Source organism: Leucopleurus acutus, assembly GCF_964270905.1.
Source record: "Leucopleurus acutus genome assembly, chromosome: 18".
Lineage (NCBI taxonomy): Eukaryota > Metazoa > Chordata > Mammalia > Artiodactyla > Delphinidae > Leucopleurus > Leucopleurus acutus.
The window spans coordinates 56,746,756-57,035,113 of NC_139160.1; positions in this window are offsets into that span (position 1 = coordinate 56,746,756).

Here is a 288,358-nt window from a genome sequence, read left to right on the forward strand (position 1 = left end):
TAACACTCTGCATTTTGGATTTATCTGGAAAAAGAGGAGCCAGTTAAAAAAGCAATTTGATTTTGGAAGTATATATATCAAGAAAACAACTATTGGACAATTATATCTGATTAAAACAAAATATGAGTTCTGGGATATTAATATTATTAGTAGCCTTGTTTAAAACAGTATTAGCTATTAAATATCAGTAAAATTAGATAGTATTATGTGGTCATGTTTATCATCAAAATATTTTCCTTTTTTCTTTCTGTTATTATTCTAAATGGAAAAAACAATGCAATAGTTTGAGCAAAAAATATTTTTCTCCTTATATTCAGTTCTCTGGAGTTCTCCAGAGATATCCAACCATGAGTGACTTCTTTTTCTTGGCAAGAGAATAAGCAAAGTTGTTGTATGTTTTAAGGTAAAGTTTTGTGTTGGTAAAAATCCACATTTTGGTGTGGTTCCAGACATTTCAAATTAAGCATCTTTTAGACAACAACAACAACAACATTCAATATAATAAAAACAAAAGCAACAAAAATCCATATGGTCCAGAATGGAGCAATAAAACATTTCCTTCCAGCTTTGTTTGCTTTATGTATCCATTAGCTAAATTCTTACCACAGAAAAAGCACAATGCCTTTTTCATCCCTTTGTGCTGAGCAATGAGAGTAAAACTGAAAGATACACAATATTCACCCTACATTCTTTCTTTGACATTTTCTGCATTAAGCTGAGATGAATATAAGCAAAGACAGATGACCATAATCATAATGTCAAGGTATGTTTTCATTAATTCTTCTCAAAGGGAAATAATGTTGCACATTGTATGCATGGGTGATGAAAATTATACACTCCTTGAACATGTCATGTAAAGCCCCATGGGCTCCAACATTTTTTGAAATGAAGCATTATCTTAACAACATGACTTCCTATAAATAGTTTGACATAGGAGCTTTTAAAAGTAAGTGACGATATAATTTTTTAAATAAAGTTTTGATTTAATTATTGATTCTGCTGGCAATTTAAGAATCTAAAGACCTCTGGGTAAAGGTCATGTAACAATACAAATTCTTTTCAATAAAGTCATCTGTGGCATATAGTCATTTTGCATTCCCAACTGTAAAGACTTTCAGATCTGTGACTCTGCCTTATTTCTTTGACTACTTCACATGTTTCTATGAATAAACTTCTAGTGACAAACATGGTATTTTGTAATTTTGTAGTTGATGATGTTATTGTAGCTATTATTTTTCAGTAAAAAATGGGAAAGTGGGAGACCTACTGTTTAATGAATATCTATTATCTACTATAATTACCTTGTATATAATATTTTCCAAATTATTGTAATTAATTAATTGTTTTATTATATAATATCACCAAGAGTGACCCAGATATCACTGATATTCATATCAATGATTAATTATAAACTGTTAGTTCCCACCTGTTTTCTATTTAACCTTGGTGAGCTTATTCTGGAGTCTACGGAAAAAGTACTCTGATAATTCCAACTCTCATGCTCGCTTCAGCAGCACACATATACTAAAATTGGAACAATACAGAAAAGATTAGCATGGCCCCTGTGCAAGGATGACATGCAAATTCATGAAGCGTTCCATATTTGGGGGCATATATCCAGACAAAACTAAATTCAAAAAGATACATGCACCCCTTTGTTCATAGCAGCACTATTCACAATAGACAAGACATGGAAACAACTTAAATGCCATCTACAGATGAGTGCACAAGGAAGGTGTGGCACATATATACAATGGAATACTACTCAGCCATAAGAAAAAATGAAATAATGCCATTTGCAATAACATGGATGGACCTAGAAATTATCGTACTAAGTGAAGTAAGTCAGCAAGAGAAAGACAAATACCATATGATAACATTTATATGTGAAATCTAAAATATGACACAAATGAACCTAACTATGAAACAGAAAGAGACTCACAGACATAGAGAACAGATTTGTGGTTGCCAAAGGGGATGTGGGAGGGGAAGGGATGGATGGGAGTTTGGGATTAGCAGATGTAAACTATTATATATAGAATGGATAAACAACAGTGTCCTACTGGATAGCACAGGGAACTATATTCAATATCCTGTGATAAACCATAATGGAAAAGAATTTTATAAAGAAGGTATATAGATGTATAAGTGAATTGTTTTGCTATAAAGCAGAAATTAACACAACATTGTAAATCAACTACAATTAAAAAAATATAACAGTTCCAATTCTTCCTCTTCATCTCATTGCTACACCATGACCTTTGTTGCCAGTATTCTCTTGACAACAGACCTTTACCAGATGTTGTTTTACTCCACTAGTGTCACCAAAGTTCCACACCTCTGTCAGTGGCGAAAGGTTTTCTGCAGAGCTCTGTCACACATGGCCACCTGTGACCTAAGCAGCAATGTTTATTCCAGGACCAGCAACCTGAAACCAATAAGCAAAGATGAGACACTGGAAAGAGCATAGGAGGATAGGAATGGAGCTGCAATACAATTACAAATTGTTGGATTATACCATTTATCTATTTATATCCATTTACTATATAAGGGAATCATGAATTAAAAGTATAAAATGAAGATGCAATGTTTAATTATGAAAATAACACTTGTTCAAAATGTGCATGCTAACTTTGAGGCAATAAATTGTTACCTATATCAACTTATCCATTTAAATAGAATTGTCTTAATGAAATTAGGACAATTTTTCTTTCCAAATTGGTGCATTCCCGTTATGTTTAGCCATTATAATAAAGCATTCCTCTGTCTCTTCTAGAATTTTTCCTCCATGTCTTGCTTCTCCTGAGCTCCAAAGGAAAAATGAATATAATTTTCTAAAATATTTCTCAGAATCAAGTGGTAATGAAGACAAAAATCAAAGTCTCCTTTGAAATTTGAGAATACTTTTTTTTCTACTTAAGGCACTATTTTCTTTTGCTTCTTAACAAAACAAGTATGCAACGATTTTAATTAAAGAGCATAGCTCTGTGAACCATCAATTTAGATACTCAGAATTTCTTGTCAAAGAGTGTAGATAATAAAGTATCCATGAGCCTCATTTTCAAGTAACTTTCAGACTAGCAGAGTGTGGTGATGGTGATGATGGCAGCAATGGTGCTGGCAGCAGTGATGGTGGTGATGGTGATGGCAGTGTTAGTGGTGTGGTGATGTAACTTTGATGCTATCAGACAAAGTAGATTTCTCTGCTTATGAAGGACCTTTTTGGCTCACTTCAGATTGTAGAATAGCTATTGAAGATTCCATAACCCTTTAGAAAAATATTGAAAGTAAATGAATAATTGCCTCCTAATTTCTACTAGACAAATGAATATGTAGTAATAAAACATCTTAGAAAATACTTGTGAATGAGGTGTCCAGAAATATGGACGTTTGTGTAGTATGGTGATTAGAAGTTTGTCCTGAAATTAGAATCTCTAAATAAAAAAACAATTGCACCATTTACCTGCTTTATGACTCCTGACCAAGATACTTAATGAAGACAAACTTAAATTTCACCATCTCTAAAAAGTGGGTGATAATATCTGTAACATTGATTTAACGATTTAATTAGATAAAACAGGCTGCATAAAAGGGCCTAACCCAGTTCCAAAATATATTAATATTCAATAGCTATTATTGTAATTCTTGATAGTATTAATGCTGTATTATTGTTATTGTTGTTGTTATTTAATTTTAAGAACTAATTATGATGTTGAAAGCCCAAAAGAATATATGGGTACTAATCTCTTACTGGGAAGAATTTCTAATAGATGTAAAATATTTGAAAGATATTCATTATCTCCTAAGACATGAGCAGAGACAACTGAAAATGTGCAAATTTCAAAATATTTATTATAGTTCAGATAGAGCAGAGACTATTGAAGTGGCATTGCTGTATGAATACAGTGAAATAATGATAGAATGAGGACATTAGAATATGTTTGTGGCTGCCCTTTGTTTACAAAAGACTTCAGGGGAAAAACGTGGATGAAGTACAAGAAAAATAGTAATATATTCATGACAGGTTTAGTAACAAAACACATCATAAGAATTAGTGAAGTGTACATAGTGTAGAGCAAACTAGTTCATCGAATTCCCTACAGTGGAAATGTGATTTGCCAAATTAAAAAAAAATATCTAAGAAGCTTTACAGAGCTGTTCAATTTAAGTTAACCCATTTATTTTTCATTAAAGGATATGCCAGTAGGAAAATTAAGATTTTAATGCCCTAATTGTAAAAGTGTATCTTTTCTTTTTTTTTCAAATTTCACAGATAAATTGTTATCACAAGTATTATACCTGGGCAAGAAATGGCCCTGCCAAGATTATATATAATAGCAAATTACTGTAGATAAAACATTTTATAATGTAAATGCAACCACAGGATGATATGGCACTTAAAATTACATTTCATAGGGAGCGGAAGAAGCTATAGCCTAGTAAAATTGTATGTTTACTGTCTAAAGACAATTTTAGCAAATTTTTAAGGAAGAAATAATACCAATTCTCTATGATTTCTTCCAGAATATAGAAACAGAAGGAATACTCCCTAATTCATTCTATGGGGAAAACATTACGATAATACCACAACCAAAGATATCACAAGAAAGAAAAACTACAGACCAATATTTTCCATGAACATAGATGCAAATACCTTTAGCAAGATATTAGCAAATTGAGTCCAAAAATGTATAAAAAGAATTAACATCACTGTCAAGTAGGTTTCTTTCCAGTTATGCATTTCTGATTCAGAATTCAAAAATCAGTTGATGAAGTTCATCACATCAATAGGGTACTGAAGAAAAATCATATGATTATATCAATATATGCAGAAAAAGGATTTGACAAAATCCAAACACATGCATAATAAAAGTTCTCATCAAACTAGGAGTAGAGGAGAGCTTTGGCAGTGTTGCTTGCCACTTCCTCAATTTGTTAACAACATCTACAAAAAACCATATAGCTGACATCATATTTAATTGTAAGAAACTTGAAGCTTTCTAATGAAGATCAGAAACAATGCAAAGATATTCACCCTCAACAAGTTTTTAATATCATACTGGATGTCCTAGCTAATGCTATTAGACAAGAAAAGGAAATAAAATCTATACAGACTGGGAAAGAAGAAATAAAACTATCTTTGTTCATAGATGACATAAATGTCTATGTAGAAGATCCCAAAGGATAAATAACAACAACAACAAAAACCCTGTAACTAATAAGAATTTAAAGCAAAATTGCAGGATACAAAGTATATATTTAAAAAGTCAATTGCTTTCCTATATGTCATCAACAAATAAGTTGAATTTGATATTCAAAATACAGTATACTCACATTCTCACAAAAATTGAAATAGGCATAAATCTAACAAAACGTACAAAATATTTATGCCGAAGTCTTCAAAGCTCTGATAAAAGAAATTAAAACTCACAAAAATTAAAAAAAATAAGATAAAGCAAACAGCCTGTGTATTTAGTTTCCTCATGGGATGAATATTGTATGAAAAAAATAAAATGAAAAATATGACTCCTTTTCAGTATTATATTTTAGAAAGAAAGAAAACTGTTACTTTATGTGAGGTATGTTAATATACCTTTCATTATCACCACAATTTTCAATTTAATGTGCTCATATATTTACTTTTTACTATAGAAATTAGCATTAGGAAGCCACTTTTCTTTAATTACTAAGTAATGCCTCAGTTAAAAAGAATTACATTTCCTGTGGTAAGAATTCAGTGGGGAAAAGAAAACACTTATGCTCATAACAGTTTAAGTTTTCAATTCATAGTGATCTCATAGTCAGGAGAAAACATTTTAAGCTTTCAGAAGAAGGATGAATCATCAACTAAATATTAGAACTGTAATTAATTGCATTTATAGCAAAATATGTATTTGAATAATCAACTTGTTTCTTTTCTCACAAGTATTTATACTCACTTTTCTTCTTCTATATTTTTTCCCAAAGCTTAAAAATCAAATCCACTGAAACAGTCAATCTTAAAGACTATGTTTCTGATATTATTTATAGGGGAATAACTCAAAAGCTCATGGCTATAACTGCTTTTTGTGAGATATTGAGATATTGCAGTAAAGGACCACCATCTGAATGTTGCCTCAGGCCAGTCTTAAATAAGATTTCCAGAATAACCTCAGTATAGTAGGAAGAGGCAATACTAAAAGAAAATTTATTTAGACTCCATAACATAGTATTCAACATATACTTCTCACACACTAAATGCTTTTTGAATTGAATAATAGATTATCAAGCAGATTGGCTGGGGTAATAACAGGCTATTCAAATGTTATTTTTCTGTAAACTAAAGTGATCTTTCAAAGCATGATGGGAACTGCTTATGAATGTTTAGGCCAGATGCCACTGGGCAAACAGAAACAAACAAAACAAAACAAAAAATTAGTTTCTCTAGGTAATGGTTTTCTTTTTTACTGAAGCATTCTATAAGTAATCATCACTTGGTGATTTCATTTGCAGAAGAAACAGGCCCCATTTTCCCCATAACAATATATTTGCTTATGTTCCAAGCATGATGCTGAATGCTGGAGATACACAGACTAATAAAGACCAATGACAAAAAAAAAAAAAAAAAAGACCAATGACAAAATTCCCTACATGCAAAGAACTAAAGTGTGGCATAGTCACATGTGTACAGTAAGAAGTGAGGTAATGGAAGCAATGTGTCATATTGTTCAGGAAGATTGGATATTGCACCAAATGGCTGAATTGGAATTCTGTCTCTGCCACTTCTTAGTTATGTGTCTTTGGACTAGTTTACAACCTTTCTAGGCCTTGATTTCCTCATCACAATAATGGAAATAACTATTATTTCATAGATATGGTGTGAGTTAATGGATCAACATTATACATATAAGTTTTAAGAATAGTTCATGGAACATTTAGTGTTTACATTTTATGATGCTGTGGTCTGAATATGACTGGAAATCCATTAAGGCAAAAGAGCTAATACAGAGGTAAAATGGACTTCAAAATTGATGGAACCAATAATTCAATGATGAAGCAAAAGTTTTATTTTTTTTTCTCTCTTTTCTCTCTCCAATGTGATATAGTCCTACTCACCCTAGAACTGGCAAAGGCAAGAGGAATGGGGAGCTATAATTATCTGGAACTGAGAATTGCACTGCTGATAGATAATGTGGGTAAAAAGTATATGATGATGATAATAATAATAGGGGGCTTCCTTGGTGGCACAGTGGTTGAGAGTCCGCCTGCCGATGCAGGGGACGTGGGTTCATGCCCCGGTCCGGGAAGATCCCACATGCCGCGGAGCGGCTGGGCCCCTGAGCCATGGCCGCTGAGACTGCGCGTCTGGAGCCTGTGCTCCGTAATGAGAGAGACCACAACAGTGAGAGGCCCGCGTACCGCAAAAAAAAAAAAAAAAAAAGAAAGAAAAAAAAAATAATAGGCATTCAACCACAATGCCCATTATAGGAGATAGGTAAAGAAGACTACAAATACATCAAGAAGGGGAAAGCATTGCACTAGTGGTTTGGGAGTGAATTGGAAAAGTTTTCTCAGACTCAGAATAAAACCTGAACTTCGAAGGAAGGTCTGAGGATTTCAAAAGGGTGGTGTAAGGAAAAGATATTCTATTTAAAAACCTTAAGGGGACTTCCCTGGTGGTCCAGTGGTAAAGAATCCCCCTTACAATGCAGGGGATACGGTTCCATCCTAGGTCAGGGAACTAAGATCCCCCTTGCCACAGGGTAACTAAGCCTGCACGCTGCAACTACTGAACTTACACACCTAGGGAGCCTGCGTGTCACAAACTGCAGAGCCCACGTGCCCATGTGCCGCAACAAAAAGTCCGTGCACCACAACCAAAGATCCCACATACCTCAACGAAGATCCTGTGTGCCGCAACTAAGACCCGATGCAGTCAAAAATAAAATTAAATAAGTAAGTAAATAATAAATGAGTTTTTAAAAATAAATAAAAACCTTAGGATATGCAAAACCATGTAGACTTGTAAGGCAAGTATATCTTATCTTTAAGTGATAAATTAAGTACTTGAAAGAAATGAAAGCTTAGGCACAAAAGTGTGGCTAGTAATTTCCTTTTTCACCTCATCCTAAATAACAATTAGAATCAAATGGCTTTCCCATTAGACTTTCTTGAAGCTCCAAGATTGTGCAGTGTCAAATTTCTCTCACTTTGTTCATCATGTAGCCCCACTCTTCTGTTTAGTCAAGTAGGGCTTAATCACATTTTCAAGGTAATTTTAGCTAGCTAATGGAAATAATTATCTTATGGACAGAGTACAGATAAGTTGTGATTTCCCCCACTCTTCTGTCTTCTTCATTGTTCTAATTTTTCCTAGACCTTCTATTCTATTATGTCAAAAAAGGAAAAGAAATATAAATCATCATGGCATTGGTGAGACCTAAATATTTAGATTATTTTTCCATTAACGTATCTAATCAATTTATTTTAACCAATGTTAAGTTAATTTTAGTCACATTTAAGCACAGATTGATTAATTTTTCTCCAAGTAATGATATTTATAGCAAAATATTTTAGCATAACATCCTAATCTAAAATGTGATTTTGAATTATTGGTTTGCAACTTATAAGTTGAATGTTAAACAAGTGATTTGACCTTTCTGGGTTGGTTTGTTAATATGTATATATATATAAAATAAAATTTTCATAACTACCTTGCAGGATAACAGTGAAAATTAAATAAATATATTAAAGTGATTTTATTACATCCTGGAATAATAATTATGATTCAGAGTAATCCAAATAATGCAATTCCAAAAGTTTAAACAAATATGAATGTATATTTCTTTTCTAGATGGAAAATTAGTAACTCAGAAATTCTCAAGAAAGTAATTAGAAGAAAGTACTGATCTGTTTCCATGCATGGATACAGATGTCTGTGCCTATAAGAAGCTGGGCTTTCTGTGTGAACTGCAGCTTCATTGCTCTGTGACAGCTTCCTGCTGAATGCAGCACAGCTAAATCTAGAGCAAGTTAAATAAGTATATATTCATTTTCAAGTACGTTAGTCATTTGCTGTCAGGAAATGTTTTTATTTGTTGTCATTGAGTTTCACATCTCTAATAATTTTATTGCATGTTTAAGCAAGAAATCATTAGACACTCTTCTATATGGTTGAGTGCTTTGGCAAACTCAAACTTAGAAATCATGTCATATTATCTGAATTATACATCTAAATAATCCCTAGCCAAAGATATCCAAAAGAGGATTCACAAAATTTGTTTAATATAATGGTTTAGCTTTTAACCTAAATAATTTCTAGTTCTCTATCATTCTTTTTATTTCATAAATAAATAATCAATATAGTAAGAAATCTCAAAACATTTGAAGAAGATTTATGTGGAATTTATTCCACACTGTAAAGATATGAATTTGTAAACTTTACAGAAAGTTAAGTTTGTATTAAGAGACCTGTGAATCCATTGTTCCTTTTTTTCTTTCCATGGTTCTTCCCTGGAATGCACCATACTTTATGTCCTGGCTGTGACTTGCTCTCACCTCAGCTTACTACCTCAGGGCCTTTCAAAGTATATGCTAGCATAAAATCAAAACCTTTAAGGTGAGAGGAATATCAAACAGCTTGGTCATGTCCACTTATAACAGATCTCCTGGTGCTTAAAGTGACAATGCTACTCACTGTCCTGCACAAAAACAGGACTCACACACAAAAAATTTTCATGGTTGATACTGGCAGGCTTCATCCAATTTGACTTTGCTGTTATCTAAGGCACTGTTGCTGCCATGAGCTCTTGCAACACTTTATTTTCCTCTGCTTATAAAAATGAACTCTTGTTATGTTTCTTATACCTGTTCTTACATAATTTCTGTATTCAGGTGGTATGATGGTTACTTTTATGGATCAACTTGACTGGGCTAAGGGATACCCGGTTAACTGGTAAAAGATTATTTCTGGATGCGTCTATGAGGGAGATTAACCTTTGAATTATTAGACTGAGTAAAGAGGTCCACACTCACCAATGGTGGGGGGCATCACCCAATCCTTTGAGGACCCAGATAGAACAAAAATGTGGGGCAAGAGCCAGTTCTCTCTCTCTTCTTGAGCTCGGACATCCCTATTCTCCTGCTCACTGACACAGGAGCTCCTAGTTCTTGGATATTTGGATTCCCTTATACTTTGGATTTACACTAGTGCTCACCCCCCTCCCAAATTCTCAGCCCTTTGGACTTGGATTGAATTATACCACCAGCTTTCCTGATTCTGCAGCTTTCAGAGGGCGGATAGTGGGATTTCTCAGCCTCCTTAATCACATGAGTCAGCTTCCATAATAAATCTCCTCTTATGCATCTCTATGTATCCTATTGGTTCTTTTCCTCTGAAGAGCCCTGACTAATACAGTGTTGTTCTCAGGTACCATGTACCTTTGCTTATATCCCCTGGCTTCAAATACTTCTTGTGTATAACTTAATGACAACAGATTCTCTGTTACAACCATTTTCCTAAAGATTGGCATTTTATTTTACATTCTCTCTTTGAGAGTTGTGACCTTTAGGGTTCAGTTGCAGAGAACATAACCTACTCTAGTTAAAGTAGAGTGAGATTTCCCAATTGTTGAAAAGATAAAAGACTCCTTCATCCCTCAATATCTCTCAGTTAATAAAACTTTACTATTTTATTTTTAAATGCTTTTCATATATTTTTACTCAAATAAGTTGCCCTCATCCTAATCCTTAAAATGCATTCTCAGACTGTTAAAACCCTTGTCAAATTGAACACTAGTTTTATCTAACTTCAAAGCATCCTTCATACTTCACATTTTATCTATGACTATTATATTCCTGCTAGAAACATATGCACAAAAAAGAATCTCTTTTATACCCATGATTATATTCATTCCCTACTTCAGGTATATTTTAGTTTCATTTAAGTCACAAGGAACACAACATATGTAAATTACTTCTTACAAGGTTCCTTGTAAGAATTTGAAGTAAAGGTAATTGCTTAGGAGCCAGTAGTTAAAAACACTGAGATTGGATCAAAAAAATTCTGGGGAAGAGTTAGGTGGGTGGACATATGGGAGTGGGTTTAAAGTGTACATACCATTTCGTCTAACATCAGTGCCAACAGAGAACATTCACTCTAACAGAAAATCTCAAAAACCATGTGGACAGGAAGAGGGCCAAGCTCTTCATGGATGTGATATCCATATAGCCACACCTGCCCTGCGTTCAGAAGGATCTGCACTTGGTTTGATGCTCTTCTGGTACTATCTTGAAATTCATAGGAATTTTTGAATAGGGGTTCTAAGTTTTCATTTTGTACTAGGCCCACAAATTATGTCACCAGTCTCAGACAGGATGACCTGCCCCAGAGATGACAACTAGCCTTTCTCATATGTGACTCGAGTATTTATCCCATGGGCCTCATTAATAAAGTGCCTATTTTGGCAGTGATAGGCATTATTTATGGTTTCCAGTGCTCTATTAATGGCCAGTACTCTGCCACCAGTGCTGATCTTACTACAGGCACTTTGCATATAGCAGCTAGAGTTGCCACATAAATATAGGAGGGTGATTTACATTTGAATTTTAGATAAACAACAGTTTTTTTAGTATAAGTATATTCCAGATGTTGCACTGGACATATTTATACTAAAAACTATATAGCGTATGTCTGCAATTCAAATCTGACTGGGTATTCAACATTTTGATGTGTTCAATCCGTCAACCCCACCAACATCACAGACAAACCCTAAGTACTCAATTTAGCACAGTCCTTTGGTGATACCATCCAGCTTCCTAGTGTCAGGTTTATTAAATTAACCACTTCCACATTGGAAGTGAAAACAATATATTCTTATAGAAATCAATGCATATTCCAGATACAGAATTTTTCTTCCTTATTTGAAATGTTTCTATCAGTATCACTATTATTTACATAATGCCTGATATATGGATATTTTATGCAACAGATACACTCAGAGAAGTCACTGATTATATTTCAAAGTCAGTAAGACAGTGGGCTCTTGACCACAGAATTCACTGACCTTACTATGTTCCTCCAAAACAAAGAGGCAAATGGCCTGATAGAATGGTGTGATAGCTCATTGAAGGCTCAGCTAAGATGCCAGCCAGAGAGATCTATTCTTTGAGACTCGAGTGCTGTCTTCTAGGATGTGGCATATGGATCAAGCTAAGGATCATCATGTCACACTGTATCCTTGGTAGCTAGAATATATTATCTATAAACAATGGCGGAGGATAGAAATAATCCCTTTTACCATCACTTATGTGAGTCAACTGTATAATCTGTGCTATCTGTCCCCACCAACTTAGGCTCTTCTTGAGTTGAAGACCTTCATTTCCAGAAGGTCATTTCATTTACCAAGGGACACAATAAAGGTTCCATGGAACTGGAGGTTTATACTACTGTCTAATCACTTTGAATTTATTCTGTTAGCTGATATAGTTAATTCTGATTATCAAGAAGAAATGTTGCTTTTATGCCATAAGGTTCTTGGAGAATTACGTCTACAACCAAGAGGATTCACTCAGGAATTTTTTTGTTTGTTTGTGTACTCTAACAAACAAACAACAAAAGATGATTTCAGCAACAACTTTCAGTATCGAAGTCCTCTGACTTTACAGGAACAAAGACCTTGGAATATTCCTCCGGCAGGCCTGAAAGTATGGAGGATGGATTTTGACAAATTAGAGACTGGGACTTACAAGGTACCGACAAATATATTGTTTACTCCTCTTCTCCCAGGTGTACTACTGTAAGGCATTAGTTTTGAATGGTCTTCAAGGAGGTATCCAGCATGGCCAAGCAATCAGCTATGTTGTTGGAAAGCTATGGCTGGGATTACAGCAACAGTTCCCATTTTCCTTTCCTTTTATTTCCCTGGAACTATACCCTTCAATAAAGTTTTAGCACCAAATTTTGACCTAGGATCTGTTATAAAGAAAACTTCATAAATTGAGCTGCTCCTACTCTTTGCTGATTTGGAACTTTTCCTGAATTATTTTATTTCTGAGATTAAAATTTCACCATTTCACTATAAGTGGTCCCCAAACAGAGATTTCCTTTACTTATATATAACAATTATATGCCAGTGGTAGAATTTCAACACAACATTGCTTCAATGGCCAAGTGCACTGTTTCTTCTCCTACAACTCACTCATATAATTATTATTAGGCTTTATTATTAGCCCAACATAAAACTATTAGAATTAACTGTTATGAAAAAACTCATCTTTGGATTTACTTTATACTTTAACATTTTATTTTTGTTAAGGCTTACGTTTGTACTTCTTTAGATTTATGGATTTCCAGATTAACTGTTTCAAATCCAAAATACTTTTTCTGTAATATATCTTTGGAGAACCAGAGTCTTACTTTGCAGCCTGTAGAGCTGCCATGCCAGTTAAATGCTAAGTCTTATAGAGAGGGAACAAAGGACCTTGAGACACAGGATGTTGATATTTGGGCAGATGTTGAAGAAGCTGAATTTCTAAATCCCAAGCCCATCCTTTCCTCAATAAAGACTTTAACGATTTTATCATGGTCAGTTTACTTGCAAGAAGAATACTGTTCTTTTCTAGAACAACTTTTCCTACTCATCACTGGGTCCATGTAGTTTTTAATACGAGTTAAGCTCCAAAATCATCTAGAGAGAGAATTTTAAGTTTGGCTCTCAAAGAAGATATATCTTCACTAAAGGATCTGATAGATCTTTCTAATTTGTATTAGCTGACTTTGGGAAGCAATAATAGAAAAAGATTCTAAAAGGATTATACAAAGACAGAAAATATATGGTTGGAGAGGGTTGAATCAATTAAATTGGGCATTTGGAATTTAGTATGTAAGCATGAGTTTTTGGATCAAACAAATGGCTTCATTGGTTAATTGAAATCTAGACTCAACACAGGCCTATGGTCAATGAGGTTGAGGAGCTATACCAGAGCAGAATGAGTCTGAAGGATTAGAGAAACCATACACTGACATGGTTTTATTATATACAACATGCTCAGTCACTCTAACTACACCCCTTTGGATGGTGTAGATGAAATCCAACTTCAAATAAATAAACAAGTACCTGAACATAGAATATTGTAAATACAATTAAGTGAAATGAAAGGACTATAGTTTCTTCATTTATACCTGAGTTCTTATGCTCCACTTGTTATAAATCTCCTCACATCACAGCAGCCATGCAGATCTTATATTGCATATCATATATTGATTATTATTTCACTACTTTATCTCCCCTCTCCCTCCAGTTCTCTCTCTCTTGGTATGAAGTGTTCTGGAACTGGCTAATTTTATATTTTAGCGGTGGCCTCTGACTTAATTGACATCATCCCATGGTGATATAATAACACTAAAATTATGCTTACATTCTATTAAATATGTTTCTTAATTTGAGAAAAGGAATACAATAAAAGCCTAAATGGCAAAAGGCACAGTTATGTCTTTTTCTTTTGCACTCTTCCACATTTATTCTCCACCTTTCTTTGTGCCCACAAGGCCAACCTCTATGACTGCATCACTCATGCTCCCATATGGACTGGCTTCCAGGTAGTTGGGGTAACATGAGGCCACAGGAAGGATCAGAGGGAAGGAGGAGGGACAGCTCTTGTCCACCCTCCTTGCTGTGGGCAGCACTCTTGTTGTGGCTGTGTCCTCTCACCTGTATAGCATCCCTTGGGTGACTTCTTCTCTGTCTCTAACTCTCACTGGACTTCAGTAGCATGGTTTACTCCTGTAGGGGTTTTTTTTGTTTTTGTTTTTGTTTCTGTTTTTTCCTGGTGTAAGGCCAGTAAAGGCATATCAGTATCTGAGGCCCTCAATACCCTTTGTTGTTATTTCCCCTAACCCTACCCTTACTTCTGTAAACACTTCTTTTGTTACAGACTTGAAAAATCTGAGTGGAAATCTATTTCCTGGTGGGACCTTGACTGATAAGTGCACCTACCATTTTCAATAAGGTGTTTTTGGAATTGTACAGAAAAATGAGAGGCTGACAAGAATATAGGGATTTCATGTTTTATACTTTGTAACCTTAACCCTGACCATGGGAGAGGTTTCTCATGCTTTGAGCTCTTCAAAAGAATCTATATAAATCGAAGGTTTCTCATTATAATTCTTGTTTTCTTTGAACTTGCTAAAGTTTAAATCCTGCAGCAGTGTCAAGCAGGGGGGCTCCAAACAGACCTCTGCTGTCTTAATAAAAGGAACAGAAAATGGAGAGAAAAAATAATGAAGTAAAAGGCCCTGAGACGTGACTCAATTGTGAGATTCTGGGATGCTTGCAGGGGAAAAAATAAAAAGTAATAATAGTCACTGAAAGCTTATATTTCATTTAAAATACAATCTTTTAGATGTTATTTGTTTGCAATATTTATGGAAAATTAGACTTATAGGTATATTTTTTGATTATTTTTAAGAATTTATATCTCAAATTTTATAATGGGGATAACACTGTGCTTTAAACTTGCACAATGACAACTGTGAAATACAAGTGTTCTAATCTCTGTAGGAAATCACAAGAGCTGTAGGAGAATCGTGTCATTATATAAAGTAATAGAAATCCTGGACTTATTATTTTTAAAACTTTGATCTATCTAGCCAAATAGGTTAATAAAATAAGGGACTAAGGGTGGATATCTCTTCTAGTGAAAAGTCTAAAAACAGAGTACAGATGTACAATTCTGAACGATTATAGGATTAAAGAGCCATCTGCAGCTTGAAGGCAAATTTTATCCACATAAAGACCCAACAGGGTGCTGATGGATGCCTGGCTTGCCAGGTTACTTACATTTCTTGAAGTAAAGGATTATGATTAGAATATCTTGGTTGGATATTGTTGGGAAAGTGAAGTTTCTGATAGTTTTGCTCACAAGAGCAAAGCTAATAATGTCTCATCAAAATTAACCAATGTGAAAAGCCACCTATAGAACACACCTGCAAGTGGATTTCAGCCTCATTTTTGTGATGACCTATCTACACATTAGATACTTTTCAAACATAATGGTAGAAAAGGCCTACCCAAACTTGTATTAAAGAATTAGAATTAATCATGCAATATGACATCCTATCATAAAACTTTAAACTCAATTTCTGGCTTTTCTATGTTGTCCTATATAATGAAAGTCATGACTTTGGGAAAGAATTTTTTTCTACACATCCATAATTTCAAAAGCATGAGGAAGAATTACCATGTGACATCAGGTTAATGATAGAGCACTGGTCAACTAATATTGCGATCTAAGGTAAAAGATATCTTTAATGCAATATTCTATTCTATACCTGATGTTATATTTTTAATTTCTATATAAATCTTTACCTGATTTGTGTTATTTAAAATATTTTAATCAACATATATAAAAATTAGAATAATAAGGTGATAACCATTCTTAACTACTCTTCATGTTTTAAATTGTAACATATATTGGGGGTTCTAAGCTTACAGTACCTTCTTCATTATATGTAGTTTACTGAAATATAGGTAGCAAGAGATTTTCTTATCAAACTATAATCTTTATTTTTGGAAAGGTCTTCTTTCTGAGTCCATTTTCTTTACAATAATGAACAGAATAGAACAATCTAAAAGTATATCTGAAGCTTCTCTCTCTCACATTCCTGAACTTAAATGCAAAGGTGTCACATTATGTTTCACACCTCTGGACCCTACCTTCAAATGTTTATCTCTTTATTGATTTAGGATGTGAAACAATTCACCGTCATGTTCATCAAGTATAAAATACAGAAAATAATAGTGTTAAACTCATTAAGAGAAAGATAAATGATATAATGCTTATAGAATGTTTAACATATTGGCTGAAACATATTGTCACTGTTTAAATCAGTGGCAAAATTTAAGAAGAATCCTGTGTTTCCCAGAGTAAGTGAAATCCCAGGAATTTCCTAAATTTTCAAAAGGCTACAGGCCAAATATCTCCACTCATCATCTCCTGGGATCTTCCAGCTATCTGAATTCTTTCATAGTTTTACTCGTGATAATGTCCTTGAGCTCAACCCTTGCTCTTTATGCACTTATCATGCTGGAATGCCAGTCCCTGAAGATGAGAGATGGTAGTGACAGGAACATCTTCATTACTATACTCATGGCAGAGTATATCTACCATATCTACCTCTACCTTATTCAGAGAGGAAGAAATGTAGATTATTAATCTGAGGCAGACAATTAACTTGAAATATGAAAGGGCCTGTTGCCTTTTCCTTTTATATGACACCCTAAACTTGAAGGGTGAGGGAAACCTTATCAAATTCTGAAGTAATTATTTAAGGGACACAGCATCAAGTGTAAAAGAAAAAGGACTAAGATGTATTTTCAAATCACAGAATCTATTTTTCTTCCCAATGTCTGGGGTGAGTTAAAGTTTACTGGAAAAGGGGGGATAAAAATAGAAAGGTAGAGAGGTGAGAAGAGAATTTTCTTTTCATTTTTCTTTTTAAGTGAGGAAAGGCAACAAGTAAAGTACAGTGCAGGATGTCCTTCCACTGAATCCCAGTTCTCTGCTGCCACATGCATGTGCATGAAGGCCAAAATTTCCTGCAGGGGTCCAATACCACTTCATCAGAATACACTTGGAGAAGAAAACTGGAGCTAGTGGTGGAGCTAAGGCAGAAAGCTGAGGCAGGATTACACCTGTGCAAAGCTGGCTGCCACAGCAATGTCTGTAATAAAAGTTGGGCCATGCAGACAAATGGGAGAGGGACATAAGAGATGAGTGATACATTCATCATGATTCAGCTTCCCTGGATATTTCTTAGTTTCTCAGTGGTGCTGCGCCACTTCTACAATTTTGGTCTCTGCAATGGCTGGCCCTTGTGCTTGGAATGCTTCCTTTGAATGCTAGATGAGTAGTTTCTCATTAATATTCAAATTTCAGTTTAAGAAAATATCCTCTTGCCTCTCAATATAAGTATCCACCCTATCTGTATGAAATCATTGCTTTTATTACTCAGCATAATACTCGTCAGCTTTGTACTTATACATGAATATAGTTTTGCTTATTTTCTCTCTCCCTTAATTTAATGCTACATATAGTGCCCTCACTTGTGTTCCTTACTACATCCCAGTCCTAAAGCAATATAAGACATAAAATATTCTCTCAATGAATATTTTGCAAATCAAATGCATAGATGTATGTTTTTCTAAACAGTAAGGAGACATATCTATCTTTCCAATATATTAACCTGGAAAGAGAATGATGAGCTCTGGTGATGAGGAGCACCTTTAAGATCTGAGGGGAGTTAGGAATCCCATGAAGGTACACAGGTCTCACCCAGTCCTCATATTCATGTTTTGCCCATGGTGAAAGGTTTGAAGAGTTGCCATGTCAACGTCAGGAGCCAGCAGGGAAACAGAGAGGAAACACTGGAAGAATATGTAGTCTCCTCTTCTCCCACAAAAAATAGGTGACTATTCATGAATAGCTTGTCAACTCCCTCCTGGTGCACTGATACACAGAATTGTATTCTCTAGTTGTTTAAAAATGGGACATGGAGAAGCTTAAGGAAAGACTAAGGGACAACGTTTGACCTGTACTGGGACTGATTTATTTATCCAGAGTAAATCATTTTGAAATCGTTTTCAAAATGCCTGGATTGGTTGAATTTACATTTTAAAAAGTCAGATTATTATAGCCAGGTGCTGTTGAATAAACTCTTCAAAGAATCCATAAATTACTTAAAAATATTGGCAACATTTAAAATCTAATTTTATGTAATTCATCAATTATTTATAAGTTCATATTCAGTTTATTCAAGTAGGACATTATGGTTGTTTTCTCTTTATATATAAAAAAAGACACAACTTCTAAGATCTTACTACAGATCTTAACTCTATTTGTGGGAGCAGAAAGAAACAGCTTTATTTTTGCAACAGATGTTTTGTTTTAATGCTAGGGCTGTGAGTCTATCTTTAGTGTCTGACATATGGTGCAGGAAACAATTATCTGAAAATTGTTCAGACTACAGGAAAACAACGTAAAGTGGGGGCAGGTTGGCTTGAGTCATATGTTCAAACAGGATTGAATGACTGAGGACACTAATCCCTCTGGATTTAGTAAAATCACTTTATTTACCTGATACACCACAGCTTCTCTTCACTGTCTAAACACTACTTGGTTCCTGACCTTGGCCTCTGCTTACCTTCCTCAGCCTTGTGGAGGCCCTCCTCCTGATGCCCCTGCAATCCCCAGTCATCCTCTTCAGCTTAATGGCATCTCATTTTAGGTTTCAGAAGTTTGTAAGAGTGTTCTCCTGTTTGGAATATAGGATGGCAGCGTAGATTGGGCAAGTTACTAACTTGTCTGGTTTAAATTCTATCAGTTTTAACTTTGACAAATTTTGAAACCTCACTATAAGTCACTTAGCTATTTTCTTTAAAGGATGAAATGAACATAATGATGTTTTTAACCTAAATAAATTAAAAATTTTTAAAGATCCAGTAAAATTCACAAATTAGTATGTTCTAATCTATAGAATATTTCTTCTGATTATTTGTGAATATTATACAGAAAACCTCTGGAGTTTAATATTTGATGAAAAGTTTGAATTTATTCAGTCTGTATTACATGATCTGAATGCCAACACCCTAGCAAAGAGCCAAGCGTTCAGCTTTCTCAATAGAATAAACAAGAAAATAGGACATGAGTTTCTGTAACAGAAATTAGCCAGAACAATTACTGAAGTAGATTTTCATAAACCAATAGCTACAAGGCATGGCTACAAGGCTGTGTTTCATTCACTTGTATTATCCCCAGAAACATTATTATTATGTATAAGTAAATGTTTTTTGTACTGTTCCTTCTTGCTTCTTTCCCTTATCAGGTATAAGGCTTAATAAAAAATCTAAAATTTAAAAAATATTTATCCTAGAAAATGTTTTATTGTCATTTATATTGCTATTTGCTTTGTTCATGTGTCTTAGTAACAGTGATATTTTGTAAAATGAACATATTTCCAGAAGACATTAGGACATTTTCTAGCCACACTCTCAATATTGAGTAACACTCAACTCGATCATGTATATAGCTTTTTAATAAATGGAAATAATAATACCTTTAGTGATGTAACAACAAATCCTTTTCTTTGGTTTAGATGTTAGCACACAGCTAGGTATAAATAAATCTAGACATTTTGGATGAGGAAATCCTTATACAATCTTGACTGAAGACATATTGAATGCATACAAACCATGTTTTTAAAATGAAAAAAAAAACAGGAAATATTTTGAGATATTAAAAGTAAATCCTAAGCTATATGCCAATGACACATAAATTAGAACAGATGTTTAATTGTCATTCCTGTAAAGCTGATATTAGAATATGAGATATGTTGATCTTAAGTTTATCCCATGTTACTTATGTTTGTTTTGGTCTGTGTTTCCCATCACATTCCAATAGTAAACTGAGATGAACCTGAAGGATGATGGTGTTAGTGAGAAAGGTGAGATGGAATTTCATAAAGGCAATGATGGTGAAAAATTAAAAAAATAATATTTAAAACCATGGAAATTGATACATTGCCAAAGTAGAGTGCAAAGTCAGTAGAGAAGTGTCCAAGGAGATGTCCTTCAGAGCACCGAGCATAGTTAGGACAGAGGACATGGTGGAAGAGGGCAAAGAAACAAAAAGTATCAGTCACAGAGGCAGAAAATAAAATTTTATGTTTTCCATCATGGAAGTCAGAGGAGACAGTTTGAACATGTTGAGAAAATGGAAAAAGTTCAAATTGCTTCACATACATGAGGATTCGGGTAGATATTTGAATTTTCCTCATTGCTTTATTTTTTGAAGGGTAAATATAATCTATGACAGAAAAAACTACCTGCAATGCCAACTTTAAAAGGCAATAAGAAAGGAAAATATGTGTATATGCATATATGAAGTATTTATATATGTGTCTATTTGATATATCCATATAAGTTTCACTCAGATATCTAGAACATCCTCTTCAATGATGACATTTTTACAGTTATGATTAACTCCAATTGTTTTCCTATTAACTTTCTCATTTATATCAACTTTTGGAAACAGAACTCAGAGTACATACATGTTAGGATGATAAAGTTTTTCTCTTCATTGAATTAACCTTTCCTGCTCTCTGACTCAAATCTAAATCAAGTTTTGTACATTATCAAAAAAGAAAAAGCAAACTACTGTTTGTTCCAGAGAGTACACAGTCAAAGATAATGACACAGTATGAACTACATCTTTTACAACAACCTTCAATTAAGAGTTCACATACCAAATCATCAGATTTCACTTAAAAATTATTTGGCAAAATCTAACATTGAATTTTTTAGGTCTTTGTTGTTACAACTCAGAGGATATACTGTATATGGTGTTCCTTCTTCTGTTCTCAATGATAGACACTCCTAGCTCATTCAGGACATCAACAAAGTGATGCCTGCTTCTCACCTATAACTCCCAATTCTTTCATTTTCTGTGATTGGTATGGAGAAGACTCATCATGTGCTTGTCAGTCTTAAGTTTATTTTTCAAAGTTATTTATTAATCAAGGAAAAACTCGCTAAAATTTCTTTAATTGAAAACATAAACTGTACTTTAGGAAATAATATTAATTTTATTTAACTTATATTTTTGGTAGCATGATAGTAAAGGTGGTATTGTCCATTTTCCTACATTTACTACATCATCCAGTTTACTAAAATTCATTTTTCAACAATTATTTATTGATTAGCTATTATATGACTTTATAGGAGCTAAGTACTAAAAATAGCACTGTTAATAAGAGAGATTTGTTCTCTGTGACTCAATTTCATCTAAAAATTGTAGGTAATAAATTACCAGTATCTCAAAGAAAGTCTATAAATTAGTTTTCATTTTTGCTGTTTTTTTTTTTTTTTTGCGGTACGCGGGCCGCTCACTGTTGTGGCCTCTCCCGTTGCGGAGCTCAGGCTCTGGACGCGTAGGCTCAGCAGCCATGGCTCACGGGCCCAGCCGCTCCGCTGGCATGTGGGATCCTCCCGGACCGGGGCACAAACCCGTGTCCCCTGAATCGGCAGGTGGACTCTCAACCACTGTGCCACCAGGGAAGCCCCTCTTTTTTGTTGTTTTATCATAAGTCTTATAAAACATTTTCCAGACTTCATGTAAACACCGGTATCACATTAACATGATTAGTAAGCGAGTAAGGAACCATATTAAGTTAATTAGGCTAATGTAGCCTAATTAGGCTAAGGTAGGTTGCCAAAGTAATCAATTTTAAACCTGGTCAAGATCCAGTAATTTTCAAGTGTACAGCAAAGTGATTCAGTTTTATGTTTATATATATATATATTTTTTTCAGATTATTTTCCATTATAGGTTTGTATGCGATATTGAGTATAGTTCCCTGTGCTATAAGCAGGTCTTTGTTGTTTATCTATTTTATATACAGTAGTGTGTACATGTAAATCCCAGACTCCTAATTTACCTCCCCCTCACCCACACTATCCCCTTTGGTAACCATAAGTTTGTTTTCTATATCTTTTGAGAGTGTTTCTGTTTTGTAAATAAGTTCATTTCTATCCTTCTTTTACATTCCACATAAAAGTGATATCATGTGATATTTGTCTTTCTCTGTGTGACTTACTTCACATAATATGATAATCTCTAGGTCCATCCATGTTGCTGCAAATGGCATTATTTCATTCTTTCTATGGCTGAGTAGTATTCCATTGTATATGTACCACATCTTTTTTATTCATTCATCAGTCAATGGACATTTAGGTTGCTTCCATGTCTTGGCTATTGTAAATAGTGCTGCAATGAACACTGAGGTACATGTATTTTTTTGAATTTTAATTTTGTCCAGATATATGCCCAGGAGTGGGATTGCAGGATTAGACCATATGGTAACTCTATTTTTAGTTCTTTAAGGAACTTCCATAGTATTCTAACAGAACATTGTAAATTAACTATCTTCAATTTTTAAAAGGTTAAAAAATAAAGAAAAAATCCAGTAAATTTCAAGTAACTTTACTAATCATTTCCTTAAGTTACTTATATTTCACTCTCCTAAAACAGAATCTTGGTAGATCCTCAGGATACCATTACTATTTCTAGCCCATCACTATACAATAAGGACTTAGGATATAGTTATTTCGTTTACCGTCTGTCTATATTTGAACAGGTTTTTCAGTACTTTGGCATTCTTGTTTCCATTCTTGAACATATTTCACCCATACTAATTTCAAGCATCATCTTCTTCTCTTGTAATTGTGGAAGGGAAGCAATAAGAGAAAAATGTCAAACATTTTCAGGAAGAAAATGTTTTAAAATATATGTAGAATATGTATCATCTATCACTAGCACTTACAAAGAAACGCATCATATAACTTAAGCCCACAAAGAATGACAAAATTCAGTAAAGGCATTTAAGTTTACACTATGGCACATAACTGTACAAGGTTTTTTCATGATTATATGTAAAATAATTCTAAAATAGTAACAAAGAAACAATAAAATAGTTATCATTCTTAAACAAGAATACAGCTAATGAGTGAAAAAAACCTCACATAAAACAGTATTTAATGTTAACCTGTCTATCTCTACATGTACAGAACCAAAAATTAAATCAACCAACATTTCAAACTTTTATTAAGAATAATAGAAAAAAAACTTCTCAAATAAGTACCTCACAAAAAATCTATTTTATATCAATAGAAAAATAGCAATAAGAGAAGAATTTAAGACAGGCATTACAACTTTTTTCTCAGATACATACAAGCATCAAGCATAGTGCTTGTTGTTGCTGCTCTTGCTATTATTGCCATTGTCACTGTTTTCATTGTTTATTTAAAAAAAATACCATAGAAACCTATTCACAGCTTTGGGAAGCAACTAAAGGAAAAAAACTACCATCTATAGAATCCTGACTGTGTGTCATATATTGGGTTTTAGTTGATTTACACACACTCTTTCCATGTTACCTCATTACTAATGGCAAAAATAATAATAATGATGGCGATAATAATAAGAGAAATTTTGAATAATCCAGGTTGAAGAGTTATTCTAAGTTATATTGCTGATACTTTTAATTTCCCTTTTATTTTCAAAGAATATTCATTGTACTATTACCTGACAGGGTTTAACTTATTTTATCAGTATTGCTACAACTGATAAAATGTTCCTATTCTTCTCCAGCAATCTAATCTTTATTTAGTCTTTCTGATTTTCTTCCTTTTGTTTCTTCTATCCTCATCATTTTACCTATGCTACCAGGTTTCTATTGCATAAAGGTTGAGAATTTGCAGATATTGTCAGCCAGGAGAAAGGCCTATTTGCCAGCAGAAATACCAGAAGAACATTCCTTTTCACTCTACACTCTGTATTCACAACTTCTCAAAAGAAAAGTAAACAATCCATTACTTACCGTTCTTTTTTGTTTTCTAGACTTCTCTGATTCCAATAAACAGTTGATCTTCAAACCTCAGATGCTATCTCCAGACTCTTACTGTTGACTTTATTCCTTATGTACTTTTAGTTCTCATATACACAAATCTGCCCTTAGTGAACATTTTGTAATAATAGCACACACTAATTAAGAACACCTCTACTAGGAATTAATTATATTTTGAACATAATAATATTTTAACATAGGTACAGAAAGAATCAGCAGCTATGTCCCTTTCTTCTCTCTTTTCCTCTTTCCTTCCTTCCTTCCTCCCTCCCTCCCTCTCTCTCCTTCCCTTCTGCTCTTATATCCTTTCTCTTTGATATAAACATCTTTTAAAATATGATAGAATAATGTTTAGCTTTTATTCGGGAAGTATCTCCTTTCTCTTCTCTGTTTTACATTAAAGAGATGTATAAAGGAGAACAGAAAGAAATGATTTAATGACTCAATCTACTTTCCATATCTGAAAATCAGGGCTGTAGGGTTTTAAATGGAATTGATTTTTGCCTCCTGCCTCATTAAAACACTGATAAATACCCTAATCTGAAACAGGTAAAACTTTTTGTAGAATTTTATTTGGTTTATTACAAAAGAAGGAATTGCATGTCCTTCCAAAGAATATTTTAGAAGGTAATGAATATCAAAACAAGAAAGAAAGCACTTGTGTGCTAAGAAGCACATATTTTATAAAAATTTATATTTTGTAAAATGCTTCCACTGCTTCCCAATCCTATAGTAAACAATGGATTTATATCCTGGGATTATTTTTATGACTAAGATAAATGTTGAAAGCCACGTTATTCTGTAAACATCTGAAAATACTTGCACTGGTGGCAATAAATTTGTATTTGTGCCTATGAAATGAGTACCAAGCAAAGCAATCATTTTTAAAATTTCTCCTTTTGTACAATTGCAGGTTACTACAAACAGAAGTATTTATTTTAGTTAGTCTTTACTTTTACATGCTATATGGAAAATAATTTAAAATACATATCAAAGAATTGAGAAGTTTATTTTGAGCTTTTGAAAAAATAATTTGTATTTTTTGCCATCTAGAAACCCTCTTCAGAAACTTTGAATGGGTGTTTTTCATTTTTTGTTGCTGACAGACTACAGGTTTATGAACTTTGCTAAAAATTTTTAGAAAAGCGTTCTGTTTTCTTGAACTAAAAATCAAAGTAATTGGCCCATTCCAATTCATATAGCTATAGTACAACTTTCTTTAAATAATCTTTACAGTTATGAAATAAACTTTATCCCCTACTTCACGAACAAGATCAATTCTCAATTATTTTCACTTTCAATAACAGCCCAGTTAAAAACTTAGCTGTATGTTGTAAGTCTCCCTAACCTGTATTCTGCCTATATCTATTTCTTCTCTTATCCTTCATAATAATTTAAACATGCATCTTGATAAATTATTTGTAGTTCCTGGAGCACTACTTTTACCCTATCTGCCTTTGAGTTTTGAAAATGTTTTGTCCTCTGTCTGGGATAGTCAGTTCTCCAGTGTTTGTGTGAAAGGCTAGTACCTCCCATTCTAATACACCCTTGGATTTCATGTCCTCTCTGAAGTCTTCTTACAATCTCTTTGGAAAACATCATTGTTGTTTTACTTTCTGCCTCTTATATGCTATTATCATATAATCTACCACCTCAATTTACAACCATCATTTAAAAACTATTATAAATAACACAATATTTTCCCTTGCAGTATTGGATAACATGAGAATATCATATTTTTCTCTAAATTCACAATTTCTAGAATAAGGTCCTCCAAACATGAGGTGTTCAATATATGCATGTGAAAATGTACTGAATCTATTGAAATGCAGAAAATTCTGCTATGAAACAAGAGGTGTATTAAAATGAATAATGCTTTAGGTCATTTCTTGATTCTCATTGAACTAGCAATCATGGTAGGATGCTCACATATTTTGAACCACTAAGGAAAATTTCTTTCATATACTCCAAAATAATATAATAATTTTAATGTCCTTCTATTTGTGAGAGTTGCCTACTCATTTTTTTATAATACTGCACCTCTTCTCTTCATAATATCTCTTTCTTGGGCCCCCTTTAATATGCCATGTTCAGAAAAGTTTTCCTGACATTTCCAGTGCAGGCAGATTTCTTCTCATTTATGCTTCTCCTGTCAATTATCTTCACAGAAAAACAACAATGATCTCCTTTGTATTGGTTTCTTATTAGATGGCCTTACTGTAAGAACTGTAGGTTTCTACATAACTTAAAAATTCCCTCAAATGTCTAACAAAAGCCAGGTATGTAAAGATCTCAATAATCCTTCCTGGTTAGCTAAGTATATACAGAGAGAATAGAAGATGGACATTCTTTATTTTTCCTCAAGAAGAGTGGCTGTTTATCTTTTCCATTTCCTATCTTGTAGATAATTTTACAACTCAAGAGAGTAATAATTTGCCTTGTCCCTTCTGTTTCTGGGTGAAAACAGAAACAGAAAACTTCAACCATAGGTGAAGCTATTTCTGTAGCATAGTTCCCTGAGAAAATTACATCTGCTGCAATCCTGAGACAACTGTTTCCAAGTTTGCAGGTCTCAAGGTGAGTGATTACAAATAAGGATGAAGTGGTAAACTTCATGTATTGTGAAAGGCCTTAAAAACCTCTTCCCAATCCAATGCTCTTCATCTCCTGACTGCTAGAGTACTTAAAAGGAAATAGTCAAAATCAAGCTCAGTGTATACATAAAACAAATTAAAGACAGGAAAACTGAATTTCATATCTTCTCTTTTTGTTTATTTTTAATATATCCTTGCTGGTGTAGATGTTTCACTATAACTTCTAATTCTGATGCTTAAAAGGACATTTCCATGGGATGTAACTTTATGGAAACATTACTAATCCTTTCCTTACTCAAAACCCTCCTTCAGTATTTCCAAGATCATCAACCTCCTTCTATGTTTCAAGGCAACTGAATAATGAAATATCCTTCCTCCTCCCTCAAATGTATTGAAATTCTTGAATTAAATCTTTCATTTCTCACAAGCCTTCGGTAAATCCAATGAAGAGAAAAATCATGTCTAATGTCTATATTGATGTAGTAGTAATTCTACTATTATGAAATAGCATGGTATTGCTTCTTAGAATCTGTTCCATCACACAAGGTCATAATTCTAGTGTCTGGCTACTCCTGTTACCCTAAAGCAAGAGCACTATTTATATACATAGCATGTCAGTGAGGAGTTTTCAACTGCTTCATCAGTCTAATTAGATGATATAATCAGGCTAGTTCTTTTACTTGAATTTTGCTCTACCAAATATCATAGTACATAAATTTACTTGGGTACTTAATAAATGTCTATACAAATTTGTTTAACAATACAGACTTTCTGAATTGTATTTGGGTAATGTATATTTTCTCCAGTTTTAACACTGAATATATGGTAATGTTGATCACTAATTTTACAACATTGAAAATCAAAGGAATATATTTCTGTGACATAATGGATAGGTATAAATATCAACACTTGGATGATAGATACTCAATACACTGTCCACTTTATATTTTAACTTTCATACAAAGGAAAGTGGAAAGGGATATTTTTGTGTAATTTCTATATAAAATCATAAATATAGTTAAGTTTTGATAGTCTACTTTGATAATCAGTTCAAAATATCACCCACATCAAGTCCTGCCATTTTACATAGCAGCAAAAATCACCCCCTTGAAAAAAGTTGGTCTTGTACTTCTTTTGATAAAAATGTATCAATGGCTACCATTTATATTTTGAATAGAATGTAAACTACTTTCTGTGGCCTACAAGGTTCTGCATGATCCACGCTCTGCCCAACTGACAAAGACTCTCCTTGACCAAATTTCAGTGTATTTCCTCTGAGCCCTCTTCTGTACTAGGCTGGGACCCTTAACCTCTTCTCCCCCATCCACCCCCGATCCTGTCTTTCATCCATCTAACTTAGTTTTAGCAATAATTCTGCTCAGTGACTTTAGTGAAAAAGCCCCTTACCCTTATCTGATCAGGTTTCTTATTGTGCACCCTTGATGTACATCTTCTTGGCCTTTTATAGCAAGAATCTTGTTAGCTGAGTTTAGCAAGAATTCTCCTACCCTTGATTTGTCCTCTTAATAGTTTTCCATCCACTGACTCCCTCACTCTGATACTTGGCTATAAATCCCCAGTTATCTACCATATTCAGAGTTGAGTCCAATCTCTCTCAGAGGTATCTGCAATACCTCTACTGCAATAGTGATGAATAAAGTCTTCCTTACCATTTTTAGGAAGTGAGAGATTATTTTTTCTTTAACACCATCCACCCATTCAATGCTTCTCCCACTTTATTTCCTTCTTGTTCATTATATTCTATCTAGACTGCTACCTGTAAGTTTCTGTAACATACAACAGTGTTGCCATTTGAGATAGTGAATGTAATAATTCCTTTTGTGTTGCTCTCAATCCACTCTTCAGATGACAAGTTTCTTCTTATATTTCATCTTTTACCTTCCAAGTGTGTTTCTTACAGAGACATTCCTGACGATCTTTCACAAGCTCCCATCCCCACATATGCTCTTATTTTCTGTCACAGATTTTTGCTTGCTTCATTCATAGCATTAATAACATATTGTTAATGGGTCTTTTTTTTTCTTACTCACCATACTGGACTGTGATATTCATAATGTATTTTCTCCAGTATTTAACATATTTTATGTTAAACAGCAAGTGCTTACTAGATATTTTCAAGAATTTGTGACAGGTCTGAGATATTTTTTTCTGCCTAAAACTAAACAAGTTAACTTGCCACAGGTTCATGGACGCTGGTAGAAGACAGAAACACCTGAGGTAGAAAGAAAGGATTATTATAGCCAAGCCAGCAACATGAATTTCATGTTCACATCAGTTTCCCTTGTCCCGCAAGTCCCATGGGGGAAACATAGATGGGCCCAAATTTCATATACAGTAGGTTGCTCTCAAGTAGAGGAACACTGATCTTTGAGAACTCAAATCTTCTGGGATGAGCATTTGTCCAATGCACTTGGGTAGAATATTTTGAAGATAAATATTGTGCTTCTTTTTTGTTCCATGAATGAGGTTTTAGCTAGAAAATGACATTATATTAGGAAAATTGTCAGAATCTCTAAAAATTTATGTTGAAGAGCAATCTGGGTTTTCCTCATCTTTTTAAATCTTAGAAGCCTGGACACATAATGAGATAAAATCAGAAGCTAAGTCTAATGGTCAAGATTTCATATAAATACAGAGATCATAAACAAAAATTCATAAAGAAAAATTAATTAGAGTTATCAAATTACTTGCAATCAGTATGTATTTTAAAATTCTAAAATTGATTATTTTTAAGTATCTGATTTCATAATTAAACTTTTCTTGAAGAATAAAAGGACCCAGGTCTCTAACATTTTTCCATCTCTAATATGTAGTTATATCATGACCATGTCTGTTTGCATTCAATTACTGAACCTCCTTCACTTCTTCAAAAAATAGCACACATTTTATTTATTTATTTTGTGGTACGCGGGCCTCTCACTGTTGTGGCCTCTCCCGTTGCGGAGCACCGGCTCCGGACGCGCAGGCTCAGCGGCCATGGCTCACGGGCCTAGTCGCTCCGCGGCTTGTGGGATCTTCCAGGACCAGGGCACGAACCCATGTCCCCTGCATCGGCAGGCGGACTCTCAACCACTGCGCCACCAGCGAAGCCCCACAGATTTTATTTTGAATCATAAACTATTTTAAAAGTTGATGAGCTCTTGTCTCTAATAACAGCAAAATATTATTAAATATGGCTACAATTTTGAAATATTGACAGCAGTGTGCAATTCATTTTTTTAAAGTAGGTACTCTGTGGAGGAGAATATCTCATGATAAAAGCAATATTATATTTTTGATATGTTGTTTTATTTCTTCTTTATTTTTAGTAAAATAAAGCCCTAAAAAGAACGTTGTTATTTTTGAAAAAGCAACATTTTAATCATATTTTGGGGAAAATAAAAGAAGGCAATACATGATATAGTAAAGTTTTGGTTTTTTACCTGTTTTTCAGATTAGTTAAATGCACAAAAGTCCACTTACAGTGGAAATGCTGCTAATTTTATAAACACAGATGTTCAAGAAATAATTTATATCAATTTTTTTCATTATTTACATAATAGAAACAGCAGCAGCAATAAAATCTACACCAAGAATAGTAACAGTAGCAAAAGAGCAACTTTCCCCCTCACTGTGATGTCAGCCTGATAAACATCATCTATAGGTTCTGAGTGGAAGGACAAGACTTGGGATTGTATAAAGTTCACTGAAAAATTATCTTAAAGTAGAGGATATGCTCAAAGTCAGTACATTGTAGATACAGCGTACCGCGTACGATCATCTTACTGTCAAAAATCAAGCTGTTAGTAATTTGACGGTCTTAGAGGTCAAACTCAGCAACTTTTAAAGGATGGCAATATATCAGCCCTATTACACAGCATAAATTAAACAACAAGAAGACATCCATAGGAGAAAAATATGATATATATATATATATATATATTTATATATATGTTTAAAAGTAAGTGGAAAAAACCTCACTATAAGCCAACTTTAGGAAATAGCATACAAGATCATCATAACATCTTTTGTCAATATACTCATGAACTTAAAGCACAGAGTTGACCTAGAGTGAAAATATGGAAATTCATAGTAGAGAAATAGAAACCTAATATAAATTAGAGAACTCAACATATAATATCTGATATAAAAATTTCACTAAGTAAAAATAAACACAATTGGGAGATTGCATAGGGAATAGTCAGTGTCCTTGAACAGATAATGAGATGAGTAACCCACACTAAAGAAAAAAGAGTGTAAAAAAACCCCAGATTTAAAAAATAATAATAGGGCTTCCCTGGTGGCGCAGTGGTTGAGAATCTGCCTGCTAATGCAGGGGACACGGGTTCGAGCCCTGGTCTGGGAGGATCCCACATGCCGCGGAGCAACTAGGCCTGTGAGCCACAACTACTGAGCCTGCGCGTCTGGAGCCTATGTTCCGCAACGAGAGGCCACGATAGTGAGAGGCCCGCGCAACGCGATGAAGAGTGGCCCCTGCTTGCCACAACTAGAGAAAGCCCTCGTACAGAAACGAAGACCCAACATAGCAAAAATAAATAAATAAATTACTAAACTCCTACCCCCAACATCTTCTTTAAAAAAAAGTAATAATAAATAGATTAATGACCTGTAGGGAAATTATCAGGAGGGGTAACAAATGTGTAATTGGAGTCCCCAAAAGAGAGAATGATGTGTATGTATAATTTGAATATATGTATGTATGAATCACTAATGAGTGGGATGTCACAAATTTAATGAAAAACATAGACTGTAACCATATAGATGCAAGCAGAATTTGTATAAATAATACCATATCTAGAAACATTATTAACAAACTTTAAAAAAGTAAAATATAAAGAGTAAAATCCTAGACACAAGCAGGGAAAATAAGACCAATTACTTAGAAGGATATAATACATGGGATGACTGACTTCTGATTAGAAACAACAGAGGTCAAAAAGGGTAATGGGTGGTAAAAGACACTTTAATATTATACGTTTCTTAAATTTTAAGTTGGTATAATAATGACCCTAACCTGATAATTAAAGTAAGTGTATTTTAATACACAGATCAACCCCTATAAAAAAACAAAATTCTAGTAAAAAACAAATAAAAAAGCAAACAGTTTCATGTGAGGGTTTTAATGTTGTAAATATAATGCAGATAATATATATTACCCAGAAATAATCTTTTTAAGAAAACATTTTCTCCTTTGAGTTAATGTACATTCTCTTCAATTAGTTGTTTTTGAACAAATGTATAACTATTCAGAGAAATAATCTGTCCACCCAAAGGAATGTCACACATCAGTAACCAGGTGAGGAGGTTGTAAGATGTATATTTGATAAATCCTGTCAATTTTATGACATCACTGAATCTTACCATTCAAGGAACTAGTGATTTTGTTAAATCATAAAAGAAAATAGTAAAAGACTTGAGGGATTAGAGTGAATTGATCTTGGACCTTGGGTAGCAAAAAGTAAAAAAAAAAAAAGCAAATTTAATATATCCTTTACTGTTTGAGAAATGAATATGATATAAAAGAAAAAAACAATTTTCATTCTCATTTTTCCCAGTTACTTTGTGTTTATGTTTTCTTCCAGTACGTGGAAACCAACCTACTCTGGGTTCTTATTTATTTGGTTACCAGTACCTGCAGGGTATATATTTGTCTATGAGGTGTTCTGAATTGTTTATCTAGTGTTAATTAAAACTCGTGAGGAATTAGATTTTTTACTTGGTAAAACAATTTGGAAAAAAATAATGAATGGAAAACAATAGCCCCAATTTCATGTTATATTTACAATTTCCTCAAATACATGCTTTAGTTTTCTAGAGTTTTCATTTATCACAAAACTAATCAACATTAATTTAAAAGCTCACATTCATTCTTTTTTCAAAAATGTAAATTATGCTGTAAAAATAGAAGAATGTTTACACACAACTTGAGCAGAATCTAGATGAAGTTTGTGTTAACTACACAACAAATATTTTAAAAAAATAATGAATTTACTATATAATTCAGTAAAAAAGTCTTGAACTTTGTAAATAACTTCTTCAATTCTCTCCTTCACTGGGAATATGTAAACAACTTCATAGAGAAAAAAAGTAGATATACAAACTCATTCTGCAATATATATATATATTCATAGATGTAAGAAATTTTTTTAAACAAACATGAACCATTTGATATTTTATTTCACATGCTAGCAAAATATAACTTCCTGGTTTTAATAAAATGGCTTATAAAGAGGTCCAAAAATTCTGTGGACATCAAATACCTCTAAAGCATAGTACTTTTATGAGCTGAGTGTAAATGAATCAAAACCATATGGCAATCATTTCCTTTAAATGAAATGCATATGGTGAAAACACAGAAGAAGAAAGTCCTGAGCCGAATTCATGTAAATGTAGCCTCTAGATTTTTAAAGTTGATGTTGTCTTTTTCTGGTACTGAAAAAATATGGACAAACACAAAGGACTACTGCCATTCTTCTTACCTTTAAGATCTGTTTGCTTAAGACTGGTAGAGCAATGGATGTACTTTTTTTTAGTATTTCCATTTAATCAAGGCACTTTTCTTTATAGATTCTGCCTCTATAAAACAAGTGTTTCTAGTCATTTTCTTCCTCTATAGTATAGCTACAATTAGGACATGAAAAGAATGCATGGTGTGAGCATGATTTGGTGTGAGAAAGACACTTAGAATAGGAAATGTCCTCAATAGTACAAGATACATCATTTGGAAGAAAATGCTATTATAAAATTCTTCCTGTGGTAAAAACTTTTCCACTTTGTGAGGTGGCTGTCTCTACGCACACCTCCTCATTTATTCTCTCCTAAAATGAATGTTTCTGAAAGAGTTATTGTAAAATCAAAATTTGCATAAGTTTTGAATGTTCTGGAATACATTGTATCTGTGATCTACTTGAGAAAATATTATATTAAAAGCTGTTTGCTAGAAGATGGGCCTACAAATACATGATTTTATACATAACAAAAATAAAATGTACTGCTTGTGGTAGGATACAGAATGGGAATAAAAACTAATGTATTCCATGATAAATGATAAATAAATGGACAAAGACAAAGTGACCCAAGAACTTAGAAAGGAGACAACTGTGTACCAGATTTGTCAATAGAAGTTTCATAGGGGTCCAGTGGCTTAACACTAGCATTGTTTAGAAAGTAAATAAGTCAGTGAGTGGAAAGAATGGAATCTAGTTTTCCAGAGACAGGAAACTGTATGCGTAAAAGTGAACAGTAGAATGAACATAGAATTTCTGGACAGGATGGGTGAATAACTCATATATTTAAAGGAGGATATTGGTCAGCAATAACAGAACTAATTCAGCACATATGCAGGAGTCTTGTTAGACTAATTGCCATAGGGATTGTTTTTTACGGAAATTTGAAACTTTAAATATTATAAGAAGAGTGATATAATTGTACTATTCAAGAGTGCTGTTTTTAAAAAGTAATGCAGTAACTGGTAAAAGATGATATCTAGACTTAACATGGTGATCATTTTGAAATGTATAGAAATATATCAAATCACTATGTTGTGTAACGGGAACTAATATAGTGTAGGTCAATTATACTTCAAAAACAAACAAACTCATAGAAAAGAGATAAGATTTGTGGCTACCAGAGCAGGGGTGGGGGAGGGGAAATTGGATGAAGGCAATCAAAAGGTACAGACTTCCAATTGCAAAATAAACAATTAAAAAGAAAAAGTAATGCTTTTGGGAGGAGGGTGTAGAAGAGAAAGTACAGTGGAAAAACTAGACACTGCAGCAGTTTTTCTATCTAATGAAATGGAAAACTTAGAATGACCTGTTGACCTATGACAAGAAGAGAGGATACAAAATGAGAAAGAAAATTGACAGTGACAGTGGTTAACAGAATGTTATTAGCCAGAGGTTTGGCGAAATTATTAGCCTGAACGACTAGAAAAGTGTGATAGAATTATCTGAAGTAGGATACTCAGAATGATAAATTAGACCACATTCTCTCCATTCCATCTTTAGCTTCTCCAGCTTGCTTGGAATTCAAAGTGATAACATTGTAAGGCACAAGTAGATAGGGAATGCTAAGGGTGGAAGTACTCATGAATAAATTCTCTCAGTAGTGAAGTTGCGCATTATGGGATAAGTAAATGGGAATAGAAGTCTATGCTATGGCCCCAGAGCAGTGAAATATGGCAAGTAAAAGGAGAATGAGAAAGATATGTGGAGATTATGAGGCAGCCTCTGGTGTTGGATTGACTGGTTTCCAATTTGGACTCCACACCTCTTTAGAATATGGCCTTGTACAAATCATTCAACATTTTTGCATCGGTTTCATCATCTTTAAAATGGGGATACTATCTCATGGAGTTGAAATGAAGCTAAAATGCTTTAATACATATATAGCACTCAGAACAGAGCCATGCTCATAAAAAAGGCTCAAGAAATCTCTAATACATGGAAATAGTATAAGAATTTCAAAAAGGGAGGTGTATGCAATAAATTTGGCAGTGAGGGAAAAAATATTCCTTCAAAATCATTATGTAACCTTTCAGTCTTTTTCATTAACCCTCAAAAATAACCACACTTTTTTCCTCCTTTTGGAAAAAAAGCATAAAGAAGCCACATAATTGGCAATGGCAACTAACGATGGGAGGGCAGGTTTGGATAGTAATTTCAGTGTATAAGATAGTAAGGAACAACTTTCACAAAGATTTTTTTCTATGTGTTTCCATAGTACTGTATTCTCAGCCCTACTGTATTTAACATGGGGTGCTGTTGGGATTCTAAATGTAAAAAATGATCCATCCTTCCCCTCCTGCTTATGGCAATTGATTCATGTTTTAAAATGCAGCAGTCATAAAAAAAAAAATTCAGCAGTCATCTCTCTCACAAAAATATCAAACCAATAATCAGTTCTTGCATAAACACCATGGATGATATATTGAACAATTGTTCTAAAACAGACATAGAATTTTGCATTCAATCATTGCCAAGAATGTATATTCCTATGGGGAAGATAAAATAAACTGCATATGTATGAAATAAAAACATTTGACATAAACCTTGACAACGATACATCTTCAAACATATACATGATTTATAAATAAATGGTTAAATAATGGAAAAGAAGAAAGAAATATTTAATGTCCTGAAGTATGTTTAGTATACTTTTGACAGAACAGTTGGGTCTAGTTTGGCTTCTTGAGGTAAGATTGGATATGATTGGACAGTGAGAAGAAAGGGAGATGGTCCAGTTGATAATCTAACACAAGGATGATTGTTAGTCATGTATTTTTCAGAGGAACATTTTGTCAAGAATTCTCTTATCTCATTACAAAAATACCCATATATACTTTAAAATGAGCACTGCCCCCACTCTTCATCAAAGATCAAAGTGAGGGCATTTCATGATGCCTTTAATTTGTCTACAGTTATTATTAAATCAAAATCAAATACCTGTAAATACAGATAGATGGACATTCATTTGTCTGCAAAATGCCAAAAAGTTAAAATAAAAAGATATTTAATGTATTGATTATTTAAACCTAGACAGCCAAATTTCCACTTCACATGATCCTGAGAAAACCTAGCTTTTATCACTTCACAGTGACAATAATAATAGAATAGTCTTATCATTCACAAATAAGATGAGGTGCTGCTGAACTCATTTGAATTTTTAAACTCATTATCAACTAGCACTGGAAAAACTTTCTATTGTAATTTAAACCTAATGGAACATAAACTCATTTAGTACTGTCAAAGTCTCATTATTTGTCTTGTCAGAGAAAAAGCTGGTGATTACCACAGAACATATTTGTATATTTTACTTGCTGTTTATCTCAGAAGTTTCAACTGTGTAGAGTAACAAAAGAAAGCAATTAAAGTATCAAGGGAGGTTGGTGGAGCAGAGTAGATAGCTACTGTCAGCAATAAACTATCAAACACAGTAATAGAAAAATGTGTCATGGTCCAGTAATCATGCCAGAGGAAGGAAGGAGTAATAACTTTCCTTATGAACTAAGACCGCAGAGAAATTTTAATATGGTTCTCAATTTGTGTTGTATACAACATGAAAACATATATATGTGTGTGTGTATACATGCATATACATAAATGTTGGTATGTATTTAAATACGGTGGCCCCTTAATATTTTTAGGCAGCTCATTTGAGACACTCACTATTTTATAATAGAAAATTTGCACAAATCTCAGAAAAAATTCCTAAACTTCACTTTCCGGCTAAATTTTCAAAGAGACTGAGTATGTGGTGTAGCATGACAGGATTAGGAAGCCTGTCTCCATAAGAGTATCTCTTGATTTTTAACTCACATATAATTTATTGACATAAATTACCAGAGGTAAGATTTCGGAGCCCCTTGGGGAACTGAAACAATGTTGACAATTTCATTTAGTCTTTTTATTTATTGCAGTGCAGTTGCTTTACACTGTTGTGTTAGTTTCTGCTATACAACGGAGTGAATCAGCCATACACATACATATATCCCACCTTTTTTGGATTTCCTTCCCATTTAGGTCACCACAGAGCACAGAGTAGAGTTCCCTGTGCTACACAGTATGTTCTCATTAGTTATCTATTTTATACATAGTATCAATAGTGTATATGTGTCAATCCCAATCTCCCAACTCCTCCAAACACCCTTCCCCTTGGTATCCATACTTTGTTCTCTACGTCTGTCTCTATTTCTGCTTTGCAAAGAGGATCATCTATACCATTTTTCTAGATTCCACATATATGCATTAATATATGATATTTCTTTTTCTTTTTCTGACTTCAATCTGTATGACACTTTCTAGGTCCATCCACATCTCTACAAATGTCCCAGTTTCATTCTTTTTTATGGCTAACATTCCATTTTATATATGTACCACATCTACTTTATCCATTCCTCTGTTGATGGACATTTAGGTTGCTTCCATGTCCTGGCTATTGTAAATAGTGCTGCTATGAATACTAGGGTGTATGTGCCTTTTTGAATTATGGTTTTCTCTGGGTATATGCCAAGTAGTGGGATTGCTGGGTCATATGCTAGTTCTATTTTTAGCTTTTTAAGGAACATCCATACTGTTTTCCATAGTGACAATATCAATTTACACACCCACCAACAGTGCATGAGGTTTCCCTTTTCTCCATGCCCTCTCCAGCATTTTATTGTTTGTAGATTTTTTGATGATAGCCATCTTGACCAGTGTGAGGTGATACCTCATTGTAGTTCTGATTTGCATTTCTCTAGTAATTAGTGATGTTGAGCATCTTTTCATATGTTTGTTGGCCATCTGTATGTCTTCTTTGAAGAAATGTCTATTTATGTCTTCTGCCCATTTTTGGATTGGGTTTTTTGTTTTTTTGATCTTGAGCTGCATGAGCTGTTTATATATTTTGGGATTAGTCCCTTGTCAGTTGCTTTGTTTGCAAATATTTTCTCCCATTCTGAGGATTGTCTTTTCATCTTGTTTATGGTTTCCTTTGCTGTGCAAAAGTTTTTAAGTTTAATTAGGTCCCATTTGTTTATTTTTTGTTTTTATTTCTATTACTCTAGGAGGTGGGTCAAAAAAGATCTTGCTGTGATTTATGTCAAAGAGTGTTTTGCCTATGTTTTCCTCTAAGAGATTTATAGTGTCTGGCCTTACATTTAGGTCTTTAATCCATTTTGAGTTTATTTTTGTGTATGGTGTTAATATTTCATTCTTTTATATGTAGCTATCCAGTTGTCCCAGCACCACTTATTGAAGAGATGGTCTTTTCTCCATTGTATATTCTTGCTTCCTTTGTCATAGATTAGGTGACCATATGTGCATGGGTTTATCTCTGGGCTTTCTATCCTGTTCCATTGATCTATATTTCTGTTTTTATGCTAGTACCATACTGTCTTGATTACTGTAGCTTAGTAGTATAGTCTGAAGTCAAGGAGCCTGATGCCTCCAGCTCCGTTTTTCTCTCTCAAGATAGCTTTGGCTATTCTGTGTCTTTTGTGTTTCCATAAAAATTGTAAAAGTTTTTGTTCTAATTCTGTGAAAAATGCCCTTGGTAATTTGCCAGGGATTGCACTGAATCTGTAGATTGCTTAGGTAATATAGTCATTTTCACAATATTGATTCTTCCAGTTGAAGAAGATGGTATATCTCTCCATCTGTTTGGGTCATCTTTGAGTTCTTTCATCAGTATCTTGTAGTTTTCTGAGTACAGGTGTTTTGCCTCCTTAGGTAGGTTTATTTCTAAGTATTTTATTCCTTTTGTTGCAGTGATAAATGGGACTGTTTCCTTAATTTCTCTTTCTAATCTTTCGTTGTTAGTGTACAGGAATGCAAAAGATTTCTGGGTATTAATTTTGTATCCTGCAACTTTACTAAATTAATCGATTAGCTCTTGTAGTTTTCTGGTGGCATCTTTAGGATTTTCTATGTATAGTATCATGCCATCTGCAAACAGTGATGGTTTTAGTTCTTCTTTTCCAGTGTGGATTCTTTTTATTTCTTTTTCTTCTCTGATTGTTGTGGCTAGCACTTCCAAAACTATGTTGAATAATACTGGTGAGAGTGGACATCCTTGTCTTGTTCCTGATCTTAGAGGAAATGCTTTCAGTTTTTCACCATTGAGAATGATGTTTGCTGTGGGTTTGTCATATATGGCCTGTATTATGTTGAGGTAGGTTCCCTCTGTACCCACTTTCTGGAGAGTTTTTACCATAATTCGGTTTCGAATCTTGTCAAAAGCTTTTTTTGCATCTATTGACATGATCATATGGTTTTTATTCTTTAATTTGTTAATATGGTATATCACATTGATTGATTTGTGTATATTGAAGAATCCTTTCATCCCTGGGATAAATCCCACTTGATCATGGTGTATGGTCCTTTTAATGTGTTATTGGATTCAGTTTTCCAGTATTTTGTTGAGGATTTTTGCATCTGTGTTCATCACTGACATTGGCCTGTAATTTTCTTTTTTGTGTGATATCTTTGTCTGGTTTTGTATCAGGGTGATGGTGGCCTCCTACAATGAACTTGGGAGTGTTCCTCCCTCTTCAGTTTTTTGGAGGATTTTGAGAAGGATAGGTGTTAGATCTTCTCTAAATGTTTGATAGAATTCACCTGTGAAGCCATCTTGTCCTAGACTTTTGTTTGTTGGAAGATTTTTACCACAGTTTCAATTTCATTACTTGTGATTGGTCTGTTCATATTTTCTATTTCTTCTTGGCTCAGTCTTGGAGGGTTGGACTTTTCTGGGAATGTATCCATTTTCTCCAGTTTGTCCATTTTATTGGCATATAGTTGTTTGTAATTGTCTCTTATGATCCTTTGTATTTCTGCAGTATCAGTTTTAATTGCTCCCTTTTCAATTCTAATTTTATTGATTTGAGTCCTCTCCCTTTTTTTCTTGATGTGTCTGGCTAAAGGTTTATCAATTTTGTTTATCTTCTCAAAGAACCAGCTTTTAGTTTCATTGATCTTTGCTATTGTGTTCTTCATTTCTATTATATTTATTTCTGCCTGATCTTTATGATCTCTTTTCTCCTACTAACTTTGGGTTTTGTTTGTTCCTCTTTCTCTAGTTCCTTTAGGTATATGCTTAGGTTGTTTGAGATTTTTCCTGTTTCTTGAGGTAGGATTGTATTGCTATAAACTTCCCTCTTAGAACTGCTTTTGCTGCATCCCATAGGTTTTGGGTCATTGTGTTTTTTGTTGTCATTTGTCTCTAGGTATTTTTTTTATTGCCTCTTTGAGTTCTTCAGTGATCAATTGGTTATTTAGTAGCATATTGTTTATCCTCCATTTGTTTGTGTTTTTTACATTTTTTTCCCTGTAACTGATTTCTAATGTCATAGCATTGTTGTTGGAAAAAATACTTGATACGATTTCTTTTCTTAAGTTAACCAAGTCTTGATTTTTGACCCAAGATGTGATCTATCCTGGAGAATGTTCTGTGTGCGCTTGAGAAGAAAGTGTATTTTGCTGGGTTAGGATGGAATGTCATATAAATATCAATTAAGTCTATCTGGTCTAATGTGTCATTTAAGGCTTGTGTTTCCTTATTAATTTTCTGTCTGCATGATCTATCCATTGGTGTAAGTGGAGTGTTAAATTCCCCCACTTCATTTACTCTTTATAGTTCTATTCCTCCCATTAATATCCCACTTACAGACTGGCAACTCTCAGTGATTCATGAGAAGTTGTGCTCAGTAGGTGGCATGATTATGGCAAAGTTTCCAGGAAAGCACTAGTGGTCCCAAAATTAGTTGATGTTTTCTTCTTAGGGAAAGCAACATTTTCGTCACCTTCCTTCAAGCTACAAAGTTTAAGGTGGTTAGTAGAAAATGCAAACCAAATGTCCAACATGGTTCCAGGCTTGTTAGGCAGTAGGTGCAAAGTATTTGAATATTTGTGAAGATAAAACTCAAATGTACACTATAGGATATACAGGCAGACCTTGTTTTATTGCTCTCAGCTTTATCACCCTTCACAGATATTGAGCTTTTTACAAATTAAAGGTTTGTGGTAACCTTGCCTTGAGCAAGTCTATGAGCACCAGTTTTCCAACAGTGTTTGCTCAGTTTGTGTCTCTGGGTCACATTTCGGTAATTCTCACAACATTTCAAACTTTTTCATTATTATTATGTTTGTTGTGGTGATCTGTGGTTGGTGATCTTTGACGTTACTACTAGGATTCCCTGAAGTCTCAGATGATGGTTAGAATTTCTTAGCAGTAAAGTATTTTTTAATTAAGGGATACACATTTTTTAGACATAATGCTATTGCACACTTAATAGACTACAGTGTAGTGCAAACATAACTTTTATATGCACTGCGGAACAAAAATAGTAATGTGACTCACTTTATTTCAATATTTGTTTCATTATGGTAGTCTTGAACTGTACCCACAATATCTCTGAGGTGTGCCTATATTTCCAGTCTGTTATCACAGTGAAATCATATGTCCTGTGCTTATTCACTTTTGTGGCTTTTGTAGCACTTGCCACAGTTTCTATCTAGAATTTTCAATGAATGTTAAAAAAAAACTAATGAGGTTTAAACTTTAAGGAGTAGATCAATATATCAGAACTAGGGAAATCATTAAAGCTGATCTCGCCTATGGCTTCTTCCTTCTGCCCTCCTGATTATCTGTTGTAATTGGGTAGTATTTTCAGTTATTACTGGAATGGAGTTGGGTCCTGTGGGATGACAGGAAAAATTAAACTGTTTACTGAAACCAGATATTAAGATGAGGTCAGAGAAAGCATATCATTATTTACATTAAGTGAATAAAGCAAATAACATAAATTCAGATTCCACCTGAAACATGGTATCCATGGAATTAAGAAATCCTTCATTATAGCATCATAGTAATATTTATTGACTTGATTCAGAAAAATTCAAAACATTTTACAAGTATTATGTGGAACTACTGATAAAATAAACATTGTATGGGAGAGAATAGCCAGACTGAAGAAAAACAGGAGAAAGAAAGAAAAAATAAGCCAGGGTAAGTCTAAAAATCAAAGTGCATGTCATAACAGAAGTGAGACACCTTTTTGGCTACGTGTGAGATGATTACAGTGAGACAGTACAAGTGAATTTTTTTTTTTTTTTTGAGGCATGGTTTTGAATGATTCTGAGAACAGATTCTTTCATTCATTTTATTCACTAATTCATTCATTAAACAAGGATATCTTGAGAACCGAAGATATTTCTCTCATCTATCTAAAGAAGAAATAGTATATGACATAATGTAAAAGAATATTGTGAACAATGCCCAGGAAATTATTCTTAGTTTCAAATTAATAACTAGCCCTGTAGACCTCTTCCTTATAACTTTCATCCCTATGGAAAATGTCAATGCAGATATTATTCAATAAAAATAAATTATTAGAGTGATCTGGTTAATTCCAGACTTTAAATTGCCTGTAATAATGGATCCCAGGACTTTACCTCAGGGACTTAATAACATCAAATACGAATAATATAGGGATGCTGTAGAGTGCCTTAAGTGAGGACACAGAAATATATCTAAACAAAATTTAGACTCTACAGTCATCACCATTGTTAAAGCAAATTGAGATGCCTTTATTATGTTTACTATTTTCTGGTTTATTTATTGACTTATTTGCTTTTAAATGCTATGCTTCTCCCCATTACAGTGTCTTGATTTTTGTTTAATTTGCATTTTTATTTGTGTTTTATTTATGCAATTGGTATTTTTCTTTTCGTATGCAGTTTTATTTTATGGCATTTTTGTTTTTACTTTTTCACTAAAACTATGTTAGGATATTCTGTAATTTTTTCTACTGAAAAAGAAAAAAAAGAAAAGAAAAAAATAAAATCCTTGTTAAAATTTTTCTTTAATTTGAACATATTTACTTAAAGAAAAAGAAACACTATATGTTTCTTATTTTTGTTATTTCACTTTGAATCCATGGACACTCTTTCATGGGTTGGCTCTATTCCATGATGGTTGCTTCAAAAACACTGGATTTTGCAATGAATTACTGCATATCATTCAATTAATCCTCCGTAAATATATTTATGTTAGCTGACCTTTGATAATTATTGACCAGACGTGAGTTAAGATTTAATATTACTTGACAATTAACTGGTGACCAGCTAATTAGGTTGCTATATTAGTAAATCCCTATTAAAAAAAATTCCAGTCACTATCAGCATCATCTTTGAAAGTTGAGGAAACTACCAAGAGCATGTGACTAGCAAGAGGCCACTGACCACTGCACAAAAGTGGATTGCAGTAATATCACAAACAGAACTGAGGCCATCTTTGTAAAATGACTTTGGATCCATTTTAGGACATACACAAAAAGATGATCAAAGTCCCAGAGGAATACAATATAGCATATGGCTGCAATAAACATTTACCTTGGGATATTTTTAAAGCAGATGGAACCAAACTCCTCTCTTTCATTAAAAACAATCTCAAATAAAAACAACTGCGTAAAGCACCAGTAAAGTATTCAGCTTTGACTAAAGTAACTTCCTGGTGTGTAAATTTAGATACAAGTGGGTTTCAAAATGTATAGTTATGTAACTGAACTCTACGATTAACTCTATGATTTAGAATCTGTAGAAATCTTTAAAAAGGGAGTTATCTACACAATGAAGATTTTTCTTTTTGATCTGGAATTGGTCTGACATTGGAACGCTAGGTAAGTGCTCCTCTCACAAATATATCACTGCCATATCTTTAGAGTGCTGATTTTTAAGTTTTTTCCTCTAAGCTTAAAATCTGCGAAACACATGCTAAACATACATATTGTGTTATTTGACCCAGACACTTCAGCAATTTAATTAGTCCTGAGGAAAACTGCAAGCACTCAAACTGAGCCTTCATAAAGTAAAACCAAACCTGAATTGAAGCAGAAAGTGCAATCAGTCCATTTTAACAGAACTCAAAAAAAAAAAAAAAAAAGGGAATAAATGGGCCTTACCATTTTACAACTCTAACCACCCTGACCAAAATCCCAGCTATTGGGTGAATCATACTTTATATTCTGAAGTCTGTCTAGGCATCTGTGTACTTACAGAACAGGCTCTCTGCATGCAGAGTGTGTCTCAATTCAGAGCTATTCATCTCTTTAACCTTTAGTCAGTAATGGGAGGGGTTCTCAGACATTAGTGCCAGATTCTCGACAGATGTTTTCAAGACCAAGCATGCTACTACATCTGCCAAAATGCACTGCTGTTTAAAGTTGGTACTGAGTCTAGGTGATTCGTTTCTGCTATCTGAATCTTTATTCTTAAATGTCTCTATCCCGATGAATTTAAATTGGATTGCTCACTTGCCTTCTCCATCTTGTCTCTCCTTTAAAAGACATGTAAGTTGGGAAGGTTATATCCCTTCACATGTACATGGTTTTTATATTTACCTGTTAATTGCCTTCTCATAAAATCTCCTATTTTCTTTAAATAACATTTCTAAATGATTGCAGTTTTCTCTGATAAAAGATAAATTTAATGTCTTAGCAAATAGCTGGATTATACTTTCATTCTGTCATAAAGTAAACGTGTACAAAGACAGGAAAGATTGAAATGCAACTGCCCACTGGGGATTTGCTCTTCTGTGCACTTCTTACAAGTTATCCTTCCTTTTAATTCAGTAGGGAACAATCACACAAACATACACTCACAGACCTATTTGCTTATGCCCATTAATGCCAAGGGATGTTTATGACAGATGATACCATGTTTTTATTTTATCCCATCTATCTGAGATAATATATTGGGGTACTGTTAAGTATCTCAAACTAGTTTTTTTTCTGCTACACACCCTTCCAATTGCTCCCCTCAACTCCAGTAGGATTAAAGAAAAGAAGTTAATTTATTTCAATTTTTTGGCTGGCAGAGCAGGTTATAAATGCATTGAGAAGTGGTTGTCACATAGATTCCTAATGCAGCATGCATTTAGATTTTTATGAATTCCCAGAAAATCTTATTATTTTAAAATAGGAGTTTTTAAATACCCTACTTTTCATGGCAAATCTGCAAATCCATGAAATGTATAGCTAGTGTACTTGTTCAAAATCTTAAAGTTTCTGCAGGATCACATAACATTCTACAAAATAATTCAGTAATTCCCAATTAATGATAATGTTAAGCAAGCAGTGAAAGTACATAGTAAGCTTTGACTACACAGAATATTTTCCCCCCAAATAAGAATGAGCTCCTGAAACTATACTTGAATTGCTGACTGATTGCCCTCTATAACTAGTTTCTCTCTAAAGAAATATGATTCTCGTATAAATTTGCATCTACAGTTTCTCTTTTCTTATATATCTGTATACAAATATCATAAGCCATATTTGATTCCTTTGGCTCTCACCTAGAGAGGAATGTAAACATTACTGACAAAAATTCAGCTAAAAAATTTAACTGGATGCCCACTCATGCCCATGTACTATTATTCTACATGTTATTGTACCAAAACTAATATGAGAAGTTTGTTTAATGAAATCAGATATGGCTGATTTAACTATGTAAGGAAGTGGTGAACCAGTACTAAGAATTTTGGAGTCCTGAAAATGGCCACTTTTTTGATGAAATACATGAGCTCTACCAACTCTCTGTCTACTGATAATTGATGTCACTGTAATGGAAGGCAAAATCTTGATGGATATAATGAATAGATTTCAATTCATACTGAGGTAAACATTACAAAAAACATACCTTTTCCCTCAGAACAAGTTTAGCTTTGTGGAAAAAATATATCAGAGCATAGTGTGGCTAGATGGTTCTACAGAAATAGAACAAAGATAGGGAAACAGTCCCTGAGGGAAACAAAAACAAACTTAAAATGTGCATCTATTAATTCTGATTTAATATTTGATTTATCTTAGATGTAAAATTCATGTACACTTTCCCTCCTGGTTGACAACTTTTAGAATTACCAAGACATTGATAAAACTTATATTACTGCTTAAGAATTCCAAATAATATCAAAGGATTTTGCTATTAAAGTTTTTCTCTCTTTAAATTTTTATTGCATGTAGTTAAGTAATAGGTAGGAATTTTTATGATAGATTAACCTTTTATATTTTGCCCATATTTGTCCTATTAGCTTTTATTACCAATTTTGTAGAGGAAAATATTTGTAAGATTTAAATTTTATTCCCTCAATTTATATTTTATTTTCTCTCCTGATATTTAATAATAATATAGAAAATTGCATCCTCTAAATTATTAATCGTCCCCAGGGACTTCAACTATAGAATTGATAGATCACAATTTTGCCCTTAAAATAAGAAAGGAAATCACCAAAATATTTTCTGAATATTTCATTTCTTCATGTTTGTAAACATGACATATTATTGAAAATGTCCTTTGGTCACGTGGAGACTTCCACATTTAAAATACATCTCCCAGATTTCATTTTCCTGAAATCAGACTTTTTAATCTTAGTTATATGGTAACTAAAAATTTGATGTAAAACATAACAAAATATTACCTTTATGTTCATATGCCAAACTTTATCATATATGTGATATATTGTGAATAATTAGATGTTTGGTTACAGAAACATGATTAGGATGGTAAGTAGGAAGAGAGATAATGCTATGTCAGGAATCCGTTAGCCTAATGCTACCAAGTTTCATCCTTGAGGATGACATCATCCCTGATAATATTCTACAAGTTGAAAGACATTAGATACAGTTTAAAGAGTAAATGATTCTCCCTAAAACATACATAACTCAATTTTTAAAAAATTTTTGGGAAATGTGATATAATTTTATACAAATTATCAAGAGAGCTGTAGAGTTTTGCCCTTACATTGTGATTATTGGACAAACTGTAAAGAGCATGTAGATTTCCAGTATAAATAGCGATTTCTGGTGTTTTCCCTATCTTATCACTAAAATGCACATACAGAGAGAAAAAGTTAAGAGCACTGTGGCAATATGGAATATTTACACTGAGAGAAAGTTTATTTTCAATTTCTAAAAGGAAACTTCTCTAGCTCCATCCCCTATGGAGCTAAAATGAGAAATAAAATCAATGATTAATCTTTGACAACTGCAAAGGGATAATCACACAAAATTATTTTGATAGGTTTTCTGCTCATTTTTGGATTGGGTTGTTTTTTTTTTTTTGATATTGAGCTGCATGAGCTGATTGTATATTTGGAGATTAATCTTTTGTCAGTTGCTTCATTTGCAAATATTTTCTCCTTTTCTGAGGGTTGCCTTTTCATCTTGTTTATGGTTTCCCTTGCTGTGCAAAAGATTTTTTCATTTGTTTATTTTTGTTTTTATTTACCTTACTCTAGGAGGTGGGTCAAAAAGTGTCTTGCTGTGATTTATGTCAAAGAGTGTTCTGCCTATGTTTTCCTCTAAGAGTATTATAGAGTCTGGTCTTACATTTAGGTCTTTCATCCATTTTGAGTTTATTTTTGTGTATGGTGTACATGTATCTGTCCATTTTTCCCAGCACCACTAATTGAAGAGGATGTCTTTTCTATCCTGAAATCTTGACAGACTCTTAACTATTTAGTTAAAAATAATGTTTTAAAAACAAATGTCTGCCAATAATTAGACATAAAGAAAGACTTTAGGGAAGTTGGAAATTTAATGATTAAAATTGTGAATTGATTAGTAGAATCAGTAAATTTGAGAAACTATGAGCTAATAACATAACATGCAATGCTATAGAGATTAATTGTAAATTTCGGATAAAATTTCTAATCATGTGCCTTAAAGACAATAAAAATATAAAACTCAGTTTTCCAATTTATACCACTTAATGTGTACTATACAGAAACTTCAGTGGCTTATTTTGAGATACAATTATTTTTGACCAACTTCTAAGTAAGAGAATTAATTTATCTCTAACTGAGAATTTGAGGATGAAGGAAAGTTCCTCAGCAAGCTTACCTCCAGTATGGGTCTGAGTTAAACTTTTATTTTTTGCTAGATGTTAAATTAGTTTAACAAATGAATATGGTCTCAAGCTTTTAAAGTTTACATCAGGAAATATATTTTCTATCTGAATTAATGGATCTTCAGATAGTCATACGGAGAGGTAGAGAAAATATCCCCCTCTTCAAAGAATGTGTTTTCTCCTCTAAAAATAAATTTAGGTAAGATTAAGATTTTAATGTTTGCAGTGATTTTTTTTTCCTTTTTAAGTAGTAATTGAGGATGAGTTGACCTAGTTGATTGGGTCAAGTAACTAGAATTGCACACATTTTTGTGTTTATTGTGTGAATTTTCTTTGGTTAGAACTCCAATAAAACAGTTTGTCAAAAGTAGTTTTCAAAAATGTTATAGACCAAGGTACAACCTCTCTCATCTCAGTTGCATCTGAGCCAAATCTGTCCATCCTTCCCAAAAAGGACTTCATCTACTGAGAATAAATTATCACATGGCAATTATAATTTGCAAGCATAAAACTGATCTCTACAGTTGGCAAATCTGTGTATTTGCTTTTGAATCCTGGAGTGAGGGCAGACCAGAAAGGGACTCTATTAATTGTGTCCTGGTTTGCCTTTCAATTTGGAAATTTGGGCTTTTGTTTTGACATTTACCATCTATATTTTTGTTGATTATGGATAAATATGTGCATTATGATATATGCACAATTTATAACTCAAGTCTTAAATGAGTAAACAGTCTTGTCTACAAAAATGTTTTGTATTATCTCTGGACATTAGCAAACTATATTGTGTACTAGGAATCCCACAGTTTGACTTAAGTAATTAATCACAAGCCCCAGAGATGAGAGAATATTATTTATAAGTACCTGCCTTCTCAGGTACTTATAAATCTGTAAGTAATTGGCACTAAATCAAACTTTCTGTTATAAAAAGTATTGGAAACAAAATAACATCACAATATAAAACTGTTTAATTTCTCTTGTTAGAAAAGTAAAATAAACAAAAGACCCTTTTATCCCTGGGATAGCAATTAGATGAACTAATTTATATTATCAGGATTAACACTTCTTATCCTTAAAATAATGTATATTTTCAGACAGAGATGTTATAAAGTCTCTACTGACATTAGTATTTAATATCGGTCTTATTTTTTAAGTATAAATGCTTTTATTATGGAAGACCTGATGTAATTGAGGGTTGAGGAAAAGACTTCTCTTCTCTACCAGCCCAGTATGTATACATCTCATTGCATCTAATTTTGACATGAGACTTTAAATCTTGAGACACAGAATCAACATTACATGCTTAATTTGGTTTAAAAAATTATATAAATTCCCAGGGTTTTTTTCTCCTGGAAAGTTGGAGGTCCAGTACTCTTTTACTCCTGCCCTCTCTAACTGTATCCTCTCTTGCTAACAAGTGTGTAATTAATTTTTCTTATGTGTCAGATGATCACTTTAGAGACAGCTTACATTTTAAAGTTCTATAACTGGAGTATGTATTAAGTTATTATTAATAAAATTTGCATTTAGAGGAGAGGTCTTAAAAAATAACTTTTCAACTTGGGAAAACAAGGTTCCCTGGTGAAAATTTGAAAATAAAAATTAATTATTAGTGTTGGGTTGAAGAGTGTATACTGTGCTCTTATTAGTTTAAAATAGTGACTAATGCTGTTCTGGGACCTTTTATACCACAAGTCGATTTATTTGTCTCATCACCTCCTGAAACAGAGTCATTAGTTGTCCCCATTTGAATGACTTGCCCAGATCTTGAGGTTGAGGGGTGATGAAGGAAGGAATGGTCATGTGACACCATTCCAGATACCCCCCTCTGTACAGCCAGTTTGCAAGTATTGATGTATAAAGCTAACAATTTTTACCTTTTAAATTTCAAGGTAACTCCTATTTAGTAAAACTAAAGTTATAAGTAACTTTTTAAACTAATTATCCTATTTTCCAACATAATAACTTTTCTGTCTTTTACATAAAAATGTAAAACAGAAATGCAATTTTCATTTGAACAATTTTCATGTCCCTGAGCTGTGACTAACCAGAGCTGAATAAACAATAGGTTTTCTTTTCTTTTCTTTTTTCTTTTTTTTTTTTTTTTTTGTTTTCCTTTTTAAAACTCTCTTTTCTTCAAGCCTGAATTTTCAGTCTAGAGATAAGGGTCACAAAATTTCTAAAATAAAAAGTAACTTTAAGGTTTTACAGTTGTATATTGCAAATGCTTTCTACTAAAAGGAAATTTTATTCAAGAGCTTTAAATCCAAGAATTAGAGAGTTACAGTATTACATAAGACTGTATAATATCAAGATAATTGAATTTTAATCCAAAATTCACTTAATGCTTCTAGTTAAATTAAACTCAGCAAATTGAATCTTTAATGGGCTCTAGTTTAAACATGACTATATATTTTATTGCTATTGCAATAGTGCAGTTAATATAGAACAAAATGGGTAATAAGCATGGCATTTAATTTATGCAGACATTTGGATTTAGCACAAATGCTAAAATGGGTAAAGCTTTTTAAAAGAGCATATATTTGCTTTGTAGACCAGGTAAGTTGTTATCTAAACTCATATTTGGGAAAAAGATAAATGTGTTTTTAAAATTGTTGTAATTTAAATAATTAATACCTTATAAATAAGTTCTTATAAAACATAGATAATACTGAAAATTATGTAGACTTTTATAATTGTTCTATTTAAACAATTAAATATTCTGGATCTGCCTCTCCATATATAAATATATATTTAATTTCTAATATTTGATATATTTTAATATAATATTTTTTACATTTCATTTTAATAGTGATCTGAATATATTTTCTGAAAATCTAATTGTGTTTAAGAAATTTGGAAAAATACAATACCAACATAATTCATGCTAACTGAGGTGAGGACTCTTGAACAGATAAAATGTGTATTTTTCCGATTCACAATAAAAAAAGCTATATAGTTAACAGTAATAAATATGTATATGTTAATACTTAATATGTATGCAGATATGTATTAATATGTATTCATATGTGGATACGAATATTGTAGGTAACCAGATATCTAATTTTAGACAATGGACAAAAGAGTATTAGAAATAAAGCTACATCAATCAATATAAAGCCATTTAATTCCTCTAGTTGTTGGAAAAAAATAATCTATTTTCTCTTTTTCATCAATGATTATACAAGTTAAAGTAAAATAAAACTGTAACAAACTTGTTTTTAATGTAATTTAGAGTATCACCTGTTTATTAATCAAATCACCTAATTTTCTGAGTTGTAATTTTTAACAAAAGATACTTATTAAATTCAAGAAGTAAGAAAGATTTAATTTAGAAACAGATCTTTGAATCACTATGTTAAATAGTACTTAATCAGCAGTTATAAAACTTTGATGCGTACAACTTTATTACTTTCACTATAATATTAATCATAACATAATAACTATAGAAATACTGGTTACTGCCATTAATAAATAAAATAAATATTTAAAATTTACTTTTATATTTATCTCATTCTTTTAAATTTTTATTTTTGTATGTTTTATCTTATATATGTATATCAAGGAACACAGTTTTAATAAATGTGCACTATTTGCATAATTATATGCGAGTGCTAATGAAAGCATTTAAAAATAATTTAAGCTTTTCACTCATTAGCAAAATTTTCTTATTCCTCTTGAACTACAGTTTTATATACAGCTCAAGAAGAGCAGGAGCTATTGCATGATTAGTTCTCTGATATATCCTAAATATCTAGAAGACTGCTTGGCATATAATAATAGTAACTCAAGGTTTTTGTTGAAAAAATAAATAAAATTGTATTTAGTGTTTAGGAGATTCATGATGACTTCATATAAGTTTTATATAAAATGTGATCTCAGTAATGCCATATGCTTTGGTTTGTCCTTTTTTGGAATCTCTGTGGAAAGAAACAAACTAGTTTAAAAAATAGAAAGGTAGGCACTGATTGCCATGAATTAAAGGTCAATAGAAATTATTTCTTTACCGTCATACCATCTGACAGAAGAAATAAATCACTCTCCCCCTACATGGCAGCTCAAGCGGAGCTCAAGAGATTATTTCTGCTTTACAGGGTTAATCATCACATGTGAGAGACTTTTGCTCTTTAACATGTTTCTTCTCAAATTCTGATTTAGTTATATGAGTTCAGAAACCCATGAACATAACTGAAGATCAGACTAATCTGAAAGTAAAAGTAATTCTTTTTAAAAGATAGATAATCAGATAGATATTAGATATAAAAATATGATTAGCTATCCAATTTGGGGGAACTACTATTTGAAAATAAAATAGTAAAATCCCTTTTATAAATTCTATTGCTAATTAGAATTTTTAGATTTTTAAACACTGGTTTCAATTATAGGTATATTGATAATATAAAGTTATAAGACAATCAATTACATTCTAGATATTTGAAAGAAAAGCAAAAAGTAGGCTGGATATATGCATTAACATGTACCCATTCAGAACTACCAATAATTTACCTCTGATAGAATAGTGTGTTTTACAAGTAATATTTCTTCTAATTCTACTTCCCAAATGTTAACTACTGTAATGGTTTTGTTTAATACAGATTAATAATATCTAATATTCATAAGTTAATTAAGATATGAAATATAGCAATGTAGTGAAAATAAAATTAAATACTAAAAATATCAGATGAGGGCAAAGATCATTAGGGAGCAAAATTATTGGTCTAAACTTTGAGCCAAAATGGGACTTTTAGTGTTCTTGCTCGGGCGGGGGTGGGGGGGAAGGAGACATTACTAGGATGTTTCACAGAGAATTTCTCGGGTGATTGTTCCACTGCCTGAGGTTCTGACTTTTACTAAGCAAGATATCTCAGTAATAGAAACTATACAACTGAGGAGAGACGAATTTTAGTCAGTTGTTGCATGAGAATTGGCAGATCCACAAGCCAAATAAGCATGTAGAAATTAATGAGAAAGTGATAAGAACTTTTCTAACATATGTCAAAAATGGGGATAAACACAATAGAGATTAAGAATATATGTACTATTAATTGCAAGAAAAGAAAAAAAATAAGTATTATTCCCTATTTGAGCGAGAGCCTTCCATTTTTTAAATATATGTTTAATATATGTTATGGGATAAACATTAGAAAGCAATGGAGAGTGTTACAAAGAAGAAAAGAAAAGAATAATGTGAGCCGAGAGCAATATAATGATGCTGTAACTTCAGTTTCCTTTTGACAGTTATTCTGTAACTTCAAATTGAGTTGGATTTATCATATTTCAGTTTTCAAAATACAGATTGGTCCTATTAAAGATTTCAGTACCCTTGAAAATTTAGGAATAATATCTATACCTATATCTATATCTACTTCTACAGCTTCATCTATCTATATCAATATGTATCCCCCAAAGTATATATGAAATAGCTACAGAAATGAAACTTTTGAAATTACAAAAATGTACTTTTTCAGAGATAATCATTTTATTAACAAGCAAGTGTGTAGGATGTACACCAAAAATACCACATAATCATTCATACTTTTTAATATGAAAAAATCATAATGTATTATTTTACTGAAACTATATTTTAATTCTTTGCCCTAACATTCCCTACAAAAGTTTAATCCAAATGGCTTTCATTATTTGAGAAAATCAAATACATTTAAAGTGAAAACTTTAAAATACTTCTAAACTTTCTCAGACTTAACTGTGGCTACTTCTAAGGAGATTAAATTCCACAATAAAGCATATACTTTTGGCAATTTATGTTTTTTGTGGGGGGTTTTTTCCTCCCCACTGGCTTGTGGGATCTTAGCTCCCCAACCAAGGATTGAACTGGGGCCCTCGGCAGTGAAAATGCAAAGTCCTAACCACTGGTCTGCCAGGGAGTTCCCAGCAATTTACATTTTTGATGGATGGGATAAAAGTAATGTAATTGCACATAATATCATGTGTCAGACTGGAAGTTGGCCCTCCATCACCCTACCTCTGGTTATTCATGGTTTTGTGTGATCCCTTCTACTTGAGTATTCAGGATCTGCAGCTTGCTTCTAGCCAATAGAATATGGCAAAGGTAACAAGATGTCATTTTCATAATTACATCACGTACAACACTGCATCTTGTTAGTGGGCTCACGCTAATGACTTTCCTTGATGGCTTGATTAAGTGGCCATATTGTGAATGTCATGTGGCAAGTAACTGAGGACATCACTAGGAACTGAGGATGTCCTACAGCAAGAAGCCTGGACATTCGGTCCACAAAAGCAAGGACATAAATTCAGCCAACCACCTGAGTGATCACTGAAGCAAGGCTCCAGATAAATGTGGACCCCAGCCCACTCTTTGATTACAGCCTTGTGAGACCTTAGACAGATAACCCAGCTAAGCCATGCCTAGACTCCTGAGCCAGAAACTGAAATAATAAGTATGTGTTACTTTAAACTGCTAAGTCTGTGGTGATTTTTTACAGCAATATAAAACTGACACATATCCCAATGGAGATGTTTTCAAATCTATTCATTGAACAAACATGTTTTATATGCTTATTCTATGTGAATCAAGAGCCCAGGTAGACGGGAATGCAACAGCAATGACTAAAATATAATCCCTAAACTAGAGGTGACAGACTGATCCCTTCATTGTAAAATTTATCTTAAACTTCTATCTTATCATTTCATCTATTGACAATTTTTGTTTGAATCATTTATTCCATTAGTTGCAAATGATGATATTCATGGTTGCATGATCTCATGGTTGCAAATGATGACATTCAAATTCTCACATTATTTCTGTATTTATCAGTTTAATTTCTTTTCTAAAGCAAACTCTCTCACCAGCCATTCAATTACTTTGAGATACAATATATATAAGAAAAGCAGAATAATGGCTTTATTTTCCCCTGTCATGGCTCTGTTTCCGAATAAAAACCTAATGCTTCAATGGTGACCATCAAGTTTTTGTTTGTGTCATTTTGTTCTCTTTTTAGAATATTGTAAACATCATGGATTTTATATGTATTCACCTTATTTCACATATTATTCATAGTCATTATTTTTTGTGTTAAAATTGTCCCATTTGGGGCCAACTGGGTGCTTCACGTTGATGCCTCTCTCCTTCAACATGCTTCCTTGCTCTGGCAGCTTCCTCACCTTTTTACACAAGTTATCCTAAGTTCATCATTCTTCTAAAGAGCCCTGTCTACCTTTTGTGGGAAATCAGAGTCCACAGCTTGGGACCTAGTGGTTGGTGTTAATTGCTATTGAACGACTGATTATTGCTTCCTGTCCTTCTGAGTGGGCAGAGGTAAAAAATACATATTTTCAAAAAACAAATTATGATATTTCAATTTTTACATTTCATGGATTTTACTTAATTTCTTGTCCCTTATTTTGAAAAAGTTTTGTTATAACTCCTTGTTACAAAATAGACTGAAATATATTAAAATTTTTGAGTTATTGGAGCAAAAATTGATTGGAATCAGGAAGCGCCAAAGCAGAAGTGGTTAGGCATGCTTCATAGGCAGAAGCTAAGGGGAAGACTTATACAGAGAAAGTGCAGGAGCAAAGAAAAGAAATTACTTCATTTGCTGTAGCTTAAAGCCTAGATGGTTGTGACTGGTTGTCCTTAGCATTTTGATTTCATAATTTTGAGGCATTTTAGGCTTAGATTTTGGTTTGCTTACTTATCTACCATGGCATTAGAGCCACATCAGTCCAATGGATTTTCTGTTTAATTAACACCCTTTAAAATACTTATTTCTACATAGTGATATACATTGGTACAATTATATATACAATAGTATATAAGAATTTCAAGATAATATCACTTTTACAATCACTGGAAAAATAAAGATTTCAGTTTAAGCTATTTTTTTCTTTGAAAATATCTCACTATGCATATACAATCAAAATGCGCTGTTTTAAATCACTTAATATTTTATCTTTGTAATGTTATTACCAACTTGAAATACCTGTTCATTCACTTCATGTTATTTTCAATTATTAGAAGTGTTTTAAAATTTTTTTAATTTAACTTTATATATTAAATATACAAAATATTTTCCATGGTACCAAAGTCCAATTATAAGATATAATCAGAGGTGTCACATTTGCATCCCTGTCTCTTCCACTCTGATTCCTATCATTCAGCTGATCCTAATCCTAATACATCCATCTGGTGTGGGTTGTCCCCAAACCTTACATGTCACACTCATCATCTCTTTTAGACAAACATAAACCAAAAAAAAAAAAAAAACTTTCTACTTTTAAACATAGTTGGTTTTATTTTTTATTACTTTTATTACCATGTTTTGTGTTTTTCTGTTCAGCATTTTGAGGTTCTTAGAAGGGTTTCTTTTTTCCTTCTTCATGGTTATTAACATATGAAATGTCTAGGATAATTATTAGGGATAATGATCTTTATTGAATATTTTCAGGAAAGGCAATTATTGCAAACTAGCAAAATCTCTACTTAAAATATACCTTTTTAATGAAATTTAACAATTCTGTATTCTGATTTTACCACCATAATACCTAGTAGAGATTCAAAGATCAAGGAATTATTTTGTATTCTGCAACTTTACCAAATACATTGATGAGCTCTAGTAGTTTTCTGGTAGCATCTTTGGGATTTTCTATGTATAATATCATGTCTGTATGGCTATTATACAAAAGAAAAGAAACAGCAAATGTTGGAGAAGATGCAGATAAAAAGGAATCCTTTTGCACCATTGGTGCAAATGTAAATTGATGCAGCCACTATGGAAAACAATATGCAGGTTTCTTAAAAAACTAAAAATATAGCTACCACATGATTCAGTAATTCTACTTCTGGGTATTTATCCAAACAAAACAAAAACACTACTTCGAAAAGATAAGGGTAAACTTATGTTCATTACAGCGCTATTTACAATAAGCAAGATATGGAAGCAACCTAAATGTCCATCAATAGATAAATGAATAAAGAAGATGTGGTATATATCTGTGTGTGTGTATTATATATATATATATATATATATATATATATATATATATATATATAATGGAATATTATTTAGCCATAAGAAAAAATGAACTCTTGCCACTTGCAGCAACATGGATGACCTGGAAGGTATTATACTAAGTGAAATAAGTCAGACAGAAAAAAAGCAAATACCATATGATTTCACTTATATGTGGAATCTAAAGAAACAAAACAAAAGAACAAAACAGAAATAGACTCATAGATACAAAGAACAAACTGGTAGTTGCCAGAGGGAAGTGGAGTAGGTGGACAGATGAAATAGGTGAAGAGGATTAATGGGTACTATCCTCCAGTTATAAAATAAATAAGTCATGGGATGTAATGTACAGCACAGGGAATATAGCATAGTGAATAATATTGTAATAACTTCATATGGTGGTGGATGGTAACTGGACTTATTGTGGTGATCATTTCATAATGTATAAAAATATTGAATCACTATGTCGTACACCTGAAACTAATATAATACTGTGTGTTAATTATAACTCAATTTAAAAAAATGTTAAAAATAATATTTTCATTCTTTTGAATATCTTGTGTATTCTTTACCTATTCTATCCTATTCCTTCTCTCCTTGAGTTTTATCAGGCTTTTCTTTGATGTACCATATAGTTTTTAATCCATAAATAATGTTATTTAGTTCTGCATGCTTTTAAATACTGCATAAAAGAAATCATGGTGCTCATGTCTTTCTCTCTTTTTGCCTCTGATAGAAACATTACCGTGTCTGGTGCTTCTTACATAGATATGTGCATATTAAATATGCAAGTGAAACATATTCCTATTTCATATGCCTATACTGTATGGTCATAGCATAATGAGTCCATTATTGGACATATCTCAGGGCTAATTTTCTTCCCATTTTAGTTTGAATGGAAGCAAAACTCCTCTTCATCTTGGAAGGAGAGAGATGGGTTGACATAGTCTCGTTACTGAATTCCAAGGTAGACAGCTGCACCTGGTCATGAATATCTCAAGTTCTTTCTTCACCTTCTTGATGTTAGACTGTAGAGAAAATTAACAGCATCCTGATATGTGTGCCTCGTGAAAGGTTCAAAGAGTTATGTACATCTAAATTTCTCATTTAACACTCATGTTTAACCAAAAATGCCAAGGTATCTACTATACTCTCTGCCATAGCCTTTCTGTGGAAGGCAAAACTATTTCTATTATCAGTGAAATATATTTTCTTGGCATGCCAATCCATGTTTACTGGCCATTATGGAGTGGACCCTCAAAGGGGTGATACATTTATTTAAAAAATTAATTTTATAATTAAATTGTTACCCAGAAACTTCCATATAACCAGAATCTTTTTGAGATGCTAGAAAGTCTTTCAAAGTGATGAATCAGAAAACAGCTGGTATAATATTTTGTCTTAGTAATATTTAGATTGCAAGTGACAACAAATTTACCTCCAAGTAACAGAAAAAAATGAATAAAGTTTCATCACTAGACCAATCCTTTGATCCAGAGGTATTCATTACTATAAACACCTAAATCATGTTCTCATACTTGTGACCAAAGACAGGGCACTGAATTTAAAATCACCCACTGCGACAATGTCACTGGAATTGGGAAACAGTTCCTAAAAGAAGGGGAAATTCTTCTGGATTGCTGGATTGTCTGGGCTTAGAGACTCAGGATCCAGGCTGTCACTTACCTTAAGATTACAGTACTGTCCTTACCATATAGCCTAACTCAAAGATGGAAAATATTTTTTCCAATTCGATAAGGAATGTGAGGCCATTTAGCTGAATGTTCTCAGTTTACATTGTTCTGTAAGTTTTACTTTGTCAGTCTCTAGCAACAACCTTCTTTTGAATCAATTCCCAGTTGCAAGTGCTCTGGTCACCCCTGTGAATGTGAAGCAGTGTGGGACTTTCTTTTTAAATGTTCTCACTTTCTCTTCCTGTTACTGATTAACCTGGACTGTTGCCCCTTGGATTCTCTATGATAAAGGTATTATTGGTAGAAATCCATTCCTAGATGCCATGTAGAGACATGGGGATTAACCTAAGCAATTCAATGTTAAGGAAACTCAATTTTAAAAAGACATTTTCAAATCCTTTAAGCCAATGTGACTGACATAGGTCCCAGTGTGATGGCATTGCAGGTAATCACACCAGGGAAAGGAGTGGGAGCTATTTACCACCTGAGAATGAAGAAAATATTACTTTTCCCTCTTCTTCCATGCCTATGGAATATTGTCTTAAAGATAAATAGAAACATACCCATACCAATGCAGCCTTATAAAGTGAGAAACAGTCTCATAGACAAATGATTTAATGCTGTCTGCTTATTGTTAATTAGCTTGGGGAAATGGAATCTGTTGACATAGTTTTTAATGACTTTTAAAATGGTTTTGCAGTCACTGGTCTGTTTAAATCAAGGTCTCTTCACTGGCTCAGTGTCTGATCTTCCAACAGACTGTTAATAACTAGGTAGTATTTATGACTTATGTCTAATATCCTTCCACAATTTAACCAATGTCCAGCAATTATAATTATTCATCCCTTTTTAGTGTTATCCTTAAATTTTCTGGCAGATTTCATTATATTCTTTAATATCAACAGAAGTATTACAACATTCTCTGCATTCTTTAGTAAAATGTTAGAAATAAATATTTTTAGACAAAGCCATGTTGAACTCTCTCCATATATGCAAGTGTGTGCACACGTGCACACACACACAAACACACACTGGGATTTCAAAATGTCTGTTTCATTCATTAAGGAAACTTTCAACAACTCAGGATTTTCTGTGTAAAGAATATAGTCTTAAATATAATGGACTTGGGGCTTCCCTGGTGGCTCAGTGGTTGAGAGTCCGCCTGCCGATGCAGGGGACACGGGTTCGTGCCCTGGTCCAGGAAGATCCCACATGCCGCGGAGCGGCTAGGCCCGTGAGCCATGGCCGCTGAGCCTGTGTGTCCGGAGCCTGTGCTCCGCAACAGGAGAGGCCACAACAGTGAGAGGCCCGCGTACCGCCAAAAAAAAATATATATATATATATATATATATATATAACAGGCTTTCTTCTTCCAGTAATTAGTGGTTTTAGGCTTATTTTCTACCTCCCTTAATGCATTTTTGTTGCTTTGTTCTTAAAGTAATGAGCTAGTCAAGTTTTTTCCCTTATTGTTCTTTACTCTAAAAATACCGTGAAGGATTTGCCGTTTTATCCTTTCAATGTGAAACTTAAATTAGGTGGAGACAGTGCTCCTGTTTTCATATGTTATATAACCTAGCTTCTGTTCCTCTATTTTAAAAAATGCACTCACATGCATGCTTTTAATTACCTGTTACTGTATATTGTTTTTCTTGAAGGGATAGGCTCACTTTATTATTGAGAAACTTGCAAATACCCAAGTCACATTTTGTCAGTTGTCCATTCCAGTAAAAATGATGTTTCGTGAAAATGCTGCTGTTCGATTCACAATTCAAACAATCATACAAGTTCTTTTCTTGTGAGTGAAAAGCTTTATCCCGACTTCTCATTTTTACACAAAGAATATTAAAACAATGTTTACTCAGGGACTGGCAATTAATGAAATTAAATAAATAATAATAGTTAACAAGTTTTCTGCTTAATAGATTTTCACCGAGACCTCTCTTCAGTGAAACTAGCATTTTGCCTCTGTACTGCTTAGGAGAAAACAATACAATGGCTAATATAAGTGTATGGTTTCACGGCCTTAATACCTGCCAAGCTGCCTGCCAGCAGTTTTACCTACCGGTATTTATGCGTAGTCAGCATAAAGGTAAACAGTGGAAACAAAAATATTGTCTGACTATTGTAAGGAGAATAGATTTGACCTCATACCCCCTTGAGTGCCCAGTTGACAATCAGGGATTTGCAGACCACATGTTAGAAATTACTGGTCTAGGGAACTTGGCTCTATCTCTTCTTCTGCAGACTTACAATATTTGAATATTGAGTAGCTTTTGTCCCCGAAGTGTTCTTTTCTTGGAACTGTCTTGGCATAATAAAATAGAAGTTTATTTCTTGCTGAATCCCAGTGTCTTATGAGATGTGTGAAACTTCAGGGTCATTGTCCTCTATTTGTCAGCAATTCTGGCTCGTTTGTTCATGTAGCATCTCCTCTCCACACATACTTCCAGGAGTCATTGGAAATGTAATGTTTGCAATGCCCAGACAGCAGGGAGAATCAGATAAGAGGACTAAAAGACTCTATTACACCTCATTGTATGTTCTTTTGTTAAATGTTTTTGGAGTTCCAGTAGGCACCAGGAATTTTGCTGGGTATTTTTGGTAAGAGATTAAAAACGGTAAACTTGGGCTTGCTCCAGGGCAATGGATATGAATAGATAATATAATAAAAAGTGATATATGTTCTAGTCGGGTAAAATATATGCAGTGTTTCATGTGCTAGTGAGAGGTGGTGTAAAAAGAGCACAGACATACCCACTGGCTGCAACTACCTGGAGAGATGTTAACCTTCACATGAGCAATTTCTGTGGAGCCATGGTGATTAGATCTGGTTCTCATGAAATAAAGAATTTGAGAAAATTATAAGGAAGAGATACCTGTAGAGTAACTTTAAATGAATTGGAGGGGAAACTTGAAGAATTGCCTCAAAGAAAGTGAAGGATCTGTGTGTTTAGTAAAGTCGTAAGAAAGCAGGAATAGCAGAAAGTAATTAAAGTGGGGCCAAAATTAAGCCTGCTTTTTGTGTTGTTGGAAACTGACAGCACAGTTTTTGGTGAAATGCCAATTTCCAGATGCTAATCAAATTATTTCTTCAGAATTAAAGGGGTTTTTCCCTTTTCCTTTTCAATATCAGCTATGGATGTTGAACATGAACTTGAATGTCAAACCCCTACTTTACTTTGATCATGGATGAGGCATTGTTTGGCAAAGAGACTTGAAGTTTAAACTCTCAACAGAGGCTTTCTGCTGAAAGAGGAGATGTATGCTCCTCTGTCAGGCAAACAACAGAAGGGGTTTTGTGTAAGGCCACATAAGCATAAAAATGGCAGATGCCCTTACTTTCAGCAGCTTAAAGTGTTCAGTCTGAACAAAGCATTCATCATTGGGCATACAGTGAAGACTTCTAGATGTCAAAGGAAGAGATGTTTGGATGATTAGGATGCCATTTCATCAAACAATAGAGTAGTTTGATTCACTTTCAGTATAATTGTCCTTTTTTCCTTAAATTTCATGACACTATCTCTTCACTTTTAACAAAACAAAGAACAAAGCCTTTGATTGTAAGCACTATTATTAATCATTGTCCAAACAGGAAAAAAATAAGTTAACAATTAGTTAAGTAAAATGGTATCAATAAATAAAGTTTGCCTTACTATTCAAGTGAATTTTAAAAAAGAATGTCATTATCTTTCTAAGAAATATGTGTAAACTAAATTGCCTGATGTTGTCAAAGTTTATGTCTCTACAATTTTGGAAATATGCTGGAATTTAAGATAAGCACAGAATAAAACTGTAACGGTTATATTATAATGTCATCATACCTGAATTCTGTGAGTATGAGACATTTATTTTCATGTGTATCTATATGGTTGTGTGTTTATAGGTTTTTACTTATATAGAATAATAATTTCTTTATTTTTGTGATCTCTTGATAAATACCCTACTAATAAACATGATGGAAGACTAAAATTTCCCTATTCCAGGAAAATATTAACTAATAATCTGTTATCACTTCAGTAATTTCTCTAGTTAACCTTTATATCAAACACTCAACTCATTCTTTATTTCAATTCTTCGGTCTTAAACTTTTGCATATTTAACAAGTAATTTTTCTTTTGCCAGCAAATGATGTTCTTTTTCATCTCCTGATACATCAACATATGTCCATATGTCTATGTGCAATTTTTAAGTAAAATAGCTGACAATTTGGTTCATCAAGTCGTTCTTACAGAACATATTCCTCTGTTACTACATAAGTTGCCATTGGTGTTGTTTTCACCAACTCCAACACATTGAAAAGACTGAAAATCTTGGAATTGGACAGACTTGTGTTTATCCTGTACTTACTAACTCTTTAACCTTGCATAAGTTACTTAACTCTGATATATAAAGTGGCATAATTTCTACTTGGCTGATGACAAAGATTACTCTATGAATGGCATATAAAATATTTTAAAAAGAAGAGACATAAGCATTCAATGAATCATAGTTATTATTTTTCCCATTAGTATTGTCTTTGAACCTGAAAAACAGGCTTATCTAGGATAAGACAATGAAAATGTAAAGATATATAAAGGGAGTGCTTCAGAAATTTAGAATATATTTGTGTGAATGTGAGCATTTACCATGTTTCCTCTTCAAGCATTACAACATGATAGGAAAATAATAATAATAATAATATAAAGCATACTCACAGGGGAAATAAAATAGGATAGAAAAAAAATGGCAGGTAGAAGCACGGTAAGTGATTTAATAAAGAAGATAAAAATGAAAGCTCAGTGCTTTCACAGAACAAAGATATACCAGAAATTGTAAAGTTTGTGATGAATTTGAAATTATGTATGTGAAGGAATTAGACTTGTGAATTACCTTTCTGATCAATACAGCTAATCCATTCCTCCCAAATCCACAGGAGACCTGATACTTAATCTCAGGAATATGTCAACTTGAGAGATGCTGGATTTCGGTACAAGTAATAAAAATGGAGAAGTTAATGTTATAAACTGAAATCTGCTCCGCAACAGCAAGAAACATTAGCAGTCTTCCCAAATTCCAGTACCAGAACATTGGCAGTAATTGTATACAGCTTAAAAACTGACATAATTTTTTTTCTAAAAAACCTGAAGTTTTCCAGAGAAGTAAATAACCTGGAAATTTAGAGATCTTATAATGAGGGGGGAAAAAATTAACCCAATCACTCTGGAGCATAGACCTCAAACATATATCTAGTAATAGGTTATTAAATTCCTTTAAGTACTTAATCAGAAAACCTAAGCTTACTAAGCATTCAGAAAATGCCATCAAAGTGAAGATAGACACTAAACATAAACAAAAAACAAAAATATTTAAAGTTTACAGGGGTCATGTGAAAAGTACAACTAAAATTACACAAAAATAAGTCCTCAGTGAAATAATAAACAATATCGAATTTGAATCGCTCAGGAGAGACTGGGTAACACTGTTGTACGCAAAACAAACAAATAAACAAAAACTTCTGTGGCTTAAGAAAGTAAAAATTTACTTTATTATTATTGTTATTATTATTTAGTATTGCTGTGGTGCTGGTAGTAATAGTAGTAGTAGTAGTAGTAGTAGTAGTAGTAGTAGTATTGCTTGAAAACTCAGTCTGGGTAAGGATGACTATCAGGGCCACAGAGTACCCACGTTGATTGAGATTCCAGCATCCTATAACTGCACCACCTGTACACACATGATTTTTCATCAACTGGGTAGGAAACGACAGTACTGAGAAGTTCTTCATCTGTAACTAAGTGCTCAGAAGCAAAGGGAAAACACATCAGCACTCACCACCACCCACAGGACAGATCTAGTGATGTGGTGTTATGCATCTTCAAAGGAAATGAGAAAGTAGAATCTTTCCAATGACTTGGAAAGTAAAGAAAACTGAATATGGTTAAGCATTTTACGTTTCTAATATAGAATTTTAAATATGAATATGATGAGCAACTAAGATATATCAAAACACAAGATACAGTGCTTGTATTTTCTTCTGACAGAAGAAAACAAATTCAACTATGAGAATGGAAAGTAAAGATATGGAAATCTCCCAGATTGCCAAAAGTACTAAATAGATTGCTATAATAAAAGATAAATAGGAAATTAGAAATTTCAGAAAAAACAATACAAAGAGATGGAGTCATCAAAGAAATAACAAATAGAAATGTCATTTCTATTATGAACAGATTCATTCTCATTAATGAATGAGGACTGGAAAGACACTCTAAGATATTTCATTCTGAAAAGTTAGAACAGTTTTCTTAGAAAAAAATCTTTTTTCAAAATAATTGGAATGAAAATGAAGTGTCATTAGTATTCTCAAATGTAGCATTGGATTATAGTAGATAATTGAGTAGTTTGTCAAATTTCTGAGAAAAAAAACATTTTGAAATTATTAAACTACTATTGATCTCCTTTGAAAGTATAATAAAGACATTTATAGAATGAAGGAAAAGAAGTAGAAATTGTCCACCTATCCCTTTTTCCTAGGAAGCGACTACAATTTGAACTTTAACAGTGTAGGGAACTAATTTTTGAAAAAGAGAGATACATGATCAAGAAAGAAAAGAAAATCTGTAGGGTATAATGGAAGTCTCACAGTGAAATTCAATGCACAGATTAGAGTAAAACCAGTCTGGTTGAGAGCAGGAGACTAGTTCCTGGAGAAGGAAAAGCCTCAGCATTAAAACAATAACAACAGAAAAGAACAGCAACAAAACCTTGAGAGGAAAACCACAGAGGAATTGATATAGAGTATTTAAAACTAAAGAAGATGATTCAGGAAAAAAGAAATATTGAAAACAAATGAATGGACTGTATATATAATATAAATATCAAATATCTATTAAAATATTATACATATCTATAATATAACAAAAATTGTTACAAACATATAGGATAGGATATGGAAAGGGTAAGCCATGTGAAGAAATTAAAATAGCTAAGTATTAAAACACCACAAAGAAAGTAAATAGATAAGGTCACAAACTTATTAATGAAATTATATCAGTATAAACAAATTATTTAGAAATGTAGAAGCAAAATAACAGAGAAATAGCTAAAGGAGTTGAACATAAATAGATCACAGTTGTGGAACTATGAAACAGGAAACTGCTATATTTTGTTATAGTTTTAAAACAGATAGAGAGCTTGATATGAGTTTGATAGAAACATATTTATTAAAAAGACAAAAGCTACATAGAGGTAAAAATTATTTTTTGAGAATTTTTTCCATGACTCCCCAAAACATAAGCTGCTCTCTTTTTATGTTTATATGGTGAATCACAAATAAAATGGTGATGATATTCTAAATAAAATGGTGTTTGGGGGTAATATTCTGCAAAAGATAAGGAATTTGGTAATTGCTTATGCTGAATCTTGGGTAACTAGGTAGACTGGAGAATCAGGGCTAGTAATTGAGTTTTAGTAAAAGGTGGACTATCCTTGATTTTCTGCAGTTTTAAAAAAAATACATAGAAGAAATTTTTAGGAAGAGGGTGTAATTGTCAATTGAAACAAACCCAATTTAGTAACAAAAATCCCTGAGTTATTATTTCCTAATCAATAGATTAATACAGGATTTGGCAAAATATGGCCACAGGCCAAATATGTCTCCTTTTTTTTTGTAAATAAAGTATTATTGAAACAAAGCCATGGCCATTTATAATTCATTGGCTATGGCTGTTTTCATACTACAAGGGACAAGTGGCTTACTTCAGAGACTTGCCCATAGAGCCTAAAGTATTATACTATCCTGTGCTTTACAGAAAAATTTAACCCATCTCTGAACTGGCTGGCACATCAATGATTACTTTTGCTCTGGTTTGTTTAGTTTGCTGCATTTTCAGAGCCATATGAAATAGGTTATCTGAAAAAGAGATTGCTGTAGCTACCCTTACCACTTCAGTCAAAGAGCATGTTTATTTTAATTTGTATATTGGTGACTAGAATGAATAATTTTTACTAAATCTATCAAAATAGCAGTTAAAAAGTGATAGTTTTTTGCAAAGGAGGTGTTAATTTTTTTCCTTTTTTGTGTGTGTGTGTCTTTGTCTTGAGCTCATTTCTTCAGGAGCTGAATGAAAAAATAAAAGCTAATCTGTTAAACTTGAACAAAGAAAATCAGCACTGTCATTTCAAAATCAATTGTATAAATTCCTCCAAAAAGTTAAAAAGATTGATAATATAAAGAGAAGAAAGAAAATATATCTTTACTGAGTATCTATATATCAGTAAAGATGAATTCTAACTAAATATAATGTGCCCCCAGTGGATTTTTCTTGAAAATATTCTAGTTCTATGTACAGGGCCAGCCAACATGCCAAATTGCAAATTCTAAATATAACGATGACCTTTAAATTCTTTAAGTTGTGCATTTTTTGCAAATCTAAACTTTCTCATCTGTAAGTAACTGTACTGAAGTGTTCAATTCACCTTCTTATACCATCAAGGTTATAGTTACCCTGGTTTGCACAGTAAAATGTAAATGTTCAGGAAAAAATGTATACTTGATTTTAACTGGCTGGCTGTGTACTTGTCTAGTCACTGTCAAACTTCTCAACTACAGAGAGAACTGGTGCAACTATTCCATGTTATAGAGAAGCAAAATCTAAAATGTACTCTTTCTCATTAAAAATGATAACCATTGCAATAATTTGCAAAATCAGTCCTGAAACTGCATCAACATTCCAAATATTTCGGAGAATTATATGCCTATTGGATTTCTTCCATTTGTGTGGAAACACAGTATAATTGAATGGTATTTTAGGAAAGATGACATAATGACATTTCCTGGGTACAGATTCCACTACGCCTAACTGAAGAGGTACCACTGTTAGCCATGGCCTTGCTGAAATACACTCATCCTGTACAGCACAGAACCCACTGCTTTTAGCTTAATTGTCATTTTCAATTAGCATGTTATTGTCTACCACTCTGTGTTCATCAATTCATTTTTCAAAAACACTTTAATTATACTAGACATATCTGCCTTTTATAGAAGCCAGAAAGCTATTATCTATGTCTGAAAATCTGTTGGTGTAAACTACTATTGCTGAGTGTGTCCAAGTCTTTAACATAATATGATTTTAGTATGTTAAGTAAATTACACTGATGGCAAAGCAAACAAATAGTAATAATAAAAGGCTATCTTTTAATTTTAATTATCCACTTAATTGATAAAATCAAACAAAATGCATATAAACATAAGAATTGGTATGCAAAACTTGTGTTCTACTTTTATCCCAAAAGAACAGATTTGGGAATTGAAGAAAAAGTAAAAAAGATTAAAATGTTTTCGCTTTGAATTTCCAATTCAACAAGGTAGAAGTAATCCAACCTGAGAAATTAGAGATTGGGTGCTGTACAAAAAAACATTAATTACTCTGTAATATTCTATAAAGGTTTGCATCATGTTCAAAGAGTATTGGATAATTGCTTCATTGGACCTTAAAATAAACTCAACTCATTTGGCTCACATTCTCCAAATAAATTAACAATTATTTGAGAAACAAGCATTGAGAAGAAATCTGTTCTATTGTCATTATTTTCACCAAAGCAATTAAACCTGGCTCCTGAAAAACATAAATATTTTTAGAATTCAGATGTGATTAGTTTGATTTAAAAAAGATGAAATGAAAGAGATATGTTTATTCAGGGAAGAAAATGGAAAGGAACACCATTTCATTTTTTGGAAATGTTATTTTTTTAAAGTACCCTACTTTTAAAGTACCCTAACTGCTTAAATATATGGTATATATTATAATTACAATTATTTACAAAAGCGATATAAGTGCTGAATTTTTCAATAAAAGCAAATTATTGCTTACATAAAATTTCTAACAACATTTCTATAAATGACAAACTTTCACAGTCTGAACAATCTGATCTTAAATTTCTAATCATTTAGGAAGGGATTTATTACATACTAGAAGGGGTGTCTTTGACCTGCAATCTTCCTACTTCAGTTCCACATGGCATCATCTTATGGAAATAAATTACAGTGTTTTTTCAGGAAGTTACTGTGGTATTGATATCCATATCAAAGTCTGCTTCCCTAATTTTCTTTTCCTGATACAGCTCAGACTTGTTTTTGATAAAAAGTGATGATCAAATGCTGAGACTATAATAGTGTCTTATTATCTCAGTCATCAGGAAGAAAATATCCTTTCAGAAATATAATGAGACAGTATTTCTTATATTCTGGCTAGATTCATTTTTGAAGAAAATTGCCCCACTCTATTTTTAGAACGTAAAGCCTTGTGATGTAAAATTTCTTGCTAAACTCCATAGGTCTGTAAAATACCCTCTATTATAAGTCTCCAGCATCTCTAGAAATATAAATAGTTAAGACTACTGATTTTAAATCACAAGATTGTACTTTTTTAACCAAACAATGACAAACAAATATAAACAGGAAAAATATGACTACTATATATAAGTGTAAATATTTGTAAAGATATTATAACTAAATGTGATCCATCAGCCATTTTCAAACATACAGGATAAATATGTCCTTCAATAAAATGGCTATTAATTGAATGTAGGATGTCATATATAATTTTCCTATAAATGGTTTTAAAACTGCTAATACATTAGTAGCTTTCATTGGCTTTATGCAACACACTTACATGAAGTTTAGGGCCCTGTTGAAAACATGCTATGGAAGGCAGCATGCTCTGCCTGGCCCTTTGTTTGTATATCATTTTAAATCCATTATAATAGCCATCCTGCTGCACTTGAAGTTTGGAACTGTTTATTTCTACAATCCAAACAGAATACTATAAGCAGGTTATAATCATAATATTATATAAAGAAAACAGAAGGGTCAGTAGTTGTTACTAGAACAGATGCCTTTCAATACAAAAAGTATCCATTTTAAAGAACACAGATGGAATAAGTGACTTTTCTTGGCCACAGAATAGCCCTAAACAAACTTGTTTTGTGTCAACATTTTCTACTGTACATTTATCTGAAGCTTAGAGGAGGTAAAAACAAATTTCAAATATTTGACCAGGTGGAATTTAATGTCAAATTGGACATACCTTATGAAATGTATGATAATTTGCTTGGTTTTTTCAACAGAGAGTCTCCCATTACTCCATTTCCCAGTTTGTGATAAACTCACATTTTCTATCTTTCAAAGTGCAGCTGCTGCTTTTCCTTATTTGTTTATATTTGTACTTAATTGTTTTAAGGAATTATAGTTTATGATTGGGAATCATAATCACATTATGGGAGAACTGGAACTTCTCAATTCATCATTACAAGTTGCAGCCATAATTCTTATTTACGTTCAACAGTGGTTTGAACTCACAAACCACTGTTGAATGTAATTTAGCAAAGGTTCACAAACCTTTTGAACTCACAAAAGGAAACATGGATAATTGTTTACTTTTCATCTCTAAACCTGAAGATACAAGCCTAAATTAGTGCAACTCTAAAATAGCCAGATTTTACTACCATCTCCAAGACCAAATTTTCACCAAAACTCTCTGGGTATTTCCAAAACTATAATGAAAAAAACTGAGGTATTTAGTAATTAATTGTTAATGGGATATTAATTTGAAAATCTATTGAGTCTAAGCAGGTTTTAGTAACTTTCAAAAAAGTACCACTTAAAATGAAATGTATATATATAAATATAGGGTAGCAATGTCACCATTTTTTCAGAGGATATGAAAATATTTCATATTTTGTCCTTTCTCTTCTTAAACATCTATTTTTGCAACAAGATGTGTTTATTCATTTATCTGTACATCAGTTTAGTTTACATATAAAAGCAAAGATGTATTTTAATTTTTAAAAGCAAGTTGCAGAAAACAGATATAATGCATTCCATATATGTAAAACACATTATGAAACATCTTTTATGTTTCTATATATGCATTTATATGAATATTATCATGCATGAAACAGCTTAGTAGCAGTAATTGGCCATAAAATTCAAATTACTCCTGGAATGAAAAGTATGCTTTAAAAAAAAGTCATTAGAGGATAATTTGTTTGTCCATACTGATTAAAAATTGTAAGAATATATCCATATATATTCAATGTAAAACATTTTTAGAAAACAGATAATAAATTAATATAATTCATCCTAATAATTTATTATTGAGAAGTCAATTTAAAAATCATAACTATATAATCAGAATTAATAGTTTTCTAAAATTTTAATGCATTCATGTTATAAGTAAACATATAGAACTCTTAGAATAATCAGCTTTACAACTTTGCTTAACCATCTTCCAACCCAATTTGATTTTATGGGGTTCATTCACTGAAGCCAATTTTATTTCAAGCTATACCCAAGAATTTTTAAATTAAATTCCAAGAAATTATTGTGCTAAAATTAGATAAATTACATGTTACATTAATCCTGAAGTCTCGCTGCATGTCAAATGAGATCACACAGTCCTTTTGGGATAACTGAATTTGCTATAAAATACTGATTTTGAAAGTTCACATCAGTTCAGAGTCAATTATCCATTCTTTCCCATGATGAGAACTCTTTTTGAATAATGTATAGTTCATTGTTAATTGTGAGAAATTGCTTTCTGAAATATTTTTAATACTCATTGGCTTATTATTAAAGAATTTAAATAAGGTTTAAAATCATAAATATAATATATTTGTCATTTGATCATATTATATATTCTAGTTTACTAAATATGACAAGTATAATATTTTGTCAAAACAAAGATTATTTTATTCTAAATTTAAATATTTGTAGGAACAGAAAGAAGAAATACATATTCTGTGAATACACATTTGTCTTTTTGCTCTATAGTCTAGTCATTTATGTATGTATTTTTTTAACTACTGTAAACTTTAAATCCCGTCTTCTAGGTGTAGTTAGTATAATAACTAAATTAAAAAAAAAATTCCTGATACAGTTATGGCTGAACACCTGATAAAGAAATTATGTGTTTATGCACAAGGAAGAAAATATACTAAAGAATATTTTTAGTTGAACAATTCAACCTTCAAAAGAATATATGTGCCGTTAATAATGAAAAGACTACAAGAACAGTGAAATTCCAGGGGAAAAAGAAACAAAAAACATCTAAATTAGATGACTTTGATAATCTTCTGCTGAGTCATCCTTCTCACATTGTTACATTGGAAGAAAATGAATGGAGAGAGGTTTGTTGATTAACTACAGGTGCAAAAGAGGGTGGTGGAAAATATAAAGTTGTAAATTTATTTAAAATATAGAACTTCCAAACAATGAAAACTGTTACACAATGGTTTGAGATTCTCTGTTGTTAGTACCTGAACCTCTTGGCGTACTGGAAGTACACAGTCTGAAGCTCTGTGAAAAGGTAAATTTGAGGAGAGACTTCTTGTGTCAGGCAGACATTTGTTATAGTTGACCTCAAACAACCATCCAACATGAAAGAAACTGTGTCTGGGTGCAGTTGGGGAATCTCTACCATCAAGAAGAGTTATATGGACGATTGATTTATAACAATGGAACCAAGAACATACAATGGAGAAAGGACTGTCTCTTCAATTAATGGTGTTGGGAAAACTGGACAGCCACATGCAAAATAGTAAAATTAGACCACTGTCTTACACCAATCACAAAAATCAACTCAAAATGGATTAAAGACTTGAATGTAGGACTCAAAACCATAATATTCGTAGAAGAAAAGATAGGCAGTGAGCTCCCTGACGTTTGAAAACTGAACTTGAATCTTGGATAGGAGAACAGGAGGTGGCCTAAGAAAGAGCTTGTGGTGATATCAATTTGAGTATTGAGGGACAATGAAAAGATCAGCTTGGCTGAAATAGAAGATTTTTGTAAGAGAAAGTGGATGATAAATTAAAATTAATTTTTGTGCAATTCTATTGTTGAGAATATTAAATGCTCAAGTTAAGGAGTGTTCTGGAGTCATTGAAGATTTCAGAACAGAGTTTCAGCATTCTCTACCTGAGGCAGATCCATCTGGTAAACCAAATCATATTCAGAAGATCCCTTGGAAAGCTGTCAATGTGCCTTTTAATTCTGGATTGGGCTTAACCAATCTTGTCAAGACCTCACCGACCCTTGGTTGGAGCCATGTAGAAACACATTGTACATGTAGTACTCCATTTAAGGAATTACCACGTATCACATGTACTGAGGAGCCACCTTAATTGTTTTTCCACTTGCACCCTCCTTCAACAGCACCTAGTAAATCACCTTTTGCAATCCAGGAAAAACAATATCCATATATGTTTTCAAGCACTGCATCCTTGCCAAGACTGACTGTAGGTGATGCTCTCTTCCTTAGCTAAGGACGCGAAGACACTGAGACTGAAAGAAAGAAAGAAAAATTTCTGGGTACCTGTATTTGAATGAGGCTAAACAAAACCAGCTCACACTGCAATCTCTCCACCACAGGATATCACACAACATGACCCTTATTCTAATTACTGAACACTCAGCACTGGCTCTTATGGTTAAATGTGCATTAAAAACCACCCAGAGAGTTTCTTTAAACATTTATATTCTCATCCCACACTCAAGAGTTCTGATTCAGGAGGTTTGGACTGAGGCCCCAGATTACTGCAATCCAGTTTGCCTATAAAATGAATTTTGGAGGGAAAAAACAATATTTAGTGTATCCTAAATAAAGTACTAATTACTTTAAATTTTGTGTAATTTGCTCTGAAAACCACTATGTCTTCCAAATGTCTGAGTCTGGGATTTGTTCAGTAATTCAGCAATTAAATGATCAGATTGAGAAAAGGTTACTGCACATATACATAAGGCAAGGTTAAGGAAAAACAGAAAATAAATCCTTTGAGATAATTCAAGTTACATTTTGTAAAATATGGCTTGCTTTATAAGTAAACTATTAAATTCACATCATACTACCTTCCTGGTATTTCCATGGTAAATTCTAGCTTTAACATTTGACTTCAAGAAACTGACAAAGAAGCCAAGAGCCCAAAGCCAAATGCAGTTTCATGAATACTGAAATAGTAGATGTAAGTACATTTAATCAGAAAATCATTCAAAAACATTACTATAACAGTCATTCTTACCTTTGCTCAGAGATTTGGAATATCAACTACTGCAGGGCCCAATTACACCGTGTGCATGGTATCAGGGAAATATTTTTTTTTAATTCTCTTTCCTCCACTATTATTTATTAGGCATCATCTCATGCACAAATGTGCATCTCCATTTCAATTTAAAAAGGGTAACAAAAGCATCTCAATCATTCAAGAAAAGAGTAAAACTTAACTTCACAGTAATGTGTGTTCAAGGTTATTGTTTCCAAAAATATTTTATTAATTGCATCTCTCCATTTTTAGCTCTTGTTTTTGCATATTGTTTAATGAACTAGAAGAGAAAACTAATCACATAGAGGAGTTTGGGTATGTTTTTTTTTTTTTAATGATTCACTTATAAATGTCTACTTTAATCTTTCAAGCAGATTTTTCACAAGGCTTAAGAGGCTCAGGCAAGCCAAAACCGCACCATTGCAGTAGGTAGGAGAGCTCAGAAAAGTAGAGAGGCAAAAAGAAAGCCTAGAGATGGGAAAAAATTACTAAAAGAAAGTATTATATATCTATCTTTTCTGTACATCTATATCTATACCTATATATATCTAGCTAGAATTGCACGTATCTATCAATATATTTTTCTGTGTGGATAGATATAGACGTAGATATAGATATGTATCATTTATATACATATGAGTTTTATATGATGAAAAAACAGTTATATTTTTGGATTTGACAATAAACCTGATTTTAGTCTCCAGCACCTCCAGAGGCCAAGGTAACACTACATGGTCCAAAGCCCCCACCTTAATCACATGATTAGCATAGAGCGTTCAGTTTGCTCCCAAACTCTATGGTTAACAAAGACAATCATCAGACTGGACAGTCTACTGCTGTAGAGGTCACCTCCTAGGAGGTGAGGGGAAAAGCTAGACGTCTCCTTGGCAAGATTAACACTTTACTGCACAGAATCTTAAACTTAGGGAATCACATTTTCTATGTGTAGCTTGGAGAGCAATATAAAAAAATGCACTTACAAGATTTTATTTAAACCAAGGCATCATTATTTTTCCCTAGCAGTGCTAAATAAGAAAATCTGTAGAGAATATCACCACCGTCTCATTAATCCTACTTCTTCCTCATCAGTTTATACATAAAGTAGATAACTATAAAGAAAATAAATGGACTAGTACACATTAAATTTTTATGTCTCAGCGTATAGAGAAAATGACATAAAGAAGAGCCAAATAAGAAAAATACAACTTTAATTTTAAAATTCTGCTGCAAGAATTAGGAGATTGGAAGTCTTATCCTGGCTTTGTGACTAATTTGTTATATGATTTGGGCAAATAGCTTAACCTTTCTAGAACTCAATTTGTTCCTCTGTAATTAGTGGGTAGATTGAACTAGACTGATTTTAAATCCCTTCATTACCTTCAAAATTCCACATATTTATACTTCTCACAAAAGAGTAAGAGGCCTATATAAGACTTAACCCAAAACAAAGATAAAATAAAGTCATTAAAAGCAGCATTCTTCGTGTATAAAAGGACTCAGAGAAATATCAGTAATTTGAGTCATTTTAATATTCTCATCACGATTGTTGAACTAATTTTTACTAAAAACTGTCCCTGATACATCCTAGAGAAATAAATTAAAACATGAGCATTTGAGACAAATTCTAATCAAATTCAATCAGATAAAGAAACACATTTAAACATTCAGAATCAAAATATAGCCCTTTGCTCAATATGCTTGAAGGTTGTTGATTTTACCTTAACTTTTAGCTTATTTATATGATTTTCAACTTCTTTTATAGCTAAGGTCAACAAGCTAAAATAGTGTAGTAGAAACACTCATTCTTTTATTATTCAAATTAACTTTCCGCAGTTTAAATATGCTGCTAAAATGTCAATCATAAGATAAATTATATCAAAAGGTAAATGAATAATATGTACTAATTCTCCATTCTTTATATGTTTCATGTTCTGTCTACAATAACGTTTTTTCTTAAAATGGCATATTTACACTGGCAAGAATTTCTCAAGTAAAATATTTATTTCTGCTAAGGAGATGTTTTATTTGAGTATTTCCTAATAGCCCCAATGTTAGTTTCAGTAGCAAACATTTGTTCTTCCAGAAAATGTTTCCAAAATGGGCTATTACTTTCAAGGGTTTTGGCAACTGTGTAGGATGGGCAGTAGGCTCAGCCAACTGTTTTTTCCATCTGCTACTCCTGCTTCCCTGCAATTTTTTCCCAATTAGCCAGGAACACTTTAGAGACCTCAGTGGCTTTCTGGAAGAAAGGCATATTTAAACATTTGTTCCACTAAGGTAAATCAGACATTTACAACAATCCACACTTAGTATAACCTTACAAAGAAATATTCCCCATTACTTGAATGATTTTGAAGTTAGTGAACTTTCTGTAACGTTTCCTTTTCAAGTGAATATATAGCCTTAAAAATAATCTTTTAGAACAATAATTAAAGAGAAAATTAGTTCTACATATATCTAATACTAAATTAGAAATATAGAATTTCAAAGCTAAAAACCTCGTGATTTAATTTCCTAGTAAAAATCTAAAGTAGTTAGTATTTACTAACAAAATTAATTTATATATTCACAAATATAAATATTTACGCAGATTTTCAAAATTAAAAAATAGGAAATAAAAGCAGCAAGTTATTTCTAAGATTGCTTTATTTCTCAACCATTTCTGAAATAAGAAAAAACAAAATTACATATTAAGTATTCCTGAAAAATATTATTTTGTTTTTTTACATAATTTTATTTGGATGTCTGATTTGACTAGGTTTATGTACAAATTAATAGAAAATTATTTTAACAAATTTATTCAATGAATTAATGAGGACTTAATAATTATATAAATAAGGGTTAGGAAAAGGATAAAGTATATTAATTTGTGTGTTCATCATAGAAAGAGGATGGCAAGTGCTGAGTGGAATTGGATTTGGTGCCCACTTATTTTCCTGGTCCATTAAAACATACCTCTTAAAGCAGTTTTTGCTATTCAACTTTTCTCAAGCATGTCAACAATTCTAATCTCCTTCTGAACCTCTATCACATTGCCCCCTCCTTCAATGGCTTCATATTTGTGTAGTACAAATCCACTTTGGCCTTCTTTATTATCTACTCTCTCCTCTGTGACTTACTGAATTCAAAGCTCACTGTACAGGCTCCAAAGCATAACTTGGTATGATCTCTTGATTCTCAAGTGCCTGAAGTTACCTGAAGTGTCTTTATCAATAAAGAGACTTTTTTTTTCTTTTTTTCCCCTCTATCTATCTATCTATCTGGTATATAATCACTATATGGAAGGATTGCTAGTATAAATGTTTTAGAGATATTTATTTTAGATGGCTTATATATTGACATGGAGTTGCCATTTCCTTGTTCAAGAGTATGAAATATTCTCTCATTAGGATTTTAAGGACTCAATTAACACCATAGCTCTTCCTCATTTGGATTCTTAGTCAACTGAGAAATAAAAGAATGGAATCAGTGGATGGAACATAAAACATAGACTAGAACATAGTTATCATAGACTAACTCCTATCCCCCTTCAATTAGGATCTGGAATAGAAAATCCAGGAAAATTTTGTTTCTGTAGAGTAGATGCCCTTACCTCTTTTTGGTTCAGTGGAGAAGAAGGGACGAGTCCTCACATTCATGATTTTTAAAAGATTAGCTCCTTCCAACTGATAAAGGAAACAGATTATATCCATTTACTAATCAGAGAATTTGAGGGGGAGTAAAAAGTTTAGACAACATGCCAGGAATTTAAAGCAAATCCCTCTTTGTTTGTAAATGAGCACTGGGAAAAACATATTCCTGGTCTTCTTTTATCTCCCTGAACTGAGCCTTTAAATCTATGATCAATTATGAGTGTGGCTGTCTGCCTCACAGTTGAAGAATGGCCATTCATGAAGGCAGTCCTGATCCCACATTCATGAATAACTCCTTTGAGCTTTGACCTGGGACTGCTAGTAAAGAATTGCTAGTGAAGATTTTTCTCAAAAGCTCTGAAATGGGTTAGAAGAATGCATAAATAAATTTGATAAATGAAATTGATTCAAGAACATCTTCTTTACTCCTTAATTGTCTTAGTATCTATTTGTGTGAATAGTTTCCAAAGCTTGCATCCCAACACCCTGAACATTAACAAATCCTAGACATGGTAAGAATTCATGTTTACTTCTGTTTGGTCCTTAATACTAATGTCCCAGAACTCCTTTTGTAAATGGCCACAAGTTTCATTTCTGCTATTTTAATGGCTATTTGCTTAGGACTCAGATTTCATCAACCTTATTCTCTCTATGAATGTACACAAGGTTTTATATCCCTCTTCTCCTTCTTCTTCTTCCTCCTCCTCTTCTTCTCCTTCATCTTCTTCTTCTTCTTCCTCTTCTTCTTCCTTTTCTTCCTCCTCCTCTTCTTCCAACTCCCTCTCCTCCCCCTCCTCTCCCTCCCCATCCCCCTCCTCCTCCTCCCCCTCCTCCCCCTCCTCCCCCTCCTCCCCCCTCCTCCTTCTCCCCCTCTTCCTCCCCCTCCTCCCCCTCCCCATCCCCCCTCCTCCTCCTCCCCCTCCTCCCGCTCCTCCCCCTCCTCCTCCTCCTCCTCTTCTTCCTTCTGTTCTATATGTCTGTTTCTCAAAATCTTGGGCATCAAGTTTTTTTGTCTTTGTTTATGGATTAATATATTTGTCTATCAAGTCCTCCAAACAAATGTGTCATTTAGATGGTTGTAAGAAATACAACTTCTTAGATTCTGGGTCATTAAGGTGTAACCACTGCTTAGAAATTCCAACTAATTTCCCACTTTGAATAGTCTAATTTCATTGAGTTTTTCTTTCTTCACTCCATTGTCTATAATCTTGGATTATACCTACTGTGGCCCTCCCATTTCTCCTATGGCTTGAGTCATTCTGCTTGTGTCTTCCTCTAGTTTCCTAATTTCCCAAACTTCAGAAACACATTTCCTCAATACCTGCATCACTGTCCACAGTAACATAGTTACCTTTGAGATCACTCAGTGAAGTCTTGAGTATTTATGGCTGTGTATTCCCATCCCTTTCATATCTATGCACATCTTATGTAACCATTTGCTACAGTTTTCCCAATTTTTAAGAATGGCTTGACTAGTGACTTTTACTTTGGAATCCATCTGATTTTGAGAGGAACCTTCTCTATGGTTTCCTGGATCCCAGTTCCCTCTGAAACTGAGTTGTTGAGTTCTGCTTCCTTAGATCTCTCCATTTCTTTCCCTAGTGTTTCCATTGCTACTGGTTCTCTTCTAGAGCTAATAACCCATAAAACCTCTTTTTAAAAAAAGCTTTAACAGCAGTCAATTTGAACATATTTTAATTTTCTCTCACTCCATTTCTATAATTATCTAGTTTGGCTCATGCAAGCTTCAGATTCTTTGAGGTAATCCTGCTTCTCCTGCATCACCAGGTACTTCTCCAAATCATCATTCATCTTCTGTCACTTGTAGAGCTAAGACTATTATTTAAACTACCATCTTATGCTCAGCAAAATAATAGTGTCTGGTGCCTAAAATGTCTGCACTCCTTCTGGAAGATTGAGACATTCCAGGCACAAGTTTTTCTTACAACTCTATATTGCCATATTTTTATCACAGTATGCATTATATATATCTATAAAGCTATATGCATATATATATAATATAGTATATCATATTTTTTTCATTATTTATCTCTAAGTGTTAGTCATAGTTCCATGGTAGGGATGTCCATTTTTAATATATTTTTAAAATTTATAATATCCATTACATATCTGTGAAAGTAATTGTTCTCTGCTTTCCCAAGAATTGTAAATATATTTAGCACATGCTGGGGAAGTATGCTCTCAGAGGAAATGGGAAAAAGATAAGCCACATTGATTTCTTTATAATATCTACTTGGGCCTCCTATGCTCTCTATGCTTTAGACCCAAGGCCAAATATTCTCTAATGGTTTAGAGATTAGTTTGACAAATGGAGCATAAAGTGCAAAACTAATAAATCCACCAAGTTATCTTTAGATGTACTCAGAGGCTATTTTACAAGAGACTTTAATAAAATCAAAGAAAATCCTCAAGGCCAAAGAACCCCCGTACTCTGGCTTCACTAAAAACTTAGCCATGTGTTCTTTCCTGCTCCACCTACCAGAAGTTGTGAGTTTAAAAAGCTGATTAAGAGCACTGCTCTTTCCTGCCTTGGTTTTGAAGCGATTGGGAAATAAAACCCCCAAAGCAGATTTGCAGCACCTTTTATTACAAATAAAGTTAGATTGGAGAACACCTTTTTTGTGTGTGTGCTGTTTTCTTCTAACTGCCTATACCCTAGTTTTTTTCCTTGGACTAGGACACCTGAGGGAGAATTAGAGCTGCAGAGCCGATATACTGACCCAGCTCAAACAGGTGGTAGAAGGTAGAGAAGAGGAACTCAATCTCCCATGCCCAAGACTTTTGCTGGATTAGTCTCACTCAGTTGAGCTTGTGAAATAAAACCCCAACAAGGAATGCACTCTGTGTTTGCAGAGAAGAGTAAGTAGCAGAGTGGTGCAAGTACTGAAGAATGTGCAGGAGAAATCCATCCATATGGATTCATATGGATTATGGCTCTGCCTGTCTCTTTCAGATCCTGCCTGGAGCCCAGCAGAGAAATAGGAAAAAACTAGTCCCATTGTGAGACTTAATTCTCTGAAGTATCAACCAGCAGATTCTCCATTATGTGGGAAAAAGCTCTGTATTCCTTCCAACAGCAGGCTAGTGGTATGAATGGGTAAAATAGAGTATGCCTGCTCTGTGAGATGCTGTCAAGGAATGGGAATGAATCAAGTAAGCTTGTGTTTCAGAAATTCTAAAAACAAAATTAACTAACAAACCAAATCAAACAAAAACAAACATGTAGATACAGAGAACAGAGTAGTGGTTACCTGAGTGGAAGGGGTAGGAAGAGGTCGAAATAAGTACAGAGGATCAACTATATGGAGATGGATGGAAACTAAATTTTTGGTGGTGAGCATGTTGTAATGTATACAGAAGTAGAAATATAACGTATGCATGAAACATATAAAGTTATAAGCCAATTACCTCAAAAAATAAAATTAAAAAAATTCTGCTAGTAGGAGCTAAAGTAAAAAATAGTTTTCATTGTTTCATCTTCCTTGAAATTCTATCCCTGGACAGGTTTACTACAACATTATCTTTGAAAACTGTAGATTAATGGGAAAAAAAAAGAAACAAATAGGTGTAGCTTTAGGTTATGTAAACCAGGAAACTTTTTAGATACTTATTTTCTACTCCTTAAAAAGCTAAGTTCTCCAATTTCAAAAATGGAAAAACATTTCCTGCTATTAACTACAACACAGTAAAATAATTATATGCGATGAAAATAGATTTTATTTGAGAAGATTTTGTTCACTAAAAAAGTAAGATCCGTATACGAAAAACTTTTTCAGCATTTTTTTTTAAACTCATGTAACCCAGTGTCTAAAGTAGTTCCTGAATCATAGTAGGAAATCTTTGTTAAATAAAAAGAACTGGAAATACACTTAATGGGGTATTGTAATTTTCAATTATCACATTGACCTAATTAAACTTTTCATCTTTGTATCTTCTGTGGGAACTTAGATATGTGATATTGAGAAGGTGGATACTTTAGGAAATGTGTGTGATCACTTGTGACTCTATCCTATGTGAGTATATATGTATAAACACAAGTATACATATAATATATATATACATAATTTTTGGGTAAATTAAATAGGATGAATATATCACTGATTTTTTTTATATTTATTTTTTTGCTAAATGTTTTAGTCAGAGTTCTCCAGAGAAAAAGAATCAATAGGATAGATAGATAGATAAATAAAAGGAGATTTATTCTGAAATTTGTTTCACGTGATATACTGTCTACAGGATAGAGAACCAGGAAAGCCAGTGGTGCAATTCAGTCTGAGTCTGAGGGCCCAAGAACAAGAATCTCTGATTGCCGAGGGCAGGAGAATATGGATGTCCCAACTAAAGGGGAGAGAGAGAGAGAGAGAGAGAGAGAGAGAATCTGCCTTCCATCTATAATTTTGTTCTATTGGGGGCCTCAGTGGATTGAATGATCCCCACCCACATTGGTGAGAGCTGATCTCTTCACTCAGTCTATTGATTCAAATGCTAATCTCTTCCAGAAACACCCTCAGAGACACACCCAGCAATAATGTTTCGCCAGCTATCTGGGAATCCCTTAGCCTAGTCAATTTAACATGCAAAATTAACCATCACAGCAGGAGATTTTTTTCAGCCAAGAGAAACTTTAAAAGAACCAGCAGAGAGCAAATAGGGTTTTCATAAGCAATTTTCACTGAATACAAGGAAAAACCCCACCCGTTTCTCTAAATGGTGCCAGACCTCCTTCTCCTATATTCTTAACTTACATAACTCTTTTTCTACTTCCTCCTGGAAACCCCACTATCCTCTTCACATGAAGATTCTCTTGGACAATCTTCCTCTATTCCTAGGACTTTTCCCCTCAGTTTATAATTCATGTGAAGTATCATTTTCATCTTTTTGTAAAAAGTTGGAAATAACTTTTCATACCAGTTAAGGTAGGTGTTACTCGTAACTTATAAAATTCTTGCTATCATTTGTTAATAAAGTGGATATTAAAATGTGACTTAAGTTTACATTTTAAATCTTGAATATTCTCCATCTTCTAAGATCATTTTTTGCTTCATTTATATGCTAACTTTATTCAAGGACCAAAGGTACAAAGTATAACTGAATAATTAATGAACTGTCTTTGACATCTGCTAGAAGTAATACTTAAATTATTATTATTATTATTATTATTATTTTTTGCCGTACGCGGGCCTCTCACTGTTGTGGCCTCTCCCGTTGCGGAGCACAGGCTCCGGACGCGCAGGCTCAGCAGCCGTGGCTCACGGGCCCAGCTGCTCTGCGGCATGTGGGATATTCCCGGATCGGGGAACGAACCCGTGTCCCATGCATCGGCAGGCGGACTCTCAACCACTGCGCCACCAGGGAAGCCCAATACTTAAATTCTTAACCTCTGGGATTACTGATATGCAAATTGTCATCTTCACTCTATTTTCTTCTTGATATAAAACATTGAGGTAGTTTGGACCTTGTCTGGAGTCTCTTTGGAATAATAAACATACTTCAGCTGACTTTGGCCATTATTCTACTGCAGGTTGGAAAATAAAATTGTGAAGAAGAAAACGAATTACTGCTTATTTTGCCTTTACCCACATATGTGTACTAAGAGGATCCAAAAGAAAATAAATAGCACATGCATACTGAGCCTTTTCAATTTGTTTTCCGAGCATTTTGTTTTTCATAATATCTGGGTTTTTTTACTATGTGATGGATAATGTAATTCCTATAATGGCTCTTTAAGAGAAAGTAGACATTTAATTATGCATTCTTCATGGGATAACTTCTTATGTACTTGAACCTATATATGACATTATTTTTGTAAGTTTAGGTATAATTGGCATAGAACATTATATTACTTTCAGGTGTACAGTATAATGATTTGATATTTGTAAAATGATCACCACAATAATTCTAGTTAACATTCATTACCATACATAGTTACATTTTTTTCTTGTGATAAGAATTTTTAATAACTACTCTCTTAGCAACTTTCAAATATGCAATACAGTATTATTAACCATAGTCACCATACTTCACATTACGTCCTCATGGCTTATTTATTTTACAACTGGGAGTTTATATATTTTGACCCCTTTCACCGATTTTAACCACCTCCCACCTCCCATGCTTGATTAAGTCTAGGAAGGCATGGAGCTCTGAAGGCCTGCTTTATAGTATGCTTTCAGTGGTATTATGTCTGTGTGATATGAAGAGTTGTGTGTTCCTCCTGAAATTCTAGGCTGGTTTAGAGAAGGTGAGGTCATAACAAGGGAACACAAATCGCTGGGATGACATAGAGCTCTGTGTAATCACAGAGAGATCCTTTCTATTCTCCAGTAGCAATGGTATAACAGGGAAAGCGTGGAGTCATATTAGAACATGAAGCTCTGTGTGTAACTTTCTGAATCTTACACCTGACAAGTAATATTTATTTTCTACCTTTGAAAGTAGTAAATGTGTGCTGCATGCTCTCATTTTTTGGTTCCCGTGTCTTATTTTCTCACATATATATGTATGTATATATAATACATGTTAATTTTAGATAATTCCTAAGATTTATCTTCTAGTTTTCTAATTCTTTCCTCAATTGTATGTAATCTGCAATTTTAAGTCATCCTTGGTAAAATTTCCCCAGTTAGAAAGATATGCTCAGGAGTTAGTGTTAAAGTGAGAAAACAAAGAAAATAGGCAGTTGGCCAAGTGTAAGAACAATTTTCCATTTAAAAGATTCCAAGAGAGCTACATTGTATCTTATGGATGACACATGTTATATTTCACCCTTCCAGAGCTTAGTCAAAACCCAGTTACCAATCAGTATCGGGAAAAAATGAAAGTAAAGTAGTTCTCATGGACCCAAAAATGAGATGTAGGAAAAAGTCCTAAGAAAGTTTTAAAATGGGAATCCTGGACAAAGTTTGTCTTAAAATGTCATTCTGAGAAGAAAACTCCTGAACTTATCTGACCTTGGGACCAGAACAATGACTGACTTTATCAGTCCTTTCACTGTCAATTTTTATCTTATAGTCAAAAAATATTTCTGTTATTAGACAATCAGACAATATAGTAGATGTAGAGGTTTGATACTAGAAAACAAATTCACCAAATACAATACAAATCAGGTTAAACAAAAATCACAAAATGGATTGTATTCTTAGGAAAACAAAGTAAACACAATGCTTAAGGGATTCAACTAATTACCATAGCTCCATTCTGTGTATTGAACATTAGAACTCCTCCATGAGTAGAAACACAAGGTGTCTCAGATGTGCACAACTGCTATGAATTGAGGTCCTAGTTAAAGGTGGTAAGGTTCTCAGCTGATTCTTGATTTGATGAATCTTCATTTCTGCCAGTGTCCTTCAAAAATGACACACCTGAAGAAAAACCCCTCAGCCAACTTCTCAGAAGTGTGAGATAGAAAAATAATTTCTAACATAAATCACTGAGAGCTGGGAGTTTCTTTCTATATAACATTATTGCAACAATAGCTGATTGATAACAACTAATAAAAATAGAAATATATTTTGTTGCAACAGTGAAGCCCAGAAACTCTTGAGTAAACATAGTTTATAACTGAAACTAGGAAGAAGACACTTTTGAAGTACAGATATAAAATGTATATACTATTTACTGTATGTACAGAATATTATCTGTATCCACATGACATTTTTCTTATACCCAGTCTCCCAAACTGAGTTCTACAGAACACATTCCATTCAGTGTTCATAATTTAAACAGAAATTCTGTTTCTAAATCATTTTTGGAAATGCTGTATAAAGGTAAAAAAAGGCATTATAAGTCCAGGGGCTTCTTGGATTCCTTTATCAGTGTGATGTTGCTCATATTTTCTTAGTCTTATTAACTTTTTTCTAGGCTATTATTCTGCCTATTCATTTAACATTGATAAGTATCTGGTGAACAAAATGATCAAACTACCATAGTGATCTGGAACTTTTTAGGACTTTCCATTTATTTTATTTTTGGTACTTCACTGTTACGGATTGAATTCTGTCCCTTCAAATTTGTATATTGAAGCCTTAGCCCTCAGTGTGACTCTGAAAAAGGGATTTTAAGGAGTCAGTGAAGGTTAAATGAGGTCATGAGGGTGGGGCCATAACCTGATGAGACTGATGTCTGTCAGATTTTGACCACCCCTTCTTCCCAGGAAATTAAAACAACATCTACTCAGTGACAAAAAAAATATGTTAACTTATAGTTAAATAATCTATTTCTTTTATGCTCCTCTACATGTTCAGCTCAGGTTCAGCTTAATTTATAGCAAGTCCCTTCTTATTGTCAATATACCCCAAATCCACCAATATCTATTCTTCTTGATATCAAGCTACTCCAAATCACCCTTATTTCTCATCAAGACTACTGCAATAGCTTCCTTAATGATTTCCCTCATTCTACTCATAACCTATTACAAATCTGACCTCCATAGAGTAATCAGTGTAGTACTTGGAAAATATAAACCACACCAAGTCACAATGCAGTTAAAACCCCTGCAATGACTTCCCATTGGTAAAGGCATCCCCAACCTCATTTTCTACTTCTATTTGCCCTTGTTCTCCACACTCAGTCACTAGGGTCTTGATTTGATGAATATCCAATTCATCAAATAATTTACCAGATCTCTTCTGAAAATGGAGTTTTTATACTAGCTCTGTTCTTTTCCTGCATTGTTCTTTTTCCTGATCTTCATGTCCCAGCTCGAATGTCACCTTCTCAGAGAGGACTTAATATCCCTCCTATTTAAAGATTTTCCTCATCCTCAATGACTATGTAACTTTCTATCAGGTTTCTGTGTATGTTCTTTTTTTTTTTTTTTGCGGTACATGGGCCTCACACTGTTGTGGCCTTTCCCATTGCAGGGCACAGGCTCCAGACACGCAGGCTCAGCGGCCATGGCTCACGGGCCCAGCCACTCTGCGGCATGTGGGATATTCCCAGACCGGGGCACGAACCTGTGTCCCTTGCATTGGCAGGTGGACTCTTAACCACTGCGCCACCAGGGAAGCCCTGTGTATGTTCTTTTTAACACTTAACATCATCTGAAATTATCTTCTTTCTTTGCTTAGAGTCAGTAGGTTTTTCAATAAACATTTATTGATAAATGGATGAAAGAATATCCTGAAAGTAATGACAAACTTGCAGGACTGGAAGAATATGTGGGTTATGGACATAAAACAAATAACACACAAAGAGACACACACAAACACAAACAGGTACACACACATATATGGTATTTTTGAGGTTAAGAGAGAAAACCTGCCAAAATTAGGATTATTTTGGTTCCAAATTAACAAGCAAAAACAAAAGAGAAATTTGTTGAAAGAATATTGGGACACTGAATAAATCATGGTACAATCTTAAAAAACAACAGAAGGAGTTGGGCTTCAGGGTCAATTGTAAGTAAAGACTTGAATACAGCTAGTGCCCACTTTCCCTTCTGCTCTTTCCTTCTTTTGCTTCTCATTTGTTTCAGCATGTTAGTTTTGTTTTCTTTCTGAGAACAGAGGGAGTCAAAACTATTGTCATCTTAGAAGTTTCATATCTCAGAGCTTTTCCTCAATTCCGGTTTGAGAATACTGAGGGACTGTTCTAAGTGACTGTGTTAGTGCCAGTGACTTATTCATATACCAACACTGTAGCCAGAAAAGAGGGGTCATGTAAGAAAGTGGGATCCACATTAATGCTGTGTAGACATACAGATTATATGGAAGGGTGGGAGGAGACCACCATTTCTAGAAGGGATTGACCCTAGGAATACCTTACCATTAAAATTATCTCCAATAAATTTACAAAAATAGTTATTTGCCAAGATGATCTCTAACAGAAGTCTAAGTTATGTGGTTTTTCTAAGCTACCATGCTGTACTTCACCCCCACTCCCTTTATTTGGCACAAACCAGGAGTCTTGAGTTAGCCAAATATTTGATCTTTAAACTATTCTCTGATACTTACTCTAATATTCAGAAAAAAATGTATTGTCTTAGTCCATTCAGGCTTTGATAACAGAATTAGCATAGACTGGGTTGCTTATAAGCAACAGGAGTGTATCTCTTACAGTTCTGGAAGCTGAGAAGTCTAATATCAAGTCACTGGCAGATTTGGTGTCTGGTGATGCCCTCCTCCAGGTTCATAAGTAGCTGGCCGTCTTCTCACTGTGTCCTCACACATCAGAAGCGGTGAGGAAGGTCTCTGGGGTCTCTTATAAGGATGCTAATCTGTTCTCGAGGGCTCCACCTCATGACCTAATCACCCCCAAAGCCCCCACCTCTTAATATCATCACATTGGACATACGGATTTCAACATATGAATTTTGGGGGACATGAACATTCAGTCTTTGGCATGTATGTTTCTTATTTAGGTATTACTTTTATAAAGGATTATAAGACACCACATTAAAATACCAATGTATTGTTACAACATGATATCTATTTTAGAAGTAATAACAAAAGTTTCAGAATAACCTATCAATAAAATTTGATTGCTTTAAACAAGTATATATTATATTTTAAAATGAAAGAATATGACAATCATCACTCTTTGTCCTACATAAAATTATTTAGTTATGTGATGAAAGCTACTAGCATTAGGCTTAATTCTATAATGTGATTCTGGGAAGAGCCTAAGGTGACTTAACATATTTTATAACTAATTTATCTTCCTTTTAAACCTGCTTTTTACTTTGTGATTTGAGAACAGTACATCTCCTATGTTCCATTGTATTAATGTAAAAATGGATCATAAAATGATTGTGTGATGGAAAATAGCATATACTGTTACTTTCCTGCCTAACTGGAACTTTGCTTTAATATAGTTTTATCTCTTGATTAATGTTCTGTCAAGGTGGAAGTCACAGTGTTTGTGATTTCTGTGCTTGATAACATAAATCATGTTCATAGGAAACGTAAACTTTCAAAACAATGTCTATTTGTTATGCTCAGCTAGGTAAGGGACACTAAAGTATTTAACTATGACTTAAAACTTATCTCTAGTTAGTACAAACCTAACTTGAACTAAAGCTGTGATGATAATAATAGTTGATGGAAGAATATAAGTAGTATGATTTACCTGCCCAGTGATTTAGATGCCTTTCTTTCAAGAACAGTATTTATTTAAAAATATAAATATTGTCTAAAATCCTCTGTGTTTCCAGTACTTTTTTCAGAGCTTTTTAAATAAGCTAACCTAAGACACTCTGTATTAACTTGGATTTTAAGATTATATTTCTTTTGATTTTTTCTACACATAAAAGATAATTATACCTTTTAATAGGGTTGTGTTATATACTATTTTTAAGGAAGAAATAGGAAAATGGAGGGGCAGAACAGGAATAAAGACACAGATGTAAAGAATGGACTTGAGGACACAGGGAGGGAGAAGGGTAAGCTGGGACGAAGTGAGAGAGTGGCATGGACATATATACACTACCAAATGTAAAATAGATAGCTAGTGGGAAGCAGCTGAATAGCACAGGGAGATCAGCTCGGTTCTTTGTGTCCACCTAGAAAAGTGGGATAGCGAGGGTGGGAGGGAGTCGCAAGATGGAGGAGATATGGAGATATATGTATACGTATAGCTGATTCACTTTGTTATACAGCAGAAACTAACACAGCATTGCAAATCAATTATACTCCAATAAAGATGTTAAAAATTTTGATGTAGAAATAAAATATACATTTAAAAATGTAAAAAAATCCTTATAATTTATTGGATAATTATATGATTTATTGAGTGTTAGTGAAAGAAAACAATATTCAATGCTATTGGGATTTGTGCTAACCTGATTAAAAATTTAAGAATAATAAAACCAGAGTTTGAAGTTATATTTCCCTCCAGACTATTATCAGTTTTGAAGGAAACCATCCATCACAAAGATAAAGAAATGTTCTCTGAAGATTTAATTTAAGGAAAATATGTGATGTATCATATTGTAATGGCCCTAAGGAGCTGATAGGAAGGATAAAACTTCCATATGGAAATAGTACATGAAGCTCTTCTTGGTTTCCTTTTTATTTTCCAAATATTTTTTACATACTTGCTTGGTAGTAAATGAAGGTGTAACTCTGAACTCATGCATCTAGTTTGGGACATTGGAGATGAGGGTAGTGATATTGTCATGTTTTAAAGAAATCACTGTTCTTTGTAAACATATAATATTTAAATTGGGTTTTTCTTGGTCATATGAAATAGAAAATGTAGACAGAGCTATTTGGGTGAGCGTTCAGGGTTTTATAGATGATGGTGTACTATAGTCATCCTCACATGGGTATTTATCAGCCAGCATTTTCTGTACATTCTTTTCAATGTTGTATTCATGTCTATATTGAGAGAGGCAATTACTATGCAGTCACTCTTGGACTTGGATCACTGGCTTTAATAGAACAAACTTTGTTCTGAGAGTCAGTGTGTGTGGGTTGTAGTACTGCCTATGGCACATTCTAGCTATGTGACCTTGAGGAAGTGAGTAAAATTGAGAAACAGAATCCTAATTTTAAAGTTTGTAATAATATACACAACTACAAAGAAATATTACTGCAATCACCAGATTTTAATAGTATATAAGATTCATAAGGGCAAGTTGCTTTTTACATTTATTTTTTATCTTACTTTAGGATACTGGGCCCTCAAAGCACAGTTTTTAAAAACAGCTTTATTGAGGTATAATTGACATAAAATAACTGTGCATATTACAAGTGTACAAACTGATAGGTTTGACATACATAAACGTGCATATACCCATGAGAACATCAGCACAATCAAGATCATGGATATATCCACCATTCCAAAAATTTTTCTCGTGATTCGTTATAATCCCTCCCTCTCATTCGTAAACACCAACCTCATTCCTAAGCAAACCTTGATTTGCTCTGTCACTATAGATTAGTTTGCACTTTCTAGAATTTTATAAAAATGGAATCATATAGTACACACTCCTTTTGTCTGGCTTCTTTCACATAATATACTTTTATTGAGATTTAGAAATGTTGTTCTATGTATTTTGTTGCTGAAAAGTGTTTCATTGTATGGCTATAATGCAATATATTTATCCATTCACCTGTTGGTGGACATTTTTGTTGTTTCCAGGGTGTAGTTATAATAGATAAAGATCCTATGATCTTAGCCATTTTAGTAAGGATGTAGTAATATCTCATTGTGGTTTTCATTTACATCTCCCTAATGACCAATGATGTTGCACATATCTTCATGTGCCCATTTCCCATCTGTATATATTCTTGTGAAAGCTGCTTTTTATTATCATTGTACATCCTGAAGACCTATCATAGAGGCTTGAACATAGTAAACACAGGCAAAATATTTAAGATAAATTATGGTAGGTTTTGAACAATAATGTGTTTTTCATATATTGTCTTTTATTAAATAAAATTTTATTTTAGAACAGTTTTAGATTTACAAAAAACTTGAACAGATAGTGCTGAGATTTCCCACATATCAGCACCCATGTTTCACTATTATCAACTTCTTACATCAGAATGGTACATTTACCACAGTACATGAATGCAAGTTGATACATGAAGTTCTTATTTTATTCAGATCATCTCAGTTTTTACCTAATCCCCTTTTTCACCTTCAGAATCACAGAATACCATATTTCACTTAGTTTTCATGTATCCACAGGCTCCTTTTGGCTGTGATGGTATCTCCAAATTTTCTTGTTTTTCATCTTCACCATTTTGAGGAGTACTTGCCAATTATTTTGTCTAATATTCTTCAACTAAGATTTCTTTGATTTTTTTCCTCAGATTTCTTTCTCAGGAAGAAGACCACAAAGATGAAGTACCATGTTCATTTCATTATACATATCAAGAGTGTGTACTACCAACATGAATTATCACCATTGTCATGATGGTTTTAGAGGTTATAATATGTGAAAGATGTGTTTAGAGACAAGTACTTCTTTTTGTCAATGTATATAATTTAAACATATTTTCTCACAAGTTTAAGTTTAAAAGAAAACTAGTAGTCTCATTAAAATTGGCAACTTTTGAAACTAGTATAGCTGTCTCACCAGAAAGTAAAGATACATGAGTGACATGTAATTACCTCTTACAACCAAGAAATTATCTGATCGAATGCCTACTTATATCTGCCCAATTCGTGTTCTATTTCAAATGATTAGTTTAACTTTTAAAATGCAAGTTCATAAATAGTTCATCAACACACAAAAATAGAGTAGATATGTCTTAAATAACAACTTATTTTTGTTATCCTTATCATGAGGAAAATAGCTAAATTTCATTACTGTAATGAAAATTTGAAATTAGTTCAAAATGTCCCATAGGGTACAAATTGTTATAGGTTGTAATGCAAGATAATGTGGTATAATATAATGCTTCATGGTGCGATGGAAAGGGCACACACTAGAAAACAAAAAGCCCTAGATTTGAATCCCAGAAAAATACCAACAAGTTAGCTGATCATTAGAAAGGCTTTTAACTCCTTTGCGTTCTGTTTATTCCTAAAATTGTTTTGTAATGATTATGATGAGTTGATTTATAACATTTTTTTCCATTCTCACATTATATCCTGTAGAATCATACTCAGGGATCACAAAGGTAATCTGTTCCAACCCAATTCAGGGTGCAGTGCAGGTAACAATATTACCTATGATTACATTTGTTCACCTCCCCTCTACTTGAATGCCTTTAGAGACAGAAACTCAGAATATTTAATCTACCTGCATATCATCATCTAAATGTCATTTATATATGACAACTTTAAATTTATCAACTGCCTATTCACATGGATACTTGTATTTTTAATAGATACCTCAGACGTAACATGGATAAAACTGGATCCTAATGTTTCCCACCAAACCGACTTAATTTGCATTCTTAGCCACCTGAGTTGATGGCAATTCCATCTTTGTAGTTGCTCATGTCAATTCATTGTCAATTACATTATTTCACTAACTCACTAATAGCACAAAATCCATCAGCTAGTCATGCTTGCTCTATCTTCAGAATATATCAGGCACTTAACCTTTTCTCTCCAACTCCAATTCATAACAATATAATTCTAACCTCCTACTACCAGCCTTCCCTGCCTCCACCTTACTTATTTCAGTGTGTTCTTGAGTAGATATAGTAATCATCTTAATAAGTCTAATCATGCCACTTGTCAGCTCAAAACCCTCCAGGTTTCCTCCATTTCAAAATTAAAGCCAAATCGTGTACGAAGTTTACAAAATCCTACAGTAATCTGGCCTTTTATTCCTTCTCTGACCTCATCTCCTATTATTTGCACTCGTACTCATAAATGTCAACTACACTAGTATCCTTTGCTAGTCTTGAAAAGTACCAGGACAAACAAAATTTGGGAGTTTTGCACTGTACCCATAGATACCACTTGACTCTCCTACCTAATTTTTTTCATTGCTCAAAAGAAACTTAAAAGAGATGTACCATCCTAGTTCATTCACAATCCACCACTTCCACCTTCCCTGCACACTCTCAACTCCTTACCATGTTTTACTGAAAGTTTTTGTTGAAGTAGAATCAACAACCAAAACCACAAGATAATAATAATAAATACTAATAATAATAGCCGCTATATATATATATATATATATATATATATATATATATATATATATAATTTATTGAAATTTTACATGTGTCATATATGCTGTACTGGACACTTTAAGTGTATTAACTCCAGTTCTCCTAACAATTGCTGAATCAGTCTTATTATTACAGCTATTTGGAATATATGCCTCAGAGAGTTTAAAAGTTATCCAATATCAGACATGAGTGCTGTGGCTCAAAATAAGATTATGATATATTTGAATATGTGGATCATGCTCCTTCTACTTTGCCATGCTTTTATTTATTCTTATGTCATAAAGTCTACAAAATTTTTTGTTCTTCTCCATTTGTATAACTTTTTCTCTATTAAATTTTAAGTTCTTTGAACACAAGAAAATTAAGTTCCAAGATGATAGTAACTAACATTCTCATCATGACATTCTTTATTGTAGCACTGTGCCTGGCATACTCAATAAACATTATTAGAGTAAATAAGTAATAAGAAATGGATTCATCATTGCTTTTATAAGTGCTTAGGTCTATATATTCAAATATTTATCCATGTACTTTGTAGCCATGTGGCTATTTTCCAGCAATTTTGTTCTAGGTATAGTTCTGTATGTAAATACGTAGTACAAATATATAATATAAATATATATGATATATACTGTATATCATGTGATATAAATATATATTTACAATATAGTTATAGTATATATTTATTACATATAGCATGTACCATATGCATATACATATGGTGTTATATATATGCATATAGATAGATCATCATAGTTTCAGAAAAGACTTTTTATAGGTCATCCATTTTTTCAAATATTTATATTTCCTTTAAGTATATTTCATTGTGAGATATCAACCAAGTCTTTCTAAGTAAATAAGAAAGAATTATTTGATCATGCTTGGAATATTAAAGAACTTTTATCTTTATAATATTTTAAATTACATGAAAAATTGATTTCCCTGCATAAATATAAATATAAAATGATAAACATCAATCCCCACTATTTTTCCTAACTTGAAAGCAAAATCTGTAATGCTATTATTTCTGCTACTTCTAAAATGCTCAGTCTTTCCCTTTCAAATATTTTAGATTATACTTCCTTAAAATAGTCATTCTATAACTTTCTTTGCTTATGTCTTAAAGTTGTATCACATTATGTCTTACATAACCTCTATGAATATAAACACACATATGTGTAGGCACGTATATATTCGTGAAATATCATATAATTTTAAGAGTTTTGGTCTTATCCCAACCCAGAAGAATTTTGAATAATGTATTTGTTATAGTTATTGTCTTACTTCCTCCCTCTTTTATGCTTCTGTTTTTCTGAAAATTTTATGTCATTCTGATTTTCTTCCATAAAATAATCTGGATAGTGTAAAAATTTTTTTTTTCCAATATGCCAGGTTCAGCAAACCTAAGTTTAAGGATTAAGAATCTTAATTACTCTTGGATATTTGTTGAAATCTGAGTAATCAAAAGATTTAGCAAATGTGCCTCATTTTCTTGATTAAAAGCAGTCAAATACTCAAAGTTTGCTGAATGACCTAAGGAAAAAGAGAGGATATTCAAAATAAGACCACATTTCCGATTGGAAATAGAGTAGAGCATGTAACACCTTCATTAAAATCTTGTTATAAACCACTTTTAGCAACAACAGAAAAAATCAACATGCCCAACAAATCTGAATCATGAGAAAAATGCCACTGGATAACTTTGTTCTTCTTTTCCTTCCTCTGGATAAATAAATAACATCACTCAAATTCCTTACTTTATAGTTAAATACTTGCATGTAATCAACAAGATGTTTAGAAAATATCTCTCATTTTAAGTAAGTACTATGAGTTTTGAAATGATATTAATTTCCTTTTATGAAAAGAGAAAGGATATATTAAACTTGCTTGTGAAATAATTTTGATTAGGATAAGAATCAATTATACTTCTGCTATGCAAGTTTCGAATGAAAATTATATATCGCACAATGGTGATATAACTGTAAAAATCCAAAATTTCCTTTTGAATCATCTATTGGTAAGAGTTTCAGAAAGGTCGAGGTGGGAGTTTAGCAATGTTAAAGGCTTTTCAATTCTGCCAACTTCATTTTTATAAATTTATTGTTATTTTAATTGAATTATTGTTTGTTTCCCAGTACTGACATAAATTTTAAAATGGAACATTATAACATACAGTTTTATCAGATGTTTATTTGTATTTATAAGGTATTTGACATTTAAATGGGACTAAAATATTTTCAAGAGAATTTATATGAGAATTTTTAGCAGATATTTACATGAACTGAGCCTATAATTTTTTTTTATTAAATTAATAATACAGAGTGGAAAATCTACTCAATAGAAATAATGAGGCAATTTAGAATAGAGAAAGAATCAAAAGGCGAAGCCAATGGTGGCACAAAAACAAAAAAGGAATTCAGAACATGATGGCTGAGGATGACCTAATCCTTACCCGGTTTCCTTCTGTTGTTTCTGTTGCATGCCAGAAAGCTCATATTTAATCTTGAAATAAACAAAGAAAAGATGAGAACACCCAACAGGCTAAATTTATTTTCTAAGTATGCATTTCCTTCACAAAATTATAGCATTTCATGATTATTTCTAGTATATTTTATAAACATTTATAATGCATCCACTGACATGTACATGTCATTCTTTGTAATGTCTATCATTTTCAAACACAATTTTTCACAATTCAATTTGATATTTTTATCATTCTTATTTAATTATGAAAGATATACTTAAGCTTCTTGTACATGATTCATATATATAACAATGTATATGAATATATACATGAGTAAAATATATATGTATATATGCACAGACAGTACCTTTGTGTATTTAAATTATATCAAGACATTTAAATCAATTAAACTCTTAGCAGATGTCTGATACACCTGTGAACTCTCCAATACATCAAGAAAGAATGTAATTTAATTTCTTTATTGTGCTTCCTCCTCTTTCAACTGTGTCTATAAATATATACCCTTCTTAAATGGTGTATTTACTGTCTCCAAGTGTATAAAGCTCCTGTATTTCCAAAGCACATTTGAAAAGAAAATTAGCCCAAACAATTTCAAATCCAAATATTTGCTGATCTTCATTTAAACACACATATTCTACTTCTACATTGTTTTATGTAAAGATCTAAATAATAAATGGAAATTTTAGATTTGTAGACTTGAACAGATGATAAATACAATTATGGTATGGTATGGTATGGTATGGTATGGCATGTTATATAATCTCTCTATGAGAGATGGTAAATTTCCTATCACTTGAGGTCAACTGACTATTTCACACTCCATTTATGAATTGAATGGGTAGCCTACAAGGTTTGTAGTAAACTGGTGAAGCATTTCTCTCTTTTTGCAAACATTCCATGTGGGATTCCCCATAACATGATAATCTCAAGGTGCATAGAATTCTTACACAGTGACCTGCTTTCCCCAAAGCCAAGATTCTAAGAGATTAAGGCAGACACAACAAGGTTTTTTATAATCTTATCATCAGAAAGATCAAAGCCAATTTTGCTACACTATATAAAAGGACATTAATTTAAATTTAAAACAGCTGATCTTTTAAAAATTATTTGATATTAGAAAAACAGTCCAACAAAATTTAAATGATTTTATTAAAATCATTTAATAAATGATAGCATTTACCAACACTCCAGTGTGTATTAAACTCGTCTGAAAAGTTTATTCATTGATCTACTCATTTTGCCATTAACTCATCCTGCTGGATACACAGGTGTTGCTATTAAGATATTTCTCAGTAGCCACAATAAATCTGTTTTACAGTTAAGACAACGAGGTGGTGATTTCCAGCTCTTTATCTACCATATGACAGAGAACACTGAGACATTAGTCAATCATACACCAAGAGAATTTAAAATGTGCAAAGCTATGTTCTCTGAAAAAATGATGACTCTGCCTATGAAAATTCCTATGGACTTCTTATGAGGTGCAGGAAAATCCTATTTGGGTAAGCTTATTTAAATTTCAACACAAACAGTGTCTTATTTTCAATATTTACTGTTCTTTTTTCAATTAATAATTCAAAATCATTGTATTCCAATCATTCTCGAGATCATTCAATCTAGATTTTAGCATTAACTACCTCCTGCCAATATGATGATTCTAAAACCTGATGATTAGGGGAACTTTGTAAAAGAAATAATAACTATACTCAAACTTTATTTCCCCATTGATAGTGTTAAAGAAAAAAAACAATGAAACTTATTAAAAACAGTAAAGCCAACTTCATTCAGGACCATTATGATAGGTATAGGGAACAGTACAATGGAATTTTACAGTGGGATTGAGAAAGATTAGGTTCAACTTTTTTTTTTTTAACGTCTTTATTGGAGTATAATTGCTTTACAGTGGTGTGTTAGTTTCTGCTTTATAACAAAGTGAATCAGTTATACATATACATATGTTTCCATATCTCTTCCCTCTTGCATCTCCCTCCCTCCCACCGTCCCTATCCCACCCCTCTAGGTGGACACAAAGCACCGAGCTGATCACCCTGTGTTATGCGGCTGCTTCCCACTAGCTATCTATTTTACATTTGGTAGTGTATATATGTCCATGCCTCTCTCTCACTTTGTCCCAGCTTACCCTTCCCCATCCCCATATCCTCAAGTCCATTCTCTAGTAGGTCGTGTCTTTATTCCTGTCTTACCCCTAGGTTCTTCATGACATTTTTTTTTTCTTAGATTCCATATATATGTGTTAGCATACGGTATTTGTCTTTCTCTTTCTGACTTACTTCACTCTGTATGACAGACTCTAGGTCTATCCACCTCGTTACAAATAGCTCAATTTCATTTCTTTTTATGGCTGAGTAATATTCTATTGTATATATGTGCCAAATCTTCTTTATCCATTCATCTGATGATGTACACTTAGGTTGCTTCCATGTCCTGGCTATTGTAAATAGAGCTGCAATGAATATTGTGGTACATGACTCTTTGAGTTACGGTTTTCTTAGGGTATATGCCCAGTAGTGGGATTGCTGGGTCATATGGTAGTTCTATTTTTAGTTTTTTAAGGAACCTTCATACTGTTCTCCATAGTGGCTGTACCAATTTACATTCCCACCAACAGTGTTAGGAGGGTTCCCTTTTCTCCACACCCTCTCCAGCATTTATTGTTTCTAGATTTTTTGATGATGGCCATTCTGACGGCTGTGAGATGATATCTCATTGTAGTTTTAATAGCTAAGCAACAGGGTGGGGATCAGTGGGTGGAAAATTATTAAGAAGAAACATCAGAGGTAAGGGGGAATTGTGGCTAAACTGACCTAATAGGATTCTTTCTTTTTTTTTTTTAACATCTTTATTGGAGTATAATTGTTTTACAATGGTGTGTTAGTTTTTGCTTTATAACAAAGTGAATCAGCTATACATATACATACATCCCCATATCTCTTCCCTCTTGCACCTCCCTCCCACCCTCCCTATCCCACCCCTCTAGGTGGACACAAAGCACCGAGCTGATCTCCCTGTGCTATGCAGCTCCTTCCCACTAGCTATCTATTTTACATTTGGTAGTGTATGTATGTCCATGCCACTCTCTCACTTCATCACAGCTTACCCTTCCCCCTCCCCGTGTCCTCAAGTCCATTATCTAGTAGGTCTGCGTCTTTATTCCCATCCTGCCCATCCTGCCCCTAGGTTCTTCATGACCTTTCATTTTTCTTTTAGATTCTATATATATGTGTTAGAATACAGTATTTGTTTTTCTCTTTCTGACTTACTTCACTCTGTATGACAGACTCTAGGTCCATGCACCTCTCTACAAATAACTCAATTTCATTTCTTTTTATGACTGAGTAATATTCCATTGTTTATATGCGCCACATCTTCTTTATCCATTCATCTGTCGATGGACACTTAGGTTGCTTCCATGTCCTGGCTATTGTAAATAGAGATGCAATGAACATTGTGGTACATGACTCTTTTTGAATTATGGTTTTCGCAGGGTATGTGCCCAGTAGTGGGATTGCTCGGTCCTATGGTGGTTCTATTTTTAGTTTTTTAAGGAACCTCGATACTGTTCTTTCTTTTCTCACACAGGCTCAATCATTTTCCTCTCTCTGTGTCTGGCCTGAAATTGTTTATTTTTCCAGGAATAACCTCAGTCCCTCAGCTGCTTGCCAAATTCTATTCATATTCAATACTTACTTCAGAAATGAAGGCCAGTTCAAGTGCTCACTGCCTTATGACATTTTTACTAATCTCTTTTTTTCAGAACATCCATAGCACTGTATCTGTACTCATCCTGAGGGACAGATCCATTTCTGTCATTTCCATTTTTATACTGATGGATTTTTTTTCTCCTTTTTAATATGGAAAGTTTCATGGGACTATAATCCTTAATTTTTTTTTTAACCTGGATTATTGATGGTAGACATAGTCAGAGCTCGGGGAGGATGCAAAATCCTAGGAGAGGCTCTGCATTTAGCTCTGTGTGGCAGCCTACATTCTGGCACAGCAGAAGTTTCATAGCACTGTCTGACCAAATCGTATGAGGGTACTCTCCAGAGTCCCCATCGTCAAGGCATGGTATAGAGGGGTCCATAAATTCACACAAGCCCCAGCGATGAGACAAGTGGCTCCTGAAAAACTGGCCAAACAACAGAGGGATAGGGTGTTAGAAGGGTTAAATAATTCAAAAACTTTAAGAGAATAGCGGGATCCACACACCCAGCCAATACAATAGATTCAATGGCTCAATTGAAGCAGTGGCATGCCTGTGCTAATGCTTAGATCTGACCATGTCACCTACTGCAGACCTCAAGAATAGGACAAGTACACATGTATCTAAAGTAAACCTCACCCATTTCCACCAGGTATCTTTAGGCAATCTTCAAACATGCACCAGGTATGTTGTTGTGGTCAGGATAGCAGGAGAGGAAATCTGAAAAACTGAGCATGGATACAAGAAAAACTGGTCATTCAAAACTAAGTCCCTAATCAAAAGAATCTGAAAGTGACGTTAATTCACAATGATATGTCCCCCTGAACCTGATAAATGAGATCAATGTTAGAATTTGAAAATAAATGTTTTATTACATATTTGAGTTGTGCCATGACTAAATCTATCTGTGGCCCTGCTATACTAGCAAAGATAATTTAATATCATTATTGAACAAAGATGTTTTTTAATAAGATTAAGAAAAGTTGGCAAAAAGATCACTTGAATGGGAAATATAAATTATTTTGTGATTCACAATTAAATCTGTGAAAAATGACAACAGCTGTCTTCTCTATTACAGATTTTTTTGTGAAAGTTAAAAATCCATATTCACTGTCTGGTAACTCAAAATAAACTAGTAAATAAAGAATGAGGGTAGTTCCTATAAATCTATTTTATATCTATAATGACATTTTGATGAATTGTTTGTACTTTCAGAATCATTAACCAGAGACTTTGTAGTGTATTAATGATGGAATACAGCATTTAATATCTACCACCTACTCCAATGAAAGTATTTAAAAATATATTTTAAAAAATTTGCAAAAACACAGAGTTTTATTCCTCTGTGGCTTTGAGTTGTAGTGGTCAGTCTCTTTCCTCCCACTGCTCTTGAGACAATGGGAGGAAAGATATTACCTTTTGATCTTCGTACTTTAAAATATACATTTTTGTTAGTTTTCTGTTATCGTTCCTGTTCTTCTCATCCTATTCATTTTTGTCAATGAGCTTCTATGATTTAACTTTGCATCTTTATGTGGTGAATTTCTAGTCAATTTTCCAGACCAGACCTCTTCCCAATCTCCAGAATGATATGTGTAATTGATTGTTGGCCATTTTCACTTGGTTATTTTACACAGATATCTCAAACTCCGTGCTAACTCTGTGAGCATTATTTATTAGGCAAACTGTCTCTTCTCTACAACCTACTTTGTTATGTATATCTACAGAGCTCACTCTTAGATCTTCCTCTTGTTAGACTCTCACATCCATTAATAATCAATGGATAACTATAACTTATGACTATGCCATATGCAAAGCTATACATAATGGCTCCTAAATAATTCTATATTATATCCTCACTTATCCATCTCCACTATCTTCTCATTAACTTGGTACCTGATATTATGATAACTGATGATGATGATGATGATGATAACCATAATCTTGTTCCTTTCAAACATTCAGTTTTCCTCTTCTTCTTTTCTTAATTGGATAATTCCTACCTTACATTCAAAACCAAGTTAAATGTGAATTTTTTGCAACATTAGGGATGATTGATGTATTTGAAATTAACTCATTTGTCCAACAGAGTAAATTTATCGGGCCATAACTCTGTGCCTGGAACTGTAGTAGGAGATTGGGGACACAACTGTGAGAAATCCCTGTCCTCCCAGAGTTTACAGTCTAACAGTTTTATGCTATTTTTCAGTGTTTAAGATATAAACGATATTGTAGTAAGTTCTTTAAATGCATCATTTAACCTTTCAGACAAGCCTATGAAAGAGGTACAATCATTAACAATTATTATCCTTATTTTACAGATTAAAAAACTGAGGCACACAGACAGTAAGTGACAAATTACTTTTGAACTCTAAATGCTCCCCTTTTGATCACTAAGTATAACTATTCAATAAGAGCATTACAAATATAATTGATCACCACAAGTAAGTCAAACCTTAAGATGAAAATGTTTAGAGGTGGCATTTACAAATGACTGGGAAGAATTTTTGGAGATTGATTTTAAAATATATTGGTATGTGAGAGGTCATGAGGAAATCCCTGATTTCATATTATTCAATAAATTAAATATCAATGAGTATCAAAGATCTGGACCTTTTTTACTCAAAGAAGCCCATAGCCTAGTAAGGGAGAAATACAAATGGAGAAAGAAGCAAACAAACAAATAAATTGCAATGTGATAGTGACGGCACTATTGCTCCTAACAGTGTATCATGGAAACAAAAAAGAAGGTAAAATAAATTCTCACCAATAGATCAGGAAGCAATTTACAGAACAAGCATCTTTAGATGCTGTTCTGGAAAATAAATGAGAATGGCACAGAGCAGTTAAAAATCATTTCACAGAGGTAAACATGGAAATGTAAAAATGGAAACTGTAGGTTCAGAAATAATAAGTAGACAAGTAGTATATTTAGGATAAAATGAGGATGGTGGTAGTGTGTTATGAAGCTGAAAAGTTTGTCTGGAGCTCAGCAGCGAAGGTCCTTGTGTGCTAGGATAAGAAATTTGAATTTCATTCTGAAAGCACTAGGTGGTTTCTTGACATTATGTCAGGAAATGGCATGTTTTCCAAGTGTACTTAAATATATCCCTGACCAACCTGGAGGTCCCGAAGAGAAAAATCATGAACTGGTTGAGGATCCTACCAGATTAACTGATGGAACCCTGCATATTGCCTGCACTTCAGGTAGCAAATACAGTTCATTAAATTCTGCCTCAAGGGTTGTTGAAATTGTGTCTAAAGATGTTAAAGCAACACAGCAAGCCAAAGCAAATGATGAATTCAGTTTTATACAATGCAGTTAACATTTTCAAAATGTCAAAATACTATTAAATTCAATGAAAAAAGTACAATTGTATAAGTAATTATACTAAATTAAGATGATGATGATATACAAATTATACATGTAGCCATGGATATTTAATTATATCTTCTTTTCCCTGTGTAAATTTGGGCAAAGTCTCAACTTCTGGAAGCCATCTATAAAATGGGTGGAATTTTTTTGTACTTCCCTTAAAATGCTGTTTTTAATAATTAAATGGATTACACTATACAAATGACTTACTACAGTGTTACTCACAAAGTATTACTGTATTAATTATAGTGAAAGTAAGCACAGTTAGTACTATAGAAATGAGTATTATAAATTTACCCTGTGGAATAGATTTAATCGATTATTTTTAATTGATGTTTATAATAGTTTTTGAGAAAGAAGAATGAGTAAGGTGGGGTGGGGTGGCTGGAGCTGGGAAATTAGGGCCTGAGTGAAAAAGTGCTGTTTTAAGGTTTGGGGGAAAAGAGCTATGAGAAATTAATGACTGCAATCAATACAAAGTCATGTTATTTAGAGTCTGAGAAGTCTGCACATACAGGGTAAAAATTCCTTATGAACTATTTTCTTTTCAAAGTTATACATTTCTTGATATTTTAGCTTCCTGTGTACTGTGTTGCTAAGGTAGTGTGTAAACTCTAATTTGAGAACTACTGAAAGAGCAATCAACAGAAAGAGAACAACTTACTTTCAGTTCATGAGCATGCATAAACTCAAAGTATAATTTTTCTGCATTGTAATCTAAAACTATGTTTTCTAGTTCAAAATAACTAAAACTAAAATTTGCTTTGATTGAACAAAATCCAAATGCCTTTCTTCTTCAGCAACTGCTGTATAAATAAGGACATATATTCTGAAATAACAATACAGAAAAGTGTGGAGTATTGTTAAAACTCTGAGGTTCCTTTCATCCTTCATGTCAGAAGCACTTTACTTTCTCTTAATGCTTACTAAGCCAACAGTTTAGGAAGTTTTCCTTGGACTCACTTTTGTGTTACATGCTAATCACAGGTACAATCCATTCATCCAGGATCCATTTGCACCATAAAAGCTTGCTTAGCGCTATATGGCCGTGAGAGATTGTGAGTTACTGAGTAAACTATGTATCCTGAAAAAGAGCTTAATAGATAATGCTATGTCTTAGAAACAACACAAAATGTTTTCCAGTTATGCACAGCTAAATTAAAACAGTGTTGTTGGAACGTAACTTACTCTTGTAACTTCAGGCATAGATGGGTGAGGTGTCCCTATGGATTTCAGTTCTTCATAAGGCATTTTCTGCCCTACTTACCAGTTAGAAAGCACTTGCCTCTTTGCAGAAGGTGTGTCACAAGTGCGGTTAGTACCACATTTTCTGAGGTGCCTCACATCATACCTGCCACAGGGGCCCATCTGCTACCTTCTTTATGGCTGACTGCTACTCTGCACTGTACCTGAGCTATCTATCTGGGGAGCATGCTCACTCCATGCTCACCCAAATCCATGCTTCCCAATGCTTCCTTGGCCCACACACTCTTTATACATAGCCCACTTCCATCAGTAACATTTCTCATTACACTGCCATCAAAAATTAGAGATGGCATTACTGTGCCTCCTCCAAAAAGAAGGGAGAAAGGGAAAGGATGCATATGTGTAATTTGAAAAAGACTCTGGAGATTCTGCTACACTGGATGGCAAGTCAGCTCCTCATGACAATTATTATACTATTTCTAACATAACAACCATCAATATTTTGACACAAGAAAACCTTCAAAATATTTACCCTGAATAGAAATTTTTCAAGAGAAATAAAATCAATAAATGGTGTAAAATATTTAGAAAGTATAAGCATAATGATATCAAAGGAGTTACGAAATAAGCGTACATAAAAACAAGAATACTGAGAAAATAATGTACTTTGACTTTTTTCTCCCTTTGTTTCACTTTTAAATTATGAAGACTACCATTTCTAAAATCATGCACTCCCAGAAGGACGGATTAATGGAGCTTGACAGCAGCTTAGGAAATGGTCTCTGCAGCACCCTGCCCTTGGGCAGTACACGTCCAAACCATCTAGGATGCAGACACAGAACCAACAGTGGGACTTTCACACCCTGACTGCCCAGAAGTTTTTCAGTCATCCAACAGAAATCTGTTAGGTACTAACAGTATTCACAGAATTTTAACCTACTCTTTCTCTGCTTTGAGCTTTTAAACCTGCAAAAGCATACATTCACACACACAGTTGTTCGGTGTGATTTAGTAGGAAGTATTGAACATTTCCAAAAGAGAATTAATTATTCAGGTAACTAGGATACATTTAAAAATTGGATAGCAGAATTTGAGACCTTCTTCTATATGCTTGGTGTCTTAATATCGTCAACTGTCTCAAGGCCAATATCCTGGAATTGGCCTTGTTTGAATTATTTAGTCTTTGAACAGCATGGTCTTTGTATATATTCTTAATACAGTTTGGTGGACCGTTTTAAAACATCTTATTGGAAATAAAGCATTTCATTGAACATTGTTAGGAAAATATAAATGCAATCAGCTATAGAGTAAATTTTTTGCTTATATTCTATTCTTTGATAAAATTCCATGAGATTAGTTGGAATTCTTTGGTTTTTCTATTAACTTATTGAGTGATAACACTAGTTTTTGTTTCTGAAAAATATATATTCTTGGTAAGGTTATTTCTTTGGCAAAAATGCAGCAGACAAACAAGAGATTCACTGTTCAGCCATACCTTTGCTTTGGCAAACTATGTACTTTGCTTCTTATCTGCAAAAGGGCCCTGAATTGTCCATCTAGTAGCATATCTACTATGCTAAAATGAAATGATAGTAACCCAAAGTATATCTTTTGTTTTCCACTCTGCTGTTTATTTCCCACTTTTTAGAGGTCAGCTCTGGCTATGACAATCATGTATAATTGGGACTAAAGGCAGCTTTTATAACGACAGCAGCTGTTGCTTGAAGAAATTGTCTCAGAGAATGGCAATGGCATTGAATCAGCCTTCCAAATAACTACCAAAAATGTACCAGTCTCCAAAAGGTTACAGTCCTTTCCCTTCTAAAGAGAAAGAAGACTGTAAAATAAAAAGCATCCACATTTGCAAACAAATAGACCAGTATAAATTATTTTGTGGATAGACTTCCAAGACAATGTCAAAATATATTGTATTGTAGAATTTATAAAAAATTATTTTAGAGATTAATAATCTGAGTAACAGTATAATAAAGTCCTTTTCTGAAGTGAGAGTTTAGTATATACCCATGGTGAACAGCAAATTTCTATCTTCTCTGGTTATAAAATCATAGAAATAAAAAAAAAATCAGTTTCAGTGTAATAAGCTTAGATTAAAAATGAGATTAAATTTCCTGACAACACTTGTTAAAATAATATGGTTCCCTGGAAAACTGTTAAATTGCCTTTGAAGCTATTTTAAGTTAAGATTTCTGGTGCATGTGACTTCACACATGTGTTCCTCTAATCTGTAAAATGTCTTCTACGTTTTTTCTTTCTGTAATAAATGCTTAAAGCTTCTTTACAAAGACACATTTTCACATGCTCTTTCCATCTCTGTTACTGTTTGAAAGCCAAAGGGAGATATACAAAGTAGGACAGTGTAGTAGTGCTTTCTGCATAGAGTCATTACCTAGAACAACAAAAAACAACAGTGACAACTGCAAACCATAGGAATGCTTATCCTGTCATTGAACATTCATTCTAAACTTTTAATACTCTTAATGCCATACAGAGGTATGTGACCTCATCATTACTATATAATTTGTAAAATGATACTAACTATTCAGAATAGGATTTAATGCAAATATTACTATGGGAATTTGTTTTCAGATTTACTTATCAGAAGGATGGACTGTTAGATATAAAAGGGACTGAAAGATCATCTAAGTTAGTGCTTCTTAATGTGTGCTTCATGAACCATGTATATCAGAATGACCTTTTATGCTTGTTTTAAAAAGCCTAAACAGATGTGACTAAGTAGCAATTTTGGAGGTAGATCTGATGAATATATATTTCTGGAAAAAAGCACTTCAGCTGAATTAAATCCTTGTGAATGATCATCGACACATTGCTGAGAGTCTAGATGCCACACACACAGTAGGTTTTCAGGATGCAGAGATTAATAAGGCACCCAATGGAAAAAAAAATTTTGCATTGTGTTAAGCAAATGCAATGATAGAGATATGAAAACAAAAATAAAATGAAATGTTTCTAACACATTTTGTATTGAGTATGGAGACACCAGAAAATACATCAAAGTAAATTTTATTGGAAGAATTGATGCCAGTTCAAAATGGAAGCAGCATAGGAAAACCATGAGGAAGGTGAACAGGACAAGGAAATGCGTTAATATAAGAGGCCACAGGATGTGTGGGGGAAATGAAAAGACAATATTATATTGTTGAATCATAAATTGCGAGACATATAAGTGATACGGATAGGGAGTTATGCAGAAGCAAGATGAAGAGGCAAAAATTCTTGTTACAGTATATGGACTTTTCTAGAGGTAATGGAGAACACTCAAAGAATTTAAGAAATGGGAGAGACATTATCAGATGTGTATTCAAGATAGATTCCTCTGGAAGCTCTGTAAGGAAGGATTTTTTTTGTCTTTTTCATTAAAAAAAAAAAGACTTGTTGAAAAGTGAACTGAGGCACATTTAAAATCTCCAAGAGTTTATCTGAGCATACATTGATTTGAATCTGGCAGCACCAAAGCAAAGGTGGTTAGGAGAACTCTACCACAGGAGCTAGTGGAGGGTTTTTTATAGACAAGATGTGGAAGCAAAGGAAGGACATTATCTGATTGGGTATAGCTCAAGCAGTTGACTTATCTGGAAAGCCCAGTTGGCTATTTGGGATTGGTTGTTCTGAAGTTTCATTTTCTTGGATTTGAGTGCACTGACTCTTGCTTAGGTTCTGGTTTGCCTGTGAAAACTACCTCTTTGTTTAATTACTCTGCAAGACTAGAGGTTTGGAAACATAATAGGATATAGTTGCAGTAATTCAAATGAGAAATGATAAGGTCATAAGTTGAGAGAATAGAAATTAAAGGATGAAATTGAATACAATAAATCCATAAAACACCAGAAATTTATAATTCCAGAATGTGTAAGATGAAATAGAGGGAGGCATTCTGAATGACTTACATGTTGAAATATATATCAACCTATTGAGAATATAATAAATTTAACTTACAACTATGCCATATTGTCAATATGATCTTAGAAATATAGCTAAGACTCTCAAAGTCTTCTTTCCTTAACTGTTATTTTTCCTCACAAAACTAAACATGATGCAAATATTCACTGAATGCCATTTGCAGAAAAATTTAAGTCAACATTTGTTGAGAGCCAATAAGTACAGCTGATTCTTGTTACTCACAGTGGTTCTATTAAATCATATGTACTATAAATTAGCTAATACAGGAACATTTCTCCTAGGGGAAATGCAGGGTTAGGTTCCTGGGAGCTCTGGTTACAATATTTCATCAACTGATCAATACATAATCTTGTTTTATATTAGTTTCTATTTAAACACCTTAAAACATATATATATGTATATGTATATGTTTGATTTGATATATATCTATATATTTGATCCATTAACATTGAACCCATGTCCACCAGCACTATAACTATGCTTATTTAACACACATATTTTCTTCATAGGCATGTCATAGCCTTCTTGGGCTTAGGAACAAAAACAGCACTTCGATAGTAAACTTTGTGGCCATTTTAATTAGCAAAACCACACACCCACACACAAAAATATGTGGCATTAAATAGGTCTTGAAGACACTTTTAAGATTGGAAACAAGAAGGCATAGCCTTGCATCGTTTGACCTCAGCTGGGAAGGTGCATGTACATGAATGGCCACAAAAGACTTTGGGTTACAAATTTTAGCGAATAGGAGAATTCACAATTGGAGAATTCATAAATAAAGATGATTAGGGACTTCCCTCGTGGTGCAGTGGTTAAGAATCCGCCTGTCAATGCAGGGACACGGGTTTGATCCCTGGTCCGGGAAGACCCCACATGCTGCAGAACAACTAAGTCCATGCACCACAACTACTGAACCTGTGCTCTAGAGCCCGCGAGCCACAACTACTGAACCCACATGCCACAACTACTGAAGCCCATGTGCTCTAGGGCCCGCATACCGCAATTACTGAGCGCATATGCTGCAACTACTGAACCCCGCGTGCCCAGAGCCCATGCTCCGCAACAAGAGAAGCCTCTGCAATGAGAAGTCCACACACCGCAACTAGAGAAAGCCCGCTCACAGCAATGAAGACCCAATGCAACCAAAATATAAATAAATAAATAAATATGATTAATTGCACTATGCAAAACACTTGGGTGATATAAAGTAAAAGCCTTGAACTGAGGTGAGGATTTAAAAGATGGACTGATGTCTTCTGAACTGAAATTAAGTAATAAGAGTATCAAAATTCAATGTTGTTTGATTCTTACATTCCTGCATAGGTTAATAAAAAAGGTGAAATAAAAAAAAAAGGTGAAATAGAAATTAATCATTGAAAATATAAAATTTACTTGGTGATCTTAATTTTATATATGTCAGGTCAGACTAAATTGAACTTACTAAATATAAATTGAAATAAAAAAACTTATTTAACACTATTTCACTTACCAAAACAATTAAAAATTATTTTATGTATTATTAATATAGTGTATTAAAATGAACTAATTTCATCATACAAAAATAAAAACTTAATTTGAGGATATATATATATATATGTATTTTGGGGGGGTTACAATATAGGGGTAGTCTTTAGAAGTTTTCATTAATGCTATTTAGGTTTTTAATATATTTTATTAGAATTTTATTTTTTATAAAAATAATATTCTGATTCTATATAGTAAAAGAAATGGGATAACATGTACTAATAAATGTATAAAATTTTCCCTTCTCTTTGCTTTCTTTGTTACAGAAATAGATTAATAACATTTTCAAATCCTTTTTACAATTTCAGTTATCAGGTTGAAAGATTATGTCTTTAAATGGCCAATATAGCAAAAATGAGCACAGTATGATAGTGAGCTTTTTATATTCTAAATTTGCTTTTCTCAGCATTACTTACGTATGACATGAAAAGACATCTTGGGACTTCATGATGTCATAGAATGTGATCAAGGAAAGAAAGTTACTGGGAAATGGAATCATCTTACATGAAACACAACTGAGAAAGGAAGCAACTACGAAATATCAGTGGACAGAAGTGGAAGGATGTAACCATCTACTTATGGCTCTTTACAGAAAAAATTATTTCTAATAATGTAATCAGTAGTCCATGTGTGCTTTCTTAACCATCTCACTGATGCTCACTGATAAAAATTTTTAAAAATATATTAATGGTAACCCCTCCAAGTTCTTTCAGGACACAAGTCAAATGTCACCAATACCATAAAGCTTGTCCTGACTTCCCAGGTAAGTGTCAGGTCCTCGCTCCTCAAGGCTTCCACAGCGCTTGGCTCTGTGTGTTTTCCATTTGAGAGCTTATCATCACTAGGTATCCAACTGTCCATTTACACACCAGTCTCCCACACCAGACTAGGAGCTCAGTGAAGGCTCATTTCTATCTGCCACAGTGTGTAATAGGAACTTAATAATTTTTATGAAGAAGAAGATATTTATTTTTTTAAAAAGGTCAGGGGGAGAATAGTGCAGCCAAAAAACCTAGGTTGCAACCCACTTAATTTCTGAGGCATTGAGTGAATCACTTAATGTCACTAAATGCTAAAACAAAGCCCAACAAATGAAACAAACAAACAAGCAAAACCCCTCCCAAATGAGAGGGTGAAGGTGAACGTATTTTGAAACTTGTCAGTGTTGTATGAAAGCTAAGCACTATTATGATAATTAGCGATAATTAGTCTTGCCCTCATCCTCATCTCTTCTCCAAGATCTCTTATTTCAATCTCTATTCTAAGTTATTTAAGGAGGAAACCTCTAGCTTTTCTCTGTAAATTTACAGACTAGAATGATCTATACTAGTGCTCGGTTTTCCATTAGCAGAAACGATTGAAGTTCCCTTAACTCTTCTAAGGGACAAGTTATTTCATTATAATGAAATGGAATAATGTGCTCCCCCAAGATTAAGCTAAGATGTTTGGTAAGCAGAAAACTGTGTTTCAAGCCTCTTAAATCACTTTTGTGTTAAAAAAAAAAAAGTAAATATATTTGGGGTAAAAAAAAGTAATTGAATTTAAGCAAAAACATTCATGGTACATTTCTCTCTTATAAATGTAGCATGTTACTTCTATTTATGTCCATAGCTGTTCCACAGCATTTAGTCCTGTTTTTCATTCAACACACTATTATTAAGTATCCAAAATATACAAGATGCTTTTGACATAGATCAATGTCATACAAATCCTTTCACATAGATCAATGTCATACAAATCCTTTCAGCAAGGAAGATTAAAATTGCACATAAAATATATCATGATTTCAGAGAATTATTGTGCAATAAAGAAAAGTAAGAAAGGGCAAGAGCTTAGGAAGTGATGATGTTGTAAGCAGGAGGACACGTTTTATTTAGCAGGCAAGGAAGGTTTCTCTGAGTATGTGACATTTGCAGAGAAACCTGAATGAAGTGAGAAACATTCATAGATTTAAGTAAGATAATTCCTCACCAAAAAAAAAACCGAAAACCAAAACAAAACAATTTGCAAATGCCCTGATATAGAAAAATTGTGGTATGGTAGAAGAGCCCTTAAAAGAAGAAAGTGTATGGAATAAACCTAGGGCACCTATTAAGACATATTTAAAGGTAATGTAGTATAATTACTAAATTACTGCTGACTAGCTTTACTTTGCTATTTATATATATATATATATATATTTAACAAAGTAAACCTAGTGTGTATAGGGTATATATATATATATATATATATATATATATGTATATTATATATATATATATATAGCAAAAATAGCAAAATAAAGCTACTGTATATATATATGGGATATATATACATATATATGGGATATATATAAATGGATATATATACATATATATATACATATATATGGGATATATATGTGTATATATATATATCCCCACACACATTATACGTTGTTGTGCAATGATGTGCTTTCAGATAGTGCTGATATTGTTCAAAGTCACTTTATAAGCAATTAAATTATGCTGGTGTGAGAGAAATATCATCACTTCTCTCCCTCAGTCTCTATCTACTCCGCAACTGGATTTTGAAAGAGTTGATAGAGAAAGAACAAAACATACAGAGATAAAAATGTCAACTAATTATTCACAAGAACTTGAGCTGAAGACTATAACAACTGTGGACAGATGAGTTAATGACATCTCAAAATTAGGCAGATTTATCCTTCTGATCACTAGCAAAGGATAAAAATTCCAAGTAGCTTCTACCATGGGCAGAGGGCAGGCCATGGTATATGTGCTCACTACAGATTTGCCTATGACCAAATAAGGCCCAGAAGAGTTTCATGTGCAGAAGAATCTCACTCATCTATGCCTTCCATCCATTGAAGACCAAGACTGTTACTAGAGGAAAATCCTCCAAAAAGATAACAGGAAGAGTAGAATAAAGTGAAGGTGACTTTATATCATAGCCTGTGACAGACCCAGTCAGCACTGGTTATTCTAGCAAAACTGTTAATAGTGTCCACTTGCACTATCTAAAATGCCTAGGTGACCCTGGGAACACATGTCTCCTCCTAGTATAGTAAAATTTTTTCTATTTGTCTTTGAAAGATTTTTTGATTCCATTTTTTCTCACATGTATAAATATTTAAACTAATTAGGAAATTGTATATTTTCAATACACATTTGACTCATGGAAGAGTGATTTCAGTATCAATTTAAAATATGAGTAGTGCAATCTTTTTAAAATGTTTTCAATTTTTATAAAAAATAGAGGCCAATTAAAATTCTGGAGTAAAAATTCCTAATGCAGAGAAGAATTTGTAAAACACTAGTGAGTATTGACAGTCTCATCACTCACTATTATTTTAATTAGGTGGTTTTCCCTCTTGTGTGTATGTTTTCACTGCCTGCTCACCTCTATAAATTTTCTTTTCTATTCTTATTTGTATCATGGGTTATATCCCCAACATCTCTTGTTCTAAATTCTATAAAACTACCTAAATCCCACAATTCAGCATTATATTTCATCACTTTTCTTCCTTTATTGTATATTAAAGAAGTTTATTATGGTAAAACTCATGAGAAATTACAATGTTGTTTATAAAATTGGTTGCATTAAATTCAAATTCCCTATTTGATCTCCTCACTTCGGCAGAATTAGGTATTTTGTATGAATTATTTGAGTTGACTTGTTATTTAAATTTCCTAGACTCAGTTGTTAAATTGCTTACATAGAAATATTTCTTTTTAGTTGTAAAGTTAACCTTTTTTAAGACAGGAAAATATTTTTTCATATGTGTGGATAGTTATAAGGTCCTACAAAAAACGTTTTCCTAAATTATAGAAAAGTTCTGACAAACAGGCCTTAATTTCCTTTCAGACTAACTCCTTTACTATATGTATATAGTCATGTGTCTCAATTCTTCATTTTTAATTGAAATATAGTTGATTTACAATGTTGTGTCAGTTTCAGGTATACAGCAGTGACTCTTTTCAGATTACATATTCTTTATCAGATTATTTTCCATAATAGGTATTACAAGATATTGAATATCATTTCTGTGGTATACAGTAGGTCCTTATTGCTTATCTATTTTATATATAGTAGTGTGTATCTGTTAATCCCAAACTCCTAGTTTATCCTTTCCACTGTGTCTCTTAATTCTTGATTGATGATACATTTTATATTTACTATTTTCTCTCTTTCAATCATTTATATTATATAGAATTTGATCAAATTCATTCAAATGTTGAATTATATGAGAGGTTTCTTTGAGAAAAAAACAGGATAGTTTAGGGTTTGTAACATTTGAAAAATATTCATCATCTCAAAATATTCATCATCTCAAAATATTCATCATTCATTCATCATTCATACACATTTTCAAAAATATAAATTTTATGAAGACACAATACTATGATCAAAAGGAGACATAATTCTTTAGTGTTTGCAATAATATAATGATTTCCTAGAAAAAGTATTATATCTCTGAATTATATATAAAAAGAAAACTGAAAATAACTACTCATTAAATTATATTTACCTATTTGAATATTTTATGATCAAATAGAAATTACATTGTTTCATAAAACACTTAACACATAAAATAACCATGCCCAGATCTCTTAGTGACCACTCCATAAGAAAAATAGAATTAGTATTTGTTTTATAGCTGAATTTTTAAATGCAAAAGCACTGTGGCACAGAATGTTATCTGTTCCCCCATATTGACTTTTCTTTTCTCCATTAGTTTTAGAAACTTCAAGTTTTAGCTGATCTCCAGAATAAATAATACATTTTACACTCTCCCAGAATAGTCATGGGACTAAGTCCTGACCCATGAATATGACTGAAGAGGTATTGAGATTCCAGTGTCTTGTCCTTGAAGGGAATAGGTATGCTCTCTACTTTCCTTTAATTAGAACACAGATGTCATGCGGGAGCTAAACAGCCATCTTAAATCAAAATGTAGAAGCCAATTTTGAAGATATTCATATTCACTGTCTACTGTGTGTCAGGCACTGTTCTAGGTAGAGGCAATAGATTTGTGAACAAAATAGACAAAAATTTCAGGACCCATGTTGCATTCATTCAAGCAGATATATTAAAACAATTAACAAACACCAAGAAAACTCCCATAAGAAACACATGGAACACCAATCTTTATATTCTCAATCATCTCTTAAAAATGTACTATTTATTCAAAGGGGAGGAAATCCTCACCATGTGGATCAGCCTCATACAATAGTATCTCAATTTCCTTTCTCTTTCTCTTCCTTCTCTAGGGCCAAATTTCTTTCTTCCTAGTTTGTGGACTAAACTAGGAGGAATAGCTATGTGGTGTGATGAATAACCTCTACTATAAAGTTCAAATCGTATAGTATTTCAATTTTCCATCCTTCCAGGAAACAAATTTATCCTCTAATAATCTCAGACCTTAATCAATCACCACATAATGCAAACTGAGAATTGATGCGTAGTATGCAGAGCCTTGGAAATGAAAAACAAAATGGGAGTTATAGTCTGACACCAGTCTAGATTCTGTTGTAACAGAACACTCAGAACATTATGAGAGATAGAAATTACCTTTTTTAATTCATTGTTTTGGCCTGTGTTACAGCAGCCAAACAACAACAAAGCAATAAAATGAGTAAATATCAAATAAGTTTCCAAGTTTGCAACTGTTACTTGTGAAATTTATTTGTATATGCATTTATCCTTATATTCTAATGTTACAGGATAGTGATAATTTCACTATCGGAAGTTGTTCTATCTAAAAAATAGCAATAAAAGTAATATGAATACACATGTTTAGAGGTAAATTTCAGGGTAGCAACATAATTTTTTATGAATATGTCCATTCATTCTAAGAAACTTTAATTAGTGAATAGATACCATGTGTTATAACTAACTAGTATTATGAATGTTATATTGTATTTATCCAGCCTGGAATATATATTTCCAAAAATAACTAAAACTGTGGGGTTTGTTTGCATACACTGGTCATTATCAGTCTAATTCTGTGTTGTGAGTGTGTGTGTGTGTTAAAGTGTATGTGCATACATTTTTAAAGTTGAAAAAATAACATTAAAAAATCAGGTCTTAAGTTATACTATGTCTAAGTCTGAATGACAGAGTTTTATTTATCTTGTCTTTATTATTTTTTCTTACCACTTTAAATTTATTCTATGTTTACCACAACTACTGAGCTGGCATGCCACAACTACTGAAACCCACGTGCCTAGAGCCCATGTTCCACAATAAGAGAAGCCACCGCAATGAGAAGCCTGTGCACCACAACAAAGTGTAGCCCCCGCTTGCGGCAACTAGAGAAAGCCCGCGAGCAGCAACGAAGACCCAACACGGCCAAAAATAAATATATTAATTAATTAATTTTTAAAAATTAACAACAGCCAAAAATAAATATATAATTAAAAATATATAAATTTAAAAAATATATTAATTAATTTTAAAAATTACAACACTGTAAATCAACTATAATTCAATTAAAAAAACTAAAAATAAACCAAAAAAACATTTAAAAATTTTTATTCTATGTTTTACATTTTGTGAAAACCACACATAAGAAAGACATGGCCAGGGATAAGAGGAGGGGTTGAACAGTCAGGAAGAAAAAAATGCACCATATTTCTTTTCAGGCACCACTTTGTTCCCTTAGTTTTCCTTTGAACTTCATTGTGGATAAAATATACAAGCCTGAGGGATATAAAACTCCACATATTCTCTGCAGATGAAGCAGTTCTTTAGCTCTCAAAACATTGTTGAAATAACGTAATAAATAGGAAAATTTTGCTTGAATTCTATTTTGAAGTACAACACATTTATGCCTCAATCAAATTATAAACATAATCACAATAATAATAACAATTTATTATCTAAGTGCTTTACTTGGAACAACTTATTTAATTTAGCCGACAACATGAATGAAGAACTATGATTATGCCCCTGTTTTCACACAGGAAACATGGCACAAACATTTACAGGTTTCCTAAAGCCATTCATGCATTCAAATCTCAAGCAGTCAGACCCTATGACCATCACTGTTCAATAATGAATTATGTTAACATCCAAAATATTAGCATTTGGTTTTGCAAGATGAATTAGTTAAGGAGTCGTTATTTATATCATAATTACTTTGTTTTTTAAAACCATTGGCATCAAATTTCAATTAAATAGGGTTATCTTTAAGCTAATGTGATGTTAAAGCACTTTCCAAAATGCCTCCACAATCAGCCTTCAAACAATTCCATACATTGCCACTGATTTTACATCAAAAATATATGCCTCATTGATATATTATAATTATACCATCATCAGAGGAACCTAATGTTAAAAATTTGACATATTGTCCACCAGATTTTTTCTTTGTAGATACTAAAAAAGAAAATGACATATAATCACATTAAAAGCCTAGCTTTTTGAAAAATAAGTATATGCCTGATCTTGCTGTTATTCTCTTCATACTAAGTATTATTTAGTCTTTAACTTGACATTGGTCCTAAATGATCTGGACTGAAATTCCCTTCCAGTCCTATGTACTCAATGCCCCCAGGCCAAGGCACACACATCAGCAGCATGCATCCTATGTGCCATTCACACTGCATTGCATCTGCTTCTCTAAATATATTATGTAATAGGGGCAGCAAAGTCTTGTCTATAAAGAACCATATGGTAAATATTTGTGGCTTTGCAAGTCCGTGGTGTAATGCTGAAGTAGCCATAGGCAATAGGTAAACAACAAGCAATCAGATGAGTATGGTTGTGTTCCCCTATACATGTATATACAAAAACGTGTAGCAGTCCAGATTTGGTCAATACGTCAATGTTTGTTGACCTGTGTTCCTACATTTTATGCCTTAAATGCCATTCATATTCATGTAACCTTTTTTTTTTTTTGGAGATTTTTTTTTTTAAGAAGATGTTGGGCGTAGGACTTTATTAATTAATTTATTTATTTTTGCTGTGTTGGGTCTTCGTTTCTGTGCGAGGGCTTTCTCTAGTTGTGGCAAGCGTGGGCCTCTCTTCATCGCTGTGCACAGGCCTCTCAGTATCGCTGCCTCTCTTGTTGCAGAGCACAGGCTCCAGACGCGCAGGCTCAGTAGTTGTGGCTCACGGGCCTAGTTGCTCCACGGCATGTGGGATCCTCCCAGACCAGGGCTCGAACCCATGTCCCCTGCATTAGCAGGTGGATTCTCAACCACTGTGCCACCAGGGAAGCCCGTATTCATGTATTCTTATTAACATGTCTTGGTCATTTTTAATTTCCAAAACCAATCCATTTCTCCATGAGGCCTCTCCTGATCTTCTCTCTGTGTGCTCTGCCGTATCAGTCTCTACTATGGCCCTATGAAAATGTGTTTTTTCTAAATTACAAATCACAGTAGGCTACTAATTTTAGTTAGTTGTGCTTGTGTGTGATTACTTTTTATTTTCAATTATGGTTATTCAGCATGATATCCTCTTTAGTACTGAACATAATGTATTATTCATGGTTTAAAATAATGCAGTAAATGTAATATATGTGTGTGTATTATTTTTCTAATGTATCTACCATTGTGCTGATCTGGGAAGTTTGCACAGGAAGTTACATGCTGAGGTTGTATCTACACAATACCAAAACATCTAGATTAAAAATAAAACATTCAGTCAACTGTGATGTTGTTTCCAAATATCTACATGCTTGGCAGTGGAAAAGGAAAATGTTTAGATGATGTATGTTGCTTTTCATTTTCCATCTGGCTGTTTTGGCTTCATGTAGACAGAGCCTCTGACAGCACTGACGACAAAACAATTTCAGGTTTTAGATTTGGTTTTAAGCCCGCCCACATGGAGGTAAACAGATTAGTTCGAAGAAGAGAAACTTGAATGTCTAATCTCATCTATGCTTTCAGCCAAGAGAAATCTCTGAGGGATGATGATCTGCATTTACATCTCCCCAGACTGTAATACTACCCTGTTTCATAGAAGAGTGTTTGCCTGGAAAGATCCCCAGCTCAATTACCCAGATATTTCAGGAATCTCCAATAAGACTCATGACAGTACGGAGCCCCACATCTACTGTGGTCAAAACCAAGAATTAACTGGCTGGAATTCTCTGCATTTTTTTAAATTAAAGGATTTAGGATTTAATTGGGAGGAACACAGCAATGATGGAATTTAAGTAGATATGTTTTTAGTTCATTTTAAAAGAGCTTTGAAGTCTGCTTTGTGTAGAAGCCAATGGAGATAAGAAGTAAAATATCAAGGGTACAACATATTTATTATAAAACAAATCCCCTTAAAATCTTTATAAAACTATGAAAAACAGTTTGTGTATGCTTCAGAGTGATTATACAGCAAAGAATCATTGAGGTTCTCATCTCTTTGAAATGTCAGTCAATTATAAGGTATTTTTAAAGTTAGATGAAATACTCCCCCGCCCATACTCGCTTAGCCCCCCCAACACACATACACACATGCACACAAGGGGGTAAAAGTCACACATACTGGAATATTTGTATATACACAAATAAAAACTTATATACTCACATAGACTTAAATACCACAATCAGCTATTTTAAATGAGAGAAAATGTCATCCTCTCTGTTAATATTTGTTTGCTTATAGTCTTATTTTATTTATCAAACACAGAACCTTTTTTGACAGGATGCTAATCTTAAAATCTCATTTATCTATAAACAATAATTTAACAGTAAAATATTCTGGAATTATTGAGTTAATCATTTGTTAAAGGTATTGAAAACAAGCAACTTTCATCCCTGCTGATAGAAATACGGGAGTCAGCTATTTTTAGCCTTCCTAACAGTCTTAATCTTTCGTCTCATGCCTCCAGAGAGTCATAAACAAGAAGCTCTTATCTTGATTTATGTAGCCAAGCTATATTATTGCATAATGGATGTGGTTGAACTGACATTGTAACAGTGCTAATAATATCTTACAGGTAAAACATGTGTAATTGGCACTGATAAAGAGTAGTAAATTATTCATTTTAATGTAGGTGACTGTGGAATTTGGACTATGCAAAGATCAGTGAATGTAATTTAAGAGTTCCTCTAAAAGTTCATTTATTTGCTATCTTATTCACAGGTAGATAGATATAAAAAGATGGCTAGATAGATGGATAGATAGTAGATATGAGGCTGTACTTCATATTTGTATATCATAAATGATAAGGTTACTCAAAAAACTTAACATGAATACTTAGAACTATTTTAAAATTCAGGGTTGGCTCTAAACTTTATCATCAATTGTAGATATGATATCTACATGGTTTATGAACAACATTAAACCACTTGGTGTTTAAGGTAACTTATAAGTCTAAGCTTTTATTGTTCTTAATCCATTCAATAGTGTAACTGTACTCAGTTATCAGTTTTGCATGGGATAGCTCTGGATGTCATATTTCCTTCATATTAGTGTGCTTGTGGTAGCAAATAACATAGAAAACAACTATCAGTGACTTAACTTTAATGAGGACTTATTATCTCATATAACAAGATTTGAGATAGGATAACAAATTAAACCAGCAGCTTGAAGATACATTCAAGGACCTAGGTTTCTATAGGCTCCTCATGTCTTTTTGTTACCTGTTCTCCTGGTGGGTTAGCTCCTCTTATGAGCTACAGACTCTAGATTTCACTTCTCACATATCAATACCCAGAGGTTATGAGGGTTCTGCAAGATTAGACAGCAACAAGGCCCCCTATGTTGGACTTTGATCTGGAAAGCATAGTTACCTCAGCCATGCTGTTATCCATGTCTTTGGAGGTAGTGTACTATGAAAGATGATCACAGAATCATGGAATCCTTGAAGCTTCTCATAGGTGCCTTGAAAAGTTGAGTATTTCTATAGTTCAATCCCTTTGTCTGAAAGGGCAACAAAATACATACATACATCACAAAGTTCTTCTGAATATGAAATCAATTATGTAAAACAGCACTGTACAAAGTAGAACATACTTATAATAGGCAGTTTTGTCTTTAATAAAGCAAAAAAACTAATAAATTTTAAATAAAATTTTATTTACTTGTTTGTTTAATAAATTAATAGCTTAATAAAAGTCACTCTAGATAAGCCCAGACTCCATATTTCCTGGGATTTTACTGACTCCCATAATGTCCAAAGTCCATATAAAGGCATCTTTATCAGGGTTCATTTTTCATTCTTCCCAAAGATTGACCTCATTTTCTGCACACATCAGTTATAGGAATCCAGTAGAAAATCTACCCAGTCTTCCTCAGCAAAGCTTCTCTTTCAGTACTACATTGTGGGAATACCCAGGCCATAAAAATTGACTGTGCTTCTCTTTTCTTTCTTTAAGGTTTCACAATGTTGAAATATTTTTTCCCATTTCCCCAGAGATAACATTAAGATGAGTGACAAATAGTTCATTTATGGGAGTTTCCATACCTACCTAGATGTCCACATTTTTCTCTTTCCACTTCTATCTCAGATATTCACTACTTTTTTCCTTTTTTGCCATTCTTGCTAAGGAATTGTTTCTACAGTAGATTCTTGCCAAAGTCTTTTGATATTCACCAGATTTGACTTAATTCTATTCTAAATGGCATTCTTTAGTTTCATCAGTCATTGTCTCTCACTTTTATGGATGTATTTTTTTCAAACCTTTTTTACAACACTACTCTTAGAATCAAATAAGAGAACTGGACATGTCTGCATGGGTCACGAGTAGAAATGACCCAGGAGAATGTATTCCTGGAGCTGTTGATTTTCCTTACAGAACACACTCCTGGTCTGTAATTTCCTATCCAATCACCCTAAGCCAACTTCAGGAACTTCAGGCATCTCTTTCCTACATTCATTTTCCTAATATCAGATAATATCTCTGATGTGAAAAATTCTAGTGCTAAGTGTTATTCAAGGGGAAACTCTTTGAGGTAATAAACAGAGCTAATATGTATAAGGCAGGATGATCATCTGTGCTTAAAAGATGCTTGCTGTTCTGATGGAAAGACCCATGAGTTGGGGTTATGTATGAGGATAAGTCTCAGGTCTCGGACAGGAGCTTTGGGGTGGCCCTTCCCAAGCAACACAGTGTAGGCATGAAACTTTAATTCTGAGAATTCTAAATTTGAACCCGGCCTTCCATGTCATTGAAAGATATATTTGTTAAGATTATAGGCTAAAACAGTTTTCTTTAGTATTTTGCTATCTTGATTTATAGCTCTTAAATACTGAAATAATGGTATATGGGTCTGTATTTCTATTATTGCTTGGGATTCACAAATGGGTTGTGCAAGGCCTGCTTGTATGTTCTGATTCCACTTGCCTATAAGGATTTGTAAATTGCAATGAGTATGTCCTTCTCTGGCATATATTTAACTTATTTTCCTTCCCATGAGGCATCATTGTGTTATCCTGAACAGCAAAGGCACTTGAGTCAGACTGCATGTATTCAAACCCAGTTGTGTGAATTTTGTAAATCCCTTATAAACACTCTGTGTCTCATTTTTCCATCTATAAAATATGCTGATAATTGTACCTATTATATAGAATCCTTTAAAGGAGTAAAAGAGACATATTACTTATTTAGATAGTACTTGGGACATGGTAAACTCTATGTAAATTTTAGTTATTCTCATTGAATGGCTTATTCCTTAACTTTAATCTCTGGTGCTTTTACATGAATGTCAGAAGGGTATAGTTAATTTTTTCACATTTGTAGGGTTTTTTTTTCTAAAGTTTTATTTAACTATATTCTTTTATTGAGAAAATTAACATATAATCTTAAGGGGAATTAGCACAAAGTTAAGACCACTCTCTGTCTAGGAATATTAAAATGTCCAACAGAATTAATACTCGTGGAACTACAGTAACTACAAAAGGAAAATAAACAACGGGTGAAGGATTGTCTAGTGCAAACTCTAAGAGCTAGAAGAGTTAAGAGGAAAGCAAGGGTTTAGGGGACATAGCTATGTGTTTTCTTTGTAAGCTATGTGGGTAGAAAAGAGGAAACAAAGAAGAGCCAGAGATAAGGGAGGAAAGGGGGAAAGGAAAGAAGTACCCCTTTGCTCAGGCTTTTGAGTAACTAGATGCAGCTTCAATCACCGGAACCTTATTATTTCCATTCTATTTTGTATTGCCCAATTTACTCGTCTTAACCCCAGGTTTCCTTTATCTTGTCATTACTCTGCTTTACTCATTTGTGTCTCCAAAGAAAAAATAAACTTTCCAGGTCTACCCATCTTTTCTCCCACTGAAATGTAGAATAAAACATTGAGTATAGGTAATTGTCATAATTTGCAAGAAGTTCCGTCAGGCCCACTAAATTATTAATAGTCAAGAAAGATTACTATAATTACCCTTTCAAGTATGGTTGTTTATAAATAAGAAACTTTTAAAAGGCAGCAATATCTTAACCTCAAATGAATGAAAGTCTAATGGTAGAATTAATTTTGTACTGGAAACACTCGTGAATGGTGTAAGGCAAATTACACTACATAAGTATCTTCCTAATGTATTTCTACTTAACACCAAAACATGGATATGGGTTTGGTATACAGATTTAACTCTATTTCTGTAGATGTACTGAAGAGGACCCCCATTCTGGAGGAAATATTGTATTAATATGGGCAGATATGTATTGCTTCTGAACTTGTGTTGAACAATTTAGATTATCAAAAAAATGGCACAGCACTAACTGCTATCAAATAGAGACTATACCTTAAACTATATCTTAGAGAAAAGTCTGCCTAAAACAATATTTTTCTGATGTTGGGGACCATATTAACAGAATAAATATTAACATTTTCTCAAAAATTACTTTCATGTAAAAATTGCATTATTAATTATTGAAGTAGATAGGCATGGAGAGGTGAAAGAAATTCCCAATAAGACTAAACAGAATAAATTAAAATATCACAATTCAAAATTGGGGAGCTGGAGCTGGGCAAGGGCAGCTACAGTTGCAGAGTCAGCGGCGGAGGCATGAGAAGATGGTGGTGCTGGACACAGGAGTGGCTGGAGTGGAGCTTCATTCCCAGGCTTGGCACCAATGCTGTTGTTAGACCTGCCTGCTCCCACAGGTCCACAGACTCAGCTATCAGGCAAGGAGGACCTCCAAGATGGCAGAGGAGTAAGATGTGGAGATCACCTTCCTCCCCACAAATACATCAAAAATACATCTACATGTAGAACAACTCCTATAGAACACATACTGAACACTGGCAGAAGGCCTCAGACTTACCAAAAGGCAAGAAACGGTCCATGTGCCTGGCTGTGTGGCTGACAGGGACTTGGTGATCCAGCCAGGTGTCAGGCCTGAGCCTCTGAGGTGGGAGAACAGAGTTCAGGACATTGAACCACCAGAGACCTCCTGGCCCCAGGTAATATCAATCAGCTAGAGTTCTCCCAGAGATCTCCATCTCAACACTAAGACCCAGATCCACTCAATGACCAGCAAGTTCCAGTGCTGGACATCCCATGCCAAACAACTAGCAAGATAGGAATGCAACCCCACCCATTAGAAGAGAGGCTGCCCAAAATCATAATAAGGTCAGTGATACCCCAAAACAAACCACCAGATGCAGTCCTGCCCACAAGAAAGACAAGATCCAGCCTCATCCACCAGAAAACAGGCACCAGTCACCTCCACCAGGAAGCCAACACAACCAACTGAACCACATTTATCCACTGGGGGCAGACACCAAAAACAATGGGAACTACGAACCTGCAGCCTGTAAAAAGGAGACCCCCAAACACAGTAGTTTAAGCAAAATGAGAAGACAGAGAAATACTCAGTAGATGAAGTAACAAGGTAAAAACCCACCAGGCAAAACAAATGAAGAGGAAATAGACAGTCTACCTGAAAAAGAATTCAGAGTAATGATAGTAAAGATGATACAAAATAAGGACCAAGAAGAACTAGAGGAAACAAACAATGATCAACAGCACAGTAAATGAAATTAAAAATTCTCTAGAAGGAATCAGTAGCAGAATAAATGAGGCAGAAGAACGGATAAGTGACCTGGAAGATAAAATAGTGGGAATAACTACTGCAGAGCAGAATAAAGAAAAACAATGAAAAGACTTGAGGACAGTCTCAGACACCACGGGGACCACATTAAATGCACCAACATTCGAACTACAGGGGTCCCAGAAGAAGAAGAGAAAAAGAAAGTGACTGAGAAAATATTTGAAGAGATTATAGTTGAAAACTTCCCAAATATGGGAAAGAAAATAGTCCAGTCCAGGAAGCAAAGAGAGTCCCATACAGGACAAATCCAAGAGAAACATGTCAAGACACATATTAATCAAACTATCAAAAATTTAAAAACAAATATTAATGGGAGAGAAAAACAACAAATAACATGCAAGGGATCCCCATAAGGTTAACAACTGATTTTTCAACAGAAACTCTACAAGCCAGAAGGGAGTGGCAGGACATATTTAAAGTGATGAAAGGGGAATACCTACAACCAAGTTCACTCTACCCAGCAAGGACCTCATTGATATCCGATGGAGAAATTAAAACTTTTACAGACAAGCAAAATCTAAGAGAATTCAGCACCACCAAACCAGCAAATTTTAAGAAACTTCTCTAGGCAGGAAGCACAAGAGAAAGGAAAGACTTACAATAACAAACACAAAACAATTAAGAAAATGGTAATAGGAACACACATATCTATAATTAACTTAAATGTAAATGGATTAAATGCTCCAACCAAAAGACAAAGACTGGCTGAATGAATACAAAAACAAGACCCATATATATGCTGTCTACAAGAGACCCAATTCAGACCTAGGGTTACATACAGATTGAAAGTGAGGGGATGGAAAAAGATATTCCATGCAAATGGAAATCAAAACAAAACTGGAGTAGCAATTCTCATATCAGACAAAATAGACTATAAAATAAAGACTATTACAAGAGACAAAGAAGGACACTACATAATGATCAAGGGATCAATCCAAGAAGAAGATATAACAATTGTAAATATTTATGCACCCAACATGGGAGCACCTCAATACATAAGGCAAATGCTAACAGTCATAAAAGGGGAAATCAACAGTAAACATAATCATACTAGGGGACTTTAACACCCCACTTTCAACAATGAACAGATCATCCAAAATGAAAATAAATAAGGAAACACAAGCTTTAAATGACACATTAAACAAGATGGACTTAATTGATATTTATAGGATATTCCATCAAAAAAAAAAAGAAAGAATACAATTTCTTCTCAAGTGCTCATGGAACATTCTCCAGGATAGATCATATCTTGGGTCACAAATCAAGCCTTGGTAAATTTAAGAAAATTGAAATTGTATCAAGTACCTTTTCTAATCACAATGCTATGAGATTAGATATCAATTACAGGAAAAAGAAACTGTAAAAAATACAAACACATGGAGGCTAAACAATACACTACTAAATAACCAAGAGATCACTGAAGAAATGAAAGAGAAAATCAAAAAATACCTAGAAGCAAATGAAAATGAAAAAATGAAGACCCAGAACCTATGGTATGCAGTAAAAGCATTTATAAGAAGGAATTTCATAGCATACAATCCTACCTCAAGAAACAAGAAAAATCTCAAATAAACCACCTAACCTTACACCTAAAGCAAATAGAGAAAGAACAAAGAAACCCCAAAGTTAGCAGAAGGGAAGGAATCATAAAAATCAGATCAGAAATAAATGGAAAAAAAAAAAAAAAGAAGAAGAAGGAAATAATAGCAAAGTTCAATAAACTAAAAGCTGGTTCTTTCAGAAGATAAACAAAATTGATAAACCATTAGCCAGACTCATCAAGAAAAAAAGGGAAAAGACTCAAAACAACAGAATTAGAAATGAAAAACGAAAAGTAACAATTGACACTGCAGAAATACAAAGAATCATGAGAGATTACTACAAGTAACTATATGCCAACAAAATGGACAACCTGGAAGAAATGGACAAATTTTTAGAAAAGCACAACCTTCCAAGACTGAACTTCCAAGACTGAAATTTAAAAAAAAACAACAGACCAATCACAAGCACTGAAAATGAAAATGTGATTTAAATTTCTCCAACAAACAAAAGCCCAGGACCAGATGGCTTCACAGGTGAATTCTATCAAATATTTAGAGAACCACTAGGACCTCTCCTTCTCAAACTCTTCCAAACTGCAGCAGAGGGAGAAACACTCCCAAACTCATTCTATTAGGCCACCATCACCTTGATATCAAAACCAAAGATGTCATAACAAAACAAAACCAGAGGCCAATATCACTGATGAATAGAGATGTAAAAAACCTCAAGAAAACACTAGGAAACAGGATCCAACAGCACATTAAAAGGATCATACACCATGATCAAGTGGGGTTTATCCCAGGAATGCAAGGATTCTTCAATACACACAAATGAATCAATGTGATACACCATATTAACAAATTGAAGGATAAAAACCGTATGATAATCTCAATAGATGCAGAAAAAGCTTTCAACAATATTCAACACCGATTTATGATAAAAACTCTCCAGAAAGTGGGCCTAGAGGGAACCTACCTCAACATAATAAAGGCCATATATAACAAACACACAGCCAACATAGTTCTCAATGGTGAAAAACTCAAAAGGTTTCCTCTAAGATCAGGAACAAGGCAAGGTTGCCCACTCTCACCACTATTATTCAACATAGTTTTGGAAGTTTTAGCCACAGCAATCAGCAAAGAAAAAGAAATAAAAGGAATCCAAATCGGAAAGGAAGAAGTAAGGCTGTCACTGTTTGCAGATGGCATGATACTATACATAGAGAATCTTAAAGATGCTACCAGGAAACTACTAGAATTAACCAATGAATTTGGTAAAGTAGCAGGACACAAAATTAATGCACAGAAATCTCTTGCATTCCTGTATACTAATGATGAAAAATCTGAAAGAGAAATTAAGGAAACATTCCCATTCACAACTGCAACAAAAAGAAAAAAATACCTAGGAATAAACCTACCTAAGGAGAGAAAAGACCTGTATGCAGAAAATTATAAGACACTGATGAAAGAAATTAAAGATAATACAAATAGATGGAGAGATATACCATGTTCTTGAATTGGAAGAATCAACATTGTGAAAATGACTCTACTACCCAAAGCAATCTACAGATTCAGTGCAATCCCTATCAAACTACCAATGGCATTTTTCACAGAACTAGAACAAAAAATTGCACAATGTATGGAAACACAAAAGACCCCGAATAGCCAAAGCAATCTTTAGAAAGAAAACAAAGCTGGAGCAATCAGACTCCCTGACTTCAGACTATACTACGAAGCTGCAGTAATCAAGACAATATATTACTGGCACAAAAACAGAATTATAGATCGATAGAACAGGATAGAAAATCCAGAGATAAACACACACACATATGGTCACCTTATCTTTGATAAAGGAGGCAAGAATATACAATAGAGAAAGGAGAGCCTCTTCAATAAGTGGTGCTGGGGAAACTGGACAGCTACATGTAAAAGAATGAAATTAGAACACACCTTAACACCATACACAAAAATAAACTCCTAACGGGTTAAAGACCAGACTTTTGACCACACATGTAAGGCTAGACACTATAAAACTCTTAAAGGAAAACATAGGCAGAGGCTTCCCTGGTGACACAGTGGTTGAGAGTCCGCCTGCCGATGCAGGGGACGTGGGTTCGTGCCCCAGTCCGGGAAGATCCCACATGCCACAGAGTGGCTGGACCTGTGAGGCATGGCCGTTGAGCCTGCGCATCCGGAGCCTGTGCTCCGCAACGGGAGAGGCCACAACAGTGAGTGGCCCGCATACCAAAAACATAGGCAGAACACTCTATGGTATAAATCACAGCAAGATCCTTTTTGACCCACCTCCTAGAGAAATGGAAATAAAAACAAAAATAAACAAATGGGCCCTTACGAAACAAAAGCTTATGCACAGCAAAGGATACCATAAACAAGACGAAAAGACAACCCTCAGAATGGGAGAAAGTATTTGCAAATGAAGCAACTGACAAAGGATTAATCTCCAACATATACAAGCATCTCATGCAGCTCAATATCAAAAAGCAAACAACCCAATCCAAAAACGGGCAAAAGATCTAAATAGACATTTCTCCAGAGAAGATATACAGATTGCCAATAAACACATGAAAGAATGGTCAACATCACAAATCATTAGAGAAATGCAAATCAAAAGTACAATTAGGTATCACCTCACTCTGGTCAGAATGGCCATCTTTAAAAAAGTCCACAAACAATAAATGCTGGAGAGGATGTGGAGAAAAGGGAACCCTCTTGCACTGTTGGTGGGAATGTAAATTGATACAGCCACTATGGAGAACAGTATGGAGGTTCCTTACAAAACTAAAAATAGAACTACCATAGGACCCAGCAATCCCACTTCTGGGCATATACCATGAGGAAACCATAATTCAAGAAGAGTCACGTACCACAGTGTTCATTACAGCTCTATTTACAATAGCCAGGACATGGAAGCAACCTAAGTGTCCATCAACAGAGGAATGGATAAAGATGTTGTACATATATACAATGGAATATTACTCAGCCATAAAAAGAAATGAAATTGAGTTATTTGCAGTGAGGTGGATGGACATAGAGTCTGTCATACAGAGTGAAGTAAGCCAGAAAGAGAAAAAGAAATACCATATACTAACACATGTATATGGAATCTAAAAAAAAAAAAAAAAAAAAAAGGCTCTGAAGAACCTAGGGTCAGTAAAGGAATAAAGACTCAGACATAGAGAATGGACTTGAGGACACAGGGAGCGGGAAGGGTAAGCTGGGACAAAGTGAGAGAGTGGCATGGACATATATACACTACCAAATGTAAAATAGATAGCTAGTGGGAAGAAGCCTCATAACACAGGGAGATCAGCTCAGTGCTTTGTGACCACCTAGAGGGGTAGGATAGGGAGGGTGGGAGGGAGATGCAGGAGGGAGGAGATATGGAGATATATGTATATGTATAGTTGATTTACTTTGTTATACAGCAGAAACTAACACACCACTGTAAAGCAATTATACTCCAGTAAAGATGTTAAAAGTTTTAAAAACTGATGCTAAAACCACAATTCAAGTAATATTTTAGAATAAATAATTTGATGCCACAATACAAGGAAGATTGTTGATACAGAAGCTAGTTAGAAAGCTGTAACACTCACGAAGGGCAAAGGTGCAAGCTAGCAAGGGCCTGTGCTAATGTGTTTCTGTGTCAATGGAAATTAAGGTATGAATATCAAAAAGAAAGCCTCATCGGGTTTGTGAAATTAAAAGATACTGGTTCAAAGCTATTAGAAATCCTAAAGCAGTCTCAGATATTTAAATCTTGCTGATGAAGAACAGCTGTGGTCATATTAACAACAGTAGAGGGCTTCCCTGGTGGCGCAGTAGTTGAGAGTCTGCCTGCCGATGCCTGGACAAGGGTTCGTGTCCTGGTCCGGGAGGATCCCACATGCCGCGGAGTGGCTGGGCCCGTGAGCCATGGCCGCAGAGCCTGCGCGTCCGGAGCCTGTGCTCCGCAACGGGAGAGGCCACAGCAGTGAGAGGCCCGCGTACACCCCCGCAAAAAAATAAAAGAAATGAAATTGAGTTATTTGTAGTGAGGTTGATGGACCTAGAGTCTGTCATACAGAGTGAATTAAGTCAGAAAGAGAAAAATAAATACTGCATGCTAACACATATATATGGAATATATATATAAAAAAAAAGGTCATGAAGAACCTAGAGGCAGGACGGGAATAAAGACGCAGACATAGAGAATGGATTTGAGGACAGGAGGCGGGGGGAGGGTAAGCTGGGACAAAGTGAGATAGTGGCATTGACATATATACACTATCAAATGTAAAATAGATAGCTAGTGGGAAGTAGCCGCATAGCACAGGGAGATCAGCTCGGTGCTTTGTAACCACCTAGAGGGGTGGGACAGGAGAGTGGGTGGGAGAAGCAAGAAGGAGGGGATATGGGGATATATGTATATGTATAGCTGGTTCACTTTGTTATACAGCAGAAACTAACACAACATTGTAAAGCAATTATACTCCAATAAATATGTTAAACAAAAAACACTGGGGGAAACTCTGAGACCATCAAGTCAAACATAAAAACTTATTTCATGTACTGACATTTTAAATTTATTATTCCTACAACTCATTACTTCATATTTTTGAGGTTTGTGTTTCATGACCTTGGATTCCAAAGAGCTTCATCACCTCATTTTACCTTAAAAATGTAACATTATACAATAGGCTTCAAATATCTTCAAAATTAATTTTTTTTATTAATTTCAGTGAGAAATATAGCACATGTAAGGACATAGGTATTTTCGTATTGACATATGTTTAATGCAGAGTTTGTTTTACCTGCCCTGGGAGAGTGTTTAGTTCAGTTTTGTTTCATTTTAGTCTTTACCAAATTACCCTGGAGTATGTATAGTAGGAAAATGTAAAACTAAGCATGCATACATTAAAGTACCCAAATTATGTTGATGTATAATCAATTTAAACTGATAAATAGGTACTTTCTGTAAATGGATTATACCTTTAAGTCTTTCCACCTATTAACAAGCAATTTGCATTTCTCCTAATGAAACCCCTCTTGGATTCTCTCTTCTCTTCCAGACGACTGAAATGTGTACAAGATAATTAGAAAGAAAGTGTCTAAAATTAAATACCTGCCAGGACATTTAGGTAACCCAAATGAGTTACATACGCAAGTGGAGATTGCTTGAATCAGAGAAAACCCGCCTCTGCTAAAAGGGGGATGCAATATTCAGCTCCAGATGAGTTTTGCCTTTTGAAAATGCAATACAGAGGGTGCCAACTATTTCAGATTTTCAAAGGAAACCTGAAATCTGGAGTGACCTATATGCTTCATTATACTGCTCAATACTGTCAAAGGAACTCACTGCTTGAAATAAAATATATGGCGTTTGTGGCACTCCTTTCTCTCCATAATGGCCTTTTTGATGAGCTTAAGTGCTTTATATTCTATCCAAATAAATTGGGTTAAATATTTGCATGTTCTAAGATAGTACAGAACTCTCTTACCTATTCCACTTAGTCCCGTTGGAACCTCTCTAACTGCAAATTTCACAAACAGTATTTTCATATTGTATAACATCTTCTTAGTGTATCTGTCCTTTGCCAAAACTGAGGCCAGCTTAAAGACACATGCATTTATTCAATGTGCATATATTATCCTTATGTTCCCCAAATATGTCCGATCATGAGAGTCACATGTAGCTTATTAAAAATCTTTATTCAAAGGGCCCCCGGATTGATTCAGTTGGTCTAAAACAGGCTTGGCAAACTACAGCTTTCCAGCTAAATCCAGACCACAACCTGTTTTTGTAGATAAAATTCTATTGAAACACAACCACTTTTATCTTCCCTATTGTCTGTGATTGCTTTTCTGTTACAATGGCAACGCGAAGAATTTGCAAAATAAGTCATGTGGTCCACAGTGTAGATGATGTTTATTATCTAGCACTTTACAGAAAATGTTTGCTGACCCCTGGCCTAGAGCAAAATCTAGGAGCCTGTGTATCTTATGAAGGCTCTTTATAAGTGACTCTTGTAATGGAACTAGTTTGGCTCTTCCTATTTATTTTATATGCCAAGTCATTTATCACAGTGCTTTGCAAACAGTAAGTTGCTGTTGAATAACATGAGATAGATCAAATTTCAAAACGTTTATCCAATCAATGACTCCTTTTTAAGAAACTGGTCCCCACCCCATGAACTTCTAAGAGAATTCTATTAAAATGTTCTAGAATCCGTACATTTACTCATATCATTCACATGAAATAAAAACTTTATTATTTAATTATCTAGTTTTATTTATTTTCTATTTATACCAAGTTTTTATTATATGAGGAACAATGGTAGGGCATGGACAACTGCCCTATATATATAAATGCAAAAATGTACAATGGCAAATTTTTATACATAGCTCCAAGTTTCCGTCATAGGCTTTAAAGTAACTTTTTGTTGTTGTTGTCCCACAAGAAAACAAGTGATTGTAGGGAAAAGGTGGATAAGTAAGCACATTCAAATTCTGAAAGAAGATATTTTAAAATCATCATACTCTTAAATGTAATTATAAAGAAAAATATAGAATATAAAATTGAGACAACCTCTTAGTATTCATTTTAAACTCCCATTCAGTAAAAGGCATAGTATCTATTATCTTTATTTTTTAATTATTTTGTAATTGATTTGTCAATATCTTTACTAAAGTATGATTTCAGAAACATTTGTATCAGTTTCATTCAACTTTCCTTCCACACAGCAACAGAATAATAATAATTGCTAGCATGTATAAAGTCCATACTATGTGCCTGGCACTTTTATAGATGTTTCTCTTAAAACAGTACATTTATTATTAAGAATATGTCTACTAGATAGATTTTGTTATTATTCCTATTTTACACATATGGTAATTGAGGCTTAGAAAAATTATATTACTTGCCCAGAGTCTTAGCAATTAAGTTCGAATTAAGGAAATTTGACTTCAGAATGTGAGTTCTATAAGTTTTCCCTGAATGATAAACCTCCTGTTGAATCATTCTGCATCTTTAATCAGACTACAACCTAGATCTGCTCTTAATAGTATCTATAAATTCTATTTTCTGGACTGTCTTTATTGTTGCCCCTACGTGCAGAGTTAAAATGACTGATTCTTGAGTAGGCTTCACTAGAACACTAGTGTCTAAGTCCCCCAGATCTTTATGAACTTAGCAGAGGAAGCTAATTTCCATAGAGTCCATAATTAAATGATTAAGAGAAATTATTTTATACATGCAATTACAAGAAGTTAATGGCTATTATAGGTATCTGCATATCTGTAGAAGATTTTTATGGTATTTACGTTCAACATCTCCGCACTAACCTTAGTTTGGGAACCCTTCATCCAGACACATAACACAGGAAAAGCCATCATTATGACATGATTTGGGTCCTCAGGCTACAATTAATTAGTTTAGATGTGAATGTCAGACAAAAGCTAAACCATTTAAACCTCTATTACATTTATGATTTAGAATCTCAATAACTGAATAAGAATCTTTCTCTTAGTTAAAGCCTTCATATATAAAATGTGGTTGCTGATGGTGGCCAAATTTTCTTATTTGAAGAGAGAGTATAAAATGCATCGTTGGTGAGGGAGGTAGAAAGTGAAAGAGAGAGAGAGAGGGAGAGAGAGAGAGAGAAAGAGGGAGAGGGAGAGAGAGTGAGAGAAGGAGGGAGAGAGGGGGGAGGGAGAGAGAGAGAAAGAGGGAGAGAGAAGGAGGGAGAGGGGGGAGGGAGAGAGAGGGAGAAAGAGAGAGAGAGAGAGGGAGGGAGAGGGACAGAGGGAGAGAGAGAGGGTGAGGGAGAGAGAGAGAAAGGGAGAGGGACAGAGGGAGAGAGAGAGGGAGTGGGATAGAGAGAGGGAGAGAGAGAGATTGAGAGAGTGGGAGAGAGAGAGAGGGAGAGAGAGAGGGGGAGAGAGAGAGAGGAAGAGGAGAGGGGAGGGGAGGGGAGGGGAGAGGATCTAGCTATCTCTAAGGGCACGCGTTTGTGGTTTGTTTCTGTTGAGGCCCTTTACAATGTGCAACTTAATTATTCCTTGAGTTATCCAACTTCCTTACAAAGAATCCCAATGAATATAATAGTAGACTAACAATTAGAATTCAAGTTTCTATCTTTTACTCGCTGAAAGGAACCATCTCCTTGAAAGAGACAACAAAGAATTCTGTTGGTGCAGATTTGAAGAAAGAGTTCCTCTGAGCATTAGTCTTTAGTCCTCTGTCCAAGCAAGACAGAGTCCTTCCTGCTCCATAACTTCCCCTCCTAACCATGGGGGAAGAATGGATGGGAGGAATAGAGTGGGAGTTTAGGACTGACACGTACACACTGCTATATTTAAAATAGATAGCCAACAAGGACATACTGTATAGTACAGGGAACTCTGCTCAATACTCTGTAATAACCTTAATTGGAAAAGAATTTGAAAAATAACAGTTACATGTATATGTACAACTGAATCACTTTGCTATATAACTGAAACTATCACAACATTGTTAATCACCTATATTCCAATACAAACTAAAAATTATAAAAAAATACATTGTACATCTGCTTTAATCATTAAAGAGAAGGATGCACTGACCGGGAGTAAAGAACGTCCATGTTAAAAATAAAGATTAGGGGCTTCCCTGGAGGCGCAGTGGTTGAGAGTCCGCCTGCCGATGCAGGGGACACGGGTTCGTGCACCGGTCCGGGAAAATCCCACATGCCGCGGAGCGGCTGGGCCCGTGAGCTATGGCCGCTGAGCCTGTGCGTCCGGAGCCTGTGCTCCGCAACGGGAGAGGCCACAGCAGTGAGAGACCCGCGTACCGCAAAAAAAAAAAAAAAAAAAAAAGATTTAAGGGGGCTTCCCTCGTGGCACAGTGGTTGAGAGTCCACTTGCCGATGCAGGGGACGCGGGTTCGTGCCCCATTATGGGAAGATCCCACATGCAGCAGAGCGGCTGGGCCCGTGAGCCATGGCTGCTGAGCCTGTGCGTCCAGAGCCTGTGCTCCGCAACGGGAGAGGCCACAGCAGTGAGGGGTCCGCGTACCGAAAAAAAAAATAAAGATTAAACGCCTCCCTTCCTGGGATGCCAATGCTAGTATTCCTTCGACAGTCAGACTCCCTTTCCAGGTGCCAAGGCCATACTGACTCGCTGTGTTCATGCTGATTTGCGTTTTGGGGGTTTTTTGGAAGCTAAGGAATGTTTCCCTAACTGGTTTGATGTTCTTTGTTCTGACAGGACATAAAACTGTGCTGAAAACCATGATCTTCCAGAGCAGTTCTTCAGAGTTATCTGAGAGGCTATCCCCTGAGCTATAGTCCTCAGTTTGACTCAAATAACACTTTTCTATTCATATATATATATATATGTATATGAACATTCTCCTTCCGCATGAGGAAAGTTATTTCACTTCACCAAATTCTTCAATGTCCTTTTTAATTTTTCCTATGAAGAAGTAGTATTTTAATTATGACATTATTAAATTAAACTCCCTAATCCCTCCTTTCATCCACTGAAAAGAAAAATATAGATAAGAAGACCCCAAACCAGTCAGTCTCTAGTGATATGCCAGTTGTAACTTTTGGAACCAACTCAAACTATGTGATGTTTAAACAAGATCTTTTACGACAATCCTTGATTAACCATAGAAAGTCTTAGAATTTAGTGGATAAATATCTCCATAGGAATCTGTCCTTCACCATCTCCTAGGTTAGATAAAGTTTGTCTCTGCCCACTGAATTTTTTGTTGTTTTTTTTTATACAGTTTTTTTTTTAACATCTTTATTGGAGTATAATTGCTTTACAATGGTGTGTTATTTTCTGCTTTACAACAAAATGAATCAGTTATACATATACATATAACCCCATATCTCCTCCCTCTTGCGTCTCCCTCCCACCCTCCATATCCCACCCCTCTAGGTGGACACAAAGCACCGAGCTGATCTCCCTGTGCTATGCGGCTGCTTCTCACTAGCTATCTATTTTACGTTTGGTAGTGTATATATGTCCATGCCTCTCTCTCACTTTGTTCCAGCTTACCCTTCCCCCTCCCCACGTCCTCAAGTCCATTCTCTAGTACGTCTGCATTTTTATTCCCGTCTTGCCCCTAAGTTCTTCATGACAATTTTTTTTTTTAGATTCCATATATATGTGTTAGCATATGGTATTTGTTTTTCTCTTTCTTTTTTCACTCTGTATGACAGACTCTAGGACCATCCACCTCACTACAAATAACTCAATTTCATTTCTTTTTATGGTTGAGTAATATTCCATTGTATATATGTGCCACATCTTCTTTATCCATTCATCTGATGATGGGCACTTAGGTTGTTTCCATCTTCGGGCTATTGTAAATAGAGCTGCAATGAACATATTGGTACATGACTCTATTTGAATTATGGTTTTCTCAGGGTATATGCTCAGTAGTGGGATTGCTGGGTCGTATGGTAGTTCTATTTTTAGTTTTTTAAGGAAACTCCATACTGTTGTCCATAGTGGCTGTATAAATTTACATTCCCACCAACAGTGCAAGAGGGTTCCCTTTTCTTCACACCCTCTCCAGCATTTATTGTTCATAGATTTTTTGATGATGGCCATTCTGACTGGTGTTGAGATGATATCTCACTGTACTTTTGATTTGAATTTCTCTAATGATTAAGGGCGTTGAGCATTCTTTCATGTGTCTGTAGGCAATCTGTATATCTTCATTGGAGAAATGTCTATTTAGGTCTTCTGCCCATTTTTGGATTGGGTTGGCTTTTTTTTTTTTTTTTTGATATTGAGCTGCATGAGCTGCTTGTAAATTTTGGAGATTAATCCTTTGTCAGTTGCTTCATTTGCAAATATTTTCTCCCATTCTGAGAGCTGTCTTTTCGTCTTGTTTTTGGTTTCCTTTGCTGTGCAAAAGCTTTTAAGTTTCATTAGGTCCCATTTGTTTATTTTTGTTTTTATTTCCATTTTTTTAGGTGGGGGGTCAAAAAGGAACTTGCTGTGATTTATGTCATAGAGTGTTCTTCCTATCTTTTCCTCTAAGAGTTTTATGGTGTCTGGCCTTACATTTAGGTTTTTAATCCATTTTGAGTTTATTTTTGTGTATGGTGTTAGGGAGTGTTCTAATTTCATTCTTTTACATGCAGCTGTCCAGTTTTCCCAGCACCACTTATTGAAGAGGCTGTCTTTTCTCCATTGTATATTCTTGCCTCCTTTATCAAAGATAAGGTGACCATATGTATGTGGGTTTATCTCTGGGCTTTCTATCCTGTTCCATTGATCTATATTTCTGTTTTTGTGCCAGTATCATACTGCCTTGATTACTGTAGCTTTGTAGTACAGTATGAAGTCAGGGAGCCTGATTCCTCCAGCTCCATTTTTCTCTCTCAAGATTGCTTTGGCTATTCGGGGTCTTTTGTGTTTTCATACAAATTGTGAAATTTTTTGTTCTAGTTCTGTGAAAAATGCCATTGGTAGTTTGATAGGGATTGCATTGAATTGGTAGATTGCTTTGTGTAGTAGAGTCATTTTCACAATGTTGATTCTTCCAATCCAAGAACATGGTATATCTCTCCATCTATTTGTATCATCTTTAATTTCTTTCATCAGTGTCTTATAATTTTCTGCATACAGGTCTTTTGTCTCCTTAGGTAGGTTTATTCCTAGATATTTTATTCTTTGTGTTGCAGTGATAAATGGGAGTGTTTTCTTAATTTCACTTTCGGATTTTCATCATCAGTGTATAGGAATGCAAGAGATTTCTGTGCATTAATTTTATATCCTGCTACTTTACCAAATTCATTGGTTAATTCTAGTAGTTTCCTGGTAGCATCTTTAGGATTCTCTATGTATAGTATCATGTCATCTGCAAACAGTGACAGCTTTACTTCTTCTTTTCTGATTTGGATTCCTTTTATTTCCTTTTCTTCTCTGATTGCTGTGGCTAAAACTTCCAAAACTATGTTGAATAATAGTGGTGAGAGTGGGCAACCTTGTCTTGTCCCTGCTCTTAGTGGAAATGCTTTCAGTTTTTCACCATTGAGGACGATGTTGGCTGTGGGTTTGTCATATATGGCCTTTATTATGTTGAGGAAAGTTCCCTCTATGCCTATTTTCTGGAGGGTTTTTTATCGTAAATCAGTGTTGATTTTTTTCAAAAGCTTTCTCTGCATCTATTGACATGATCATATGGTTCTTCCCCTTCAATTTGTTAATATGGTGTACCACGTTGATTGATTTGCATATATTGAAGAATCCTTGCATTCCTTGGGATAAACCCCAGTTGATTATAGTGTATGATCCTTTTAATGTGCTGTTGGATTCTGTTTGCTAGTATTTTGTTGAGGATTTTTGCATTTATGTTCATCAGTGTTATTGGCTTGTAGTTTTCTTTCTTTGGGACATCTTTTTCTGGTTTTGGCATCAGAGTGATGGTGGCCTCGTAGAATGAGTTTGGGCGTGTTCCTCCCTCTGATATACTTTGGAAGAGTTTGAGAAGGATAGGCGTTAGCTCTTCTCTAAATGTTTGATAGAATTCGCCTGTGAAGCCATCTGGTCCTGGGCTTTTGTTTGTTTGAAAATTTTTAATCAGTTTCAATATCAGTGCTTGTGATTGGTCTGTTCATATTTTCTATTTCTTCCTGGTTCAGTCTCAGAAGGTTGTGCATTTCTAAGAATTTCTCCATTTCTTCCAGGTTGTCCATTTAATTGGCGTATAGTTGCTTGTAGTAATCTCTCATGATCCTTTGTGATTCTGCAGTGTCAGTTGTTACTTCTCCTTTTTCATTTCTAATTCTATTGATTTGAGTCTTCTCCCTTTTTTTCTTGATCAGTCTGGTTAATGGTTTATCAATTTTGTTTATCTTCTCAAAGAACCAGCTTTTAGTTTTATTGATCTTTGCTATTGTTTCCTTCATTTCTGATCTGTCTTTATGATTTCTTTCCTTCTGCTAACTTTGTGGGTTTATTGTTCTTCTTTCTCTAATTGCTTTAGGTGTAAGGTTAGGTTGCTTATTTGAGATGTTTCTTGTTTCTTAAGGTAGGCTTGTATTGCTATAAACATCCCTCTTAGAACTGCTTTTGCTGCAGCCCATAGGTTTCGGGTCATCGTGTTTTCATTGTGTTTGTTTCTATGTATTTTTTAATTTCCTCTTTGATTTCTTCAGTGATCTCTTGGTTATTAAGTAGTGTGTTGTTTGGCCTCTATGTGTTTGTATTTCTTATAGATTTTTTTCCTTTAATTGATATCTAGTTTCATAGCCTTGTGGTAGGAAAAGATAGTTGATATGATTTGAATTTTCTTAAATTTTCCAAGGCTTGATTTGTGACCCAAGATATGATCCATCCTGGAGAATGTTCCATTAACACTTGAGAAGAATGTGTATTCTGTTGTTTTTGGATGGAATGTCCTATAAATATCAATTAAGTCCATTGTGTTTAATGTATCATTTAAAGCTTGTGTTTCCTTATTTATTTTCATTTTGGATGATTTGTCTGTTGGTGAAAGTGGGGTGTTAAAGTCCCCTACTATGACTGGGTTACTTTGATTTCCCATTTTATGACTGTTAGCATTTGCCTTATGTATTGAGGTGCTCCCATGTTGGGTGCATAAATATTTACAATTGTTATATCTTCTTCTTGGATTGATCATTATGTAGTGTCCTTCTTTGTCTATTGTAATAGTTTTTGTTTTAAAGTCTATTTTGTCTGATATGAGAATTGCTACTCCAAGTTTGTTTTGATTTCCATTTGCATGGAATATCTTTTTCCATCCCCTCACTTTCAGTCTGTATGTGTCCCTAGGTCTGAAGTGGGTCTCCTGTAGACAGCATATATATGGATCTTGTTTTTGTATCCATTCAGCCAATCTATGTCTTTTGGTTGGAGCATTTAATCCATTTACATTTAAGGTAATTATAGATATGTGTGTTCCTATTACCATTTTCTTAATTGTTTTGTGTTTGTTATTGTAGGTCTTTTCCTTTTCTTGTGTTTCCTGCCTAGAGAAGTTCCTTTAGCATTTGTTTTAAAGCTGGTTTGGTGGTGCTGAATTCTCTCAGCTTTTGCTTGTCTGTAAAGGTTTTAATTTCTCCATCAAATCTGAATGGGATCCTTGCTGGGTAGAGTAATCTTGGTTATAGATTTTTCTCTTTCATCACTTTAAATATGTCCTGCCACTCCCTTCTGGCTTGTAGAGTTTCTGCTGAAAGATCAGCTGTTAACCTTATGGGGATTCCCTTATGTGTTACTTATTGTTTTTCCCTTGCTGCGTTTAATATTTGTTCGTTGTTTATAATTTTTGATAGTTTGATTAATGTGTGTCTTGTCGTGTTTCTCCTTGGATTTATCCTGTATGGGACTCTCTGTGCTTCCTGGACTTGAGTAACTATTTCCTTTCCCATATTGGGGAAGTTTTCAACTATAATCTTTTCAAACATTTTCTCAATTCCTTTCTTTTTCTCTTCTTCTTCTGGGACCCCTATTATTTGAATGTTGGTGCATTTAATGTTGTCCCAGAGGTCTCTGAGACTGTTGTCAATTCTTTTCATTCTTTTTTCTTTATTCTGCTCTGCAGTAGTTATTTCTACTCTTTTATCTTCCATGTCACTTATCCGTTCTTCTGCCTCAGTTATTCTGCTATTGATCCCTTCTGGAGAATTTTTAATTTCATTTATTGTGTTGTTCATCACTGTTTGTTTGCTCTTTAGTTCCTGTAGGTCCTTATTAAAATTTTTTTGTATTTTCTCCATTCTATTTCCAAGATTTTGGATCATCTTTACTAACATTATTCTGAATTCTTTTTCAGGTAGACTGCCTATTTCCTCCTCATTTGTTAGGTCTGGTGGGTTTTTGCCTTGCTCCTTCATCTGCTGTGTGTTTTTCTGTCTTCTCATTTTGCTTAACTTACTGTGTTTGGGGTCTCCTTTTCGCAAGTTGCAGGTTCGTAGTTCCCATTGTTTTTGGTGTCTGCCCCCAGTGGCTATGGTTGGTTCAGTGGGTTGTTAAGGCTTCTTGGTGGAGGGGGACTAGTGCCTGTGTTCTGGTAGATGAGGCTGGATCTTGTCTTTCTGGTGGGCAGGTCCACATCTGGTGGTGTGTTTTGGGGTGTCTGTAGCCTTATTTGGATTTTAGGCAGCCTCTCTGCTAATGGATGGGGTTGTGTTCCTGTCTTGCTAGTTGTTTGGCGTAGGGTGTCCAGCAATGTAGCTTGCTGGTCGTTGAGTGTAGCTGGGTCTTGGTGTTGAGATGGAGATCTCTGGGAAATTTTTGCCATTTGATATTAAATGGAGCTGGGAGGTGTCTTGTGGACCAGTGTCCTGAACTTGGCTCTCCCACCTCAGTGGCACAGCCCTGACGCCTGGTTGGAGCACCAATAGCCTGTCCTCCACATGGCTCAGAATAAAAGGGAGGAAAAATAGGAAAGAAAGAAGATAAAATAAAGTAAAATAAATTTATTAAAATAAAAAATAATTATTAAGAAGAAAAAATTTTTAAGTAAAAAAATAAAATACGGACAGACAGAATCCTAGGAAAAATGGTAAAAGCAAAACTATACAGACAAAATTACACACAGAAGCATACACACTCACAAAAAGAGAAAAAGGGAAAGAATATATATATATATATATATATATATATATATATATATATATATATATATATCTCGTTGCTCCCAAATTCCACCTCCTCAATTTGGGATGATTCATTGTCTATTCAGGTCTTCCACAGATGCAGCGTACATCAAGTTGTTGGTGGAGATTTAATCCGCTGCTCCTGAGGCTGCGGGGAGAAATTTCCCTTTCTCTTTGTTCGCACAGCTCCTGGGTTTCAGTTTTGGATTTGGCCTTGCCTCTGTGTGTAAGTTGCTTGAGGGCGTCTGTTCTTCGCTCAGACAGGACGGGGTTAAAGGAGCAGCTGCTGCGGGGGCTCTGGCTCACTCAGGCCGGGGGGAGGGAGGGGAACGGAATGCAGCAAAAGTGGGCGGAGGCAGAGGCCGTGGTGACGTTGCACCAGCTTGAGGCGCGCCGTGCGTTTTCCCGGGGACGTTGTCCCTGGGTCATGGGACCCTGGCAGTGGTAGGCTGCACAGGCTCCCCGGAAAGGGGGTGTGGATAGTGACCTGTGCTTGCACACAGGCTTCTTGGTGGCGGCAGCAGCAGCCTTAGCGTCTCATGCCTGTCTCTGTGGTCCGCGCTGATAGCCGCGGCTCACGCCTGTCTCTGGAGCTCCTTTAAGCAGCGCTTTTAATCCCCTCTACTCGCGCACCAGGAAACAAAGAGGCAAGAAAAAGTCTCTTGCCTCTTCGGCAGCTCCAGACTTTTTCCCGGAGTCCCTCCCGGCTAGCCGTGCCGCACTAGCCCCCTTCAGGCTGTATTTATGCCGCCAACCCCGTTCCTCTCCTGGCGCTCCGACCGAAGCCCGAGCCTCAGCTCCCAGCCCCGCCCGCCCCGGCGGGTGAGCAGACAAGCCTCTCGGGCTGGTAAGTACTGGTCGGCACCGACCCTCTGTGAGGGAATCTCTCCGCTTTGCCCTCCGCACCCCTGTTGCTGTGCTCTCCTACACGGCTCCGAAGCTTCCCCCCTCCTCCACCCGCAGTCTCCGCCCGTGAAGGGTCTTCCTAGCGTGTGGAAACGTTTTCTCCGTCACAGCTCCCTCCCACTGGTGCAGGTCTCGTCCCTATCATTTTGCCTCTGTTTATTCTTTTTTCTTTTGCTCTACCCAGGTACGTGGGGAGTTTCTTGACTTTTGGGAGGTCTGAGGTCTTCTGCCAGCGTTCAGTGGGTGTTCTGTAGGAGCTTTTCCACATGTAGATGTATTTGTGGGGAGGAAGGTGATCTCCCCGTCTTCCTCTTCCGCCATCTTGAAGCTCCTCCTCCTGTCCACTCAATTTTTAAGGCTCTTCTTTTTTCAAACCAAGAATAAATGTCTAACACTTACTTAGCATTTACTATATGCCAAGAACTGTACTATGCTATCACTGTCTTTAATTCTCACACAACCTTAGTGACCCATCATCTCCTTGCTTGTTTGGCCTCAACTCCTCAAACTTTTCACCTTGTTTATTTCTAGTGCAAAAACATTGGAATTCTTGTGAATTCTAGAATGTACAGTCTGCTTGTGGCCTTGGCACTTCTGTTCTCTCTACTGGAAGTTCTTACATCAGATTTCAGTCCGTATATCACTGTATAAAATGATGCCCCCTCTAACTGTACATACTTCCTCCACAATTACCTTTCCTTATGTTTCAGCCTAATATTAATTACGTATAGTAATGTATTATAAATGCAATTTCATTTGTTTATTATCAGGCTCATTATTTCACTCACTTGAATGGAAGCACCAAGAAAGAAGGGATAGGTTTACAAATCTCTTCTAAGTCCCTAACCAAGAAAAGAAACTTGAGACATACTAAGCATTCTTAAATAGTATTGAATGAATAAACTAACACTTCTTTGAGATGACCGTATTCGCGGTAACCATTGCACAGATGAGGAAATTGTGCTGTTGAGGAGAGGTTAATTTTTTAATTTCATGTAGCAAGTGAGTGGCAGAACTGGTCTGACACTTACAAAGTTCCTATTTGTAATTACTCTTTACTCTTGGCTGTGGGTTTACCCATTACCCTAAGGCAATAAACAGAGTTTGAATGGGCCAGGAAGATGTTTTTTACACTTGTAGAGAAGTGTGTGAGAGAAGGACAGTGCTTACTCCCATGTCATCATCCTATTTTCCCTAGTATCATAATTTGTTAAATTGTCTTTAATGTATCTTCTAGTTCTTAGAATATTAATTTACTTTAAAATATTCCAGCATGTATTGAGATGACATATAATTACGTGTGTGCTTTTCAGGTTAAACTATAACCCAGATGCTGATGACAGTCTAATCGAGGATGCATAATCAGTGGTGGACTGCTGGCAATATATTTAAATGTTCACATTCCAGAGGCAGCCACTATAAGAGGCTCTGTAACTGGTGTCTGTCAGCATCTATTTACTAAGTCAAAACATGTTTTTATAGGGGAAAATAGCAGCCTTTATCTAGTATGATGGATATTATAGATACTATTGGGAACATTAAAAGTATCTAAAGATGTGGGTGGGCTAATATATATATTTTTATTATTTATTTATTTATTTGTTTTGTTGCACCGGGTCTTAGTTGTGGCATGTGAACTCCCAGCCCCCTGCATTGGGAGCATGGAGTCTTAAGCCCTGCACCACCAGGGAAATTCCTGGCTAATATATTTTAAAGATTCTCCTTCCAGGTCACCCCTAGGGATGACCCCCCAGGCTAAATTCCTGACAGTTCCTTGACCATTATGGACTTGAAGCTTTTGGTCCTGATGCTGTCTATAATGATTACATAATCCAACCTCTGACCTATTGTCTACTGTGACCTTGGTTAAACTTTCCAGGAAAGGTAGAGGTAGAAAGAGACATGGAAGTGACTCAAGCCTATAGACTAGGTAGTGTAATATTTTTGTATGCTAATAAATGTTCATTGAATATCTCTGTCGTGACAGAATTTGTTCTGAGACTAGCTCTTATTATAAATTCATAGGAAAGCTATGGGCCTAGTAGCAAACTCTCATCAAACACAAAATATTTTCAGTGGCTACAATTATCTACCCCAAAAATTCAGAGTCCCACATGACATAAATGGTTTACATTAGTTCAAAATGACAAAACATCCTCAATGCAACATATATTTCAAGTGATGCTCCAAATCCTAAACAATTTGCACTTATTTCTGAGGTCTTAGAAATTAAAGGGATACTAAAGTGATCAGGAAACTTAGCCCAAATTATGTCATTATAGCTACTCATTGCTTTTCTGCTTATCTTTAATGTTTGATAATTTTTCAGATTTTAAAAATCATTTCAGAACAGGTCATCCATAAATAGGACTACTAATAATGTGAAAATCTTATACTTAATCAGTATCTTCATTAGGGTAATATGCTATTACTGAATTTTCTGGATTCTTGAAAATTACTCTGTTGATACCCTCAAGTTTTTGCAGTACATACTAGCAAAGAAAAGGTTAATTGTAACTGAAAATTCAACTTTCTTTTAATAACATAGTATTCAAAACTATAAAATTTAAAAAATTTAGAATAATTAACTATACTTATATTTAGAGTAATTTATTTATGTATTTATTTAATTGAAGTTGATGTACACTATTATATTAGTTACAGGTGTACAATATAGTGAGTCACAATTTTTAAAGGTTATATTTAATTTTAACTACTCAGTTACTCAAAACTAAACTTTTTACATTTGTGTAAATTAAACTATTTACAATTTATCTTCCAAAGATAACTGGAAATGACAAGACATTTGAAGCTACACAAGCAATGAGATTAGTACATTTTTGCTGCATTATCATCTACAAGCTTGTTTTTAACTCTTTAACCAAAGAAAGTTAAGAAATAACAATAAAGACAATGTTAGATGGATTCTTAACATTTGCCTATTTTATGAATGCTACTTTCTCTGATAAAAATTGGGCTATTGTTTCCTAAATAACAAAATGTATGAGATTTGATACCAGATTAATTTAATTTGGGGCTTTATTCTTTTCTTCAAATGATAAATTCATATTTTCTTACCTAAAAAAATTTATTGCAAAGTTCTTGTATGACTGTATTTGCACATACATATGACTGCTCAGAGTTTCTAGATTTTTTTTTACAAATTCCAAAATGTCAGGATTTATTGATCACATGGTTGGAATAAAATTGTTTTGTAAATTGTAAAATGTAAGCAAATATTTATATATTAAAGAAAAAATTATCAAGCTCTTTCATTTTCTCAGTGCCCAAATATACTGTCAGACAAAACAGTAAGAATACAAGAGAACTAGTACAACTGCATTTCTTCTCTCAAGTACTAAAAATAAACTGCATATTATGGTGCCATACTATCATGCTTATCGTATAGTTAAGCCCAAGATAAAACAGAAACACATAAGAAGGCTCTTGTAGTCTACACTCTGACTGGAAAAAATTTTTAAAGGGAAAAACAAACTAAACAAATCTTACGCACCCTTTTAAATCTAGACATAGACAAACCCAAGTTTACTTGCAAAACATCATGTATAAATTTTGAATTTAGAGGAAAAGTTATCTTCTTGACTCATCTGCATAATTTTTTAAAGCAAAATAGATGACGGGGGTGGCAGTACATTAAAAGTTTATTTCTGTCTTTTTCAACTTAACTGTTCATCAAAGGATATTACTAGAACATCCAGAAATATTACCCAAGGAAACAAATATCTCAAACGTGTTTGCTTAGGCTCCTCAGGGTATGACAGTTAATAAAAGTTGCGATTGCCAGAGCTTAGTGTTTTATTATATAAAAAGCCTCTTTACCCATTCCTTTGGGTCAGCTTTATAATGATGAACTGAGCTTCTTCTTAGAAGCTAGATTGTCAGGTGGAGTTGGGTTAATTTAGATTATGTGAAAAGAAGCAGGCACTAGTAAATGGGATATAAAATGCTTAATGGATTCCAGAAATGAAGTCAGGCTATAGAAGGAAAAGAAGTGAGATTGAGAAGAACAAGAATTAAAGTAGACTGCAGGTGATTTATCCAGCCTTTTGGGTCAAGGTGGCTGCATTCAGGTAAATTACGTCAGTGCATAGCACAAGATGTACCTTTGATATGTGCTTCTTCTTAATACTTCTGCATCTTAAAGATGATTTTAAAGTATAATTTAAAGATGATGCAAAGCAAACTAGAAACATGACACCTTAAATTTTTGTTATATCTAAGGTGGAGGTGAAGATCCTGAGGAATAAATTTAATCATCAAAGCAACATCAATTATATATTTCAAGGTATGCTGGGGCAGTTTTGATTGGGCTGTTAGGTTTTCTTCCTTCTTTTAGTTTTCTCAAAGATAAATGAGTTCAAAGGCAACACTACAGATTAACATACTTTTGATAGAATTAGACTATGGTTAATTTGAGTCTAACTTAAAAGGTATGCCTGTTTAGATGTTAGAGTCAAATGGTGGAGTAAAGCAACATTTCGATCGTCAGTGACAGCAGTTTAAATTATGCAAATGACTACAACCTGGCAGCTGACAGAAAAAAAAGGAGATAATGTAATATCTGGACACAAACTTGCAGCTGAGAATAAACCTACTCAGTTCGGGTTAATGGACTCTGGGACCTGCATCCACATGTTTCTTTGCCAGCTCTTAGAAGTTCTTCAGCATCCCTGTAGTGTGGATGTAAATCTGAAGATCCATAAAGTAAACAATATCTCTTCTTAGAAAACAACTGTGAAAGTGGTAAGGAATAGTACGTCAAAATATTTACAGGCTTGAAACTACCTAAGGGAGCATGTGGTCCTATCCTTTTAGAGAGAAATTCAGCAAGGTTAAATGATTTAACCAAGGTCACACACCTAGTTTGTGGCTCCATATGAATAAGAAGAGTGTCTTCATTCTTTTGCCTTTATCATGATGCTAATAGATATGGTGACCATATGTCATATTTATTAGCAACTTGAAGATGTAGCCATGATGATGACATAGGAACTGGAGGGAGGAAAGAGAAGCATTATTTAATTTTTTTTCTGCAACACAGAAATAGAAAAACTGAAATAATGCTTATTCTGTGTATATATTAATTTGTTTACAGATTCTAAGCAGCGTTTCCAGCGTCTTCTGTTCCCTAAATCTTTTTTTCCCCCTTCACAGACATATTCTAAGCACATACTGTAGGAACTAGGACCATTTATAAACATAAAAGATGATTAAATTTACCTGTAAAAATAATTGAAAGTCCAATTGCAAATATATATTTCTTTTTGCAAAAATATTCTTTTAAACAAATCTGTGGAATTGATGAAATTACTCAGTAAAGGTAAATAAAGAGGATCCAGGAGGGGCATCAATTTTAAAATAAATGAGAATAAATAAGAAAAAATTAAAAGAAAATTAAGTTGTACATGTGAGCAGAAAGATAAACAATTACAGAGGAGTGCAAGGGAGTGGAAACTAAAGGAGGATGGTATTTCAAGGAAGAGAGCGTAGTCAACATTTTCAGATGAGATACAAAAATGTAGTGAGAATCATAAAGTGTAATGCATTTAATAGCAAAAGAATTGTGCTGTGTTTTTTATTATAATGGTTATTGGAGAAATTAAGGTGATTGGAACCAGATTTGATGTGTTGAGGAATATTTGTGTGGAGGAATTATGATAACAGAGTAAACTTAGTTTCAAAAGATTCACTCATGAAGTGGATGGGAGACAAGTGGCCTAGGTCAAGGAAAGCATGGGTCTGAAGAAATGCATGGTTCCAGAGAGATTTTTTCTGAGTTTGTTCTAAGATAGGTAAACTTGAACACATTTAAATGCTGCCTGAAAGAAAGTGATAGATAGAAAGAAATTAGAGATGTTATAGGGTAGGAATAATTGATAAATCATTGATCCTTTTTGAGATAGTGAATATTGTTGTCAAAAGGATAGCAATCATATGTCAGAAATTGGTCTTGACAAACAGGAACTCACTCCCATTGTGGAGTGTATACAAATAAGGAAATTATTTGTGTAGACTACGAAAGATACAGTGGTTTAAAGGGGAAATGTCAGGCCATTAATGTTAAATAGGCTATATTTTCTCTGTGAAGTAGAAAAGGAGGTTAAGGTTGGGAGTGGTGGGATGATCCCTGGGAAGTCTAAAATTAAAGCAGAAGGACTTTAAATATCCACTGTACAGGAAGCAGAATGAGTTGACTATGATATATCGAAGGAAAGACAGAAGGCTGGAGAATAAGAATAATGTCACTGAGGGAAAGAACCACACTGTTTTCTGTAGTAGTTCTTAGCAATTAGGGGGATGAGCTAAAAAAGGCAAATGTTTGAACTGATTCCAGATGGGTTTTTCCATGTGCATACAACAGAAAAATTATGGTACGAGGAGTTGAAAATATTAAAAAGAAATTGGGTAAAAATTGTGGACCATGAACTGAACAGGGAGATAAATGACTGAGAGGGGCCTGGGATGCTTTAATGTTCTCATCATGAAAAAACAACAACTCCCAAACATAATACCAGTAGTAACTCAGAGAAATTTGTTTGCTGTGTACAGGAAGGATCATGTTGCCTGCATCAGCTTAATTTTAGCCACAATCTCTCTCACTTCTAGCCTTTTGATATGTAGTTTTCTGTTGTTCTGAAGACTCTTATTTCTGTATTAGCATAGCTAAATTTTACTCATCCTTACAAACCCCAACTTTAACATCATTTCTCAGGAACAATTTCCATCACCAAATGGATTAGCTGGAATCCTCTTATTTTGTTCAAACTCTGTATTCTTTTAAGTTCATTAATAATATTTAAATTCCTAATCAACCCTTTGACATTTTTCCTTATTGATAAATCAGTAAATAGATTTCTTTGCTGAGATACTCTTACTACAGTCTTCCAGGTTAGAGTAAGGTGTATATGTTGCAGTAGTTTATTTTATTTTTTAATTAATTGTTATTGGAGTATAGTTGATTTACAATGTTGTGTTAGTTTCTGCTGCAGTAAGATTAATCAGTTATACATATATCCACTCTTTTTTAGATTCTATTCCCATATAGGTCATTTTAACTTGAAAAATTCTTCAATTGATAACAGACAGCGTTACCCAATTAAAGGAAATAATTTACTAACAGTCAATGTTTTCTAATATTCACTTGAGTAACTTTAGTATAATTTATTAACCCTCAGTATATTCATAATATTTTTCAACATTTGTTTTTTTAAAATATAAATCATAAGTTCTGTCAAGACACGGATCTCATCTAGCTTATATACCAGTTTTGAAAATTGAACCTTTTTACAATGACCTGGAATTCCACTATACCCAGGCTTTTGTTGATAGACTTAAGATTTCAGCTTACTACAAACTTTTTATTCCTTGAGTCAGAGATAAAATTTTAAATGTTAACTTCCCTAAATAACCAAGTTAAAGCACAGATAATAACATTCCTTCAAAAATTTCTTGTTGAAAAACTTGACAAAAGAAAGTGGCAGGCAAAAGGGATATGGAGACCAGCAGATGGCTGAGGACATTATGTTAAGATTTACTATAGAATGATCATGAGAAATGAGAACTTGTTTTATTAGTATGGTTCAGTAAAGAAAATTATGAAGCACTCTAGCAACTCGAAAAAGCAAAACAAATATGTACTGAATCATTATCTTATTGTTCATGAAGTTGGGGACAGCTGGTAATCCTAACTCATGTAGCAGAAATGAGTAACATAAAATATATATATTAAAATAGAATTAATGTTTACTTATAAATTTCTGTGGTAGTAAACATTTTGCCAGATAGTCAATTAAACCATGTAAGAAATTATTTTATGTTACCAGAGGACATTGCTTCTATTTTTATACTATGACATTCAAAGCAGATACTGTTATTGGAGAATTATTTTTAAAGGCAGTTTAAGAGTTTATTATAGTTTGACCCATTGCTGCTGTGCCTTCAAAATGAAAAGCACTGAGACTTTTTTTAGGTCATTTCTGATATTAGAAAATGGAAATCATGAATTGTCCCATTTCTAGAAAATAAGTTACAACTATAAATAAGAATTTGAGCTTTTAGAAATGTAATGGAAGAGATTTTTTTCATGTATTGGACTCTGGAGTCAAAATACATTTTTACTTGACTTTTAGATCCACAGAAAGATTTTTGCCAACCCACTATGTATTTATGAAAAATAAAATTTAAGCTCGTTTATCCAAGCCTTGGAATTACTTTGTTGGCAATTGTTGTAAATATGCAAGCTCTCTTATTAACCTTTTATAAACACAGTTTTTAATAAAAACAGATTTGGTCCCAAATTTGGCCCTGGATATTTGTTTCTTATTAATAAACCAGTAACTATCAGTCTTTCCTAGGCTACTTTTACTACCAACTTCAATATCAGAGTAGAATTTGTATTTTGTTATATTTCATTTTAACCTAAGAAAGTTCTTCAATTAACAGTAGAAAGCTAAAATCAGTTTAAGAAAATCAATTATTAACATCACATATTCTAAAAGCATTTTAAGGAGAGAGTTTAGTGCTGAAATAAGACATTATGTAAAACATGAAATCTTATGGCTAGAAAGAATTGTGAAAAAGAAGAAATTTCAATACTGACAGTGGATGAACTTTTAGATACAGATCTGATATGAAGGTTTTAGGGGTAGGAATGGGTCTAAGATCAATCTTCCTAAGTAGCTTCTCTGAGCTTTTGGTAGTGCTTAATATTTTTTTAAAAAGTATTGCTCTGATAGACACACAACTTTTTCCTGGGAAGACAGGACTTATTGGAAAATAATGTTTCTATTTAACTTTCCAGTAGATACTAGTAAGCTTTTAGCTCTCATTTATACTTACTTATTATATCCCATAATGAGAACTAAGCTTAGTGATTCTTACTTGCAAAAAAAAGGCTACTTGTTTTACATTTACAGTATCAAAAATTCAGACCAACTGTCTGTTTGCTCCCCGTGCTCTGGCTTTAGCTGCTCTGAATTCTCTTTCCCCTCTGAGTTGTCAAGGCCTTAAAAGCTCCTGTAGGTTCATTCCTAACTTCTGACTTCTGCCTTGCCTGAGATCCACTTCACTTCCACTTTTCATTCTGAATTAGAGCAGCTTCAAAACATATGCTGGGGGTTTTAACTCCATCTGTGTATTATTTCCCACTCACTGCTCGTGTCAGGCTTGACCAGGCCCATCACTCATGTTATTTACTCTGTCAATGACAGCAGGATTTGTGGGCCTCCCTCTTCCTCCTCATGTCAATCTCTTAAAAGCATCTCTAAGAATCATCCTAAAGACATTTCCTCTAATAGATCCTCCTTAGATGATGATGATGATAATGATAACAATATGACATATGAAACAGACATATTACCAAACTTTCATTTTATAATGATATGCTTTGCTGGTAATACTGACATATAAATCAAATTAGATAAATTCATATAAAGCTCATAGAAGCTAGAAGTTAGAAAAAAAATATGTGTAATGACTACACCAAACAAACAAACAAAAACAAAAACATCACTTCTCTTTTCCTTTGGAAATGTTAATGATTTAATCCAATAAATCAAATATGTTTGAAACAGACAATATTAAATGAATAGTAATTCATTTTAATGTGTGAAAGGGGAAATCTTTGAACTTTCATTTGGGAGGTAGCTTTCTACAATTAAGCACCCTCCCAAAGAACAATGCTGTGTGTTTTCAACGGCTTAGTCCTTGGTTGTCCAGGAGTGATTCCTGGTGGTAGTAAAATGTGACCAACTTCCCAGACAATTGCCTGATCCTTTTGCTGCAGAGAACCAAAGAATGTAATTATTAACAAAGTCTCTCTTTCTCTCTCTCTCTTTCTTTCTCTCACTTATCACCTCATCCATAGTTTAACTATCCATCTCTGTTCATGGATAACTAATCATATATACATTCACATATATTTATATAGCACTGAACATATATATATATAATATATGTAATTTTAGGATAAAATGAGAGCTTTGTTCTGTGAGAAAATATTCAAAATCAAATTCAAAGTCATTTTCTGTCTTGAGAAAATCAATAATTAAATTTATACCATTACATTAAAGAAGAAATTTGGTTTCTTAGATCCAGTGCCACATTATAATAAAATATACTGGAGTCTCTAAGAGTTTTGTTTTTAAGATAGCTTATAACGCTATTTTCTGTGGAACTGAAAATAGTTTCCTCTTGGTTTAATTTTTCTCAAAAGAGGTGAATTGCAACCCAGAGCCAAAAAATCTACATGCATTCGATATCTACAGTGGGCTCGGCACCTTGTTACATACTCTTACTACCCTTGAAGAGCTTAGAGTTTCTTTGAAAAAGAAGATTGACATACATAAAATAAGGGAAGAAGAATAAATGGGAAGAAACTAAATTTGAATCTTTTTTTGTGATTTATAACATCAACTCAGTTGATAATTGGCCATGGGATTCTGTGCAAGATAATTCATGTGCCTGAGACTCAATTTCCCCAATTACAACACTGAGGATATCAGTTATTCTGAAGTATATGTTAATGCTGAAATTCTGATTCTGAAGAAAGGACAGTAAAATACAGTGTATTATCAACAGCTGGGTCAAATGGGCACAGCTTATGAGAGCTGTTAAAATTTGGAGAACAGAAAGTTTGACATGAATTGTAGAGATGGATTCAGTTGCAGAAATGAAATGGAAAAGGAATAATTTAGTTAGCAGTTCTAATATTTCTTAAAACCCAGATATTGAATATAATGGGCACATATTTTATTATAGAATCTATTCTCAGCCAGAGTAAACTAAAAATTTTTCTTCTACTTTTTGAGTCTAATAAGAAATAAGGTAAAACAGATTGGCACAGACCTAAGCTTCTGGTGTAACTTCTACTAGTGAAAGTAGTAGAATTAAACAACTCTAAATAAGAAGATAACCTAACAAGAGATATTTACACTGTACACATAGATTCATAAGCTTTAAGACTGTGTACTAACTTCTTGCTCTTTAAATATACATGTATAGATTTATAGACAGAGAAGACTATTGACACAGCAAAATAAGAATACAAAAACATTTTAATGATTATTTCTCCTGATTAGGGAAAATTCACATAGTTCATTACATTTTTGTAGTGTAATAATAATTTTAGACAAAGTATTTTTTTAATTGATACGACTTCCCTTTTGATCACCAGTTCTTTTATCAGTTCTTCCTATTGTGGTTTTCTTGCATTCATTATTCAGTCAAATACCTCTGAATATTTTCTAAGTTAACTGCTAGCCCTCTTGCATGGAAAGCCCAGAATTAACCACAATATTACTTCTTAAAATGTCGTATTCTCACATGAAGTAAAATTATATTCGGCTCATAGAATGTTCTCTCGCATCTGGATTTATAGTGACATTGACATTTGGTTAATCCAAAATAGTACATATTATTACAGGAACTGTTAGGCTATATTTCCATTAACCTGTTTTTCTTTGATTGAAGTTTTAATTAGAATTTAGAAACATTATTTTACATCTATTATTATAGAATATTGTTTTCATTTCAGACATCTATTCAAGCCTATTGAGATTATTTTCAAATAAAACTTAAAAAATCTCTCATGCTTGCTCTTCTATATTTGTGTCTTTAAAATATGTGTGTCGTTATTCAGTCATTTAAAACAATAAGACTAGTAAAAGAGAAAGGCTAAGGAGAAAGTTCATATTGACACAGACCATCAAAATTATTTATATTTATTTGCTAGCTGACTCTTAATCCATTTTGAAATCCTATCACTGAATCCACAATATAAAATGGCATAGTTATTTTATCAAATGTTTTGTAGAAACCAAACTCAATTATATCTGTAGCATGGCCCTCATCTTGGAACTTAGTAACTCAAGGAAAAACAAAAATAATTCAAGGGGGAAAAAAAAGAGAAAGAAATTGGCAAAATTTGGCATGACTTGAATTATTTTGGCTTTGAACCACTACTCCAATTGCCTATACAACAGATTTTTTGAATATTGTTGAAAATTATTATTATCATTATTATTAATCCATATTATTTATAGAGTTTAAAATCAACTTTTTGAACTTTTGAAAATACCCACTACTAGTGTTTTGACAATCTTCTAGTCCCTTAATTCCCATCAATAAAAAAAGGCTCCAAGTTCATCTGGGGATATACTTCATTGGGGCCTCTATATTAAACTTCTTTTAAATGCCTGGAAAATCTTGAATTCAGTTACTAATTCTGCCCCTACTGGCATCCACCCTTGTTAGCTCACTCCTCCAACCTCACTAAAATGCCATTTCATATTTGAAGTTTTTTGACTCTGAACCTCATTTGAAAGTGATCACCTTATCCTTGGCATACTTTAGCTAAAATTATTGGTATAGATTCCAATTTCTCTATGAAATTTTGTTTTTATTTATTCCATCCACATTTCTTATATTAAATATCAAAGCAACAGTTTATTTAAAGTTCTTTTCAGTCAATTACAGTTGTTTCATCACTATCAGTCTGTTTCTGTTATCCATTTTTCTCTTGATTATTGGCCTTGTCATCTTTTGTTCTGCATGCCTAATACATTTTTTATGGAATTCCCCAAAAAATATGTCAGTCAGTAATTTTGCTGAGTCAAGCCTGGGTTGCAAACCTGGTAAGGTTAGGTCAATCTACCTTTCGTTTCTGTAACTTTGGAACTTTGAACACAAAAGAGAAATCCTGAAATATTTATTGCACTGGAGCATCCTGAATTTCCAATCTCTGTTCCTTCTTAAGACTGTCAAATAGTCCTCAGTTTCTTTCTTCAGGTTCTTAGCCCCTCCAGTTCTCATTGCCTCAACAGCTCTCTGATACCTTCAAGCATGTAATTCCTGTATATAATCCAGATTTTTTAATGGTTTTTGATGTGGCATAGCTAAACTACCCTATCCAAATCAGAAACAGAAGTTCCTGGACTAAATGATTTTTTATATATTTCTTCCTGACATATTTACATTCTCTCTCTCTCTCTCTTTCTCTTTCTCTGTCTCATCCCTATCTCTGTGTAGATCTATAGATCTAGTTATATACATATGCCATACAGCACTCCATGGAACACTTAATTTTGAGATACATCTAATTAAAGTCTGAAAGATAATCTTATTGATTTTTATATTAATAATGATTTCTATGCCTTTGAAACTTAGGTATGAACTAATCAATCAAGGCCATGGGAAGATAATTCTTTGGTGGGATATCTGAAATTACCTTCCATAAATTAGCTCATTTCACTCAAGGTAAAATTGTGTGATCTCTTTTCATCTCTTACCATGTTCTTTCACTTATTCAGAATTTTTACAGCATTATATTGTTTTTGTATTTTACTCATAATATTGAATTACTTCTTCCAAACTCGTATAAGGAGCAGTTTTTATAAACTCTTCCTGGTAACTGTCAAATGAAATATCTGTTTCTGATTGGCTTAAAGATCTGGGCAACTAACTGCTAGTGTATTCATCAATGCTAGTACTTGGAAAGTAGCTGATACCAATTCCACTCACAACATCAACAAAACCTAACTGGATTCTTGTCAAGAACATTTTTACCAAGAATCTCCTAGATGAGTGAAAAATAAAAATTTTAATATTTTACAGTTGACCTTTGAACAACCTTTTTTTTTTTTTTTTTAACAAGAACAATGCTCCTACCTTTATTATATAACTCAAGAAAATGCCTCAAATTATGGGTGTATATCAGACCAGGTAGAAAGGAAGGACCCACCATGGCAGGCTATTGAAGAAATATTTTGAAGTAGGTTGGGCTTTGCACTGCCCTTCCCCATCAATTTTTTTGTTTGTTTGTTTGGAGTACAGTTGATTTACAAGGTTGTGTTAGTATCTGCTGTATAGCAAAGTGAGTCAGTTATACATACACATATACTCACCCTTTTTTAGATTCTATTCCCATATAGGTCATTATAGAGTATTGAATAGAGTTTCCTGTGCTATTCAGTAGGTTCTTATTAGTTATCTACTCTATATATAATAGTGTGTATATGTCAATCCCAATCTCCCAATTTATCCCTCCCCTCCCTTCCCCACTAGTAACCACAAGTTTGTTTTCTACATCTGTGACTCAAGTTCTGTTTTGTAAATAGGTTCTTTTGCACCATTTCTTTAGATTCCACATATAAGTGATATTTGCAAATGAAGCGATTGATGGGACTTCCCTGGTGGTCAAGTGGGGCTCCACGCTCCCAATGCAGGGGGCTCGGGGTTTGATCCCTGGTCAGGAAACTAGACCCCACATGCCGCAATTAAGAGTTCCTATGCCGCAACAAAAAGATCCCGAATGCCACAACGAAGAGCCCACACGCAGCAAAAGAAGATCCTGTGTGCCCCAACTAAGACCTGACTCAGCCAAATAAATAAATAAATAAAGCGATCGGCAAAGGATTAATCACCAAAATATACAAACAGCTCATGCATCTCAATATCACAAAAAACAAACAACCCAATCAAAAAATGGGCAGAAGACCTAAATAGACATTTCTCCAAAGAAGACATACAGATGGCCAAGAGGCACATGAAAAGATGCTCAACATCACTAATCATTAGAGAAATGCAAATCAAAACTACAATGAGGTATCACCTTACACCAGCCAGTATGGCCATCATCAAAAAATCTACAAACAATAAAATGCTGGAGAGGGTATGAAGAAAAGGGAAACCTCCTAGAGTGTTGGTTGAAATGTAATTTGGAGCCACTATGGAGAACAATATGGAGCTTCCTTAAAAAACTAAAAATAGAGTTACCAAATGATCCAGCAATCCCACTCCTGGGCATATATCTGGAGAAAGCCATAACTAGAAAGGCTACGTGCACCCCAGTGTTCATTGCAGCACTATTTATAATAGCCAGGACATGGAAGCAAGCTAAATATCCACTGATGGAAGAATGGATAAAGAAGATGTTGTACATGTATACAATGGAATATTACTCAGCCATAAAAAATGAAATAATGCCATTTGCAGCAATATGGATGGACCTAGAGATTGTCATACTGAGTGAAGTAAATCAGAGAGAGAAAGACAAATATCATATCCTATGATATCACTTATATGTGGAATCTAAAGAAATTGTACAAATGAACAACCTTTAAATATGGGTTTAAACTGTGCAGGTCCACTTTTACACAGAATTTTTTCAATAAATATATTGGAAAATATTTTGGAGACTTGCAACAATTTGAAAACAACTCACAGATGAACTGCGTAGCATAGAAATATCAAAAAAACTTAAGAAAAAGTTATGTCATGAATGCATAAAATATGTGAGGATATACCTGTAACTTACAAAATATGTTTTAATTGACTGTTATCTGGAAGGCCTTCAGTCAAGGCTATTAGTAGTTAAGTTTTGGGGGAGTCAAAATTATATGGGGCCCCATGTTGTTTAAGTGATAACTGTACCTACCTCTTTCTAACTTTGTTGTTTCATAGGCACAAAAGGACTAGTGTGCTGGAACTTTTTGTTTCAAAACACACAACTCATGATTTTCCCTTAATATATAAAATGCCAGCTTAAACTCCAACCATCATATATACAATACAACCAGCAGACATTTTTTTTAAGGAAAGGACATTTCCATTAAGTAGGGCACATTAATTTTATTTCCCATATTCTAGAATTTACACTTATAAATTACTGAGGATTATATGTTAGCTTAGTCAATCGAGTGTCAGCTAGAATTCACTGATACTATTTCAAAGAAGAACACATGACAGATTAAGCAATAGGGGGTATTTGCCATAATTACACATTTGAACAAGAGTCTCAAATTTCTTGAATTTTTTATTTCAATGCTAATTTTAGTTTTATTGTCACTGACTATATCCAGGCCTAATATAATGGCTTTTTAAATAAAACATTACATTTTACAACTTCTTAAATGGAGAAAATTGATGGTTTCAGTGGTCAAATGCTATGTGCTCCATTTTATGATAGTATTATTTAGTAAATTACAGCATTAGTTCACTTTATTAAGCAGAATCCCGCTACCCTTAAAACAGCCTGTCCTCACTTCAGATGACATAATTTGACTCAAGAGAATCACCTCTTGCCATGTTGCCTAGTTTCTCTGCCATTAGGAAAGTGTATGATGAATGAAAATATCAATTTGTCAAATGCAGTCTTAAAAAGAAGATGAATAAGTTTAGTGACCAATCATTATAACTGGTTTTCAGTTTAACTACAATGAAATATTTTAGCAAATCATAGTAGAAAATTTAAACTAAAAGTCTCTTTAGCCTTTCTTCAGACACTGTTACTTACTAAAATGTGTTTTAGGGGCTTCCCTGGTGGTGCAGTGGTTGAGAGTCCGCCTGCTGTTGCAGGGGAGACGGGTTCGTGCCCTGGTCCGGGAAGATCCCACATGCCGCGGAGCGGCTAGGCCCATGAGCCATGGTCGCTGAGCCTGCGTGTCCGGAGCCTGTGCTCCGCAACGGGAGAGCCACAACAGTGAGAGACCCATGTACCGCAAAAAAAAAAAAAAAAAAAATGTGTTTTAGTGAAATGGCTCTGCCTAGGATGTCAGTCACATGAATAGTAAAGCAGCCAATTAAATATTTGTTTTAATATTTAGAATTATTTATTGTTTGTTAAAATGTTCCTTATTCTAAAAAATTCAGGCAGTTACCTTGAATGATTCACTAGGTGACTAATTGAACAAACAACTATGAGGTGCATATATCCCGATTCTTCAGAATTTTACTCAGTTGTAGCCCTGGAAATGAATGGCCTTTTATGATATTTAGAATCTCTGCTTTACATGTTGCTAAAAAAGGAAATTTTTAAAAATTTAGTGCAGGAAAGGCATATTGTTTCAAATACATTATAGACAAGAAAGTGGGTTGTTATTGCCACATTAGAAACTATTGATATAATCGTAATGATTTTTTCTTATGATTAGTATATAATGATATAACAGTTTAAAAGACATTCATAGGAAAAAAGTGCATATCATTGCACAATGAAATTTCAAGTCTTGACAATTCAAATGCATACAAGTGAATCTGTTTCCTTACCACTTAATAATCACAATACTAGTTGAATGAGTTGATAGGCTGTCATTCCAGAGGTAGCAGGAAAGAGAAGTGGTTAAAAGTATGTTTCTTAAATACAATGTGTAGACTTGATGTGTGTGTGTGACTTCTAATAGTCCTTATGCTTCCAAATATTTGTTTTCAAACAAGAAGAGCACAAAATTTGTGAGAATAAGATAGATAATTTTTTCTATGACTGTAATAATTAGTGATGAGGTAGTAAAATTTTTCAGCCCGATATCTTTTTTCTCTCTCTGGTATTGTAAAAGAAAGCTCAAATAAAACTTGGGCAAGTCAGTCTGAATTTATACATCCAAGAATTTAGAGCCCTATCCTTCAGTTTTTTGACAGTGCTCTACTTAGGTAGACCTACCAAGGAGTTTGAAGTAACAAGTCACTTTATCTTTAGGGTTTGGATTAATTCCATATGAAACTGGTCTGTAAAAATGTCAAAAATCAGTTGCTGTGGTTAATGAAAAAAAGCGTTTGAACTGGGCATAATATTTTTAAATGAAATTTATTTCAGAATATTTATTTATTTTTTTAGCATCTTTATTGGAGTATAATTGCTTTACAATGGTGTGTTAGTTTCTGCTTTACAACAAAATGAATCAGTTATATATATACGTATGTTCCCATATCTCTTCCCTCTTGCGTCTCCCTCCCTCTCACCCTCCCTATCCCACCCCTCCAGGCAGTCACAAAGCACTGAGCTGATCTCCCTGTGCTATGCGGCTGCTTCCCACTAGCTATCTACCTTATGTTTGGTAGTGTATATATGTCCATGCCTCTCTCTCACTTTGTCACAGCTTACCCTTCCCGCTCCCCATATCCTCAAGTCCATTCTCTAGTAGGTCTGTGTCTTTATTCCTGTCTTACCCCTAGGTTCTTCATGACTTTTTTTTTTTTCTTAAATTCCATATATATGTGTTAGCATACGGTATTTGTCTCTCTCTTTCTGACTTACTTCACTCTGTATGACAGACTCTAGGTCAATTATTCTTTCTTCTTTTTGCAGTTTTTCGTATTATCTCTACCTATTAACGTGTGTACATTCTTAGAATTATATATACATATTTATAAGAATTTAAATATATGTAGCTGTCACAGTGGCAGCAGGAAATAGATAACATATACAAAAGGGGGGTAATTAAAGATTTTTCAATAAGGAGAATATTTACAAAAGTGTAGACAAGATAAATAGAAATCAACTGAGAACAGTAAGTTACCTTGATGTAGCAAAAGGAAAAAGCCATTATCACCTCTAGGCCTGAAGATGTAAGATGTCAGTGGTTACCAGACACTGTGATTAACCTGTCTCTCATTATCTGCAATGTATTTATTATTTTGTCAGTTCTATAATACAAATTATATTAATTAAGAATTACCAGCCCAAATAATCATGTAAAATAAACGTACTGAAGTTCAACATTTGTTTATAGCTCTTTTTGTATGAAGTCTGATGAGATAGAGAACATATTTTGTTGAAGAGTATTTCCCACTCATTTAATATGGTTATTCTATTGATTTTAATTACAATTAGGACCATTTGTTTTTGTTTATATTCCATTTTCAGTATTTTTACATCCTTGTTGGGATGTGTGTGTGTTTGAGTAGTGAAACATACTATGGTTTTCAAAGTCAAAACTATTGGAAAGATTATACTCAGAAAAGTGTCATTACCCCCTACCTTCTACCTCTTCCCATCCCTCATATATCCATGGCACTCCACTCACCTGTTTCCAGCCAAACTCATCAGTTTCTTATTGATGATTTCTTATCATCCTTGTGTTACATTTTTTAGAGAAATGTGCAGGTGAGTGCATGCTTCTTGCCCCTCATTGTCTCCTACACAAAAGGTTGCATGCTACACTCTTTTTCTTTTAAATTAATTTTTATTGGAGTGTAGTTGCTTTACAATGTTGTGTTAGTTTCTAGTGTACAGCAACGTGAATCAGCTATACGTATACATATATCCCCTCTTTTTTGGATTTCCTTCCCATTTAGGTCACCACAGAGCACTGAATAGAGTTCCTTGAGCTAACAAGAGAAGTAGGTTCTTGTTAGTTATCTATTTTATACATAGTATCAATAGTGTATATATGTCAATCGCAATCTCCCAATTCATCCCACCCCCCCTACCCCCTTGGTGTCCATACCTTTGTCCTCTACATCTGTGTCTCTATTTCTGTTTTGCAAATAAGAACATCTATACCATTTTTCTAGATTCTACATATATGCGTTAATATACGATGTTTGTTTTTCTTTTTCTGACTTCACTCTGTATGACAGTCTCTAAGTCCAACCACGTATACAAATGACCCAGTTTCGTTCCTTTTGTACTCCTTTTTTATAACTTAACACTATATTTCGAAAATCACTCCAGTTCATATAATTATGTAATTATTACTCATTTTTGTTCATTTGTTCATTTGCTTAAAGCTGCATAATCTTTAAACTTCTCCCTTTTTTACTTGTAATAACATTTCTATAGGTTCTTCTTTTTTATTGATTAAACAATTAAATCTTCTGTAAATAGTGAACTCTCACTATCAAATCATTTTCCTGCCCTAGAGTGCCCTGTATAGCTTGCAGTAAAATGGTGCATAAAGATGGTGAATGAGGGCACATTTGTCATGTTCAGAATTGGTCACCCTTTCATCAATATTGAGTCATGGTGTTTTTGACCAGATGGAGAGGTGCCTAGGTGCCTATAGAAGGTCATAGTGGCAGAGAAAAACATTCCCAGTTCTGCGTGCCTGGTGGTCCATTTTCATTCTATGTCACACTTTATTCTGGCTTCTACCCCATGTTATAACAAAACTGCTCTTGCTAAGATAACTGAGGAACATGTTTCATTCATGCTACTCTACCTCTAAGAAGCATTTAATGCTTCCATGACACCCACTCTCCTGATTTCCTTCCTCTCTATCCAACTGCCCCTTCTATTTTGCCGTCCTTTCTCTTTGGCCTGACCTCTAACTGTGGCTGCTCCTCTTTGGTCAGTCATGGATGCTCTTCTGTTCTTACGCTTTACCATCTTTCTAGTGCTCTCATTGGCTCCAATGGTTTGTATATATTTTATTTGTGTATTCCACTCAAATGCGTAAATCAAGTCTTGTGCTCATCTCTGACTTCTAAATTTCTATACCCAACTTTCTACTTTATACCTCAACTCAGATATTTCACTGACAGCTTTAAACATCATTTATAATTTTAATTAATTTTAGTTATAAATCTAACTGATTAAACCTACTTCTGCTCCACCCTATGCTCTATACCTGAATTTCCTCCAATATTTGTATATTATTAAATGATAAATGTATCGGCCTTGTTAGCTATATATCTGGCTATATTTTTTCCTCACCCCATATCAAAGATCTGCTAATTCTAATTCAAAATTTAATCGAATGTGTCAACCTTTTATGCTTTCTACTTCTCCCATCCAAGCTACCATCATCTGTTGCCAAGTCCATAATAAGTCCTCCTGACTTCTTCCATGGGCTCATTCTTATCACCCTCCAATTATTCTCCACCTAGATGATGTTTAAAAAAAATAATCATATCATGGATCTACTCAGCACTGTTCAGTTGTTTCCTGTTCCAGATGAAAAAACACCAAAAACAAACCTAAAAGCCAAAAGGCCTTAGGAACTTAGGACTTTGTATTTGCTCTCAAACTGTATCTCTAAACTTATAAACTAAGTCCTTCCTCATTAAACCTTAGCTCTTTTTAAGATGTTTTTATCTTCTTCCCTTAATGTCTTCAAAAGTGATGATTTTTTCTTTTCCTTCCTGAAATAGTCTTCCTAGCTGTTCTTCATATGCTAAGTTCCTCTTCATGCATCAATTCTCACCTCAACTGTCACATTCTCAGAGAAGGTTTTCCTTTTTTTTTTTTTTTTTTTTTTTTGCGCTACGCGGGCCTCTCACTGTTGTGGCCTCTCCCATTGCGGAGCACAGGCTCTGGACGCACAGGCTCAGCAGCCATGCCTCACGGGCCCAGCCGCTCCACTGCATGTGGGATCTTCCCGTAACGGGGCACGAAATCACGTCCCCTGCATCGGCAGGCGGACTCTCAACCACTGCGCCACCAGGGAAGCCCCTTAAATCTTTTTTTTTTTTTTTGCGGTATGTGGGTCTCTCACTGCTGTGGCCTCTCCCGTTGCGGAGCACAGGCTCCGGACGCGCAGGCTCAGCGGCCATGGCTCACGGGCCCAGCCGCTCCGCGGCATGTGGGATCTTCCCGGACCGGGGCACGAACCCGTGTCCCCTGCATCGGCAGGTGGACTCCCAACCACTGCGCCACCAGGGAAGCCCGAGGGTTTTCCTTTTCCAATATATTAATTTGATGTGAACTTCTTATCATCTTTCCCTGAGCACAGTGATTTTTAAAGACTTTGAGCCTAATATATATGCTCTTATGAGCATGAGAATGTGTGTATGTATTCATATACCTATATTTAGGCAAACGTTTTATTCTACTTTAATAAATACAGAGTAAAATTATTTTTAAGCATCCATTCTATGTTGAGAGTGATGTCTGCTAATTTACTTAGCATTTTATGTATGACCATCCATAGAAATAATAAATGACATTGTCTTTCTCTTGAATGCCATCTTTAAAATCTGTGGCTTGGAAGGAGACTATCAAGAGACAATAGCAAGAGTCTTGAAACCTCTCGAGTCTCTATCTTTATGGCTAAATTTCTCACATACAGAGGATAAGAATAGCAGCATCAGCTACTTCTCTTTGGTCTAAATTGTTATGCTCTTATTTGGCACCATTGTCACCACTGAAGTAAGACACCTTAGTGAATATCTAGGTTGCCTCACATGCACGTGATAACCATATTTTTAATTAAACTTACTTTAAAACTTTCAGATAATTGTACATACATATGAACTTGTAAGCTAATGCAGAGTTTGCATGTACATCGTGTAAATCTATGGTGTAATATTGCAATCAGTATATTAATAATGATACAATCAAAATACAGAATAGTCCCATCACCACAAGAACCCCCCCCATGTTCCTCTTTTATAGTCACATGCACCTCTTCCTCCAGCTTCCCAATATTTTTAAAACAACATACTGTACTAATACATGTTTTGGCAAAAGTAAATGTCTTCACAGTGTCAATCCATTTGTATCAGGACTCAATAAATGTAGGATTTTCATGCGTGATGTGTTATGTTTTTCAGTGTAATTTGTGCATGAATGCTGTTAACTAAGCATTTTCACTGGTATTTTATATCCATGATCTCTCTCAATCCTTATATAATATTCAGAAGAGAAACATTATTATCTCCACTTCGTGGATAAAAATCTGACACTCCAGTTTAATCTGTACAAGGCCCTACAGCTGGAATCAGTATCAGGTCTGTACCTCTCCAGACTCCATGCTTTCCACATTAAGTGGAATGACCACTTTATACAGCATCACAGAAAAAAAAAAATGATCAGGAACATCTGCTTGCAATTTTAAAGTTTTAAAATGTATCTGTAGTCTCTCTGAAGGAAATACCTGCTGGAAGCGAGTACAGACTGGTTTATTGTATTTTAACAATATGTGGTTTAAAATATACCTTTGTTGTCTCTCAGATTCAAATCATAGGAACCACTTTAAAACTGGCTGTGCCAGGCTTCCCTGGTGGCGCAGTGGTTGAGAGTCTGCCTGCCGATGCAGGGGACAGGGGTTCGTGCTCCGGTCCGGGAAGATCCCACATGCCGCAGAGCAGCTAGGACCGTGAGCCATGGCCGCTGAGCCTGTGCGTCCGGCCGCAATACTCTTTGTAGCTAAAATGTTTTATTGCCTGAAGAGTACCTTATTAGTATATTCCTATTTCTAGGATGCATCACTTCAAATAATTATGTTTCTATCTCGTTTTAGAACTCTACTTAAAATCATGACAGGTATTTAGAAGTATAGGTGAGTCAAAGACAAAATCCTTTTAGGAAGGACAATTTGGCACAGTGGAATGTTCATGTGTTTTAGATGAGAGAGTTAGTCACTCAACCTATTCTTTTTAGCAGTGAGAAGATTAGTTAACCTCTCCAATAATAACAATATATACATAGGCATTCAATAAATAATCTTGGAAATAACAAATTAATACTTAAAGACATGTAGGATGAAGATTGACATCAGTAGGTAATCCATGAAGTGTAATACTAAAATATGAAAAGTAAGCAATATTGAACTTTTTTTTTTTTCATTTTTCAAACATTTTCAAGGAACCATTACTTACTGAAAAAATGCTATGATTTGCCTGACCTGACTTGCTGAGATAGGAAACTTTCCTCTCAAACCAGTTTTGTTTCTTATGACTGCATTTATGTTCCAAGACAATTAGGATTTGAAAATGCTTTTAAATCCTGGAAGTTAGTCCTTCTTTCAGACTCTTTTCTAGCCAAGTGTTGTTGGCTTAGGGATAAAGGCTTCCAACTACTCAGAATTGATTTCTTTTATTATTTTTAAAGCATCATTTGAATCCTGATGCTTTCTACATATTTATTCCGTAAATTATCATTGCTTTTAAAAGGCAAATTGATACCACAAGGAAAAAAACTTCCAAAGTGTATTAGTAAGTTTTCTGGAGTTTTATAAGTGCTTTAAGATTAATCGAAAATGTATGCATCAAGGTGAAATTCCTTTAGATACCATATTGTACTGAAGAATATTTAAAAAGGGAGAGGGTCATATTTTATAATCATCTATTAAAATATGAAGTCTTTTTCTGCACATTTGATGGGATTTGGGACTCTAACAGATAATAGTCTACAGAATAAGTATACAGTTAAAAAGAGAAAAGCTTGTGATTAATTAAAATTAAGGGATTCATTAAGGGTGACTGATAATGAAATTTAGCTTTTATAAGCGTGAAATAGAGAAAGTTCTTGGCTTAACAAAGTTAGATGGTAATTAATTCAAATGAGGTAATGAGAGGACTTCATTTTAGATTTCTTCGAGTAGCTTCAAATGTTGTCATTTTAGCAGACACATTGGATAAATAAGCAATACAAAAAATATGCCCATTTGGGGAAATGGCCTATCAGAGTTTTGGGGGTTTTTTTTGAATTTTATTTTATTGATTTTTTTATACAGCAGGTTCTTATTAGTCATCCATTTTATACACATCAGTGTATACATGTCAATCCTAATCTCCCAATTCATCACACCACCCCCAACCCCCATCGCTTCCCCCCTTGGTATCCATACGTTTGTTCCTTACATCTGTGTCTCAACTTCTGCCCTGCAAACCGGTTCATCTGTACCATTTTTCTAGGTTCCACATACATGCGTTAATATACGATATTTGTTTTTGTCTTTCTGACTTACTTCACTCTGTATGACAGTCTCTAGATCCATCTACGTCTCTACAAATGAACCAATTTAGTTCCTTTTTCTGGCTGAGTGATATTCCATTGTATATATGTACCATATGCTGTTTATCCAGTCCTCTGTTGATGGGCATTTAGGTTGCTTCCATGATCTGGCTATTGTAAGTAGTGCTTCAGTGAACATGTGTTGGGGTGCATGTGTCTTTTTGAATTATGGTTTTCTCTGGGTGTATGCCCAGTGGTGGGATTGCTAGGTCATATGTTAATTCTATTTTTAGTTTTTTTAAGGAACCTCCATACTATTCTCCATAGTGGCTGTATCAATTTACATTCCCACTAGCAGTGCAAGTGTGTTCCCTTTTCTCCACACCCTCTCCAGCATTTGTTGTTTGTAGATTTTCTGATGATGCCCATTCTAACCAGTGTGAGATGATACCTCATTATAGTTTTGATTTGCATTTCTCTAATAATTAGTGATGTTGAGCAGCTTTTCATATGCTTCTTGGCCATCTGTATGTCTTCTTTAGAGAAATGTCTATTTAGGTCTTCTGCCCATTTTTGGATTGCGTTGTTTGCTTCTTTAATATTGAGCTGCATGAGCTGTTTATATATTTTGGAGATTAATCCTTTGTCTGTTGATTCATTTGCAAATATTTTCTCCCATTCTGAGGGCCGTCTTTTCATTTTATTTATGTTTTCCTTTGCTGTGCAAAAGCTTTGAAGTTTCATTAGGTCCCATTTGTTTATTTTTGTTTTTATTTCCATTACTCTAGGAGGTGGATCAAAAAACATCTTGCTGTGATTTATGTCAAACAGTGTTCTTCCTATGTTTTCCTCTAACAATTTTATAGTGTCCGGTCTTACATCTAGGTCTCGAATACATTTTGAGTTTATTTTTGTGTATGGTGTTAGGGAGTGCTCTAATTTGATTCTTTTACATGTAGCTGTCCAGTTTTCCCAACACAACTTATTGAAGAGACTGTCTTTTCTCCATTGTATATCCTTGCCTCCTTTGTCATAGACTAGTTGACCATAGGTGCTTGGGTTTATCTCTGGGCTTTCTATCTTGTTCCACTGATTTATATTTCTGTTTCTGTGCCAGTACCATATTGTCTTAATGACTGTGGCTTTGTTAGTATAGTCTGAAGTCAGGGAGTCTGATTCCTCCAGCTCTGCTTTTTTTCCCTCAAGACTGCTTCAGCTATTCGGGGTCTTTTGTGTCTCCATACAAATTTAAAAATTTTTTGTTCTAGTTCTTTAAAAAATGCCATTGATAATTTGTTAGGGATTGCATGGAACCTGTAGATTGCTTTGGGTAGCATAGTCATTTTCACAATATTGATTCTTCCAGTCCAAGAACATGGTACATCTCTCCATCTGTTGGTATCACCTTTAATTTCTTTCATCAGTGTCTTATAGTTTTCTGCATACAAAAGACAAAGGTCTTTTGTCTCCCTAGGTAGCTTTATTCCTAGGTATTTAATTCTTTTTGTTGCAATGGTAAGTGGGAGTGTTTCTTAATTTCTCTTTCAGACTTCTCATCATTAGTATATAGGAATGCAAGAGTATATAGGAATGCAAGGAACGTGTATTAATTTTGTATCCTGCAACTTTACCAAATTCATTGATTAGCTCTAGTAGATTTCTGGTGGCATCTTTGGGATTCTCTATGTATAGTATCATGTCATCTGCAAACAGTGACAGTTTTACTTCTTCTTTTCCAATTTGTATTCCTTTTATTTCTTTTTCTTCTCTGATTGTCATGGTAGGACTTCCAAAACTATGTTGAATAATAGTGGTGAGAGTGGACATCCTTGTCTTGTTCCTGATCTTAGAGGAAATGCTTTCAGTTTTTCACCATTGAGAATGATGTTTGCTGTGGGTTTGTCATATATGGCCTTTAGTATGTTGAGGTAGGTTCCCTCTATGCCCAATTTCTGTAGAGTTTTTATCATAAATGGGTGTTGAATTTTGTCAAAAGCTTTTTCTGCATCTATTGAGATGATCCTATGGTTTTTCTTCTTCAGCTTGTTAGTATGGTGTATCTCATTGATTGATTTGCATATATTGAAGAATCCTTGCATTCCTGGGTTAAATCCCACTTGACCATGGTGTATGATCCTTTTAATATGTTGTTGGATTCTGTTTGCTAGTTTTTTTTTTGAGGATTTTTGCATCTATATTCATTAGTGGTATTGGTCTGTAATTTTCTTTTTTTGTAGTATCTTTGTCTGGTTTTGGTGTCAGGGTGATGGTGGCCTCAGAGAATGAGTTTGGGAGTGTTCCTTCCTCTGCAATTTTTTGGAAGAGTTTGAGAAGGATGGGTGTTAGCTCTTCTGTAAATGTTTGATAGAATTCACCTGTGAAGCCATCTGGTCCTGGACTTTTGTTTGTTGGAAGATTTTTAATCACAATTTCAATTTCATTACTTGTGATTTGTCTGTTCATATTTTCTATGTCTTTCTGGTTCAGTCTTGGAAGGTTATACCTTTCTAACAATTTGTCCATTTCTTCCAGTTTGTCCATTTTATTGGCATAGAGTTGCTTGTAGTAGTTTCTTTGGATGCTTTGTATTTCTGCGGTGTCTGTATTAACTTCTCCTTTTTCATTTCTAATTTTATTGATTTGAGTCCTCTCTTTTTCTTGATGAGTCTGGCTAATGGTTTATCAATTTTGTTTATCTTCTCAAAGAACCAACTTTTAGTTTTATTGATCTTTGCTATTGTTTTCTTTGTTTCTATTTCTTTTATTTCTTCTCTGATATTGATGATTTCTTTCCTTCTGCTAACTTTGGGTTTTGGTTGTTCTTATTTCTCTAGTTCCTTTAGGTGTAAGGTTAGATTGTTTATTTGAGATTTTTCTTGTTTCTTGAGGTAGGCTTGTATAGTTATAAACTTCCCTCTTAGAACTGCTTTTGCTGCATCCCATATGTTGTAGATCATCATGTTTTAATTGTAATTTGTGTCTAGGTATTGTTTGATTTCCTCTTTGATTTCTTCAGTGATCTCTTGGTTATTTAGTAACATACTGTTTAGCTTCCATGTGTTTGTGTTTTTTTACATTTTTTCCGTGTAATTGATTTCTAATCTTGTACTGTTGTGGTCAGAAAAGATGCTTGATATGATTTCAATATTCTTTAATTTACTGAGGCTTGATTTGTGATCCAAGATGTGATCTATCCTGGAGAATGTTCTGTTTGCACTTGAGAAGAAAGTGTAATCTGCTGTTTTCGGAAGGAATGTCCTATAAATATCAATTAAATCTATCTGGTCTATTGTGTCATTTAAAGCTTGTGTTTCCTTATTAATTTTCTGTCTGGATAATCTGTCCATTGGTGTAAGTGAGGTGTTAAAGTCCCTCACTATTATTGTGTTACTGGCGATTTCTTCTTTTATAGCTGTTAGCAGTTGCCTTATGTGTTGAGGTGCTCCTATGTTGGGTGCATATATATTTATAATTGTTATATCTTCTTCTTGGATTGATCTCTTGATCATTATGTGGTGTCCTTCCTTGTCTATTGTAACATTCTTTATTTTAAAGTCTATTTGATATGAGAATTGCTATCCAGCTTTATTTTCCTTTCCATTTGCATGGAATATCTTTTTCCATCCCCTCACTTTCAGTCTGTATGTGTTCCTAGGTCTGAAGTGGGTCTTTTGTAGACGGCACATATATGGGTCTTGTTTTTGTATCCATCAGCCAGTCTATGTCTTCTGGTTGGAGGATTTAATGCTTTCACATTTAAGGAAATTATTGATATGTATGTTCCTATTACCATTTTCTTAATTGTTATGGGTTTGTATTTGTAGGTCCTTTTCTTCTCTTGTGTTTCCCACTTAGAGAAGCTCCTTTAGCATTTGCTGTAGAGCTGGTTGGGTGGTGCTGGATTCTCTTAGCTTTTGCTTGTTTGTAAAGCTTTTGATTTCTCTGTCGAATGTGAATGAGACTCTTGCCGGGTAGAGTAATCTTTGTTGTATGTTCTTCCCTTTCATCATTTTAAATATATCGTGGCCCTCCCTTCTGGCTTCTAGAGTTTCTGCTGAGAAATCTGCTGTTAACCTTATGGGAGTTCCCTTGTATATTATTTGTCATTTTTCCCTTGCTGCTTTCAATATTTTTTCTTTGTATTTAATTTTTGCCAATTTGATTACTCTGTGTCTCGGCATGTTTCTCCTTGGATTTATCCTGTATGGGACTCGCTGCCCTTCCTGGACTTGGGTGGCTCTTTCCTTTCCCATGTTAGGGAAGTTTTCAACTATAATGTCTTCAAATATCTTCTCTGGTCCTTTCTCTCTCTCTTCTCCTTCTGGGACTCCTATATTGTTGGTGCGTTTAGTGCTGTCCCAGAGATCTCTTAGGCTGTCTTCATTTCTTTTAATTCTTTTTTCTTTATTCTGTTCCACAGCAGTGAATTCTACCATTCTGTCTTCAAGGTCACTTATCTGTTCTTCTGCCTCAGTTATTCTGCTACTGATTCCTTCTAGTGTAGTTTTCATTTCAGTTATTGTATTGTTCATCTCTGTTTATTCTTTAATTCTTCTAGGTCTTTGTTAAACATTTCTTGCATCTTCTCCGATGCAAGATGATCTCCTGGATCATCTTCACTATCATTATTCTGAATTCTTTTTCTGGAAGGCTGCCCATCTCCACTTCAGTTAATTGTTTTCCTGGGGTTTTATCTTGTTCCTTCATCTGGTACAAAGTCCTCTGCCTTTTCATTTTGTCTATCTTTCTGTGAATGTGGTTTTCCTTCCTCAGGCAGCAGAATTGTAGTTCCTCTTGCTTCTGCTGTCTGCCCTCTGTTGGATGAGGCTATCTAAGAGGCTTGTGCAAGCTTCCTGATGGGAGGGACTGGTGGTGGGTAGAGCTGGGTGTTGCTCTGGTGGGAAGAGCTCAGTAAAACTTTAATCCGCTTGTCTACTGATGGGTGGTGTGGCTTCCCTCCCTGTTGTTTGTCCTGAGGCAACCCAACACTGGAGGCTACCAGGCTCTTTTGTGGGGCAAATGGCAGACTCTGGGAGGGCTCATGCCAAGGAGTACTTCCCAGAACTTCTGCTGCCAGTGTCCTTGTCCCCAAAGTGAGCCACAGCCACCCCCTGCCTCTGCAGGAGACCCTCCAACACTAGCAGGTAGGTCTGGTTCAGTCTCCTATGGGGTCACTGCTCCTCCCCTGGGTCCTGATGCACACACTACTTTGTGTGTGCCCTCCAAGAGTGGAGTCTCTGTTTCCCCCAGTCCTGTCGAAGTCCTGCAATCAAATCTCGCTAGCCTTCACAGTCTGATCCTCTAGGAATTCCTCCGCCCGTTGACAGAGCTCCAGGTTGGGAGCCTGACGTGGGGCTCAGAACCTTCCCTCCAGTGGGTGGACTTCTGTGGTATAAGTGTTCTCCAGTTTGTGATTCACCCAACCAGCAGTTATGGGATTTAATTTTGTTGTGATTCCCCTCTCCTACCATCTCATTGTGGCTTCTCCTTTGTCTTTGGATGTGGAGTATCTTTTTTGGTGAGTTCCAGTGTCTACCTGTTGATGATTGTTCAGCAGTTAGCTGTGATTCCAGTGTTCTCGCAGGAGGGATTGAGGGCATGTCCTTCTACTCTGCCATCTTGAACCAATCTCTAAAAGGGCCTATCATAGTTTTAAAATACAAATGAAAACAGAAGTTTAAAACAAGCTATTCCCAGGCCAAAATAAGATAGAACAACTATAAAAACAGAAAGACAAAAATAATTTTTCAGAACCTCTCTACTTTTATCTTCTTCTATAAAAACTATTACTCTTGTGATATTAATCAATTCAAATAAAAAGGAAATGCATAAACATATTTAAAATTTTTTCCATTTCAATTTAACCCTCAAGGGTTAAACGGGGATTCAATAATTTTTCAGAAAATAGAACCTGTCACAACAAATGTACATCAGTGAAGGTCTCCCCAGAATAAGAGAGGCAAAGTAGTGGTGGAACTTTTATCTTTCATTTTGGTGACAGTACTACATAGCTGATGTTCTGAGGGTTTGTTGTGTTTTTGTACAGTGTGGGCTTGCCAGATTTAGCAATTAAGAAAGCACAATGCTCAGTTAAATTTGGGTTTAAGATAAGCCGTGAGTTCATATTTAGGATAAGTATGTTCCATGCAATATGGGGACATACTTATACTAAAAACATACTCATTTATCTGAAATTCAAATTTAAGTATTTTTTTAGTTTATTTGGCAATATGAGTCCAGTCATTCTACATTCTGTCTGTTAAGATCCTTTCTAGTTTTCAGGGGTTGCTTTTAAAATTTTTACTGACTTTCCAAGGTAGATAAGCCAAAGCCTTTAAAAGCAAATAAACAAAAATACTGGAGTATGTTTAGATGGCAATAAATACAGTTAAGTCACTTGGCCTGTGTTTTGGCTCTTGCTCTACTTTTCTCATTATATCACATCATATTTAGGGCACATAGTATTCTACACTGACTTACAGTGCTTATCGTTTAAGCTTGATGTTTTTCCTTAGAGAGAAGAAAGTCTGAAGTTGGAGATCAATTTCCTTCATGTTTACTTTAACTTCTAATTTTATGTTTTGTCTTTTATTAGTGTAGAAATAGAAATATATAAATAAAAGGAACAATAAAATATAGTGTTAGGCTTTAAGGCATGTGTAAATTGCATAGTACTTTCCTATTTATTTTTATCATTCCCCCTTTTTACCTATTTTATTTAATCAGGAGCCTAAGAACACAACATTTTTTTTACTGGGAAAAACAAGTAAATATTAGATATTTATTGCTTTCTGTTTAATTTCTGATGCAAGAAGAAAAGTATTTTCTTCAGTGTTTTCATTGACATTACGGTGCTTCATTCACCTTTGCTGAAGTTCGTAAAAGACCATACTCCTAGTTAGGAGGGAGGAACTCCTGATAGTGAGTGATGACATCTGTCACGTTCTCTTTTTTCTTCCTCAAAAAGAGGATATCTTCAATTATTCTACAAATATTTGTTGTCTATTGTTGCAAAGTGTTATGTTTTTATATATTGCTGAAAGAGGTGATTCTGTAAGACATTATTTTTATTGCAAAAGGAAATTGTCTGAGAATTAGACTGGAAACTTACCATCAATTACCAGGGCAAAGGAGCCCTAAGCCTTCTTCTAGTAGGAGAAAATAAAACCAGATTCTATTTTACACAAGGTTCATAGCTTTCTCCCTCCAGCCAGGAGGCTGTAACATCCCATATACTTAAGAACCCCAGCTACGAAATATCTCCAGATTTGAGGACTACCATTCCCAGATAACTTTAGAAGTGCTGACATCCGGATCCTGACTGCCAGGCACAAAATGGCCTGTGTATTTATGCATTGACAATGCCATTTTCTCCTGTTGCCTCATTGGAGGAAGAAGCATGGAAAGGAGGGTTCCCTCTACCACTAAACTCACCCGTACCCTGATCTGAAGCACATTTCCGTGGGGTGATGGGGAACATGGGAACTCAATGGATTTCTACACTGATAAGCTTCATTTTTCCCTTTCTCCAATAAAACCTATTTCTTTATCTATTTTGATTTTGTGAAATCTATCTAAATTAATATGTGCCAGTGTCAGCCCTGAAAGCATCTACCTGTCATGAGAGGCTTTTGATGGAATATTCTTTTTTCACTTATATAAGTATTCAATATATAACTAAACTACCTTTACATTGTGGATATGCTACTTAAAACAACTTGCTTTTGATTTGATCTTTCTTTTTTTGCGGTATGCGGGCCTCTTACTGTTGTGGCCTCTCCCGTTGCGGAGCACAGGCTCTGGACGCGCAGGCTCAGCAGCCATGGCTCATGGGCCCAGCCGCTCTGCGGCATGTGGGATCTTCCCGGACCGGGGCACCAACCCGTGTCCCCTGCATCGGCAGGCGGACTCTCAACCACTGCGTCACCAGGGAAGCCCTTTTCTGATGTATTTTAAAGAGCACTATAAAGATTCTTTACATTTCAAAAATCTTAAAGTTTTTTTCTCTTTAAAGCTTCTTAATATAATAATGTATGCTAGAATATTATTTATCTGATTATCTATTTGACAAGACACCCATTTTTTCTTATGTTTCTTTTATTTTACAAATTAAATTAACTTGTATGTATTGACTTTAATATTCATGTATCTCTATCAAAACTATTAGATTAACTCTTTTAGCAGGGAGCATATATTGAATTGTGTTTCTTCTCCTAACTGGATAGCTGTTTCAGAAATAACACTTCCAAGAATTACTTTTGTTTTATTCCTCCTGATAGTGGAATATTTACTTTGTCTTTTCACCAAAATATTAAACAAAAACATTAAGAATTCAGATAACAATATAACATATAAAATTGTGTTGTCTGCAAACTTTCATCTGAGAGGACAATGTTATCTTATAGATTAGTTTTCTTCATTTATTGCAGAGTTAGTTCCATATTCAGCTGAATATATATGACCAAGAAATGAGCAACTAGAGAATACAGAAATGAAAGTTTTAGGATCCACAGAAAAATGAGTAAACACCAGAAAATTTAGCACTATCTCTTCCAATCTCAATATAATTAAAAAAATTTTGAAACAATATAAATATCAATTTTCATTTCATGGCAATTATGCTAACTTTTTTCTTAATTATCAGGATTTATGAACAGAAAATTTATTAAAATAAATATTCAATTTTAAAAAACATACCAAAAAGTGGAATCCAAAATAATGTGGAGAAACTATTCAAACTGAGTAAAGCCACACATATAAATATAGTTGAAATGGCAGTACCGTGAATTAGAAATTGTTTTAAAGATGATTGATAAAATCATGAATGGCATTTTCCTTGTCTTGGGATTTCAGAATTGCCTTAAACACTGAAGTCTGTATCTTCCATCAGTTTTTTTCTCCTAATGAAAAGAGAAGTTTTGACCCTATTTTACCATTGTGTATTTGGTATACAAGTTTGAAGGAGAGGACAAGAAAAGTAATTTTAGTCTATATCTCTGTGTACCAAAGGAAGCCCCAAGACCTGCTAAGGAAGATAGATTTTGAGATGGATGAAGTGACAGGATGGGACTCTTTGTCTCCCTGAGGGAGCATTAAATGTGTTCTATATTTGGGTAGGAAGATAAAACTACATTAGGTAAGGAGAAGGCAGTCTGTGACAACGGGAACAAGGATAAAAGAAATTCATATGTTATGCAACAATTTATGAGAGTATCTTTTTTCTCAAATCCCTACCAAGAATTCAAGCTCTGAGTCACCTGACAACACAGGTATCTGATCAAGGAAGGAAGGGCAGGGTTTCTAAAATACCAAGAGCTCTGAGACTGAGACTTTTGTTGAGTAACTGATATCATGGGGACCCTAAGTAAAGAAAGCTAAATCACGGCTATTATAGGAATAAGCAACATGGTATTTTTCCAAAAGAGACAGTAAAACACCACCAGCAACAGAAAATGATAGTAGGCCCCTGTATCATAATCAGTGTAAACATAAATCAAATGCAGAGGGAGTCTTCTGCTTAGGACAAACAAACCAAAAGGAAGAGTATAGAGCAAGACATCTGACAAACTTTATTGATTCACATGAAGAATAGTTTACTAATTCCTCAGTAAAAGGGAGAAGTATTTGAGTACAATCCTTTCACTGTCTTGTAATTAGTCATATGTGGAAGCTAACTATCAAACAATGGAAGATAAATGATATGGTATTACATGATTATGTCATGAGAGACAAATGCTTGATATTATGAATTCAAAGGACAGAGACATCTTTATAAGTTCTTAAGCTTCAAAGAGAACTCAAGTTTAAAAAAAAGAATCGTGGATACATGGATACATGAAAAAAAGTATGTATTATAAGTATAAAATACTTTTAGGAAACAATGATTAGGTTTTTCTTAATAGCTATCAAGATTTAATATAATGACTCAGCAAAGATATTTCTTTTGACTTGTGTCTAGCACACAAAGAGTTTAGTATGGGACTTTTTGGTTCTCAGAATCAAAAAGACTGGATACAGACTGTTGTGAGTCTTAATAGAATTGACACTGGATACTTGGGACTAATCAAGGGATCCTATTTCCAAAAGGATAGAATAGGGCTGGGTTGGTGTTTCAGTGTCAGCAATTTAGTAGTCTGACAGACTAACCTACGGAAAGAGTGGCTGAAGAAAATGAATGCTTTAATGAAGTTCTTTACATGAAGACCTTTTATTTTAGCTTTCCGGGATAAACACTTTCTTGTTTTATAGGGCCTCTGTGGACTCCATCTAGAAGAGTAAAAACTAGTCATTCAGCCTTAAGCATTTAATGTCATATTCTACCTCAAGAGCAGCATATGCTGGTGGGAATGCCCACTCAGCTAGGAACTATTGAGCTAAAATTAGGTTTGGCCTAAATAAAATATATGAGTCACTATTAAGGAACTGTGGGAAATTTCAATTCAGCCTTATTAAATTCATAATATTTTCCCTATCAAGCTGCTACCCCCACTCAAAGATGGAAATAATCTACTGATTTTCTGTTTTTTCAGAGTCAGTGATATACTGTGAGATTTAACATGAAACAAAATCTCGACTTGATTCAGACTTCCTCTGCTTCGCTACGGTATGATATTCATTTATTCATTACTCATTATAATAATGAATTCCTACTAGAAAAAATAATTAATTGTTTACTGAGTGTCAACACTGTGAAGTGGGTAAGGATGCAGTGATTTCATGATCTGTTCTAGCAGTATGTATTGAGTACCCACTCTAAACTCAGAACTGTTCAAGACCACGGTGATAATGCCATTTATTGAAAAAACAACCTTTCCTTATGTAATTTACATTCTCTGTTCATCAAGAAATTAGTGGCATATTAAGGAAAAGTGACTGATAAAAATTAATACAAAGTAAAAATCCATAAAAGAAGTATTGCATATGTCCAAAAAATAAGACATGAGACTACAAAACAGTTTTCTCTTTAACACACAAGAAAAGGCAACAAAAATGTTTTTTCTATCCTGAAAAAAAAGTAGATAAATGCATACTTTTAATACACGATTAATCCTTTTATTACATGAACACACTTCAAATAGCACTATATAAAATAATATTTTACTATAAAGTTATGGCTTTTTTCTACCATATTTTATGAAGCAATTTTCTTAAACCTTTCATGTGAATCCTAGACATCACTGTCTAGTCATCGTGGCAGCTGCTTTATGAGGCAACCAGCACAGCTTTCTAAAGCACATCATCTTCACTTCTGTCTATTTTCTGAAATATGGCACTTAAAAAAACCTTGTATGATGCTGTCACTGGAAATTTTATCCCGAGTCATCACATTAGAAGGACCGTTTTCTCTCTCATGCTTTTTTTCAAATATTCTTGCATTGTATGTTTTACTTGTATAATACTTTTATTTATGATTTGTCAAAAGTGATATTTAAATGGGTTATTTTTGTTCATATCCAACACCAGTAATGGTAAGGTCCTAAATTTATGAATAACTACTGATCTATCATAAAGTGACTTTTTATCCTTTTTTTAATGAATGCTATTATGTGACCTATTAAAGCATCCAGAGTCAGAAATGATGAAAGTTGTTTCAAAGAAATGTTTCTTCCTCAAATTTTTTTCCCAAAAATAGCAATTGAATAAATAGTAAACTGGAAAAGTATGCTGTGGTATAATAAATTCAAATATAAGATGATTCCTTTTCTCCAGGGCATATTTTAGAGAAAAGTTTTAGCATACTTTTACAGTCTGTATGGTACATGGTGATCAGTCATCTCAGAAATAACTCTCAGTCTGACATGCTTTATAGAGGAGGTGATGCTTGACTTGGGTAGTGAAAAATTAATATGGAAATCCAAGCTGAGGAAAAATGGGCTTAGAGACATGATTGTGCACAATCAGACCACAAACTACAAATCGCTTTGTAAGGAGGGCGCATCAGGTTTCAGGGCAGGGGCTGCAGGGGAGAAGTGGAATGAAACAGGAGGAGGCAACTCAAAGAGGGCTTAATGTGTCATGCAATGTAGCTTTCTCTTCATCCTCGCACAATAGGGAATCCCTGAAGGATTTTATCCCAAGAAGTAACATGACCTGACTGATGTGTGGGAAGGAGAAAGGAGATATTTAAAACTGGAGGCAGAGAATTAACTAGGAGTAGTCCAAGCAAAAGATTATAAGGGGCTGAAATCAGTGTTTGACAGTAGATATAGGGAAGGGAGATGAGAGACTGTGGATATTTGAAGGTATTCCATGGATATTGAGTAATATGATGTGTATCTGAGTAGGGGATATTGAAGTAAAAACTCGAAGGAGTGTCTTAACCTCTACTAACTTCGGGGTTTTTTTTTTGTTGTTGTTGTTGTTTCCTTTGTCATCCGTAAAATGGTAATACTAAGGTTGACTTCACAATGTTTAGGGAAAATCAAATAAAACTGAGTCTGTATATGTTGAAAATTGAACAAAAGTCCTGACACAAGGTAGTTATTCAATGAATGTTCATTTCCAAAAACATTTTACCTTTATTAAGGCCCTTTTTCTATTCTAGTTTGTATCACTCTCATCTGACAAAATATTTCTCTCTATTCTGTTGTATAGATGTTTAGAGGTTCACACTGACTAATGGGTAAATATGCTAATATTGAACTGATGGATGCATTATGGATTAATGTGTAATGAGATGTGTTGGAGCAAGAGCAATTTATGTAAAGGAAATTACAACTGATGAAGTACAATAATCATTTCCCAGTTTACTCTGATCAAACTTCAGGTTGGGGATGGGGTGTTATTAAGAAAAGTGTGTAACTGGACATAGCTTATTATGTGCTACATCTGCATGGGAGATGAAAATTGTGTTAAATATTTTTCCAAAATAGAAAAAAAAGTGTAAAAATATCTATATACCATATTAAAATACTGTCTGTGATGTAGTTTCTCATATATATATACCCATAAATGTAGATATATGGTTTAAAATATAGGTGCATGCAGTCATAATTCTAGGCCAGTGCACAATACTAAAAGTTTTCTTAGTTATCGAAGATATCATTTCTACTTTCTCCTTCTAAAGTCTTTATTGTAAGTCTGACTATTACACTTTGTCATACTCTATTAGTAAACATGTTTGAACCACTAAAGTATTACCACTTTAGAAACCTGAAAGATAACAGAATTTATATTCATTATCTTACTGAAAGTGTTTCTCCTTTTATTTCTAAAACTACTACATTCATTTTTTTCTTCAGTAAACATTTATTGAGCACCTATTTTATTCCAGTTGTTTTTTTGGCAAAATAATGTATGCAATAAGTACTTTATAAACATTTTCTCATCTGACTCCAAAACAGCATTATGGGATTCATGGTGTCTTTGCTAACACATGAGGAAGTTAAGAGACAGTGATAAAAAAAAAAACATGCTACGAGGAGAAGCCCCACTAAGGCTACCTGTTGCACAGAGCCCTGCATGTGTCTAATCCATCTACCTGAATCCAAAGTCTGCATTCTTTTTTTTAACTTTTTTATTTTTTTAAATTTATTTTTTTAACATCTTTATTGGAGTATAATTGCTTTACAATGTTGTGTTAGTTGCTGCTGTATAACAAAGTGAATCAGCTATATATACACATATATCCCCATATCCCCTCCCTCTTGCATTTCCCTCCAACCCTCCATATCCCACCCCTCTGGTGGTCACAAAGCACTGAGCTGATCTCCTTATGCGATGCAGCTGCTTCCTCCTAGTTATCTATTTTACATTTGGTAGTGTATATATGTCCATGCCACTCTCTTACATTGTCCCAGCTTACCCTTCCCCCTCCCCATGTCCTCAAGTCCATTCTCTATGTCTGTGTCTTTATTCCTGTTCTGCCCCTAGGTTCTTCAGAACTATTTTCTTTTTTAGAATCCATATATATGTGTTAGCATATGATACTTGTTTTTCTCTTTCTGACTTACTTCACTCTGTATGACAGACTCTAGGTCCATCCACCTCACTACAAATAACTCAATTTTGTTTCTTTTTATGGCTGAGTAATATTCCGTTGTATATATGTGCCACATCTTTATCCATTCATCTATCGATGGACACTTAGGGTGCTTCCATGTCTTGGCTATTGTAAATAGAGCTGCAATGAACATTGTGGTACATGACTCTTTTTAAATTATGGTTTTCTCGGGGTATATGCCCAGTAGTGGGATTGCTGGGTCGTATGGTAGTTCTATTTTTAGTTTTTTAAGGAACCTCCATACTGTTCTCCATAGTGGCTGTATCAATTTACATTCCCACCAGCAGTGCAAGAGGGTTCCCTTTTCTCCACATCCTCTCCAGCATTTATTGTTTGTAGATTTTTTGATGATGGCCATTCTGACTGGTGTGAGGCGATACCTCATTGTGGTTTTGATTTGCATTTCTCTAATGATTAGTGATGTTGAGCATCCTTTCATGTGTTTGTTGGCAGTCTGTATATCTTCTTTGGAGAAACGTCTGTTTAGGTCTTCTGCCCATTTTTGGATTGGGTTGTTTGTTTTATTGATATTGAGCTGCATGAGCTGCTTGTATATTTGGAGATTAATCCTTTGTCAGTTGCTTCATTTACAAATATTTTCTCCCATTCTGAATGTTGTCTTTTTGTCTTGTTTATGGTTTCCTTTGCTGTGCAAAAACTTTTAAATTTCATTAGGTCCCATTTGTTTATTTTTGTTTTTATTTCCATTTCTCTAGTAGGTGGGTCAAAAAGGATCTTGCTGTGATTTATATCATAGAGTGTTCTGCTTATGTTTTCCTTTAAGAGTTTTATAGTGTCTGGCTTTACATTTAGGTCTTTAATCCATTTGGAGTTTATTTTTGTGTATGGTGTTAGGGAGTGTTCTAATTTCATTCTTTTACATGTAGCTGTCCAGTTTTCCCATCTGCATTCTTAAAGAGCAATAAATAATATATTAATCCACACCCTCAAAAATGTAGTAGTAATTGTTGTCTATTTAACAATGATTAATATAGAATTAGCTTTTGTAATCTCTTTTATTGTAAGGAAAGTTGAAAATGAAGTACCATAGTTGTGTCAGAAAGGGGAAAATTTTTCTCCCACTTTCCTTTCTTTGATTCTTTTGGCTGCTTGAATAATTAAAATGTCATGAAACAGATTAATAGGAGAAAATCCGGGGCTTCCCTGGTGGCACAGTGGTTGAGAGACCGCCTGCCGATGCAGGGGACACGGGTTCGTGCCCCGGTCCGGGAAGATCCCACATGACGCGGAGCGGCTGGGCCCGTGAGCCATGGCCACTGAGCCTGTGCGTTCAGAGCCTGTGCTCCGCAACGGGAGAGGCCACAACAGTGAGAGGCCCATGTACTGAAAAAAAAAAAAAGGAGAAAATCCAATTTTAATTCATATGTATGAGAACCCCACATCCACGAGAGAGCCAAGGACTCCACACACATGAGAGGTTCAGACACGGAAAGGTAAAATGAGGTATATATGCATCTCTGAGCTAAGGAATGGCATAGGGGCCTGATGCTTCCAAGGACAGGAATGTCCTTCATAGGACTATAGGCAGCCGATGTATAGCAGCTGTTTGGTAGTTAGATATTTGTCCTGCCATATAGATGGTGCTACTTAGATTAAATTTTTCTCTAGTAATAACTCTTTTTTCAGGAAAAATCTTCAATTTAAGTTCTTCTAGTTAGTTAAAGGTGGGGCAGTTTTTTCTCTTGAGCCCATAGGGTCTCAATTGCCTTCAGCTCAAAATAATCCATATGTCAAAGGGGCATGAACATCTTGGGGAGATGTATTCTGAATCCCTACAGTTATTTGCAAGTTAACTAATAAATTCCCCTTTCCCATTTTTTAAATTAAACCACACTATTTCATTTGAAACCATGTGGAATTATAAATCTAAATAATTCATCATGATTTAACAGTCTATAAACTTTTAATGTCTTCTAATTTGCAATTTTAAAAGTTTATATGACTGCACTAAGGATTTTTTGTTTGTTTTACCAATTTATGTTTTTTAACAGATTCAGTTATTGTCTATGATCATTTGCTGACTTAAAAAAAATCCTTGTTTCAAAACTGCAGGAACACTGATTGTCACAATTAATATTTGTCCTACACTTTATTCTTGCATCTGTCCCCACTTTCTATACCACCAGAAGCAGATGTCAAAAACAAAGAAAACTGGTGGCAATCAAAGTTCTACCAATGTTCTTTGCTTGACATCAAATGCCTGACATCTCTGAACATGACCTTGTCATCTATTCAACCACTTTAATTTTACGTCACCCAGAATTATAAAAGTTGTAGTAGGAGCAATGTAGCTGAACAAGATTACTTTACCTTCTGTTAGCTGGGTCAAATTTATTGTTAAATATAGCTAAATTATATTAGAATAATATTTAACTGTCTTCACCACTCTAACTTTAAAATGAGGTTCCTTATAAGAGCCTTTATTGTAAGATAATTGAGACATCTTTTAAAATTTATTATAAGAGTTGATGATTTTACATTATATAGTGTTCTCCAAAATGTAATGGCATTGCCAGAGAAGTGTAGTTTGTAAACTGGAGAATGGTATTAGGCATAATCTGTGCATTCAGAAACATTTCTTAATTGCCTAATGTTTATCAAACTCTAGCAAATGATAAGATATAGTGCCAACCTTATTGTTATTTTTATTTATATATTGTTATATTTATTGTCTGTATCCTCCACTCTGTTATGCACTCCTTGAAGTCAGAGTCACTTTGGTTAATTAGTGTATTATCAAAGCCAAGAAATTCCTGTGTCTGGGGCATAACAGGTATTCAGTATTGTTAAATGTTTGATTTTTTTGAAGAATAGGATTCAAAATGGCCATGTCATCATGGCTTATCCTTCTTTACCACTGTGTCAGAACTAAAGCTTTGTATAACTTAATATTTTGTATCACAATAAAATGACTACGATGGGTAATAAGAGTTGTTCACTAATAGAAGTGGATAATTGCTAGCCTTCAGGCTTTAAAAGTACTAATTACATTTGCTATATAAGTAAGTACTGTTTCAAGTAGTTAAGTGTGAATGTTAATGTAAGGCAGAGAACTGAAAGTGTTGGGAAAAAATTAAAAGGAATTCTCAAAATACTGATCTTAATTCCAAATTAATTAGTCAGTCTCTGAGAGTACGTAACAGACAATGAAACATGTGCATTCAAAATTGGGTCAATAACTATTCTGGTGTTTAATAAAGCCTGATGTTTGCTTTGAAGCATTATAATTGTAATGTGATATAATGTATACAAATAGCAATGAGGTGTCTGAAATTTGGAAAAGAGAAATTAAAAGCAAAACAGCTTTTGAAAGCAAGAAAACAGCTATTCCATTTGTTAGGTAATAATTAAATTTGTGTATATCATTGAATAGAGAAAGTTATTGGCATTGTACTGAAATCAGCATATTTAATTTCCAACTCTAATCAAAGACATACAAAGACTGTAAGTTTATAACACCCAGTAAGTGAAACTACTCTCATAGAAGTATTGGAGGGGTATTTTTTGATCCTTTTGTTCCCAAATTGAGGATTTTCCTAAATCTAATAGCTAGTTACTTTCTAAATTTAAATTTCTTTAGAGAATTTTGAAAAAAGTAGAAATATGACCTATGAATAAGTAAATTTCTTCATTCCCCTGATTACAAGTCTCAAAATTTCTCCATGTTCTACCAAGATATCAAGCAGCAATTCCACTACATGATTACTCATATGTTAACATAAACTCCAAAAATATTAAGCTTGCTATTTTCGTACCATACTGCTACACTATTTGCACATGTTCTTCCCCACCCCCCCCTCCTTTTTTGGGGGAGAGAATTTCACCAACTACTTGTTTGGATTTTGAATGCCTATGTAACAGTTTCACCCCAGTGCTGTGCAGTAGGAAAAGCTTGCCTGAAATTCTAAGTTGATGGAGCCCTCATCTTTCTCATGTGTTCACACTGCTCTTTGCAAATAGCTCTACTCTATGAGCTCATGGGACAAATGTGTGCTATGAATGCCTTTAATTGCCCCATCCTCACAGCCCCTTCTAAGAGATTGTCCACAAACAAGCCTTTTGAGGATTATGATTGTACTAGGTAATTGATCCTGGTGGATCAGTGGACTCAAGGAACCACTGACATATAATCTTACCTCTATCAGGAATATAGGTTTCAGTTACTTTATTATAGAGAAGAATATAAACATCATGTTAATGAGGCTAGATCTAACCAACTGCAATTTAAAGTAATAAGACAACAAAAAAACCATGATAAAGGAGAGGAGACAATCTACAAAGATTTGAAAGAAAAGAGCACACCTTTGGAAAGCAAAGTTAAATGTGCTTATAGCATGATATGTCTCCAGCTAAACTGGTAAATTCATGAAGACTATATCTTCATATATTTGCATTTTTACCATGTAATATTGAGCCTGGATGAATACTAAATTCCCATTATATTTTAACATATATCTGGACTAAAAATCAGGGATGAAACTTTGATATAACTACTATCAATAATTCCCATTTACATATTGTAATAAATTAATTTTGTAAAATTCAAAATGATGTGGATCCTATTAATTTAATCTTTATCAGATAATTTGATCATACACAAAAGATCCACCTAAAGAAATTTCAAGAAAAACAATGTAAGTTTACAATAGCTTAAATCATAGTGTCACTGCAAGGAAAAATGTTGAAGTCTGAGTGCCACTGGAAATTTCCTTTCAAGATATTCAACCTAACAGTCTTTGTTAGTATGAATTTTTGTATGCTTTGCTTTCTAATGCAAAAAAGGAAAGCTGCCAACACATTTTTTTCTTGGAAGGAAAACATTAGTGATTCTCTGAAACGTTAGGAAGCAAGCCCAAAGCTACTTGGCTTTACAGTATTTTTCATATTTTTACATTTTGGTTTCAGGAAAATTGTCAGAAAGCATATTACAAATACAGAACAAACAAACAAAAACAAAAAAACCTCTGCATTCAAACAAGACAAACATCATAGTAGCAGAATAATTAAAATCAGAAAACCATGAAGGAAGAAAAATAGCAGTTTAAAATGTCAGCAACATATTGAAGATGAAGAGACATTCACTGAATCATAACTGACATAGCATCTACCAGTTGGGAGTTAGATGCCAATTAGAATGAGCCAATTTCAATGACATAAATCCAGAAAGACTCGGCAATTTTGCACCTATTACCCTGAATTCAAAGGTATGGGACAGACTGAAAATATGTGTATTTTTTGATAGTTTATGTAAGGAGAAAAATTTTTTTCCCTCAGGATTTAGAATCAGATGTTTACTTTCTTTGCCTTGAAAGAACTTTGAATAGTAATTGATATCAAGGCTGCAAAGAACAAAGAGCTGAATTTGGGGTCTTAGGATATGCAATTTGGGAGACACAGATTTGGGAAAAACTGGAAGAATGTTCTGGGGAAGAGAAGGAGTCGGGGGCTTATGAGGACAAATGCTAAAGGTTGTTAAAGTTATCTGGCAGAAATTGTGATTGACTCTGATGGAAGTCAGGAAATACTTGTTCTTAAGAAATCACAAGTTATTTTAGAATAGGATGGGATAAGTATCTGGAGTTTCTGGAGCATTGGGCAGATGTTTTGGATGCCTGTGTTAAGATAATCAGTGGTCAAAAGGTCAGATTCCATTCAGGCTGAGGCGTGCATAAGTCTCACTTCCTCAGTGGCCTCTTCGGGTCCATTTTAGAGAGCTACTTAGCAATACTGACTCCATTTTGTTTTTCTTTCCCTGAACAAAAGCAAAACAAAAGAGGTTTTTGTTTGGCAAAACAAAACAATGGCACCAGGTAGAGATGATGATGCAAGTGAATGTCATTAACAAAAATAGTGAAAATAGATAAGTAGGGGAGGAAAAATAATTTTACCTCTGTCTAGGTTCTTGGCCGAGACCCCTCTGTAATAAAAAAGGACAGATTAACAGGAGGAAGACAAACAGAAGTTTAAAAACACATATAACCCCTGTATATGTGAGAGATACCCAGGAAAACTGAGTAACTTCCCAAAGTAGCCCAGGCCATCACCTTAAATCCCATCTCCAGCTAAAGGCAAAAGAAGACGTTGGGCGTTGTGGTGGGGCGGGGGGAAGCCAGTTATGGGAAGCTATCAGGAAAATCAGAAGGATAAGGTTGTTAGGCACATTTAGGTCATAGCTTTCACTGATAAGAATTTCTAGAGACTTGGTCATTCTTCTCTTCTTGGTACAGGGAGAAAGATGCTCACAAATGGAGATTTCCCTTAAAAATGTGAATGTCTCTTGAAAAAGGGTAATTCATGCTCAGCTTTCAGAGCTTTTTGTCTGCTGTTTCTTAAAAATAATCAGTTTAAAATAATCATATTTTGGGGTGGCAAATTCAGTCGATAAAAATTGACATATTGAATTGCAATATCCAAAGCTGCTTTCTTCTGCACAGATCATGGATAATTACCACAATTATTATGATCTTACAATAATAGAGAAAAATTATTCTCTAAAAAGCAGCTGCGCAAGAAGGGAGAAACTGTGGGCTTATGAAAGCAGGTGACCTGACATAAAAGACAATGCTGTTTACTGGTCGAGGCTGGCTTTAAGTTTGTACAATCAATGCAATTGCAAAAGGCCCTGAGCTCAAAGAGGTTCTGTACTTGGTTACTGCACCATCTTGAAATTCTTGATAATTTTATTTTTTAACTTGTGGTTTGGAAGTGAAATCCAATGGGCCAATGCACAAGTGTACACACAGAGGAGATAGGCCCTATATTCATATCTGATGTTCTTTCAACCTATTTATATATAGCATTTTTGATGCTCCAAGAACACTAAATTCCAGAGGTCCCACAATGCACAATAATTCAGCAAGATATCTAGTGAGTACAAAATAGGCATGCTACATCTATAGCTGAAAAAATGGACATGGGTAGCTCTCCAAGAGGTATATGTTCTGTTAAAACCAAAACTTGCTTCAGATGCAGAAAGAAAGCAATTGCATTCTAAGAAACACAAATCCACCAAGACTTTTCTTAGTCATGTTACTTCCCATGAAAACCAATTAAACTGAAAATGTTTCTCACAGAAAGAGGCAAAGATAGGGCAACTCATATTCTTTTTCCTTTCAGTTCCTCTTTACTAATCAGTAAGCCAAAGTTACAGTATTGGTAGAATGCACACATATGAATAAATTAAATAAAATGATTTAGTTTTTGCACAGTGCTTTCACTGTTTGTCTAAGAAAGAAATACATATGTGTGTACAGAGTATGAAATACAAGTTGTGTAATTTCAGTGATTCTGCAGATGAGTTAAATTCTCTTATATTTACATTTAAAACTGGAATGATATAAAGATGAACAGTAAACAAATTATTAAATTTAAAATGTTAGTTTTTCTGGGCTTCCCTGGTGGCACAGTGGTTGAGAGTCTGCCTGCCGATGCAGGGGACACGGGTTCGTGCCCCGGTACGGGAAGATCCCACATGCCGCGGAGCAGCTGGGCCTGTGAGCCATGGCCGCTGAGCCTGCGCGTTCGGAGCCTGTGCTCCGCAACGGGAGAGGCCACAGCAGCGAGAGGCCATCGTACCGCAAAAAAAAAAAAAAAAAAAAAAAGTTAGTTTTTCTTTATTTAGAAGAAAATTAGATAGCAAATTAAAAACCCCGTGACAAGTCAAGAGACAGACTCTAGAAGAATAGAAAAGCTTTATATTATATTACTCTTACAGCATTTTAAATGCTTTACTGTCAAGGGAACCAACATTTTCATTTTTTCCTGGGAGCTGGAAATTTTGTAGCTGACACTTGCTGGAAAGTATCGTTGGGGAGGAAGAAATATTTCTTCTACACTTCTAGGTTCTTCTGGCTGGCTTAAGAATTAAATTGGCATGAAATAGATTAACAGGAGAAAATCATATTTAATTCTGTACATACAGGAATCTCATATAAATGAGCAGTTCAGTGGCATAAAGGTAAAATGAGGTATATAAGCCATCCTGAGCTAAAGAATGGGATAGAGGCCTGGGGTTTTCAAGGACAGGAAGGTCATTCACTGTCTCTAAGAAGAAGAGCAGATGTTTGGCAATTAGATGTTTACCCTGTCATATAGATAAGGACACGTGGGTAAAATTTATCTTTGGTAATAACTCTTTTCTGAAAAAAAATCCCCAATTTAAATTCTTTTAAGTAGTTAAGGAAGGGGCAGTAGTTTCTCTTCAACCCACAGGGTCTCGATTGCCTTTAGCTCAAAATAATCTTCATTAAAAGTGGCACACTTTATTCTGAACCTCTGCAGTACAGTTGGATAAAGCAGTAGTAGAATTCTTAGTGTTTCCATTATATTCTTTGAGCCAATGGACCCTTCCTTTAGTAACTTTCCTATAATTACAAAAGTATGCATTAACTTGAAATACTAAGAAATAATAAATGAGTATCTTGTGAAAAAAGAGATGTTCAGTGTATCCTTCCTAAAACATCACCTGATGTTACCAGTATTTTATATTATTTTAGTTTTGACTTCATGGATATAGATGTCTTCCTACAAATTATAAAATGTTTGCTAAAGGCAAATGTATAATTCTGTTACTCAAGCATTGTGAAGATCCAGAGAAAGAGGTGCAATTTACTAAAGAACCAGGAATGCCATTGAACTCATGAAGAGCTCATGAAGGTTGTTTAAAAACGTTATGAATATATGTTTAAAATGAATGTTCAAAATGAATCATTTTTAGAACTAATGCTCTTTTTCTATCCCCCTCTTCTTATCCCATGTAACCAGTCACATTCAGAAACACTTGAGTAGTAAAAAAATAAATTGGCCTTTATATACCAGAAATCACATATACTTGGACACTCTTTTATTATATATGGAAAGTTACTCAGGGTTTTGCATAACTCTTTTAAAAAAATGGGTGTTCACTCATGAGCGAGTTGTGTCTGGCATTAAATTCCTTTAGGAATGAATAAAATAAATTGGAAAAAATGGCAGCAGAAAAGAATGTGAATATGTTGCAAAAAATACAATAGGAGTGTCTCCATGAAGAAAAACAAAAGAGTAAGAGGTACCTTTTTATGTATCCTTGTGATTCAGGCCAAAGGAAAGGCCAGTCGATTTCATTAAAATAAAAATTCCCATTGGAAATATGTGATACCATTAGAGAAGAAATGAATGGTTTCTATTCTCACTCTCCTGAAGGATCTTAGCAACGGCTTATGCTTCACTGCTGGAACATCTTTAATTTTAAAAGGTCTTGGTTTAGAATAAAGTCATGATCTTATAGCATAACTTAGATTTCTGATAATATTTAATAAAAAGAAGAAACACAAAAATATGTAAAAATTCCATGAAGATTATAAAGTATATGACAAAGATCTATATACTCTTCCTTAAAAAAGTATTTTTTTTTTCTTGCTTCCAAGTTTCCAGGATTTAATTCAAAGCTAAAGTAAAATATAGTCCAGCCTCGCTGGAACATGAAAAATGTTATTAGCCAAGAGATACAGAAAGAAATATTGCTATTAAGTTTATGCAGGATAAAACTAGTCAGGTGATTATGCTTATAACAGATATATTGTGTCTCACTCTTTCTGTAAAATATTTAGGAAATCCAAGGAAAGAAAAAATATATCTGTGTGTGATAGGTCTCTATTTTTTATAAAATTATGTTTAAAGTTTAAAAAAGTGATTTTTGAAATAGTTTAAAATAGAACTTGACAGTAAGCAAATTTGTTTTTGTCAAACTGATATATGAGACACCTTTCTAAGTAAAGTCAACTAAACTAATATCAAGGTGCCATATCTAGTAAAGTTAATAAGGTTTGACTATCCCAATGAGCTATATAAGATTTAGCAATTTCTAACTGAAAAGAAATAATTCTAATATATGTTTATAAATTCCCCCTGATAAAGTTTATCTTCTATAAATAGAAAAGAATCACAAACTATTGACAATATACCCAGAAAATTTAGTAACAGACATGTCTCTATTAAATGCACAAATTCAAATACTCTTTCACAAACCCTTTTATATAATTACTCTACATATATTCTAGACATTGAATAATATTTAAAATTATTTTATTTTTTACTACAATTTCACATTTTAGCTCTTTTATATCTAAACCAATAATCTTTCTAACGCAGTAGATGTGTGGATTATAAATGGCAGAGGTTTGTACCTTTAAGGGTATAGCACTCTTGTTTTCATAATTCCGTTCTGAGAGGAGTTATGGTCTACATGGAGGCATCTGGAATAGGGAAAGAAAAGTGTTAAGTAGGGACATCCAGAAAGTTTTCCAACTCTGACATAGTTATTGCCTTATATTGTTATTTACTTTTAAAATAATTGGAATCTACTATTAGATGTTTCAATACTAAGTGTGAAAAATAATGATTTGGTACCAGTTTGAAAATCTCATAGTACTTTTTTTATCAATATTCTGGGTAACTGAGAACTTGCTTTGGCTTATAGGAGTTCAGAAATTTAAAACTTCTAGGTAAATAAAAATCAATGTTCAAAACAATTTTATATGAAGAGATTTTAGTAATAAAATTGATGTGTATCTAATACTGTAGTATATTCAGAAAATAACCTTAGTTATAAGAATTATATAGGAAATAACTAAATAATAAAATAATACCTCATGAACATTCTTAGGTTTACCATCAGTATTTAATTAACATTAAACTTAACATAATAATTAAATAGAGAAAATTATTTGCATCATTTACAAAAATATGCCCAATTGAAATTGCATTACTCTTTGAAAGTTGTAAGAGAAGTACAAATAACTAAATTGACTACTGTGAATTTAGAAGTTACTACAATTTTAAACATTTATTTAGTCAACGATGTGAATTCTGAAACTAATCATAATAAAGTATGCACCTTTACTGGGAAATTACCAAATGAGCTAAGAAAATTAGAAAACATTAATGAAAATATAATTTAAAGTACTGGGATCTGGAAACCTGATTTTCATACCTTTCCTTCATAGTTTATGTAAAATAACAGAACCTAATTTGTTTTTCAAAAACATCTATTATATAAGGTGAGACAGGAAAATAACATTTTCCAGGTGTTGCCAAAAAAAAAAAGAAGCTAAAAATCACTAACTAGAAAAAGATTTACTAGAGGATGAATAACCAGTTTTTCTGAGACAGACACACACGCACACACACACACAGAGACTATGATAAAATATAAGAACTTTGTAAATTGTGGTAAAGCCCACATGTAAGGTTGACATCATACTCCTCTATTTCATTATTTTACATGTTTTAAAGATTTGTGTGTGGGGAAGAGGGGAGGGAGTTATATATTTGTAGGAAGCCACTCAAGCAAAATAATCAGGCTAACAAAAAGCAGGAACTTCACTTGGACCTGAACAAGAAATTTCTCTGGAACTCAAAGTTTTTTGAGCTCCTTAGCTTCCAGTGACTGTTTTGATTTCTTATCAAACATACATAAGCCTTTCAAAATATTTTGTTCTGAATGGAGTTTGCTATGGGATTCCAAAACCTTTGTTCAATTTAGTTCATTAAAATTAATTTTTAAAACTTCCATTAATGCCTACAAAAATCATATTACTGTTGTTGCTGGCAAACTTCAGGAACATACTTCAACACTAGGATAGACTGAAAACATGAGTTAAGGAAGGTTTCAGAAAATGCACAGAGCAGATAAAATATCCACTTAGGGTGACTGTCCCTCAGATACTAAATTCCTGCATGCAAATTCTCTGACACAGTTATTGGACTGCAGTATTACTGACTTGACCACATATAGTGGGCCAGTCAATAATAAAATTAATGCATATAATCTCATGTCAACTCTATTTTATTAATTTGAATTGAAACTAAATGTACATTGGAAATGTTCTTCAACTATAAATATATGAACTAGCTACGGTCATACAGTCACAGGAAGTGGTTTAAAAAAGCTACTGATGTCCGATTTTAGACTTGACATAATAGAAATAATGATGATGATGTAATAAATTTAATAAGATATTATGAGCACATAGTGAGTTTTAAGGGTAAGAGAGAGGGAGGAGAAGAAACAAAAACAAAAGTTCATATTTAGAAAACAACTGCTGGCTAATAAGTGTAGAAAATGTTGAATTAGAAAATCACCGTTTTGAAATCCCCTGCAATGAATTTAATTTTAGCCGAATCATCTAAATGCTAAACCTTCGGAAGAAATGTTGGAGGGAATGTTATTTACATGATTTTAAGTGTTTCACTCAAGAGATTACTTAGTAATACACAGGGGAAAAAATGAACCTTCAGAATGAAGAGAAGCCTGTTATTCAACCTCTCATGATAAATTAGGTTGATGATAAATTCAACCTAATTTATCAACAGTAAAAACCTGCCATTGGTGCCTGATGAAATGTCCTTGCCACACAAAACTCTTCAACTTGTATCTAGTCATGAGGAAACAATGTGACAAATCCTGACTATGGGATATACTTCAAGATACTTGGTCTGACTTTTGAATAAATTAGTGCTATTTAGAAATAGAAGGCTAGGGGAGTAATCTAGATCAAAAGACATTAAAGAAAAATAACAGTGAATACAATGAGCATATCTTGTTTGGCTTATGCGTTAGAAAAGTAGGATGAGGAAGAAGTGGAGGAAGAGGAGGTGGAGCAGCAGCAGTTTTTGCTGTAAAAGGCATATTAAAGCTGCCTTGAGGGCTTCCCTGGTGGTGCAGTGGTTGAGAGTCTGCCTGCCGATGCAGGGGACACGGGTTCGTGCCCCAGTCCAGGAAGATCCCACATGCCGCGGAGCGGCTGGGCCCGTGAGCCATGGCCGCTGAGCCTGCGCGTCCGGAGCCTGTGCTCCGCAACGGGAGAGGCCACAACAGTGAGAGGCCCGCGTACCGCAAAAAAAAAAAAAAAAAAAAAAGGCTGCTTTGAATATATACTCTAAGCTAAATTATTAATATATTCTAGTATCATTGTTAATTTTTTATAGAATTACAGATAATTTTCTCAAATATGATAATGCTACTGTACCTCTGCAGGAAGATAATTTTGTGGTTAGAAAATTCATACTGAGTTATTTGTGGTTTAAGTGTTATGAATTCTACAACTTCCTTTTAAATTGTATATATGTACATAAATACATATATAGGTAGTAGCTAAATTTTCAGAAAGTAACGGTGTGTGTGTACAAAGACTATAATAAAATATTAAAATTTGGTAAATTTTGTTAAAACATATATATAAGGATGTTGTCATACTGTTCTTTTTAATTATTTGAATGTATGAAATACATTTAAAGTTGATAAAATTTAAAAATATAATTATAATAAAAATAAAATAAATTATAATAAAATATAATTATTTTATTATATGTATTGAAATTGAGAACAAAATGTAACCGTTGTTTTTTAATCCATTCAACAGTAAGTTACATATCAGCAACTTTGCTACCAGAGTATTTAAAAGTTGTATATCAGCAACTTTGCTACCAGAGTATTTAATCTCTGCTTCCTCTATATTTTGTGATGTACTCACAAATATATAAAGTCCAATAATTGAGCACTTATATCCCTTTTTAAGTACATTTACTGTGTAACATTTCTGTAGACTTCTTTTAAACAAAGATTTAAAAGAGTTGAAGTAGTATATGTTAATCAGAGTTTTTGTATTTTTATAGTATTCAGTTAAACATATAGTTATTTAATATTGTAGATAGCTGGTTCAACTTTCTTAATGACCGTGTTTCTTTCTCTTCATCATTGAAAAGTAAAGAAAAAAAGTTGTTAAAATAATAGAGGAAGTAATAAAAGATGAAAATCAAAGAATATAGAAAAGAATCTATAGACTCTTGACTATGTAGGGTAATATACACATTTTATTTATTATCATAATTGAATAGTGATATAGTCAAAGCCCCAAAAGAATGTACAAAGCTAAGATATGAAAAGGCATTCAAGTGAATGGAATAAGTTATCAGTCAAGAATGACAGATACATGTAGCTATTTTATTTTTTATATGCCATCTTTATACCAAGGAAACAAACACATTTTGTCTTTGTGGGATTATGAGTTTCTTATCTGACAACTCTCCTAGAAAATTTCCCCTGAAGCAAGTCTATCCTTTTTAAAATTTCTGAACCTATTTGCTCTGTGACAATCTCACAGTATATAATTATCAAGCCCATGCCTGGAAAAGCTAGTAGGCCTTCTCAGTGTTGACTTCCTATTTTAACGCACAACATATTTTCACTCTTTAATCTTGTCTTTTCCACACACTGTTTATAGTCCATTGTTGTAAATAACAATAGAATCTATTTTCTAAGCCATCACTGGATTAATATTTCTAAAACTCCTCTTTGTCATGTCACAATCCTGATTTCAACCTGCACCAACACCTTATTACCTACTGAATAAAAAACAATAGGTTTAAATTCTTAACCTGGTATTCCAAGGGCCTGCACTATTGACTTCTGTTTACAGATATACCTCATCTTTTTCTTTTAAAATTTTAACTCCATCTGCATATTTTCATTTTGTTCTGTCCTCCCCTGTCAACATATTATTGCATGTTTTCACCTGTTTTTGGAAATAATTCATGTCCTCCTCTTGATCTCACTTCTTACTATTTAAAGACCAGCCCATTTTTCTAATTATGTGAAAATTTCTGTAAGCATTCAAAGCCTGAATTCTATGTGTGTTCACTAATACTAATCATTTGGCACATATGGTTTAATTTATTAATACGCGTATTATCAGGACGCTCATTATATAACCATATAATATATATATAAGAATATATAACTATTCTTTAGTTTTATAAGAAAAAAATACCCTTCAATTTTAACCTAAATTCTACCTTGCTTATGAAGTTAGGCATAATCACTCTCCTAAGCCTCTCCTTTCACTTTATAAATATCTCATTTATTGTATCAATTAAAATGTATTATACATATTCCTTCCTGACTATACATTTCCAGGAATAGTGACCATATCTTTCATTAAACATATTCTTTGTTATTTGCATGCTATTGGCACAAAATACATGCTATAAAAAATGTTTTCTGGAAGACTGATCTTTTCTAATCTCCCATTATACAGTATTTTAAAAGCAGGAAAAAATATTCATCATATGGTAATAGTATATATAGTCTAAACTCTTCTACATCGTTATAGTGCTTCAAATGAGTTGATTTTTGGTATAGCAACATGGCAGCTAAAATTTTTTTACTTTATAAAGCAGTATGGCTTTAATTATGTCAACTCTTACTTTTCTATTCAGGTTCAGAAGGGCTACCAACAAAAGAAATTTCCATCTGAACACTTTACTAATAACCCTGTCTATATTTATATTCAGACTGAACAATATCCTGCCTAGTAGGAATATATAAACAGCTACAATCATTCTGTAATGAAAAGAAAAATTTTCATTGTATGGTGATACAATCAAATAATCATCCATTTCTATAAATATAAAAGATGAATAATAATCCCATTTCAGGCATAGTCTAAGACTCACCTCCATTTTGGTTACATTTTTATGGAACAATGCTAGTCTGAGTATATAAATGCATGGAAAGTTGTGGTTATAATCCAATCATTATTTAACTCCTATATATGTATCATAATAATACTTTTAAATTGTAAATTATAGAGTCACGATCTAGATTATGTTAAAATCTAAGATATTTTCTAGTTCTAAATAGACTATTATTTATTAGAAAGAACAAGGGATGCTTCCTTTAGTGTGACAGTATTCAGTTAATCTGTAAGAACTAATGATCTGTCTCAAAGATGTAATTTAAGTATTACAATTATTTGGCTTAATTTACATCCACACATTCAATCATAGACTCTTTATAAACTCTTATAGGTAATTGCACTGATACTTATCAGAGCATGTCTATTGCAAATTTCATCTTTCTTCTTATTACAGACAGTACTGAGTATCAAGAAAAATTTCACTTAAATGAATGAGTCAATGACTTGACTTTACATTTTAAGCTGTACAATTTTTCTGTTGTAATACTTAGTGACATCAGTGTTATATTTAGAGTAAAAATATTGATCGTGAATATACCTACACAAATGATCCTAACTGTGAAAATTGAATATTAAAACAACTTGCAATAATTATTTTTAATATAATATTTCAAAAAGTATACTTTTTCACTGTAGCTTTTTATTATGTTAATTATATATTTTTGCCTTTTTAAATTTTATTTTTTAAGGATTTTTTTGTTAGAAAAACTTGTTTCTGGCACTGGATTTATTTTAACAAAGAGCATTTAATATAGAAAATTGATTAAATAGGTGTAGAAGGACTTAGAGGATTTATAAAGGAAAAAGGAGATACCAAAGTATCATAGAAATAATAAGTGCAGGGAGTGTCTCTCACCCCTAGGCCTGGGGGAAAAAGAGATGTGGTTATCAGAATCTGAAGTTTAGAGGTAGGGCCCAAAGAAGTAGAACTCTGCAGAGGACATAGTCCAGCTGGAGGTGGTATCTTGGGAGCTCAGAGGAAGAGCCTGCAGAGCTGGAACTCAAACAGTGGAGGAGAAGGGCACAGCCTGGCTGCTGCTGGTGCCTTAAAAGAAGCCAGTGAAGCTGGTTCTGTGAATATTGAAAGAATTTGGAAACTGGAACCAACCACTGCTGGAACCAACTGCAGCTGCATGAAAGTAGTTCTTACTATCCAGGTGATGCAGATAGGAAGACTAGGCACCTCTGGTGCTGTCTATTGGTAGAAACTTACAGAAAGCCACTGGGAAGGGAAAGATGTAGTTTGTAGGGTCCCAGTCCCAGAATCATATAGTGTTGATTAGAAGGGCTAGTTTGGAGGTTAGAGACAATAGTTTTACAACCATTATTTCTCAGTGTTAAGAAACATTGAATGGAGAGCTAATTAGTTGCTGTGTTTTCTATCATGGCAACTATCCAGACTATAGTCTCTTCATTATTTCTACTGTTACTGTAAAAAATAACTGATCACATGATGTTACTCCCTCCTAACCCTTAGTACGTGTTCTTTTAACATATGACAAATGTAAACTCGTTAGCAAGGGGCCTTATTAGACTGTCCCCTGCTTACCACCGTCTTTCTCTTGTACCTTTCTTACCTCAGTTACTGTGTACCAATTGTAGTATCTAAGCCTTCTTTGTTGCTTCAGATGTGAACATTTGCAAAATATTTATCAGGAAAGCTCCTATTCATATTCCTTTTAGGTGAAATGTTACTTCTAAAGAGTGGCTTTTCCTGATCCCTCAATCCATATAGAATCCCCATTGAATTCTGTATATGAATACTCTCATACCCCTGCATATTATATATCATAATTTGTAATTATATATTGATACAGATTATTATATTATGATAAATAAACTAAATTAAAAACTCCACAAGGGCATAATTTGCACCAGTTTTTTTCAGTACAGAATACTGACATCTAGAAGAGTGCCTGGTTTATAGTAGATGTTTCTTGTGTATTTTTCTAATAAAATTAATGAAATATTTACTTTTGTAATTGATAAAGTAAGTTCCAAAATATTTGGTGCTTTGTTTTTCTCTCACTTTTGAGATAACACTGGTCAGGTACTTTCTTCTTCCTGTCATATTTCTTCAAAGTACATTTGAAAACTCTCTGGGGATACAGTTCATTCAATAAAAATTTCCTGACATTTCTGTTTAAAATTCCATATTGTGAAGTCTCCCCCTTGTGACTAGGGTCCTCTTTTTGAAAATCTCAATGAGCTGAACATTCACAAAATGTAAAATATAAATTGTTAATGAGCATAAGAGAAAAATTAACATCATTCTTTTATAACTGTCTTATATTAAAGATACATTACATATTCACATTGATTTTTCTCTATTTAACCTGAAATAAGAAGTCTTTTAACAAAATAATGTTATAAAATGTTAAATATTTCTTTACAGTTTTATCTTTAAGAGGCATAAAACACTAAATTAATGCCTAGAGAACCAGCATTAAAATTTTGACAGCTTTATTTATTAAATATGAATTTAAAATGTTAACAATTTGATTGTTAAATAAGTGATATATAGAGTTAGTAATACATATTGTAGAACTTTCGCATGCCAAAGACCAAATACATTGATATGAAGATTTTAAAGAGTAAAGTTTCTCACTAAAAATAAGGCAGCACACACAGTATCAAAATCAGATAGAAAGTTCTAAAAAGACTTAAAGGTATCCTTCCCACGAAGAATACTCTTTTGGAGTCACTGATGAAGAGTAACACAAATTGAAGGACTAACAAAAGGTATATCTATAATAGCAAACCTATCCAACAAAGCATGTAGCAAAATAATGCACTTGAGTCCCTCTCTGTGTCCAGGAATATTCTGACATTGTAACCTATCTGTTTATGTACAAAACAGTAGTAGTTTTATCCTGCTATTACAATAGTCGGTCAATGCAGTCAGTTGCAGAAACAAGCATTCTTTCCCCACTGCAGGGCTGACAAAAGCAAGCCCCTCATAAAATCAATGACGCAGTCTTTCAGAAGTTTTGCGGTAGCCTCAATGAAACACAGCTTATACGTACCACTGAAACAGTCTCCAAGGTAGCTTCCTGTCATAGGCAGGTTAACACTGTGGAATGAATGTACTGCCTCAGATCTTTACCTGTTTTACAATTTTGCTAAGTTGAAAGTCAAGAGTGGAGCAGTTTCTCAAAAAGTTAAACATAGAGTTACCATATTGCCCAGCAATTCCCTTCTCAGGTATTTACACAAGAGGATATAAAACCTATGTCCACAAACAAATTAACTTGTTCACTAATATTTATAGTTGCATTATTCATAATAGCCAAAAAGAGAAAACAACCTAAATGTTCATCAAATGATGAATGAACACAATGGGATATCCCCTTGAAATGGATTATTATTCAACAATCAAAAGGGTTGAAGTACTGATACACAGTACAACATGAACTGACCTCAAAAGAAGCCAGACATGAAAAGCCACATATTGTATGATTCCATTTACATGAAATATTCTAATAGGCCAATTTGTAGAGACAGAAAGAAAATTACCTTGCCAGAAACTGAAGGGAAGGAGAGCTAGAGAATGCCTGCTAATGGATATAGGTTTTCATTTTGGGGTGATGACAGCATTCCGGAATTAGAAAGTGTTGATAGTTGGCCAACTTTGTGAGTTTTCTACAACTCACTGAATTTTGCATTGTAAAAGGGTGAATTGTATGGTATGTGACATATTTCAATAATAAAAATTGTATGAGAGGAAAAAGAGTGGAGGCAAGGCTTCAAATTAGAAGGAAATTAAAATTGTTTCTGTGAAAAATGAGAAGGGCCTGAAATACTATGGGCTGGAGGGGCTGGGTTAGATAGATGTTGAAAGGATTGAGATGTATTTTAAAACAAATATTTCTAGTTGATGTATTGCTATTAATTAGGAATTCCAGTTCTTACTATTTATACTTTCAAATTGTTTTCAAGCTTACTATACCATTTTTCCTTCCAGTAGACTATACATTCCACTAAGAATTAGTCACCAATTGTTTCCTTTGCTGTTTCTTCTGACTGTAATACCTTCAAGCCTATCTCTTAGTGTTTTAAGACATAAATTAAATTCAAACTTCTTGAAATATTCCTTTAATATAGACTTCCCCTTCTTCCATCTAGAGGAGACCTCTTCTTTCTCTGTCCTCTCAGGTTTTCTCAGGTACCTATTATCTGGGAGGAAGAAATTTTCCTCTACCTTTTTGGGTTCTTCTGGCTGGTCTAAGAATTAAAATTGACATGAGACAGATATCAATTTGTCAGGGAAAAAAAACAGGAAAAAACCCCAGACAACAGTTTTAAAAACATGTAGACATAGGAGAGACCCAGAAAAACAGTAAACCAAAATGGCCAAAACTCTCACCTTAAATACTATCTTCAGCTAAAGACAAAACAGGATATTGGGGGTAGTGATCTGGGACTTCAAAAGGGAAGAAAGCAATTCCCATGGAGATGGAAAACCAAATGTTTGGTAAATAAATGTTTGCTGGGTCATGCAGAGACAATGGGACAGTGTGGACTCTGATCTCTAGACCCTGCAGAATTTCCCCCACCACCAGGCTAGAATAAAAACTAGCCTATATTCTTTGCCGATATCTCTGGTGATAACTCTGATCTCGGAACAGGCCTGCTATCTAAATCGTTTTGGGCAGTTAGAAGGAAGGTCAGAGTTTCTTCTTGAAACTTGTGGGCCTTGATTGTTACAGTTCGAATAAGCCACATGGCAAAGAGACATTTTGGGGTGACAAGTTTTGCTTCCGTACACTATGTCATGTCACTACCTCCCTTGAATTTCAGAATGTATGCACTTGGCTTAGCCCAACCACAGATTATAAACATGTTGGAGCAGAGACTACACATTTTTAAACACCTTCATTCTTAACTCAACAGGACATTCTGGATACATATTTTGAAATTTTATATTGATAAATAAAGCTGGAGGCACTGAAGAATATTTTCTTCTCTTTATAGTCTTTGTTCTTAATATACTGCAGCAGCGTACCACCCATCCTCATTTTTTGGTGGGTTCTGCATTTACAAATCGCTTGCTAAAGTTCATTTGTAACCTCTAGCATACTCAGGGTACTTCAGTGGTTAACTGAGGTCAAGTTTAGTTTCAAAACACTGGAGCCACCCAGTGGCCACCTTCCCAGCAGAGGCCAAATAAGGAGGTACTCCCCCCTTCTTGTTGTAGCTGGGATGCTGTAAACAAGTGTACTTTTCACGGTCTATTTAGTATACCACGTTTTTCTCATTTTGTGGGTTTTGTTGGTGATTCGCTGCTTAAAATGCCCCCCAAGCAGTGTGAAGAGCTGGTGTTCTTAAGAAGGCTGTTATGGATCATATGGAAACATATGTTAGACAGACTTTATTCATGCATGAGTTATAGTGCTGTTGGTTGTGAGTTCAGATTATATGAATTAACATTATGTATTATATAAGCCATTATTAAACAGAAATACACATTTTAAAATGTTATATAACAGACAGGAAAAAAAAAAAGTTATATATTTATTGGTCTATGAAAATGTGACCAGAAGCTGGCAGGAGCCTAACTTTATTTCTCCTGTGAGCAATGGTTCAATATTTGCTAGTTCAGCATTGGTGGTGACTTTATAAATATAATACAGTGAATAACAATAATTGTCAATATAAATAATAGATTTGGGGAGACAGTTATCTCTGTGGGTCTCTTATGTTTTTGTACATCTTCTATGCAGAGGTACTGACTTCCTTTTATTCCAGACTTTCTCTTCAAGGATGTTTGTATAACAAACAGCCTTGGAAGACAGAAATAAGGTCTCTTATCTGACCAAAGGGTATGTGTACTTACTGTGAGATGTGGGTTGTCTAAGCTGAATTTTCCTTTCTTTAACATAACTACTATTTCTGCAGTCATCCATCTGGACCCATCTGTGTCACCCCATGAGACTTGGGGGCATTTTTGATGCAGATTCTGTTAGCTATGTCTTGTGAGTAAAGTTATTGGGTCTGGCCCAAGAGGTGTACATCTTCTGCCAGGGTCCATAAAACTGTGACAGACCAGTGTTCTTTGCTTGAAAGTTGGGTAAAATCTCAAACTTTTCCTAGTTCTTGACAAAAGTGACAAACATTATTATACACACACACACAAACGCACACAGACACCTCATCTCCTTTTAGCTAAAAATCAGAGTATGACAGACGCAGTGTCTTATGCTTGAATATAAATCATACATTACGTCTTCCTTATATATTTCTTCCAATTTTATTTAAATATCACTTAATCACCTCTCTTTGTTTGAATTCAGTTTACTTAAAAAAAAAAAAATAACCAGCTCTTTTGAATTATGCTCTGCAGTAGCCTCTTCCAGTTTTGGAAAGCCAGTTGGGCATATGTCTAGCCACCTCTGCACTTAGTGACATCACACTGGTAGCTTGAAATCAGCCATGGTGGTAGTAGTTACTGGAAACACTGCAAATCAGAGAGGTTTTGTTTTGTTCGTTTTGTTTTTTGTCTTTCCAGAGAGCTGTTTTAAGGGCATACCATTGTTACTTTTCCTTGAAATATACTACAAATTTAGAAGAAAAACAAAACTTCAAACTTTAATTAGGTAAAGTTTATTTACATGTATTTAGTTTTATGAATTTTGAATAATAAATTGCACATTTTTAAAATTTCAGTCCTCTGAAGACGGCAACTGTTATTTGAAAAAAAAAACCCATTTCATTCAAAATTCACATAATCAAATAAATGTGACATTTAAATAGTTGAAATTTCTTATGAATTTTTATGTTTGCAACATTTAACTTCTGAAGCTTTATAGTTTAAAACTATATTATGTGATATCCTGTGTATTTGTATTTGAAAAATATATATATATAATACTCACTGCAGACAGCAAATCTTATTTTTTTCTTGTGTGTTACAAAGTCTATTTGCATTTCTTCTTTTGCTTCTTTATATTTTCCTTTAATACTTTATAAAATACAAAAAAAAGTTTAAATGCTATTAGTCAATAAATTATCTTTACTTTAAAAACACTAGAAACTCACTACATCATTTTACTAACAAACTTTAATAAATCCTTTAAAATTTACATAAAAAGAATAAAATGTGTAACAGAATGAATTCTAAAACATTTGCCAATTATATTTTCTGGATGTTTTTCATCTTATGCAGTTACTTAGCATATTTAATGCAAAGAATATGTTATTTTATATCCTAGAAGCAGATGTACATTTTTGAAGATGAAAATATAACTTATATTAATACCAGTAGTGAGCTAGTCATTTGAGAAAGAATGCCTTATTATGCTTAAAGCAGATAAAGTCACTTTCTTTCATAAAGTCAATGCCTTTGGAAGGTGGCCAAGAGTATGACAGCTCTAAAAATGAATATTTGAACCTCTGACAGACTCCATAGTGTCTCAATTCACTAAATAGAACTTCCTGCCCCGAAATGTTTGAACTAGGAGACATTGATCCCCAAAGATAGCTCGTATGTAGATGTATGCTCACTAAAGTTTAGAATAACTGACAAAACAGAAGAGATTAGTTGTTCCACTGAACACAGGTACTTTATAATTAGGCACAAGAGATTAATATAGTTCTAAATCTTAGACTCCCAAAATAAGATGGACCAACATTCAAATTGCCTTTGACTTGTTAAGGAAAAATGTCCTTCCCAAGATTAAAGATAAAAGAAAGTTCTCATCTATAATGTCAGTGGACACTACTTTAAAAAACTGATTTTCAAACACAGTCTTTATTCAGAGTATCATGTCAACTAATATAAAATTAACTTATTAGGTCCTATAGAAGAGATTATTGACTGAATCATTTAAAACTTTTTCTTTACAAATTCATTTCTTTACAAATTCATTTGGAGGTATGTTTATTCAGGAGATTCTTTCCAGAAAGGTAAATACATTCCAGCTAGTACAGATGCATCACTGAATGTATGTTCTCTCACTGCCGAGTCCCTCTAGATTATGGCTTCATTTCCTGTCTTGCTCCCCTTATCAGTAAAGCCCTGTGGACCACTGCAATAAAACGTCCTCACAAAAATGGCTAATCTCTAATTGAGACTGATTTCTTGAATTAGTCTAAAAGTTTGAGCAGAAAATAAATGATAGCTGTGAGAGGCTTTTTTAATTCTGTAATCTAGAAAATGCAAGATTAGTGAAGCACGAGGGTTAACTTATCCTAAAAAGGGTCACTGATTCATTTTTATTTCTTATATACTTGCTTTTGGAGGTAATACAGTCTTCTCAATAAATAATAAAGTTAATAATTTAGTAAGAACCCGCCATTTGCACTAGGAGAAAAAAATCCAATTCATTCCAGAGTGAAGCCACATTTACGAAAGGTCAGCTCAGAAGACAGATAAAGCACCTTCCTCATTCCTTGGTTCTTACACTGAATCAGTCTGCTGCCTCCAAGGCAGTATATAAAATGCTACTGGGCCAGTTTTCTTCAACATCTTTCTATTTGTGCTAATAATTTCAACTTTTATCTGTATTCAAATACATGCTATCACTGGTGCATCTCTCTTTCTCCTTCTGGAGTTGCAGCCATAGGAATTCTTGGAATATAAGTAACATGTCATAAATATGTTTGCCTAGCCCACTCACATATTGCTGACATTTTAAAAATTCATTATATAAATGATTATTTAAATGTTTAATATAAGTATATGCTGTTATAATAGTTAATATTTTTTTAGTCACAAATAGCCAAAAACTACTTCAAAGAGGCTAAAGCATTTTATAGAAATTATAAGACTTTTTTTCTAGACATAGAAGCGGGGCATGCATCAGACACTGGAATGTAGAACAGGAGACTCAACAGGAATACAGAATTCTGACTCATTTCCTGTACCTCTGTCTCTCATTTTCTCTGTCCTTATTTACTCTCTTTCATTATTTCTATCCTCCATTCCTTCTCCTTATGAAACAGTCCTCTAAACATAAGGTTCTAATGTATTGAGAATGTATGATCAAGAACAAAATTTTAACTGAGGTAGTGTAAAATAGGATACAAATTTTAAGCCAGAAACCTATAGGAATATATATTACTTCATATAAACATTAAAACAAGTTATTTTCTTAATCACAGAAAATTTCATTTAGAAATAGTTATTTCTTTTCATATTTGCAGAAGTCATATTTTTGTTGATTTTATGTAATGTATAAAACTGACATCTAAAAGTTCTGCTTTGTCACTCATCAATTCTGTTTCTTAATGCCTAAAAATCAGAAATTGCCTAGTGTAGGTCAGTTGACTAGAGTAATGACGGAATGTGTGCTTTTCTTGTAATAAAAGCATGGTTTTGATATCTTCATGGACCTTTTAGCTCCTGATACAATACCAAAAAAAGATAATGCTATATTTCTTTATCATGGGGGAAATTAAACTAAGAAAATTTGCATGGGGCCACACTATAAAGTAAAACTTAAAACATTTTTATAAATTAGTACATTTTTTATATGTAACATATTAGAAAACCTGTTTTATATTAGCCATCTAACATATTATAGGAAACAAATTATCCAGTTATGAGTAATTAGCACTTTCATTTGGATACAGCTTGAAAAATGCATAATATTCTTTTCTCATAATGAGCTAAATCTTAGACATTATCATGAGTGCCACCAATGTGGCAAGTTTTCATGAGAAAGTCAATGATCTGAAGTGTCAATTCTCTAAAAATATGGCTAAAACAAAATAACACATCAGCCAGCCATTGATTAATATGAATCATTTAAAAGAACAGAAGAAACAAGTACATCACAGTTAAATTCTAAATTAGCAAAAATGTTCCTTCCTGATTTATATATTTTTAACTATTGTTAATTTTCATATAGAATTTCTCTCTTTGCTACATTTATTGAGAAGTGACTAAGCTTAAAACTAAAGTTATAAAAGTTAAAAAAATGGTTTATTTTCTCATTAAAACCCTAAAAATATTTTCTTTGTGTTCCAATGAAAGTATTTCACATTGGAGGTTAAGGAATTGGTAGTGCATATACAGTGGAAGATGTTCCTGGTAAGTGATTGAAAACTGGAAAAGCCAAAGTGAAATCCAACACATATTTTTAATAAAGGCACTGTTTTTATGCAAACCCTATCACTCAGGATCTTACTGTGTTCTCACTGATACACACAAATAGCCAACAGGTAAATGGTGATGAAACACAATTTTCTTATTGGGCCAGGCAATTGTGCAATAAATGGAAATTATTAAAGCTAAAGTGGGCAATACAGTATGCTGTCTTTCTAATCACAGCTGATTGAAAACAACTAAGTAGCTCTACAGAAAGGACAGCATCCTTCATGGCCCTGCAAAAAGTGAGTCCTGCCAGATTTGCTTCTTGCAAAGATGAGTCCCAGACATTTAGGTAAAGAGATAACTGAGGAAGGCAAAAACGACTCTGCAATGCATAAACAATTTCACTTAACACAGTACCATACCCACTGGGAAACGTGTGAATGTTTATTGGACATCATGACTCAGGATTTTGCTCATCACATTGGCTTTTTCCTTAAGGAGCAGTCAGGCTCAGAAGGAGTTGCAAGTCCCTCCCCAGCACTTTCATAGAAAGCAGAATGCCTGTACATCCCACCTCTATAAGTGGTGTCAAAGAATCCCTTTTACACACATTTTTTAAAATTCCTATAAGCCATCCTTAACTCTTACTTTTTTTTCATAAAATATAGTGCCTTAATTACTACACATGACTCTGTATAGAGAGAAACTATTATCTTAAGTACAATCCCCCCTGCCAAAAAAAAAAAACCTGTTAGAAGAAGAGAAACTTTTGCAGACCTGCCTAGAAGGCACTGATATGTCTACTGGCACAATCATTAGAGTTGCTGCCTTTTGTTGAAGTTAATCCTAGAACTTGAGGTGTGCTGCTGTTGCCATCAATGAGTGTCCTCATCATGACATTTTCCTCTTGGTGGCAGTTATTGACTGTGAAAGTGGTGGTAGGATTAGGGATCTGGCAGCAAAAGTAGCAGCAACACTCTTGGCAACCTGGTTGTGCACCCTTGTATTTGATTCTTTGTTTTGTTTTATATTTTGAATCAACCCTGAAAGGTCAAAGTAGCACTCATTTTCAACCTTCTAGATTATTCTGAAAGTCAGTTTCTAGAATAACATTCCTTTGTACTTTGTTTAATTAAAATAAATCAATAAAAATGAGCACCCAGCATAGTTACAGGAGATAACTGTTGATAAACTGTGAACCTAATGTTGATTATGTGGTCTGCTTGGATGTGAAGTTTGGATAATCTAATCAGAATTAGAAAATGGGACACTAGGATCCCATGGAATGTGGTGATGCACTTTTAGGTGTGCTGCTGGAACCTATTACTGAATAAGATGTAAGACTGCCAAAAGCCTCCTAGCTTTCAATCAACAGAAGATGAGGTTCTCTAGTTGGTCTCTGCTGCAGGGCAAGGAGCATTGCAACTTTGCCTTTGTGACCGCTGGGATTATCTTCCCACAGATCAAGATAATATATGGGGAATGTATCAGCACCAATAGTAGAAAAGCAGTGCATGCACCTAGGTTTTTGGAGCAAATCCATATACACTTCAGACAACAATTCTCACAGAAATAGACCTTGGCTTGCTAACGAGACCTAACAGAGTCTGAATACTTGAACTTGGGACATTCAATGACTATGACTACTAAAATATTTGTCATAAATTGGGTGTTATCTCATTTACCTGTTCATAATTTTTCTGGGGCAGCAACACTTATCAAGTGAAAGCTGGAAAAGTGAAGATCAACTTCAACAGGCTCTGAATGAATAAATAATTGTATGAGCGGGTGACTCATTTCCCAATGTACCTCCTCTTGGGTGAACCGCCACCTTTTCCTCTACTCACATTAATGACCTGTGGGTTATTCACCATATCCAGAGTATTGAATAGCAAAACATTTAGCCTGACTTAAAGGTAATTCTGCATGCTATATTGACACTAGGCAGTAATGGGCTATAGATTGTGGTGCAAGGCAGGGTGGCCAAGGCCCTAAGAATGAGCTTCTATGCCTGATATGCCATCCATATAATAATAGTGGATATTCAGTTACGTTGGACTGTGTCCATAATGGTGTATATGACGATTTACCTTCCCCGAAATAAACACTTATCCTGGGGATGGATTTACTCTCTGCCCACTGTACCTTTGTCAGTAGTACCATTCATGAAATTCCAGAATATCTTCTTAATTACCATCACATGCTATACAATCTTGTTTCTGAACAATAAACTCATTTTACAGAAAAGGAAACCAGACAATGGGATGATCTCATGGGATTATTTGATTTTATCATGCTTCTCATGGCAAAGTAGCAACAAGTCTTTAAATGAATGGATGGACTCTGGAAGACTCAGGGAGCCAGCTGGGAGTTAAACCTTGCAACTTTGAGATGCTATACCATGAAATTTGGTATATGCATTGATATAATAAGCATTGCTTAGTGCTGTTTCTCCCATTTCCAGAATATACAGGTCCAGAAACTATAGAGTAAAAGTGGGAGTGTTATCTCCCATAACTATAAACTTGCAAAATCTTTACTTTCATCCTCTTCATCTTTAGCCTCTGCTAATTTATACTCAATTTCTAAAGGATAAATGTCTCTACTTGGGGAACAACATTTCCAATAAACTGGACGTTTCCAGACTACCACCTGGCCATTTTGGGGCTTCTTAAAACCCAGAACACACAAGAAATTAAAAAATATATATATTATGTGAACTGGATGATGATTATAAAAGGAAAAAAGGGATGCTGCAACACAGTGTTGGCAAAAAGGTATATGTGTGCACTGACCCTTGGGACAGTTGTCACAGTGATAGGACTGGAACAACATAGGACTGGAGGTAGGACATGGAGGATAGGACTGGAGGAAGGACATGGTGGTTCACATATTTCAGGAAAAAGGTCGGTGTCATACCTTAGTAAAGAACCTCATCCAGAGGAGTTGCTGAATATGAGCAAAGAAGACATGAAATGGATAATGAGAATGAAAAATACAGCTATAATACATGCAAAGTGATAATAACAAAACTAAAAGTATAAATAATCAAATTATGAATCATAGTAGATGACTTTAACACACCTCTATTTCAATAGCCAAAAAACAAGTATATGAAAATCAGTCTATAGTTGATATGCATTAATAAATTAACAAATTGACATACATGAAACATTATATTCAACAATTGCAGAGTACATGTTCTTTTCAAGAACATATGCAATATTTATAAAATTCCAGGTCATACATCATCTCAAACAATTTCAAAAAGATTGAAATTTTTGAGCATATTCTCTGACCATAGTAACATTAACATTGAATAAATAATAAAAAATAAAACTAGAATAATGCCAACAATTTGAAAATTAACACACTTCTAAACAACCCAGTGTTTAAGAGAAGATTATACTAGAAACAAGAAAATATTTTAACTGAGAGGTAAGGAAGATTTGATATATCAAGTCTTGTCAGATATAGTTAAAGCAATGTTTAGGAAAAAAATGTGTAGCCTTAAATGAACATATTAAAGGGAAGACTGACTAAATTTCAATGATTTAAGCTTCCATAATTACAAGCAAGAAAATGAAAAGCAAATCAAACCTAAGGATGTTAAAGAAGAAATATAATAAGGATAACAGAATAACCCAATGATATGGAGAATATGTGCAATAAAGAAAGCCAAATTTATATGTTGCTATTTTGAAAAGATTAACAACTAGACCTATCATGCTGGGAAAAAAAAGAGAAAACACAAATAACCATTATTAGACAAGAATATATCAATATAGACCATACAGGCATCAAAAGTGTTAGTGAGAGAGTACTGTAAAACTGTATTAAACCAGTAAGTTTGATATGTTGTATAAAATAAACCAATGCTTAAAATTATACGTGTCTTCATATTCATCGGTTCTTTCCTTGGTTGTGTCAAGTCTACTGCTGAGCTTACGGAAAGCATTCTTTTTTGTCACTGAGTTTTTATTTTGAAAAATTATTTTTTTTAATTCTTTCTTAAACTTTCCATCTCTCTCTTTGCATCGCTTATCTACTCTTGCACACTGTCTACATTTTCCATCAAAGCCCTGAATATAGTAATCATAGCTGTTTAAACTTCTTTAATAATTCTAACATCTTTGTCATGTCTGAGTGTTTCTGATAATTTGTCCTTTCAAACTGTGTGTGTTTTTGTTTTTACTTATTTTTTTGCTTTTTGTGATATTATAATTTTTTGTTGTAAGGTAGAAATGTTGTATTGACTATAAGGAATTAAGGTAAATATGCCTTTGGTGTGAGGATTTATGTTAATCTGGATGGGAGTTCAACTGTGTTTAATGTTTTTATCTCTGCTCTTGACTTTGGACTTCTCATAATTACTTTTCCTTAGAAGATGGCTGTCTTGAAACTCAGTTATAAACCATTGTTCTTATACTGGTGCCCTGTTGGTGTGGGGGAAATGTTGGAGGGAATGGAGTGCTCTATAATCTTCCAATTAAATTTTATAACTGACAATATATTATACTAAATAAACCACATTATTATTATTATTTTGTTGGAAAAAGATGCACAAAATTTAACCATTAAAATAGGGCAGTTTTCAAAACTCACATGTTTCTCTAGCCTAGAAAACACTGTTGAATTTTTGAAAAGAAGTGCTCACGGTAGTCGGGAAGAATCAGGCAAGACTTTCCAGTGTTACAGGATTTGAAGGATGAACTATGTAAAACAACTAAAAGGAGGGTATTCTGCATGGTCTGGAAAGGGAATGTATAAGGAATATTGGTTGAACTGTATCTAGTGGGTTCATCTTGGCATACAGGACTCATAAAGGAGAAAATGTAAATGCTCTTTAAAAATATGACATTGGCCAGTTGGTGGGAGGTTCAAACACAGGTTAAAGAAATTACACTCTATTTTTCAGGAAGTGCTTATCTTTGAAAATATTTGGGTAAGTGAGTGCCAACATGAAAGGTATGTGTAAAGCAAAATGAACATGCTTGCTTCAAAAGATGTGTTTCTTTGATATTTTCAGACAAGAATACTGGTCTCAGGAAAATCTCATCATGGCAATCAATCTGAAAATGTTAACACATGAAATCTCCCTCAGGAATTTTTAGTTTGCTGTTTGACACACAGGCCTGTTCTTCCTCTCTGTAAGCTTTGCATTTTAGTTTTTTGGTTAAAAATACATGACCAGCTGTTCCACATTTTCTTTCACAGACCTCTACTTTGATATACCATCTAGTGGGGTCCCCAGACTTTTTTCTTGTCCCTAATTTTATTATTCTGATTGCTTAAAGCTTTTACATTCTCCCACACAAGAACTGCCATGGTTTCATTCCTCCTCCCATTGTATTGCTCAAGTCCCATAACTAATTCCTGTTTCCTTCTCTCTACATTCATTAAGGACTCCCCACTCCAGATCTTTTCCGTAATTACCAGGCAGCATAGTGGACAAACTATTTTCTGACTCCATGATTGTATCACATTGTTTCCTTAGCTTTCCAGAACTGCGTTGTGCTGTGATTATATCTTAAAAGCAATTTCACAAAAATTTCAATAAATTTTATTACATTTCTCTCCTTGACCATCTAACACTATATTGGTAGGTAAAAAATACAGTTGGCTGGAGGTTTACAATCTGAAAAATATGTGACTTCTAATTGGAGAAATATCTATGTATCTATTATTATTATTCTATCACCAACCCAAGAGCACATAGTGGAGTAAACTCTTTGGTAATATACTGTTTAGAAATTTCTTTATTTTTAGACACTAAAAGAATAGAAAAACAAAACAAAACAAAACAACAACAACAAAACACTTGCTTTTTGTGAGGACTTACATACAGCATAAAATTGGTATTTAAACAGATACATTGTTTGTGAAATAGTAGGTTTTAATTGAAGCTTCCTAGTAAGTAAAGTCACATTACAGTATAAAAATTTGTTTTCCAAGGTTAAATTAACTTGTTTTATAAACCTTGCATGATTTCTGCAATACTAATTAAAGTATAATGAAGTAACATCATCAAAATATGACCAATGTTCTCATTTTAAAAACAACTTACAGAAGATCCATTTCATGAATGGCATTAGCAAATTGCAGAATTTACGTAGTGTGTATGCATTAGGACTTAATGAGAAATATTTACATGAGATTTAAACATTGCTTTTTGTTAAAATCATATTTAAATTCTGAATCAATTTGGACTATGGCTGTTTCTATTTTTTCCCTAAAAATAGCTGCAATAAGAGAACAGTTTTTTTTGATCTCCTAGAGAATCAGTTTACATCCTCTTATATAAAATACTGAATTCTGTGCAAAGATCCAATCATTACTCACCTACTCTGCTTGAGGGGAAGGAAGCTGCATTAAGCTAGCTGACTCCAGATTTGAAAACACTGAGCTATAATTTTAAAATGGAAAAAAAATGATAAATGACCCATGATTCTGGAATAAAATATAAAGCATCTAATCTTTTAAGTGTTACTAGTAGAATTTGTTTCTTTTTTCATTATGTTTTTGTCCACCGGAATATTAAGAATAACCTCATTGCTCAAAAAAACTACTCTCCCACAGTTAGTAGATGTTGCCATTATTATTTCCTTCCAAGATACTCATATTTTCTTTAAAAGCTTGATAAATTGTATCTATCTTTTAAAAAAGAAAAATAAATAAGCTGGTGTCAGTTTTTTTAGTTGTGATGATCTTCAGTTTAGTTCACTCTTCTGAGACTCATTTAAATCAGGGGTCCCCAATCCCCAGGCCGAGAAACGGTACTGGTCCTCCTCGGCCTTTTAGGAACCAGGCCGCACAGCAGGAGGTGAGTGGCAGGCAAGCCAGTGAAGCTTCATCTGCCGCTGAAGCTCCCAACCACTAGTATTACTGCCTGAACGATCCCTCCACCCCCATGGAAAAATTGTCTTCCACGAAACCAGTACCTGGTGCCAAAAAGGTTGGAAGTATTTAAGCTGGGAGTGATCACAATTCCATATAACATGTACTTTTTTTTTTTTTTTTTTTTTTGCGGTACGCGGGCCTCTCACTGTTGTGGCCTCTCCCGTTGCGGAGCACAGGCTCCGGACCCGCAGGCTCAGCGGCCATGGCTAACGGGCCCAGCTGCTCCGCGGCATGTGGGATCTTCCTGTACCGGGGCACAAACCTTGTCCCCTGCATCGGCAGGGGGACTCTCAACCACTATGCCACCAGGGAAGCCCCATGTAAATTTAATTAAGGAAAATGTACATGCGTGGCATGCAGATTTGCTATATAATTTGAAATGGAATCTTTCTGTTCCATATATGTATTAATTAGCTAAAGAAAAGAGAATCAGAAACATCTTTTCTAAAGTGTATCTCATGAAAAAAATTCCAAAAGTTGCTTTTCAGAACAAGGTTCATGGATCATTATCTTGAGAAATGTTGTACTTCATTATCCTCTATGAGGGTCAGAGTCATTTTAGAACACATAGGACTTTGGAAAATGTTCTTTAGCTTTTTAATTATGAATTTTTCAAATTTTTTCACCATGAAATAAGTTTCACAAAATATCTCAAACATCTTAGGCATTGTTGCTCACACGGAGATCTACTCTGTGGCCATGATGTCTAATGAATGTGTGGTAATGTCAGGGTAACAGTAGAATTCCCTTATTAGACGTCTGAGAAAAAATAACTACCAAAAATTAAAACAGCTTGTTTGAGCTTAGAAGCATAATCACCACAAAGATTCTGCTTCTGGTTCAAATTCCACTGCTAGTTCAGGAAAGTGAGTTTTATATTACTTGTTTAAAATGATAGTGAAAATCACTCTACCTATTTTGCATTCATTTGATCAACTAATTTGCTACTTTATAGATCTATGTTATTAATGAGTATTTAGACATGATCCTTACACATTCTGTAGATATCTAACTTATTTTTAAACAACAAAAAAGCAAATATGTAAATTTAATATTGAAAGATAGAGATAACTTGATATAGACTTTTAAAAAATCTTTGTTTAGCCTCAGAATGAACATGATGGCATTCTCATGTTAAGTGTGTAACAAACATTGACTAGGTCACCAAATGGATTTTTAACTCATTCTACCTTAATACGTTATCATTTTGACTCAGTACTGCATACCTCAACCACCCAGAAATTCTTAAAACAAGGTTCATAACTTCAAAGCATGATTTTGTTTAGATTTCTGGATCCTATTTAGAGAGAGAATGCTCTGAAATTCAGTTTTATGCATTTTAATATAGGGATAATATGTCCCTTGCAGTTTATAATGAAGCTTAAATCAAGTAATGTATGTGAAACACTAGGTTTATGCCCCAGAAACGGTGTCTATTATCATAATAATGAAATTTCAGAACTAAAATACTTTTATTGCCACCTAATTCAGTCCTTTCATTTTACAGATGTGGAAACAATATTAAGAAGCCAGCGTGGTTAAGATTACAAAGCAAATGCCTGATTCCCTTTCCTGATTTTCAGTTTGTGATTTCTTCACGGTTGTGCCATTTGTTTGCTCATAGTTCTTAATCCTCCTTCCACATACCCTTTGAATCTCTATGGAAAACTCATGGAGATCAAATAAGAGAAAAATCTCGAATGATGGAATTGTAGATACAACAAGATATATATTTGGCTATCCCATAACTCTCTAAACATCTCAAAATTAAAAATTGCGTGAGCTATTCAAAAGTTCAGCAGTGCAAATATCTAATTACTTTCTATAAACTGGAATAATCTTATTAAGCATTCTCCATTATCTTTCTACAACAACACACCCATGATACAGTCTTTTAAGGTAGTGATTTGTGTGTGTGGTGGGGGGCAGGGAATCGGAAACAATGATGTTTGGGATAATGGAGGAAAGAAAGAGTATATACTTAATGCTTTATCAGGTTCAGAGGATGACAAAAGCATGCAGTTTTAATTAATCATATGGGCTTCTGCCTACTTTCCCTCTTGGATATGGTGATAGTTGTTTTGCTTTTTTATAATTAGGTCAAGGGAATCATTATATCAATGAATGCATGATGCTAAGAAGAGAAAAAAAATTCTGATACTTTCTTTAGGTGACCCCTGCTAGTCTTTAAGTAATTTTATAAATTAATTTAAATTTACCTATGGATATTTAGCTATACCCTTTGTATTATTTATTTTAGTGGTTGCTCAAGAAATTATAATATACATTCTTAACTTTTCCCAATCTATAATACTTATAGCTATTTTATACTACTTTACATAAAAGGCAGAAAACCTGCAATCATTTTAAGTCCATTAAACTGCTACCTTTATGCTACAGTTGTCATTCTGAATTTTATTATTATTAACCTACAAAACATTACTTTTTCTTTTAAATGGTCATATATATTTTAACAAAATTAAATGTAAGACAAAATAGTCTTTACCTAAATATTTACCACTTATCACCTGTTCAATTTTTCTTTAAAATCTAAATTTTCATCTGCTCTCATTCACCTCAATAAAGCTTTATTCAACATATTTTATAGTGTAGGTCTACTGGTGACAGATTATCTTACGGTGTTTTGTTTTGTTTGCTTTTTGTTTGTTTGTTTTAGCTGAAAAGACTTTATTTACTTTGTATTTTTTAGGATGTTTTTACTGGATATAGCATTCAGGGTTAACAGTAGGTTTTTACCTTCAGGACTTTAAAAGTGTTTCAAGTTTTCTGGCTGCCAAAGTTTCTGATGAGAAATCCATGGTAATAAAAATCACTGTTCTTCTGTTGAAAATGCCAAGTTTTTTTAATCACTTTCGAGATAATCTCATTATTTTCTTTTTAGCAATTTGCCTATAGTGTTCCTAACCATGGTCTATTTTGTATTTTTTCTGTTAGAAATTAACTGAAATTCTTAAATCTGTAAAATTATGTCTTATGCCATGTTGGGGATGTTCAGCTATTATTTCTTTTAATTTTTTCTTTGCCCTTGTTTCCCCTTAACTCTCTCTGGATTTCCAATTACATATATATTAGATTTTTGCTATTGTTAAAATGTCCCTAAGTCTCAGGCCCATTTTTTTTTTCAATCTTTTTCTTTCTATTATTCACATTGAGTAATTTCTCTTGATTTATCTCAAGTTCACTGACACTTTCATCTTTCATCATCATTCTGTTATGAGGCCATCTGATAATTAAATATGTGTTTTTTGTTCTAGATTTTTCATCTTTTTGTTTTTTTAGATTTGAACTATCATATATAATATGTGATATATTTAATATCAAATATATATAATATTTGATATTTCTTCTTTTAGATATTAGATTTCTATTCTTCCTTATGGGTGTAGTTCCATTTACCCCACTGTGCTTGGTTATAATAACTGCTTTAAAGTCCAAATTTAATAATTCTGACATCTAGGTCACATTGTGGTTGTCTTATACTGATTGTCTTTTCATTTGAGAATGGGCCGGGTTTTTTTTTCCCGTTTCCCTCATATTTTGTATGTTGAGTAATTTTTGTTTGCATTCTAAACATTGTAATTGTTCTCTTGTAGAGGATATGGGTTCTGTATTACTCCTCTAAATGTTCTTGATGTTTTTATGTGGTGATTGCAAATTTCAGAAGTCTAAGAATTTATGAGGAGTTTGAGGTATGAGCAGCTTGGGGTTCTATTTTTATTCTAATTACCTTAGCTTTAAAGTTTATTTTTGAGGCTGAGTTTGATATGGAGATTAACCTGGCATTTTTATTCTGGACTATAAGATAATTTACGTGCTTTGTAATTGAAAAATATAAAATTTTCAGTTTATTCAATTTTGAGCCGATTTCTTTAGCAGGCAAGGTATTATATATCTCTAACATGCAATGTGGATTCGATAAATTTTCTCTTCATCATCAATTTTTATTCCCTAGGAGAAAAGCGTAAGGTATTTTAACAGAAAGTTATGTAGTCTTAATTAGAGTATACTCAGTGCTGCTTATGTTTCATAGCAGGGCTAGGTAGATCCTGGAAATATAAAGCACGTTAGTATACATTCACCGACAACCAGGGAATTTAGAAGAGACACATGAAAATTCATTAAAGCTATTCAGTTGAATGGGCTACAACAGACAAGTGGGAGGCTGTGACTAAACTATATTCATGACCCGTACACTTTGTTTTCACTAAATGAAATAAGTATTACTTATTTGGGCAGTAAAGGTATCTAATGTCTAGTAATCATATCTTTAGTCATATCCCTTACACTCTTGGTGAAAATTAAGTCATATCACAGGTAGTAAGTAGTATATCAGTGGAGAAAGGCTTGAGCTTCTGTCAGAATATCAAGATTCTAATCCTTTCTTACCTGAATTTTGGCTTTATGATTTGGGGAAAGCTACTTGATATTTCTGTGCTTCTGCTATTCTCATTAATACTACTTAGGATAATAAAGTATGACTATTTTGCCATCTAACATTCCTGGAAAAAAGTTCTTCAGTATACATTAACTATTAATATGTATATTCATAGCTTGATTTTGTGAAGTACTCATTTAGTTTAGTGTACCTCTTATGAAAAACTAAAGTTCAATAATAATAGAAGTTTATTAATATTGTTCTACAGTTTCTTTGAATTTTGCAACGTATTATAAAGGTAAATTGAAAATGAGTTTACAAGATTTTTAATAACAACATCAATATTTAAGTGTATCCTCCTATATTTTGACCCTCTTTACTTCTTTCATTTAGAAAATTTAGAAAGTATTGATTAATAGAAAGTATTGCTTAAAATTACAAGATCTAGATTACGTCACTTTACTCTATTGAGTGTACAATGAATATGAAATAATTGTTATGAAAATGTCCATCATAGTAACCATACAAAAACATTATTTTAATTGTTGGATTTTTTAAAAGAAATATATACATAGATGACATGTATGGTAATGTTTTAAAGACAATGATATTTTGCTTTTTGTCTAAATTTGTATTTTTTATCTGTGTCTATGGTGTATCTTTCAATAATTTATTATTGCCTAGGCAATTCAGCTACTTGTGAAAATGGATCAGATATATGAATTTTCTAAAATTTAAGTTTGGTCTGTTTTCCCTTCAAATGTGTTTCTTAAAACGCAGATTTAATCAAAGTATATAAACGCCTTCGTACCCAATTTTAAAGAAAATAGATTTGGGGCTAATGGGTTATAGTAAAATTTCAACAATATTTCCTAACAAGATGAAATATAAATAAAATATAAAATCCACCCAAATTGGTTTCTCTGCCTCTCTTTACTATTCTAAATAATTTCAGTGACAAGCGGTCAGCCAAACTTGTAATCTTGGTAACCACTTTTAAATTTTCCTTTTTCTTTACTTCCCACAATAAGTCCTATAATTCTACTTCAAAAAAGTAGTTCATATATTCAAATAGGATATACATAAACAAATTATTGCAATAGACCCTCTTAGGTATTATAACTTAAATACGTGTTTGTAGGTATATATAATATACATAATGTTATATATATATATATTACATATATTATGTATCTTATATATACCTACACACACATATAAAGATATAGTGACACACTATGGTTGACGTAAAGATACAATAATAAGCAAACGTAAAATGATCATTTAGAAACGGAAGTATGATCAAAGATGGCAGAACAGAGGGATGATCAGTAGATGCATCCTAGATATAGAAGTTCATTCCAGTTTGAGGGGATACCAGCATGTTAAAAGGCCTGGGGTCATGAAATAGCATGTTTCCTTTAGTTACTTCTATACAGTTTGCTATGACAAGCAGAAGGGTTAACAACAGGCTAGGATTTTGAAATGATAGGAAGGAGAAAGTCCTATTGGTCCTGTAAAGGTGTATGAGATGAAGAGTTACTGAAAGGTCAGGACAATTAAGTAATATGCTTCTATCAGATTCTTAAAGTATTATGATCAGAGAGTATATGGCAGGATAGAAGGAATTTTTTTATAATAGGAAGAAGACAGTTTAGAAGAAACTATTGCTTTAGCCTGAGTGGGAAAAGATGTATTTACACAGTAACAGTGCCGATTCAGAAAAGGTAACAAGTGTGAGAACAATTAGGTTGTTGCATTGACAGAATATAATCAGTAAATTAAATGCAGTGTGGAAATTAAATGAAAGGCCATGTTTAACATTAGAATTCTTTTCACTGTGTTATTAATAAAAAGTATAGGAGAATAGCAAGATGTTGTTGAGGAAAACATGAGTGTATATTTTTTATTAGATTGAATTGAGGAGGTATGTCAGTCAGTATAGTGTAAGTGTAAAGTGCAGAGTTTATGGTAAAATAGCTATTGGATTGATTTTAAAAAATCAAAAATCTTCTACTGTGTCATTTTGGACAAGTTACTGGATTTTTTCTCTGTGCCAAAGTTCCAACCAATGTAAAACGGGACAATAATATTACCTACTAATTAGATGGTTGTGAGGGTTAATCATATATTATAAAAAAGGTGGTAGTTAGAACAGCACTAGGCCCACAGGAAGCATTGTTCAGTGTTGAATATTATTATTCTCTGTCAAAGGTAAATTCTAATAACCACCTCATTGAGTGCATAATGTTTTGAAGCTGCCATATTCCCCAACATATATTTTGTACAAATGGTATCTGTAATTCACTACTATTAGTGGCAAAATAATTAGATGGAGATGTAGTTTTCTATGCATCTATAAGAAGATCTATGCTGGAGTACAGATTTGATATCCTGTAGGTGGTTGTTAGAGAAAAACGTGCCTGGATTAAATCACTCTGAATAAGAAAAGATGTAGATCAAAGGTAGAGTCCTGAATAAACACCAAATTTTTAAAGAAAACACAGAGCGAATGTATTTGGTGAAGAAAACTAGCTATTGGAAAATTTGCATAGTACATATCCGATATGTTACTTATGCTGTGGGGCTGGGGCATGGACATTTTGCAGTGAAATACAGGGCTGGACCCTGGTATGGGGGAGGGGAGGACAACTCACAACAGCTCACACAGTCTTTTATGATTACGTTTGTCACAATCTAGCAATTTCAGAGCTTATTGATGGAGAAAAGATTGAAAACTTGATACTACACTTAGGATGGAATTGCTATAAACATGGTGGGAAAACTAATACAAGTTTTGCCCACTTATAAGTCAATTAAACATGTTTGGATGATACCCAGAAAAACAGATCAAGACCACAGTGAAAAGGGTGTATTTAGGAAAACTTTGGTGGAAGAAAGCTTGTTGAAGAAGAAAGTATTTTGACTGTGGTGGCAGAAAGCATGAGTAGAGACAAAGACTGAGTACAGGGAAGTGAAGATGGAGCTGTAACAGACTGGTGCTAGAGATTGTTCTAAATTTACAAAAATAATGGTTAATAAAAAATAGCTAAAAACCAGACCCTGCAACCACTCTTCTAAATAAAAGAGAAAAAAATACAGTGTTCTTAAAAGGATCATAAGAAAGAATATCAGAGAAAAGCACTTGGCTCTGAAAGGCTAGCTTTCTGTCTTCCTCTTTACTTTGAATCGCATAATCCTGTAGTAGTAAATTTGAAAGCCAGAACTTTTATTTTTCAAAGTACTATCAGTAGGAATTGTCTGTATTCAAAATGTCAAGGTTAAAAAGTGAAAGTTTTATAACCTTTGATTTTGTAACAGCTTAAGAATTGTTCAGTGTCTGTTTATTTTCAGGAAGGACAGGGAGGTGTAACTGAGATTTTACTTCATTTAATCCTTGGTTCCAAATAGTTATTTGACTGCCAAGAAAATGAGCTCATTTTTCTTCCTCATGACTTGTGCTTTCCTCTACTTTTCTCTGGGAACATTCTAAAGGAAGGAACCCTTTTTTTAAAATTTTTGCTAATAGGAATCAGTGCATATTTTGCCTGTACCAATAAAGCAAATGTTAAGAGAGAAAACTTTGAGTTTAGCAGTAATAGAAAATAATTACTAAAAATTTCTAGAGGTTATCTGTGGACTCACAGAAAGTCCTTTCTTATGGAGACTTTGGCAGTTTATATAGGATCAGCACTTTTTATTTATTTATTTGATATGAAGTGGTTGCCATGTACAGTTATAATTGCAAAGCAAAACAGAAATCATTCCTCTGAACATCCAAATAAGACAGGTAATGAGTAAACAAAAGATGATTCACAGGATTTCACTCCATCTTATAGAAATAGTGTTTATTTTAGACAAAGATTATAGAAATTAAATTTAGTATAAACTTGAGGAAAATATTTGGAGCTTAGGTTAGAATAAAAATCATGTGCCCAAGATTGAGGTCCATATTATCTCAGGGTACACAAAGATACTAAAAATTATTTACTTACTATTCCAGTGCATGTGTCCTAATACTTTCCCTCTGATTTTGAAGATAATTTTTAAACACTATATTTAATATATTTGACTTTGTTGCTCATGTATCTTCCACTTGTGGATGTATGTGTGTGTGTATAATGTACTCTCTTTTTTTTAAAGATTAACAAAACGGTAATAATTCTTAAGAAATGGTTTATTTGGAGGTTGGTTTTTATTTTTTATTTGTTTTAAATTTTGAAGCTATGCACATTTACATCAGGGAATATCCCACTGATGATTTTTCTGAAGGAGGCTACATTGTGATACAAATTAGGTCCTAATATTTCATGTTATTGAACGAAAATCCTGGATGAATGTATACCTGGAATGATTGCCATGAAAAATGTTAGAAATTAAGTCACTACACATTGAAGGTTTTTATTTTCAAAATTATGCAGTTTTCTGAATGGATCTTTATATTCTCAGAATATGACCATCACTATAATTAGTTACATGGAACAACAAACATTATGAAAAGCCTAACTGTCACACCATTTATAAAGCAAACATGAAAGTGATGTGAGGTATGTCAACATACAAAGAACAGATGGTGACTGAGTGCCAAAATTTGAACTGATCCTTTTCAGTTGATTATGCATAATTTAATACATCAGTCAATGGAGGCCTTCAATAGAAAATAGAAAACTTGTGGGAGGTAATTGGAAACGAACCTTTTAGAGCCAATATTTATAATAAGTTGACTACAGCACATTAAGCAAAAAATACTATGGAATGGCTTTTCTGTATTTTGATTTATAGTTTGAAATTCTGATTTTTTTTTCTTTTCCAAAGTGACCTAGAATTCAAAGAATATTAGATGATTTTTATTCCTTTTGATGAAAGTTAGCTTTTTGAGATTAAAGTATTTCTGTAGTAATCAAATACATAGATATACATTTTAAACAGTCAAAAGCATAATTGAGGTTTTCAAAAAGGATACAAAATGTTTATTGGTGAAAATATTGATAGGTATGTTTGAAGTGAAAACTTGTGGGAAGCTGTAGACATGGATGATCATTTCTTTATGAATAACTATTTTTTGTTTCAAGTAATGCAGTCCAAATGATTTTAAAGTTAAGTAAGTGAGATCTGTGGACATTATAGCAAATGTAGTGGTTTTTTAAAGATCGAATTTAGAAAAGTACTTTAGATTTTTTAAAATTAAACTTATCTGCTCTATTTATTGCTTTGTCATGCTGGTAGATATTTGCTACATAGCTTTAATCCTTTAACTAGGTTAATTCTACTATAAAGATAGTGTGATAAAATAGTGATATATAAGTTTATCACTTATAAACTGCTTTTGAAGATTTTTTTGTGCATTCTATTTTATCATATAAGATACAGGTATACAGTGTTATAGTTCAACCCATGTATACAATGCAGATTGCTCATCTGTTTTTGAAGATTTTGAAACAGGAAAGGACAAGAGACTGTAATTTGAGCACTTCACTTAGTAAGCCAGTTAAGCAGTTATCCCATAATTACTTTAAAATATTGAATTAAAAATTTAAAACTATAGAAAAATGCTCTATTATCCTTATTAGATGAAGCAATTAGCTAAATGCAGCACAACGTTGCAGTGTGAAGAGCTTGCATATATGCAGGGAAAACCTAGAAAGAAGAAACTATTGAAAGCAGGGAACATTTGAATCCCTCCCCCATCCCAGATATCCTCTAAGTGTTTGTAGCTGGTGCCCCAGAATGTGGTAGCTCTGTCATTGCTCAAGAGTACCTGGAAACCTCACTGAATATCAAAGGGTTGTAAATAACAGTACAAAACAATGATAAATTTCCTTTGCTCTGGCCCATGCATGTTATATCTTAGCTGCTCGTCATCTTTCTAATGTCTACTAGTTAATTAAAGTATAGACCTTCAATTAGTGCCTATAACATGTAAATAAAAATAATTAGCCTCCTCTGCTCCCTCAAATCCATACAGATGCTAAATATAAAAATGGACAACAATAATGAAGAATATGAGTTCACATGGACAACCTTTAGAAGTGGGAGATATTGAAATTTGGGGATTCATTGTAGAAAATGATTTGAACAATATGAAATTCAGATGCAAACACTGCACACAGTATATTAAGGTTTTACTCTTATTTCAACAAAAACATAAAATAAAATATGTCATTTCATATTTATTGTAAACCATTACATTAAAAGAATCAAAAGTGATAAAGTCAAATCAGAGATTGAAAAGCAAGAGACAAAGAGTATGGGACTTTCACCGTCTTGTATATTCTTTCCACTTTTCTGTAGCTTCAGAACTGCTGCTAGAAAATAGAACAAATGCTAGCTAAGCAGAGAGAAAGGCGGAGGATAGCAAAGAGTTAGCCAGCCTTCCTCTTCTTTCCTTTTTTCATTTTTTCCTATTTTGTCACTAAGCCAGAAGAAAAGCCAGAACAGAAGGCTTAGTGTGGGTTGTGCTTTGGAAATTTTGATGGCAAACATATAAAGTACATGTTCTTATGAGTTTCCAGAAAAATTAATCCTTTATTATAGTCATCTAAGGGTGGCACAAATAATTAAAATAAACTGACAACATTGAGTCTTCTAGGGTGTATTTGAAATCATGGACAATCAACATTTAAAAAACATCTTAATCTCTTTGGAGTAGCATAGTACATATTTTCCTATTTAGGGTTAAATATATCATATGATAGAAAAGAATTTACTGGTGATATATGTTTGGTTAAATATGTATTGACTATCTATCCTCTTAAAAATTCAAAACTGTCCTATAAAAATTGCTGAGAAAACTTTATAATTAAGAAAATTGCTTAAATGTGTTTTAGTTATTGATTCACATATATCCCAGACTATTTTTCTTTCTTCACTCAGTTAGCTATTACAGTCTCAGGAAGATTCAGTTGTGAATTTCAAGTAAAAATTATTTATGATTGGTTTGCTTTTGTAGATGTATAATTTGGTTATGACATATTGTTGTACTAACTGTATGTCTGTGTGGACCCCTTGCTCCAGGAGATTGAAAGGTGTTATAAGAAAGCTCTACACTCTCAATAATTTTTTTTCTGCTCTCCAATATTAAAGGGAAAATGTTTAACAATAATCAAAATTTGACTGTAATTATTTCTGTTGAATAATAAGTATCATAGGATAGTACTAGGATAATAATTGGCTGGGAATGTTTTCTCTATGAGATGATTCTCTTCAGTGAGTACACAAGCCACATATCCTTGTTATGTCAAAAGGTATTTATATCATACTTGCCTTGATTATATATATTTTCTCAAACTTAAAATGCCTGATTAAAGGAAGCTCGCTATTGGAAACATTAAAGTCACATAAAATCTGGCTTCTCCCTTAGGGGAAGCTATTTAGTACTTGGTATTGCAATTTCCATGGCTGCCTTGTCTGCTCTTTCTGTGGACCACACCTATAAGGGAAAAGTATGTCTTAATCATAGGTCACATTTTGTGTGTGACATAATATCCTAGGCTCCCTAAAAACGTCAAAAATTTATTCTGCAAATCACACCGCTTTTTGATAATTGCTATTAATCTGTCTTTTAAGAAGTTACTAAAATTATTGCCATTTTTCATAGGGGGAAACTGAGGTTTAGAAGTCAAATAATTTGTCAGGTGATACACAACTAGCAAGCTGTTGACTTGGAATTTGAATCAGACTTCTAAATTCAGAGCCTTTATTCATTATATTAATATATTATTTCATTATGTCATATCTTATTAAGACTATTTTGTTAGTTAGAAAATTAGAGAATTAAATGAGAAAAACCTAATAGAAAATAGGGTTTCTACTTGAGTAAGTGATAAAAAAGATGTTTGAAATGATAATACATTTTTGAGCTGAGGAGAATTTTGAGATAATAAGATTCAATTTCTTTGATTAAGAAAGAGAAACTTATAACAAGAGAGTATGTATGACTTTCTCACAATCACACAATAACACATGTACTAGAACTGATAAATAAATTAGAACTGATATCAACTGACCTCTATCAGCCATGGAATAAAGAGGAACTATTCTCTTCTTAGATGTATAGCCACTCAGTATTTTACCTTCTCTGCTGGAGCATTGGTAACGCTTGTTGTGAAAATGCCATAAACACTGCTTTGAATCTGGCTTCTAATATGTATTATAAAGATATTTAATAAAAGTGAAAGGGTACAAGAGGATAAGAATCAAGAATGAGACAATATATGCAGATAGAGACCCAAAGACCAACATCTTCTCCTCCATAATTTTATGGCAAGCTTGGTCTGTTTATTGACGGAAGCAGTGTATGTTGTAGAATATGGTCACACTGCCTAATGGTTCATATATTTATTTATATGTACTTCTCATTGTGGCTGGTTTCTTTGTTGGAAACTGAAAGTAGAGCTGACACTCATTTCCTAATGAAGCCCTTTCTGTAGCCTTCATATGCAGAGGAGTACATTAAAATGAATTCCTCATATTTTGCAAAATAAGAGTTGGACATGCCAAATGATCAAATGAAAAATAAAGTCCTGCAAATGTGAGAAAATAATTTAGGATAGAGATTGGTAAGTTTTATCAGGAGAAACACATTATTTTTAAGATCTTATACAAGAAGGGATCAATCAGATCAAAAAAGAATATAGGAGAGAACATGCTTAGCTAGCGATGGATTCTAGGTTAAGTTTACACATTCTGTGTTTTCACTCAGGAGAATTAAAGAACCTTGTCAGAATGGTGTAGGGCAGTGTAAGTCCCTTATATCATTCTTCAGGCTCTCTCTTCCTCTTAAGTAACAAACTGGAGGCTGCATGGTGGCTGGTGAAGCTTTCTGGAGTCACTGATTTTCTGTATGCATCAGAATAGCTCTTAAATATTGCAGGATCCTTGGACAGATGTACATAAGCAAGAAACAGACTTCTGTGGTGTTAAGTGGATAAGAATAGTGTTCTTTGTTATTATGTCATTGTTTACCACATGCTAACACAGTGAACTTAGCTAAACCTTTTAATTGCCTAACAAAAGTTAATGAAAATCAATAAGATGCTAACCTAGACATGGACAAATGTCTATAGTGTCTTTCAGAAGGGGTTAGCTTCATGGTTGAAAATAGGAGTAAACTCAAGCACTGCATAGGTTTACTGCTGCCTTACCTGGTACTAGATTATACTTCCCATGTAGGCCAAAGCAGAAACTGAGTTTCACTGATGTTGCAACACTCTGAATATAGAGTAACAGAATTCTGAGTCCAATTCCCAATATCCAGAAGGAGCTGATCTTAAGCTGATCCCTGTATCTTCCGGTGAAAATCGAAATCACTGCCTAGATTAAGAAGGATACCCAGGGCTTCCCTGGTGGCGCAGTGGTTGAGAGTCCGCCTGCCGAGGCAGGGGATGCGGATTCGTGCCCCGGTCCGGGAGGATCCCACGTGCCACGGAGCGGCTGGGCCCGTGAGCCATGGCCGCTGAGCCTGCGTGTTCGGAGCCTGTGCTTCGCGGCGGGAGAGGCCACAGCAGTGAGAGGCCCGTGTACGGCAAAAAAAAAAAAAAAAAAGGAAAGAAATCCCTGAGTGATGCAGTGGTAACCATGGCTGAAGAACAACATTGTGAAAAAGGATATATATCAAAAAGAACAGGGAATTCCCTGGCGGTCCAGTGGTTTGGACTTGGTGCTTTCAGTGCCTTGGGCTGAGGTTCAATCCCTGGTCGGGGAACTAAGATCCCATAAACTGCGAGGCCTGGCCAAAAAATAAATAAGTAAAAATAAAAAATAAAATAAATAAAAAAAAAGAACAGAAGCCCAGAACAGCAGAGTTATGTCGTACCGATCACCAAGTTGATGAGCCCGGCACAGACAATTGACCTAACTCTGGCAGCAGTGACAATCTAAGTAGTCAATGTTCAATCTCATCATGGCCTAAATACCAGTATTCTACCTTCAGACACAGCAAATGGCGTGAAATCTCTGGTCATTGCAAGACTTTGGGTCACTTTTAGAATTTCAGTTTTTTATTGTGTCTAATATGAATATCTCATGTTGATTTCTTTGTCTTTTATTAAAACTTCCATTTGAAATATTGAGGTCAACTTGCTTGCAAGTAGGAAATAGGCATGAACCGTTTTGACAGTGCACAGGTTATTTAAGGGCTCTCAAGACAATAGCAAGATAGATTTCCTGAAAGGCAATATGGATATTTAGCAGCATGAGGAGGCTTCACATAAAGATCAAAATGTATATATGCCAAAAAGGGAGAAAAACGGTGCAGGGAGAGCACTAATCATAAGTCCCTCTAGGTTTAGTTGCTGATTGTGTTTCCAAAAATGTTATTCTTTTTAAGAAGACAACATGCATCTAAACTTCAAATGCTACAAGGTGTTTTCTGAGTTATTTATAGACAATGAAATGCCTTTTTCAAAAGGAGAGGCCTACAGCATAGACAAGATACTTGGGAAGGCTCAGAGGAAAATGATGATATAACCTTTCTGCCAATAATAATGATAGTAGCAGTTATCATTATTAAAGATAATTATTAAAATATAAAAAAGTTTATTTTCTATTTTAATCACCCAAATAGATAGTGATAAAAAAGTTTGGAATAAAATGCCAAAATACAAATAATGATTATCAGAAAGAAAAATTTGAGTGATTTATTATCTGAATTTTTGCATTCTCTATTATCCCCCTTTTTTATAGGTATGCATTTATTATTTTACCAATCATATAAAGTAGAACAAAAGTTTTTATAAAACTAAAGAAAAAAATACACTAGGACTGTAAAAATACAAAGTGCTTTGGCAAGATTAGACACCAATAATGTCAGAACAGATGGATCTAGACAATGTCATCATGTTATTTATTGTTTGGGAATAAACACATGTTATTTATCATCTGGGAATAAACGGTGAGATATACAGCTATGCCTGTGGAATCAGACCTTGACAATTTGCACTCATTTACCTTCCCCTTCATATGTCTGTTTATTTTCAGGTTACCAAATAATGTTTCAAACTTAGTCACTACTGATGACCAGGCCACCTGCTATGTCCTTGACTAGTTTATAATGCTTTCAGTTCTTTATAAACCTCTTTCCTTCAGCTGCCTATGTTACTGCCAGATTCCTAAGACATTTCCTCAAGAATCACCATGCAGTGATGTCCACTAGTAAATGCACAACCTTAGGAATGATTTACGTTAGCAGTCTGCCTTGAAGATATTAGGTCATGTATTATCCACTATCAGGAAGATCCAGTCAAGATGGGGAGCTGAAAATTCTCAGCTAAAATTGATCATGAAAGTGTATTAGTTGAGCAAAATGCCAATCAAATGATGTGCTCAGAGATGAAGCAGAGAAGCTAATGAGGCAAATGAGCACATCTTTGGCACGCTAACAAACGGCATATTGTCCTGTGGCTTCCAGCTAATATTTTCTACTTAAAATCAAATTCTCAAACAGTTCTTCAGTTGTGATACACTGAGAGCCCAGTGGCAACGGAGTCACACTCATTACAATCCAGCTTTATGGGGCTAGTCTGCAAGACAGGGTGACTGACAGGAAGCCAAACCACATACCTACTGATGAGTTGAAGCAGGGTGATCACAAACAAGTCAGGTAGAGAAAACATCACAAGACTCCATTATTTGGCAAGTTGAAGCACTGTGAAACATTGCTGATGGCTGAGAAGTGACAGCAGGGAAAGAGAAACAAACCGAAAAAAAAAAAACTATAGTAGCACATAAGCTACTGAATAGGGAAAGCTCGATTTGTGCAAAAATGTCATGTAGTCCTTGGGGCAGAAGCAAAACTCTGCACAATGACAGGTCCTGCAAGCAGTGGTCATAGCTGGAGACTAACAAACAGTTGGTAAATATTCTCCATGGATTGCAGTGCAAGTAAGAAGTTTCCTTTCATCCAAGCACTTGGGGAAACATTGACAATGAATCTTTTGAAAGATAGCCCTCCAACAATGTTATTATCTTTTGCTGAGTCACATAGCTTAGCAGTGAATTACAGAGTAATCACTTACATTGTAAATTACAGTTTATTTAGTATAATAACTAAATTGCAATTACGCACAATTAGTGAGATTTAACACCTTTAATTGTTGAAATATGTAAATAGAATTCATTCATTTTCTGTCCAGGTGTACTGCTATGAGACTTCTCAGAACATAAAATTTCATAGCTGTAAAATTGTTGAAAGTAAAATGAAAAAAAGGAGAAAAGAACCTTTCACATATCTGTGGTGACACTACTCTGTTTTTCCTTCACTGAGATCCACACACAGATTCAGAAACAACACATCTCTGTCTTTGGAAACATTTTAACTATTTTCTCCAAGTTGCTGCAATGGCCAGGAGGACACCCTTGATTCACTGACACATTTAGGAAGCAGAATGGACAGGCTTACTATATAGCAGGAGCTGGGGCAGGAAGAAGAGGAAGAGTTTAGAAAAACTTTAAGATTTGGTGCTTGGGCAGATGTTTAGATGGTGAATCCACATACAGGTGCAGGGTGACTGTAATATACCATTTCAAACTGACCGTAACAGTAGCCTCTTCCTCCCCAACCCTAGCCTGCTACTACCTTGAACATGAATACTGCATATTCAAAACAATATTTGCTAGAACTCTGTAGGACCTCTAACGGCTATAGGATGCTACTATGTGTTGCATAAAAATCTCTTTCAGCAGTCTGAAATGATTGTGAAAACCCAGGTTATACAAATTTAAGTACTTTACATAGGATATCTCAAAGACTTTCTATGTTAATGTGCACTATGTATTGCCAGGGAATGAATATGGGATACAACACCTTGATATGTCCAAAACTTATTTGATTGCAGAACTCCCCTATGGTACTTTTTACAAACTAAAATTTCAGTGAAACAGGCTTCAATCAATCACTTCCTGTCTTATAATTTAGAATTTGCACTGATCTGAATATGTGCATCTTTTTCTAGACTACATGTTCTTTGAGGAGATGAGCGGGATATTGCCCATCTCTATATTACTGGGATATAACACAGTTCTTCCTCATAGCAGGAACTCAGTAAATGTTTATCAAATGATGATAATTGTGTTGCAGTAATTCTAAAGCTACTGTCAAATATTACAGAATAGATGTAATGCTAATTTTTGCCAGTCTCTGTTGATTTGGGCATAATTTGATAAACCTTGGAAACAACAGCAACAGAGGCAATTAATAGAACGTTATATACCTCCTAGAAGCCTTGATTATTGGGCTTTTCTCTATACACACCACTTAAGAAAATGTGTCTAGATTTGCTATCTCTAAATATGGTTGATCATACATTGTCAAAAGACACATGCTCTCCTGCATAGGGTTGCTAAATAAATCACAGAATGTCCAGTGTGGTAGATACCCATGGAGTGACCTCAAATGAGACAAATTCTTATGTAATCCCCTCCTCTTGAATGTAGGCCAAACCTGTGACATGTTTCTACCCAATAGAATATGGTGAAGGTGATGGGCTATCATTCTGTTACACTATAGGACTTGTGACCTAAAGAAGTTATAGGATGATATATGAATATATTTTAAGATGCTAAATGTGTGATAATTTGCTATATAGCATGGAAAATTGATATACCCATTTAAATTTAAGTTTCAGAAAAAGTGAATTTAAAAAAAACGTGTAAGTATGCCCACATAATATTTGGGAGATACTTATACTAAAATAAATATTTGTTTCTTTGAAATTTTAATTCACTGGGTTTGCTAAATCTATTTATTTATTTATTTATTGCTAAATCTGACAACCCTACTCCTTGGAAGTTCTCACAATCTTTACCTGTTCCCTGAACCTCTAGGTGAGTCACTAGTGCTTTCCATATAAAAGTTTAGCTTGAAAAGTGTGGTTAAGTCTCACAAAAATGATTCTGAGAGGAAAATTGGGGCCACAAAATAAGGAATGTTTAAATTTGTATAGCGTAGAAAGCCCATTTTGGTTAATAACTTCTATCGTAGCCTCACCCACACATACAAATAATTCAAAGAATGTTGTCACCTTTAAGCACACACATTCAGGCACATGCACTGACAACCAATAAAACATATTCCTGAATCCACATACTATTCAATAGCTTAGTTTTATCTGTTTAAAGAATGGTTTATTGAACTTCCCTTTTAACCAAAACCAGAACAATCAAAATATTTTAAAAGTCTATTTATGTTTAATTTCTAGATTTCTCTTCACCTCACAAGAATCTAGATAAACTAGTTGTAATCAACACCAGATTTTTGGATGTAATCCTAACTTCTCTAAATATACTGTTTCAGGTCTTTAGAAGTTGTTAGAATTTCCCTAAATTGAGGCTATTGTGTTTAAATATAGATGGCCTTTAAATAATATAGTTTTAAGTGAAAAGGGCCTAGGTTTTGATGTAAGCAAGATTCTGGTTTTAATCTCCATTTGACCATTTATTAACTCTTTGCCTCTGGGTAAGACATTCAGCATTTCTGAGATCTCAAATTTCTTATCTGACATGTACCTGGCAGGGTTAAATTATACTTAGTGACAATTATAATTTAATTATAAGCATCTTAAACATATTGATTTATTTTTTACATCCACCGCTTTTTACAAATGAGGAAAATGAGTCTCCATGTTATTAATTAACTTACACAAAATCATACAATAAATATATCCACATCTGGGTTGCAATTCAATCTCATGTCCTACAGCTTTTGCTAAATAAAGTTTACTTTCCATATATTCACTTGAAGAGTTTACATCAACTGTCTTTCAGTAGAACTCTCATTATTAGAAAGAAAAAACCAAATGGAGCAAAGCATGGTAGCCATGAAAAATGTTCATGATCTTGTATTCTGTGTCATACGCTTTCACCTGTATCATCTATTCTTACTTTCACAAAATGCTGAGTCAAGTGGGGAAGATATTATTAGCTTTATTTTCAGAAGAAATTGAAAATTGGAAAGGTTAAGTAACATGTGAGTTCAACTGGTTCTTAAACCTACAGCCCTATACAAATTCTTCTTTCTGCTTTATTTCATCTCAATTACATATGTTTAAAGCATCTCAATTGAGGGACCTTATCATTATAAATTTCCTTTCTTTGTATGCGGCAGCTTAAGAGAAAGAAAGTAAAGACAAAGATTACACACACCCAAATTCTGGTCCATAAAGTTTTACTGATTAATAAGAATTCATGGACAGAGTAAAAAGGGCTAGCTTTGCTTCTCTACATCCTTACCCCAAATAACACAGCAACTATCATTTTTCCTCTTCTACTCTGCATTCAAGCATTGAGAGGGGAAGGAGCTTCAAGAAAAAAGTAGCTTATCTCCTGTACTTCACCAGGGAATGAGTTGTGATCTTGGTTTGTTTTGTTCTTTCCTTCTTTGTAGCATGACTAAGAGATCTTAGATATCCACTGTCACAGAGGAAGTGAAAAGGGAGCCAGGGAAGGACTTTCATTTTAGGAACATCAAGTCATCATCTCAATGTGAAGGTTTGACTCCAAAGAAGCAGTACTTTTTTTGTTTTCAGGTATGTGAGAGCAAATCTTTATCCATATTCTCACTCATAGGGATTCCCATTCATATCCCACACTTACTATTTTCAAAAAGTATGATAAAATTAGCTTATTCTTACAGACAGAGTTTGCTTATTTTCCAGATCAGACTAGAGTTCACATCAGTTTAGAGGATTGGATCACCTCTTCCTTAATAAGGGTTTATTGAAAATCTCTAATCTATTTGGGTAGCTCACTCTTTGATGTGTAAATTGTTCTGAAGTTACTAAGACTGAAAAGAGGTTTGCTTTACCAAGTGTAACCTTTCCATTCATACACAGTAATGAATGCACATGGACTCTCATTTAAATGTCATTGTCACTTGGATGTTCCCATGAGATAGGCAAAAGTAGCTCACAATAAGTGAAACCACTTCAGCCAATAAATAACTGTAAAACCATGTTACTTTGGAAAAAAGTGAGTTTTTGCTTGGCTTTTGGTTTTGTTTTTATGCTTTGGGATTTTTTTTTTGTTTGTATTATATCCTTTAATCATATACATCTGAAAGAAAGGAGGTATAGATTTCAAATGTCATAAAATTAATTTAAAATGCAAAACAATAAAACTTCTGCCCAAATCATTATTGTGATTAATTTAAACATAGGAATTGCTTCATTTAAATTTTGGTTAATTCAATACAATAGTTTATCAGACGTGTCTTGATTTTGGACCTGCCCAGAAATAATTAGAAAGGATTTTAAAATGGTTAACAAAGCTGAATATAAAAATATTAACAATTTTTTTTTATTATGAGTCATTACATTTCAACATTCAGCTTTTTAAAAATGTCATTAATAATCATTAGTTTCTGGAGAGATGACCTAAACTGGGCAACACGAAATTTACTGGCTTTTAGTTCACATGTCTTTTTTATTTTTAATATCCATCTTCATTGAGTTTTAAGTCATATTTCCTTTAGTACTTAAGACTTCCTTCAAACTTTTATATAATTCAATTACAAGGAGTAATGATATTATATTCCACAGTGTGACAAACAACCATGTTTAAAGGTTATTTATTTTTTTTCATAAGGAGCAAGGGTACTATAGAATGGGAGTTTATTATTAATATAATTGCTTAAATAAATTATTCCTCAGGTCAAGTTATTCTATTTGACAAGTGGAATATAAACTTTGCATGATAATCATGTATTTTGCCAGTGCAAGAGTCAGAGTCATCTTCCAATCACAATGGCTATGAATATTTCAATTTTTTTAATTGTAAAGATTTGTCAAATATAGGTAGTTTAACTTTTTTATTTCAGATTTTATTAAAAATATGATTTAAAAGTTCTACTAAAAGTTTAAATCAAGCATAATTCAGCTCACTTACTTCTCTAGGAAATAAGCAAGTGACCCTAAATCTTCCGAGAAAAGCTGTTTCCCTTTATTTTAGTTCTTTTTAAAAAGGACATGTTATTTTGTTACATGCTGCTTATTATGAGCCAGTAATTTTAGAAATATTAACATGTTTAATCCAAGTAACAATGCTGAGTAGGTACCATGAGTAACCTATCTTGCAACTAAGGAAATTGCATCACAGAAAGATTAGATGACTTGCCCTCAAGAGGTGCACATGCAACTTTAAGACAGAGCCCGATGGGGTGTTAATTGGGAATGGAGATTAAAGAAGTTTATTCTCTAGAATATTCTACTCCAGTATTTCTGAAATTTCATTCTTGATCTATTACTAAGAGATTACAACATGCATGTGTGAATACATTCACACACACACACACACACACACACCCTTTGATTTAATCATTTTGAAAACACTCTTTGGGGTATGTCCCTATTATTTGACCAGGGCTCTATTTCTTTCACATAACACCAAGTAATGTTTAAAGAGACACTGATATTCACTTCAGTGGAGTGTAGCTGAAGCAATACCACTTAGCACCATTGTCCTAGTATCCCTGTAGCATACAGTGGTCTTCCAGTTTGTAAATGGGAACCCAAGTGTTAGGCTACATCTAGACTTATGGGTATCAAATTTATACTAGGTGGCATTAAAACTCTTCTTTCCCTGCTTCTGAAATGACCTTGCTTAGCACCCTTCTATGGGGAATTAAGCTGATACCATTCTAAATATTCTCTCAACAATTTTCTGCAGCTGTACCACTGGATTTTCATTGTTTGTCCAAATAAACAGAATCAAAATATTACTTTTTGAAATTTAATTTGTTATTCAATCAGCAAAGATACAGAAATGTCAAAAGAGGTGATTTTTTAAAAAAAATTCTGTTTATTCTGGAACACATCTGTAAAACACAACCATACTATCAGGGATGAAGGGCTTCCCCAGAACAGAGGCAATTCTGTACCTTATATGGTACAGAAGTGAGTGTCAGCCTGAATTCTATAATTGGACTACCTTTCATCATATTTTGATAATGTGCCCCAAACTCTCTTCATTTATGCTGCATATGTTTTGTCTACTAAGTATAAAGTATTGTTCACCAGTCAAGAGTAAATGAAGTTTCAATATTTTCTTTATGTGTAATGGAGATGTTTGCTTCAGAATTTATCATGTGATATTTACATATAAGAGATGACTTTGCAAGACTAGCAGAATTTGTCATAAAACCATCATAACCGTCACAACAGCAATAATGCAGAATTGCATTTTTGTAACTCACTAGCCTGAATGTGGGTAGCACACTACATTTTATTAGTGATGACACTCCTTAACAGTTCATTTTATCTAATGAGACCATCTGCCAATTCCTTGCTAAGCATTCACTTCTGCACTAAGTGTTAAAAATAGTACTTAAAATGCCATTTCCTTTCTGCTGTGCACAGCTTGTTCCATTAAAGCTAGGGAATTTCAGAGGTTTGACCTATTTCAGAAAATTATTCTCTATCTTAAGCTCTTTGATTGTACCCCTCTTTAGATTCACATCAGACTGATTCTGGATAGAGCTTAGTGATCTTTGACATCAACAGAATAATCTTTGGTGTGATGAAATAAACTTCTATTGACTAAATTACAGGAAATTATATTTAGACCTTTGACCTAATTAATGACCTTGAGATCAAGCAAGGCAATCAAGTCAATAGAACTTCCTTTTGATCATATCATGCATTTCTCTATGAACTGAAAATTTTACAGTGGACTAATTGGTGGTATATTGACTTACCCCAAAATTGAGATGTAAAAGTACATTAAAATATTTTACAAATGTTTTATCATTAAAAAGAACAGAATAAAAAGTACAACATATAAGTTATATGAGATGAATTTTATGTAAAGTCATTAAAATAACCACATATCTTTGTATTAGGAGGTGAGTGAATTTAGTTTGCTGTTTTCATCTTTGTTAAGTTTCAAATTCCTTCTAACTCCTGGCTAATTTATGTCCTTAAACAAGACAAGAAATTTAAATATGTATTATAGAAATCATACTTTCTCTAAAGTTGTCATTATTTTAAAGTAAATTTTATAAGTTATTTGCAGAAGGTTTGGAGCAAAACTTGTTTTTTTCCCTCAGTGCTAGTCTCCTTTTTTACCAACTCGAGATGAGAAGACAAAATTAGAGTTTAGGTCAAAGTAACAGATTACCAAACAAAAAATATTTTCTTATTTACCATAGGAGAAAAACCAAGCTAAGATAAAACAGGCCAATAATTTGAAATGAAGCTATCATTGTGAATGTGAAGATATTGGCACCAAATTAAGGTACATTTTTAAAATGTTTGTCTGTTTTTTGGTATGGTGAAAAGTCTTTTCTATACCAGAATAGAATTTCTGTCCAACTCTTTATTTGTTCCATTCATGGTAATTACTAGTGAAAAGTATTTCATTCATTCAAGAAACTAAATCTGTAAGCAGTGAGCAATAAAGGTTGCCAAGGATTTTAGGCTAAGATCCAATATATATTTAACTGGAATTTTTAGAAACTCCTGGAAACTAGGCCATTCTCATATTATGTATATTAACAATGGTTTCCCATTGAGGATCCTAGAATAAGATTGTTCCCATGAGTTACACTTAAAAATGTTTCCCACATGCAAGGTTTATATAACTTTTCAAACAATAACAACAAAAAAAGAAAAGAAACATAAATAACATCATTCTGAAAGGAACTTTGATAAATGTGGATGTGTTGATGATGTGTTTTCATTTCTGATATAGGCAACTTAGATAAAAAACTTAGAAATATTAGCAATAAGATTTGGAATCAGATTCTCTTAGTAATTTTTCACAAAAGAGTTTGCAAGTAACCACAATCATGTAATATTTAATATATTGACTCTATAGCTCTTTAGGAACAGTCTTTGCTATTTTAGCTTCACTATAGATTTATCTAAATTGTTTCTTACTATTGTCCAACATAAAATTGGTTAGTATAGTTTCTATTGTTATATTATTTTTATATTTAGCTATATATTTTGTTTATATTTACATACATAGTTATTATTTTATTAGTCTTATAATTTTATTTTTATAAGGTCTATGGTTTTGTGCAATTTAGATCTTTTAAAAATGTTTTCTTATTTGTGTGTGTTTATGTTTCTACTTTTTAAATTAGAGCTTTAATTTAACTCCTCCAATTTCTGTATCATATACATCTATATCAATATCTATGCTATCTGGAGACTATCATGTAATTTATTTATTTTACCTGTTAACTAAAACCTTGTATTTTTATCTAAGTCTTTCTTACATATGTGATGCTTTTAAACCCAAAGAATTAATTCAAGTACAAAGTCAATTACCAAAAAAAAAAAAAAAAAAATTTAAGACTTCAGATTTGTGAGAATGGAACTTTTTGGAAACATTAATATTTATAAATAATTATGTGCTGGGCACTATATAATTATTGCTATTTATTGTTAATTAATTTTTCAAAAATAATTATTGAGTCCCTTCATTTTTTGAATAGTAAGTATACTTAGCAGTACACAAATATACAAAACCTATGGGCTCATAGGATTCATATTCAAATGAGGAATTTTGAAAAATCACTTACACTCACTAAGCCTCCGTTTCCAAACTGTAAGATAACAATTCATATCAATTCACGGGGTTGTACTATATATACATGTGTATAATATATACACGCTGCTTTTTTTAATGTTTGTTTTCATTCAACAGACTTTATTGAACAAATACAATTTGCATGGCACTCTTGTAGGTGCTACCAATAGAACAGTAAGAGAAACGCAGTGATAGGTGCTATAATAGAAGGAAAGATTCATTAATAGGAGGGCAAAGAGCAGGAACAACTAATTTCATCTGAGGAAGAATGGGATGCAGGTAATGCCGTGGGAGCTTTTGCACAAGAGTTGATATCTGAACTGACAGCTGAACTATGACTAATAAGAGTCAGCCAGATAAGTGAGATGAGGTAAAGAAGGAGGCAGCTTCCAGGTAGTTACCTCATTTACTGTGAAAAATAGCCCAATGACTTTTAGGTTAATTTCTCTCTTTGTTATCAGACCACATTTTGTCGTGTGAGAACTTTAAAGCTCAAAGAATATAAAATATATACTTGTTCACCTGGCTATTGAGAGAGCCTGAATTGAACCTGCTCTGACTCTAAAGTGGAAAATATTCCTTCCATTATGCCACCGTGATGGAACGTATAATAGAGACTAAATATATATTCGATATTTTACTTGAAAAACTTAGAATAATGAACCAACTCTAGAACACTGAAACTTCTTAGACATATTTAATTTAAAATGTTGTGCGTGACAATCAAATTAATATTTCTATATGTGAAGTGATAGACAGGACTATTTAAAGGTTTATGTATTTTACAGTATTCACCCAGAAACAGCATATCACTTAATCCTATCTGATCAATGAAATTATATAAATATGAAGTCCATGCAGACATACAGCAGGCTAGCTAACTAAGCAACTGCATACAAATTTCTCCAAGAAGAAACCATTTTTGTTGCTATTTTTTCTACCCTAGAAGAAACCTTTAGGTTTCTTGTCTTTGAAAAGGTAAGACCCGTAGAAGAATTATAATATGACCAATGATCAGGAATACCTCCAAAATTCACAGAATATGTCAGTATATGTCAATACAAACAATATACCAGTGCAGTTTTCAAAGAAGAATGTTTCTGTTTTGCCTTAAGCTGTTGTTCTATGAAAACAGAGAAAGTAATCAAAAATGCTAGTAAAATATCAAGTAGTAAAACCTTATTCTGAATATAGTAATGCTGAACTTTTTTATTGGACATTCAGCTTTAGTCTTTGAAAATATTTTATTAAATGTTTTATTATTATTTTATTTAAATGTTTGCCTTTAAAATATATGCTTGTAATCCATAATATATTAAACTGCAAGATTACATGGAACAATTTTCATACAAATAAATTAATGGCTAAATTAAACTTTGCCTTAGGCCTGAAATAAATTTTTCATTACACCACATGTAAAAAAGAAAAAGAGAGAGAAAGGAAAACACCACTCCTTATTTTTTTCCAAGAGCATTTCTTTTTGCTCTCTTTGTTTATTTTGCTGTTGATAAAGGGACCAAATCTGATTATTAAGATAGATCATCTGAAAGGACTTCTAAAATTTTTGCTGTAATGGATACCAGTTTTCGAATGAGTATGATAAATTTTAACGTCCCCTCTATTTCCCTGCAATATCTAATTCACTTCTTATTTCTCTACAATTCTATGATTGTAATCCCTAGCCAGAATGTCTGTGTTAGACTACAAAATATGGTTATGCAGAATAAGAACAGAAAAGACTATAAAATTCCAATTCTAATTAATATTAAAAATCATATATATTTTTTTCATGAAATAATTTGTCTGCATGTGGGTTAGGGTACTTGAACATATTATTCTACATGGAAAGATTGATTTAAAGTAGTCATAGAATAACGTGACTCTGATGAGTGAGAATAGTAAATAATTATCAGCAATTATGTTTCTAAAATGTCACCAATTTCCAGATCACCTAAATTCTATTGTGATGGGCAGAATTCTAAGGTGGACCCAAGATTCCTGCCTTTTGGTATACTACTCACCCTGTATAATCTTTCCTCTTTAGTGTAAGTAGGACATGTAATTATGATGGGATGCCACTCTTTTTGTTTTGAATTTCAAAATTGTATTAAATATCATCACAATTCTAACAATTAGAGATTAAAAATGACAAAATTAAATAGGAAATAATTTTGAATCTTAAATAGTAGTCCACGTTTACTTAGAGGAGGATGCGGAGGTAGTTTGAATTTTTTTTTCCTACCCCCCTGCGGATTTGCCCCCTTGGTGTCCATACATTTGTTCTTTACATCTGTGTCTCAACTTCTGCCCTGCAAACCGGTTCATCTGTACCATTTTCCTAGGTTCCACATACATGCGTTAATATACAGTATTTGTTTTTCTCTTTCTGACTTACTTCACTCTGTATTACACTCTCTACATCCATCCACGTCTCAACAAATGACCCAATTTTGTTCCTTTTTCTGGCTGAGTAATATTCCATTGTATATATGTACCACATGCTCTTTACCCAGTCTTCTGTTGATGGGCATTTAGGTTGCTTCCATGACCTGGCTATTGTAAATAGTGCTGCAGTGAACATTGGGGTGCATGTGTCTTTTTGAATGATGGTTTTCTCTGGGTATATGCCCAGTAGGGGGATTGCTGGGTCATATGGTAATTCTATTTTTAGATTTTTAAGGAACCTCCATACTGTTGTCCATAGTGGCTGTATCAATTTACATTCCCATCAACAGTGCAAGAAGGTTCCCTTTTCTCCACACCCTCTCCAGCATTTGTTGTTTGTAGATTTTCTGATGATGCCCATTCTAACTGCGGTGAGGTGATACCTCATTGTAGTTTTGATTTACATTTCTCTAATAATTAGTGATGTTGAGCAGTTTTTCATGTGCCTCTTGGCCATCTGTATGTCTTCTTTGGAGAAATGTCTATTTAGGTCTTCTGCCCATTTTTGGATTGGGTTGTTTGTTTTTTGATTATTGAGCTACATGAGCTGTTTATATATTTTGGAGATTAATCTTTTGTCCGTTGATTCGTTTGCAAATATTTTCTCCCATTCTGAGGGTTGTCTCTTCATCTTGTTTATGGTTTCCTTTGCTGTGCAAAAGCTTTGAAGTTTCATTAGGTCCCATTTGTTTATTTTTGTTTTTATTTCCATTACTCTAGGAGGTGGGTCAAAAAAGATCTTGCTGTGATTTATGTCAAAGAATGTTCTTCCAATGTTTTCCTCTAAGAGTTTTATAGTGTCCAGTCTTACATTTAGGTCTTTAATCCATTTTGCGTTTATTTTTGTTTATGGTGTTAGGCAGTGTTCTAATTCCATGCTTTTACATGTAGCTGTCCAGTTTTCCCAGCACCACTTATTGAAGACACTGTCTTTTCTCCATTATATATCTTTACCTCCTTTGTCATAGATTAGTTGACCATAGGTGCGTGGGTTTATCTCTGGGCTTTCTATCCTGTTCCATTGATCTATGTTTCTGTTATTGTGCCAGTACCATATTGTCTTGATTACTGTAGCTTTGTACTATAGTCTGAAGTCTGGGAGTCTGATTCCTCCAGCTCCGTTTTTTTCCCTCAAGACTGCTTTGGCTATTCGGGGTCTTTTGTGTCTCCATACAAACTTTAACATTTTTTGTTCTAATTCCATATAAATGCCATGGGTAATTTGATAGGGATTGCATTGAATCTGTAGATTGCTTTGGGTGGTATAGTCATTTTCACAATATTGATTCTTCCAGTACAGGAACATGGTAGATCTCTCCATCTGTTGGTATCATCTTTAATTTCTTTCATCAGTGTCTTATAGTTTTCTGCATACAGGTCTTTTGTCTCCCTAGGTAGGTTTATTCCTAGGTAGGTTTATTCCTAGGTATTTTATTCTTTTTGTTGCAATGGTAAATATGAGTGTTTCCTTAATTTCTCTTTCATATTTTTCAACATTAGTGCATAGGAATGCAAGAGATTTCTGTGCATTAATTTTGTATCCTGAAACTTTACCAAATTCATTGTTTAGCTCTAGTAGTTTTCTGGTGGCATCTTTAGGATTCTCTACGTATAGTATCATGTCATCTGCAAACAGTGACAGTATTACTTCTTCTTCTCCAATTTGTATTCCTTTTATTTCTTTTTCTCTGATTGCCATGGTTAGGACTTCCAAAATTATGTTGAATAATAGTGGTGAGAGTGGACATCCTTGTCTTTTTCCTGATCTTGGAGAAATGCTTTCAGTTTTTCACCATTGAGGATGATGTTTGCTGTGGGTTTGTCATATGTGGCCTTTATTATGTTGAGGTAGTTTCCCTCTATGCCCACTTTCTGGAGATTTTTATCATAAAAGGGTGTTGAATTTTGTCAAAAGCTTTTTCTGCATCTATTGAGATGATCATATGGTTTTTATTCTTCAGTTTGTTAATATGGTGTATCACATTGATTGATTTGCATATATTGAAGAATCCTTGCATCTTGGGGATAAATCCCACTTGATCATGGTGTATGATCCTTTTAATGTGTTGTTGGATTCTGTTTGCTAGTATTGTGTTGAAGATTTTTGCATCTATTTTCATCAGTGATATTGGTCTGTAATTTTCTTTTTTTGTAGTATCTTTGTCTGGTTTTGGTATCAGGGTGATGTTGGCCTCATAGAATGAGTTTGGGAGTATTCCTTCCTCTGCTATTTTTTGAAAGAGTTTGAGAAGGATGGGTGATAGCTTTCCTGTAAATGTTTGGTAGAATTCACCTGTGAAGCCATCTGGTCCTGGCCTTTTCTTTGTTGGAAGATTTTTAATCACAGTTTCAATTTCATTACTTGTGATTTGTCTGTTCATATTTTCTATTTCTTCCTGGTTCAGTCTTGGAAGTTTATACCTTTCTAACAATTTGTCCATTTCTTCCAGGTTGTCCATTTTATTGGCATAGAGTTGCTTGTAGTAGTCTCTTAGGATGCTTTGTATTTCTGCAGTGTCTCTTATAACTTCTCCTTTTTCATTTCTAATTTTATTGATTTGAGTCCTCTCCCTCTTTTTCTTGATGAGTCTGGCTAATGGTTTATCAATTTTGTTTATCTTCTCAAAGAACCAGCTTTTAGTTTTATTAATCTTTGCTATTGTTTTCTTTGTTTCTATTTCATTTATTTCTGCTCTGATCTTGATGATTTCTTTCCTTCTGCTAACTTTGGGTTTTGTTTGTTTTTCTTTATTCTGTTCCACAGCAGTGAATTCCACCATTCTGTCTTCCAGGTCACTTATCCATTCTTCTGCCTCAGTTATTCTGTTATTGATTCCTTCTAGTGTAGTTTTCATTTCAGTTATTGTATTGTTCATCTCTGTTTGTTTGTTCTTTGATTCTTCTAGGTCTTGTTAAACATTTCTCGCATCTTCTCAATCTTTGTCCCCATTCTTTTTCCGAGGTCATGGATCATCTTCACTATCATTATTCTGAATTCTTTTTCTGGAAGGTTGCCTATCTCCACTTCATTTAGTTGTTTTTCTGGGGTTTTATCTTATTCCTTCATCTGGTACATAGCCCTCTGCCTTTTCATCTTGTCTATCTTTCTGTGAATGTGGTTTTTGTTCCATAGGCTGCAGGATTGTAGTTCTTCTTGCTTCTGCTCAGGATGTCACTCTTATGTTAATGTTACAAAGCAAAGGTGAAGGCACTTTGTAGATATAACTTATGTCCCTAACCAATTAACTTTGAATTAAGAAAGGAAGGTTAGACTGAGTTAGCCCAATGAATGAGGAAAAGAGTGAAAAGAAGTCAGAAGGGTTTCATGTGAAAGGGATTTTTCTGTTGGCTTTGTGAATTGCCCATAGAGGTGGCCACATGACAAGAACATGAAGGCAGCCTCTAAGATTTAAGAGAGATATCCTGCTCACAGCCAGAAAGGAAACAGGGACCTGAGTCCTACAACTACAACAACACAGAACTAAAATCCATAATGTCTAGGTCCATCCAAGTTGCTGCAAATAGCATTATTTCATTCTTTGTTATGACTGAGTAATATCCCATTGTGTATATATACCACATCTTCTTTGTTCATTCATCTGTCCATGGACACTTAGGTTGCTTCCATGTCTTGGCCATTATAAATAATGCTGCTATGAACATTGGGGTGCAGGTATCTTTTCAAATTATGGTTTTCTCTGGATATATGCCCAGGAGTGGGGTTGTAGGATTATGTGGTAGCTCTATTTTTACTTTTTTAAGGAACCCCCATAGTATTCTCCATAGTGGCTATACCAATTTACACTCTCACCAGCAGTGTAGGAGGGTTCCTTTTTCTCTACACCCTCTCCAGCATTTATTAGTTGTAGACTTTTCAATGATGGGCATTCTGACCAGTGTGAGATGACACCTCATTGTAGTTTCAATTTGCATTTCTCTAGTAATTAGCAATGTTGAGTGTCTTTTCATGTGCTTTTTGGCCATCTGCACGTCTTCTTTGTAGAGACGTCTATTTAGATCTTCTGTCCATATTTTGATTAGGTTTTTTTTTTTTTGATATTGAGCTGTATGAGCTGTTTGTATATTTTGGAGATTAATCCCTTGTCATTTGCATCATTTGCAAATATTTTCTCCCATTCTGTTTGTTGTATTTTTTGTTGTTTTAAGCAGTCACCTTTGCGGTACTTTGTTATACAGCAGTAGGAAACTGATATATCCATTATGGAATATCAGCTACATTATACATATTGTGGTTCCCATCAAAAGAGTGAACGTTCAACTTAAAACAACTGCCTAAAATGTCATTATCAAAATTTACTCCTAGGGATAAATCTGAAATTTTATAAGAAAAAATTCATTTCCAATCTCATGATAAAATAATTAAATATACATAAATTTACTTTTCTTTTCTGCCTTGATACATTTATTTACTCTAGAAAGTCTTCTGTATTGGTCAGTTTTCAAGGTGAAAAAACCCAAGAAACCTCTCTAGGTTTTTCAAGCAGAAAGGTATTGATTTCAGGGAATTAAGTGCTTGCCGAAATCATCAGGAGGGCTATGGGAGAAAAAGTGAAGTGGCCTCACCATGTTTTAAAATTAGCCAGCAAGATTCAGTTGGTAATGAGATCTATTTATGTGCATTTTGGATCAGAAGAGGAAGCGTAGAAGAAGAAAATTAGCCAGATTAGTTTTTCTGATTCTCTCAAGCCTAGCTGTGTATTTCCATGACATTTATCTCTAGGTTTCTGTGTTTTTCCTAGCATAACACTTATGATCCTATATTGTAGTAACTTACTACTTTCTAAAATTTTATTTGTTTATATTTTTGTTTCAGCATTTCTTTGTAATTCTCATTAATACAATTGCTAAACAGGCAGTTTATTTCAGTAATAACCAACCCAAAAGCTTCAGATTATTCTTTAATATATATTAAGTATATTATGAAGTTTGATTATCTTTCCTAGATTTTCTTTTAAGGAATTGAGAAGTGCAAGAATATTTCTAAAGGAATGTCATATGTATTAAAATTCAAGTATTAGGTAACAGTATGGCTCATGTTTTAATTGTGTATGTATGTGTGTGGTCTCATAGAACCTAAGTTATATCTTTATTTCTTGCATTTAGTAAGTGTATTGCAAGGATTTAAATACAGATCAATGCAACTTCAATGCTACTGTCATGCATTGTTTCTTATTTCTGCAAAAACACCAGAAAAAAAACCAGCCATTACTCCTCATAACTTATCAAGTTAATGACTTTGAACATATAACTAGTTAAGACATTGTCACAAACTTAATCAACAGCATTTATTTTGGGGGTCTGGTCTATGTGTGTTTGATTTCTGTTATTTCTTTAGAAATATTATTTGTTGGTCACGTCTCCATCAAGCCACATTTTTAGAGGGAATTTTCTGTTTTCTAATTTGTATTAACTAACTGGATGAAGTCTCAATGTCCTGTAGAACACTAGAGGCTTCTTTAGAGATAGCAAACACACGAATATTGGTTTTCTAATATATCTTTGGAGCCTCTAAGTCCTCAAATTTTAACATTTGGAGCATATAGATTTAAAATCTATTTTTGAGAATTTATATACATAGCACTAATCTAAAGCATAATTCATACTCATAAACAAGGCCAATATTTAGCCAGTATGCTTCAGTGCCCTCACAACTGATGATAAACTCTTTAAATATTTTTTGTGCTGATACCTTTCTCCTTCTACCCTGGTCATACCAGCCTTTGCTAGGAAATTCCCTCTATCTCTTTGTGTTCTAGCAGCTAAAGTGTTAATAGCTGGCCTAGGAGGAAGCCCACGGGACCCTGTCAAAAATGGCCCCAGTACTACCTGGCTGTCCTGACTGTAAAGTACCTCTGATTATGCTCATTTTTTAGTGTGAAAACTGAGGTACTGAGAGGTTAGGCAACTTGCCCAAGAACAGCTGGAATTTATACCCAAGCAAGTTGACCAAGAATTAAACTCTGTAAGCAATACTATATGTTCCTAGGTATTATAATAAGTTAAAAAGGAAGGTGGTACATTTATACTCATATTTTGATAAACAAAATTCTAAGGAACTGTAATGAACTGATACAGACTCATTATATTTGTATTACATTCTACACTTATGCATATATATCTATATAAGTATTCATATTATATATATTGTTTATATTTCATTTAAAAATAAGAGCTTTCTTTTAACCATATATGCATTTATGTATTATATAGACTTATTGAAGGCATAAAAAATACATAGCTATATTTTGTAAATAAAGAAGATATCAGGAGAAAAAGTTGACTTCCACATGCACAGCTAAGTCGATTTCAGCAGCAATGGTACTTTGAATTTGTTTTCCATGGGAAAACTACAGTGGGGTCGAGGCCCCAGCCTGCTACCTCAGTTGGCTTGGTCATTTGTGTATTTGGGGCCTGAGATCTTTGTGTAGCTGCAGGTTAATGATCATTGAGCTAATATAAGTAGGACTGTTGCAGAGGTGACCTTTTCAGTCTCCTACAATTTATGTCATTTGCTGGCAATTGGGAAAGCGGCTACAATAACATCAGCTGCCTGAGAGGCTAGTCACTCTGCCAGACCTCCTGGCCAGACCACAGACATCTCTGGAGATCCTGTGCGAAGAAAAAGCACGCAAGTAGTTATGGAAAGGGGTAAAAACAAAGCGTCCTGGAAAAGCTCTTACATGCATAATCAAAAGTAAAAGGACTCTTCAAATCTGTTGGCATAAGGCATTACATAAGGAAATATATTTACATGAGATTCAGCCAAAAGTAGGGAACTAGGAAAAAAGAAAACAAAACATTGGAACAGGGATTCCTTTTTCTTCGTTATTTCAAAATTTGTGTAAACAACACTAAAAAGCGTTTGTTCCTGTGCCAGAAGAACAAGGGCATGAATGAATCGGTTGGTCAATATCACCTTTTACAAAATAAGGTGCCTTTCTCTGAACAAAATCTCTTAACTAAATAGGCATTGCTTTTGTGATTGACCTCTCCTTCTGAGAGTAAAATTGATAAGCTTATTTTATCCATTTTAATAAAATAGTGCTTTAAAGGAAGTTCTCTTTAAATACTGAGGTCTTTGTCATTTCACTTAGTGATTTTGTATAAGAATAAAAAATAATGTTATACAACAAAGTTTCAACATGGTATCTATCATAAAATATATAAGGCAACCCTGAATATAAGAAAATCTCCCATGTCCTTTATGAGAGAAACTTGAAGCATTTGGTCAAATCTCTATTTGCTTTTAATATATTATTCAGTAATACAGCTTTAAAATTAACTGTTACAGGCAATAATATATCTTATTTTTAGAAGTAGAGCTATTTTCTATTGTTACATTTTATGAAAAAAATCATCCAAATTAGTGACATATATATTTTGTTTCATCATCTTCATCATGAATGAGGCTACTTCATGAATTATTTAACAATTTTTCTGGAGCACATCAGTTCACTCTTATCTAAGTTGTCAGAAGTAAAATACCTGTTTAAATCCATGTGTATGATTTCTGTCACTGGCAACTTCACCCCATGCAACAGGTGCCCATTTTCATAACTACAACTCTGTATTGTGCATCTGTGAACAGCACTTTCCAAGGTGCTTTATAAAGTGATATTCAAGAGTTTTGTTTACCATGGCATCCAGCACAACCATGAAGACTTACCCTCAGGAATTATTAGCCTTGTGTCAAATATCTTTGCCTTCTGTTTACTCACTTCATTCAGTGACCTCTATCATCCTCCAAAACTAGCACTGACTGAGATTATTTTCCTGTCCTACAGGGAGAGTACCGTGTAGCCCAAAATAAAGCAGTGGAATGGGTATCCAATTGTGTGTCAGCAGTAAGCCCACCTAAGAAGGGTCACTAACTGAGCATTGGCAAAACTCTAAATTTTCAAAGACTTCTATTTTATAGTCTACTTTATTACTTCTATTTTATTAGTCTAGCCCATGCTAATTTTAGTGAGATGTATCATTTAAGTGAAGAATAAAAATTGATGTGTACACACATATACATGCATACACACAGTTACACATTACTAATTGTATTATTTAATAATATCATTTCATTTCACACTTTCACAGAACCAGTAAATTATGATGAAGGCCACAAAAATGTGATTAAGTTCAACAGTTTGGATTCAGTTATTGACTTCCAAACCTTGGCTCTGCTTTCTAACTCTGTTGCTTTAGACAAGTTGCTTAAATACCCTAATTCTTACTTCACTTACCTCTAAATTAGGGCTAATAATGGTGCTGACATGCTAGGACTGATATAGGGTTTTAAGAACTTGACAATATGTTTGTTAGTGATATGACTATTAGTATCAGAAAAACATTTGGCAACCAATTTTCAAAGCAAGTAGACATAATATTTTTATTTTTAATATTCTGTCTATAAAAAACAGAATTGGAACTTTACAAGTGAAAATTAACAGAATAAACCAATAAAAATTATATAAAATGTTAAATTCTGGATCTGAATATATATTTATATATACAATTTATAAATATTTCTTATTTATATACAAATATATGTTTATAAATATACACATTATATATGTATATATATGATATTCCACTCTTATCCCTTCATTTCTTATATATATATGAAATATAGATAAATAAGATTTATAGTTTTAAACACTTCCTATGTAAAGATTTCCTATTTATATATACAAAAAAAGGGAAACACCATATGCATATGTATAGGATGGACTTACTTTTGCTATCATTGAGCTTTCAATTTGACTGTAATTTTCCACACAAAGTGAAAATGCCAAGAATAATTATTTGGTGTCCTATGTACTTCTGTACTTTCATGGCACACATAAATAGCATGGTTCATATTCTTAAAGATCTTATAGTTTATTTGTATACTTTAGAAATACTTAGGCAAATTTCAATTGCCCATACCTTATGTATAATACTATGTTTTCCACGTAGAAAACTGCTAAGCTCCTAAAGAGATCATCTGCCTTTTCCTGTGGTGGAAAATTATTAGTAACACATGAGTAATAACAAATTCAGTTTTTCAGGGTTAGCAAACACCAGCAACACTTGGTGGGGAGTCTGGCTCCAGGCCAAAATCCTAGGTGTGATCCTTCAGGCCAGACCATAGGCAACTACAAAGGCTTTGTCTGGCAGGTCCCACACCAGGCTTGGTGCACAGCCAGTACACGGACCCCCTGGCTGGCTATGCTCTCATGCATATCCGCATTCTAACTTAGACACCCCTGTTTGGTGGCCTCTCTTAAGCATCTCTGTCAAGACCCCTCCTTATGGGTGGGCCTTGGAGACACTTTTCTCCACTCTGACTCAGACTCAGTACATTTGTACTCCTAACCCTCCCCCCACCCCCTTCCCTTGGCCCCTGAGTCAAAAAAATGTCAAGAACCTTTTGTTTGGGGCCATTCCCTAGGGAAAAATGGAACGTTGAGGGGGCTAGTGCTTTCTCCTATTTATACTGCTTATACTTCACAATAAGTGATTAAAGACTTGACTGTTACTTTCATTTTGACTTGTCTTAATAGACCACTTGACATCTGGCAGCTCAGCACTCTCCCGCTCAGCTGAGCAGTTGACAATCAGTGAGGATAGAGGATGAGAAAGAGTTGCTATTCAAAGGTGACAGATCAAAGAATGAGAGAGATTGAATGCAATTTCTTAAAACAAATAACTCAAAAGAAATACAGTATCTCTGATACCCAACACTATTTTCTTAATTTAACTCTATACATACAAGGAACCTGGGTCTGGAATTTCAGAGATATTTCCTATATTTGGTTACCATGGAATTATGCAGACTGATGGTTTGGTTCCGGTATGCTTGTATTTCAGTTAAATAGGGATCAGTGCAAAGCAAAGAATGCTTACATCATCTGTGTCATTTTAGGGCTCATTAGATAGGAAAATATTAACAGGAAAAATAATAGAAAAAATAAAGATTCAAGCAGTAGTATGGTTAGTGCTTGTTTTTCTATAACTGACTCTGCATCGAATCCTTTAAGCACAGCAAACCCTACATGTGGCAGTACCAAAATTTGCTGCACTTAAGTAGTAAGATCTCTCCAGTGAGTGAAGGCATAATTTTAGCACGACTCTACAGAACATGTGAAGTAGATGATGGAAGCCAGAAGATAGACATTATTAATCTTTTAATTCCTTGGTTACATTCACCAAAGCTGATGGCATTAGACACAGTAAATAGGGAGTAAGAGCTTTGACCCCTCAAGGTTCTTTTAAATCCAGAAGGCATTCCACAACTTTGATGGGCTTGGATTCACAGCAATTTGACAACATGTTCCTTCTCTGATTAAAATTGCTGTAGTTAGCTTGAGAGCAGCAGAGAAAGCTGTCAAATTAATAAGCAAGAAAATGCTGCTTAAAGCAAGATTTTAGAGGCTGCTTCTCACCTCATTTGCCAGCACTACCTCAAAGACCACTTACTTGAACAGTTCTTACATTGAAATACCGTACCTTCCTTGTGTTAATTTTAAACAGCCCTTAACACTAGACTAAATTCCCAATATTCATCATGATATCTATCACAGCTTCAAGTTGTTTCTGCTACCTCAAATACAGGGCAAACCTACTGCTTATTTGATAGACTAAGATATTTTAAAACCAAATCACCCCCACATCCCACTCCAAAAGAATAGCTTTCATTAACTATTTCATGACTTGAGATTTTTTTTGGAAATAAATATGTCTTGATTCCACTTTAAAGTATGAAACTAAATAAACCCACCCAATGCTGTAACTGAGAAAACTAAAACACCTAATGTCTACATCCAAATGGATTCATTACAATATGGATATAAGAATAATTAGTTAAATTTGAGTGAGGTTCAATAGTAATAAAAAATATCCAAAGTCCAATAACAAATACATTCTCTTAGCAAATGATTTGAAAGGTATTGAGTTAGTATTTGTTGAACAGTTCTTAAATAGCCACCACCATCAATGATAGATATGTCACCTCAGAACCAACAGAGATAATTTAATGAATGCAGATGCATGAACTAAAGTCCTGAGATGCTCAACAACTTCACCCAGGTCACACATGTACCTTCTATCAGAACCTGGCTGGCTTCCTCAGCTCATCTGCTCTATTGATCACGCGTATGGCCCCTTGATGTTTGCTGAGCATGTGCAAAGTTACACTTTGTACTGGAAGACTGAATAAAGTACTCAGGATGAGTTTCCATGTTTGTGAAAATTACTAAATGCAGTTAGAATGAGATAAAACGACAAGGTATTATGTTAAAAAGGAAGGAATGGAGAGAGGGAGGGAGGGAGAGAGGAAATGGCAAGATGTAAAGTTTTTTTTTTTTTTAACATCTTTATTGGAGTATATTTGCTTTACTGTGGTGTGTTAGTTTCTGCTTTATAACAAAGTGAATCAGTTATACATGTATATATGTCCCCATATCTCTTCCCTCTTGCATCTCCCTCCCTCCCACCCTCCCTATCCCACCCCTCTTGATGGTCACAAAGCACTGAGCTGATCTCCCTGTGCTATTCGACGGCTTCCAACTAGCTATTTATTTTATGTTTGGTAGTGTATATATGTCCATGCCACTCACTCACTTTATCCCAGCTTACCTTCCCTCTCCCCGTATTCTCAAGTCCATTCTCTAGTAGGTCTGTGTCTTTATTCCCGTCTTGCCCCTAGATTCTTCATGACCATTTGTTTTTTTTTTTAGATTCCATATATATGTGTTAGCATACGGTATTTGTTTTTCTCTTTCTGACTTACTTCAGTTTGTATGACAGATTCTAGGTCCATCCACCTCACTACAAATAACTCATTTCGTTTCTTTTTAGGGCTGAGTAATATTCCACTCTATATATGTGCCACATCTTCTTTATCCATTCATCTGTTGATGAACACTTAGGTTGCTTCCATGTCCTGGTTATTGTAAATAGAGCTGCAATGAACATTTAGGTACATGACTCTTTTGGAATTATGGTTTTCTCAGGATATATGCCCAGTAGTGGGATTGCTGGATCATATGGTAGATCTATTTTTAGTTTTTTAATGAACCTCCATACTGTTCTTCATAGTGGCTGTATCAATTTAAATTCCCACCAACAGTGCAAGAGGGTTCCCTTTTCTCCACACCCTTTCCAGCATTTATTGTTTGTAGATTTTTTAATGATGGCCATTCTGATGGGTGTGAGATGATATCTCATTGTAGTTTTGATTTGCATTTCTCTAATGATTAATGATGTTGAGCATTCTTTCATATGTTTGTTGGCAATCTGTATATCTTCTCTGGAGAAATGTCTGTTTAGGTTTTCTGCCCATTTTTGGATTGGGTTGTTTTTTTTTTTTGATATTGAGCTGCATGAGCTGCTTGTAAATTTTGGAGATTAATCCTTTGTCCGTTGCTTCATTTGCAAATATTTTCTCCCATTCTGAGGGTTGTCTTTTCATCTTGTTTATGATTCCTTTGCTGTGCAAAAGATTTTAAGTTTCATTAGGTCCCATTTGTTTTCTGTTTTTATTTCCATTACTCTAGGAGGTGGGTCAAAAAGGATCTTGCTGTGATTTATGTCATACAGTGTTTTGCCTATGTTTTCCTCTAAGAGTTTGATAGTGTCTGGCCTTACATTTAGGTCTTTAAACCATCTGGAGTTTATTTTTGTGTATGGTGTTAGGGAGTGTTCTAATTTCATTCTTTTACATGTAGCTGTCCAGTTTTCCCAGCACCACTTATTGAAGAGGCTGTCTTTTCTCCACTGTATATTCTTGCCTCCTTTATCAAAGATAAGGTGACCATATGTGCATGGGTTTATCTCTGGGCTTTCTATCCTGTTCCATTGATCTATGTTTCTGTTTTTGTGCAGGTACCATACTGTCTTGATTACTGTAGCTTTCTGGTATAGTATGAAGTCAGGGAGCCTGATTCCTCCAGCTCCGTTTTTCTTTCTCAAGAATGCTTTGGCTATTTGGGGTCTTTTGTGTTTCCATACAAATTGCAAAATTTTTTGTTCTAGTTCTGTGAAAAATGCCATTGATAGTTTGATAGGGATTGCATTGAATCTGTAGATTGCTTTGGGGAGTAGAGTCATTTTCACAATGTCGATTCTTCCAAACCAAGAACATGGTATGTCTCTCCATCTATTTGTATCATCTTTAATTTCTTTCATCAGTGTCTTATAATTTTCTGCATACAGGTCTTTTGTCTCCTTAGGTAGGTTTCTTCCTACATATTTTATTGTTTTTCTCGCAATGGTAAATGGGAGGGTTTCCTTAATTTCACTTTCAGGTATTTCATCATTAGTCTATAGGAATGCAAGAGATTTCTGTGCATTAATTTTATATCCTGCTACTTTACCAAATTCATTGATTAACTCTGTTAGTTTTCCGGTAGCATCTTTAGGATTCTCTATGTATAGCATCATGTCATCTGCAAACAGTGACAGCTTTACTTCTTCCTTTCCGATTTGGATGCCTTTTATTTCTTATTCTTCTCTGATTGCTGTGACTAAAACTTCCAAAACTATGTTGAATAATAGTGGTGAAAGTGGGCAACCTTGTCTTGTTCCTGATCTTAGTGGAAATGCTTTCAGTTTTTCACCATTGAGGACGATGTTGGCTGTGGGTTTGTCATATATGGCCTTTATTATGTTGAGGAAAGTTCCCTCTATGCCTACTTTCTGGAGGGTTTTTGTCATAAATGGGTGTTGAATTTTGTTGAAAGCTTTCTCTGCATATATTGAGATGATCATATGGTTTTTCTCCTTCAGTTGGTTAATATGGTGTATCACATTGATTGATTTGTATATATTGAAGAATGCTTGCAATCCTTGGATAAACCCCACTTGATCATGGTGTATGATCCTTTTAATGTGCTGTTGGATTCTGTTTGCTAGTATTTTGTTGAGGATTTTTGCATCTATGTTCATCAGTGATATTGGCCTGTCGTTTTCTTTCTTTGTGACATCTTTGTCTGGTTTTGGTATCAGAGTGATGGTGGCCTTGTAGAATGAGTTTGGGAGTGTTCCTCCCTCTGCTATATTTTCGAAGAGTTTGAGAAGGATAGGTGTTAGCTCTTCTCTAATGTTTGGTAGAATTCGCCTGCGAAGCCATCTGGTCTTGAGCTTTTGTTTGTTGGAAGATTTTTAATCACAGTTTCAATTTCAGTGCTTGTGATTGGTCTGTTCATATTTTCTATTTCTTCCTGGTTCAGTCTCGGAAGGTTGTGCATTTCTAAGAGTTTGTCCATTTCTTCCAGGTTGTCCATTTTATTGGCATATAGTTGCTTGTAGTAATGTCTTGTGATCCTTTGTATTTCTGCAGTGTCACTTGTTACTTATCCTTTTTCATTTCTAATTCTGTTGATTTGAGTCTTTTCCCTTTTTTTCTTGATGAGTCTGACTAATGGTTTATCAATTTTGTTTATCTTCTCAAAGAACCAGCTTTTAGTTTTATTGATCTTTCCTATTTTTCCTTCATTTCTTTTTCATTTATTTCTGACCTGATCTTTATGATTTCTTTCCTTCCACTACCTTTGGGGTTTTTTTGTTCTTCTTTCTCTAATTGCTTTAAGTGTAACGTTAGGTTGTTTATTTGAGATGCTTCTTGTTTCTTAAGGTAGGATTGTATTGCTATAAACTTCCCTCTTAGAACTGCTTTTGCTGCATCCTATAGGTTTTGGATCGTCGTGTTTTCATTGTCATTTGTTTCTAGGTATTTTTTGATTTCCTCTTTGATTTCTTCAGTGATCTCTTGGTTATGAAGTAGTGTATTGTTTAGCCTCCACGTGTTTGTATTTTTTACAGAGTTTTTCCTGTAATTGATATCTAGTCTCATAGGGTTGTGCTCAGAAAAGATACTTGATACGATTTCAATTTTTTAAAATTTTCCAAGGCTTGATTTGTGACCCAAGATACGATCTGTCCTGGAGAGTGTTCCATGAGCACTTGAGAAGAAATTGTATTCTGTTGTTTTTGGATGGAATGTGCTATAAATATCAATTAAGTCCATCTTACTTAATGTATCATTTAAAGGTTGTGTTTCCTTATTTATTTGCATTTTGGATGATCTCTCCATTGGTGAAAGTAGGGTGTTAAGGTCCCCTAGTATGATTGTGTTACTGTCGATTTCCCCTTTTATGGCTGTTAGCATTTGCCTTATGTATTGAGGTGCTCTTATGTTGGGTGCATAAATATTTACAATTGTTATATCTTCCTTTTGGATTGATCCCATGATCATTATGTAGTGTCCTTCTTTGTCTCTTGTAATAGTCTTTGTTTTAAAGTCTATTTTGTCTGATATGAGAATTGCTACTCCAGCTTTCTTTTGGTTTCCATTTCCATGGAATATCTTTTTGCCATCCCCTCAGTTTCAGTCTGTATGTGTCCCTAGGTCTGAAGTGGATCTCTTGTAGACAGCATATATACGGGTGTTGTGTTTGTATCCATTCACCCAGTCTATGTGTTTTGGTTGGAGCATTTAACCACTTACATTTAAGGTAATTATCGATATGTATGTTCCTATTACCATTTTCTTAATTGTTTTGGGTTTGTTATTGTAGGTGTTTTCCTTCTCTTTTGTTTCCTGCCTAGGTAAGTTCCTTTAGCATTTGTTGTAAAGCTGGTTTGGTGGTGCTGAATTCTCTTAGCTTTTGCTTGTCTGTAAAGGTTTTAATTACTCTGTCAAATGTGAATGAGATCCTTGCTGGGTAAAGTAATCTTGTAGGTTTTTCTCCTTTATCACTTTAAATATGTCCTGCCACTCCCTTCTGGCTTGCAGAGTTTCTGCTGAAAGATCAGCTGTTAACCTTATGTGGATTCTGCTGAAAGATCAGCTATTAACCTTATGTGGATTCCTTGTGTCTTATTTGTTGTTTTCCTTTGCTACTTTTAAGATTTTTTCTTTGTATTTAATTTTTGAGAGTTTGATTTATGTGTCTTGGCATGTTTCTCCTTGGATATATCCTGTATGGGACTCTCTGTGCTTCCTGGACTTGAGTAACTATTTCCTTTCCATATTAGGGAAGTTTTCAACTATAATCTCTTCAAATATTTTCTCAATCCCTTTCTTTTTCTCTTCTTCTTCTGGAACCCCTATAATTTGAATGTTGGTGCGTTTAATGCTGTCCCAGAGGTCTCTGAGACTGTCCTTAATTCTTTTCATTCTTTTTTTTTTATTCTGCTCTGCAGTAGTTATTTCCACTATTTTATCTTCCAGGTCACTTATCCGTTCTTCTGCCTCAGTTATTCAGCTATTGATCCCTTCTAGAGAATTTTTAATTTCATTTATTGTGTTGTTCGTCATTGTTTGTTTGCTCTTTAGTTCTTCTAGGTCCTTGTTAAACGTTTCTTTTATTTTCTCCATTCTTTTTGCAAGATTTTGGATCATCTTTACTATCATTATTCTGAATTCTTTTTCAGGTAGACTGCCTATTTCCTCTTCATTTGTTAGGTCTGGTGGGTTTTTGCCTTGCTCCTTCATCTGCTGTGTGTTTGTCTTCTCATTTTGCTTAACTTACTGTGTTTGGGGTCTCCTTTTCTCAGGTTGCAGGTTCGTGTTTTTGTTGTCTGTCCTCAGTGGCTAAAGTTGGTTCAGTGGGTTGCATAGGCTTCCTGGTGGAAGGGACTACTGCCTGTGTTCTGGTGGATGCAACTGGATCTTGTCTTTCTGGTGGGCAGGTCCACGTCTGGTGGTGTGTTTTGGGGTGTCTGTACCTTATTATAATTTTAGGCAGCCTCTCTGCTAATGAATGGGGTTGTGTTCCTGTCTTGCTAGCTGTTTGGCATAGGGTGTCCAGCACTGTAGCTTTCTGGTCGTTGAGTGGAGCTGGGTCTTGGTGTTGAGATGGAGATCTGGGTGATTTTCACAGTTTGGTATTACATGGAGCTGGGAGGTCTCTTGTGGACCTGTGTCCTGAACTTGGTTCTTCCACCTCAGAGGCACAGCGCTGATGCCTCGCTAGAGCACCAGGAGCCTGTCATCCACACGGCTCAGAATAAAATGGAGATAAAAAAGAAAGAAAGAAGAAGATAAAGTAAAATAAAGGTAAAATAAAATAAAATAAAGTTATTAAAATAAAAAATCATTTAAAAGATTTTTTAAAGTAATAAGAAAAAGGAAAGAAGAGAGCAACCGAACCAAAAAAGAAATCCACCAATGATAACAAGTGCTAAAAAACTATACTAAAAAAACCCCCAAAAAACAAACAAACAAAAAAACCGGACAGACAGAACACTAGGACAAGTGGTAAAAACAAAGCTATATAGACAAATTACACACAAGAAGCATACACATACACCTTCACAAAAAGAGAAAAAGGGGAAGAAATATATATATATCGTTGTTTCCAAAGTCCACTTTCTCTGTTTTGGGATGATTCGTTGTGTATTCATGTATTCCACAGATGCAGGGTACATCAAGTTGATTGTGGAGATTTAATCCACTGTTCCTGAGGCTGCTGGGAGAAATTTCCCTTTCTCTTCTCTGTTCGCACAGCTCTCGGGGTGCAGCTTTGGATTTGGACCCGCCTCTGCTTGTAGGTTGCCTGAGGACATCTGTTCTTCACTCAGACAGGACGGGGTTAAAGGATCAGCTGCTTCGGGGGCTCTGGCTCACTCAGGCTCGGGAGAGGGAGGGGTACGGATGTGGGGCGAGCCTGCGGCAGCAGAGGCCAGCATGACGTTGCACCAGCCTGAGGCGCGCTGTGTGTTCTCCCGGGGAAGTTGTCCCTGGATCCCGGGACCCTGGCAGTGGCGGGCTGCACAGGCTCCCAGGAGGGGAGGTGTGGGCAGTGACCTGTGCTCGCACACAGGCTTCTTGGTGGCGGCAGCAGCCGCCTTAGTGTCTCATGCCCATCTCTGGGGTCTGCGCTAATAGCCACGGCTCGCACCTGTCTCTGGAGCTCCTTTAAGCAGCGCTCTTAATCCCCTCTCCTCACGCACCAGGAAACAAAGAGGCAAGAAAAAGTCTCTTGCCTCTTCGGCAGGTCCAGACTTTTTCCCGGACTCCCTCCCTGCTAGCTGTGGTGCACTAACCCCCTTCAGGCTGTGTTCACGCTGTCAACCCCAGTCCTCTCCCTGCGCTCCGACCGAAGCCCGAGCCTCAGCTCCCAGCCCTGCCCACCCCGGCGGGTGAGCAGACAAACCTCTCGGGCTGGTGAGTGCTGGTCGGCACTGATCCTCTGTGCGGAAATCTCTCCGCTTTGCCCTCCGCACCCCTGTTGCTGTGGTCTCCTCCATGGCTCTGAAGCTTCCCCCCTCTGCCCCCCGCAGTCTCCGCCCACAAAGGGGCTTCCTAGTGTGTGGAAACCTTTCCTCCTTCAAATCTCCCTCCCACTGGTGCAGGTCCCGTCCCTATTCTTTTGTCTGTTTTTTCTTTTTTCTTTTGCCCTTCCCAGGTACGTGGGGAGTTTCTTACCTTTGGGGAGGTCTGAGGTCTTCTGCCAGCGTTCAGTAGGTGTTCTGTAGGAGTTGTTGCACGTGTAGATGTATTTCTGATGTATTTGTGGGAGGAAGGTGATCTCCTTGTCTTACTCTTCCGCCATGTTGAAGCTCCTCCAGTTTTTTTTGTTTTTTTTGTTTTGTTGTTGCTGTTGGGTGGCCTTGGTAAGTTACTTAAACTTTCTTTAAATTTACAAATCTGAAAATGGCATTTTGAATAGAACCTCTTTTGTTGGCTATTGCAAGATGAGAAAAAAAGATGTTTATAAAGCATTTAACACAGAAATTTACAGAATATAAGCTTAATATATGCTAACTCTTATCACTATTAGGTAAGGAAACAAATCTTACATTCTAAAAAGCATAGTAACAACCACAGTAACAATGATAATAACAATGACAGTAGCACTAATCACTTCAGGTTACATGAATTAACTTAATCACCTCAAGTATCTTGGCATATTATTATCCACATTAAACGGTAGAGAACATTACAGTACAGAGAGATTAAGTAACTTGTTTAACAAGTCTCCAGCACTAAGTGACAGAGAGCCAAAAGGCTAGTCCTTGTGGGTCATTTGACCTGTGCATATACTGCGCACTTACTAACCATGTTCATGCAGCTGTAATGAGTACACCTGCGCTGCTTAGTCACTGTGCATTTTCCGTAGGTAGCGTGACACGATGTTTCTATTGTGATATTAAAAACTAACCAGAGCACAGATGTTAGGTCCAGGTGAAGTGGCTAGCTAAAAAGATAGTTTTTACTTTTACAGCAAGTAATTGTGTTGGAATCTCACAGTGATAGGGTTGGGAGTTCTCAGGGATATGCTTAGAGCTCCCTGCAGCCTAGCAGGATCTCCCCTAGACACAATTAATGCCGTTGGCACCCAATACCGGCACTTCCAGCATGAGTGAGCACTGGGGCTTGCTGACTGTCCACTCCCAGCCTGGCACATTCTGCCCTGACATTGTTTCCTTTAAGCTTATTGTAAAAAAAATTCCCGGTCTTCCCTGGTGGCGCAGTGGTTGAGAGTCCACCTGCTGATGCAGGGGACATGGGTTCGTGCCCCGGTCTGGGAAGATCCCACATGCCGCAGAGCGGCTGGGCCCGTGAGCCATGGCCGCTGAGCCTGCACGTCAGGAGCCTGTGCTCCGCAACGGGAGAGGCCACAACAGTGAGAGGCCCGCGTACCGCAAAAAAAAAAAAAAAAAATTCCCCACCTAAGAAGCAGAGCACTCATTTTTCACCAGCATCTGTCCCAGTGCTCTACTTTATTGGACACAAAACATAAGCGTTAGTAAAAATGACCTCCTGCCTTACGTTTTAAAAGGCTAACGGGGAATAAGCCTTCTCTATACATAATGGCTGGCAATCCACTGCACCTGTTCGCTGCCGAGCATGGGGTCCTATGGGTCCTCAATCTGCAGTCTGACGGGGAGCAGTTCTAGGGGATAGCTTGCAGCAGCCAAGAAGCGCAAGATACAGGAATGGAGGGGACTTCTTGGAAGAAATATGTTACATTTTATTTCAATTCACTGGACAGGTGGGGGCAGAGATAACTTAATGGAAAGCAGAAGGAGAGAAGCTGCCTGAGGCAGCTTGCACATTCTGAAAGCACTTGGAATCATAGCAGAGGAAGACTTGATTGATTTAATTACTACTCAAGTGTAAAGAGTTTGGAGCCCACAGGCATACTCCAAGCATGCACACGTTCAGTCTGTTAGGTGAAATTTATGCTATTGAGAAAGAACAAAGCTGGATGGGTGAGAGAATCTGGAGAGGAGTGTCCCCTGAAGAGGAGATCCCTATTGTTCTAGTCCTATCTCTCTATGAAAATACTGAATGCTATGGTGGTAACAGAGCTTGTTTATTTTCTTCCTTTTCACTACCAGAGGATGGGGCAAGGCATTTCATCAAGCAGCAGATGCCTGGTGACTGTGTTTTCCCAGATAATCATAAGTAATGGTTCACACAGTATGGTACTTACTCTGTCCCAGACACTGTTCTAAAATGCATACTAACCCTTACTGCAGACCCATAGTTAAGGTGGGTACTATTTTGATCCATATTTTTGAGAATTACATATATCTGGAGAGTAGTAGATCCAGGATTGGAGCCCAGGAAGATGCTTTAAAGGTCATGCTCCTAGCTACTTGGATGATATACTGCCCCTAAATTGTAGCATGACTAGTAATGAAGAAAAATGGAGTGTGTTAAATAATGACCGTGAGGTAGTACATCGTCAAAAAGCTCTATTTCACTCTAGATGTCTCTAGAATGACAGCAATTAAGAACAATATTTTCAAACCTAATGAATGGTGGGTCACAACTGATTTGACTCAGTGAAGTTGAATTCCACCAGATTGTATCTCTGGCAGAATTAGTCCTCAGCCTGTCTGGATGGCAGGTTGAGGCTTACAAAATATGGTTGAATAAGGAAGTACCCTGTGCCCTTGCTATAAAGTGTTAAAAGTCCCAGGGTAGAAGTAACCATCATTAAATAATGATGCCTGAGAAAATATGTAATCTAGATGGATTTGCTATGAGATGGGGTGCCATCTCTTGGGAGGAGAGTTCACGTTTTCTAGTTTCGGATATTTTTAGAAGTAAACAGTTAACTTAATGAGGATTTATTATTGGTAGAGGCTCCACCTCATTGGAAACTCCTGACAGACATATAGTATGGAAACTCCAGCCACCGTGACATAGTGAGTTAACATCATATTAAATATTGCTGCCTGGGTGAGAGAGGCAAGTTGGTTGCAAGGGGAGAAATATCAATGTAGCTCAAAAGATAGGTCAATAATGCCTAAATTGACAGAGAATTTTAACCAATGATGGCTATAGGTATGGTTAGAAATTATGGGGAAGAAATAGTTGATGTCATATGTTGGTGAGACTGTTTCATTAATAATGAAGAGGTGAACAAAGCTTTAGAGGCTTACTAGATACTAGAAAACAAACTGATATTAATACTAGTTATTATTAGTCAATATTAACTAATTTCTTGGTGAAAAAAATCGGAAATGGATAAAGCAAGAAACATCTGTGACAGATTGTGTTCCCTAGGAAGAAGACTCTGAGTGGAGATTAGTGTGTAGGAATTTTACTGGGAAGGAAGCCGATCTGGGGAGGGGAAATATTGGGCTGTGGCAAGGTCATAGTAAGGATCCCACTGGGATTCACGTGGGTAGTTATGAAGTTGGCATGGCCCTTCAGAGTTGTCCCACACTGAGGAGAGGCAAATGGGGCTTTGAAGCCTTATATAGTGATATAGTAATAATGCTCTATTTCTGGGTGTGAGCTTCCCTAGGAAGGGAACATTCCATTAAGTGAAGTAACTCTCAGAAACTGAGGCAGTTCCCTTCAGTTCTCAGCAGACATCTGAACAACATAGCACAGCATCCACAGCAACATCATAGTTTTGAACGAATCATGACAGGAGTGCGAGTCAAGGCTCAAATATATATAGTTGGGGCCCTTCCCTGGCATCCAGGTTTTTGAGGGCTGATCAGTCTCTGCATGAGTGTTTGTGTGTGGTAAAAATAAATGTGCTTCAACGAAAGGGAAGACAGTTACCAGGTAAGCATGTTTCAACCTTTGGGAAAGACACAGTGGAGTCTCCTGGAGCTGCCAAGTTCTGACAGATAGTTTCAAGCAGTATCATATACTAGATGTGTGTTAAAGAGACTTCAACTTTACCAAAATAAATGCCCTATAATAAATCTTTATATAATAACCTCTGGATGACACATGGTGAATTATTATCATTAAAGCAGTTGCTCCCATCATCAGTTTAGTGCTAGACCTGGCCAACAATGGTAGTCAGAAGTTCCCAACCTCTTGTGAGCTGTATGGAGTAACTGAGCTAGAGAATCAGCATCCTCTCAGTAAATGTATATTGCGGGAACAATTTGCACACACCAAGGAAAGATCACGGTATACCTCACCATGTCTCTCTAAGAGTGCCTCGAGTTGCCTTAGTATTACTGTAAAATTGTGTGTTGGATGAGAGAGGTACTGAGAGAATGCCACAGTGCCTCATCCCCTCCAGTATTGCACTGCAGTGGTGGCATTCTGCCGTGGGTCTCACTATAGATAAGGATTTGCAACAAGCCTTAGTCTATAAAATGGGGTTCTCCAAAGCAGGAATAGTGCTGAATATTGAAGGAACTATCTCTGCAATCTTGTGATAGAAAAATTAAAACCAAGAAGCAAGCTCTGGGTGTGGTAGAAACCCATCCTGGCAGCATTGTGATGGGGAAGTCAATACTGAGAAAATTCAGAGCCTCCTCGAAAATGGTGAAATGTATTTACTGAGTCAAAATTTGTTGAAATCATCTTATCAGCATGGAGCAAGAGAATTAAACATTTCATCAGTCCATAATAGAGCTCATACTCTTCATATCGGGACATTCCTGTGGAACCTTTATAAAGTTATTTTAAATGCAACAAAGGAACCACAGAAAGCCAAGATCCTAGAGTGCACTAAAGAAGCCTGAGAACTATAATACTTAAGAACTGATAGTATCATTGTCCCAGCTAGTCCCATCCAAACTGAAAAGAGCCTGTGCAGACTTTAATTAGGGGAGCCAGCACTAGCCTCTTTTGGTTCTAATCCATATTCTTATACTCACCAGTGATATAGAATATTTGAGGGAAAAAAAGCAAAACTGTTTACATGCTACTGTGTCCTGGAGGCCACTGAAATACACATGAGGGAACGTTATCTCATATAGAAGCCAGAACTACACACATAAGCATACCGCAGAGGTATTGAGAATTCAGTTCCACACTGCTGCAAACAAAACAAATATTACAATAAAGCGAGCCACACACATTTTTTGGTTTCCCAGTGCACATAGACGTTATGTTTATACTATACTGGAATTCCAAAAAGCAGGTGGAGAACTGTCCTTTGGTGAATGAATCCATTTAATAGGTTAGGAGATTTATTCTATTTCTATCCAAAGCTCCTGGCTTCACAATACAGATTCATAAATGAATCACTTTTTATAATATTTATTTAGTTTTGGCTGCGTTGGGTCTTCGTTGTGGAGCATGGGCTCAGTAGTTGCAGTGCTCAGGCTTACTTGCCCCGAGGCATGTGGGATCTTAGTTCCCCAACCAGGGATTGAACCCATTTCCCCTGCATTGGAAGGTGGATTCTTAACCACTGGACCACCAGGGAATTCCCCATAAGTGCATCACTTTTTGATGGACCATTCTTCCAAGCCCATTACAATTCCCATGAGCAAAATGATGTATAAGAAATGTATAGAATGACCCATAACCCAAATGATAACCAGCGACCAAGGAAATAGTTTTATAGCCAGTCATGAGGGGCTAGGCAAAATTAAGCAATGAGTCTTGGACTTCTCATTTACCTAATCAGCTCTGAAACATGAACTAGATGCCCATACCTATCCTCATTATATATCTAGCTAAAAGAGTCAACATAACCAACCAATCTAAAATAATCTAGAAGAGGAAGAATGTCTAATATTTCTTCAGTGATGGCCATAAGGGTACAGGAATCAGCAGGGTGTTTATTGCACACACACTCCCTGGAGCACAAGCAGAATACCCTCATTCCTGTAGTCACCACAGTGTAGGTAATAGATTAGAAGTTGTCTCACGCTGCAGATGTCCTCAATTCATGCTAATACTATAGTGCAATTTAAATACCAGTAATTTCCCCTACTAAAGTGATATTACTGAATATTGGTGATATGACAATAGGTTTATCAAATATTCCCTTTTATTGGAAAAGGGATGTCAGCAGTGGCACTTGTTCTGCCCCCCATCCTTCCCCAGGACATATCTCTGTAGCTCATCAGAAATGACTAGAGCTACTGAACTAGTTGGGATCCACATAGTGTAGGGTACTATCCAAAAACTATTATGTGCTAGCTCTCTGGAAATAAGAGAATGGAAAATGAAAAGTCTGATTTTTAATATTTTCACCACTATAAAAATTATTGGTAGCATCATCACAAGAAATCAGGTAGCTCTTCAACAGGAAGTTGATAGAATTTATGAAATTGTAATACTAACTCCCTCGTTCTTCAAGTTATTTATTAAAGTTTGAAGGATTTATACACTCTGTGAAATACATCATGTTCTGTGTCCATTAATCAGTCAGGGGGGTTGCAAAATGTACTTTACCAGTCCAGGTTCTTTTAGTCTCAGTCCCTTAAAATAGGGCAATTGGAATTGGAGGTGGCTCAAAAATAGTTCCAATTGATGTTTAAAGATGCAAGCAGTACACTGTTTACACTACCTTGCAGTATTTATTAAGTTGTAGTAGCATGTTTTTTAACTAGGTAGAAAGAACTACTACCTGTATCATCTTGTTCTTGGTTATTAAGTTTGGTCAGAAAACAGGAGATCACCACTGAAGTCCACAACCAGTGTTTAGAATGGGACAAGCCCTGGACAGCCCGGCCAGGCTCCATATGTCCTAGGTCTTGTAACTGCATATCCACATACAGATTATAATTTTATATTTGAATTGTACCCATGCATGCATGATACTTATTCTTCATTATAAAACATGAGAACAATGCAGTAAATTGAAACTGATAAGAAAAAGGAAGGAATTTTACCCAAAACCTGGATTGAGGTGGTAAGGCTTGCTAATGGTAGATGCACCATGAGGTAAATGGAGGAGTTTCTGTAATACCCTACTCAGGGTTTGGGCTGCAGAATACCAATGTCACTTGCCTGAGGATCTCTTAAGAGAATGTAGGGAGATTCAGAGCGATCCTCTCACTGAATAACCCCGCCAAGGTGTATAGTGGATTCCTTTGCTAATAATATATCTTTTTAGCTATTGAAGCAAAATTTTACTTTTATAAGATTTATGTGTCCAAGAAACTCATTCTCTCCAAGCCTGCAGGCAGACATTTGTGTGTCTATTTTAAGAAGTTAAAAACCTTGTCACATTTATATTGTAGACTCCAAAGCATTATATTACATATATTTCTTTCTCCAAAGCCTGAGCTTTCAACCATTATAGTTTACTGCTACAAGCACCTCAAATTAAATATATCACAGTTACATTACTTAAACAGCCACAGAACATGTTTCTTCCAATTCATTTCTTACAATTTTAAATGATGCCACTTTTTACCAAAGCCATTAGTAAACTGAATGCATTTCAGTGTTGATCATGTCCTCTGTCTCTTCACCACATTAATTAAGGACTATATCCCATTAATTATACCTCATAATAATACTAGAATCTGTTTTTCTTTTTATATTCCACCTCTACTAATTTAATCACATCCTACTTTGACTGGGGGACTTATATAAATAATTTCCCCATCTATAGCATTGCCCTCTAAAATTAATCCTTGGCATTGTGACCATAAAGTCTTTCTAGATCATTACTATGATCAAGTTACTTTCCCTTATAGTTGTTTCTCACAGCTGAAATGATAATAGACAAATACTTTAATTAGTACACAAGATCTTTTATGGATTCTTCTTTACTTTTCAAAATTATGTCCAGTGACTATCCGTATCATGCTCCTTCCTAGGTAGTACCAACTAGTTACAATTGCCAGCATTAGTCACACTATTTTATTCTTTTATTACTTTGCTATTATTTCCTCAACCTGGATTGTTTCCCTGCTTAGTAACATATACTTATCTTTCAAAACATTCTACACTTTCCGCCTACACTGACTTCCAGTGATCATTCTTTTTGAATAAGCACTGCAGTCTCAGGAACAAACATAATGACTGTTATTTAGTAGCAACTCAATAAATATTTATGGAGTAAATAAACAAATAGAAGGATGGATGATGAAACTTATCCATATTTAACTCAGGCACCATATATAGCCCTATGTTGGGGGCAGCTGCTAAGTTTGCTCCAATAAGACCCCCACTTTCTGGTGTTCATGAATAGAATATGGAAGGAATGGTTATATCACCTCTAATATTGTTTCAAAATGACTGGGACATCTGCCTTTGGTGCTGTCTTTTGCTCTTTGGGATCACCTGTTCCTAGGGAAGCCATTGCCATGTCCTGAGGCAGCCCTATGGACACATAGCTTGTACAGCAAGCCACGCCAATGACCACACAAGCTGAGCCTTTGATGAGACCATAGGTTTGGCTGATGTTGTGATGCAACTTTATGAGAGACCTTAAATCAGAGGCATGCAGTTAAGCTGCAACTGGATTCCTAATCCACAGAAACTGGAAGATAATAAAATTTGTTGTTTTAAGAGGCTACAATTTAGGATCATTCAGTATATAGCAGTCAATAAATAACATGTTATACTTCAGATATATGTGCTAAATATACTTTAGATGTTAAAACAAAAGGAAAAAACTCATTGAAGAATATTAGTGGGGCTTCCCTGGTGGCGCAGTGGTTGGGAGTCCGCCTGCCGATGCAGGGGGCGCGGTTTCGTTGCCCCGGCCCGGGAGGATCCCACATGCTGCGGAGCGGCTGGGCCCGTGAGACATGGCTGCTGAGCCTGCGCGTCCGGAGCCTGTGCTCCACAACGGGAGAGGCCACAGCAGTGAGAGGCCCGTGTACCGCAAAAAAAAAAAAAAAAAAAAAAGAATATTAGTGAACTAATATTTTGTTTTTAATTTTTTAAAACTTAAAATGTTCATGAAGTTAAACCACGTAGACTTGTGATTTTAGTTTTTACATTAAAGAGTTTTAATATTAGAAAAGAATAGGGAAATCTCATATATGAACAACCTAAATATGTGTAGAGTTGTGAAGAAGGAGATGATCCATGTGAAATAATGTTGCTTTTTAAATTTTCTTGATGTTTTCATGGTCTAAGCAGATGATTGTGATCTTGAAGCCCACTATCTAAATTTGGATCTCAAATTTATTTTAGTAAACTGGCTCTATCTTTTAAAAAAATAGAACTCCTGAATTTATATGCCTCCTGGTTCTTCAGACACTATCTGTTTTTCAGCAGGTCCTACCATTTATTTAACCACATGCCATTGTTTCTAGAATGAACATTCTGTCACATTATAATAATTCTGAAATGTGATGCGTCTTAAGATTGATGGCATTGTTCTGTTGCTGTTGGGCAGCATCCATTTTGACATGGCTCTACAGATTGGTTAGAATCCCAAGAGGCCTGATGGGACAAATGCAACTCCTCAATGCTTCACTCAACAAAACTGATTAAGGATACTTGAGGAAATAATAGGAGCCTGGTTGTCATGTGAAAACCTGCTTAAACTTTCTAGAAAGGTCAAAGATGTGATGGCATCAAGATTTGTAGAACTGGTGGCAGTGGCTTGAATGAAAATCTCAGAGACCAGTGTCTCAGAGACCAGTGTCACCATTTTAAGAAATGCTCCATTACCAATATTCTTAATATATAGAAGATATCATGCAAAAAATTGTAGGCATGGGCAGCTCCAAGCTGAGAAAAAATGGAAAGACCCTAAGTGGGAAGGTGTTTTAGGAATCGTTATCTACTATCATTTATTAATATTTTTTTGCATACCTCGGAGATATTGTTGGTTTGGTTATAGACCACCACAGTAAAGTGAATATTACAATAATGCAAGCCACACAACTATTTTGGTTTCCTAATATATGTAAAAGTTATGTTTACTCTATATTAAGTGTGTAATAGCATTATGTCTAAAAAATAATATACATTAGCTTAATTAAAAATGCTTTACTGAAAGAAGATGCTAACAATTATCTGAAGCCTTCACTGAATTGTAACCTTTTATTGGTGGAGGGTCTTGCCTTGATGCTGAAGGCTGCTGACTGATCAGGGCGATGGCTGCTGAAGGTTGGGTGGTTGTAGCGAATTCTTAAAATAAGACAACAGTGAAGTTTGCTGCATCGATTGACTCTTCCTTTCATGAAAGATTTCTGTGTAGCATGCCATACTGTTTGATGGCATTTTACCCGTAGTAGAACTTCTTTCAAAACTGAAGTCAATCTGCTCAAGTCCTGCTGCTGCTTTAACAACTAAGTTTATGTCATATTCTAAATCTTTTGTGGTTATTTCAACAATCTTCACAGCACCTTCACCAGCAATAGAAACCATTCAAGAAACCACTTTTATTGGTCATGCATAAGAAGCAACTCCTCATCTGTTAAAGTTTTATCATGGGATTTGCAGTAATTCAGTCACATCTTCAGGCTCCACTTCTAATTCTAGTTCTCTTGCTATTTTCACCACAACTGCAGTTACTTGCTTCACTGAAGTCTTATACCCTTCAAAGTCACCCATGAGGACTGGAATAAATTTCTTCCAATCTCCTGTGAATGTTGATATTTTGACATCTTCCCATGAACGAGGAATATTCTTAGTGGCATGTAGAGTGGCGAATCCTTTCCAGAAGGTTTTCAATTGACTTTGCCCAGATCCATCAGAGAAGTCACTATCTATAGCAGCTATAGCTTTACAAAATGTATTTCCTAAATAATGACTTGAAATTACTCTTTGATCTAGGGGCTACAGAATGGATGCTATGTTAGCAGGCATGAAAACATTAATCTTGTACATTTCTGTCAGAGCTCTTGGGTGGTCAGGTGCATTGTCAATGAGTGTTATTATGAAAGGAATCTCTTTTTCCTGAGAATTAGGTCTCAATGATGGACTTAAAATATTCAGTAATTGTTTTACAAATTCTTTGTAAACAAAATATACTGTCATCAAGGTTTTGTTGTTCCATTTATAGAGCAAGGGCAGAGTAGATTTAGCATATTTCTTAATGGATTTTCTAAATGGTAAATAAGCACTGGCTTCAACTTCAAGTCACCAGCTTCATTAACCGCTAAAAAGAGAGCCATCCTTTGAAGCTTTGAAGCCAGGCATTGTCTTCTCCTCTCTAGTTATGAAAGTCCTAGATGGCACCTTCTTCCAATAAAAGGCTGTTTTGTCTACATTGAAAATCTGTTGTTTAATGTAGGCACCTTCATTAATGATCTTACCTAGATCTTCCGGATAACTTGCTGCAGCTTCTACATCAGCATTTTCTGCTTTACTTTGTACTTTTATGTTATGGAGGTTGTTTCTTTCCTTAAACCTCATAACCCATCCTCTGCTAGCTTCAAACTCTTCTTCTGTAGCTCTCTCACTTCTCTCAAACTTCACAGAATTGAAGAGAGTTAGACCCTTGCTCTGAATTAGGCTTTGGATTAAGGGAATGTAGTGGCTGTTTTGAACTTCTATCCAGACCGCCAAAACTTTCTCCATATCAGCAATAAAGCTGTTTTGCTTTCTTATCATTTGTGTGTTCACTGAAGTAACACTTTTAATTTCCTTCAAAACTTTTATTTTGCATTCACAACTTTGTTAATTTTTTTGTGCAAGAGGCCTAGCTTTTGGCCTACCTTGGCTTTTGACATGCTTTCTTCACTAAGCTTAATTATTTCTAGCTTTTGGTTTAAAATGAGAGACATGAGCTCTTCCTTTCATTTGAACAATTAGAAGCCATTGTAGGATTATTAATTGGCCTAATTTCTATATTGTTATGTGTCTCAGGAAATAGGGAGGCCTGAGGAGGGGTAGACAAGGCCATGACCAGTTGATGGAGCAGTCTGAATATGCACAACATTTGTCTATTAAGTTCATCATTTTTTAAGCGTTCAGTTTGTGTCCCCAAAACAATTGCAATAGTAACATCAAAGATCACTGATCACAGATCACCATAACAAATATAATAATAATGATAAAGTGATATAATATTGTGAGAATGAACCAAATGTGACACAGAGACATGAAGTGAGCAAACACTCTTAGAAAACTGGTGCCAATAGAATTGATCAAGGCAGGGTTGCCACAAAACTTTAATTTGTAGAAAATGCCGTATCTGTGAAGCACAATAAAAAGAAGTGCAATAAAACAAGGTATGCCTATATATGAACAATATTTTTAATAAAGATCTGTTTAAATTTGGCTTAAGAGTTTTTTTTTTAATGAGTGTAATGTAAGTACAGCCAGCCTTTTGTATCCGTGGGGGATTGGGTACAGGAAATTGGAACTGAAATCTGTGGATGCTCAGGTCCCTTAGAGTTGGCCCTCGGCATCCTCAAGTTTTGCAGCCATGGATATGGAGGGCCAGCTGTATATGTATTGAAAAAAAATCTGAGTACAAGTGGACTTGCACGGTTCATATCCATGTTGTTCAAGGATCAACTGTTTTCTAGAATCAGTGGTCCCCAACCTTTTTGGCACCAGGGGCCGGTTTCGTGGAAGACAATTTTTCCACAGACGGGGTGTGGGGGGATGGCTCAGGCGGTAATGCGAGGGATGGGGAGCAATGGGGAGCGATGGGGAGTGGCAGATGAAGCTTTGCTGGCTCTCCCACCGCTCAGCTCCTGCTGTGCGGTCCGGTTCCGAACAGGCCATGGACTGGGCTGGGGAAGCCTGTTCTAAATGGTATAAGTATTTTATTACAGTTTAATTAGCAGCATGTCTTTTCCATACAAAGAATTTGTAAAAAACAATTACTGAATATTTTAAACCCACTGTTGAGACCTACTTCCATAGTGTAACATAAAATAATGATGTGTTTTATAGCAAAAGAGACATATATGATGTATAGTTTATAAATTGATACTTCACAGATTGATATTTTCTTGCATGTCTTTTGAAGGTTTTGTGTTTGGTCTAAAATGTATATATATTAACAAAACAAAATAACAAATCATCTAAGAGCCATATATGCATTTAAAAATTACTTAGCAAAATTATGTATCTATCTTTAACAATGGTGTAAAACCAAAATAAATATTAAAAATTTCCTTGTAAGATTTATCTTCTGAATCTTCCTATAACATTTGTGGTAAATGAGCAGTCTCTCATGCAGAGGAGAGAGACTAAATTTAAACGTTCTATTCTTTCATGTTTCAGTAGCACCTAAGGAGCTAATTTAAGTCTGTTTAATGTAGGTGGCATGGATGGGGTCTCCCTGACTGGCAAAGAGAACATTTTGAATATTCCTGAGAGTTCAGCCAATGGAAAATAATACACTTCATGTTTACTCATGAACAAACCACTCTGTTAATAGCCTAAGAAGAGTGAATTTAAACTATGATACAAATAAATGCTTGCTGAATAAAATGAAATTAAGAAAAAAATAAAATGAGATCCCAGAGCTGCAATGAGTTTGGTAGATGGAGGAAATTGAACACGAGTGTTTGGCGTTTGGGTTTGAACAAGAAGCTGTAGTTGTATTTCAGGGTTGTGGTCTTTTATGAACTTCTGACTTATAAAATTCCCAGAAGACACATGATGTTAGTCAATAACAAGGAAACACAAATAATTTAGAACTTACTGTTTTGGAACAGTATGGAGGTTCCTTAAATAATGAAATGTAGGATTACCATATGGCACAGCAATCCCACTACTGGGCATATACCCAGAGAAAACCATAATTCAAAAAGACACATGCACCCCAGTGTTCATTGCAGAACTATTTACAATAGCCAGGACATGGAAGCAACCTAAATGCCCATCGACAGACGAATGGATAAAGAAGATGTGGTACATATATATAATGGAATATTACTTAGCCATTAAAAAGGAATGAAACTAGGTCACTTGTAGAGACGTGGATGGACCTAGAGACTGTCATACAGAGTGAAGTAAGTCAGAAAGAGAAAAACAAATATCGTATATTAATGCATATATGTGGAATCTAGAAAAATGGTACAGATGAACCGGTTTGCAAGGCAGAAATAGAGACACAGACATAGAGAACAAACGTATGGACACCAAAGGAGGAAAGTGGTGGGGGGTGGGGGTGGGATGAATTGAGAGATTAGGATTGACATGTATACACTGATATGTATAAAATATATAACTAATAAGAACCTGCTGTATAAAATAAATTAAATTAAAAAATATAAAAAGAACTTGTTGTTTTGAAGTTCATTTTCTGAGGTTTCCCACATTGGGAAAGATAAAAAAAAGTTATTTTAAATTACTTTTGTGTGTGTGTGCTCCCCAGTACATCTGTTTTGCTATAAAAATCCTAAGTTCTGCTGGAAACTATTGAAAAATGTAAAATATAGTTTTGGAATTTGCTTGGGAAAAATATAGAACCCAGCACTAATAAACAGATAAAATATTACCATGACTTTCTTTAGAACAGCAGGGATTTTTGTGACCATTATAGCTTCTGCTACTGTTTTGACCTCCAAGGATTGAAGATCCAAATACTAACTGTTAGTGAGCTCTGTCAGTTCTGGAGAGAACTTTGGAGAAAGAAAAGAGGTTCACAACCATGGGAGGGAGGTAGAAGAAGGGGGTGGAGGGTGGCAGCGGGGAGGGTTGGATGTGTTGCTGCCTTTTATGGAGGCTTGACTGCTAACTCCAGAGGTTAGCTGATATTCTAGGCTGTCATTAATGAGTGGACAGAAAAAAATAAGAAAGCAGAATTGTGTAAAGCACTGTGGCTGGTTAGGATATAAATATAACAATGAAATGCTCACCTACCATCGGTCGAAATTTAAAAATAGAATATTTACTATTAATTGATTTGTAAACCTTGTTATATTTATCATAGTAATAGATGAACTCAGTATCATATCAAAAGCATAGAACCCCTTACATTGAACCACTTATGTTGTCTCCTGTTTCTTTCTTCTCCATCCTTAATCCCTCTCCTACATGTTATTTTTTCAAAGTTTTTATTTCTATATTTTTTTGATATTTAGCTTTATTACTCTAGACATTATGCATATGGTTCTACTCTTGGATTAACAAATACAGATAACTTTTGATTACCCAATATGAAATGTGCAAATTTAGCTGGATTGTACCATCTTCTCTTCCATGTTTCCTTTCCCAGTATCTGATATTTATATTGTTTTGAGGTCTTTCATTGACTGGTTCTCTAACTTGACTTAATATACTTAAACCTCAATTAAGTTTCCCATCTTTTTAGTCTCCAATATGTAAGATGACGATATTAACGTCCCTATTTTTTAAATTTTTCTCCCCATTCCATTCCTCCTTTCAGCTCTATCTTTAACAATTACTGACATTTAGCTATAATTATTAATAGTTATATTGTGCAATACAACAAAATCTTCTGTACTTTGTTTATAGTTTTAATTTAAAAGTTAAAAAAGTAAACTGTCTTTGTGTTATTATTACCATATAAATATATTTTTTTTAATACTGAGCTAAGTTTTGTATCATATTATTAATTTCCTTCTCTGTGAGTCTAACATAGGATCTCTTGGTTTATACTGAGCACTAAAGTTTAATTATTTCCCCTACAGCCATTCACTCACTTTATTTTCTTTTATTTTTTTAAATACTGACATAGTTTCATTCACTTCATAGTTTGATCATACCTTTCTTGTTCTTTTTTTTTTTTTTCCTGCATTTTCTGATGTGATTTGTTCTGTTATATCCTGCATCCTCCTTTTCCCATACTTTCATCCATACTTTCTTTCCTATCAAGTCTCTTTCCTTCCTGGAAAAATCCTACCCTCAGTCCTTTCTGCAAAGGCTGGATTTCCATTTGTTACTCCTCTGGATTCAATAACAGTTTTGCAGTTTTCTTAGATCTCCTACCTTCTCTTCCCCACTTTCCTGATATATAAAGAAATTTCTTAAGAGAATTCTATGGGGGGTAAACATTCTGAAACATGCCTGTCTGAGCAGTCTTTATTCTGCAGGCACACAGTGACATTTACTGCAGTCTACTTTGTTCTAAGTCATTTTCCTCAAATCATCCAAGGAGGTGCTCAATTGTCTCTTGCATCTATGATTGCTGACATCAAGTCCAATGTCAGTCTAATTCTTATCCTTTTGTACTTTTTTCAATTTCTAGAAGCATTCAAGTAGTTGTATCTCTAAGCAGTCATTTTTCATCAGTTTTTGTCACTGGACAATTTTAAGAAGATTCCATTTTTTCCCATTCTAGAAAATTACCAACATTGTTTCTTTTATTATTTTCTATGTTCCACATTTTTACCTCTCTTTTGGACTTGTAGTAGATAAATCCTAGAGCTCTTCAATTATTTTTTACATGTCTTTTCCCTCATTTTTTCTCTTTTTATCATTTTGTTCCATAATCTTAGAGATTTCTTGATTTTCATTGTACAAAATTTCATTTTGTTTTGTTGTTATTATATTTAAACATACTTAATGCTTTAACATTTAAGAGTTCAGTCTTGATCCCTGATTATTCTGTTTCTGTAACATTTTTCTTTGCTTACTAGCTAAAGTTTCTTCACAAAGCTCTCTAGGTATATCAATTATAGAGATTTATTTTAATCTTGTGTTTTTTAGTTAAACATATTACAATTAGCTTCTTACCCTCCTGGTCCTTTTTCTTTTTTTTTTCATTTTGGTTACATTTTCCCCATGTTGCTGGCTCCCTGTAAATTCTTGGTGGTCCTTGATTTACTTAGGACACATAATAGGTAGTGCCTGAGACATATAATGTCTGCAGCTTGGATGGGTTTCATCTGATAATATGGAGGACTGTTTTATCAGTGGGAAATTTGACTACAGGCTTTTTGGGAACAAGAGAGAGAGGTCTGGCAGTGAGGTCGTCTGTTTTAAAATCTGTGGCAGAATCATCCAGAGGAAAAGTAGTTCTCTCTGAATAGTGTATCTATGTTCCCTAGAAGAGAATAATATGAATTATGTCTTGGGGGTAAATAATAGCTGACAGCTTCTCTGGCACAGATGGACTGGAAGTGACCAACCAAGGCTTTATTTCATTTTTGTTTTTTGCTTTGTTTTGTTTTTAACAGCTGCAATAAGGTATAATTGACACGTCATATGTGGTACATATTTAAAGTTAATATGTGCTATTTGGTAGGTTTTTACACATGTATACACCAGTGTAAAAAACACCACAATCAAGATACTGAATGTGGGCTTCCCTGGTGGCGCAGTGGTTGAGAGTCCGCCTGCCGATGCAGGGGACACGGTTTCATGCCCCAGTCCGGGAAGATCCCACATGCCGTGGAGCGGCTGGGCCCGTGAGCCATGGCCGCTGAGCCTGCGCGTCCGGAGCCTGTGCTCCGCAACGGGAGAGGCCACAACAGTGAGAGTCCTGCGTACCGCAAAAAAACAAAACAAAACAAACAACAACAACAAAAAGATACTGAATGTATTCCTCACTCCTGAAAGTTTTCTGCAAAAATTACCTTATGACAGTCTGTGTAATCCCTCCTGCCCCTCCCTACCAAGCAACCACTGACTTGTTTTCTGTCACTATATTTTGAGTTTTCTACAGTTTTACATATTGGAATCACACTGTTCTATTTTTTTGGTTGGGCTTCTTTCACTCAAAGTAATTACTTTGAGAGTTCTGCATAGGATATGTCTTTTATCAGACATGTGATTTGCCAAAATATTCTCCTGATCAGTGGCTTAATGTCCTTGAAACTTAATTATCATTTTTAAAAATTTATGATTATGCTTTTGCAAACCAATGTTTATAAACAACCTCCCCACCTTTTGAACTTCAGGTTTTAGCTTTGTCCTTGGCAATACCTGCTGTCAAGGAGGCCTGGACACTTCCAATCCCAATTAATAGATCAGTTTCTATCTTTTGTTCAGCTTTCTCTAAATATATTAGAGGGCTATGGCTTGTTCATAATCAAGCAATCAAGCTACTTCCATACTTTTCAAATTTCTGATATTTGTTGAAACACTCTATTTACTGGTATAAGCTCCCTTTTTTCCCCATCCCCACCCCATATATTTGCTTTTAAGAAAGTGTATTGTTTTGTTCTCCTTTAACTTACACTTCCTTTGTATTCCTTTGCATTTGCAGCACAAAAATAGCCAAAGATAATAAGAAATGAATAGGTGTGCCTGTGTTCTAATAAAACTTTATTTACAAAAGTAAAGGGAGGCAATTTTTTTGTTTTTTTTTCCAGGAACTTTCCAGAAGACCCATGAACTCTTAAATAGCAAGTACTGTAGGATATATTGAATCCTAACGTTCAGTGATCCTCTTGTATCAAATATAGCCTTACTGTGTCTCTAAATCTCAAACTATTAAATCGTGATATACTGTAATCCCAACCAAGCATTGAAAACCACACTTAAAACTGACATCCAAATCTCATAACTATCTTAATGTTGACCTCTCCTGCTGGAACAGTATTAATACAAGGAAATGTTTTTCCTTACTGCTGAAAACAAATTCAGTTTGGTCTTATAAACAGAAAGTTTTGAGATTATTATGAGAAGCAAGCATTTGATGTTTGCCTTCTGCTAGCTTACCCGTTACTTCTCTTATGCTTTCTTTCTTTTCTTCTGGAGTACACGTCTGCCCTATCTCTTTGTGAATACCATAGGTCCTTCAAGGTGTCATTCAAATCCTCTCTTCACCATGGGTCTGTCCCTTCTACTCCTTGGTGAAAAGTCATTTCTCTAAGACTTGGGATACCCATGACTATATATATATATGTATATATATATATGTATAATCTCATATAAATTCCATGGGGAAAAAAAGATACATGGAATTTAAAGTCAGGAAGATCTGGGTTGGAATGTTGGCCCCGCCACCTATGAATGCTTCTTACCTTCCTTCAGCCAATTTTCGTCTTTTATACAATTACATCATTACAATCCACTTTATATGATTGCTTTAAGAGCTAAAAGATATAGTGAAGTTAACTAAATTTTGTTTTTTACATATAGTGTTTCAAATGTTGTGATGGAAAATTTTGAGATAATTTGTTTGCATCCCTAAAGTTTACGTTTCTACAGGTGCTAAACACATATGGGATATTTCTCAACAAAACTTATTGTATTTAATCCTTTCTAATTTACTGTCATATTTAATTTTGGATCCCCTAGTCGTCATTATGCTTCATATACTAGTGTTATCCCCAGAACCAACTTTGTGTTATGCACATCCTCTATTCTGTATAATAATCCCTTGAAACAGGAAGGTATCTTAATTATTTAACAAGTATGTGAATGTATTTTCCTAAGCTGCCTAATAGCAAAATTCAGTTAAATTATTTTTCTAAGCCTAGAAGGTAACCGATGACAAAAATATAAGCATGTACAAAGCACAAAGGTTCACCATTTGAAACTCTTCTATGTCTCATACATTTGCAAACTTAAAATCTTATGTCTGCCAAGGGGACAGAAATAGGTATTTTCTGAACCATAGTAAGAAAGGCTTTACATGGTTGTCTTTCTGAAAACCAATTAGAGATATAAAAACTGATATCCAGAAAAACAAAAAAACTAATAGCAGGCATATTTAGATTTGCCATGTTCTTTTGCTATAGACTTTAATGCTAATAATATCAAATAGACGTTTGCAGTGGGACACAGCAACTTGCTTTCAAATCTTTTAGTTTGCAATGTATTTGTGTCATCATTGAATTCGTTCACTTTTTCTGTTTGTGGTGCTTGAATCAAATATTATCATGGCTCAAGCACATAAGCAGTGATAGTGTTTAGCTGAAGAGGGTAACCTCTCAACTAGTCCATCTAAACTTACAGAAGTTAATAGATGGATCCTCAAGAGACAAAAAGAAAAACAGAACAGATTATAAATTATAAGGGCCAAAACTTGTGTGCACATTCTTATGGGAATTTAATTTCTCTTAGAGCAGATTGGAAATTTCTTTCAAATTACCTTTTCTGTAACAAATATCATTTTTACCAGGGAAAAGAAATGTTTAGTTCTGATGACCATGAAAACAACACACATACTAATTTCAAGTTCAGATAGCAGAGTAAAAAGGTGAGATTCAAGTGTAGAAGTCAAGTCTATTTCTGTGCTTAAGTCATAATAGTACTCAGGAGATGGAGTTCTTTAGACAAACAACACTTTCCTTTATGATACAATAAAGAGACTTGTTTTGTTTTAATAAGTTAGACTTTCTATTTAGTATTTCAAAATAACTATTTTTCTGTGCAATTGTTTCCCCAGCTCTGCTTCTTCTCGAGGCTAATGATGTTGTTACAGAACACCATACCCTAGGATCATTTTACTTTTTAACATTCACCTTTCAAGTGTTTATGTCCTTCATAAGAAGTGTGATTCCTCTCCTCCCGTTATTTAAAAAAACATTGACTCTAAAGTTAAATCTAAAAGATAAACTTATCATATGAAGTTACTTGTGTTTATATCCTTTATACTGTAGCTCTTACCTTTCCATCAAGGAAGAAGAAGGGTACAGTATGATGTAGTTGGAGAATTACAGACTTAAGAAACTTGATATTTAAAATTATAATGGGCACTGACCAAGAGATTCTAAATGTTCCCTCCTCCTGGAGAGGTAAAAGAGGGGGAGGAGATTAGAGGGAGGGAGAAAGAAAGAGAAAGAGAGAGAGCTGTTGTGTAAAATGAAATCAGTGAAAACACATTATAAATTACATAAATTTTAAACTTGCTTTCTCTCCCTATGGTGAATGTCTTGTATCTCCCAGTGCCTGTGTTTGATAAACCACCTTGATTTGGATATATATTTTTGAGTGAATGGAGAGATAGGCACAAATAATTGAATCACGGAACCTGACTAGAGAGACAAGATTGGCAAAGAGAAATGAGGAAAAGAGATTGGGCTTTCAACCTGGGAATTATTTGCCTCTATAAGATTACTAAGTAAAAAAATGTCATAAGTAAAATATCAATATTTTTTTGAGTACTTTCACAAGTGGCCCTACATCTTTTAGCTGTGTCTTAAACACCATGGGTAAAAATCACCATCAACATCATCATCATCATCAGATATGCTTTTTACTCTAGCCTAAGAAAACACTGATTTTAGAAATTGTAGGTTAAAAATTTTAATATATTTAGAGTTAAACTAATTTTTTTTTGAAATGTACATTTATACAGTAACTTTTTTTTTTTTTTTCTGGTATGCGGGCCTCTCACTGTTGTGGCCTCTCCAGTTGCGGAGCACAGGCTCCGGACGCGCAGGCTCAGCGGCCATGGCTCACGGGCCCAGCCGCTCCGCGGCATGTGGGATCTTCCCGGACTGGGGCACGAACCCGTGTCCCCTGCATCGGCAGGCAGACTCTCAACCACTGCGCCACCAGGGAAGCCCTATACAGTAACTTTTTAAGACATAAAATTTGATAGTCATTCTCCTCTTCTGGTGAGTCAGAATATTATAAAATAGGAAACTAGGCTAATCAAACTGTCAAACAAAATGAGACACCAAGACAAGAATGGACAAGAGAGGTGGTTCCTTGCTCAATAGCAAGCTAAAACTAGCAGAAGCCAGTTCTTTAACTAAGAAAACAATTGGAAAAAATCTTCCCTAAGGGTAGGATGTAAAACAATGCAGCTCAGAAATAAGTACTAAAAGTTTTGAAAATTGGAAGGTTCTTATTAGTGACTGCAATTGTTTGGTTTGTTTATTCATCCATTAATTCCATCATTTTGGTGCAAAAAAAGAATGAAAGTTGGAGAGAGATTGGATGAAATTTTCCCTTTTCTGTATAAAATATCTCTAAAGATTAACTTTTGGGATTTTAATTTATGTTGCTTACTTTAATACAACACACATTTATAGAACTATGTATTTTATGTTAATTGAAATTCAAGGACTTAAGCAGAGAGTGCCTCATGTCATGGAATTTTGATCTAAGGGCTTTTGATCTAAGCTTCCACCATTATTTATATACTGAAAGATGTTTTTCATTTATTATAAGATTACATAGGGAGGGAAAATACTATGTATATATTAAGCACTATATGTTCTTCCATATTAAAGGAGTGTTGGGAAACCAGCTTCTGTAGAGATTGACAGCTGGCTGTTGAATACTGAACAATTAACAACATTGTTCTTGCATTTAAAGTGGATCCCTTTCCCTTTAGCAGCAAGGAAGAAGTAGAAAGGAACCTTACATTTCAAAATTTGAACTTTTAAAATGCTGTTCTCCATAGATCTAGCTAATCAAACTTGTGAACTACCACTTAAAAATAGTTATAATAAAAATAAATTATGAGATTTTTGAAAAAAGACATAAATTTTAAAATAAAACAGCTTTAATACTAATTGACATAAGAGGGAAAGTTTAGGTGAAACGATACACTAAAATAAATTTAATCATTTTTCGTAGTAAGAGTTACTTAATAAAAAAACACATTATAACGTGTTACTGTGTGAAAAATGTTGCATATTTTCCCCTATAACACAGTTTTTCATATAATTAACTTAATAATATTGTACCTAAGCCTAATAAGAAACTAAAAAAAAAAAAAAAAAGGTGTGTCTAGGAATTTCCTTTTGCTTTGTTAATCTCTTTTTAAACTACATTTTGCTCATGTGTTGAATTGACTCAATTCACAATTACCAAGACTGGGATATCAAAACTCTTTGCTTGATATCTTCAGGAACACAGGAGTTTTGAGAATATCACATAGATTAAGTAAAGCAGACACGCTTTCTACTCTGAGAATTTTAATTAGCAAATTACCTACTTGGTCAGTCTTCCCTTAATATCAGATACTAGTCTTTTATTTACCTATAAAAGTGTGCTGTAGCATATTCTTTAAACCTTTGAAGGAATAAAAAAAAATATTTCAGTAGTTCTGATGTGTTTTCCAGTACAATATGAACTCAGCTCTGATTTGCATATCTCTGCGAGCATCAGCTAACAGGTAAGTTTTAAAGACCTTTAAGAAGTTTATTTTTGATTATTTTACTCAATTCCTTCATTTCTTTAAAGGCGTATCCTAAAAAGTTTGGAAATAAAGTAACGTATTAAGACAGAGTACCAAAATAGTGAATGATACAAGCGTTTATACTTGCGTTAATTTGTGTATTCTGGACCAGTCCTTTGGAGACCTTTAATGTGCATATAAATCACCTGGGATTCTTGTTAAAATACAGTTTTTGAATCAGGAAGTCTGGGATAAGGCCTGAGATTGTGTGTTTCTAGCAGTCTCCCGAATGATGCTATAATGCTACTGCTGCTGGCCCTTGAGCACACTTGAGGTATTAAGGGAATCTACCACAAGTGTTGTAAATGCTATAGCTACCTTTTTAAAAGAAGGGAAGAAAGTCAGAAGTAAGTCCTCAGTGTTGAGAAAAATGGTAAAAGACCTTGAAATGAGCACATACAGAAGTAGATTACTGGATATTCTGCTTAGCTCAATAGTCTGGGTTATCTGATTCCACAGGGTATGCAATGTTCACTGTCTTTGAGATATATTACAAGACTACAAGTCATAGAGAATTGACAACAATACAGATAACTCCTGATGAAGGAAATTGACTTTGTCTTGTATATTTGCAATTGATTATTGCCTTTTGAATTTATATTTGTATTAACAAATCCATTTTAGGCTCTGTAGTCATTTTATATTTGAGTGAGAGTCATAATCTTTCTTTTTAAAAATTGTCTTTGAATTTAATGACAGGCTTCATTTAAGTGTTAGAATTCAAACTGAGCCCGATTATATAGGTAAGAAATATTTAGGTCAAAAGGATGTTAGGAAGAATGTATTCTAGGAGAAGGGAAAACATGAGAGAAATGATGGGAAATGATATGATGCATTTATGAGCAGGAAGGTAAGTTTGGTTGGTAGTGGGGTTTAGTGTGTGTGAAGAGCTAGGTATTCAAACGGGCACTTCACCTGAATGCAGTATTTAAAGAGAATTCGTCAGAAATAGAGGTTAAAAGAAGAGATTAAAATGAGGTTAAGGGCTTCCCTGGTGGCGCAGTGGTTGAGAGTCCGCCTGCCGATGCGGGGGACGTGGGTTCGTGCCCTGGTCCGGGAGGATCCCACGTGCCGAGGAGCGATTGGGCCCGTGAGCCATGGCTGCTGGGCCTTCGCATCCGGAGCCTGTGCTCCGCGACGGGAGAGGCCACGGCAGTGAGAGGCCCGCGTACCGAAAAATAAAAAAAAGGTTAAAAAACATCAGAAATTCCTAGTAATTATAATAATTTTTGGCATAATGATGGACATTTTAGCTCAAAGTTGACAATATCCAATGAATGACTATAGAAAAGAATAAGAGGAAAACCAGCCAAAACGACCATAGCTATTTTTAGAAAATTTTTACGTTAAAATCATTTCAAACTTACGGAAATGCAGCAAGATTAGTACAGAGAGCTCTCATGTGACCAGACTCACCATTTTTATTTTATATTTTGCCACATTTGGGTTTTTTTCCTCTTTCTTCCCCTCTTTATGTGTGTTTGTGCCTGTGTATGTTTGTGTGTGTGTATGTGTGTGTTTATCTATTATCTCTCTGTGTCCTTTTCTCTCTCGCTCATATATTTTCTTAATCTCTTTAGAGTTGGTCTCAGTGTCATAATTCCTACAGTTTTGAAGTAGACTTTTTAAAGTTAGCTATTATCTAAGAAAAAAATTATAAATATTTTTAAAATTAAATTGAAAAGACTAAACGATCGCAAGAGAAGCTGTTTTCATCAATGGCGGTTTTAGTTAACAAATACAACATAGTACTTAACTTAAAATTAATCCTTTACACCATGATATGTCACCTGAATTTTTGGACAAAACACTGATGAGACATCTTTTTTCTTTCCTGGATACTATAACAGCTGTATATTTTTCTAAGTGCGTTAATTTAGGATTCCCAGCATCAAAAAACAGATTGCTTTGCCCACAAAGTTTCCCTCATTTTTTATTGAAGGTCAGATGTCACCAAATTGGCTCAAGGGACTTATCTGGCTTGTTGTCTCTTTTTGTAAAATCACACCAGTGGATGAAGAATGGCATCTCTATTTGTAAAATCATCGAAAAATTAGAGAATAGTATTTTGTGACGTGAAAAATATATACAGTTCAAATGTCAATGTCCATAAATAAATTTTTATTGGAAACCAGCCATAACATCCTCTTCTGTACCACCTGTGGCCGCTTGGCACTACAATGGCACAGCTGAGTAGTTGTCACAGAGGTTTTTCCCACAAAGCCTAAAATACTTAGTATCTATCCTTTTAAAGAAAAAAGATGGTCAACACCTACTCAAGACCATATGAGGTGATCTTCCTCTTTCTTTAACTGTGAAGTGGTTGACAGTGGTGATGGTGGTGCCCAAATATGTTTGTTCTAGTTCCCGGTTCTGTGAGGCTGCTTCTCTGTAGTCTCTCAGTGCAGCATCACATGTTGTATGACAAACTATGAAGTGTGGAAAAGAACTGCTCCTCACAACAATTCTCCCCCATCCTTTAGGAATTGAGTGGCCTATGCCTTCTATACAATTCTGTCCCGATTATATTTTGTTCAAGTCCAAATTTTCCCAGATGAACAAAAAATACTCAGATGGAAAATGGCCAAAATATCTTAACTGTAAGACTGGGTTCTCCGAGGGTCACATGGCCCATTTCACCCTGCAGATTTTTCATTCATTGGGAACAGATGGGCACAATCCTTTGTAAAGAGGTTCTCAGCCCTCCTAGAGACCTTTGGAAATGTTTGGAGGCCTTAATTTTTTTTGTCTTAAAAACTGAAAACCAGCTACCAATTTAATGGCTAGATAACAGAGGTGTGAAACATCATGCAATACATATGTGACAGTAAAAAATTATCCTTTTGAAGACTTCAGCACACACTCACTGAGAAATACTGCTTTGAAGCATTAAAAAAAAACACACAAAAACTTTCATTGTCTGTCTTTCAAAATACAGTCGAACAGGATTTGGTGCCCATCTGGCTTGGCAACAACATACCACTAATAAAATAGCAACACTCAACCAGATGAAGACAAGGGGCCAAGGCTTCCAGGCATGTGCAGTTTTATTGCTGCCATTTAGAGAGAAGTCTTAGATGGCCTACTATTTTTTTTTCATAAGTAAGTTTAATTTCACTTAAAAGTTTATATACTCTCCTTCATGTAATATTTTAGAAAAGATTTCCAGACAAAATTGCTTCATTTTAATTTAGTACAGATTAAAATGATTTCCATGCCATATCACAGTTGAAAACCATGTCCTTTTAGGTTTCACTCAATATTCTATATACTCTTTCTGGGATGAACCATTTTTTCTTTAACCAGTGGTTGGAGGGTTCATAGCTTCAGAGATTTTAGCCCTCACAAGGAACTGATAATACTGTTAGTGGACTTAATTATATTTATAGACATAATTGTTTTTATTCAACATTAGAATTGACCAATCACTTTTTATTCTTAGCACAGGAGTCCAAAGTTAGATATATTGATCCACTAAAGTCAGATACTTTAATAGAATATATAATGAAAAAATGTCAGTAATCTTAAGCTGAATTGTTAAATCTACCCCATAGTAGATTAGGGGTAGTCATGATTTTTGTACAGTTGATTATCTTCCTGTTTTGCTCCATAAAATATTACCGTAGAAGTGGAGACACAATTTTGGTCTTGAATCTCTAATTCATACCTATTACTAATTTGTCCTGCATATTCATGTGACTTATATTTCATGATTCATTTTGAAATATCACTTTTCAGTTTCCTAAACCTGTAAAAGCAAGTTTCATTATTCCTGTGGGGTTTTTTGTGGTTTTTTTTTTTTTTACCCAAAATAGAATTGCAGTCAGATTGTGGGAAAGCCTGACCAAGTAGAAAAGCAAAATCTTGATTCGTTTAGGCATCTTGAGTCAGAGTGGAAGGGTTGCAGATGGAGTCTCAGCGTGCCTGGTTTACCCCTGGGGCAGAGTTGACTGTTTCCCACAGGAACTTATACTTGAGCCAGCCAATCCATGTCAATATATAACTTTATGATATAACGTTATTGTTTGGATGGCTTCCAAGAAATTTATTCATACTTTATGCAAAAACCAAATTCTGTTAAAAATATAAATTGTGTCCTGATGATTAAGGTGTGGCTGAAGGTCTTTTACCTGCTTGTGGAGAGGAGGTCAAATCCTTTAGGCATGGAAGGTAAAATCTACTCCCAATCATTTGGCTTTGAGAATTCAATGGGATTTCAGAGAACCATGCACACTTTAAGGCAGACTTCCCTCACAATCACTAACGAGTTTATTTACCCATTTCCTGCCTCTTTGGTTTCCGCCATCTGCCTTGAAGGGACATCTACAGCATTTTTTGTTATGAATATTTACCTGAGATATGATGTGTATTTTCAGAGATCATTAGGATTTTCATTTTAATTTGTCAGACATTTGTTATACCAGGAAATCGGCCTGTACAAACTTTGACTTGAGGCTCTAATCATTAGAACACCAGTGGCCAGACTGGTACGTGACTATTTTTAGTGTTGGACCCCTGAAAAATGTCAAGTACATGCACTTTTAATGCCATTGAGTCTGCACAGTGAGATTAGGTCCCTTAATCCTCTTTTGTAAAGATTCATCTGAGGCCATGTATGGATCAATTGAAACCGATTATTGCCTTTGACAGTAAAAGTTGAAAAGCCAATCTGTAAATCGCTCCCAGCTCTAATGTATAAAGACAGTACCACCTAAGAGATGAACTTCCAGGATTTTCTTAGTGCCCCTTATCTGTTAGTGATGAATTGCTCTTTTCCCCAGACTTTCTCTAGTAAAGCAGCCAGAGTTTCATAAATAAAACTGTCGTGATGTTGGGCTTTGCCTTAATCTATCCATGCCACTTCCATTAAAGGGAATCTTGTGTGTTCATTCACCTTATGGCAATAAAAGAACTTGTTTCGAGGAAGTCTGACTAAGCATCAGAGCTGACATTTAAATGTAGTATTCCATTGTGAAACACAAGGACCAAGATTCCACAGAGACCTGCCAAAGGCTATATGCAGCTATAATGGCAAAAAGAGGCACCTGTGGAATATCATTTTGATCTGGGCAATAAAGTACCAGGAAAAATTCAGGAATAAAGCCTTGTCTCTGTGACTCTTCTGACACTGAGGTTATGGGGTCCCTTGCAAATTCATATGCATTTTAGTTACCTGATGAAAACACTGCAACATAGTACCCAGGTACCTGATACACAGTCTTCAGAAAGAAACCATGCTCAATTTTTCTTTTTTTCTATATTTGCTTCTGAGGAATAATTGCATTTCCAAGGAGTATTTTGTGAGAGAACTCCTGATTTTTGTTTTCCTGTTGAATGACATATTCCTTTCCAAGTATTAAATCAGTAAGGGAGATTAGAGCTTCAGTTACACTTATTTAAATCTCCCTGTTTATCATGCCATCTAGGCCATAGGTTACATTAACTTGGGATTATGTTAGGCCTGACATTAAGATTTTGATAAAATAATTAAGAATTTAAGTATCCCTGTAGCAGAACAAAACACATAAATGGCTGTCTCGAATAAGTGAGGTTAAACTCTATTGATGGTTAAAAAATAGTGTCCTGAAAAGCATTAAAGTCAGTGATGACAAAACAATGAAGGAGTGATTTATAAAGTGCTATCAATATTAAACAAATGAACAAAAACCACACTGAATTAATAGCACGAATACCATTTCACTTCATTTTCTAAAATAATCAGGTAATGGTCAGAACCACTTTTCTTTTTCACAGTCTATGACGTGGAGTTAAAAGAGAAAATATTAGGACATGGTATTCCCAGTTCCTCCGCTCTGCAGTCATGGTTGTGACTTGGCTTGGTCTTGTTTCAAAGAAAATAGGTTCAAATAAAGGGTTTTTTGGAGGAGGAGCTCCTGAGATTCCTTCTGTTTGTGTGGTCTTATCAGTTCACTTATGTTCTTCTCATCCAAGGAGGATTTTCTGTCCCCAAGATTAAGAAAAAATCAGTTTGAAAGACACACGGGAAATTAAAATTAACTGTGGACATTTATTTATTTTTTATTTTTTATTTTTTGCGGTACACGGGCCTCTCACTGTTGTGGCCTCTCCCGTTGCGGAGCACAGGCTCCGGACGCGCAGACTCAGCGGCCATGGCTCACGGGCCCAGCCGCTCCATGGCATGTGGTATCCTCCCGGCCCGGGGCACGAACCCGTGTCCCCTGCATCGGCAGGCGGACTCTCAACCACTGCGCCACCAGGGAAGCCCTGTGGA